This window comes from Kogia breviceps, chromosome 12, assembly GCF_026419965.1.
Source record: "Kogia breviceps isolate mKogBre1 chromosome 12, mKogBre1 haplotype 1, whole genome shotgun sequence".
Classification (NCBI taxonomy): Eukaryota; Metazoa; Chordata; class Mammalia; order Artiodactyla; family Physeteridae; genus Kogia; species Kogia breviceps.
The window spans coordinates 73,186,721-73,475,078 of record NC_081321.1 but is presented as its reverse complement, the minus strand read 5'-3'; the positions used below and the strand labels follow the sequence as shown (position 1 = coordinate 73,475,078).

At 40.8% G+C, this 288,358-nt stretch overlaps 3 protein-coding genes across 7 annotated transcripts; all 3 read left to right on the top strand.

Annotated features, from left to right (window-relative positions):
* The first annotated feature begins 60,514 nt into the window (after positions 1-60,514).
* On the top strand, positions 60,515-174,363 carry POC1B (POC1 centriolar protein B). 4 transcript variants are annotated; one of them, XM_059080161.2, is made up of 12 exons: positions 60,515-60,828; positions 61,441-61,525; positions 81,537-81,708; positions 86,001-86,180; positions 108,455-108,562; positions 108,693-108,808; positions 109,894-110,027; positions 112,120-112,188; positions 112,926-113,078; positions 127,384-127,464; positions 169,265-169,483; positions 172,833-174,362. In XM_059080161.2, exons 1-12 carry the CDS (start codon positions 60,814-60,816, stop codon positions 172,935-172,937), a joined length of 1,437 nt encoding a protein of 478 aa, XP_058936144.1. In that variant the 5' UTR covers positions 60,515-60,813; the 3' UTR covers positions 172,938-174,362. The 4 variants fall into 4 exon arrangements, with proteins under 4 accessions (XP_058936144.1, XP_066865950.1, XP_066865949.1 ...); XM_067009849.1 differs by lacking the exon at positions 127,384-127,464 and having other exon boundaries at positions 60,532-60,828; positions 172,833-174,363; XM_067009847.1 differs by lacking the exon at positions 60,515-60,828 and having other exon boundaries at positions 61,201-61,525.
* On the top strand, positions 61,848-66,905 carry GALNT4 (polypeptide N-acetylgalactosaminyltransferase 4). Its single transcript, XM_059080160.2, has one exon. It carries the CDS (start codon positions 62,094-62,096, stop codon positions 63,840-63,842), a length of 1,749 nt encoding a protein of 582 aa, XP_058936143.1. The 5' UTR covers positions 61,848-62,093; the 3' UTR covers positions 63,843-66,905.
* A 103,244-nt stretch (positions 174,364-277,607) lies between the features above and the next one.
* Positions 277,608-282,085, top strand: DUSP6 (dual specificity phosphatase 6). Of its 2 annotated transcripts, XM_059080164.2 has the most exons (3): positions 277,608-278,490; positions 279,106-279,543; positions 280,586-282,085. In XM_059080164.2, exons 1-3 carry the CDS (start codon positions 278,091-278,093, stop codon positions 280,891-280,893), a joined length of 1,146 nt encoding a protein of 381 aa, XP_058936147.1. In that variant the 5' UTR covers positions 277,608-278,090; the 3' UTR covers positions 280,894-282,085. The 2 variants fall into 2 exon arrangements, with proteins under 2 accessions (XP_058936147.1, XP_058936148.1); XM_059080165.2 differs by lacking the exon at positions 279,106-279,543.
* The last annotated feature ends 6,273 nt before the right edge of the window (positions 282,086-288,358 follow it).

The following is a 288,358-nucleotide window of genomic DNA, read 5'->3' as shown; positions in this document are numbered from 1 at the left end:
ATCGATCTTAGTGACCAGGCCAGTGGAGGGGAAGAAAGCAGAGGAGCTTGGCTCACAATGAGGCTTCTCCTGAGAAAGAAAGACATGAAAGGGAGAAGAGCTGTGAGCCGTGTGGTTAGAGGCCCTGGCAACTATGCAGTCAAGGCCGCCTTCCGAGAGGACTGTAGGGTGAAACAGCATTACCAGTAGCCTGGGTCACTCTCCTACAGAACCCTCATACACTGAGGCGAGGACGTACACAGAGAAGCCATTTCTCCATCAGTCAGAGAGGGAGATTAAGGTAGGCTTATAAGAAGAGGTTCAAATGGCCATAGTCCCAAGGACCAAGTGAGGAAGACCCAAGCAGATGATAATGGGTGAGCAGACCAGAGCAAGGCAGCCTTTACAGAAATAAGCAGTCTTGTTATGCTCATCACTCGATGTGATGCTTTAAATTCTGGTCCAGAAACCACACTGGATGTCTGTCTTATGCAGGGACTGTCCTTGGCAGAAGGGGTACCAAAACGAAAAAGACACAAAATCCCCAGTATCTGAGACTGATACAGGAACAATTATGATAAAGTGATAAGTGCAATAACGATGCTAAACAGGGCATGTTGGAGGATTCACTCCAACAAGGATGGAATCCAGGGTTAAAGAATGCTTATCAGAGAAATCCCCAGGGCAAGAAACTGAGAGATGGATGGGACTCTGCCAGCCCGGGGAGACGGATGGAGACAGGCTAGACAGAGAAAACAGCTGATGCAGAGCAGCAGGGAGACAGATGTTTTCGTCATGATCTACGAGCTTATTAGGTAAGCAATAGTTCTGAATCCACTACTTTTTTTTTTTTTTTTTTTTTTTTTTTTTTTTTTTTTTTCGGTACACGGGCCTCTCACCGTTGTGGCCTCTCCCGTTGCGGAGTACAGGCTCCGGACACGCAGGCTCAGCGGCCATGGCTCACGGGCCCAGCCGCTCCACAGCATGTGGGATCCTCCCAGACCGGGGCACGAACCCGTGTCCCCTGCATCGGCAGGCGGACCCTCAACGACTGCGCCACCAGGGAAGCCCATGAATCCACTACCCTTTAAGATTAATTGAATGACACATGTTTACAATATAGTACAAATCTCTCTAGAACAGGCTAATGGGAAAGGCTTATCTTGATTGACTAGATTCTTGAAGGTGTGGGATTGTATTGCTTTTAAATACATAAAGGCGTTCAAACGACAATAACTGTTGGATAATAAGAATTTTGGAAACTAACAATGAATAGATTATAAATGTGTGCTGCTAACGTGTTCAGTCCCAGCATTTAAACCTTTCCCCTTAAAATCTTGATTATGCTATGAATTTGCTAAACTTACCTTCTTTTTGCTTCCATCTAAAGCAAAATAAATCCTGAATTTGAATAATAGATATTTACTGTACTATTTTGTGTTTACAAAAAAAGAAGCTTTTTTTTTGGTTACCAGAAGGACAGTCTACCCTTTAATGAATGGTTTACCTACTAAATATTTTCTCATGGTTGGATTTGGTGACAGAAAGGACAAGAAGGCTTAAAGATAAATATCTTTAAAGTCATACCTTCACTGCCAATTGTATAACTACATGCCAATATCTAACATAATTAGAAAGAATAAATTCTCTGTGTTACGCCAACATAATGAATTCCATGACATTTGAATCATCTCAAAGCTAAAATTGTTTCATGATTTTTTTTATCCAAGCCTTTTAAGTATACAGTACATGTTACTGTGTACTCCGTTTTTTGGAATGTGGAGGCAGCATCTGATTTAATATTTTCTATTTGGGCTGTTTAATTTGTAGTCAAACATTCTTCAAAAACATTTTCATCTCCCCCACCCCCATTTTCCATCCAAGGCTGTCAGTTCCTATTTAGAAAGGTTAAAGGACATCTGGAGTCTCCAAGCCTCTGATACAGAAGCAGCTCTTGCTGGCCTTTGAATTTGCTGCCAGGTCTGATTCTACATGTAAATATTTGCCTGAGTGGGTTAAATTCTCTTTTTCCACAAGAGTTGGGGAAGTGAGGTTACCATAATAAAACTTATGAGAAAAACTAACTTTCGTTTCTGCATACTTCTTTTGGCTACATTCTTGGTTGTCAAATTTGAGGATGTCTTCATTAAACTTTTAGTCTCCTTTGGAACGGCTGAGCCAACCGGGAGATAATACAGCACATTTGCAGGAGCCCAGGCTGTTTTAATTAACTCCCCTTTAATGTCACAGAGGAGGCTGGGTCGAGTGGGCCCTTTGCCATGACCCTTAGCTCTTGAAAAGTGAGCATCTTCTTAGGAGAGCCAGCTTAAAGCAACTTACTTTGGAATGCTGACATGTTTCTGTTTTACCTCTCCAGAAAGCAGACCCTGCTTTGGAATGTGGTAGAAATAACCGCGGAAGAAATCGTCTGTGAGCCGAAGAACTTGCCGCTAACGTTGGCTTTCTGCCACAGCCTCCTGACAGGAAGGAAGAAACCTTGTCTGTTTGCAGCACTTCACTTCCTCGTTCCAGCCAGAGGTCACCCACCCGATTCAGACAGGAGGAAGGGAGCTGACGGAACCAGCCCCTGTGCCCACTGCCTTTGCCTGCACTGTTCACTGGGAGTACAACGTGAGCCACAAGGGTGATTTTAATTTCTAGCAGCCACGTTAAAAAAAGTAAAAAGAAGCAGATGAAGTGAATTTTAGTAGTATATTTTAACCCAACATATCTAAAATATTATCATTTCAACGTGCAGTCACTAGAAACTTCATTAACAAGATATTTTACTTTTTCAAACTGAGTCTTCTGTTGCTTATTTTACACTCAGAGCATATCTCAATTCAGATATTCACTTTCCCTTGGAAAAAGATGTTTGGTTATTTCGATTTCATAAAATTAACAGCTGAAATGACAGATTCACAAGTTGTTCCGAGCATACTAAAAATTGTTTTCTGATAACTGAACCAAGTATCAGTTTTTAAAAATTAATTGAAATTAAAGTATTCCATTTCTCAGGTGTACTAGCCCACATTTCAAGGGCTTGGTAGCCACATGTGGCTGGTGACTTCCACACTGACCGCACAGAATTACAACCTTGCTACGGAAAGTGTGGTCCACACATCAGCATTACCTGGGCTTGGAAATGGGATTTTATTGGAATCTCGGACCTCACCCCTGACCTCCTGAATCAGAATCTACAGTTAACAAGAATTCCTGGTGATTCATATGTACAGTATAGTTTGGGAAGCACTGATCTATTTAAGACACCAGGAAAACTGGTATTATTGCATCTACTTTATAGATGAGTATACTGAGGCTCAGAGAGGTTGAATAATGTGTCTGAAATCACAGAGCTAATAAATGTAGGAGCTAAAATTCAAACAACTCAAATCTTGCCCATTTTTAAGCCCACACTCTTTATAATATTTATCACTCGAAGCATGGAACATGTTACTAATGATATGAAAGTTAATTTTAAATGGTTCCCAGAGAGCACTTTAAAAAGCACTAAATACAAAGTTTGAAGATTTGACCCTTTCCTGTCCTTTTTTAAGTTTTTTAATGAGGTCAAAGGTAAAGTCTCTGATTGGTGCCATTATGTTTTCAGTACCTAACGTTTGCTGTAAGTGGGCCATAGCCTCAGAATTTTCAGTAAAGTATGTAGCTAGATCTTCACAGCTTTGTCTCCTTTCATTGTATTTATTCTTACTTTTACCGTCTACTTATGACAAATGATGCTGCCTCTCCATTTACAGCAGTGATACATAGAGTAGATGTATTTAAGTAAAAGAGTAGTTATAAATGTGAGTGTAGACAGGGCACAGCTATGGCCACATGGGGAAGGAGGCACGGGAGTGACAAGGTATGGGAAACACTCAGTGCCAGCAGCAGTTCAAGCCCTAGAGAAGACTGGGAAGCATAAAAATATTGTGTGTTTTTGTTGCAGGTGCCCCATCAAAGCACTTAACAATCGTTGTAGATTATTTGCGCCTGTGATGGATGTAATTGTATTTGGTTGGTTGGTTGGTTGCCCAGCATTTCCTACCTCCTGGCACAGAAAACAAAAGGTCCTCCTTTTGACCTCCTCAATCCGACAGCAAAGCTGTGGCACCTCCAATTGGATGCTTCTGTTCCTGGATTTACATAAAGCATGTGCTGTGGAGAAGCAAGGGCAGTGGCTACACTAATGGTCGTGGTGGCAGTGATTTCCACGGCATGATCCATCAGGGGCAGCAGGGATGCCAGACCAGGCTCTGACCTGATTCAGGGGCCCAGGCTCCCTTAGCAACGTTCCATTTTCTATGTGGATTGCTCTCCAGGTTTCCTACGGTATCTGCGGCTTCAGCAGCGTCATCCCAAAACTGCCTCTTCCCTTTATGGTAACCACAGTTGGTTTCTGTCTTTTGCAAATAAAACCCCTGACTGTTAGAATGGGATTATTTGATTGTCTGTCAAACCCACTAGATTACTAGTTCCCAGGAGAGTGGAGTCTATAACTGCTTGTTCACATGGCATAATGTCCCGGGGCCTGTCCCGGTTTCAAACAAAGTTGGTGCTTAATAGTTATTTGATGAATGAATGAATGAATGAGTGTTAATCATAGAGGAGATACCAATAACCAATGTTGAAAAGTCATGCTTTTACTTTCTCGAAACGCAATAAATGTATTCTATGATTTAAGAGAATCTATGAAAATTAAACTTCAAAGATAAATTAGTAATAACATCTAAATGGAAAGAACTCTTTTATTTCCAAACTGACACACCCAAGATTCCTTCTCTGATTTTTCCAGTGTTGCGTTTTGTTTTGTCACTATAAACTCTTAGGGGAGCTTAAAGCATAAAGGTAAAGGTTAATTTTTGTGCAGTGAACATACAACGCTTTCAAAATGAAAGGAAATAAAGTATTTGAAAAATGACGTATTCGGAACCACTGGCGACCGGACATGGCTCAACCATGAAGATCACATGTGTCTGAACTAGAAACATCAATCACAGAATTTTCAGAAATGAGTATGTGGCATGCTAAGTTGCAAAGCTGTGCCAAAAGCAGTTTACCAACCTTGTTAAGCTTCACAACAAGCAAGGAGTTACCTACTTTGGGAGCCCTTTTCCAGATGAGGAAACTGAGACGCAGCAGAGAAATTAATTTGCCTAAGGTCAAGGAGCTAAGGATAACCGCACAGCTAGGGAGTTACGATTTAAACTCCAGCCTGACTCCAAAGCTTAAGATTTTAAGCACCATGCTATACTTGTTGCCTAAGAGATTTGTGGCATATATTTGTAATAAAGACCCTTGACTCCATTGTTAATGCTTGACAGCTGGCAGCTTTTAGTTCCCCCTTCCTTTTTGTGCTTCACATCTGGGCAAGCCTATATGGAAGCTGGTACCTTCCCTCTCCTTGTGCCAGCGAGGAAGTTCACTTCACTCCAACCCTAGCTACTAATCACACACGCAAAAGCCACTCACCCCTTCCTTCTCTCCAGTCATTTTGAGCCCACCTTGGGTGACTGCCGTGTTCTGCCCAGAAAGCCTCAGTGTATGAGTAACAAATCTCTTCATAGTTTCTTGGTGTTCATGTGGCATCATCCATCTCGACATCCAAACAAATTTGGAGGCAGGGGGTGCTGATCCCACCCTCCGTGAGACAGCCTCAGGACAGTATTGCATGTCAGCATTGTGGCATATGAAGACAGAAGCCTTCGGTGAAGACAGCTATAAGAAAAAAGACGCTATGAAACTCATTACTGCATTGGCTGCGCAAAGAACATTTATTACCTTGTCTAATTTTTGTGAATGCTACTGACAGGGAGGGGCGTTCCTTCTTTTTTCCCCACTCCAACCTTATCCGTTTTCCCCTAGGAAATTTTCCAGCTCAGGGAAGTAAGAATTGATTATCTGACTGGTATATTCATAAAACTAAATTTTATTAGTGGCCAGGATAACTCAGTGTAAAAATTAGCACTGAGATCTAACCCTCTTCTGTTTGTTGCCATTAAAACATTCAATTCGGTAACTGAAGACCCTACCATTTACCTTGTCTTCCATCCCCTGGACGTGTCCTCACTATCCTCCCTCCTCAGCTTGAATTCCATAATCAGTCACTGTCCTCACTCCTTGCCTACATCACCATCTCCATCACCATCTCTGCTTTCATCATACCCTGGTTAAACCCACCTCTCTGCCTACTCAGCACCTGCCCTTGAAGGTGGTTAGAGAAAACAAGAGCCATGGTGACGGACCTCACTGCGAATTTAAGACAGCAGCCCTCAGGTGGCCCCATAAGACTGCCAGGAATCCATGCTGCATGCCCTCGGCCCTTCTCCACTGCCTCCTCTTTCCCCAAACCTCTAACTCACCCTCCCACATTCTCACTCTCGGCTGATGACCTTGCATCCTGCTTCACTGGGAAACTGAACCAACCAGAAGAGAATCCCATTGAGCCCCAATACCACATGGACTTGCCAAATGCTGCACCCACACACTCCGACCCTCTGCCTGGCATCAGAGGAATTCTATGTGCTCCTAAGCCCCCTGGGCGCCAGACCCCTCACCTGCGCGAGGACATCGCCTCAGCAATTTGCCATGTCTCATCAGCCTTTTACTTTTTGCTGCCTATTCCCAGGCATGTAAGCTGACTCCTGAACTCATTTCCCCATACTATTCTTTCACCACAGTATTCTTTTACTCCTTTTTACAGCAAAATTTCTGCAAGAGATATCTCTGCTATCATCCCCAATTCCTCTCCTCACATCCTCTTTTAACATCACTACACTCAGCCTTTCAGCCCTGTGATTCCACGCTGCTCTCAGTGTCCTCCCTGTTGTTTAATCCCATGTTCAGATCCTGGATCCTCATCTTACTAAACCAAGTGACATCATTTGACAGTTGATGACTCTTTCCTCCATGACACACTTTCTTCACTTGCTTCCCAGACACCACACACTCTTGGTTTTGATTGTATTTTACTGGTTACTCCCTCTCGGTCTCTTTTAATGGCTTCTTCATCTTAATGTTGGACCGCCCCAGGGATAGGTCCTTGATTCGCTACCTTTACTCACTTCCTTGGTGATCTCATTATGACCTGAAATACAAATCTATATGCAGTCATATCCAAATGTGTATTTCCAGCCCAGACTCCTTTCCTGAGCTCCAGGTCTGTGTACCCAAGGCTTATCTGACATCTCTACTTGGATGTCTAATAGACATCTGGAAATCAACATTTCCCCCAAAAAGGTCCTGATCTGTCCCCCATCCATAGTCATCTCAGTTGATGGCAGCTTCATCCGTACAGTTTCTCAGGCCAAACTTTGAAATCATTTTTGATGTTCCTCTTTCTCTTATGCCCCATCTCCAATCCAGCAGGAAATTCTGTTAGCTTTACCTTGGCAAGATGTTCAGACCCCAAGCCCTTACACTACCTCCACTGCTGTTGCCCTAGTCTGACACCATCACCTCTGTATAGATCACTGCAGTAGCATCCTGACTGCTCTAGCCTTTTCCCCTGAAGTCAGTTCTTCATGGTGTAACCATTGTGAGTGTTTTAAATATAAGTCAGATGATGTTGTCACTCTGAACCCTGCCATGGCTGCTTACTCATATCCCCACAATATCCTCCAGGCCCTTTATAATCTGTCCTCTCCATCCTCCCTTTACCTCTCCAGCCTCATCCTCTCTGACTCTCCTCATCACCCCTTCTCCATAAGCTACCATGGGCCTTTGCTGTTCCTTCAAAACACCAGGTGTGGTCTCATTGTAAGCCTTTGCATTAATTGTTGCCTCTGTCTGGAACACTCCTCCCACAGATAGCCACATGGCTGACTTCCTCACCTCTTCTGAGTCTTTGATACCCTGACCACCTGCAACAGCTTGAATTTTCCAAATACGGCCATAACAATATCTCATCCTGAGACTCCTTTTACAATGTCACCTTTCCACTCTCCCAACTAAGATATCACGTCTATGTTCCTTCCCCTTTGAACCTGGATGAAACTTTGTGACTCTCTCATCCAGCAGAGAGATTTTATGTGACTTGAGGCTCAGTCATAAAAGGCAATGCAATACCATTCCCCAGTGAAAGGACCAAGGTTTCTTATAGAAATTAGAGTATATGGTAGGGAAAATACAAGTGATCCTGGAAACATCTTATGTCACTAGAATGTAAAGAAGTGCTAAAATAAATTGAAGAATGGGAGCATGTCAAAGGAACACAAGAGACAAACTAAAGGACCGCCCAAGGCCCCAAGCTGGAACAATTTGGGCAATAAAATAATGTAGTATTGTAGTATTATAACCCAAAGTATAAAATAAATATATGTGAGTTCACACTAATATAAGTAAATAAGTGAGGGAAGAGAGACAGACATTCCAAACAGAAGAATTCTAAATGATCCATGTAGATACTACCCCTCCAGGAGATGGAGTTGAGCCTCACTCTCCCTTTTGAGCGTGGGTTAGACTTAGTGACTTGCTTCCTAAGAATTGAATATGGGGGGAAAATAGCAACTTTACTGTGGAAAAACATGGCAAACATGACCTTAACCAGGTGATCAAAATTAATATCACTAGTGATATCACATGGAAATCTTGTACCTCCACGTGGGAAAGGCACTTCCCTTTGTGGTATTCTTTCCAAAAATCCATCCCCTCAGTCTAGTCATGAGAAAAACATCAGAGGAATCCAACTTGAGGGGCATTCTACAAAGTAACTGACTAGTACCCCTCAAAACTGTCATACACCCAAGGAAACTAAGGAGACATGAAAATAAATGCAGAGTGGGATCATGGATTAGATGCTGGAACAGAAAACGAAGAGGACATTCATGAAAAAACTAATGAAATCCTAATAAAGAGAGTTTAATGAATAGTTATGAGTGAATGTTAATTTCTTAATTTTGACAAATGTACCATGAGGGAAGATGGTTAACAGCGGAAACTGAACCTGGGTTAAGGATATACAGAAACTCTGTACTCTGTGTGCAACTTTTGTGTAAGTCTAAAATTATTCTGAAATAAATTTTATTTAAACATAAAGAGGCAGGACTTCCCTGGTGGCACAGTGGTTAAGAATCCACCTGCCGGGCTTCCCTGGTGGCGCAGTGGTTGAGAGTCTGCCTGACGATGCAGGGTACAGGGGTTCGTGCCCCGGTCCGGGAAGATCCCACATGCCGCGGAGCGGCTGGGCCCGTGAGCCATAGCCGCTGAGCCTGTGCGTCCGGAGCCTGCGCTCCGCAACGGGAGAGGCCACAACAGTGAGAGGCCCGCGTACCACAAAAAAAAAAAAAAAAAAAAGAATCCACCTGCCAATGCAGGGGACAAGGGTTTGATCCCCGCTCCGGGAAGATCCCACATGCCCGGAGCAACTAAGCCTGTGAGCCACAACTACTGAGCCTGCACTCTGGAGCCTGCGTGCCGCAACTACTGAAGCCCGCCCGCCTAGAGCCCGTGCTCCACAAGAGAAGCCACCGCAGCGAGAAGCCCGCGCACTGCATTGGAGAGTGGCCCCCGCTTGCCGCACCTAGAGAAAGCCCACATGCAGCAACGAAGACCCAAGCACAGGCAAATAAATAAATAAATAAATAAATAAATAAATAAATAAATAAATAAAAGTAAAGTGGCAATATAGCCTCATCTAGGCCTCTTTTTCCCTTTCTCTCTCTCTGTCTCACTACCCTCACCCCGCTTGCTCCTCGTTCCGGATGTCAAGCTGTGAGAACATCCAGTGTACATGGAGGCACCTGGTGCAGACGTTCCAGCCGACAGTCCTAGGGACAGTTTCAAATGCTGGCCAGCATTAAGCACCAGACAGAAGTGTGAGGAAGCCTCTGAGAGGATCTCAGTGCCAGCCACCACCTGACTGCACCTGTGTGAGATGCTGTGAATGAGAATGCCTAAGTGAACTGCGTCTCCCTTGGAACCATGGGAGACAATGGTCATAAGAGACTGTGACTGTTTATGCCACTAAGTTTGGGGTGCTTTGTTACACAGATGGCATCATCGTCCTTCCTGGGTAAGTTATGCCCTGTTCTTTCTCCTTCTCCATGTAGCAGAAGAGGCAAGCAGACTCAGAAAATTAGGGGGGACCTGATCCCCCTTTATAGGCACACTTAACATGTGCATTTCCATAAGGAGACAGGAGATCTGACTTCTGTTTCAAGCCTTAACCTCATGCCAAAGGTGGTTATTACCAGGAAGCCTTGGCTTGGGAAAACAGTGAGTGGTTGAGCATCTATTAATCAAGCAGACATATGATTCCCGTTCTGCTATTATTCTCTGTGTATACAGGGTCCTGAAGAATGAGCTCCAAGACAGTACTTATTGAGAAGGTAGGATCCCAGCATATCTGAGTGGTTGTATAATACACGAAAAATCCTCACCCTTTACAACGTAGAGGAAAATATCTCCCTATTGTCTTTTTTTTGTTCTTAACATCTTTATTGGAGTATAATTGCCTTACAATGTTGTGCTAGTTTCTGCTGTATAACAAAGTGAATCAGCTATATGTATACATATATCCCCATATCCCCTCCCTCTTGCATCTCCCTCCCACCCTCCCTATCCCACCCCTCTAGGTGGTTACAAAGCACCGAGTTGATCTCCCTGTGCTATGCAGCAGCTTCCCACTAGCTATCTATTTTACATTTGGTAGTGTATATATGTCACTGCCACTCTCTCTCATCGTCCCAGCTTCCCCTTCCCCCTACCTGTGTCCTCAAGTTCATTCTTTATGTCTGTGTCTTTATTCCTGTCAGGCCCCTAGGTTCTTCAGAACTGTTTTTTTAGATTCCATATATATGTGTTAGCATACTGTATTTGTTTTTCTCTTTCTGGCTTACTTCACTCTGTATGACAGACTCTAGGTCCATCCACCTCACTACAAATAACTCAATTGTGTTTCTTTTCATGGCAGAGTAATATTCCATTGTATATATGTGCCACATCTTCTTTATCCATTCATCTGTCGATGGACACTTAGGTTGCTTTAAAGCTTGTGTTTCTTTCTTTATTTTCATTTTGGATGATCTGTCCATTGGTGAAAGTGCAGTGTTAATGCCCCCTACTACTATTGTGTTATTGTCAATTTCCCCTTTTATTGCTGTTAGCATTTGCCTTATGTATTGAGCTGCTCCTATGTTGGGTGCATAAATAGGTACAATTGTTATATCTTTCTCTTGTATTGATCCTTTGATCATTATGTAGTGTCCTTCTTTGTCTCTTGTAATAGTCTTTATTTTAAAGTCTATTTTGTCTGGTATGAGAATTGCTACTCCAGCTTTCTTTTGATTTCCATTTGCATGGAATACCTTTTTTCATCCCCTCACTTTCAGTCTCTATGTGTCCCTAGGTCTGAAGTGGGTCTCTTGTAGACAGCATATATATGGTCTAGTTTTTGTATCCATTCTGCCAGTCAGTGTCTTTTGGTTGGAGCATTTAATCCATTTACATTTAAGGTATTTATCGATATGTATGTTCCTATTACCATTTTCTTAATTTTGGGGGGTTTATTATTGTAGGTCTTTTCCTTCTCTTGAGCTTCCTGCCTAGAGAAGTTCCTTTAGCATTTGTTGTAAATCTGGTTTGGTGGTGCTGACTTCTCTTAGCTTTTGCTTGTCTGTAAAGGTTTTAATTTCTTCATCGAATCTGAATGAGATCCTTGCTGGGTAGAGTAATCTTTTTTTTTTTTTTTTTTTAACCCCAGTATGCAGGCCTCTCACTGTAGTGGCCTCTCCTGCTGCAGAGCACAGGCTCCGGACGTGCAGGCTCAGTGGCCGTGGCTCACGGGCCTAGCTGCTCCACGGCATGTAGGATCTTCCTGGACTGGGGCACAACCCATGTCCCCTGCATCGGCAGGCAGACTCTCAACCAATGCACCACCAGGGAAGCCCTGGGTAGAGTAGTCTTGGTTGTAGGTTTTCCCTTTCATCACTTTAAATATGTTCTGCCACTCCCTTCTGGCTTGCAGAGTTTCTGCTGAAAGGTCAGCTGTTAACCTTATGGGAATTCCCTTGTATGTTATTTTTTATTTTTCCCTTGCTGCTTTTAATATTTTTTCTTTGTATTTAAGTTTTGATAGTTTGATTAATATATGTCTTGGTGTGCTTCTCCTTGGATTTATCCTGTACGGGACTCTCTGCACTTCCTGGACTTGGTTGATTATTTCCTTTCCCAAATTAGGGAAGTTTTCAACTGTAATCTCTTCAAATATTTTCTCATTCCCTTTCTTTTTCTCTTCTTCTTCTGGTACCCCTATAATTCGAATGTTGGTGCATTTAATGCTGTCCCAGAGGTCTGAGACTGTCCTCAATTCTTTTCATTCTTTTTTCTTTATCCTGCTCTGTGGTAGTTATTTCCACTATTTTACCTTCCAGGTCACTTATCTGTTCTTCTGCCTCAGTTATTCTGCTATTGATTCCTTCTAGAGAAATTTTTGTTTCATTTATTGTGTTGTTCATCATTTTTTGTTTGCTCTTTAGTTCTTCTAGGTACTTGTTAAAAGTTTCTTGTATATTCTGTATTTATTTCCAAGATTTTGGATAGTTTTTACTATCATTATTCTGAATTCTTTTTCAGGTAGACTGCCTATTTCCTCTTAATTTTTTTAGTCTGGTGGGTTTTTACCTTGCTCCATCATCTGCTGCATATTTCTGTGTCTTCTTATTTTGTTTAACTTACTGTGTTTGCAGTCTCATTTTGGCAGGCTGCAGGTACATAGTTCCCATTTTTTGTGTGTGTGACTACCCCCAGTCGGTGAGGTTTGTTCACTGGCTTGTGCAGGCTTCCTGATGGAGGGTATTGGTGCCTGTGTTCTGATGGGTGCGACTGGATCTTGTCTTTCTGGTGGGCAGGGCCACATCTAGTGGTGTGTTTTGGGGTGTCTGTGAACTTATTATGACTTTAGGCATCCTCTCTGCTAATGGGTGGGGTTGTGTTCCTGTCTTACAATTTTGTTTGTCATGGGCCATCCAGCACTGGAGCTTGCTGGCCATTTGGTGGAGCTAGGTCTTAGTGTTGAGATGGAGATCTCTGGGAGAGCTCTCACTGATTGATATTACATGGGGTTGGGAGGTTTCTGGTGGGTCAACATCCTCGACTTGGATCTCCCATCTCGGAGGCTCAGGCCTGACACCTCGCCAGAGCACCAAGACCCTGTCAGCCACATGGCTCAGAAGAAAAGGGAGAATAAAAAGGAAGAAAAAATAAAATAATAATAATTAAATTAAATTTTTTTTAAAAAGAAGAGAGCAACCAAACCAATAAACAAATCCACCAGTGATAACAAGCACTAAAAACTAGACTAAGATAAACATAAAATCAGAAACAAATCAGTCACAGACACCAAACCCCAAGGCTACAGTTGCTCCCAAAATCCACTACCTCAATTTTGGGAACATTTGTTGTCTATTCAGGTATTCCACAGATGAAGAGTTCATCAAGTTGACTGCAGGGATTTAATCCCCTGCTCCTGAGGCTACACGGAGAAATTTCCCTTTCTCTTCTTTGTTTGCACAGCTCCTGGGGTTCAGCTTTGGTTTGGGCCCCACCTCTGCATGTAGGTCACCCTCAGGTGTCTGTTCCCCACCCAGACAGGTTAAAGCAGCAGCTGATTAGGGCTCTCTTGCTCTCTCAGGCCGGGGAGAGGGAGGGTAATGTAGTTATAATTGGAATGCGGGGCAAGCCTGTGGTGGCAGAGGCAGGAACAGCCTGAAGCACGCCATGAGTTTTCCCAGGGAAGTTGTCCCTGGATCACAGGACCCTGGCAGTAGCGTGTTGCACAGGCTCCCAGGAGGGGAGGTGTGGATAGTGACTTGTGGTTGCACACAGGATTCTTGGTGGCAGCGGCAGCAGCCTTGGTGTTTCATGCTCATCTCTGGGGTCCGAGCTGATAGCTGCAGCTCACGCCCATCTCTGGAGCTCGCTTAGTCAGTGCTCAGCCTTCTGTGGGCACACTGGGAAGGAATCCTCTCTCCTCATGCACCCAGAAACAATGGTCTCTTGCCTCTTAGGCAGGTCCAGACTTTATTCCAGACTCCCTCCCGGCTAGCCGTGGCACACTAGCCCCTTCAGGCTGTCTTCACGCAGCCAACCCCAGTCCTCTCCTTGGGATCCGACCTGAAGCTGGAGCCTCAGCTCCCAACCCCAACCTGTCCAGGCAGGTGAGCAGACAAGCCTCTCGTGCTGGTTAGTGCTGGTTGGCAGCAATCCTCTGTGCAGGTATCTCTCCTCTTTGCCCTCTGCACCCCTGTTGCTGTGGTCTCCTCCATGGCTCCAAAGCTTCCCCACCACCCATCCCCTGTTTCCACCCTTGAAGGTGCTTCCTAGTATGTGGAAACTTTTCCTCCTTCACAGCTCCCTCCCAGACGTGCAGGTCCCATCCCTGTTCTTTTGTCTCTGTTTTTTCTTTTTTCTTTTACCCTACCCAGGTACGTGGGGAGTTTCTTGCCTTTTGGGAAGTCTGAGGTCTTTTGCCAGCATTCAGTAGGTGTTCTGTAGGGGTTGTTCCACATGTAGATGCATTTTTGACATATTTGTGTGGATGAAGGTGATCTGCACGTCTTACTCCTCTGCCATCTTGAAGCCCCCTCACCCCCGCCCTCCCTGGAGCCTTAGTACCAAGAATTGTTCTGTGTTTCAGAGCAACAAATCTTTTGCTTTTGCCTTTTGGTCACTGAAACCACATAGAGTGACCTTTCATTGGCTGGTAGAAATTTCCAACTGAGTTAGCAGGCCACTGCTGACAGGTGGACTAGGACTAGTGCACAATATATACCCCTGGCTTCTGGCTTCATCTTCGTTTCCTATTGTATAGTGTTCCACATATCCTATGTGTTGTCTTACATGCAGCTTTATTTTCCTTCTGGAAAGAGGGTATAAATAAAATAAATATACAAATACTTAGTAATGTTAAGTGCCTCTTACAGAATGAATGCCCAGTAGATGAGTTTCCTTGGTCTTTGCCTAGTCCTGAGCTTTATTGAGACTATTAGATGTCTACAGCCCTGTCTGTGCTTTCTACTGCTGGAGTCCAATAAATGGACCTGTGAGCGGAACCTCTGTTGAGTCCCCTTTCCCTTTGCTGTCCATTTAAAATAAGAATTGGGCTCCAGCAGTTTCAAGGAGGCCTGACCCACTTTGACCTGGGCTACAAGTTTGGGTACACTACTACGGTGAAAACAAAGTACTAGTATCTTTCAGAACTTAACTTGGCAAGGAGTGTGAGTGGACCCAGTTCAGATCATAGCACTAGACACTTTGAGGCTTCAAAGAGGAATTTTTGTTCACTGAATTGCTAGAGTGAGATCTGTAAATTTCTGTAACTCTGAGTCTTTGGTCTCTCCTAAAACAAATATATCATCAGCTTTAACAATCCCATAAGGTAAAAAATCTACATAGTGGAAGATTCTTGTAATTGTGTCAAGTTTCTTTATGAGAAAAAGAAGAAACCTTGCGGGGGCTGTCAGAATAACATAAGACAGCTTGTGGGTTTTTGCCTTGAGTTTGCGTGGGCAGGAAATTTATTCTTTGCTTGGTACATCTTTGAGCTGCACACAGCTGTGTGAGATCTCAGCTCTTTACAAATTGCTAATAAAGAAGATAATGCCAACATTTGCACTCTGCTCAGAAGTCAACTGCTGAAGATTTAAATCTAGATTTCTGGAGAGAAAACCTTAATCTTTTGAGCCATGTCAATATGTTTTTAAATTCATTTCTTAACAATGAGATGAACTAAAATTAGAATTTGGAATAAGCTAGGAGCAATGAAACAATTTTCTCACCCATCTAACATGTACTTACTGAACATCTAATCTATGTAAATGCTTTTAGCAATTTTTAAAAAGTGACAACATGGATCTGATCTCCAAGTACAAGGATTCTATTAAGTTTTGGCCAAAGAGGAAGAAGGTAATTAATGTTTGTAGAGTCCTTACTATGTGTCAGGGACTTGGCTTGGGTTTATGTAACTGTTATGACATAAATATCATAGATCCCATTTTACATATGAGGATACTGAAGCTACATAACCAGTAAGTCACAAAGTGGGATTTAACCTCAGAGTAATTGATTCCAAAGCCTGCTATATCACACTGCCTCCTACAATATAAATTTTCATCTTGATTAGAAAATTTTCTTTTATTTTACTTTTTGAAATGTTCTTATAAATATTTTTAATTCATTTAAAGTAGATTTAAATACATTAAAAGCACAAAGAAGATAAATATATATATATATATAAATATATTTATATATTTCTCTGACATAACCATTTATTTTTAAGTTAACATGGTACTGGATATGAATGTGGGAAGTGAAGTGAAATGAAGCTGTCCCAAGGTGGTGTCTGGTCACCTTGAGTTCATCCCTGCTACTGTCCTCCGATCCTTCCTTGTTTCCATCCACCCCATTAATTGATCTCCAATGTATTCTATCCTGGAGCAGGCATTGGAATGAGGAGATAAAAAGAAATGGACTTCACTCCCAAAGCATTTTCAGGTGAGTGAGTGAAAAGGATACATAAAGTAAGCAACTTAAATATAATGTATTTCATGAAAAGAAGTACTAAGGACAATGGGATCTTGGAAGAAGGTATGCACTTGGAGGAGTAAGAAAGTGATGTTTGAGGGCTTCCCTGGTGGTGCAATGGTTAAGATTCCACCTGCCAATGCAGGGGACACAGGTTCAAGCCCTGGTCCGGGAAGATCCCACATGCCGCGGAGCAACTAAGCCCATGAGCCACAACTACTGAACACACGTGCCACAACTACTGAAGCCCATGCACCTAGAGCCTGTGTTCTGCAACAAGAGAAGCCACCACAATGAGAAGCCCACTCACCACAACAAAGAATAGCCCCCACTCGCCACAACTAGAGAAAGCTAGCACACAGCAACGAAGACCCAATGCAGCCAAAAATAAATAAAACATTAAAAAAATAAAGAAAGTGATGTTTGAGATTCACCTTGAAGGAGGGATAAGAGAGGAACCGAAAACATTCTGCTTGGATAACAAAGGGAGAGGGTTAGGTTAAACTGAACTACTACGTCCATAATGACTCACATACCACTGATCCACACTGAAAGATGAGGCTAACTGCTTCCCTTTCATAATCCTAGTCCGCATACAGATGTCAGCTGGGAATACCACCAATTTGTCTCTTCCAGGTTCAAGGAAATTTTTATACTCTACTCTTGGAGGCTTATTCATTTCTAAATGCAGACTGGAACATATATAGGAATTAGAAAATCCTCATCCTAGAATATGCCAAGATTCTCCCAAATTCACCACTAAATGTGGTTATGATGGGGGAAAAGAAGAACTTTGGAGCTGTGTGGTCATTGTCAAAATTCCTGCTTCTCAAGTATGGTCTAAGGCTCTGGCTCAGAATCCATTTGGGGACACTCACTGAAAATGGGGTGTCCTAGCCCTACCCTATGGCTCTGAGTCAGAATCTTTGACCATGAGACCCAGGAATCCTCATATAAACAAAACCTATGGTTGAATCTGATGCTCCAAAGCCATCCTTGGGAATTACCTGGCAGTCCAGTGGTTTGGACTCAGTGCTTTCACTGCCGGGAGCCCGGGTTTGATCCCTGGTCAGGGAACTAAGATCCCGTAAGCCATGCAGCATGGCAAAAAAAAAAAAAAAAGCCATCTTTGACCTGTACACTTTGGGACCAGAGCTTTCCCAGAACTGGTATAAGAAGACTTTGAAACTGCTCATTACCATCATGTAAAACTGCTTGTTAATCCAAAAAAAAAAAAAAAAAAGAAGAAGAAGAAGAAGCAAGAAACTCATTATGTGCAAAGTATTGTACTAAGTGCTGGTGGAGGATAAATAGAATTATGTGGGAGGGCCCAGGAGCTTGCGTCAAGGAACAAACACCAAGACAGAGTTAGGAGGGCAGGAAATCTATTGGGGGTAATGCCTATGAAAAGTAAAGGGATTAAAAAAAAAAAAAAAAAAGTAAAGGGATGAGGGAGCAGGACACAATAAGGTGAGTCTTTAGACCATGATGCATCTCTAAGACCATCCTGGACAGCCCAGTGGAGAGCTCCAGTTCATCAACTTCCTGTAGAGGAGTCCCAAGTTAAGCAGAGGTGGCCAGGCCCTAGTACCCCTGCCACACTTAGTCACTGGCTACAGCTACCCTGAGAGTGTGTGTCCTTGCCTCAAACATTGCGCCAAACCCCAAAGTTGTTGCGGCTAGAAGCTGTCGCCTGACTCTGCTCCCTATGAAGTTCCCTCTTGAAGAGAGTTCTGAGAGGTGTGCCTCCATGGCTGGCCCTGAGCTTGGACTCTAAATGGAGATTTAAAGGTCTCATCCTTATCAGTGGAACATCAGGAAGAAGGAGTGTGGCACTCATGAGGAATCAGGCACATGTCCCTGGAGCCAGACAGACCTGGATTAGAATCTCAGCTGTCACTTAGTGTGCGACCTCAGGTAGGCGGCCTGACTCTCCAAGACTCTCCTCAGTGGTCAGAGTGGGATGGTTATGAAAGGACATTAGGGGCTGGCTAATGAGAGCTCACACGGTCCCTGACTGATCACGGTTTGACTCATGATTTTTCAACTTTTATGATGGTATGAAAGCGATACACATCCAGTAGAAACTGTACTGTGAATTTTGAATTTTGCTCTTTCCCCCGGCTGTCCATATGTGGTACGATACAGTCTCCTGATGCTGGGCAGAGTCTGTGAGCTCAGCTCCCAGTCAGCCCTGAGATCACAAGCGGAAGTGATCAACACACTAGCAACCATTCTTTTCCTTCCAGTACAGTATTCAATAAATTACACGAGATTTGCAACACTTTATTATAAATTCAGCTCTGTGTTAGATGATTTTGCCCAACTGTAGTCTGATGTAAGTGCTCTGAGAACTTTTAAGGTAGGTTAGACTAAGCTCTGATGTTTGGTATGTTAGGTGTATTATAAACACGTTTTTGCTTACGGTATTTAGAACTTGCGATGGGTTTATTGGGATATAACCCCAACGTAAGTCAAGAAAGATCTGTATAGACAATATTATATCTAATAATATGTACATACACACACCCACACACTCATACATACACCGCAATCTGCCTCTTCCTTTGCATGCAAGTTTTGTTTCCTGATAAAGAAGAGAAACTAGAAAACAGGAAAGGCAAGCAGGCTAGCAATGGCACAGTGTCTGTTGCTGAGCTAGTCCAGACTGGATTCGTACCCCTTTTGTGGTCAGCACAGGTTTGTGTGGTCGGGTTTATGTGGATGGCTAGATTCATGTCACAGTATTAATATTTACAGAAATGATAGTATGTGTAGGCCACACTGGGGTTGATGAAAAAGACTGCTCAAGGTTAGATGGCTGTGTTAGGGCTCTGGTCACTCAGTCCCCACCAGGCTGCCCCAGGGGCCAAGGGGACCAGTATCCCCTGTAACCTCTGTGGTTCACTGCTGCGCCAGTGTACTGTTGGGAAGCTCTGCCATTCGCTCATTGATCTCATCAAGAGATTTGACGAGCTTCTGGTCATGTGAAAAACTGCTAAAGGCATGAGGTGACACAGAGGAAGATGAGACATTCTCCCTATCTCTTAATTCAACTCAGAGATGTTTGAGCACCCCCAAGTACCAGAACATTCGGTAGCATCTGCAGCTGAGATCTTGGATGTAGATACTGTCATTTCACAGTGACATCTGTGCATGAAGAAAAAGAACAGAACAGACTGTGTGGTGACTTGAGGCCGAAAGACTGGTTTATAAGAAACCATAAGGGAGATATTGTGATTTATAAGAAATACATATTTGGTCACTCAGATGACGAAAATATATTTTTCATATATATTTGGTCTTTGTCCCAGGTTCCTGGCTCACAGCTTTCAAAACCCTTGGGACTTCCTGAGCAATAAGCAATGGAAGCATCCCTTGTCATAATATTTGATCTTTGTCCTCAGTTCCTGAAATCACTTCAGAATCGTAAAGGTGAAACGGATGCCTTTTATTCATAACAAGACCCTTTCCACTACAGCTGAGTTTACGTTAATGTGTGACTTTGCTAAGCACCAAGCATGGAGGCTGGCTGCCAAGGGAAGCTAGCATGATTAGGGCATTGGAACTTTCACTTCTACCCTCCAGCCTCCAGGGAGCACGGGGGCTGCTGATTGCATTCAATCACCAACAGCTAATGATGTAGTCAATCACGCCTATGTAACGAAGCCTCCATAACACCCACAATGATGGGGTTCAGAGAGCATCTGCGCTGGTGAACACGTGGAGATGTGGGCAGAGTGGTGCCCTCGCGGAGGGCGCGGAAGCTTGGTGCACTTTTCTCATGCCTTGCCTTTAGGCTTCTCTTCCATCTGGCTGTTCCTGAGTTGTATCCTTTGGAATAAATTGGTTATCTGGTGAGTAAATGGGTTTTCTGAGTTCTGTGAGCCACTCTACCAAATTAATCAAACTGAGGGAGGGGGTCCTGGGAACCTCTGATTTATACCCGGTCAGTCAGAAGTACAGGTAACAGGTAACCTGGGTTTGAGATTGACATCTGAAGTGGAGGGTGGTCTTGTGGGACTGAGCCCTTTACCTGCGGAATCTGATGCCGTCTCAGGGTGGATAGTGTCCAAATTGAGCTGAATGGCAGGACATCCAGCGGCTGTTCAAGAACTGCTTGTTGGTGGTATGAGGAAGCCCCTCCCCCATTAGAAACTGGTGACCAGAGCCCCTTTAATGAGGCACCCCTTGAGGGACACCCAGAAAAATATTGTGCAATATTGGAGGAAACTTTTAACCCAAGAAAGAGCTGAGTCACAAGAAAACTACTTCTCAGGGAGTTGAGAGGATTAAACAAGCTAAGTCACGTAAAGTCTGGCACACACTAAGTGCTCCATGAGTGGTAAATGGGTTGCATGTATTGGGTCTTCTATTAAGTCTCTGTCTGCAGGTAACAGAAAATAATTCCGATATACTTAAACTGACAAAGAATTGTGTGCTTGTGTGTGTGTGTGTCTGTGTGTGTGTGGAAGGTAGGATGTGGTGAGTGTGATGTTTATTATAAGAAAATAGAGTTGTCTCATGGGACCTGAGGGCTAGAATCTACCTGATCCTCAGGAGGGACTGGAACCTAGAACTGCAAAACCGGTCAGAACTCAGGCAACTTCAATGAGTGAGTTTCTCTACGGACCAACTTCTTTTACTTGGCAGTCCACTCGGTGGGTGAAAATCCTATAGATTTTCACCCTATAGAAAATCTATAGGGTGCATCCCTATAGAAACGTGCACAGACCATCGCCCACAGAAGACGCTCAGGAGTGTTCGCTAAGTTGTTCTTGAAGGAGGTTTGAAGAGATTGGCAATCTCATTTTTTCTGGGATGGCATTTCTTCTTTTAAGATTGCTTAATGGATTCTTTAAGCTTGAAATTTGGAAATACACAGTTCAACAAGGTAGAACATTTGCGAAAGGACTTATGTCTACCTCACAGCACTGGCGCGGCTCCATTGCCCTTGGGTTACTTTTGAAGAACTTTGATTTGTTTTCACTGTTTCTGAGAAAGGGTTGGTATTAACTAACACAGGAGTGAATCACTCTCTGATCTCTTATAAAGCAATAAGAGGTGGAGTTAAAATGATTAAAACCCATGTGGACTATATCTTGACATGGTATTAACTTAAAATCAGTTCACACAGGATAAAATTGAAGGTGAGTCCAAAAATTACATACAATATTCTGTTTCACACCTTTTAACCTTATTCCAAGAATTCATTTGGCATCTGGAAAACCACCCAATTTTCCAAGTGGGACACTAGAATAAGAAAGTAGTTCACCCTTTCCAGTCTGATAATCTCAACATCACCCTCAAGACTTCTGTCTTTATATTTAGAGACACTTCCCAGCATGTATAGTTACTATTCAAGGCCATGCTGTTAAAACAGGGGTCATGAGCCTATCTTCTTTTTCAACCTGCCATCTTTCCATCCTGTTACTTCTACTTTGAACTCGTTATTGTTGATCCTCTAGGCTCTTTTCTGTTCCTGCATTCAGTGGAACAGCACACCACATCTCTCCTGTCTGCTTACAGACCATTGAATTTTCCTGACCCCAGGGGCTCTTTCACAAAGCCATGAGTACTGAATAAGAAAACACAAGTAAATCAAGTAGGAGTTCAATGATGCCGGTGATAATAGAAAGTTTTGTGAGAAAGATTAAATAAGGTAATGCATGCAAAACAGCAGCCCCTAGAGGCTCATGATAAATACAAAATAAACATTGGCTCTACAGTTCTCCAAATAATGAGGAAATGGCTTCCCTTTCCAAGGCTATCTTTGGAGGCCAGACAAAAAACTGGTGTGGCTGCAATAAACACTGGGGCCAGCCAACACCTCCTATCTGTACTTCTGGGCAAGACTTGCTTGGTTGGTAAATAAGCAAGTTTGGAAAAGAACAACTCTGGGCTCAGTGAGCTCCTGTTCCTTTGCATTAGCAGTGGTAACATCTAGAAAACAACAGTGCTCACCTCCTGCATAGCCCCACAAAAGTGCTTAGGTATTTCTCTTTGACAGATTTCATCACTCTCTCAGGGTTCTAAATTCTTAAACTTTTAAGATCAAGCTTCTGCTACAGTCCTAAACTTTGCCTTTTGGGAGGTAAACAGTGCTTTCGTATCGAATGGAGAGGAAGTTTAGCTGGGGAACTACCGCTCTGGCCTTGGTAACCAGTCTTCCTGGAAAAATACCAGACTACTACAGAAAAATCCAATCCTGAATTCCCAAACTTGTAAGACAGTTTGTTTCTTCTCTTTGAATCCTCCGGTTTCCTTCAAGTATACCACTGATTTTATCTTTCCTCTTCCCAAGCCCTAAAATCCTGCAGTGAATTGTAATAATAACAATAAATACCACCAATTACACCGTGGCCAACTCTTGGCATACGCTGTCCATTCAGTTCTCATATTAACTCTATGAGGTAGGTACGAACATTATTTCTAATTTACAGGTGAGCTACTGAGGTTTCAGGGAAGTTAATTGCCCAAAGTCAAATTGCTGGTAAATGGTGAAGCCAGAACTTAAACTCATTTCCGAATCCAAAGCCGGTGCTTTTTTTTTTTTTTTTTTTTTTTAACAGAATCTCAGGGAGGGTACAACCTGATCATCTGTGGTTTTTTGTTTGTTTGTTTGTTTGTTTTTGCGGTATGCGGGCCTCTCACTGCTGTGGCCCCTCCCGCTGCGGAGCACAGGCTCCGGACGTGCAGGCCCAGCGGCCATGGCTCACGGGCCCAGTCGCTCCGCGGCACATGGGATCTTCCCGGACCGGGGCACGAACCCGTGTCTCCTGCATCGGCAGGCGGACTCCCAACCACTGCGCCACCAGGGAAGCCCCAAAGCCGGTGCTTTTAATCTCTGTGCCTGACTGTACCTGGGACCTTCCCCACTCTAACGGTCCGTCTCTGGTTTTGATGTTTTCGGCTATATTCCTTTACGTATCTTGCTTCTGTCTGTTAGTCTATGATTATATTTAATTCAGTTTAAAGCTATGCTGAGCTCTGTAACAGAGACAAAGAATTTTGCCCTTAATTTTCTCAAAACTTAACTTTCTTTACCCAAGGGAGGTGGACATCCATTTGGATAATAAATTCTGGCCTTACTTCCTTCTCCACACAAAATTAGTGAACACATTAGCAAAGCACTGGGCACAAGGCATTAATCTTGTGGTTCTATTAACTGCTGACTTCCTGAAAAGACCACCAAATTAACCTATTGGTCAAGCAAAGCCAAGTTTATAGCTTATTGCAATGAAGGAGAGCACTGTCTTGACATCGTCTTAGTGTGTCTCAGAGGGAGACAACAAGGATGGGTATTTATTAGGTTTGGGTGAGGTTTTCAGCATGGGGACATGCTTGTGGCTAGGCCAAGTGTGTGACACAATGGTTTAAGATCAGTGAACTCAGCAAGGTGTAGGTTTTGAAGTGACTCTTGATGAGTAAAGTAACCCTTTGATAAGCAATCTGGTTTTCCCAGGTGAGCTGTCTAGTCTTCAGATAAATGAATTTTCAGGATGTCCTTGAGACAAATATTTTGCAAGCTTTATCTTCTTGGGCAAGAACTTCCCAGAATAGAAAGTTATGTTCATGTAGCCAGTCCTATTTCATACAGTTGCACGCAGTTTTTCTCAGAGTTAGAGTTATTGTGAGGTTTAATGAGTTAATGGAGGTTAAGCACTTAGAAAAGGCACACAGAAGGTGCTATGTATGTATTTATTATCATCTTTACAAGCTAGTGCATTTTAATTAGTCTTGCCCTTGCCAGGCTGAGGAGGACTTTCAATCTAAATAGACTTTTAAGGAGGGGGTTTTCTGATAAAGTCAGATTTATAGCAACGATAGTCATCTGACAGCTTCGCATTACTTTGTTTTTCAGCCATTCTGAATAAATAAAATTTGCATATATTGTCCTGGCTTTTATCTTTCCTGAATTCTAGATGTGTGTTTCCTGTCAGAAATGAAACTCAGTTTCCCAAAGTGGAACTCTCATCTTTCCCTTCTAATGAGTCCTCCCAGCACCCATCTTGGCGCTACTAGAACCACTCAAACCCAGGACTGAAGACAAAGTGAGCTCTGACTTCTTACCCCATCCTCCCATGCAGGCCCTTGTCAAAGGTCTCAGTCATTCAGCAGATATTAGGTGAACACCTTTTATGTTCCAGGTGCTATGACCAGTACGGGGAATAAAATTGTGAGCAAAACAGATATGGAACCTCCCCTCACCAAGCATACAGTCTATGGTAGAGATGGATGTTAGATGTAAAGTTACAATTGCCACAAGTGCTATTGGGAAGGGGTGACATAAACACAGGCATGTCATAACTGAGACTGCTTGCCTCCATATACTGTAACTGGAGCCTCAGAACTAAGGTCACCTACGCCAACATGACTGCTTGATTTGTTCTAGTAATTCTTGTCCAGGGAGCTGAGGCTATGTCCCAGTAAATATATTTACCGTTTGCTTTAAGGACTTTCTAAAATCAATTTATCTGAACTTTAGCTGCTCAAACAGTCAGTTTCTCAGGATAACAGAACACTTAACTCCTTGCTCATCAAACAACTGTGTACTTATCAAGATTTGCTGCAAGACCCCCAGCTCACTCTAAATTCACTAATCTGAAATGATTCAGTAAAGAACTTTGCCTGATCTCAATTGGATCCCCTTAAAACCACTTTAGTCTAGACCTCACAAACCTATAACTATCAGCTCCTGACTTACCCCTGTGAGACATTTCTAAGATTTAGTTGATTGACAGGTTATGTCAGTGGTCTTTTGGAGAGTCTATACTCAATAATCATTAAACTGATAGGGGCTATGAAATCAAAACCCAGGAACAAGAATGGATAGCAAAAGACGCGATCTGGAATGAGAGTGGAGAAGGAGAGCTCGGAAGGCTCCAGAGGAAATGATATTAGAACTGAAACCTTAACGTCGAGGAGGAATTAACTAGATAAAGAGTGAAGGAGAGAGAGTGTTCTGGGCAAAGGCCTTGAGTTGGGAGAGAACTGTATTTTTCTAGAATGGAAAGAAGGCTGTTGTGTTTGGAGCAGCAAGAATACAGAGAAAGCAGGCTTCCCTGGTGGCGCAGTGGTTGAGGGTCCGCCTGCCGATTCAGGGGACGCGGGTTCGTGCCCTGGTCCGGGAAGATCCCACATGCCGCGGAGCGGCTGGGCCCGTGAGCCATGGCCGCTGAGCCTGCGCGTCCAGAGCCTGTGCTCCGCAACGGGAGAGGCCACAACAGTGAGAGGCCTGCGTACCACAAAAAAAAAAAAAAAGAATACAGAGAAAGATAGGAGGAAATGAAGCTAAGGGATGGGCAGGGCCAGCAAGATCCTAAGGACCTTGTATGATTTGTTGGAGACTGGAGCTCTTATCCCTGCAAGTAAAGGTAAACTATTGAAGGGCTTAAAGCAGAAGAGTAGTAGGATCTGATATGATACCTTAACGAGATCACTCTGGCTGTTGAGTGGATGTAGTGATTGCAGAGGAGCAAAAATTGATGGGAGATAGTGAAGAGCTGCTGTAGAACTCCAGAAAAAAAGAGTAAGATTGATCTGTCACCTGTATTGTAATCCAAGTGCATCCTACACTGCCCACTCCCAGTTTGGGTTTTCACCATAGCCTCCTACCTTAGTCTAACTAAGACCATTCTAACCCAGCTCTAGGACCTAACTAACTCCCTGATCTCAGTACCCCGTTTTATAAAATGGGGTAAGTAATAACACATATACTTCTCACTTAATTCAGCAAATACTTTGGAGCACCTGTTATATGCCCCGCATGTGCTGAGTCCCAGAAATTTACTCATGAGCAGGACAAACATATCCTGCCCCCCAAAAACCACAGGATCAAGTAAAACAGTGTATGTCAAAGCTCTTTGAAAACTGTATAACTTAGAGCATGGACTTGAGGATATGGGGAGGGGGAAGGGTAAGATGTGACGATGTGAGAGAGTGGCAGGGACATATACACACTACCAAATGTAAATTAGATAGCTAGTGGGAAGCTGTAGCATAGCACAGGGAGTTCACCTCTGTGCTTTGTGACCACCTAGAGGGGTGGGATAGGGAGGGTGGGAGGGAGGGTGACACAAGAGGGAAGAGTTATGGGAACATATGTATATGTATAACTGATTCACTCTGTTGTAAAGGAGAAACTAACACACTATTGTAAAACAGTTATACTCAAATAAAGATGTTAAAAAAAAAACTGTATAACTTTAGGTATTGTATATATATATATATATATATATATATTTTTTTTTTTTTTTTTTTTTTTTTTTTTTTTTTTTTTTTTCTTGCAGTACGCGGGCCTCTCACTGTTGTGGCCTCTCCCGTTGCAGAACACAGGCTCCGGACGCGCAGGCTCAGCGGGCATGGCTCCCGGGCCCAGCCGCTCTGCGGCATGTGGGATCTTCCCGGACCGGGGCACGAACCCGTGTCCCCTGCAAAGGCAGGCGGATTCTCAGCCACTGCACCACCGGGGAAGCCCTGTATATATTTTTATTTTCTGTTTATTTGATGTTTTGACACCTTTTTAAAAAAAGCCTTTCTGGCTGGAGAGAGAGAGTTCCTGAGACTAGCAAACTTAGGAGATAGCCAAGGACTCATCTGGGAGCATGCCTTTGATATGCAAACTAACAAATCCAAAGCTATACCTCCTCTGTCAGGCCCTACACCCCAGCAGACAATATCCCTCTGCCTTAATCATCCTAGGCCAGGTGTCAGGTGACTAGTGACACCCTTATAGTTTAGAGCCCACAGAAATTATTCAAACCAGCCAATCCTAGACTGTTTACCCTGAGCTGCCTTGCCTTTCCCACAGAAACTGCAAAAAGGTTCTAGCTTCACTTTCCCCCTTTTCTTGTCTTCTGCTTGAAGATAAAACCCAAATTCTGGTGCTTTCCCTGTAACCCTGTATGGCAAGCCATCACTCCCCTCTCTAGACCTGTGAGTATAATAAAATTTGTTTTCTTGTGCCTCTCCTGCATCTCTTCTTGTGGCTGCACTTGACTGACCATCACATAAAAGAACACAGAAGAACACTTTTGATTGCAAGTAGCAAAAACACAAATCACACATCATGAACAAAAAGGAAATTTATTAACTCATGTACCTGAAAAGTCTAGGAGTATCCTGGTGTTAGACATCTTTGTATCTATGAAATCAAGGAATGACATAAGGGATCCATATCTTTCTGCACCTCTTAGACAGGCTATTTCCACATCGTGGACCAAATGGCCACCAGCAGCGTAAGAACAACCTTGACAGAAAGAGTACATCTTTCAGGAGCGCTCCAAGAGAAAAATTCAATGCAGAATTCTGATTGGCCTGGCTTTGATGATTGTACCCATCCTTGTTTCAACCTAAGGCCGGTGCCAACCTAGATGTAGTATTCTGCCTGGGCCTAGATCATGTGAGCATTCCTGGAGGAAGGAACTGGGATAGTCAGTTCTCCTGAACAATGTTTCTAAGGGTTGGTGTGAGGGAAGACTGGTTCCCCAATGGAAGGTTTTCTGGGGAAAGAACAACTGCAATAACAGGCCCAAAATGAAGATGTTGCAAACAAATATTAGGCTTTATAATTAGGACCCAAATATCTGATGTCTCTGAGATAGGCTTTGTGAGTCTCAACGTAAATAGAAGAGAGGAAAGAAGAAGAAATTAGAAGGAAAAGAGAAATATGGAATAATAATAGCTAGAGGATGTCACTGTGTGTATCAAGCTGATGACTTTCAGCATGAAAGAAACCTGAGGATGTTTTTAGTCTGAGGAAGGTGAAGTTGAAAACACTGGAGAGAAGGGAAAAAAAAAAAAATCAATGGAAAAAGGTCAAGGAGGAGAAAGAGTAAAGAACATAGGAAGAGGGTTTTAGTTTTGAGGAGGGATATCTCATCTTTCAACACAGGAAAAAAAGAGGTTTTGATGGGTGTGGATGTACCATACTTAAAAATCATCCATTTTTTTAAAGACAAATATTTTTTCTTAAAACATCACTTGTATAGGAATTGTCTTAACATTGTTTCATAATTTACTGCAGCATTATTTAGTGTTATATGACATAATGGTGCTTCTTATAATCCATAGTCTCTTAGATTTGATGAAATTTGGCAGGTAATTGTATCAGTAATTATTTGACCACCTCCATGCTCTTTGTTTTCTGAGCAGGTGAAGTAAGAGATGAGGTGAGGTCACTTGCCAATAGGGATGGGGTTGGAATTTGGATGAGGTCAGTCCAGCCCCAGCTCTGAATTTACTCTTAGCTCCACCAGTTACTAGTGAAGTCCTTGGTCAAGTTTAACATCCCTAAGCTTCAGTTTTCTCATCTATAAAATAACAGTACCTAACCTATATGTTTGAAGACTAAATGAGATGAATTTATGAGAAAAAAAACCTAACATGTTGCCTGAGCCATAGAAACTGTGAGTAAAGGTTAGTTGCTATTGTTCTTAACTTTATTTTTGGTTCAGAGAAGTATGCATGTTTGGAAGAGCTGCCATGGAGAGTGGGCATGAAACCACACTTCTCAGATGGGACTCGATTCCACAGTCTTACAACTGAAACCAATCAACTCGTCTCGGACTTAATGAAGCTCAGGTTCTTTATGTCTCGGCCCAGAAGGAATTCAGCAAGAGGCAAAGTGATAGGTAAGAAGTAGATTTATTTATATCCTTTGTAAAGAGGTTTCAGGAAAATGGGGCTCAAGAAGATGGTCATGGGCTTCCCTGGTGGTGCAGTGGTTGAGAATCCGCCTGCTGATGCAGGGGACGCGGGTCCATGCCCTGGTCCGGGAGGATCCCACGTGCCGCGGAGCGGCTGGGCCCGTGAGCCATGGCCGCTGAGCCTGCGCGTCCGGAGCCTGTGCTCCGCAACGGGAGAGGCCGCAACAGCGAGAGGCCCGCGTACCGCAAAAAAAAAAAAAAAAAAAAAAGAAGATGGTCATGTCCCAGGTCTTGGGGGAGTTCCTGGGACAGGCCAAGTGAGGGTCCTTGGCTTCTCGCAGGAAAGAATTCAAGAGTGAGCCAAAGTAAAGTGAAAGCAGAGATGAACATTCCATAGGCAGCGTTGCAGGTCCATCTCAAAAGGCTCTGAGAGAAGCCCTCAGGTGTGGGGATGGTTAGTTTTTCCGGTCAGGGTAATTTCATAGGCTAACCAGGAGTGGGAGGAGTATTCCAACTATATGGGGGAAGCGGCGGGGATTTCCAGGCATTGGGCCACCGCCCACTTTTTGGCCTTTTATGGTCAGCCTTGGAACTGCCATGGCGCCTGTGGGTGTGGCATTTAGCATATGCTAATATATTACAATGAGCATATAACGAGGCTCAAGGTCCACTGGCAGTTGAATCTTCCGCCACCTTGGGCCTAGTGGGCTCCAACCAGTTTATGTCGTGTCCTCAACGGCTATGTCATTCTTTTAATGGTTGTCCCCTGCCCACTCCCCTCCTGTCTCAGGAGAGAGAACTAAGAACAAGAGGAGCAGTGCTGAGAACCCATCTGAGAGTTGAAGAAATAAAGCTACAGCGCAACTTGTCTGCTCAGTGCCGTGAGTATGTCCAACCGGTCACGTATAGGGTGGCGCTGGCTGGGTGAGGGCACCAACATGCCAACCCTGTAGCCACTGCTGCTGGGTCTTTGCCTTTACTGTTCTCTTGCCGGCTACACCTTTTGCCCGTGGCCACGTGGCTCCTGCCCCCACTTCACTCCGACTTTTCCTCCAGTGTCACTTCTACTGGGGTGCCTCCCTGGCCACCCTCCCGAGAGTAGCACTGTACCTCGCCCTGCTTGATATCTTCATTAGCACACAGCAGCACTGTAGGGGAGAAAAGGTCCTACTTCTACCCTTCAAGGTTCTCAGCTGGGGCCCCTGTAACAAAAGACAGATTAAAAAGAAAAAGGCAAACGGAAGTTTATTAACATGTCTATCTCATATACATGGGATAAACTCAGGGAACAGTAACTCAGAGGTGATTTAGAATTTGGGCTTAAACACCATCTTCAGCTACAACAAAAGAAGGAAGGTGTGGGGAGGCAAGTTCTGGGAAAGTGACCAGGAAAAGTGTAATAAACAAGAGTAAGTTTTGTTATGCAGAGTTAGGTCTGTGCCTTCCCTAGGGCTAAGAGGTTTCTGTGATTTAGAGTTGACGTCTCCCTGGTACAGAGTGGGAGACATCCTTACAAAGGGAGATTTCTTTTATAAACGCACATTTTCCTTACAAAAGAGTAACTTCTACTCTGATTTCAGAGCTTCGCCTGTGTCTGCTATTTTTCAAAATAATCAGCTTAAAATAATCCTTATGCAAAAGAGGCATATTTGGCGGTGACATATTCTGGTATCCTACAGCACCTAACATTAGAGTACATTTTAATTTGTTTATGTATTTATTGCCTGTCTTCCTGGCGAGTAAGGAAGCAGTGACTTGGTTTTGTTCACTGCTCTATCTCCAATGTCTGGTACAGAACAAACACATAAATAATTGTTGAGCAAACAAATGAATAAATGAATGAATGGAGGGTGAGGGGGTGACTCGGGTAATCATCAGACGCTGAGGTTGCAATGGAAGGAAATGAAGCTAGAAGGCAACTGATACCCACTTGCTCATTCACTCAAAACTATTTCTTGTGCCTGTTTTGTGCCTACTCTGTTCTTGGTGCTGAAGACCAATTAGTGAGGAAAACAGACAAAAATTCCCGTTCTCTAGGGTTTATGTTCTACCGCGGGAGAGTCAAAATAAGCATGATCAATAATTAATTATGTACTGTGTTAGAAAGGGATCTGTACCATGGAAAAGTAGAGCAGGACAAAGGGAATGTAGAATACAGGCCAGAGGCTGGGACAGACTGGAAGTTGATCACAGAGACTCTTAGAGCCGCCTGGGTGAAGATTTTTCTAGGCAGAAGGTACAGCTAGTGCAAGGGGCCTAAGGTAGGAACAGGTCTGGAGTGTACAAGGAATAGCCAGGAGGCTGGTGTGCCTGCAGCAGAGTAAGACAGGGGAGAAGGCCTGGGAATGAGGAGGGTACAGCTGTTCTGGGCATCGTCAGCCATTGTAAGGATTTGGGAAGTGATACTGAGCAAGGGGGAGCCATGTAGGATTTTAGGTAGTAGAATAACATGATCTGGATTTTGTTTTAAACAGTTTAAGGGAGAATTAGCCCCACTTTAGAACTAAGAAAACTGAAGTTTAGAGGGCAAGGTTATTTATTCAATATCACAAAGCAAGGGACCATGCTGGGTTTGGAACCCAAGACCCTCTACACTCATGTTCTTAGGCAACACACACACACAGTCTCCCCAAAGGACACATGCAGCACAGGGCACCTCCAGTGCCCCGAGAGCAGCGTTCCAGCTCTGTGTGGGACTTGAGAGTGGCCCGCCAGCAACAGGAGCTGTGGGCCACAGTCTCTCTTTGTGAGTTTGTCCTTCCAGCCTGCAAAGAGCCGCCACCCTCACTCACTCCTCCACCTGTTGTGTAATATCAGTGAGTCAGAAGAGTGTCAGCCAAATGCCATCAACCCCAGCCCCCAACTCCAGAGGAAGCTCTGTCCTTGAATTTCAGCTTCTGTCCTTTCACAACCCTTGTGAAGGGAACTGCCCCAACCCTGACCCCAACTTTCTGTGGCCTCATTTATATAGGCATTTATGACCCAAGGGCAGCCCATCCATTGGCTAGGCTGTGACATTACTGTGGCCCGGTAAAATTCTGTAACCCATTAGAACTAGAAAATTCTAAGAGATCTCCCTGTTAGTAGTGGGAACAGGAGTCGATGCATAAGCAGAGGACTCAGTAGGTAACGAGAGGAAAATGGAGCAAAGAGCTGAATGTAGCAGATAGGCTGAGACAGTACTGGTCCAGGCTGATGCTGCCTGAGTTCCTGAGCTGTTTACAGAAGTAATGCATGTGGATTCCTGCAAGTAGCCCTCACTTTTCCTGAGGTAACCTGAAAACTAACCAAGCCAAGTTGAAGCAAGTTCATTCTTTTTTTTTCTGGCTGCGTTAGGTCTTCATTACTGTGTGCGGGCTTTCTCTAGTTGCGGCGAGTGGAGGCTACTCTTTGTTGCAGTGCACGGGCTTCTCATTGTGATGGCTTCTCCTGTTGCAGAGCATGGGCTCAAGGTGCACGGGCTTCAGCAGTCGCAGCAAGAAGGCTCAGTAGTTGTGGCTTGGAGGCTCTAGAGCTCAGGCTCAGTAGTTGTGGCGCACGGGCTTAGTTGCTCCACGGCAGGCATGTGGGATCTTCCCGGACCTGGGATCTAACCCGTGTCCCCTGCATTGGCAGGCAGATTCTTAGCCACTGCAGTGCCAGGGAAGTCCAGGTCGATCTTGATTATTTTCAAAAGATACTGCCTTCTGCTCCACATGGTGCAGGGAGGTCACCACCTCCCCTGGCTATGCTATCCTTGTGGCTGTCTGCTCTGTGAATGCTGGAGAGACAGAACCCAGCCTGGAGTCAAGGTCAAATCTCCTGACTTCCATCAGTGGGGTTCTAGATGATGCCTCCCTGTTCCGATTGATGTTCAAACCATGAAAAATATTTCACCCTCCTTCCTATCAGGCATTTTCCTCTTATTTTTACTACGAGTGCTAACCTAGTCTAAACTAGAGATCCTAAAATAATCCTAGTAAGTTAAAGCCACTTTCTAATATTCAGCTCAATGCAGTAAACACTAAGTGAATATCTGTTACATGCCGGGTATTGGGAGCAACTGTGCATAAGGCAGGTAAGTTCTCAGGGAGCTTCAGTCTAAAAAAAAAAAAGAAAAATCAACAAATCTGTAGTCTTATCTTGGGCCTGGTGGCACAGTTCTGTTGTGTATAGAGCTTTGTTTTGAGGATCATAGAAAAGCAATGGTTTCACCTTCTTGTGAGCTTAAGAACTTGAAGCTGGTCATTTGGTGACCCAGCAAACTCATGGAACATATTGCAGGAAAAGCTGATTAAAGCTAAAGCTTGTCTCCTTGTCTCATGGACTGAATACTTCCATTAAGGTTTGAATGTCCTCCTTGTTCCTTTAAACGTGGCATCAGGCCAAGTCATTAACTTTCTGATAGCCTGTCCTTTCCCCCCAGCTATCTGTTCCAGATCTGCACTCGGTGACTCAAGTTGCATGGATGCTTTGATGGAAATTGGGAATGAACACACATGTAGAATATTAAATCTGAAAGTACTTTGCCTAAATAGTTTTCTATCCTAGATAAATGGAAAAGGAAAACTGAGAAAAATGACGATTTTCCGCCTGTTTTATATATCTATGCAATCTTCTGTGTTTTTTCCAGTCTCATTTTTTAAATTAACATACAGTAAAATTGACCTTTTTGTATGTACTGTCCTATAAATGTTAACAAGTATATAAATTCATGTAACCATCACCAGGATCAAGATACAGAACAGTTCTGTCCTTCCTGAAATGCCCTCATGTTATCCCTTTGCCGTCATACTCTCTCCCCAACCCCTAATCTGTTCTCCATCACTATGACTTTGTCCTTTAGAGACTTTCATATAAAAGGAATCATTGAGTAGGTAACCTTCTGAGACTGGTTACTTTCACTCAGCTTAATGCCTTTGAGATTCATCCAAGTTGTAGAATGATTCGAAGCTGGTTTCATTATATTGCTGAGTGGTATATTCCATTATTCAGATTTACCACTGTTTGTTTATCTATTCACTAATTGAAGGACATTTGGGGTGTTTCCAATTTTTGGTGATTATGACTGGAGCCACTATATAAACAATTATGTACAAAGCTTGTTTGTTTGTTTTTGTAAATGTATTTATTTCTCTATGATAAATACCCAGGAATAGGATTGCTGGATATGGTGAGTGTGAATGAAATAAGTCAGACAGAGAAAGACAAATATCATATGATAATCGCTTATATGTGGAATCTAAAAAAATGATACAAATGAACTTATTTACAAAACAGAAATACAGTCACAGATGTAGAAAACAAACTTATGGTTACCAGGAGGAAAAGGTGAGGGGGATAAATTTGGAAACTGGGATTGACAAGTTCACACTTCTGTATATAAAATAGATAACTAATAAAGACCTACTGTATAGCACAGGGAACTCTTCTCTAGACTCTGTAATGACTTATACGGGAAAAGAATCTAAAAAAGAGTGGATATATGGATATGTATATCTGATACACTTTGCTGGACAGCAGAAACTGACACAACATTGTAAATCAACTATATGCTAATAAAAATTTAAGCAAACAAACTTCCAAACTTTTTCCAGAGGACCTGTACCGTTTTATATCCCCACCAACAACGTATGAGAATTACAGTTGCTCTGCATCCTTGCTACCGCTTGGTATGTTGGTAATTTTTATTTTAGCCATGGTAATAGACGTGTCATTGTAGCTATCATTTGTATTTCCTTAACGGCTAATGATGTTGAACATCTTTTCATGGGCTTATTTGCCATCTTTGCATTCTCCTTGGTAAAGTATCTATTCAGGCCTTTTGTCCGTTTTTTGTTGTTGTTGTTTTGGTTTTGTGTTTGCGGGGTTTTTTTTGTGTGTGTGTGGGGTACGCGGGCCTCTCACTGTTGGGGCCTCTCACTGTTGGGGCCTCTCCCGTTGCGGAGCACAGGCTCCTGACGCACAGGCTCAGCGGCCATGGCTCACGGGCCCAGCTGCTCCTCGGCACGTGGGATCTTCCCGGACTGGGGCACAAACCCACGTCCCCTGCATCGGCAGGCAGACTCCCAACCACTGCGCCACCAGGGAAGCCCAAAAGTTCTTTTTTGAAATATTATTTGCAAATATTTTCTCCCAGTTTGTAGCTTGTGTTTTCATGCTCTTTATGTCTTTTGTAGAGCAAAAATTTGATGAAGTCCAATTTATCAATTTCTTCTATGTTTCACGCTTTTGGTGTTTTTCGTTGGTTTGTTTGTTTTTGGTTTTTTTCTCTTTAGACTGTTGGTATGGTGAATTGCATTGACTGACATTCAATGCAGAACCAGTCTTGCATTTGTAGGGTAAATTCCACTTGGCATTGTATATTATTGTTTTTACATATTGTTGGACATACTTGACTTTCAAGAGATACCAGAGGGGAAAAAAGTGATAAAATCACCATTTTGGTCATCTTCTCCAATCTGCCTGCTACTGTTTACCTTCAGGACCCTCAGATACTCCATGTGTTGTGTGCAGGTTTCATCGCTGCATTCAGCGGGAGCAACAGGGTGGAATGAATGAATGTGCTCTCACTCTATTGTACCTAGAATCGAATCTCTTCAGTATTTTTTAAAACTCCTTCAAGAGGCAAGAGCCTGGTGGATGAAGTTCCCTATTCTAAATCTCCTGCCTAACCAAACATTGAAGCCTATTAATGCTAGCAAGAGGAAAAATGTAAGTGTGAGTGGATGAGGTGGGACTGTCATGTAGTTGTGTGAAACATTTGAAAGCCAAAAAAAGAAACGTAAGTCTTTTAAGCTTTACTTTTACAGGCTTATATTTTACCAACCATCTGTGGGAAAGGAAATAAGAAGCGCAAGGCAAGAATTAAAATAAGTTTTGGAATCAGTGAAGGACTAAAGAAAGTTTTACTGGGCAAGTTAGTATGGATTCAGAAAAGAAGGAAATACACTATACTTACTGAGGATTTTTTTGTACCATCTCCAAGCCAGGGCTTGCCAGGAATTTCCCTTTTTCCATTTACCCTGCTTATAAGCCCACCACAAAGAGCAAGGCTTGGGTTTGCCTAAGCCTACGCTTGAGACAGAAATAAAACCCTTCTACCTCCAAATAGAGGACTGAGCTGTGAGACTCTGAAAGCTTTTCTTATTGCTTATCTTCTTTTTTTATCTTTCACAGCCTTGTGGATCCATAATATTATTACTTTTTCCCACACAATTAGCTAGTTTTTGCTCTCATGTCCACATAGTCCGTGGAGTCAGGTCACTATAAATATCAACCTCTACACAATGTGCCACTGTGTTAGCTGGTTTCAGCCTGAATATATTAATTATGAGGTGTTTGTGTGTGTGCGCGTGTGTGCACGTGTGTATATACTTTGGGAAATTTTCAAAGTCAGAGTTTGGTCAAGGATATAAGATCCTGAATTGGGGGTCTCCTGACAAGAGAGACACGGGTTTTCTCCAAACCCTTTCCTACAAGTATCTCTATAATGTACTCCCATCCTGTAACTGATTTGGTCAGAAATGCCATATCCTTTACTCTTCAAGGGCCAAGGTTGAGAAAAGGATTGCTGGGTATGATTTATAAGACAAAAACACAGACTATTCATCCCAAATGAGAGGCTCAATTTACTTTGAAAACCTGCTCTGTTTGCCCAAGATGACTCTCATGGAAAACACCCTGGAGCCTCTGCTAAAATGAGGGTTGTTATTACCCAAAGCACTGTCCCTCCTCTCTGGAGCCTGGCAGGAAACAGAATTTGGCATTTGGGGAAGTGAATTGCTATCAGCCTAACAGAGCAACCTAACCCAGAACGACCAGATTGCAGGCTTTTCGTGGGCCAGGGACCATGTGTTCTTTACTTTTTCTCTTGCTCAGCCAGAACCTTCCACATGGGGGTCATCCATGAAACTAAGTGACATCTTGACCAGATCTGAGAATTGATTCATTCATCAACATTTAATGAGTAGCTTGCTATGGGTGAAACTTTGTTCTCGTTCCATACACTGGAATAGGAAAAAAAAAACCCAAAATCCTGCTTTAAAGAGACTCTTAGCGGAAGAGGCAGAAAGAAGGTAACTAATGGTCTCAGTCAGCTCGGGCTGCCATAACAAAATACCATAGATTGGGTGGCTTAAACAACGGAAATTTATTTCTCGTGGTTCTGGAGGCTAGAAGTCCAAGATCACAGAGCTGGCTAATTCGGTTCCTAGTGAGGACACTTTCTGGCTTGCACATGGCCACTTTCTCACTGTGTCCTTACACGGCAGAGAGAGAGCTGAATCTCTGGTGTCCCTTCTTATAAGGACACTAATCCTATTGGATCAGGGCTCCACTCTTAAGACCTAATTTAAACTCAATTACTTCTCAATCTACATTTAGCATGCCGAAGGGAAGGGCTTCAACATACAAATTTTCAGGGCATACAACTCAGATCATATCACCAATCACCAAACAAATAAATGTAATGGCAGGTAGTAGTGAGTGGTATAAAAAGAAAGTGGAAAAGACTAGCGCAGTTTGAGGTCAAATGATGCTAATAGGCTTCTCTGAAGAGATGACATTAAGCAAAGGCTTCAGTGAAGAGAGGCAGTAAGCTGTTCAAAGGGGAAATGAGCCAGACTGAGGGACCAGCGGGACAGAGGCTCTGGGGCAGAAGAATGCTTGGTTACAGCAGGTAGATATTTCAGGACCAAAAAGAATTCATCAGATAGTGTTGATCAGGGGAAAGAACAGATGTTTTGAGAGAAGCAGCCTATAGGCTTTTAGTCAGTCCCAAGTAGGAACCACATTGACCCATCTGGTCCTCAGTGTGCCCAGAGGGTACGAAGGGGAGGGCGTCTAAATGTATTTAGAATACCAGGCTCTCTCTAATAATAAGAGCTAAAGCCTCAAGAGATTTTGGCCTGTCTGCAGAGCCTTGAAATAATTCATTCAACAATTTGCAATAATTTGGAAGCTCTGCTACTATATGCCAGGTACTGTGTGATCACTCATCATCATGGCTTGGCATAGAAACTGGTAAAATGTCCTTGGACTTCTTTTCCTGGGAGGTAATTATTACAGTGGTAAGTGGTAAGTCAACCAGTCCTTTCGCAGGCTAGGAATACCCTAGGACAGAACTGGCTGTTCTTTCTCTATTGCTCAGTGCTTCTCTTGGAATGCTCCAGGGCTTAGTCTTTGGTTCTCTCCTCTATTTTATTTATTTATTTATTTATTTATTTATTTATTTATTTTTTTTGCGGTATGCGGGCCTCTCACTGTTGTGGCCTCTCCCGTTGCGGAGCACAGGCTCCAGACGCACAGGCCCAGCGGCCACGGTTCACGGGCCTAGTTGCTCCGCGGCATGTGGGATCTTCCCGGACCAGGGCACGAACCCGTGTCTCCTGCATCGGCAGGCAGGTTCTCAACCACTGCGCCACCAGGGAAGCCCGTCTCCTCTATTTTATGTTCTCTTCCTGGTTATCTCATCTAATCTTATAAATATAATCTCTATGCCTATTAACCTGAAATTTACATTCACATTCACACATTTATTTTGGACTCTAAACTCATATATGCTTTGCTACCTACTTGACTTTTCTGTTAGGATGTTTGAGAGACATCCCAAGCTTATTGTGCCCAACACGGAACTTGTCACGTTCCTCCTCAGTCCTGCTCTACCCACAGTCTTTCTCATCTGACTTGATGACCACATCACCTGTGTTCAGTCCTCAAGTCTCAAAACCATGCTTGACTCCTCTCTTTTCTCAAATCTCATATCCAATCCTTCAGCAAATCCTGTTGGTTCAATCTTCGTAATATATCCAAACTCTGACAATTATTTACACGTCTGCTGCTACCAGCCTGGTCCAGGTCACCATCCTTTTTCACCTGGATTATTGCAACAGCCTCCTGACTGGTCTCCCTGTTACTAGTCTTTTCTTTTTTGTCAATATTTTAAAATTGAAGTATAGTTGATTTACAATGTTTCAGGTGTACAGCAAAGTGATTTAGTTATATATAATATATATTTTAAGATATTATACATAAAATCTTTTTCAGATTCTTTTCTATTAGGTTATTAAAAGATATTGAATATAGTTCCCTGTGCTGTACAGTAGGTCCTTGTTGTTTATCTGTTTTATATTAATATTGTGTATCTGTTAATCCCAAATTCCTAATTTATCCCCCCACCCTTTTCCCCTTTGGTAGCCATAAGTTTGTTTTCTATGTCTGTGAGTCGATTTCTGTTTTGTAAATGAGTTCATCTGTATCATTTTTTTTAGACTCTACATATAAGTGATATCATATTTTATTTGTCTTTCTCTATCTGACTTACTCCACTTAGTATGACAATCTCTAGGTTCATTGACGTTGTTGCAAACGGCATTATTTCATTCTTTTTATGGCTGAGTAATATTCCTCTGTGTGTGTGTGTGTGTGTGTGTGTGTGTGTGTGTGTGTGTGTACGTGTATCTATCACATCTTCTTTATCTGTTTATCTGTTGATGGACATTTACATTGCTTCCATGTCTTGGCTATTGTAAATAGTGCTGCTATGAACATTGGGGTGCATGTATCTTTTTGAATTAGAGTTTTTGTCTTTTCTGGATATATGCCCAGGAGTGGGATTTCTGGATCATATGGTAGCTCTATTTTTGGTTTTTAAAGGAACCTCCATACTGTTCTCCATAGCGGCTGCACCAATTTACATTCCCACCAACAGTGTAGGAGGGTTCCTCTTTCTACTACTCTTCCTCCTTTGTAGTCTATTCCCACAATAGCAACTAGATACTTTCCAAATGTAAGTCAGCTCCTGCCACTCCCTTACTCAAGTTCTTGCAATGGTGTCCCATTTCATTGAAAGTAAAAACCAGAATCATACAACAGTTTACAATTATCTTTCCTCTCATTAATTCCTTGACCTCACATCTACTCCTTTCCCCTTAGCTCATCTTATCCTAATCACACTGGTTTCTTTGGCTTGAACTCATCAGGCCCTTTTCTGACTCATTGTGTCCTCTGCCTAGACTCTCTTTCTCCAGCTCTACACATGGGTAACATCTTTTTTACATCTTTGCTTAAGTATCACCTCCTTAGTGATGCCCACCTGAACATCTTATTTAAAACTGAAAACTTCCCCTACAACACTCCCAATCTCTCTTACCCTGCTTGATTTTCCTGAACATCCCTTATCACCATCTGACAAATCATGCAATTTACTTATTGTTTGTTGTTAATTGGCTGTCTTCTCTCACTAGGCATCAGTTCCACAAGGATAAGAATTCTGACTATTTTGCTCACTCATGTAAGCTCAGGGGTCTAGACTAGTGCCCACTACTTAGCAGGTACTCAATAAATACTTGTCTTGTGATTAATTGTTTTTAATGTAGATATGTTGCCTTCCCTGCAAGTCTATAGACAATATTGAATGCAATGCCTTGCATTCTACACCTTCAATAAATGATTTTGATGGGCTGGTTAGCTGGAAGAATGCACTAATTGTGCAGCATTTTGTGAAATTGTCTAATCTAGCTTCTAGTTCATGAAAACGTTTGCAAGAATGTCATGATTATATAAAACACATTCCATTTTCCCCTCCATATTGAAGTGTAATAGACGTATACAATAGTACATCTATCATAAGTGCACTGCTTGTTGTAATTTCACGAAATGAAGTTTCCCATGTACCCAATGTCCCGAGGAGGAAACACAACATTATCAGCCACTAGATGCCCCCTTGTGCTACCTTTCCTGACTCCTGACATCATAGGTTAGTTTAAGCACATTTATTTTAAAGACTCCATCTTGGGAGTCCAACAGTTTCAATAATGCTTGTATAGAACTGATGTTATAGAACTGATCTGATTTTTCCCCTGCTGACAAAGAAAATATAAAAATGAAACTTGTTTTAAAAAGCACAAACATAAGGAATGTATCAGAAGCTCACATTTCAAAATAGACTTTCTGGCAAAAATCAATTAAGCTTAGATGTTGGATGCATTTACTTTTACCTCAGTTACATTTAGGATGGACCATGAAATACATTCTTTGTCAGAAATATATGTCAAGTGCTAAGTTATTATTCCTTTATTGCCTTCTTGGCTTGAATGTTGATGCTGTTTTGTCTGTAAGAATTTTCTCATATAAAGTAAGAAGAAGCTTACTGAAGCTCCATTTAAATTTAAGGGTAAAGAACTTGCACATATGTGGGTGAGCTGTTATCCTCTATCCCTTCACATCCCCAATTCTATTCTCAGCCCTTCTCTTCCCTGCAGAACCAGATGACTCAGACTTCCTACTGTTTCCTGCCTCTCCCTCAAACCCTACCTCTGGCCCCAGGGAATTCCTTCTGACCAAACAATCAGAAGACAGGGGGATACGGGCCTGATTCAAGGAGGTATCTGTCTAGGGTGGCTCTGCAAGTCAGAGGGAACTCTCCCAGTAGATAGAACTTTGGGCACTACATCTGGTTGGTCACTTGACATGAAAAATGAGATAACTTGAGTTTTCCTGAAATACACTGATTCATGGGCAATGGCCAACCAGGTTGGTCAACTTATCAAGGACTTAGCAATTTTTAAACATATTGGAAGACTGGGGACAAGATCATCTGTAGAGAAATTACGTCATGGATCCCTAAGAATGGCTACAGTGTTCAAAGCCATTTGAGCCCCATGTAAATGCCCCCCAGAGGACATCCATTTCATTGAAGGCTAAGTAAGGAAGAGGTCAAGACGACCTATGCCTTGTTTGTCAATGAGCCCCTTCCCCGGCCATCTCTGTGCTTGCATAAATGGCCCAAGTACCAAGCGGCTGTGGGAAGAAATAGGCACGACGTATGGGAATGAAGACAGGCATGTCCTCTCACCACAGCTGAACTGGCCTCTGCCGCTGCCGAGTGTCCAACCTTCTAAACCGGAATCTAATACTGAGCCCTTCCTTACTCGGCCTCGTTTCCTGGGAGCACCTGCCACTCAGGTCAATTACTTTGGACCACTCCATTTTGGAAGGGGCAGTAATGTGTCTGTATGGAAATAATTGCATATTCTGGAGAGTGACTCCCCTTTCCTACTGGTGATGCTGATGCCAGCACCACCATATGTGGTGGACAGGCTGCCTATTCACCCCCATGGTATCACGCACATCATTGCCTCTGACTGAGGAGCTCATTTACAGTGAAATAACTGTGGTATTGGGAGCTGACATCAAGAAATCCATTGTTCTTACATCATCTAGAAGCACCTGGCTTGATGGAATGATGGAATGTCATATTGAAGGCTCAGGGTGTTTTTCAATTCAATTTTTATTTTATATTCGAGTATAGTTGATTTACAATGTTGTATTAGTTTCAGGTGTACAGTTCAGTTATCCACATACATATATCCATTCATTTTCAGATTCTTTCCCCACATAGGTTATTAAAGAATATTGAGTAGAGTTCCCTGTGGTATACAGTAGGTCCTTGTTGATTATCTATTCTACATATAGTAGTGCGTATATGTTAATCCCAAACTTCTGATTTATCCCTCTCCCTACCTTTCCCTTTTGGTAGCCATAAAGTTTGTTTTCTAAGTCTGTGAGTCTGTTTCTATTTTGTAAATAAGTTCATCTGTATCATTGTTTTAGATTCCGCTTATAAATGATGTCATATGATATTTGTCTTTGTCTGACTTATTGAAGGCTCAGTTCATGGAGCCGGGGGAGACAACATCTTGTGAGGCTGGGGAGTTGTTTGTCGAGCGGTCAGGTCAGTAGTCGATACAAGGTATTGAGTATATGGCCCTGGGAACCCAGGGGTGGAGGTGGCAGTGGCTTCTCTCAATGTTACCCTTAATAACCCACTTCAAGAAGATTATCTTCCTGTCCCTGAAACACTGTATCTAGTGAGTTTGAGGTCCTTGTGCCAAACAGGAATATTTCCACTGGACAGCACTGAAACTGCCCCCTGGCCATCTCGGGCTGTGCCTGCTGCTAATTAAGGGCAGAGAATTGGGTGCCCGTAATGGGCCAGTGTGATTGATTCTGCTTATCAGGGAGAAATTGGATTGTTGCTACAAAACGGGGACAACGCTATGTCTGGAGCCCATGGGATTTATTGCACTCCCTGTTCAATAGTCATGGTCAGTGGGAGACCGCAGCAACTCGATAAAGACAGAGCCATTAAGTGCCTGCGTCCTGTGACACTGAAGGTTTGGCTCATTCCTTCAGGTAGGAACACCTTCACTGCCAAGGTGCTGGCGAGAGTAAGAGCGTCATGGACTGAACGACGGAAGAAGGGTGTCAGGATTGTCACACTAGTTCCATTCAGACGCAGGGCTGGAGCCACTACATCTTGTGGTCATTGTTTCTTTGTCTCGCTTTCCTGGTTGCCTCGCACCCTGCTGGGTTTAGTTTCCAGGAAGGAGCAGGACTGAACTCTGTCACCCCTGAGCGATGAGATTTTGAGTGTTCTCGTTGTCAGGGGGCCTGAGTTTCTTCGGCCGAGGAAAGGACTAGAACGGAAGCTGAGTGACAACAGGATGGCCTGGCCTGGTTATTCTTAGCTCTTTTCTGGCCAGACTCTGGGGCTTGGGAGGCTGACCACCGCTACACCTGCTGCCGTGCCGCCTGCTGTGCTTCCCTTTTGCCCTCTGATCGGGAGGCCCTGGCAAGAGGCTGGAGGGCAGGCGGAGGGCCAGGTCAGGGACTCCTCGCTCCTCCCAGCTGAGGCTCCAGGGCCTCTCTGCACAGCTCGGCTCCCCGCAGGCCAGGAGCAGCACCACGCTCCGAGGCCAAGGGCTAATCCCTGGGTGTCTCCCCAGATCCTGCTGGCTCCGTTAACCCCGCCCACGCCTCTGTAAATAATCCCTGCGAGAAATGCTTTGCAGTTAAACCCCTTTGAGGGTGCCATCTGTTTCCTGCTAAGACTTCAATGGAGAGAGCAGGGGAAATAGCTGAGAAATGAGAGAGCTATACCGTTGGCTGTTGTGAGGTGAAGGGAAATTGAGGGATATACAGGCCAGCATATTACAGCAGGCCAGAAGATGTACCTTTTCACAGGCTGAAAAAAAAATCCCTACTGGTCAGAGTTTATAGGTTTTTGGGTTTTTTTTAAGTGTTTTCAGGTAGAAAAAGCCTGTGACGTTAATTGGGTTATGTCTAAGGTCGAGGGGCTTCCTCGGATGAAGGATGATTCCTTCAGAGCTGAAACTGGGACAGTCCTAGACAAACTGGGGTGACTGGTTACCTTAATCTGTGACTTTAGTCAGGACCTCTGAGGCCTCCCCAGATCCCCCTGCTAAAGGGACATTCCAGGCAAAGAACTATTCTAGAACCAAGAGCCATCTCCTCTCAATGCTCTGTCAATGGCAGAAAGCCTTTATGGCTCATGGCATTCTTTCTCATTAGTTCTACATGCAGTCTGAGAATCCCTCTTACTAGTGGTCCAGGCAGCCAGTATCAACTGGTCAGAGTCGGGATGCCAGACAGGAACTTGTCTGCCACCTCGGAACTAGAGCTTTGACCCCAAACCCAATAGCTGAACTGGACCGAGTAGAGCCTCCAGAACCCCTTTTGCCCTTATAACCCCGGGCCTTGCCAAAGCGGCAGACAACATGGCCTTTTTGGCTCTTTCGCACCCGGCCCAGAACCTGACCTTGTCTCTCTCTGTGTCTCTCCATCTATTGAAAAAGCTTCAGAGCCTGACAGTATGTTGTAAGGATAGCAGTTCATACCTTTGTAGTATTAACAACATGCCTGGCGTTGTTCTAAGTGTATTTATCTATTATATTTTAGAGAGTGAGGAAACAGAGTGTTAAGTGATTTACGTGACTGACCCTGGTCACATGGGTAGCATGTGGTAGACTCAGGATTCACATCTGTTCATCAGGCTCTGAAATCTCTTAGGTGTTGCATGGTGGTGCCTCTCATCTTGTTCACCTGGGTATCCCTGGCTCCCGGCCCAAAGCATGGCAGCTAGTCAGTGTTCAATCATTAAATATGTGCTTAAAATTGTTAAATGAAAATAAATCCTAACATAGAAAGTTTCCTCTCTTTTCAAGCCTCCTTTTCACTGGACCCTGCCCTGGTTTTATTAAGCTTCCAAGGAAGGGCAAGCTTTGAACTAGTGGACTAAACTAGCAACCCGGGAGAAAAAAAGAGCAGAATAGTCCAGTGTAATGTGGGTCTAAATCCAGGTGCTCCCAGTCTCCTAATCTGTAAAATGGGATTTCAAATGGTGTTTACCTCGAAGAGTTGTACTAAATGTTGTGCTAAAACTTGGCACACAGTGAACAATGCTTAGTGTTAGCTTTGATTTATTTAATTGGTATTATTACAAATCAATCCAAATGTAGTAAATCTAAGTGCAAAGGGGAAATTTCCATTTCTGGGAACAATCCCTTTCCACTTCTGAGTTGCATCCCCTAGCGAAGGGCTCCTTTTGTGGAATCTTTTTTTGTCCTTAGCCTCTATTGACGTTTCTTCTCTGGCGCGATTGAGTGTAAGGAGAGAAATCCTTGAGCGCCCTCTCGAGGCCAGTGGTGCTCTAACTTTGAAATCTTCAGTGATGTCCTGAGACCCACGGGATGCTTTCTGAGATTTTGTTCATTCCTCCAGCTGTCTGTCACTTCTTCTGTGCTGAATGTTTTCTGTCTGTCCCTTTGGGTCTACTCTCCACCACTTTCCGCTCTGCTCTGGGCCCCTGGATGCTGACCTGTAAAGACTGCCTCCATTGCTTCCCTTACACACTAACTTCCAGTTTATTTTAACCGATGGAAGTCACCAGCATTGAGGTCTGGGGTATTATTTCCCCTGGCCCCTCCCAGCCAGGTTGCTAAGAGAAGACAGTACCCTTATAGCAAAGCCCACAGCTCCTGTCATGCAGACTCTGAGATACCTGGTCCCTCAGTGTTGGCTCTCCATGTTCCCCCTTCAGACCTAGGGATGGAAATGACTTTGTGCTGTTATTACCCTCATAGCACAGCGTATCTCAGTTGTTTCCCCTAATCCTGCCACACCATTGTAAACAGTCCCTTCATTCAGCTCTCCTCAGTTCCCCTATTTGAGAGTGGCATCTGGCTCCTGAACGATTCTACTCATACTATGTCCACATTTCCTCAGGTTGAAACTCCCATCTCTCCCTCACCTCCCTGGTACCCTGCGCTCCAACAAACCAACTACTTCCAGTTTCCATACTATAATATGCTGCTTAGCGCTCCAGGATTGTCAGATTACTTCATCCGTCTGCAGTGCCCTTACATACTCCATATCCAAGCCCTTCACAACCACTCTCCTCCCTGGCCTTTACCCAATCCCAATCCCCTTTCCTGTTTAGAGGTGATAGCTCAACAGTCATGTCTTCTGTTCAGCCCATCCTGATCTCCTGCAGTGTACATTTTTTTTTCCCCACATCACTGGCATCCATGCCATTTCCATCCTACTGGGCATTTTGGTTACCTTTTCTCTAGTGTCTGTGGAGGATCCTGGGTAGTTTAATTATGTTCCATTGACTGGATTAATTAATACAAGCCTAATCCTGCCAGAACATGACATTTCCCTGGCCATAGGGATTTCTTCACAGGTGTTCTACTCAGCAGGAAACTGAGGATCTTTGATCCTTGGTTTCAGGAAGTGATGCTCTCGCCTTCATAAGTGAAAAAGGAACATGGAGTTACATCTTCTGCTGGCTGCCATCTTGTAACCAAGAAGGATGCCAGTCAGAGGAAGAAGCTATAGCATGAAGGAAGGCAGAGCCGAGAGAGCCCCTGGGAAACAGAGCCGTGGCCTTGATCACGTGGTGCCCACATCTGTTATGCAAGCCAGTTTGAGATGTGTTTTCAGTTATACAAGCTAAAAATATCGGCGGCATTTATGTTAATAAAAAAAGCAAGATTCATAGGGTGTAATTAGAAGACAACTTAATTCTTTTCTTCTTCTGCCCATTCAAACTCACCCAAAGGACTACTTCTTCCTCTGTCTCTGTATGAAATCTGGGTGGGATGCAAGGAGGAGTGGGAAGCCCCATGCCTTATCTGTTCTTTCAATGACAATAAAATGTCTTCCAGTCACCTCTAATTCAAAACAGTGTTATTTTAGTAATTAAAACATCCATCTTCTCTCCCCTTTTGCTTTCCTTGTCGCGGGGTGGAGGCAGGGGTATCACAGAGTTGCAGGAGAGTCGGGAAGAAAGAGCAGGTCACACTAATCTCCACCTCTGCCCCGGCTCCTCTCTCTTCACATCTGTCCATCTGCAAAGAGGAAGTATTCTAGTTTGCTCTCTTAGTTCTGGGGTAAACTCTGCTTTGCTGGAGTGAAGGGCTGGATTAGCTGAGAACAGGGTTAGTTCAATTTAGAAGCCTGCTAGCAAGACTGTTTGGTTATATACTTAGTACTTAAGCCAAATCCTTTATTGTTACAGCATCAGTGGTATCAAGACTGGCATTTCGACCTCCATCTGTCTGAAACCTGTAGGGCTCAACTGCTTCTCCATTTGGGTGGGAAAGAGAGGTCTTATTTGGGGGCTCCCTTAAACACCATCACAATCCATACACATGATTTTATTTTCCAAATAGTCTGTGAATATTTCCAAATCAGCTTACAACTTTTAAAATATGGAAGAGTTTAACTAAACGTCTGGATTTCCAGCTTATCATGATAATTTCAATGATTCGATGACACCAGGGCTGCCTTCCTCATGGCAACAATTTGAGACTGAGTGGCAGCTGTCCCCTTAGGTGAGAGGGGCAGGCACCCTCCAGTTCCCTGCAATTTCTGTTTGGCTAGAAAATAAAAACATACGATGTCCCACTTAAAGTTGAGATAAACAGCGACTTTATTATATTTTATTGTCTTCAGTGTATGTCCCATGTAATTCGTGCAATTCAGTTAGGATACCCTGTATTGTATCTGGTAACCCTACAGTCTAACCTGTTTCACTAATTTTTGTTATCTGCTTGGGCCTAGAAGGTATGTGAGTTTTCTACCCTTGTACTCGTTTTTACTTATATTTATATTTTTATCTAAAATATTACATGGTTCATAGTACTGTGTGCTTAATAATGTTTATAACATGAATATATCAATATAGTCTGAAGACAAAAATTATATTCCATAGAGAAGGTCACTAAGTCACACAAGATGGATAAAAAGTCGTAACCTCTTGCTGAGCTCATCTTGAATAAAGAAGATATATTTGTGTTCAAGGGCTAGCCCTGAACTGGAATTCTGGAGCGCTGACTTGTAGGGTTGGCTCCGTGATGGTCTAGCTGAATGGAGTTCGGAAAGTCAACGAGCCTTCAGAGATCTCTAGTTTCTCATCTCTAATAGAGAGGAATCAAAAGACTTCCCAGGGCCCCTACCAAAGCTAATGTTTTGCAGCTTTTTGTTGTTCTGAGTATTCATCAGCAAAAGATTAGCATGTGCAGAATTTGACAGCAGTATTTGTCAGCAGCAGCAGGAGAAAAGTCAATTAGTGACTCTGTATTGGTGATAATAAATCAACTCACATATGAATAGGTTACTTTTTCATGTCTCCAGGCACAATTTCAAGAACTCCTGATCTAACACAGGAAATAGAAACCTAGAAGAGTACACAGTAGACTGCTTTTTCGGAAGTTCAAGAGGCGATTAACTGACATCCACCAAGATTTGATAACAGCTACTTAGGGAGAAAATATATAAATGATCACATCTCATGCCAAGTCAAAAAACTAAAACAGCGATTTTTTTTAAAGTATGTCTTACAGTGCAGAAACTGTAGTATATATATGGTGAGTTTAGGGGATTGCCCATTATTTGAAACATTCTGAACACCAGGAGAAGACCAGCCCATAACAGTGAATCAACATTTATTGAGCCAGGCACTGGCTTTTAACGAGGGCCAGGCACTGTGCTAACTGCTTTCATTTAAACCAAGAGTTCTCAACTTTGGCACTGTTGACATTTGGGACTGGATAGTTATTGCAAGGGGCTGTCCTATGCATTGCAGGATGTTTAGCAACATCCTTGCTTTCTACCCAGCAGATGCCAGTAGCACCCACACCCCCAGTTGTGACAACCGTAAATGTCTCTCTCTAGACATTGCCAAATGTCCCCCCAAGGAAGGTGGGTGGGGAGATTGTCCCTAGTTACGAACCACTGATTTAAAAGATCCAATTGAATTGAATAGTTCACAGAAACGCAGCAGGGTAAGGCCCCTGCAGTCTTCATCATGCTGAGGCCATGCTATGGTCCATGCGGACCTGGGAGGGAGCCTTCTCCTCTGGTGCCTCGTTTTCCACTTAGCTTTCAGGGTGCCCAAGCAGTGAAGCCTGTGTTAAGTGTCTCACCAGACTCAACCATAAAGCAGCTTCTTCTGCTTCTCCCTCGGCCCCCTCTCTCCATTAGACTCAGACTGAGTTCCTGGGCCTGGGGAAGCTAAGACACAACAATGCTGTCCTCTGACCTGCCTCCCATCTCCCTTCTGTGATAAAAGAGTATTTACTCAAAACTTAGGGGGGGTCAGAAAACAGAAGGCTAAGTCTCCAACTGCTATTAAACACTTACTATCTGCCACGCAGCAGGCGGTAATAATACCCATATTAGCTCTGTGTTGTTAAATTCTAAAATGGATGACTCTCATTTATTTTATGGAAATAAGTGGAAATTTCTAGGCTACTCTCTGAGCTTTTTTTCCCCCAATTACTTACTCATTTGACTTGAAAACACACTGGTATTTAACTTTTCACTAGCATAAACATAGTTGAGTCATTTACTAATACATTTTATCTTGTTTGCAATGTTTTCATTCTGTTCCATGAGGATGACTGATATAAAGTTTACATTCTGGTAAAAGATAAGTGGTTATCCCATACGAGCTAGCTGGGTTAACTGGGTCACTTGCAAGGCAAGCAGCTGAAACCACGGGGACAAAGGCTAGTGCTGAAGCAGAAAGCTGACAGCAGTTCTCAAGACAGGAACAAGAACTGATTTATTTAGGATGTCAGTACTTCGATCTTATGTCAACAACCTGGAAAGCCGTTTGGCTGACAGGGTCTTGGTGCTCCAGCCAGGGGTCAGACCTGAGCCTCTGGAAGAGCCGAGTTCAGGACATTGGACCACCAGAGACATCCTGGCCCCAAGTAATATCAATCAGCGAGGGCTCTCCCAAAGATCTCCATCTCAACACTAAGACCCAGCCCCACTCAACGAGCAGCAAGCTACAGTGCTGGACACACGATGCCAAACAATTAGAAAGACAAGAACACAACTCCATTAGCAGAGAGGGTGCCTAAAACCATACTAAGTTCACAGACACCCCAAAACACACCACCAGACACGGTCCTGCCCACCAGAAAGACAAGATCCAGCCTCATCCATCAGAACACAGGCACCAGTCCCCTCCACCAGGAAGCCTACACAACCCACTGAACCAACCTTATGCACTGGGGGCAGACACCAAGAACAATGGGAACTACGAGCCTGTGAAAAGGAGACCCCAAACACAGTAAGTTAAACAAAATGAGAAGACAGAGAAATATGCAACAGATGAAGGAGCAAGGTAAAAACCCGCCAGACCAAACAAATGAAGAGGAAATAGGCAGTCTACCTGAAAAAGAATTCAGAGTAATGATAGTAAAGATGATCCAAAATCTTGGAAATAGAATGGAGAAAATACAAGAAACGTTTAATAAGGACCCAAAAGAACTAAAGAGCAAACAAACAATGATGAACAACACAATAAATGAAACAAAAAATTCTCTAGAAGGAATCAGCAGTAGAATAACTGAGGCAGAAGAATGGATAAGTTCTACCTGGAAGATAAAATAGTGGAAATAACTGCTACAGAGCAGAATAAAGAAAAAAGAATGAAAAGATTTGAGGACAGTCTCAGAGACCTCTGAGACAATATTAAACACACCAACATTTGAATAATAGGGGTCCCAGAAGAAGAAGAGCAAAAGAAAGGGACTGAGAAAATATTTGAAGAGATTATAGTTGAAAACTCCCTAATATGGGAAAGGAAATAATCAAGTCCAGGAAATGCACAGAGTCCCATACAGGATAAATCCAAGGAGAAACACGCCAAGAAACATATTAATCAAATTATCAAAAATTAAATGCAAAGAAAAAATATTAAAAGCAGCAAGGGAAAAACAACAAATAACATACAAGGGAATCCCCATAAGGTTGACAGCTGATCTTTCAGCAGAAACTCTGCAAGCCAGAAGGCAGTGGCAGAACATATTTAAAGTTATGAAAGGGAAAAACCTACAACCAACACCACTCTGCCCAGCAAGGATCTCATTCAGATCTGATGGAGAAATTAAAACGTTTACAGACAAGCAAAAGCTAAGAGAATTCAGCACCACCAAACCAGCTTTACAACAAACGCTAAAGGAACTTCTCTAGGCAGGAAACACAAAAGAAGGAAAAGACCTACAAAAACAAACCCAAAACAATTAAGAAAATGGTCATAGGAACATACATCTCGATAATTACCTTAAACGTGAATGGATTAAATTCTCCAACCAAAAGACACAGACTGGCAGAATGGATACAAAATAAGACCCGTATATATGCTGTCTACAAGAGACCCACTTCAGACCTAGCGACACATACAGACTGAAAGTGAGGGGATGGAAAAAGATATTCCATGCAAATGGAAATCAAAAGAAAGCTGGAGTAGCAATTCTCATATCAGACAAAATAGACTTTAAAATAAAGACTATTACAAGAGACAAAGAAGGACACTCCATAATGATCAAGGGATCAATCCAAGAAGAAGATATAAGATTTGTAAATATTTATGCGCTCAACATAGGAACACCTCAATACATAAGGCAAATGTTAAACAGCCATAAAAGGGGAAATCGACAGTAACACAATCATACTAGGGAACTTTAACACCCCACTTTCACCAATGGACACATCATCCAAAATGAAAATAAAGAAACACAAGCTTTAAATGATACATTAAACAAGATGGACTTAATTGATATTTATAGGACATTCCATTTATAAACAACAGAATACGCTTTCTTCTCAAGTGCTCATGGAACATTCTCCAGGATAGATCATACCTTGGGTCACAAATCAAACCTTGGTAAATTTAAGAAAATTGAAACCGTATCAAGTATCTTTTCTGACCACAACACTATGAGACTAGATATCAGTAACAGGAAAAAAATCTGTAAAAAATACAGACACATGGAGGCTAAACATTACATTACTTAGTAACCAAGAGATCACTGAAGAAATAAAAGAGGAAATCAAAAAATACCTAGAAACAAATGACAATGAAAACACAACAACCCAAAACCTATGGGATGCAGCAAGAGCAGTTCTCAGAGGGAAAGTTATAGCAATACAATCCTTCCTACCTCAAGAAACAAGAAACATCTCAAGTAAACAACCTAACCTTATACCTAAAGCAATTAGAGAAAGAAGAACAAAAAAACTCCAAAGTTAGCAGAAGGAAAGAACTCACAAAGATCAGATCAGATATAAATGAAAAAAAAAAAAAATGAAGGAAATGATAGCAAAGATCAATAAAACTAAAACCTTGTTCTTTGAGAAGATAAACAAAATTCATAAGCCATTAGCCAGGTGCATGAAGGAAAAAAGGGAGAAGACTCAACTCAATAGAATTAGAAATGAAAAGGGAGAAGTGACAACTGACACTGCAGAAATACAAAGGATCATGAGAGAATACTACAAGCAACTATATGCCAATAAAATGGACAACCTGGAAGAAATGGACAAATTAGTAGAAAAGCACAACCTTCTGAGACTGAAACAGGAAGAAACGAAAAATATAAACAGACCAATCACAAGCACTGAAGTTGAGACTGTGATTACAAATATTGCAATAAACAAAAATCCAGGACCAGATGGCTTCACAGGCGAATTCTATCAAACATTTAGAGAAGAGCTAACACCTATCCTTCTCAAACTCTTCCAAAATATAGCAGAGGGAGGAACGCTCCCAAACTCATTCTACGATGCCACCATCACCCTGATACCAAAACCAGACAAAGATGTCACAAAGAAAGAAAGCTACAGGCCAATATCACCGATGAACATAGATGCAAAAATCCTCAACAAAATAGTAGCAAACAGAATCCAACAAAGGATCATACACCATATTAAGTGGGGTTTATCACAGGAATGCAAGGATTCTTCAAAATACACAAATCAATCAACGTGATAAACCATATTAACAAATTGAAGGAGAAAAAGCATATGATCATCTCAATAGATGCAGAAAAAGCTTTTGAAAAAATTCAACACCCATTTATGATAAAAACCCTGCAGAAAGTAGGCATAGAGGGAACTTATCTCAACATAATAAAGGCCGTGTATGACAAATCCACAGCCAACATTGTTCTCAATGGTGAAAAACTGAAACCATTTCCACTAAGATCAGGAACAAGATAAGGTTGTCAGTCTCACCACTATTTTTCAACATAATTTTGGAAGTTTTAGCCACAACAATCAGAAAAGAAAAAGAAATAAAAGGAATCCAAATCAGAAAAGAAGTAGTAAAGCTGTCACTGTTTGCAGATGACATGATATTATACATAGAGAATCCTAAAGATGCTACCAGAAAACTACTAGAGCTAATCAACGAATTTGGTAAAGCAGCAGAATACAAAATTAATGCACAGAAATCTCTTGCATTCCTATACATTAATGATAAAAATCTGAAAGAGAAATTAAGGAACACTCCATTTACCATTGGAACAAAAAGAATAAAATACCTAGGAATAAACCTACCTAAGGAGAAAAAAGACCTGTATGCAGAAAACTGTAAGACACCGATGAAAGAAATTAAAGATGATACAAACAGATGGAGAGATATACCATGGTCTTGGATTGGAATAATCAACATTGTGAAAATGACTGTACTACCCAAAGCAATCTACAGATTCAATGCAATCCCTATCAAACTACCAATGGCATTTTTCACAGAACCAGAAGAAAAAATTTCACAATTTGTATGGAAACACAGAAGACCACGAATACCACAGCAATCTTGAGAAAGAAAAACAGAGCTGGAGGAATCAGGCTCCCTGACTTTAGACTATACTAAAAGCTACAGTAATCAAGACAGTATGGTACTGGCACAAAAACAGAAATATAGATCAATGGAACAGAATAGAAAGCCCAGAGATAAACCCATGCACTTATGGTCACCTTATCTTTGATAAAGGAGGCAAGAATGTACTGTGGAGAAAAGACAGCCTCTTCAATAAGTGGTGCTGGGAAAACTGGACAGCTACACATAAAAGAATGAAATTAGAACACTCCCTAACACCATACACAAAGATAAACTCAAAATGGATTAAAGACCTACATGTAAGGCCAGACACTATCAAACTCTTAGAGGAAAACATAGGCAGAACACTCTATGACATAAATCACAGCAAGATCCTTTTTGACCCACCTCCTAGAGAAATGGAAATAAAAACAAAAATAAAGAAATGGGACCTAATGAAACTTAAAAGCTTTTGCACAGCAAAGGAAACCATAAAGAAGATGAAAAGACAACCCTCAGAATGGGAGAAAATATTTGCAAATAAAGCAACTGACAAAGGATTAATCTCCAAAATTTACAAGCAGCTCATGCAGCTCAATATCAATAAAACAAACAACCCAATCCAAAAATGGGCAGAAGACCTAGATAGACATTTCTCCAAAGAAGATATACAGATCACCAGCAAACACATGAAAGAATGCTCAACATTATTACTCATTAGATAAATGCAAATCAAAACCACAATGCGTTATCACCTCACACCAGCCAGAATGGCCATCAACAAAAAATCTAGAAACAATAAATGCTTGAGAGGGTGTGGAGAAAAGGGAACCCTCTTGCACTGTTGGTGGGAATATAAATTAATACAGCCACTATGGAGAACAGTATGGAGTTTCCTTAAAAAACTAAAAATAGAACTACCATACGACCCAGCAATCCCACTATTGGGCATATACCCTGAGAAAACCAGAATTCAACAAGAGTCATGTACCACAGTGTTCGTTGCAGCTCTACTTACTATAACCAGGACATAGAAGCAACCTGAGTGTCTACTGACAGATGAATGGATAAAGAAGATGTGGCACATATATACAATGGAATATTACTCAGCCATAGAAAGAAACAAAGTTGAGTTATTTGTAGTGAGGTGGATGGACGCACGGGCTTAGCTGCTCCGTGGCATGTGGGATCTTCCCGGACCAGGGATCAAACCCGTGTCCCCTGCATTGGCAGGCGGATTCTTAACCACTGCGCCACCAGGGAAGTGCCCACCACCACCACCACTTTTTATTTAGTCTGCTGATTGCCACAGAATGGTTCATTGATAGCATAAGCGTCACATCTAGGAAATATAAATGCAAATTCTTGGACCCCTGACCTACTGAACCAGAAACTCTCAAGTGGGACCCAGCTATTTGCATTTTAACAAGTCCTTCAGGTGACCCCAATGCCCATTTACCGCAGGAGTTTTCTGCAATGGCTTAACTATTGGCCTAGGGAAGCTGGGCTGTTGGATATAAAATAAGAGTTGGTTTGAGGTTCAGACCATGCAGCCACAAAATGCATTTTTAAAAAGTGCCGTGGGGCTTCCCTGGTGGTGCAGTGGTTGAGAATCCACCTGCCGATGCAGGGTACACAGGTTCGTGCCCCGGTCCGGGAAGATCCCACATGCCGCGGAGCGGCTGGGCCCGTGAGCCATGGCCGCTGAGCCTGCGCGTCCGGAGCCTGTGCTCCGCAACGGGAGAGGCCACAGCAGTGAGAGGCCCGCGTACCGCAAAAAAAAAAAAAAAAAAAAAAAAAAAAAAAAAAAGAAGTCCTGTGGTATGATTTGCCCCGTGGCTCCCAAATATTGATGTATATTATAATCACCTGGAAAGTTTGTTTAAGAACATGTAGATTGCTTGCATTCACATCAGCATTTCTAAATCAAAATATCTGGGGTCGGGCCCAAGAATTGGTACTTAAGCTACCCAGGTGATTCTTGTTTGTTGGCAACATGCAGGATAGACACAGGTAAGTCTTTTTTTTTTTTTTTTTTTCTGCGGTATGCGGGCCTCTCACTGTTGTGGCCTCTCCCGCCGCGGAGCACAGGCTCCGGACGCGCAGGCCCAGCGGCCATGGCTCACGGGCCCGGTCGCTCCGCGGCATGTGGGATCCTCCCGGACCAGGGCACGAACCCGTGTCTCCTGCATCGGCAGGCGGACTTTCAACCACTGCGCCACCAGGGAAGCCCCACAGGTAATTCTTGAAGTCAGAAACTAATTTAGGGATCATGGAAATACTCCAGAAGGCAGAGGCAGAAGGGCTGGAGCCAAAGAACAGAAGGATAGGAAGATAAAATCTGTTGTGAGGATGTAGTGGATAGGATTTGGCGACTTAACGTTGATTGACAAATCATTCAGTCTTTTTTTTTTTTTTAAGGTTAATGCTTTAATGATTCAGAAGGATCTGGTACTTTCCTTTCTATGTATTCTCCTATACTTTGAAGTAACTGTATCCAGAAGAGTGTTACACTGCTGGGCAACAGGCTACAAAATAATTGACCCTTGAACAGTGCTGATCCCCCAGGGGCAGCTGAAAACCCATGTATAGCTTTTGACTCCTCAAAACACTTTACTAATAGCCTACCGTTGATTGGAAGCCTTATTGATAACATACACAGTTGATGAACACCTGTTTTGTATGTTATATGTGTTATATGCTAAATTCTTATAATAAAGTAAACTAGAGAAAAGAAAATGTTATTAAGAAAATAATAACGGAGAGAAAATACATTTACAGTACTGTACTATATTTATCAATACCATAAGTTTAGGTCATCTGTTTACAAGATGAATCATCTGCCTGTATCTACATCAATATTATATAATACAAACCACTGTATATCTTATACATATTACTAACACTAGACATCAAAAATGAAAAGATAATGTGAAAAGGAAATCCATGTTTATTTACAGGTATAACAATTCATGCATTGATAATGAAGCAGCAGCAATATCTTGCTTTATTGTGTAGTCTAGTGCAATCAATGCATATGCTTCGTGGTAGCCTAGCCTATACACTAAATGAATGAATCAATATAAAAATCTTATGGCATACAGTATTGCAGTCATATTCAGAGTACAGTATTGGAAACATTGTTACATTTTTAAAAACACCTGTGATGATAGGATGATTATGCGGTTTCTCTAATTACAAGAGAGAGAGAGGCATACCATATGGTAATGTAATTCTTTGAAAGCAAAGTTATAAAACAGTAAGAAGACTAATACATGATTAATTTAATATTCAATATCACCTTATGCCTATGAAGGATAGACTAATCTACATAGTTTTATGCATTCATTACATACCTAAATTTCTCTTAATTTTTTGAGATTTCTAGGCTATAAAAAAGTAGCCTAGAAAGTTTTTCTCAAATTGTTGCAAATTTCAAAAACAAATTTCCAATATCTTTATTTTTTAAAAAAATCCACGTATAAGTGGACCTGCGCAGTTCAAACCCATGTTATTCAAGGGTCAACTGTATTTTCATTCCAAGTGCCACATAGGGAAATGAACAGTAGATGGCACTTTTGTGCTATGCCTGAATTCTCAACTTTGAAGGGAAGTAACCTCGGAAAGACTCATGCTAAAACAAAAACAACCCTTTGTAGTGTTCAAGTGGATAAATTCAACTTCTGATTTGAAGGGGATCTGGAAAAGGAGGGCTAATTAAAGAGTCAGTTTTACCCGACCTTTGTACCTGGCCTCCAATGATACCTTAAATTTTTAAATATTGTGACTCCCATCCAGATTAATAAATTTGCAGTTTGAGGTGGTCCCAAATAATTACTGTAGCAAGTAGAATTACATGAACTGAATCAGGCTTAGGGTTAGAAAAAAAATCCCCAACTTGGGCCACATTTCCAAATATCCACCTCTGAGCTTCTGCTGTTTGCAAAGTTTAGGAAGAGCAAAAAGAAATAAAATCAAATATGGAAAAGAATCATGGGAGGGGCATTTGGGAGTAATAAATGAGGACAGCGGAATAGAAATAAAAGAGGTGTTACATTTTTCCTTTTGTAAAACTTGTAAACTGGTAAAGCATTCGTTAGGATACAGAATTTTACATTAATCATACCCTTGCAACCACAAAAAAAGGCACATGACTTAGTGATTAAGAGGTGGAGTCTGGAAGTACCCACTAAAATCTAAAGCTCTGCCACTTCCTAGCTGTGTACCCTTTTATTTTGTATCTATATGAGATGATGGATGTTCACTAAACTTACTGTGATAATCATTTCATAATGTATGAAAGTCACCTCATTATGTTGTATACCTTAAACTTATACAGTGCTGTAATTCAGTTATTATCTCAACAAAACTGGAAGAACATCATCTCAAACAGAAACTCCACACCCGTTAAACAATAACTCTCCATTCTTCCTTATCCCCATCCACTGGTAACCTCCATTGCACTGTCTCTATGAATCCATGTATTTGAGGTACCTCATATAGGTGGAATCATACAATATATGTTCTTCTATGTCTGGCTTATTCACTTAGCTTAACGTTTTAAGGTTCACCCATGTTATAACATGTATCAAAATTTCTTTTTATGACTGAATAACAGTCCATTTTATGTAGGTATCACATTTTGTTTATTGATTCACGGGTTGGATACGTGAATTGTTTCCACTTATTGGTTATTGTGAGTAATGCTGCTATGAATATTGGTGTAGAAGTATCTGTTCCAGTCCCTGTTTTTAATACATTTGGGTATATACCTAGGAGTTAACTTTTTGAGGAACTGCCAAACTGTTTCCACAGTGCTATATCCTTTTACATTCCCACCAGCATGCAGCATTATTTTTAAATATATTGCTCTTAAAAAAAAAAAGTCAAACCTAGACTGGGAATAAGTAGCAAAGCTTAGAGTCCTACCACAGTTTACTGATAAGTTGCTGGTATCAACAATCTAGACACATCACCTCCTAAACTAGAGCAATGTTTCTCAATGTACACAGCTGAGACTCCCATGGCAATCATCTAAGGGGCTTATTACATCTATAGGGTCCTCGATCCCACCCCCTCTATATGCTGATTCAGTATTTTGGGGAATGAGGTCCCCTAAATCAGCTGTCCTCAACCTTTTTGGCACCAGGGACCGGTTTTGTGGAAGACAATTTTTCCACGGGGGGCGAGTGTGTGTATGTGTGGCGGGGGACGTGGGGGGAAGGTCCAGGCGGTAATGTGAGCGAGGGAGCGATGGGGAGAGGCAGATGAAACTTCGCTGGCTCGCTCGCTGCTCACCTGCTGTATGGCCGGGTTCTTAACACGCCGCGGACCTGCAGCGATCTGCGGCCCGGAAGTTGGGGACCCCCGCCCGAAATGATCATTATGCATGTTAAAATATGAGACTCAGAAACCTACATTGTTGAGTTCTTAAAGGCAGGGAAAATACCTCAGTTATCTTTGTACTCCTCAGAGCCAAATATACAGGAGATATTCAACAAACATATACTTGAACTAATGTTGCAGTCTAAAGCTATTTCCTATTTGCTTGATTGTTATGTATAGTATTCATTAAAACTCAATTCTATCACTAGACAACTAGTTAATCTGTAATTTTGGTGTATAGTTTACCTTTCATTTGCATAGAATGTGTATCTTACCAGCTGTGGTCTATTATGCCCTCTTATGCTGCCAAGAATCTATATTCTGTAAGTAATTTTCAGCTGAGTCCTTCAGGCTTTGAGGCAGCGTAAAAAGGGGTATGGACTTGGAATTGGAAGAGCTGTGTTTGTGTGGTCTTTGATAATTAAATAAAAATATCTAAGAATCAAGTTTATAATTTGTAAAGGTTGGTAACATTTTGTAACTCTATTAACTTCATAGTGTTGCTGAAGCTCAATGATATTCTGTGTAAGAAAGCCTACTGTAGCAAAGGCTGTTGTTACTATGTTGCCCAATAATTTAAACAATGTTTCTACGTCTTCCTAAAAAGTTTAAATATGCTGCTGTATCAATTTGCTGCTTTAAAGCATATGCAAATGTATTGGAATAGAAAACGCACAGCAGAAAAACATTAAGTAGATGCACAACATTAATTCATTCATCACGTTTATACAGCATCTACATTTATAACAAGCCAGGCATTGTGTGAAAACTAGTGATTAAATAAATTCAAGCCTGTCCTCGAGAGGTTTAGTTCCTTTGGGTATATTAATAAATAGCAAGCGGCCCCATTTCGCATCAAACTCTCTTGTGCGTCATAAGCTGTCTGGGACCAGCTTGAAATTCGCGCGGGCTGTCTCTTTAACGTGTAATAGAACTCTGATTGCATCGATCACAGGCTCATTACCCTCTCTCACCCATCGGTCTCTTTTCTATCCCGGTTACTACCCTCCTACTTGTGTCAAGTCGTGGGGAGCGCAGATGTTAGTAAACGTTGGCTTTGATGTGTGCCGGCACCTGACCCCGGGGCTTCCCGCTTGCCAGGTGGCGGAGGCCAGGCTCTCTACGGAGCGGGCGGAGCCTCGGGGCTCGGCTGGCCATGCCTGAAGCGCGGGGTTTGAGTGGGCCGTTGTTGTAGTGACCGCGAGGCGCTGCCGCTCCGGGCAGACGGTTCCGGGTGCCGCACGGTCCTACGGCGCCCCCTCCCTTCTCCCGATTCCCCACACGGGCAGGAACCAGGAGCCAACCGCTCCTCCCATGGCCTCAGCCCCGGTAAGGACGGGCTGGGGTGCGCCTGCTCAGAGCCGGTCCCGCCGGTTGGGGTCCAGGTCGGGACCGCGCCCACTCCTCAGCTAGGTCCCGAGCCGCTAGCTCCTCGCCCCGGTGACTCGTCCTCTGCCCCTGGGACACCGGGAGCGCAGAGCCCTGGCCGAGCTCCCGGGCACTTCTCCCCGAGTCCCGACAGCCCCGGCAGCTCCATAGACCCCAGAATTCTCTGAGGGTTTCCGTGGAGCGCCTGCGTCAGAATCACCTGCGAGGTTTTTGAAAAGTACCGAAGCCGGGGCCCCGCCTCGCACCTGTGACTGCGTGCCAGAGGGCGGGGCCCCGGATCGTGCATTTCAATGGAGCTGCCCAGGTGGTCCCTCGCGTGCGCTCGGTTCTGGGAAGCGCGAGTGGAGGATTCGGCCGGCTCTGCTGGGGAAGTTGGCGCTCGGCGTCCCCCTGTAGCGGTGGCCGCGTGTGCTCGCGCGGGGCGTTCCTGCTCCGCACACCCACCTTCGATGCGGCCGTTCCCGGGCCGGCCCCCGGGGGCGGGGACAGCGTTTGGCCCCCCAAATGCGGGGTCAGCATCTGCTTTCAAAACTTGACAACTTTCCTTCCCAGGAGGACCCCGTTCTGCAGCGTTATTTTAAGGGCCACAAAGCGGCGATCACCTCCGTGGACTTTAGTCCCGACGGCAAACAACTTGGTAAGTTTTCTTTTTTTCTTTTTGTGATGAGTCGCTCAACCGGTCGGTACCCTTGCCTTCTGTCCACGCCGGGCCCCCGCGATAACCACTGAGGACCTATGGGTGGAGGTGGTGTTGAAAGCGGCCGAGATGCATTCGGAGCTAGAGTGGGCCCGAGCCGGGGCTACCTTGGTCAGCCTGGCCCCCAGCCCGGCCCCGCAGAGTCGCCTATAGGCCTGGGCCTGGTCGACGACTTTCGCGAACTAACCACCAGGAGGAGTAAGTGGGAAGGGGCGGAGTTTGTCCTCGGCCCGGGGCGGGTGGGGTGTTGGCTGGAGAGTTTGTGAAAAGTTGTGAGACCAGCAGGAGGAAGTGGGGAGAGAGGCGTTGGGGCTGTTCCGGAGGCCGAGCACGGGGTGGTCTTAGGTGACCCCCGGGGAGCCCCCGCGTCTGGAAAAGAGCCGAGCGCCTGCATGAAAGGAGAGACCTGCTGGGAAGTTCGCTTCTACCTGAGCCCGGAATTCCAGCGTCGGGTCCCGCAGCCCTTCCCCTGCGTGGTGGCCCTGGTGGCCGCGTCCGCGCCCCAGCCATGAGGATCCGGATGGCCGTGAGGTGGACGTGGGCAGGCAAAAGCTGCCTGCTGCTGGCGCTTTTAACAGTGGCCTATCTCCTGGTGGAGCTCTCCGTCTCCACTTTCCATGCCGCCCCAGGAGCCGGCCTTACCAAGGAGCGGGGGCCAAGACAGCTCTCAGACTCCGGGAAGAAAGTAGTGGATTTGTCTCGACCGCTTTATGAGAAGCCCCCTGCAGATTCCCATGCACTTGGGGAGTGGGGGAAAGCCAGCAAACTCCAGCTCAAGGAGAGTGAACTGAAGCAGCAAGAAGAACTCATTGAGAGATATGCCATTAATATTTACCTCAGTGACAGGATTTCCCTGCACCGCCACATAGAGGATAAAAGAATGTATGAGTGTAAATCCAAGAAATTTAACTATAGGAGACTTCCCACCACTTCTGTTATCGTTGCTTTCTATAACGAAGCCTGGTCGACTTTGCTCCGCACCATCCACAGTGTTTTAGAAACTTCTCCTGCAGTCCTTTTGAAGGAGATCATCTTAGTCGATGACTTGAGCGACAGAGTTTATTTGAAGACACAGCTTGAAACTTACATCAGCAATCTCGATAGAGTTCGCTTGATTAGAACAAATAAGCGGGAGGGGCTGGTTAGGGCCCGTCTCATTGGGGCCACTTTTGCCACTGGGGATGTCCTCACTTTCCTGGATTGTCACTGTGAGTGTAATACTGGCTGGCTGGAGCCACTTTTGGAAAGGATTGCTAAAGATGAAACGGCAATTGTTTGTCCTGTTATAGACACCATTGATTGGAATACTTTTGAATTCTATATGCAGACTGGGGAGCCCATGATTGGTGGGTTTGACTGGCGTCTAACGTTCCAGTGGCATTCTGTCCCCAAACATGAAAGGGAGAGGAGGAAATCGAGAATTGACCCAATCAGATCACCCACCATGGCTGGAGGACTGTTTGCTGTCAGCAAAAAATATTTTCAGTACCTTGGAACTTATGACACTGGGATGGAAGTGTGGGGAGGTGAAAATCTGGAGCTGTCTTTTAGGGTGTGGCAGTGTGGAGGTAAACTGGAGATCCACCCCTGTTCTCACGTGGGCCACGTATTCCCCAAGCGGGCACCATATGCTCGGCCCAATTTCCTGCAGAATACTGCTCGGGCAGCGGAAGTGTGGATGGATGGGTACAAAGAGCATTTCTACAATCGAAACCCTCCAGCAAGGAAAGAAGCTTATGGCGATATTTCTGAAAGAAAATTACTACGAGAACGGCTGAGGTGCAAGAGCTTTGACTGGTATTTGAAAAATGTGTTTTCTAATTTACATGTTCCAGAGGACAGGCCAGGCTGGCACGGAGCTATTCGCAGTATGGGGATCTCTTCTGAATGTTTAGATTATAATTCTCCTGACAACAACCCTACAGGTGCTAACCTTTCACTGTTTGGATGCCACGGTCAAGGAGGCAATCAATTCTTTGAATATACTTCAAACAAAGAAATAAGGTTTAATTCAGTGACAGAGTTATGTGCAGAGGTTCCTGAGCAAAAAAGTCACGTGGGAATGCAAAATTGTCCCAGAGATGGGTTTCCTGTTCCAGCAAACATTATTTGGTATTTTAAAGAAGATGGAACCATTTTTCATCCCCACTCAGGACTGTGTCTTAGTGCTTACCGGACACCTGAGGGCCGACCTGATGTTCAAATGAGAACATGTGATGCTCTAGATAAAAATCAAATCTGGAAGTTTGAGAAATAGAAGAGCAGAACAGCACTTTCGTCCTGAGCTGACAATAGCCTGAGGAAAGTTAAAGAGCCTTCAGAGAGCCTCAGTGAAGATTATGTTTATCAGCATTCACCCAATGGTCATCTGCGAGAGCTCTGTAAAAGCTGTGGATCATTTTGGTAAAAACACTGAAGCTGGGTACACAGAGAGCTGCTGTTTAATATTTCAAAGTGCCTTACTTATGGGTTGTTTTATTTAAGAGCTTTGTCAATATGGTCTCTTCTTAAAGAACTTGACTTGAGATACACAAAACATTTAAGAGCCAGACTTAATGTTAAAGAACATAAAAGTCCATGCAAAACGAGGGATGATTTATGTTGATGGGTAAGTTCACTGCACATCCCATCAAAAAAAAAACAAACAAAACAACTCAGAAATGTGCAGTTTGAGCTATTGCTATTTTTATTGTACATAGAATTTGAATTTCCTTTAGCCAGCACATTAAATTTTAGGTTTTGTTTATTTTTTTAATTCTAATTTTCCTTTACTCAAATAGAAATCAAGGAAAGTTAATCTTAAGGAGAAAGACCTGGTTTAGACATATGTGTCATTAGATGTGAATTTGAATGTGAGTTTAGAGGTCTTTTTAACATACAGACATCTCAGAAAAATATACCCATATCTGAATGAAATGAGAGATATTTACATTCCACACTGCAAACTTGAGCTATTGGACTTAACTGATCTATATTGATACCTCACATCACTCTGATTTTGTAAGCTGTCCTCTCTGTGAACTTGTGTGTGTAGGGCATTTTCTGATTGCACTTAAGTTATGAATGTATTGGAGAGGGACTCATTCAAAATACTGTGCTTCTCTTTGTTAGTGCTTAATCACTTAAAGTAAATGCTTAATCACTTAAAATTAACACAATAGAGGACAGCTGCATTTACTGAAATATATGAAACTGAAAGTGGACCCGCTTCTACAAAGGCTGCGGAACTCTCCTACAGAGTTCTTGCTGATTAGGACTTTTAAGGATCAATTTTAAGAAAACAAGGGGAAAAGATAGCCTTGGCAATGGTGGATGCTGCCTTCCAGGCTGTTTTCTGCACCTAATCCTGAGCCTGGTGCTTAGGCAGCTGTCAGTACTTGTGGGTGAATGACTAACTGACTGAATGAATAAATGGCTCAGCCGATGATTGTGACTTTGGTCAAGTCATTTGATTGACTTAGTTTGGGCCTCAGTTTCTCATCTGTAAAATGTGGGTGCTGGAGCAGGTCTTGAAGATCCCTCCAGCTCTGAAATGTTATGCTTGTACATTCAGTCACTGTGCAATCTTTACAACACTTTTATTTCTTCCCTGCTAAAGTAGGTAATGTTGTTGAGCAACATTCAGTCCAGTTATGAAGCTGGAAAAGAGAAATGGTTTTAAAAATTAAGTGAGCTGAGCTCAACTGAAGTGGTTTATTTTGGATTGAATGGAAAGTTGTGGTCAGTGTTTGTATTCATTTTATTTTGACAATTGCTGAACCAATTTTTGTTTTTTATCTTTAATCTTTCAAATTCTAAAAGTAATCTTTTGGGTTAAGAATATGAATATTTTCCAAACTAAATTATGCAAGAAGTAAACATACTTTAAAAAAATTATTTTTACTGGTTTTATTCCAATGTTGTATCCAGAATTCAATCACAGGCTGAATTCAGCATTAAATCTTAATTAGTTCATTGTGGTCTAGATTAGTGAAAAATGCACGCTCCATAAAGCATCAGTCTACAGTACTCGGAAGTTGTTTTCAGTGTCTACTTGATGACTTGGAGAGTAGGAACTTTGCAAAATCTAAATTTAAGAAAAGTTTGTAGTATAACCATTTCAAAAAGTAAAATTGCTATGTATTTCGAGTATTTTGTTTCTCTTTTGTTTCTTAAAATAAAAGTGTGTTAATAACTTTCTGTATGTTATGTAGCAAAGAATTGTCCAGATTCCATGTGCAGTGTGCATGGCCCTGGTCACAATTTAGGAGGGTTTGTAATCTGCTCTGATTTGGTTAATTGGCAGCAGATATGCTCCTAAACCCACCCTCACCCCTTGCTCAGTCTGCCTTTTTGACTTTAAAATCACCCTTTCTCTTTTTATTTATTTTTGTTGTTCTTCTTAGCCCCCTATCAAATGGGAAACTAAGACATATTCTAAATGTACTTACTGGAATTATTTTTATTCTAGAATCTTGCTACTCCCATCGAAAGAAAAAGGGAGCATTGAAAAGTAAAGCACTTAATTCTTACCTTTTGCCTAAATTGCAGGGTGTGACCAATTAATCTTTTTGGAAGAAATTTTAGGATAGTGTTTTATTTATATCAGTAATTTGGAATCAGTGGGCTCTTCATTCCTCACAGTAATGTAGGTAACAGAAGAATGAGACCCAATTTTCATATATAGGCATTTCCAATTTAATTCCTAAAATACACTGTAAAACTACAAAGTATATTTTGATTGCCTACTTATAATTTATTGGTACCAAAGCTCTCTTTTGCGGTAGATAATTAAGAGTTGATCTTTTAAGTTAATTTACATGCTTAAAAACAGTTTATAAAAAATTTGGTAGACAAGAAGTTTCAACTTTAAATGGTCACTATGTTATTTAGTGTTCAGTTCTATGAATGGGTTGACTAAATAGTCATTTTTAGCAGCCATTTAAAAAAATGATAATCTAGTCATCTACAGGATCTCTATAACTCAAAATAACTTGCTTGTAAAAGAAAATTTGTCTATGCACCCAGTAGTAGGCTCCTGAGTATTCATTATATGTTGGCAAATCTAACTTTTCTAGGTTGATGATAGGAGGTTATTTTTCAGTTGTGTAATTTTAGTTGGTTTAGGGTCTCAATTTTAATTAATAAAATACTTAGTTTTGACTTGTTTGTCCTTTTCTATTGATGTTTTAATGTTTTTAAATGAGCACAAAGAATGTTGAGGTTCACATTAATCTCTTTTGAACGATGAATTTCTGTGTGTGTGATGAGCGGTTTCCATCCTTTTTTCCTTTCATTAATGGTATTTGCAATATTAAGACATATAAAATAAAATGTGTGCCTAATTATTTTTGCAAATGGATTCTGGTGATTTAGGTCTCTGGGGTCACTCTTCCTGTGTACACATTTATTGATGGTAAAAGAAGTAAGTTAGCTTGTAATTATTTTACTTATTTGACAATGCATGCAGTAGAATATTTTAAAAAGTTGAATTTCATGTATTATTTTGTGAAGTGTCATGAACCAGCAAGTATTCTGAAGTGGTGTTAACACTATTCATGCATTGACTACTCATAAACAAACTGGAAATGATCGGAGATCTCTGGGACAAATTGGGGACACTATAAAAGGAGGCTAGTGGATACGTGGGCACCTTAGCACAAATTTCAGAACCCTGTGCCACAAAGAAATATGTCTGTGCTGTAAACTGCATAGCTTCGCATTTCCCTCAACCTTCTCTCTGCATCACCCTGTCCCTAAGTGCAATTCCTGTCCACCAGTAGCATCTTTGTTCCTCTTCTAGTGATTCCTGCCAAACGCCCTCCACCCCTGCCTCTCCCTGCCCTGAAACACTGCCTGAGCATCGCCAGCCTAAGGACCCCACTTTATGTATCAGATGTCTTATAGCCACATTTAGCGTATGTGTAGTCAAGCTAAACATTTTCACTGATCTTTTGTTTTTTTAATGTACAGTTTAAAATATTACTATAACTATATGTTATGATCGTCCTAATAATGAGTACTATAATCTTGCCAGTAAGTTTCTAAGTGACTGCAACCCTATGCAAATCATTTCATCTCTCTGTGTTTCAATTTCATGAATGTTAGAAAAAACTGGAAACTCCGTAGAGACAATATTAGTGGCTGCCAGGGCCTGGGGGAGGCAGGAACAGAGAATGATTGCTAATGAGGATGGGTTTTTTTGGAGGGTGTGGTGTTGGTGATGAGAATGTTCTGGAATTAGATAGTGACAATGGTTGTACAACTTTGGGCAAAACACCGAATTGTACACTTTAAAGGGGTGAATTTGTGGTATGTGAATTGTATCTCAATTAAAAAAACACTTCAGGGTAGAAAAAGAGGCTGGAGAATTTCATGTGTCTCAGAAAAGATTGCTCTTTTCTCTGTCCTCTGTGCATACTAGACTTTAAAACAGGCCAGCAGTATTTATTGTTGACACTTGCATCATGCTGTAATTCAGAATTAAGGAAGTTAGGTAAATATGTGAATCTCCCAGCTTCGTATGAGGGTGCAGGTGGAAACCAGTTTGTATTGGAGTTTTTTCTTAAAATTTCAAAAAAACCTCAATCCTTTTGAATAGGAGGTAGAGATTATTATAAAAGGTGAAATGAGTTCCCAGAGTATATAATTGTCCGTGGCAGAACTGAAGACTAGAGAACTCCTTCTAACTTGCTAGTGGTCAGATACTACTTTTCCTTTTGTGCCCAACTTGACCATTTCCCAGTCTGGCTGGGGAGGGATGTCTGCTGCAGGCCAGCAGTGTCCTCAGCTGTCTGATAATCATTCTAACCCATTTATTTACACATATCTAATCCTCTGCATAAAAGGAATAGGAGGTACTCTATTTACTTAGTACTCTTTTTTAAAGTTAATTCTGCTATGTGTCAGGTGCTGTCCTATGCTTGGGTGTACATGCAGAGATGTACAAAACAGGTGTGCTTCTTAGGATGGTATGAAGAATTCGCGGTCCAGTGATAGAGACAGATACTAACAAGTAAACATACAAATCGTGTGCAGATACAACTTGAAACTGGAAAACAATCAAATGCTGTGAAGAAAAGGAACAAGGTTCTTTGAGGGATGAAAACTGGGGCAAGGTACTTAAGTTTATAGGGTCAAAGAACACTTCTCTGTGGAAGTTAGATTTAACTCAAGACCTAAGGGAGGAGCTAGCTAGGCAAAGACTAGAGACAGAATAGAATAAGCAAAAATCAAGGGTGGGAAAGAGCTTGTTCTTGATCAAGGAAATAAAAGAAGGCCAGAATGGGTAGAGCCTGTAAACAAAGGAAGAAAGAGAGCTTTGGGAGGTGAAATTGCAGGGGGAGGCGGAGGCAGCTTGAGTTAAGTCTTTGGAGGCTATAGTGGGTTAAAAGGTGACCCTCCAAAAGATATGTCCATGTCCTAATCCCTGGAACTTGTAAAAGTGACTTTATTTGAAAGAAAAGGTCTTTGCAGATGTAATCAAGGATCTTGAGCAGAGATCCTCCTGAACTATCTGGGTGGGCCCTAAAATGAGACATACAGAGGAGATAAGAGGAGAAGGCCACATGAAGTCAGAGGCAGAGATTGGAATGATAGAGCCACTGGCCAAGGAGCTCCTGGAGGCACCAGACGCTGGAAAAGGCAAGGAATGAAATCTCTAGAGCCTTTAGAGGGAGTGTGATCCTGCCAACACCTTGATTTTGGACTTCTGGCCTCTAGAACTGTGAGAGAATAAATTTCTGTTGCTTTAAGCCTCCAAATTTTTGGTAATTTGTTATGGCAGCCACAGGAAACTAAGACGGCATGTTTTAGGCTTTTGTTCTGAGAGTCATGGAAATTTGTTGAAGGATTTTAAATGAGGGAATGATACAATCTGATTTATACCTCGAAAAATTCGCTCTGGTTACTACATGGAGATTGAACCACTGTGAGTAGAGAAATCAGTTAGGAGCTATTATAGTAATATCAGCAGGAGATGATGGTGGTTCAGACTAGGATGGTGGTCTTCAAACTAGGTGGTAGCCTGGGAAGGAGAGAAATTTGGGAGTTACTAGCATACAAATGGTATTTAAAGTGATGGGAATAGATGAGGTCACCTGGGAAAAACATAGAACACTGAGGGCAAACGGTCCATTTCTGAGTCCTAAGGCTCTCCATACTTTGGATCAGAAGAGGAGATGACAAAAGAATCCAAGAAGGAATAGTTGGAAAAATAGGAGGGAAACCCATTATAGTAAGGTATTATGAAAGCCAAGGTGTAGATAGAGTGGACTAAAAAGGTAGAAGAGAGAGAAGAAGATATTAAATAGTCATTAGAAAGAGTGGGGAAGGGAATTATTATAGAATTGAGCAACGCTGGGCAGCGTGGAAGATCTGTGTGCAATTAGCAATCATGAATTTATAGTATTTCCAGTCTTCCTGGAAGCGTGTCTAGCGATTCTCACTGGCACAGATATAGTCTCAGAAAAGGCAGAGTGACTGGGATTTTGCCAGGGGAATTTAAAGGAAGGAGGAAAAGTCAAAGGATTGAATATATGTGTAAGAAGGGGTTTATAATTTGGATAAGGAGAGAAGTGAGGATTATAAATCAGATAGTGAAATGAAGATAGTGAAAGAGAGCCTCAGTGGAGAACATAGGTCAGTGGATTGGAGTTCTGGATGAGTTAGAAGCTCATCCAGAAAAGAAGCTATAAGAAAAGCATGTTGTCAAAGGGTAGTGGGTTTCATTTAGCAATCAGGGAACTGTTGGTTCTGCTGTCGACAAGATCCAGGGTTTGACCATGGAATGGGCTGCTGAGGAAGCATGGAAGAAAAGGTCTTTGGAGAGGCCTGGTTGTCTCTGTAGTCTGAAATATTCTTCACCACCTCACTCTGGTTGGCTGGCTCCTTCCTTTCCTTCACGCCTCCACTTAAAATGCCACTGATTACTCCATCTGAATAAAGTATTCTATGCCCATGAAAAATTCTCCTGTGACATCCTGCTTTATCTTTCATGTCTCTTAGCACAATTTAAAGTGATATGTTTGCCTGCTAGTTGACTTGTTTCCCTCTTCTCTGCTTAAATTTAAGCCTATACCAGGGCTCCCTGTTTTACAAATAAAGTAGTTCAGCACAAAGAGGCACATGGAAAAGTGCTGGCAAGATAATCATTGGTCTTTGCTTTGGGTGTTATCATGGCTAAAGCAGATTTTGCTGGGAGAACGGTGATAGGTGTACTGTTCATATGGCTTTGGAGAAAGATGATATTTTCTTCCATTAAGATCCTGTGTCTGAGATGCAATATAGATTTTAGCACTTGAAAATGCTACCTGAGTCAAGAGCTCACCTGTAATTTTCAGACAAGTTCGTGACCTGCCAGCATGTTCGATTTTGCGTTTATTGAAATGTTCATTAAAGCAATGCCTCTACTGAAACCCAGAGAAGTTACTTAAATGAAATAAAGCTTCACACAAACTTAAATTAAAAAAAAAAAAATTAAGCTCCCTATTCAGAGATTTTTGCCTATATCATTACTTAGGACTCTCCCCGCCCCGCCCACCATGGCTTACATGTGGTAGGGGTGAGATATCTGTTGAATGAACTAGTAATACCAGGAGTTAGAATGGAGAGAAAGACTGTGACCTGAGGTAGGTGAAGTGTGAAAGAGAAACTTGATGTCCCCGAACAGAGTCAAAGTGTAAGTAGGTTAGTAGGAGGAGGGATTTTCAGAGAGGATGATGTGTATACAAGAGAGATCATGTAGTGGGTGTTTCTCTGGCCCGTGGTAGCTTTGGGGAAGGAGTGCAGGCATGGGTACCAGGGTCAGCTAAGGAGCTACCTGGAGCATTATGGGAGAGAGTGCAGAGTAATTGATGATCAGAGAGGCTGAAGGCTTAAATTCCTGGTCATGACTGGAGGAAACAGAGTATGAAGCATGGTGGATTTATACTCAATAGCCTCTTGGAAGGTGGTGGGCTCTTGGGTTTCACAGGATGAGTTGGAAGGTGATCAGAGAGGAGAGGATGGGAAAAAATGACCACCTATGAAATACCATCCCTCTTTATGCAGACAGAAACTGGAAGTTGAGTAACTTTGCTGAGGCGGTATAGCTAGTTAGCAGCAGAGCCTGGCTGAGCCTGACTTCCAGTCGGCCTCTGGAACCACACACTCTTTTCCATTAGGGCAGTTTCCCAGAGGGCCACACTTAAGTTTATACAAATGTTAGGAGAGTTTAAGAGCATTTTCATGTGACATGCACAATCTGAGCTGCACTTTAGAAGTTTCCATTTAAAATGATATATTTTAACATTGATGTTGTCACCTTTTCCTCTTTTTGTGTTCAAGGTTACCCTGTCCTTGATTCATTCCCTGTTTAATCTGTGGGATGTTTGTAGAGTAAATGACAGTGTAGGACAAGTTTATATCTCCTTTTTCTTTCTGAATAGAGGCAGAATGAAATTGTGAATTTTTAAGTTATTTTCCTCACAGTGAAACCATAATTAAAGTTTGCCAGAAATTCTTTTTCTATTCTGGTTCTTGATGGCAACCTGTGTAGCAGATTTACTTAAGTTCCTCCTACTATTATAGTTTTAAAAATTGCTCCCAAGCGCTAAAGTAAGCTCGGGTACGCACTGAGAGGCAGTAGCAGAGTGCAGTATTTCTCAGATTTCCACGTATATCAGAATTGACAGAAAGTGATCAAAAGTTCAGATTCCTGGGTCTCACTCCAGAGAATGTAACTTACTAGAAATACACGTTTTTAACAAGGTCCCCAAGTAATTCCAGTGGGGATAATCAGTAAATCCCCAGAGCTTCTCCAAGCACTGGGTTCTTGGTTAAATGCACAGGCTGTGGAGTCTGATAGACCCGGTTAAACACGGAGCTCTACTCCTTTCCATCTGCGTGACTCTGGGCAAGTTACATCACCTCACCAAGCCTCATTTCCTCATCTGTAAAAAAGGGATAATGATAGTCACCTACCTCATTGTGAGGATTATGTAAAAGGATGTTTACCAAGTTCTTAAAAGTACTTGGCCCACAGTGACAACTCGAGAAGGGTTTGTGTTGTTAAGATTGTCACCCCTCGTCGAGATACAGAATTTGAATAAGTTAAATTTCTCCACATTGTCATTACTAAAGATTATTCTTAAAGCAGTCACAGCTCCTTTGAGGCTCTGCTTACACCAGCAAGCCAACTACTTAGTGTCAGCTAGCAGGAAAATTACTGCCTCATTCAGACAGGAGTTTGAAGTCAGTGCCATCACTTAATTATACTATTACGTAGTGCTTGGATTGTACAAACTATTCCGAAGGTGTTAGATAGGGTATTAAAGTTTATCTAGTTACGGTTAGAATATTTTTATTGTGCAACCATCTCCCTTCCGTCTGGGTTTATGGATGTGTATGTCTGGGGATTACATTTTATTTTTCTTTTCCTAAAGATAACTATAGTGAACTTCTCTTAGGTTTCCTTAGAAGATTTCCTTGTTTATATTTTCCTGAAGAAGGTGGTCCAGTGTTTCTGTTGTGAACCAAAGACCAGCATGAACCTGGAAATGCAGCAGAAAGTACAAAACCGTGGTGCCCTCAAACTAGAGAGCTGAGTTTCATTCTGGTAGTGGGTTTTAAAGCAGAACATAATGAGGGTAGGAAATATATTGAGGGACTTCTGAAATAATTGAAAAATTCAAGAATTTCTATACAGAGGTGATTGAGTTATTAGGACTCTCTTGATTATGGAATGAAAAGGCCTAAGGAATATAATCCAAATTTATAAAGTTGTGAAAGATACTGTATTATGAACATGGACCTTTTTAGTAAATTCTAAAATATGGACTCTTTGACCCCTCAATAATTCTTTTGGGCATTTATCACAGTGTTATTTTGCATATGTTGGAAACGACATATGTACATTGCAGCATCATTTGTAAACAACCTAAACAGGGTAGACTGGTTAAATAAGTTAAGGTATAGCTACACCATAGAATACTATGCAGCTATTAAAAAGACTAAGGCCAACTTCTGCCTCCAGACATGATAGTAACTGGTAACCAAACTTGCCCTCCAGCTTAAAACAACTGTAAAACGAGACAGAATATATGAAGCAACTGTTTTTGGGCATTGAGCAACAGGGAATGTAAACCAGTGAACTTCTGGCAAGGAAGGTGAGTTCCTCCCTACCGCCATGGCCTTGGCTTTCTCCCTGGGGGCACTCTTCCTGCTGCACAGCAGAGGTAGAGCAAAGCGGAGCAGAGGTCTTCGTTCTTCTGGCTGTGTCCGGACTGAATGTGTGTGTCAGGGTTCCTGAGAAGCTGCTGCTGAGTGGGGTACATGGCATCAGATGTCTGTGGGGCCTGCTGCAGTTTTGGCTGAGGTGCAAGTTGAGAGAGTGTGAGGTCTAGCGGAGACCCCTTCCTGCCGGGCTGGAAGAGGAATGGTGAGCCCAGTGACCATGCCGGGCTAGAGCGCTCCAGCTCTAGCTCAGACAAAGGGGAGATCTTGCCCAGCACCTCAGGCGAGACACCAGGAAGGCCAGGCCTTAGGCATCAGGACCACATCTGAAATAAAGGGCATGCCCGAAAACTAAATTTAAAACTGAAGTAGATTCGCTCTAACAAAGAATAAAACCAAGCCTGGCAAGATCGAAAGGAGTAAAACTGCACCCTGAACTCTAGTTAGTAGCACCGCTTTTTGCAGGGGTGTGGGTTAGTGATTCTGAAACCGTTTGTGTGCTGTAGACTTGAAAAAAATATATTGAGTGTAACGTGAGCCAGATTTTTTACTGTGGGGGAAGAGAGTTATAAATGTAGGAAGAGGGAGGGCTGGAATGTATTCGGTGCTGTTAGATTGAATTAGTTATCAATATGAACTCATGGTTTTTAATATCTTTATCTTCATTTCTACATATTGATAGATACAGCTTTCTATTTATATCTGATTTCCTAGTTCTGCCTGCTGAGATTTCTGTTTATACCTTATTTCTTAGTTCTGTTAGCTGTCACAACAGTAGCAATGAGCAAATATAGTTTCCAGATCTTGGTTTCTAAATACCACTCTCTATTAAGAGTAATCGGAGCTTTTTGGGGAAAAAAGACCTATTCCAGGGCTGGAGCAGGGAAAGTACATCTTGGAACATCTTGTAATTCTAGAAATAAGGAAGTATTCAAAATGATGGACACATATCAGAAGGACACAGAGGCCAGCTTTAAGGGGCTCTTACTAGCCAAATCTGGAACAATATGAGTCAAAGTAAATAATGATAGCTTTGGATTATAACCCACTGAGTATAATCTGAGTTCACACTGATATAAACAAGTATTTGAATAAGTAGATAAGTGGAGAAAAAGAGAAGGTTCTTCCTTAAAATAACAAATTAACAAATTGAACATTAGTTCATTAATTAAACATTAATTAGTAAATCATAGAAAGAATAATGGGTTGGAAAATCATTGAAGGATGCTAAAATTAGTGGGTGATGGACTTCCCTGGTGGCACAGTGGTTGAGAATCCGCCTGCCAATGCAGGAGACACGGGTTCAAGCCCTGGTCCAGGAAGATCCTACATGCCGCAGAGCAACTAAGCCTGTGCGCCACAACTGCTGAAGCCCACGTGCCTAGAGCCCATGCTCCGCAACACACAAGAGAAGCCAGTGCAGTGAGAAGCCCGCCTACTGCAACGAAGAGTAGCCCCTGGTCTCCGCGACTACAGAAAGCCCTCTCAAAGCAACAAAGACCCTACGCAGCCAAAAATAAATAAATTAATTAATTAAAAAAAAATAAAATTAGTGGGTGACAGTTTATTGAGGAAGAGGATATTTATATAGTTTACAGTATCTCCCGACAAAATACTAATTAATTACAAAGGGGAAAAATACTAACTTTACAAGGCAAAAAACTACCTAAGCCGAGTGATCAAAATTAATCTCACCAGTACTGGAACAGATATCAAGCGTACCCTGATGTGATGTACTGATAAAGGCACAACATAATTTTTGTGGTGTTCTTGTCAAAAATGTATATCCTGAATCTGATGGCAAGGAAACAACAGGAAAAAACAAACTCATTTAAAAAGAGATCAGATTTGTGATTACCAGTGGCAGTGGTAGGGGAAGGGAGATTTGGATGGAGGTGGTCAGAAGGTACAAGCCTCCAGATGTAAGGTAAATAAGTACTAGGGGTGTATAACTATAATTGACCTGCTGTACATTGTATATAAAAGCTGTTAAGAGAGTAAACTCTAAGGGTTCTCATCATGAGGAAAAATATTTTTTTCCCTATTTCTTTACTGGATCTATATGAGATGGTGGATGTTCACTAAACTTATTGTGGTCATCATTTGATGTGTGTAAGTCAAATCATTATGCTGTACACCTTAAACTTATACAGTGCTGTATGTCAATTATATCTCAATAGAAATGGAAGAAAAAAATTAAAATAATCCAGAAAAAAAAGTGATTTGACACACATATTTGCTTAAGCCCATGGGAGGATACTCAAGAAAATGAGTATCCTCTCTCCTATGTGCTTAAACAAATATGTTAACTATGCCTCTAGGAAGGGAAACCAGGTGGCCAAGGGCTGGAAGGAAATTTGGTAAATACTCTTATAATACTAGAATTCTGCATCATATACATTTATTACCATTAGAAAAGATAAGATAATTTAACAACAAATGCAATAATTGGGAGGCGGTACCATCTCTTTCCAGAAAAAGGTATTCCTCGCAAAGCAAACCTCCAGTTAACTGTAGTTGATTTTGGTTAAATCAATGAGAGAGCTCGGGTTGAGGAAAGAAAGTTATTGCTACTTACGGTGACACAATAACTGTTGGCCTTTTGGACATTGTGGAGAGCAAACCATTAGTATGCTCTTTGTTGTCACCTCCAGAGACCTGACACTGGCCTAGGTGACTGTGGACTTTGTTCTTTCTTTTGTCCTAACGAGGATTTCTTGAAACTATAGATTATTGTTATAAAATATAAATAATTTTTCTTTTTAATGGGTAGATTTACTAGTTAAATTTTTAACTTCCTCCCTTTGATAGTTTATCTTAAAGTAGATGAGTCAGATGACGATTAGGTACAAGCTTTGACATTTTAAATGATGTGGTAATGTTTATAGAGGGTGTGGTTCACTAGAAACGTATGAAAGCAAATTCCAGGTTGACACTGTACAGCATTGACACCAATAATCAAATACCTTTTATTATCGTGGTATTAGGGTTTGGTGGGGCAGGGTTAAGGAAGTAAGGAGGGAAATTCAGTGTTGGTTTTCATAATTTCCAATAAGAATGCATTCGTGGGATTTTTGTCGATTGTTGGTCTTTTTTTCTGTTTTCTTGAAATTTGGAAGAAAATGTAGAGTGTACCTTGAGCCACACAGTTGTAATTGGGACATCCCTGCTTCTAGTGTTTCATAATTATTAGGGCTTGGAAATGCCACCTTGCGATAAGGTTTTGCTGTCGTTTAAACCATGTGTTCATTCTGCCCTCTCATCACTTCTCTTTAGCGGGCCTCAGGCTGATCATAGCCAAGTGTTGCTTTAATGTGGGTATGTAGCCGTCAACTCTAAATTTATGATTTCTGAGCATCCACTCTGCTTAAGATGTCCTTTTCCTTTTCTGACAAAATATGTAAAGGCTCAAGTCCTGTGGCACCTTCTCAGTTAAGTGTCATGTTCTTATTCCTCTGGCTCTGCCCTCTGCCCCTCCCCCCCCACCCAGCCCATGCCACCCCCAATCAATTGTTGCTTCACCATGATCCTGTAATAACATTTTTTCTGGTCCTTGTCATATTGAACATTAGTGACCCTGTAAACCGCCTCCCTCCCATTTTCTCCTCAACCCACACCATTCCAGCTTTGATCCCACTGCTTCACTGAAACAATTCTTGTTGCCAAGCCAATGTTTGATCCTCAGGCCTAGGGCTGGCTTCTTGGGCAAATGACGTGTATCGTTGCGCAGGTCTCATGCTTGGTTTAATGCCCTGCTATCATGGTCTTGAAATTCTTAATGATTTCCTACAAGGGCCTCCACAGTTACACTGGACCCCTCAAATTATGTAGCTGGTCGGGTTCAGGCCTGATCTTAACCAGGTCTCTTCAAAGCACTTGACACAGCCCATCAGCCTCTTGGAACATGTCCTGAATTCCTGGACACCACAGTCTCCTTGCCCCCTCCTACTCCATTTATGGCTCCTTCCTGTCTCTTTCTTCTCTCCAGGTTAAGTATCTGCACCCTCTTCTTTATCTAGACTCACTGCCTGAGTTTCCAGTCTTTGATGTATTATCTACACTGTTGCTGCTGACAGTAACAAAAATTAAAGCGACAGTAGTAATAGCTACATTTGAGCGTTTTCTATGTGCCAGGCATGTCTTCTGAGTATTATTTCACTTAATACTTTAAATGCCTTAATCTCATTAAATCTCTCTAAGATTTACCTGGGTGTGCACGCCAAAAGCTGGGCACCTTTGTTTCTTTTCTTTCTTTCCCCTTCACATCTAATGTGTTTGCAAGCCTTGTGGACTCTGTCTTTATGATATATCTTGGTTTCGACTGCTTCTACCATTTCCACAGCCTTAGTCCAGACCACCACCTTCTGGCCAGATTATTACAATAGCCTCCTGATTGATTTCCTTCTTCCCGCTGTGTATGCTCCACACAACAGCCAGAGTGAGATTTTTTTGTTCGTTTCGTCTAAACATTTTATTAAAGTGTAAGATATGTACCAAAATTGGACAGCTTGCTGAATTTCCGCAGCTGTGACATGCCCATTTTGCCAACATCCAGAGTAAGAAGCCCTCTTGTGCTCCCTTCTAGCCACTATCCTCCCTCCCTACCACCCACATGATCCCTATGCTGACTTCTAACTCCATAGATTAGTTTTGCTTCTTCTTGAACTTCGTATAAATGAAATTTAATTACACGTTAGGTACACAGTATGAATATACCACAATTTATGTATCTGTTTTACTTTGATGGACAGTTGGGTTTCTAGTTTTGGTCTTCTTTGAATAGTACTTCCACAAACATTATTGTACATGTCTTCTGCTAAACATGCATAAGAATTTCTGTAGGTATATACCTAGGAGTCGAATTTTGAGTCAGATGGTAAGTGTACATTCAGCTTCAACAGATTTCAAAACAATTTTCCAAGGGTGCTTAAAACGACCAGCATTATTTGAGAGCTCCACTTGTTACACATACTCACCAAGATTTGGTACTATTTATCTCTTTTATTGTAGCCATTCTAATGAGAGTGTAGTGATATCTTATTGTGGTTTTAATTTGCACTTTCCTATGACTAATGGATTTGAGCACCTTTTCATATGTTTATCGGCCATTTGCATAGCCTCCTTTATGAAGTGCCTGTTTAAGCCCTTTGCCTATGTATTTGCTTATCGTATTTTCCTGCCTTTCCTTATTGATTTGTAGGCTTCTTTATATATTCTTTATTATATGTTGGATAAATGTATTGTAAATATCTTTTTCCTCTCTGTGGCTTGCGTTTTCACTTGCTTGGCGGTATCTTTCAATGAACAAACTTTCTTAATTTTAGTGTAGTACAAATTATTATTCTTTTCTTTTAGTAATTTTAGTAATTGAGTCATTTTCAGGTATTATCTAAGCAATCGTTGCCTACCCCAATGGCCGTGAAGATATTCCCCTAAGTTCTCTCCTAAAAGCTTATTGTTTTACCGATCACATTTAGATCTGCAATCCATGCGGAATTACTTTTGTGTACAGTGTAAAGTGTAGACGTCAAGGTACATGTTTCTTCCTTGTGAATACCCAGTTGACCCAACATCATTTTTGCGAAGATCATCCGTTTCTCACTGTCAGAGTGGCAGTTTTCTTAAATCAGATCACAGGATCCTCCTGCTTATAATCCTTCAGTGGCTGAGAACTAAATACACACCTCTCACCATGGCTCCTTGCTGGCATCAGCTTCTCTCTGGGCTTCCATCCCTTGTTCTCTTTTTCTCCCCTCCCCTGTGGGCATGCTGGTCTCCTTGCTGTTCCTCAGGCTGACAAGTGCGTTGCTGTCTCGGGCCCTCGCACGTGGAGTCCTCCTGCCCAGAGTGCCCTTTCTTCACGTCTCAGCCTGGATCACTCCTCGTTTCACTCAAGTCTCCGCTCGAATGTCTCTTCCTTGGAAAGGACCACTAACTACCCCATATAACATTAAGATTATGGTCAAAAGGTTGAAGCTTCCACTTATAAGTACTAGGGATGTAATGTACAACATGATTAGTACAATTCACACTGCTGTATGTTACATGTGAAAGTTAAGAGAGTAAATCCTAAGAGTTCTCATCACAAGGAAAATATTTTTTTTCTTTTTCTTTAATGAGAAATATGAAATGATGAATGTTCACTAAACCTATAGTGGTAATCATTTCATGATGTATATCTCAAACCTGGAAGAAAAAAAGAATAAATAATATATAAAAGTCCTCTGAACATGTATGAGATTATAATCTAATGAACCACCTCCTGCTCTGTTGTGATTCCCTGAGGGCGAGAGATTGTGTCTTACTCCCTTTTGTAACTCTTGTTTGTAGCATAATACCTTAGAACTCAAATAGAGTCCCCAATATAATGTACATGATAATTCATTGTTTTCCGTATTTTGTCCACATTAGCCCCAGATAATTCAAACCCTGATTTATTTAATAATTTGATGAGTTATAATGAAATATCAACTTTTTGTACTTTTGAAACAAGGGGGGAGTATACAGCTTATAAACTCACTTTAACTATTTTACATGGGAACATTGCATAGGCCAAGTCCAATGAATTTTATCTATGGCTAAGGACCTTAGAAGGTTTTCAGTGACTTTATATTTCTCTTCTAACAGTAATACTAATTGTATTTCAAGTTTATAAAGTTGTATTTTTTCTAAACATTCTACAGTCTAGACTTAGTGATTCTCATTGACCTGGTTCCTCTCACTGGGGCTATTTTGGGGCTACATGAGTATATAAAATTTGGTTTTAGGGCAAGAGTTAGATCTATCTTTCATTTGTTTATTTCTTCATTCCTTGTTTAAGGCATTTATTTCCACTGTTGATTTCATTTGTTTTCCTTTTCTTAAAGCCTTAAGTTAATGTCTGAAACACCTGACTCTTATTAATTGTAGAATGTCATAACAGAGCAAAAAGTGTGTTTTAAGATTACCTTATCTAGCTATAAAAGACATTACTGGTAAATTAACAAAACTGGAAAGCGGTAAATTAAGGTACTGTCGCTGGTAAATTTTCTGAAGTTGATTACAGTGCTATTGGTATGTAAAAGAATATCTTTATTCTTAGAAAAATACACTTAAGTATTTAGGAATAAAGGTGCCATGATGATGAATTTACTTACCCCAAAATCGCTTAGGAAGAAAAAATTGTGTGTGTGTATGTGCACACGCACATACATGCTTGTGTGCAGAAAAAGAGTGAGCACAGGAGCAAATTATAAACCAAATGGGGCAAAATAGTAACAACAGGTGGATCTGGTAAAGGGTATATTAATGTTCTTTAAACTATTATTATGACTGTTCTGCAACTGTGAAGTTGTCTCTGCATAAGCAGTTTAAAAAAATCATTCTCATCCAGCCCTCTCAGGAAAAGCATTCAGTCCTTATGACACAAAGATTAAGTTACTTTCTCAGTCAACCTGAGAGAGACAGAACCGATTCCTAGTCCTGTGTCTATGTTGTATTGTGCTGCCTTCTTCTAGTAAATAGTCATTGAGTTCTAACCAAATACAGGGGCCAATAATCCTGCTCTGTGGCTACATAGGACACAGCGAAGCTTGCGTGTTAGTGATGTGGCTTTGGGTTTCTTTTACAAATGTTTTTGCCATTACTTGGTCTGTCTTACAACGTCCAGGCCCCTCTGTTACCTGGATGTCTTGTTCTTAGGTATGCTGCCCATTATAATGAAACATGCCTACATTTGTGTTTTAACACACAGTGGTTTTGTTCTTCTATTTCTTAATAGCTACTGGTTCTTGGGATACGTTTCTCATGCTATGGAGTTTCAAGCCGCAAGCTAGAGCTTTCAGATACGTGGGTCACAAGGACGTTGTAACCAGCGTGCAGTTTTCTCCACTTGGAAACTTACTGGCATCTGCTTCACGAGACAGGACCGTTAGACTCTGGATTCCTGATAAGTAAGAGAAACAAACACCTGTTCTGCTCTGGATTTAGAAATGTGAAAGAGAACTGGAGGCGGGCTGTTCCTTGCGCCCTTCTTGGAATGCCCACAGCCCCGTTACCTGCACATCTTTAGTCTGAGTCACAAACAAGGTGTACTGCCCTTGTCGTAAAGTCAAACTATTTCATACCATTTTTTCCTCATCTTTAACTCATAATTGTGTCTTCTGTTTGAAAACTATTTCTAACTATGGAAATATGCTTAATGTGTCCTAAGGTTTTCTTGGGGTGGGGGCATGATGGTTAGGAAGGGTGATGGTTATCAATCCCTTTATAAATCTGATGTAAGCTTTAGATCGTCTCCCCAGAGAGATATACATCAGCCTGTCTAACCAAGATTTTACAGTTCATTAACCTACTACCACCCATCGTGGATCCTTGAGGGGACTTTGAATCTCTATTAAAAACCCCGGGGCTAGCTATTCTTTGATGCATATCATTCATTTGGGCTCCAGAATTTTCTTGTTAAAGAGAATGTCTGACAAATGTATAAACCCCATTGCATTTGTGCACAGTCCTATCCTGTCATAGCAAACCTCTCTATAAGAGGTTTTTTTAAATCCTGGCTGATAGCCCATCTATTTTAAGCAATTATTGAGACTTGATTATTTTTAAAGTTTTTAAACTCTTAATTATAAAGAATTTCAAGCATACATGAAAATAGAATGAATGGGTAACGTGACAACTCCCTCCCCACATAACCATCCCCCATATCCAGCAGTTATCAGTGTTCTGTCAGTCTTGTTTCATCTGTTCCCCCGTTGCCACACACCTTTTTTTTTTTCTTTTCTGGAATACGTATTTTTAGAACAAATCCCACACATCATATCATTTTCTCCATAAATACTTCGGATAATAAGAAACAAGTGTTTTCCTTCACTCTGTTGTGGCAGGACTTGATTTGTGGTACGTGCATGAACAGGCTCAGGCACTCACAAATGAATGAAAGTTCCAGGGGCATTTCCCTGCCAGTGGGCACTTTCTTCCTGCCACTACCCAAAGGATCTCCATACTGAGAGAGACATCTGAACATTATCCCGAGGTAGCAAACACTACTGAGGAGAAGTGACATATTATGATACTGCAGATGGCAATGTAGAGGGAATTGTAAGGACAAGAGGCTGATTTGGGGTCCAAAAGTGAAAGCATTTTTAAAAATCCTTCACTTTAGGAATTTAGGACTAGTGGTTTGTTATTTTCAGCACAGCCTCAGTCTCCCATTGCTAATTCAGGGAAATCTCAGTAAACTGCACAAGGGTAGATGAGCTAAAAACACACTGAATCATTAACTTGTACTGGCTAATCTAAGTACGACAATGAGGCTTGTGTAGACACGTCTAGTTCCTCTTCCTAAATCAGATCATAGTGGGGCCAGGGCAATAGTGGGTCATGGCAATGAGAAGGAAACTGACTAACCAGTTACCTATTGCTGCATAACAGTCCTCAAAACTTAGTAGCTTAATACAATAACTATCATTTCTCACAATTTTATGGGTTGTCTGGATGACTCCTTTGCCCCATTGATGTTGGCTCTTACTCACGCAGCTTCATTAAGCTTGCAGCTGGGCTGGCAGGTCCAATGCCTCCCATTCAAAGGCAGGAGAAATTGATGGATTCCACCTCCCATGGGGAGGAGTGGCGTGTGTGTGCACAGGGATGAGGGGAATTGTGGGCAGCCAGATGAGCAAACACCAGAGCTGGTGACCGGAAGGCTAAGAAAGAATAGTAGGAGCAAGTTCGGAGGCAGGTCTGGCCTGGCGTTCATCACAAGAGAATTTGGGCGGAAAGGGCAGGTAAATGTGTGGGAGGTGGAAAGTCTGTTAAGGCAGTGTGAGGAACTAGAAACCAGTTAAGCACCAGCACAACAAACACTAGGCACTCTTATCTCGGTTTCCTGTGTGCTTCCTGTTGAGACCGGATCTGGATCTGGATCTGGCTGTTGGGTCAGCCTGTAGCCGAGAGAAGTGGCTTTTAGAAAGAATGCAATTAGGAAAGCCACCTGCAGTATGGAGTGCAGAATAAAGATCAGGGCAGACTTTGATGATACCAACTGTCTCTTGGCTTCCTGGCCATGGCAGATTCCAAGTCTTTTCTTTGTTTTCCCTAGGCTTTATACTTAAAATCAGGCCATACTGGTCTTCCCTGGTGGCACAGTGGTTGAGAGTCCGCCTGCCGATGCAGGGGACACGGGTTCGTGCCCCGGTCCGGGAAGATCCCACATGCGGCAGGGCCCGTGCGACATGGCCGCTGAGCCTGCACGTCTGGAGCCTGTGCTCCGCAACGGGAGAGGCCACAACAGTGAGAGGCCCGCGTACCAGGAAAAAATAAAACAAAAAATCAGGCCATAGTGTACTCCTGACTTCTACTCAAAGAACTTTCCCTTGAAACCTCACTGAACTAGTAGTCCCTGAATGTTCCCTCCTATTTTTTTTTAAATATTAATTTTAATTATTCTTGGTATGTCATATATCAGGTGATGGAGATTTATGACAAAGTCACCTCTGCCTTCTACAGGCCACTGGAAGGGAAAGCCAGGATGGATCTAAGAACCATTAAGTATTGACTCTTCCCAGCAGAATTCAGCAAAATGTACTGAGTTCTTTTTCCATGCCTGACCATTGTGCTAGATGCTGGTCTTTTAGAGATGAATAAGTCATCTTTCCTGTCCTCAAAAAATTACTGCCTAATAGGAGAGAAACAGGACTATTTTAAAACAAAAATTACTGTATAATGTAATAAGCAAAATAGATATAATAGAAAGGGAACAATTAAGCCTGTCTGGGTTGGTCAAGGGGGCTTTGCTCGTAGGGGAAAGTAGTCAGGCTAAGAAAGCTGTAAGTACAAAGCCAGAGGTGTGTTTGAAGCAGTGAGACTGTTGTAAGAGTACAAAGGTCAATGCAGTGGCAGGATGTCTCACCAAAGAGCTTGGGCATTGTACTTTTTCTTGGAGAGCAGCCCAGGACACGTTTACACTGGGATTTACACGCTTAGAATTATACATTTAGCAAGGCTGTAAGCACAGTATGTAAGCGACTGGAGGGAGATAAAAGATTAGAGCAGGGAGACCAGTTAAGAGGCTTTTGCAGTAATCTAGGTGAAAGATATTGAGGGTATGGATATCTACCTTAATGCAAGCATAGCTGGGATGGAAAGAAGAGGAGGGATTCAAAAGATATTTAGGAGGTGATAGCAATCTCACTGTCACATTAAATAGGTTTGCTGACCTATCAGATGTTGGGGAGGAGGGGGAGGAGCTGAGTGTAACTTCCAGGCTTCTGCAAATTCTGCTGCCTGATCTTCTTCAAACACTTGTGGTGATTTTTCCCATAAGGCATCACCTGTATAAATATGACTTTCTGAATGGAAAAATTGCTAAGTCTAAATGTAGTATAAATGAAAGTACCTTGGGAACTTGGAAATGCTGACACAAAGTAGCATTTCCCAAATGTCACCATTTAACTCCAGCGCTGTCTACTAGCCTACCCCTAATTATGTCAACATTTTTCCTACTGCTTCTCCTTAAATGCCACACATTATTTTCTCCATCTTTTTTTCCTATTCTCTTTTTCCCACCCTAGCCAAGAAAAAAAAAAGTATCTGAAATTTCAAGGTGTTGAGAACTGAAGGATCAATATGTTATTACCATTTATCTTTTGTTTTGCTTATGAATGTAAGATTGGGTTCAGGGGTGAGCAAGGCCTTAGGTATACCTCAGGATCTCAGTTTGCATTGCTGGTGGGTGAAAGCAGGAAAGTCAGATCACCCAGGGACATTCTGTATAGAGGCAAGTGACATAGGGGACATCTTCCTCCTTCCCAAGCCAGACTGCCAGTCCACACAATTTCCATGTGAGCCCAGTTTGAAAACCCTACCTTAGAGCTCTTCACTTAATGAATCTTAGGTTTTCTAGGTTGCAGTTTATTTAAACTGTATGTTGCTCTCTCTAGAGGAACAACAGGAACTTAAAATGCATGGTAGAGATTTGCTCAAAATATTATTCCGTAGCTTCCAATTAAAGCAAAATCAGCAAATGCATTTCAGGGTGGGGACCGCTAGGTTCTCACTTGTTTAGTGTCAGCTGTGACTTTAAGTAACAAAACCAGCTTGGAACAGTGTCGATGAAGAGTACAGTACAACACAGCCTTTTCACACTTCTGTCAGTTTTTACAACAAACTATTTTATATGTTTCAAAGTCTGTATACTGATAATTAAATCAAATGTTATAAATATTAAACTGTTTGTCTCCAGGAGAGGGAAATCCTCTGAATTTAAAGCTCACACGGCTCCAGTTAGAAGTGTGGACTTTTCAGCCGATGGCCAGTTTCTTGCTACAGCTTCTGAAGACAAATCTATCAAAGTGTGGAACATGTATCGCCAGCGCTTCTTATATTCTTTGTACCGACACACACACTGGGTTCGCTGTGCCAGGTAAGTGCAAAGTTTCACAGTAAGGTTTCCGCATTTTTTTTTCCTGCTGTAGTCCATGTTTTACCCCCCCCCCCAACTCCCAGAAAAGGAGACTGAGGGCAAATTCATTCATTCATTCATTTGTTCATTCATTCAGCAAATATTTATTGTGTGCTTGCTATGTGCCAGGAACAATAGTAAACAAAATGGTCAAAAACCACTGCTCTCGTGAAGTTTATATTCTGGGGAGGGAAGACAGACAGTAAACAAATGGGAAACTGGATATGGTAGGTCAGATGGTGGTTAAGTGCTACGGAGAGAAACAGAGCTAGATGGGAAGGGGGGCTGCCAGTTTACACAGGGTGTCAGCGACTGCTCCCAGAGAGGGTGGCCTTTGAGCAGAGGGAGGGCAGGGAGTGAGGGTTGAAGATGTTTGGGAAAGGGAAGTCCACGTGGAGCAAGCAGGAGTGAAGGCCCTCAGGCGGGAGCTGGGTGGCTGTGTGAGGACAAGAAGGCAGGGGTGGCCAAGAGTGCGGGGAAGCCGGGGAACAGCCCTGACGGGTACGCTGGGTAGATGCGCCATTGGAGCATGTTCGTCTCTCTGACTTACAGTTTAATGGGACCTCTCTGACCACTGTGTGGAGAGTAGGCTGTCAGAAGTCAGGGCAGAGCCCGGAGGTGCGGGCTGTTGCCGTGGTTCTCATCCCGGTTTGGTCCAGGGTAGTGGCCGTGGAGATTTTGAGAAGCGGTTGGATTCTAGATAAACTATACAGTTGACCCTTGAACAACACAGGTTTGAGCTGCAGGGGTCCACTTATACATGCATTTTTTTCAATAGTGTCAATAAATACTAGTGTCCTTCACAAACCGAGGTTGGTGGAATCCACAGATGTGGAACCGTGAATATGGAGGAACCTTGGATTCCAAGGGCAAACTAAGTCACACATGGATTTTTGACTGTGGAGCGTTGGTGCCCCTGACCCCTGTGTTGCTCAAGGGTCAACTGTAGTTTGAAGCTACAACCAAAAGTACTTGCTGTCATGTTGGATGTGACGAGAAAGAGAGAAACCAAGATTGACTCCATAATCTTTGGCAACAGTCTGTTGTGACAAGTGCTGTTGTGTGATTAAGGTCTGCTAATAGCCGCGGAGCCCTCTGTGCCTAAGACACAGTGCCACAGTACTTAAAATATGTATCTCCTTTCCCCATCGGAACTGGCCAGGGAGGGAAGGGCTGTTGTTCTAAATTCCTCATTTTACAGATGAGGAAACTAAGTTTCAGAGTTAGAGTTAGAGCTCATCTAGCCAAATGTGACAGAAGCCCATTCTTTTTCACTTCTCAAGGTGGTTTTGTTGGCTGTTTGATAACCTTGGAATTGGAAGGAGAGACCAGAACGAGGGACTCCAATGCTGTTAGCTCTCTCTAGGCCTCTCTACATGCCAGCTTTACTCTCTGAGAAACCCTAAGCTTTGAGAGGAAACTCTTAAGCTTTGAGAGGAAGAGCTTCTCCCAGCTCCAGTTAGAAAAGTACCCGGGGGTGACTCTGGCCCAGCTAGGACGCTGTACCCATCCCTTCACCAGGCAGTGAGACACTGTGATTGTTCAAATTTATCCAGGCATCCAACTGAGACAAGCTGCCCTGGCTGAGGAGGAGGGGTCATACCAACCATGTTTTCTGGTGATGCAGAGAGAGGAGAGTTCTCACAAGAAGGGGGCTGGTACAGAGGTAATCAGTGGGGGAAACTGTGAACCCTGTGGCCACCTGGATTTGTGCCCACCGTATGACGTAACATGCCAGGTGTCCCCAGCTAGGATGTGGTGGAGTGAGCACATGAGCCCAGCTCTCTCTGTCTTGCCTTACAGTCCAAACTCTTAACCCTTGTTATGCTCTCTGGGGGGGGGAGCATTATTGCCCAGGAGGTGTTGATTATAACTTATGGTAATGAGTCTAAGCAGACTAAAAAAGGATAGAAGATCATACTTCTAGTCAATAGTTTTTGGGTTTTTTTTTTTTCCTTCTGAAGGGCTTAGCTACTTTTGGCTCTGGCCATCTTAGTATTATTTTTTATATATGCCATATATCTGTGTGGTTACAAATATATAGATTCAAATCCCAGCCCCACCACTTACTAGCTATATGACCTTTGGGGAAATTATCTGATTTCTCATGCCTCAGTTTTCTTATCTGTAAAATTAGGGTGATAATAGTAACCTGCCACCTAGGTTGTCATGGTATTTAAATGAATAAATTTAAAAGCCCACATACTAATCAGTAGATAAATCTTAGCCATCATCCCCATCACCATCATTGGACATCTCATTCTTATTTAATTTTTACATGTATTATGTAACTTGACTTGATAATTTTTCGCCACCTAAGGAGGTGGCACGATTTGTATTTATTTATGAAATGATGTTGTAAATAAGAGGAGGCAGAGATCTATTATCCAGTGGTTGGGGCCTGGAGAGCAGAGGTATAGGTGGCAGGGCCGGGTACTAGGAAGGGTCATTTAGCTCCCACTATGTGCCAATTCTGGATATGTTCGGTAAAGAGACTGATTTCTGTTACTTTCATCAGGGAGCTCAACATAAGCAAAAGCACTGAATATTGACTTAACTAATCAAGACAGAATGTGTCCTCTATATTCTGACTAATAATAAGAGCTGTTATTTATCCACTGTGACCTATGTATCTCTGTTTCCTTTCATAAAGAATTTAAAGTGGTTTGTAATAACTGACATACCTATGTATACATCAGTCACTGGAGGGAATGCAGAGACAGTTCTGTCTAGAACCACATAACCTGGGTTAGTGCAGTTTTGGCATGAGATGTAGCCTGAGTTTCCTGCAGCCCAGGTATTCATGGAATGATGGAGGCTGACATATTTTCATTTTCTAATAACAAGAAGGAATCCTATCAAGTTGTTCAGATAAGAGAAAATTTTTCCTGGAGTAGATTCTAGGAAGTACTTTATTCCTTGCCCTTGTATTGAATTATCTATGTATAATATAAATGTTAAAAAGAAAAAAAGGTAATGCTAATGTAAGAGAACTTACGAAAGGTTGACAGATCGCCAATAATGTGAAATTTTCGTCATCAAAACATTCCTTTAATAAGCATAGCCCCCGATACGAGCCACACATCTGTGCTGGGTGTTAAGTATGGAGAGATGAAAGACAGCATCTTAGCCTCAAGGAGCTTTTATAATTCAAGGGAAAAATATATATATAAATAATTATAAAAGGGTGTGTCCTATGGGAAAATGATATACATGATGAGGGAGTGTGTGAGTGTAGCACTGAACTAGGCTTGTGTGAGGAAAAGTCAGAAGAGACATTGTGAGCCCCTAACTGGGCGGTGGGGGCGGAGGAGAGGAGGGAGTGGTGAGCCATCAGACGGGAAGCGGGTGGCAGACCCTCCAGAGGGCATCAGTTGGGGGGTGAGCACCGTGGCTGAGAGAGTGTGGCGCTCTGTCAACTATTCACCTATGACCGTGCTCAGGAAATAAGGTGGGGTGAGGTGTAGGAGGAGACGGGAAGGCTCGGGGTCCTGGGTGATGTGAAAAGACTTCGGACTTCATCCTACGGGTGATACGGAGACACCAGAGAGCTTGGAATCTGGAAGAAGCATGAGCTGAGCTCTTCTTTATTGACTGGTCTATTCTACTGGCATGACTTTGCATCTAGAGGGTTGGCATGAGATAGTCCAAGATTCACATGCCCACATGTAGCACCTTGTTACCCTCGGGCATGTTTCAGCTCACGGCTCTCTGCCTCTGTGGAAAGTGAGGGTGACGAGGCTCCTCAAAGTGGACCGTTGCGAGGATGAGAAGTATGAGTTGACGGCGTCTGGGACGGAGTGATGCCGCAGGACTGCCGTGCCTCCAGCTGAGCACCATCAGCTAGGGTGAAACTCGGGAAGTGGCGGGAGCCTTTGAAAATGTTGTGTTTCCTTAACTCAAGAGGAGAAGGCCATGGTGGAACTTTGCACTTTGGCTAGCGTCATTCCCCGTTTTCTGGTAGTAGTGCCCACATTTTCCCTGAGGAACCAGCCCTCCCCGACGGTCCCTCTATGTGCTGTGGTGGCCCTATCTCCGGTCCGGCAGGAGGCTCAGCTCAGGTTTGCCATTTGGGACAGAGCATCCCCCTTCCTACAGGACAGAGCGAGCCTTGTTAGAACTGTAGGCCTTTGTTGTGGGATTGCTATCTTGAGGCTTATTTAAACCTGAACTGCTGAGGGACACCGTGCACAAAATACTGACCTAAGAATAATGCGGGTTCTTTCAGAGGAGAGCAGCGGAGCTGTGAGAGGAAGACAGAAATTGTTGTCTGATTACATGGTGTGGTTTCTGGGTACAGCCATGCCCAGAATTATTTGTGGGGGTGGGGAGGGGCCAGAGAGGGAGACAGAGACATGAGCCTTAAAAGGTTTCTCTTCACTCTTTTTATTAAAGGGCACTTTCCATAGGAAGTGATAGTGAAGCAGAGTTTTGGAAAAGTGGGATTGATCCTTGCATCCAGTCATGTGCACTCGTGATCCCTGTTGTATCTCCGTCCCCAACACGGCCTTAGTTTTCAGCATCATTATCCCTTGTGGAGACGTTTGCAATGAACTCCTGAGTGTTTTCCATGACTACCAATGGGCATTTATTCCCTCCTTCCCCTACTGCCTCCAAAGAGGCTTTTGTGAAATGCAAATCTGACTGTGCTGTTCCTCAGGTTAAAGCCACTCGGTGATGCTGTCCAGGCACACTTGTCCTGCCATATCTGCTCTGCCTTCCTGTAACAAGCTCGCCTTTCGTTCCTTTTCACCATTCACCTTATTGCAGCTACACAAGGTTCCCCAAGTGTGCAATGCTCTGTTATGTTCTGTGCCCCTTCACGTGTTGCCTGCCATACCTGGAATGCCCCCAATTCCACCCTCCCTTCACCAGCCTGCTTTGCATCTCTTCCTCTCAGAAATGTTCCCAGCTCTCCCAGGCGGAGCCTGTTATGATTCCTTTATGCTACCACATTACCCTGTTAATGAGGTCTGTTTGCCAGTTGAGGCCTCACTTCTACTTTGAATTACAAGTATTTTATTCATTGTATATTCTCATGCCAGGGACCATTCTAAATTCTGTAAATACCGCAGAAAGTAAAACAGACAAAATTCCTACTGTCATGGAACCCCTTCTATCAAAAGGAGACAGACAATAACCAAATATACTAGTGGTACGTGCTCTGCAGAAAAGTGCTGTAGGCTAACAGGACAGAGAGTGACGGGGATGGGAGTGCTCTTCTACATATGGTGGCCACGGAAGGCACCTCTATAAAGGTGACATTGACTGATGTGGGGGAACTAATAAGGTGGGTATCGGGGGAGAGTGTTCAATTTAGAGTCAGATACAGTGTGAGAGACACTGCAGAGTGTTAGTTATAGGGTGAGGAAGGCTCAGAGGAGTTGTGTAAGAATGTGGGTTGAATGAATCCATGAAAGGTTGACCACTAATGTGCAGGTGGCTTTGGTGGGAGTTTTCATGGGCTTCTTCAGGGAAGAGTCATTTTTGTGGATTTTTTTATACCAAATTCAGGAGTACTATACATGCTTGTTATGCACGAGGAGTATTTATGTGGCTTCACTACTTTTTCGTTTTGTTTTATTTTTGATCAGATTGATAATTTTTATACTCTGCACACCTGGTCTTAATGGAATGCCTTTATTTTGCTGGTACCTTGTGGATCTGAGGGATTGATTGATTTTTTCCAGTCAGTTGTTTTCTTACTGTTTGGAGTGAGTGATTCCTGTGGAATTCTGCAGAGGCCTCTCTGGAGGAATGTTCTTTGATAACAAATTTGGCTAAATTTAATGAATAGAGATTTCCTCTTTTGGCCGGCTTTCCATAGATGTGCTCGACGGCATGAGTTCTTTCTCACACATTTATTACCATCTTTTTTCTTGACTCCTCTTTAGTGCAGATGGAGTCCAAGAGAGTTGGGAGGGCCTAACTGACGACTCAGGCCCAGCCTCTCAGTGCTTGTGCAGCTTCCTGTGAGAGCTTTGCCTTGATGGGGTCGTTCTAGTCTAGGACTTTCTTCTAAATGTCTGAAGGATCAGAAGTTCTGTTTTGGCCCGAGGTGAGAAGGCTCAGGGGGGAACTAAGTCAGGCTTAATAAATGTAGGAGAGTCTGAAACAGAAGCCAAATTTACAATTTATTTACAGTGACAACACTAACCTTCAGAGGGGCTAGGGCATTTGCATGCCTCAGTCAGGGCCTTCTTCCTCCGTCAACAAAGTCAGAATAAGGGCTCAGTGGGCCCTGGAACTAAGGCAAGAAAGTTTGTTGAAAAAAAATCTTGATGGATAGTTTTTTCAGGTTAGGGTAGTGAGATGGGCTTATCTCCTCCACATATAGGTACCTGCCAAGGAAACTGCACCATCAGTTCTGCTGGGCAGGTACTCTCTTCCCTGGGCCAGGCTGGAGACACCCTGACAGATGATTGCTCTTGCCTCTGGCGGTTCCTGGGCACCTCCTGTCTGTTTACATAGTATCTTTTAGGTGGTGCAGTAGAGCTGATTGGTTTCACTAGCATGTGATCCTGCAAACATGACACAACTCCTCTGGGCCTTAGTCCGCTCCCTTATAAAATGGATACAAAGGGGTTCCTTCCTCAGAGAGTCTTCCTGAAAACTGAACAAGTTAATGAATGTAAATAATGTCAGCTATTAACTACCCTCACATTCCAGCCTTTTCTCCTTGGAATTCTACTGGAGTCACCTTTAGGTTGTGTTCCAAAGTCATTTCACACATTTGCACATAGTGTTTGGGGTTGCTGCTATGGGTAACTACTATTAACCTTTGAATGCATTTTATGTACTTAACTATAGAGGATAACTTTATTTTTAAGTGCTTGTGTCTGAAAATCTCTGCCTTTTAATTGGAGTGCTTAGTACACTTAAAGTTATGTAAATAGTCCTATGATTAGATTTGTTTTAACACTACTGTCTTGCTCTTTGTTTTCTATTTGTCTCATTTGTTTATTTCATTTTACTCCTTTTCTTTTGGATCAATCAACTATTTCTTAGTATCCTGTTTTATCTCCTCTATTGTCTTTTTATTTATTTAAAATATTTATTTGGCTGCCTGGCGTCTTAGTTGTGGCAGGCGGGCTGCTTAGTTGCTGCTCGTGGGCTTCTTAGTTGTGGCATGCATGTGGGCTCTAGTTTCCTCACCAAGGACTGAACCTGGGCCCCCTGCATTGGGAGCATGGAATCTTATCCACTGTGCCACCAGGGAAGTCCCTCTATTGTCTTTTTAGCTTTACTTTTGGTCTTATATTTGTGTTTAGTGGTAACCTTAGCATATCATAGTCTAGAATTAATTTTATGCCATTCTATATATAATGTTAGAACTTATAAAAGTTCTAATGTTAGAACTTAAAAAAATACATCTCCATTCACCCACCTCTTGACAGTTTTACTTCTACATATCATATATACCTATAATACATTAAGCAACCATTTTCTTGTAAAGAAACAAAAAAAGCTTTTATATTTACCTTTTTCTGCACTCTTTTCCTTTGTGTAGATCCAAGTTTCCATCTAATATCATTTCCCTTCACCCTAAAAAACCTCATTTACTGTTTCTTGTATCCCAGGACTCCTGGTGATGAATTCTCTCAGCTTTTTGTTTTTCCTTTTTAAAGCCTATAGAGATGTAGAATTTTATTTCAGTGGATAATTTTTCTCTCAGCACTTTAAAGATATCATTCCATTGTCTTCTGGTTTGCTTTTTTTTTTTTTAAGTGAAAGCAACAGTCATTTTTATCGTTATTCCCCTATATGCAATGTGTCTTTTTTTTCTCTGCTGCTCTAAGATTTTTTTTGCTTAATCTTTTGTTTTTAGTGATTTGACCATGATGAACCTGGGTATGGTTTTGTATATTTTTCTTGTGGTTCATTGAACTGCGTGGATCTGTGGATTGATCTTTTTTCATCATATTTAGAAATTTTTTCTCTTTTCTTCATATATTATTTCTCTGCCCTAATTTTTTTCTCATCTTTTTCTGGAACTCCAAATTCATGTTTGACCACTTGATATTGTCTCACCATTTATTGAGGCTTTGTTCATTTTCTCAAACTTCTGTTCTCTTTGTGCTTCAGTTTGCATAGTTTCTATTGGCCTGTTTTCAAGTTCAGTGGTATTTTTTTCCCTGCACCGTCCAATCTATTGTAAGCTTATCCATTTCTCTGATGAGATTTTCCATTTGTTTGCTCATTATGCCCATCTTTTCTTTTAAATCCTTGAACATATTTATAATAACAATTTTAAAGTCCTTGTCTGTTAATTCTAACATTTATGTCATATCTTGATGAAAAGTTTTTGCTTCTTTGTATTTTTTAAGTTTTTTGTTGTATGCACAAACATTGCTCAGTGTTTGAGAGTATGAGTTACTCTATCATCTTCTAAAAAGTGTTCAGTTTTGTTTTGGTAAACAATTAACTTTCTGCTGGCCTGGCTAGATTGTGTTGGATTTAGACTTTTTAGGGGGGATCCAGAGTGGCCTTTACTCTTGGGCTATATAGTTCTAGTGGACTTTCTAGGGCCTCAGCTGAATGCCTGGAGTGTTCAGCCAAATCGGTTCAGAGCTTGAACATCTCTTAGTACTGTGTAACCTCGGGAATCTTTGTTTGGCTCACAGTCTCCGTCGTTCTCTGCCAAGTCTTCTTGTCCTGTGCATTATCAGGTTTGTATTTGACCAAAGACTCAGTGAGACTCCTAGGGAGATTTTGGGGGATTTCTGCTCTTCACAGGTCCTCTCACCTACCCTGCCCTCAAAATTCCAGCCCTTTAGCAGTTCTGAATTCTAATTGTTATTTCCTCTGCCCAGTGAGACTGCAGCTGTTTCCTTGGACTCTGCGTCCTTATGCCATGCCTGTAAATGCTCCCAGGTAGAAATCTGGGATGGATTTTGTGTTTATCTCATTTGTTTTCTATCTCTCAAGTTTCACAGCCCTGTGCTGTCTCTTGTCCAGTGCCTGAAAACAATTGCTTCGTGTATTTTGTTGAGTTGTATGATTGTTTATGGTAGGGAAGTAAGTCTGATAATCATTACTGCTCCTATCCAGAACGTGAAGTTTTGCCGAAGGAATTTAGTGGAAACTGCCAAGCCAGTTTCAAAGTTGGTACAGATGAGTTAAATGTGTGAGGATAGCCAAGAAAAAAATGACCAGAAAAAAATTGGAAGAAATTTGTTTAACCAGCTCTCAGAACACAGTATAAAGCTATAGAAATTAAAGTGTGGTGATCATGGTACCACGTTAGGAAAATAGGTTATAGAAAGCTCAGATGCAGATCCATATATGTTTTCTGACAAAGATGGCATTTCCAGTCAGTGGGGAAACAGATGAATAGTTATTTAAAATGTTAAGATAATATTAAAGAGTTTTTTTTTTTTTTTCTTTTTTGTGGTACGCGGGCCTCTCACTGTTGTGGCCTCTCCCGTTGCGGAGCACAGGCTCCGGACGCGCAGGCTCAGCGACCATGGCTCATGGGCCCAGCCGCTCCGCGGCATGTGGGATCTTCCCGGACCGGGGCACGAACCCGTGTCCCCTGCATCAGCAGGCAGATTCTCAACCACTGCGCCACCAGGGAAGCCCTAAAGATTTATTAAGCTCTGTTTACAATAGCCAGGACATGGAAGCAACCTAAGTGTCCATCGACAGATGAATGGATAAAGAAGATGTGGCACATATATACAATGGAATATTACTCAGCCATAAAAAGAAACGAAATTGAGTTATTTGTAGTGAGGTGGATGGACCAAGAGTCTGTCATACAGAATGAAGTAAGTCAGAAAGAGAAAAACAAATACTGTATGCTAACACATATATATGGAATCTAAAGAAAAATAGTTCTCAAGAACCTAGGGGCAGGACAGGAATAAAAATGCAAACGTAGAGAATGGACTTGAGGACACGGGGAGGGGGAAGGGGAAGCTGGGATGAAGTGAGAGAGTGGCATGGACATATATACACTACCAGATGTAAAAGAGGTAGCTAATGGGAAGCAGCCGCATAGCACAGGGAGATCATCTCGGTGCTTTGTGACCACCTAGAGGGCTGGAATAGGGAGGGTGGGAAGGAGATGCAGGAGGGAGGGGGATATGGGGATATAGGTATATGTATAGCTGATTCACTTTGTTATACAGCAGAAACTAACACAACAATGTAAAGCAATTATACTTCAATAAAGATGTTAAAAAAGAGATAATATTAAATAGTTATTTAATATATTAAAATAGTTGTTTTAGATGTAGTTAAGATAATTATGTTTCTATTTGGAAAAATTTAAAGTCGGATCTATATTGCACACCACACATTTACAAAAATTGTAGATGAATTAAACAACTAAACATTAAAAATAGTCTAAGAGATACTGCTTTTCCTTCCAGTGCATGAACAGCATATTTAAATGAATGTAGAGGGTCAACAGAGCAATTATTTCTCCCTTAAGTATTTGAATTTTAAATGTGCCGTGGACTTAAGTAATTAAAACTCTGTGTCTCTCTCTGGGCCCAGTACTTATTATGAGTTTGTCCCTGGAGTCCAGACCTACTCCATGTGGCACAGAGATGGTGCCCATTAGTGTAAGAAGAGATGAGTAGCTATGTTTTCTGGACTAACTATCGTTTATGATCATACATCTTGAGTCACAGAAATATTTCATATTTTTAAGATATGTCATCTATTGGGAGGTATATTCATGCTTTAAAAATATAAATTACTCTAGTCTTTTTAGAAATCAATTTGCAAAATATATCAGGAGTCTGTTGTAGTGAGTTCACAACTATAAATCTATCCTAAATAAATACTCTTTTGTATTTAAAGGAAAAAGCTTTGTATTTAAAGATATTGCTTTCAGTGTAATTTATAATGATGAGAAACTGGAAATAACCAAGTTTTCCAAATAAAGAAAGCTGGTTAAAAAAATTTAGATTATTATTTAGCCATTAAAAGGAGAATATGTATGTAAGTAGTGACATAAAATCATGTTTATGTGTGGGGTAAGAAGGGCAAAATTCAGAACTCATGATTATAATATAAAAGATCTGTACATGAACAAAAGATAAAGTACTTACATACATAAAATATTACATGATTTTGTTTGGGTGCTGGCACTGTGGACTTTTTTTACTTACTATATTTCCCAGTTTTTTTAAACAAGCAATTTGTCTTTAACGAGTAATGAAGAAAACGTGTATCATTTGAAATATCTACATATGAGGGTTGAGAAATATTTATTTTTAGTGGCATGTAAATTTTTCTAAAAGTTCAAATTGTTATAGTCCTGTATTTTAAAAAATAATGTGTGTTGTCGGATAACTTATGTTTCTTTAGGTGTCCTCAGGTAAAAAAAAAAAGGCTAATGAACGACTTTTCCAACTTTGTTTTTCTATCATTAATTTTAGGGTGAAAATCTGACCTTAGTTTTCAGTGTTTGGTAGTGTTACAAGTGATCTTTGATCATCTGAATTGCAAAGATTTTTCTTTATTACAGTAAACTATAATATAAAATTTATCATTTAACCACTTTCAAGTATACAGTTCAATGGCATTAAGTATGTTTATGATGTGCAAATAATTGCAAAGATTTTAAACATCAACGTTCATTGGCTGATGAAAATCCCCTTGAAAAGTTTTTTAATGCCCTCCATATTTACTGAGGACCTACTCAGTACCATATACTGTGCCTGGGGATACAGCAGTGAGTGAATAAGACAGATGTTGTTTCTCTCTTCTTGGAGTTTACATTCTCTTAGGGAAGCAAACAGAATAATTGGTTGTAAGTGTGACTGTGAGCTACTCTAAGATGCATACTGGAGAGCAGACCTACTGCGGGGAGGAGTTCAGGAAAGCTTTTCCTGAGGAAGTGAACCTGAGCAGAGACTTGAAGGATGAGTAAAATCCCCTTAGGTATTTAAAACTAGATAAAGAGGGCTTCCCTGGTGGCGTAGTGGTTAAGAATCTGCCTGCCAATGCAGGGGACACGGGTTCAAGCTCTGGTCCCAGAAGATCCCACATGCCGTGGAGCAGCTAAGCTCGTGTGCCACAACTACTGAACCTGTGCTCTAGAGTCTGTGAGCCACAACCACTGGGCCCACGTGCTGCAACTACTGAAGCCCATGCACCCTAGAGCCCACGCTCTGCAACAAGAGAAGCCACCACAATGAGAAGGCCACGCACTACAACGAAGAGCAGCCCCTGCTCGCCACAACTAGAGAAAGCTCGCACGCAGCAACAAAGACCCAATGCAGCCAAAAATAAGTAAATAAAATAAATTTAAAAAAAAAAAAAACCTAGATAAAGAGTAGGGAGTGGTGTTTGAAGCAAAGGGAACAGCATGTGAGGGAACATCTGAGGCAAGAGAAAGATCTGAGAAAAGAGGGGAGTGGTTCCAGGAAGAGTAAGGCGATGGAGATGAAGAGACAGGAGGGCAGATCCTGGAGGACCTGGGAAGCAGTGGTAAGGGTGTCACTTTTTCCCAAGGGAAATGTGAAACCACCGAAAGGTTTTAATCAGAAAAAATTTATGTAAGATTTAAAGATCACTTTTATTGATTGTGGAGAATGGAATGTCAGCAGGGCCTGTTATGGTTGGAAGAGAAAGGGCCTGATAATGGATTGGAATGTGGCAGCAAGTGGAGGAGAAAGGAATCAAGCTTGACTCCTAGGTTTCTGTCTTGAGAAACCATTTACTGAGAAAAGGAACACTGGAGGAGCAGTTCGGGGAGGAAGATAATGAGTTCAGATTTGGACAAGTTCAGAGTCAGAGGTGCCTGCAGGATATCCAAGAGGAAACGCTTAGTAGGCAGTTGTACTTACGGGTGGAAATCCCGGGAGAGGAGTCTGGGCATGTACGTGGTAAATGACCCAGCAATAATTAGCATGTTTCATGGCATACTTAAATCTTCTTACGTCTCTTTCATCTGCTTTTTTGTCTCTCAGCAGTTACAGGAACGAATCCTGTTACTGCGATCAACAGACGGTTTCTCCTCTGATGCTGACCAACACTTAAGAAGCATAACAGTTTTGCTTGTTGCCTTGAGCTCCACCTTCACTATGTAAACCCAAAATCCCGTCAAAGCAAACTCTGAGACTGCCAATTTTTTTTTTTTAATAAGTCTATGAAAGTTTTAGGCCTGAATGCAATCCAGAATTTCTCATTATCCAAATAGAAAATGGTGGCCAGGGTGGTTATGAGTTTCACAAGGTTACATAGCTGGGCAGTTGCAAAATTGGCTTTAGAATTCAGGACTCTGTACTGACTGGGCAGTCTTATTTTCACTGCTTTTTATTGCCTTCCCCTCCTATTGAATAGCTGCTGGCTTCAGAGTACCACTTAACTAATGATTTGTTTCTTAAGGGACATGGAACAGCGCCTACTCTGGTCTCAGAGCCCTGAGGGCCAGAAATGTAGTGGGGTGTGTTTTTGTTTTTGTTTTTGTTTTGAGAATATTTTTATTTCTGTATTTCCTTCATTCTTTCCTTCTCTCCCACAATTCCCTTTCTATCTTCCCTTATTTTTAATTTATTTTTTTTTACCCTGTCCCTCCTTCCCCCCACCAGAGGTGGAGCTGGTGAGTGTGGCTAACATTGGATGCTAAATAGATATCCTTCAGCCTCTGGAGTCCAGGTTGGTCCTCAGGAACGATATCTAGTTCCTAAATGTGGCATATCTAACTCCCAAATTAGTCTTCTGTGTCCTCCTCCTGTTTGGAGGGTTGACAGTTGAGTCACAAGCTCTCATCTCAGAAGGCTTAGCCCTTCCTCCATGCAGCTGAGTGTCTGGCAGGGATGGGGGCTGCGTGCCCTTGTTCCTCTCCCACCAGCTTTATTAAGATATAATTGACATATAACCGTGTATAAGCGTAAGGTGTACAATGTGGTGATTTGATACATGCATGTATATATTGTGTTTTATAGACTGTTTAGTCTAATGATAAGAAATAGCCAAATGAAAATTTTGATTTCTTATGAAAGCACTTTAAAACTTCTCAGGGTTCATGAATGTGTTTGGCTCACTTATGAACGAATAACTCAGTGTCTGTGCTTATGGACATATAATTTTATATATAGTTTCAGGAACTCCATAGATTCAAAGTTAAAGAACTCATGTTACACAACTACGGCTACTCTCAAGGACATATGAACCAGTTTTTCTAGAAAAAAGTTCAAGAATTTCCTCATTTTCTCCAAAGAGTACCAGTACATTTTAAAGGCTTGAATAGGAAGTAGTTAACTTCGCAAATGCCTTACAGACAGTTCACATGTGCTGATCCATTAGTCACTGTTGACTAATGTGACATCCATCTTCTTGACAAACTTCATGGAAGTTTTAAAAAGTGGTTAGGTGGTACTGAATTAGAGTGTTAGAAATTTTTTTAATGTCTTGATAGAAATTTTATATCCTCTTAACATTCTTCAAATTAATAACCCCATCAGATGTTGTTTGAGCCCTGACAAAAAAAGGACTGTCCTTTCCCGATCAAAGTCAGGGCAAAGAGAAGCCTTTTTTATTGGCACGAACCTACTTCTGATGTATCTAATTAAAAATAAAAGGGAGGAGAAGATACAAACCGCCATCCTCACTTTCAACCCCTCCAAAGGCAAAAAGAGGCAACAGAGTTTATGCGGGCATTATACGCAGTGTCCAGAGCAAGTGAGAGGCCCTAACCCTGAGCCCCGCTTTGGTCGTGCAGAGGTGGGAGGTAGAAACGCCCCTCTCAGGCACTGCCTTCTTTCTTCCCTGTCGGCTTCTCAACTCCCCACTTATCTGAGGTTCACATTCCCTTCATTTCTCTAGTGCTGGGGAAATTTCTCCCAGGCTATGGCCCCTCCTGCTCAGGATGAATTTCTGGCTGGTCAAGATACCTTCTTTTCCTTAATTCACAAGTTTCTTTAAAATCCTGTTTCTTCTGTGGAGCTTCTGGTAACTAATTGGCACCTTTTTGTTACCAACTCTGTTCTTATCATTATCTAAAATTATGTTATTTGTGTGCCCTCCCTCCTTCCTAGTATGAAAGCCTCATGAGAGTAGGGGTCTTAGCAGTCTCCTTCACTGTGGTATTCCTATTACCTAGGCCAGTGACCAGTGCCTGGTTCTGGCAGGTGCTCAGTAAATATTCGAATGAGCCAGTGAATGACTATCTTCCCCATAAACTCCTCAAGGACACTGATCGGGTATGGCAGCAGACACACAGATTTTTATTAAAGGACTGTCTAGTGGTTAGCCTATCAGGCAGAGCCCAGTCATATAGCCTCCTAAGAGAATTGCCTGTGGTTTTTCTCCACTTTAGAACTTTCTGTGGTTATACAAGCCACACAGAACTTCCTGTGCTCTACTTTGGCTGGTGAAAGAGACTTTCCTTTCTGTCAGAGACTTAAACAGTGGCTGAGATTTGGCTCTGGAGCCAGACTGCCTAGTTCACATCTTCCTGGCTGTGTGACTGGCAGTTACTGATCCTTTATGTGCTTTGGTTTATTCATCTGTAAATTGAGGCCAGCAATAGCGGTTGTTTTGTAGGGTTATTCTGAGGATTAAATGAGTTACTACAGGTAAAGTGTTAAGAACCATTCTAGGACACAGATGCTCAGTAAATGTTGACAGGATAATGATAATGGTGATGGTGGTGGTGGTATTTGTACTTCGTTTTTAACCTAATCCTTCCATTCTATTACATTTTTTTCATCATTGCTTTCTTAAAATGTCAGAATCAACTCATCTCCTAGAAATATTCTTACCATTTTAGAAAGCTCACATTAAATAATTTTTTAAAAGAGAGCTTATTAATAAACACAACTTGATTTCTTACATTAGTTGTTTACAATTACTATGCAAAGTTTATTTTCATGGGGATACTGAATAGGTTTTTCTTCCCCAGTGTCTATACAAAATAAGTTACATCTATTTGGAGCATTTCTGCAAAACTGTCTTTCATATTTGAATCTTCCTCACATATTTTCCTAAAGGAAAAGATTAATAAAATATTATGATAAAATCAAGCTGAACTGCCCAGTGTGGAAGATATTTCCTTGCAAGGTTATTTTCTTGAATTTTAAAAAACGATTTCACATAGAACTTAATTATGCATCTATGTTGCTTTTAAAATATGGTCTTCTCCCCTGCCCCTCCCAGATTGAAAATTTCTGTTAGGAAGAATTATTTGTGGGCCAACCTTAAGAATGGGAGGGGCAGGGGAGAAGACAGTGAGAAAGCAAAAAGAAAAACCTTCACTTATAATTCACATCCTTAGTTAATGACTTTTATAGTAATCTGGACAGAGAGGGAAACTACAAATAAAATTGAAACATAATCGGTCTATGACCTAAATCTTTTTTGGTTTTTGTTATTGCTAAAATATTAATAGCAAAATTACTGTTCATAGTTTCTTTTTTGTTAATTTTTAAATTTTATTTAATTTATTTTTTTTATACAGCAGGTCCTTTTAGTCATCAGTTTTATACACCTCAGTGTATACATGTCAGTCTCAATCCACCACGACCACCCCCCCCACAGCTTTCCCCCCTTGGTGTCCACACATTTGTTCTCTACGTCTGTGTCTCAATTTCTGGCCTGCAAACCGGTTCAGCTGTACCATTTTTCTAGGTTCTACATATATGCATTAATATACGATATTTGTATTTCTCTTTCTGACTTACTTCACTCTGTATGACAGTCTCTAGATCCATCCACGTCTCAACAAATGACCCAATTTCATTCCTTTTTATGGCTAAGTAATATTCCATGGTATATATGTACCACATCTTCTTTATCCATTTGTCTGTCGATGGGTATTTAGGTTGCTTCCATGACTTGGCTATTGTAAATGGTGCTGCAATGAATATTGGGGTGCATGTGTCTTTTTGAATTATGGTTTTCTCTGGATATATGCCCAGTACTGGGATTGCTGGATCATATGGTAATCCTATTTTTAGTTTTTTAAGGAACCTTCATACTGTTCTCCATAGTGGCTGTATCAATTTACATTCCCACCAACAGTGCAAGAGGGTTCCCTTTTCTCCACACCCTCTCCAGCATTTGTTGTTTGTAGATTTTTCAGATGATGCCCATTCTAACTGGTGTGAGGTGATACCTCATTGTGGTTTTGATTTGCATTTCTCTTATAATTAGTGATGTTGAGCAGCTTTTCATCTGCTTCTTTGCCATCTGTATGTCTTCTTTGGAGAAATGTCTGTTTAGGTCTTCTGCCCATTTTTGGATTGGGTTGTTTCTTTAATATTGAGCTGGATGAGCTGTTTATATATTTTGGAGATTAATCCTTTGTCCATTGATTCATTGGAAAATATTTTCTCCCATTCTGAGGGTTGTCTTTTAGTCTTGTTTATGGTTTCCTTTGTTGTGCAAAAGCTTTGAAGTTTCATTAGGTCCCATTTATTTATTTTTGTTTTTATCTCCATTACTCAAGGAGGTGGATCACAAAAGATCTTGCTGTGATTTATGTCAAAGAGTGTTCTTCCTATGTTTTCCTCTATGAGTTTTATAGTGTCCAGTCTTACATTTAGGTCTCTAATCCATTTTGAGTTTATTTTTGTGTATGGTATTAAGGAGCGTTCTAATTTCATTCTTTCACATGTAACTGTCCAGTTTTCCCAGCACCACTTATTGAAGAGACTGTCTTTTCTCCATTGTATATCCTTGCCTCCTTTGTCATAGATTAGTTGACCATAGGTACGTGGGTTTATCTCTGGATTCTATCCTGTTCCATTGATCTATATTCCTGCTTTTGTGCCAGTACCATATTGTCTTGATTACTGTAGCTTTGTAGCACAGTCTGAAGTCAGGGAGTCTGATTCCTCCAGCTCCGTTTTTTTCCCTCAAGACTGCTTTGGCTATTCGGGGTCTTTTGTGTCTCCATACAAATTTTAAGATTTTTTGTTCTAGTTCCCTAAAAAATGCCATTGGTAATTTGATAGGGATTGCATTGAATCTGTAGATTGCTTTGGGTAGTAGAGTCATTTTCATAGTATTGATTCTTCCAATCCAAGAACATGGTATATCTCTCCATCTGTTGGTATCATCTTTAATTGCTTTCATCAGTGTCTTATAGTTTTCTTCATACAGGTCTTTTGTCTCCCTTCGTAGGTTTATTCCTAGATATTTTATTCTTTTTGTTGCAGTGATAAATGGGAGTGTTTCCTTAATTTCTCTTTCAGATTTTTCATCATTAGTGTGTAGGAATGCAAGAGTTTTCTGTGCATTAAGTTTGTATCCTGCAACTTTACCAAATTCATTGATTAGCTCTAGTAGTTTTCTGGTGGGATCTTTAGGATTCTCTATGTATAGTATCATGTCATCTGCAAACAGTGACAGTTTTACTTCTTCTTTTCCAATTTGTATTCCTTTTATTTCTTTTTCTTCTCTGATTGCCGTGGCTAGGACTTGCAAAACTATGTTGAATAATAGAGGTGAGAGTGGACATCCTTGTCATGTTTCTGACCTTAGAGGAAAGGCTTTCAGTTTTTCACCATTGAGAATGATGTTTGCTGTGGGTTTGTCGTATATGGCCTTTACTATGTTGAGGTAGGTTCCCTCTATGCCCACTTTCTGGAGAGTTTTTATCATAAATGGGTGTTGAATTTTGTCAAAAGCTTTTTCTGCATCTATTGAGATGATCATATGGTTTTTATTCTTCAGTTTGTTAATCTGGTGTATCATATTGATTGATTTACGTATATTGAAGAATCCTTGCATCCCTGGGGTAAGTCCCACTTGATCATGGTGTATGATCCTTTTAATGTGTTGTTGGATTCTGTTTGCTAGTATTTTGTTGAGGATTTTTGCATCTGTATTCATCAGTGATGAATTCATCTGTAATTTTCTTTTTTTGTAGTATCTTTGTCTGGTTTTGGTATCAGGGTGATGGTGGCCTCATAGAATCAGTTTGGGAGTGTTCCTTCCTCCGCAATTTTTTGGAAGAGTTTGAGAAGGATGAGTGTTAGCTCTTCTCTAAATGTTTGATAGAGTTCACCTGTGAAGCCATCTGGTCCCGGACTCTTGTTTGTTGGAAGATTTTTAATCACAGTTTTGATTTCATTACTTGTGATTGGTCTCTTCATATTTTCTGTTTCTTCCTGGTTCAGTCTTGGAAGGTTATACCTTTCTAAGAATTTGTCCATTTCTTCCAGGTTGTCCATTTTATTGGCATAGAGTTGCTTGTAGTAGTCTGTTAGGGTGCTTTGTATTTCTGCAGTGTCTGTTGTAGCTTCCTCTTTTTTATTCCTCATTTTATTGACTTGAGTCCTCTCTCTCTTTTCCTTGATGAGTCTAGCTAATGGTTTATCAATTTTGTTTATCTTCTCAAAGATCCAGCTTTTAGTTTTATTGATCTTTGCTATTATTTTCTTTCTTTCTATTTCATTTATTTCTGCTCTGATCTTTATGATTTCTTTCCTTCTGCTAACTCTGGGTTTTGTTTGTTCTTCTTTCTCTCGTTCCTTTAGGTGTAACCTTAGATCGTTTATTTGAGGTTTTTCTTGTTTCTTGAGGTAGGCTTGTATAGCTATAAACTTCCTTCTTAGAACTGCTTTTGCTGCATCCCAGAGGTTTTGGATCATCGTGTTTTCATTGTCACTTGTCTCTAGGTATTTTTTGATTTCCTCTTGGATTTCTTCAGTGATCTCTTGGTTATTTAGTAACGTATTGTTTAGCCTCCATGTGTTAGTGTTTTTTACGTTTTTTTCCCCTGTAATTGATTTCTGATCTCATAGCATTGAGGTCAGAAAAGATGCTTGATATCATTTCAGTTTTCTTAAATCTCCTGAGGCTTGATTTGTGACCCAAGATGTGATCTATCCTGGAAAATGTTCCATACGCACTTGAGAAGAAAGTGTAATTTGCGGTTTTTGGATGGAATGTCCTATAAATATCAATTAAATCTATCTGGTCTATTGTGTCATTTAAAGCTTCTGTTTCCTTATTTATTTTCATTTTCGATGATTCTGCCCATTGGTGTAAGTGAGATGATAAAGTCCCCCACAATTATTGTGTTACTGTTGATTTGTTCTTTTATAGCTAGCAGTTGCCTTATGTATTGAGGTGCTCCTATGTTGGGTGCATATATATTTAAAATTGTTATGTCTTCTTCTTGGATTGATCCCTTGATCATTACATAGTGTCCTTCCTTGTCTCTTGTAATGTTCTTTATTTTAAAGTCTATTTTATCGGATATGAGAATTGCTACTCCATCTTTCTTTTGATTTCCATTTGCATGGAATATCTTTTTCCATCCCCTCACTTTCAGTCTGTATGTGTCCCTAGGTCTGAAGTGGATCTCTTGTAGATAGCATATAGATGGGTCTTGTTTTTCTATCCATTCAGCAAGCCTGTGTCTTTTGGTTGGAGCATTTAATCCATTCACGTTTAAGGTAATTATCAATATGTATGTTCCTATGACCATTTTCTTAATTGTTTTGGGTTTGTTTTTGTAGGTCCTTTTGTTCTCTTGTGTTTCCCACTTAGAGAAGTTCCTTTAGCATTTGTTGTAGAGCTGGTTTGGTGGTGCTGAATTCTCTTAGCTTTTGCTTCTCTGTATAGCTTTTGATTTCTCCATCTAATCTGAATGAGGTCCTTGCCGGGTAGAGTAAACTTGGTTGTAGGTTCTTCCCCTTCATCACTTTAAGTATATCATGCCACTGCCCTGTGGCTTGTAGAGTTTCTGCTGAGAAATCAGCTGTTAACCTAACGGGAGTTCCCTTGTATGTTATTTGTCATTTTTCCCTTGCTGCTTTCAATCATTTTTCTTTGTCTTTAATTTTTGCCAGTTTGATTACCATGTGTCTCAGTGTGTTTCTCCTTGGGTTTATCCTGTATGGGACTCTCTGTGCTTCCTGGACTTGGGTGGCTATTTCCTTACCCATGTTAAGGAAGTTTTCGACTGTAATCTCCTCAGATATTTTCTCTGGTCCTTTCTCTCTCTCTTCTCCTTCTGGGACCCCTATAATGCGAATGTTGTTGAGTTTAATGTTGTCCCAGAGGTCTCTTAGGCTGTCTTCATTTCTTTTCTTTCTTTTTTCTTTATTCTGTTCTGCAGCAGTGAATTCCACCAATCTGTCTTCCAGGTCACTCATCTGTTCTTCTGCCTCAGTTATTCTGCTGTTGATTCCTTGTAGTGTCATTTTCATTTCAGTTATTGTATTGTTCATCTCTGTTTGTTTGTTCTTTAATTCTTCTAGGTCTTTGTTAAACATTTCTTGGATCTTCTCGATCTTTGTCTCTATTCTTTTTCCGAGGTCCTGGATCATCTTCACTAACATTATTCTGAATTCTTTTTCTGGAAGGTTGCCTATCTCTGCTTCATTTAGTTGTTTTTCTGGGGTTTTATCTTGTTCCTTCATCTGGTACATAGCCCTCTGTCTTTTCATCTTGTCTATCTTTCTGTGAATGTGGTTTTTGTTCCACAGGTTGCAGGATTGTAGTTCTTTTGCTTCTGCTCCATGGTTTCTTAATAGTCTACAATTTTTCATTTTCTTTTCAGCCTTCTGCTCTTCTGTCTCCATTCTAAAAAGGCACTTCAGAGAGAAAAAGAACCTTGGAAAGGATTTTAAAGAGAAGGAGAATATAAAAGCTGTAGACAAGATGGCTGAGAATTTTCTTATTTGTTTTTTAATGGGGGCGTATGGATAATAGGTGTGTCCGTGAAAGAACTTCAGTTTTGTATAAATGAGTTGTCCTATTTTCAGTTTCTTGGAGCTCTCTGGCCTCCCCAAATCCAGGAAGTTACAGGCTTGGGGAGTTGGTTCTTTTGTTGATCATGGCATTCAATTTTAATTCTCAACACACCAGTTCTTTTCTTACAAAAAGCCTCACTGTAGAGTTGGTAGGATGAGCAATAAATGCTCTCTTGGGTCATATGTGTAACACTGGAAAATGACAGTAGAAAGAAATAGAGAATACTTTTAAAAAACAAGGTGCTTGGCTTGGAAGCAGTGCAGACCTTGGACAGAAACTAACTTGAAACTGAATTAGTTAAATATAAAAGAATAAAAGGTTTAAATATTCTTCGGTTAGTCTATATAGTATATTTTCATCTTTTTAATGGTCTATCAGTGTCATTCGTTGTGCTTATTTTTAGTTGGAAAAGATGTTGGTAGCAGAATAGGAGTTTGCTGCTTGGTGTGCTGGCCTGTGGTATTTAATATGTACATGTATCTCATGTGTATGTCATGGTGGTGGTGGGGTGGGGGTGATGGTCAGGAGCCTTCCACAAAAATTATCTTTCTTATGCTTTCTAGGTTTTCACCTGATGGAAGACTAATTGTATCATGTAGTGAGGATAAAACTATTAAAATCTGGGATACCACAAATAAACAATGTGTTAATAACTTCTCAGATTTTGTAGGGTAAGTCCATTCTCTTTTTGCATTTATGTGGGTTAGTTTGCTAAGGAGACATTTAATTATTACAATTCAAATAAAGAATTGAGAGTAAAGAGAAATCAAAATATTGGACCACCTTATTCTTTCCTCCTAGGTTTGCACATTTTGTGGATTTTAACCCTAATGGTACATGCATAGCTTCAGCAGGTTCTGATCATACTGTGAAAATCTGGGATATAAGAGTGAACAAGTTACTCCAGCATTATCAAGGTAACAATTTCCATAACAAAATTCAGTTGTAAAATAGGCTCCTCTAGGAAGTTCTTATGCTGACAGACTATCCTTCTCAGTGTGTCTTGGCCCTCTTAATGAGAAAGATGGGCTGACTTTGAAGTGACTAGAGAAGAGTTAGCCCCTATCAACAGCATGGTCCAAGGAGCTGGAGTAGAGGCCAGCGTGCAGAAGGGGGTGGAGGGACCTTAAAAATGATGCCAGGGCTGTAAAAAAAAAAAAAAAAGGTTACTGTAAGATTTTCAAACTTTGATTATCTGCTTTGTATAAGAATCCAGGATAGAAATTGACTCAGAAGGAGATACCTGAGCACAGATGGGTGTTATAACTGGTAGAAAACAACATCCTACTGTGCCCATATATTGAAGTTAAAAGAGAAATGAATTTTTTTCTTAGTGTATATTAGATTTATATTAAATCCACATTTCCCTTTCTTAATAACTATAATGTAGCAGACACTGTGCTAAATCCTCACAACAGCCCTAAGAGGTATTACTATTACCTCCACTTTACAGATAAGGAAACTGAGGCTTAAAGGGGCTAAGTTACTTGCTAAAATATTGATAGAACTGGCATGGGACTTTCTGTTTATAAAGTACATTTTAATAAAATACAGTGATGAACAAACTTTTGATCGCTGTGTTATACTGCCTCCTATTGGAAGGAGGTTGTCCAGAAATGAATTCTCAAGCTGGCAAGACTGCCCTTCTCCAAATATATCTCCATAGTCTTCACCCCTTGTCCCAAGCAACTAACTGGTTATTAAATTTAGTTTAAGGCTAAGATGTATACCTTATGTGAGCTGGTGGCAATCAGTGGCTGCTTATGTTGGTAATATATCTGAAGATTTTATAGTTATGTGTTTATTAAGATCATCCTTCCATGACACACTCTCATTTGTAAAGCTATTCTGTCTCATGAGCTATGTGGAATTTTGGTTGCTGTGGAGACATTGCCCCTAATTGATTCTTGCTTTCAGCCTAGTATTGCTAATAGGGTAAAGGGGCATCTCTAGAATTAAGAATTATTCTCTGAACTTTTTGCTTTAATTTTCTACAAACCAGTTCACAGCGGTGGAGTTAATTGTATATCGTTCCATCCTTCGGGTAACTATCTCATCACTGCTTCTTCAGATGGTACGCTTAAGATTCTGGACCTCTTAGAAGGAAGGCTAATATATACACTTCAAGGACATACGGTATGAACACAAAGATTTTTGCTTCTCAAATAACATATCTTTAAAAGTTTTGATCCATTTTATTATATGGCTTTATTATTTTTCCAAGTGTTGCACACATTGCTGCTATCACAATATTTTTTTTTTGCTTCCAAGGCTATGTTTTTTATTTTTAAATAACTATTTTTTAGCTTTAAATAAATATTATTTATTGTAATTCATGTCAAAATCAGTGTGTATCTTTCAGTGGCCATTAACTTAATTCTCTACTACTGTCTTCCTCAGTATGTAGTATAGGTTTGACTGGTTAAATGGTGATGGATACATGTTTTCTTACTTCTGATCTTTCCCCTCATGTGGATGCTGTCCCACTAGCTTTGACCCTCTCAGCCTCCACACCCCCTCACTTTCTCCTTTCACTAATCTGATTGGCGAGTTTAGAAAGAGAAATTTGACAAGTCGAGCCCAATACCCTCTACTCTTCGGAGCCTGTGCCTGTCCTTATGGTTTTCCTCTGATATTTCTTGTGGGGAGGCCTGCCCTTGTCCAGTCTTGCCTGTGACTGGGTACTCAAATCTGACTCATTCTGGGATTCAGTTCTAGAAAGCCCAGTTGCCCACAGATAAAGCCACATTTTCTCTTTATAAGCCTTCATCAGTAAGAAAGATAATATTTCTTTTGTCTTATTTTTCAATTGTTTTAGGAACCCAGTGGGGTGCTATTTATTGAGCCTATTCAACCTCACACACACACACACACACACACACACACACACACACACACACACATATACACTAGTATATAATGTACTAAAGAAAAACTTTTTAAGTGTAGAAACTATCCTTCCTTTCTGGGTAAATATTCAAACTTCTCTAAATTTTTTAGAATGCATCCTCTTTTTTTTTTTTTTAATAAGATGTACTAGGTACTTCCTTTTAACCAAGTATAAGTTATTTATATCCAGAAATAGAATGGGTTTTGTGGTCTAAGGGAGAAGTTTTATTTCTGCCTTCATGTATCCTGCTGGACTTCCTGCTTGCTTTATCATTTATTCTGCAGCTGTGTTAGAGTGAAGCAGAAATAGACACTAACCAGCTCAGATATATGTGTACCCATGGATTTAGGCTGGATGAACAACAAATAAAAGTGGGCAAGGATTAAAATATCCATGGAAGAAGGACAGAGCAATAGAAAAAAGATAAAGAAAATAATTTAGGAGAAAAGCACTACACATGAAGATGGTATTTTTCACAGTCTGGAGGTGAAGGTGTTTATGAGGCTATAATAACCTGAGTCTGTGGAATGATCTACTTGAAAAATGTAAGATGTTTTCCTCCCAAGATTTTCTTGCATAGATCAAGGACATATTAAAAACAAACACTATACTAATATTTTTGAAATGAGGAATATTTACTCTTATCTTGACTGAAAATTGACCTAGAGGTCATGTTGTGACTGTGCCGGGTATAGTCTTGTCCAGCTCCACAGCCATTGCTCAATTTCATGTTCCTGTTACCTCTCACCCAGATAATTGCCGTAACTTCCTAACTGGCCTGCAACCATTAGTTCTGACTCCAACTCATCATTCTCACAATCGTGATATCAGTTTTCATCGATCACAGCTCTTCTATCCATGTCCTGCTCTTAAAACTTTGAGTGGCTCAATGTTGCCCACATGAAGGGAGAACTCGGCAAAGCCTGTTGTGGTCAGGAAATGAGCTTTGTTCATACAGCCTCATTCCCATCACCTACAGAATTATCATTCAGTTTCTGCTAGTGATTTGTTGAATAAAGAATCCAAAGCCAGAAAATCTGAACAGAAATTCTTACTAACTTACCTATGCACAAGCTTTTCTTTAAAGGGGGAGAAAAGTGTATTTTCTCATTTTTATTAGTATCTCTTTTTTCATTTAGTATCATTTATAGATGTTTTAATGTAATTGGGTTGATTCTTTGATTCTCTTTGCCTGCATAAGTTGCTAACAGCTGGATGTGTTCTCAAGACATTGCATAAATAGTCTGCACAAGTTAGGATGAAAAATTAATACGGCCCTCTTGGCCATGAGAACGCATTAACAAGTAATTTTTTCTTTTATCTCCCTCTGTTTCTTAGGGGCCTGTCTTCACTGTTACATTTTCAAAAGGTGGAGAGCTGTTTACATCAGGAGGTGCAGATGCACAGGTTTGTAAATCTCTTGGCTCCCTCTCTGATTTGGTTGGGGGAATGGAATCTGAGACCTCAGCTAAGATTTTTACAACCAGCTAGTTTGTATATGTTAAGGTGATTATCAGTGAGTTTATATTTTAATTGAGTGCCAGGAAGTCTGCTATCTCATAGCTGAAATAGTGCCAGTTCTGATAGTTTTTGGAACTCAAATAGCAGTTATTTTCTTTTGCTCATCTTTACACTTAATTATAATACATAAAACTGACACTTACTGAATACCTAATATTGGTGTGGCCCTTTCACTTGAATTATTGCCTAGTCTATTGTCTGTATGCCTTGTTTTTCAAATGTTGATTAAGCTCCTTGAGGATGGTAAAATTAAATTGTTTGTATAGCAAATCTGCATTTATTTGAAACGACCAAAACTCATTCAGAGCCAGATTTATTGAATAAGGTAGACGGTAAAGCCAAAAACATGATTTTGGGCTTTGGGAAAAATAAAAGAGGATTCTAAGGTAATAAGTTATTTTCTTAATATGAATTTTAAACTGGACATAAAGGCAATTTAAAATGCTAAATCTCTCCCTATCACCCTTTAAAAAAAAAAGTGTTGAGATGTAATGTTGTCAGAATACATATCTAGCCTTCCTGACTATTTTGAGAGACAATTCTGTATATTCATTTTTTTAAAAATTTACTTCTACTGCTTGTACATGCAAGTCAATAACTGCCAACCTGATTAATTTTTATAGGTCTTATTATGGAGGACTAACTTTGATAAACTGAATTGTAAAGATGTTATTAAAAGAAACCTCAAAAGATTACACTTTGATTCACCACCACATCTTCTCGATATCTACCCAAGGACACCACATCCCCAGGATGGAAAAATTGAAACTGTTGAAGTGAGTACTTTGTGCATATTTGTCCTACCATTTGTTAAGTGTACACTTTGGGGCTATTGGTCAACTAGATGCTTGAAATTATACTTAATTAGATGAAACCTAGTCCTGCTTTAAAACAGCAGCACTTCAAGAAACAATTATTTTCACTAATAAAATAAAACTGTAAATAAGGTAGTGTGTAATAGTACTAATGCCTCTCATATTTGCCTCTTGAAGATTTAGAAATAAAACTTAAAAATTGTGTTAATAATAATGGAAATGAGGAATCAAATCTAAGACCTCTGATGACTGTAAAGTCTGAGCTGGCTTCATATTCTAGACATGTTTAGGGAGCTCATGTGATGGCTGTCATGAGAACAGGGCTGAAGGGCAAGAATTTTCAGAGCAGTTATTGAAATAGGTATCTTGAAGCCCTTTTACAGCAAAAAAATAAAAGGTCTTATGAACAGTAAAAAGAAGAGACTTAATCATTAAACCTAATAGTTGAGACCATTTTACTGTTTGCCAACATATATTTTCAAGTATATAATTATCTGTTTAGCTGTAAATTTTTGTTGGCAAGTTTCCTTAGGTCTTATAGATTTAAATGTTCTACTCTCTTCAAAGAAAAAAGTTCTGTCTTTGCTGGTTACTTTGCTGGTATTAGTCTATTTCTTTCCATTTTGCATGATTCTTTTTTTTTTTTTTTTTTTTGCTGGCTTGTGGGATCTTCGTTCCCCAACCTGGGATTGAACCCGGGTCCACAGCAGTGAAAGCACCGAATCCTAACCACTGGACTGCCAGGGAATTCCCATTGCATGATTCTTCTTAAGTTCTTTTTTCTCTCAGAAAGAGCATATCAGGAATCACTATTATCTGTTCATCTGAATTTTTTTCCAATCACTGGCAGAGTCTTTCTTTGCTTTTCAAGCAGGTATTTTAAAATTCTTAAGATATTATTCCTGAGTGGCAGTTCACAGCCACCTCCTGCTTGTTATTCATGCTGTGATTCCAGACCCCCTTCTGTGGTCTCTTGGTCCCTTACCCCATGTCAGTTCTTTAATTTTGGTTTCCGTGGTCTTAGCCTTTTCTCTTACCTCAGGTATTTCTTTTAGTCTCAGGTTTTGTGTATGTGTGTATGCATGTGCACGCACGCATAAATTTAAGTTTTTAAGACTTTAAATTCTTTTAGACCGTTTTTTAGATTTTGTTTAATCTAGTCACATTTGGGGGATTTCTTTCCTTGTTTTTCAATGGTAGTGTTTATTTTCAGTTCTTTGCTATAATTTTTGTCCTCTCCAACTTCTGACCATCTTTCCGAACCTTCTAAATAAAGTGTTTACCGTTGTGCTTTACTACTTCTTCATGCCACTTATTGTATTATCATTTCCCCCTCTTTCATTTCTTTGAAAGAAAGAATGTAATGTAATTTGTGGTTCACCACATTTTTGTTTCAGTTTCTACAATTATGGATGCATTTGTTGATCCCCTGTGATCCCATGCATTCACATCTAATATATGTGAAATATATTTTAACTTGAGTTTTCTTTTCTTGTTTTACCTAAGCTGGTTTTATTGACTCTTGGTGTTTTTTACTCTAGTATTTCAGTAGCTTAGCTGGGCCTGATCAGCAACATTGCTGCTGCCCTCTCATCCGCTTAGTCACCTACATTTCCAGTGTGGTAGGTGACAGAGCTGCAGGCTGAGCCCAGGTCTCCTTATACTCCTAATTCAGTTATACTTCCATGACATCACAACTGCCTCAGCGCTGGGGACTCAAGCCATTTTCTCTGTGATTTACTCTCAGCCCCAGCTCACTTAAGAGTGCTAGACTTTCTTTAAACTGTCAACAAGCTCTCTGAGTAGCTCTTCTCTGACAGTGCAGCCAGAAAGCAGTAAAACCATCTGGGTTGCTTTCTATGGCTAGGTCAAGATGACCCAGGCCATGCAGAGCCACTCTCAACCCATATTTTTCACATATACCCTTTAAAAATCTATTAAAAACTGGCTTTTCATCTTGGAGTTACACCTCAGTTACACTATACAGAATCTTGAACACTGTGACTGAATTACGTTTGTTGCCTTAAGAAAGTCAGCCTCTGTGTACAGTTTAAATTATCTGTACGCACTCATACAAACTCACTGAATGGGGACTGAAATAAACTTACAGTAGCAACTGTAGTATCTATCATTTATCTACCACAAAGATTTTAGAAAATGGCACTTCTGAGAAAGTGAATGTCAGTTTCTAATCCTAGGGGATCAGAGACCAATTCATAAAGAGTCATTGTCTTTCTTTCCCTTTTCTTAGTTACAGAAGATGATTGGGGGAACCAATGCTGTGTCTCCCTAAGCGTAAATATGTAATTATGATTTACCATTCTAAATATGGCTTGTATACAGGACAGTGATGAGAGAAATGTCCTGAGAGAGTATACAGATTGTGCACATAGATATTCTCTACAACTCTACTTACTATTTTTATTTTTCATATTTACCAAAAGGCTTGGTTCTTACTAGATGCCAGTACATAATAGAGAGTATTGAACCCTTATTAAATATCAGTTACTACCTGGGCACTTTACATTTATTATCTGCTTAAATTAAGTATACAATATGACTTAATATTTGTCAAAATTCAGATTTTATGATATGAAATGCCAGAGATTTTATGATATAGGATTCTGCATATGAACAACCAACTGTTCATTTTTTTTTCCCCTTAAAATCTCTTATAATAAAGCAAGGGTGTAAAGTTTTCTGGACAGAAAATGTCTTTAATATTATGAATAAATATTAAATATCAAATTATTTTTTAAAGACTTTAATGTCTTTGAATCCCTCATAGAGCCAAAAGACTATAAATTTTTAAGTATCATTTAGAATAGAATAGTATGAATCAGAAGTTGTACTGTGCTCATTTAAGATTAGCAAATTTTACTTTGAAATACTAAATTTGATGGATTAGATTTTTTTTTCAAAGCTTTAGGCTTTGAAAAAAAGGTAAGATCAGCTTACATATGTTACTTTGGAAATATTTGGAAACTAGTAAACCTTTTTTTTTTTTTTTTTTTTTTGAGGTCAGAATTCCTGATTAAAGGGAAAAAAATGTATTATTAGAAGATGTGAAATAAATGGCATCTAAATGATCTAATTTCCCCAGCTTTCCCTTTTTACAGTGACCACAAGTGTTTCATTTCTGAGTTTGAAGTAACATAGCATTCCTATGATTTGTATTTTTTTTTTTTTTTTTTTTTTTTTTTTTTGTGGTACGCAGGCTTCTCACCGCTGTGGCCTCTCCCATTGCGGAGCGCAGGCCCCGGACGCACAGGCTCAGCGGCCATGGCCCACGGGCCCAGCCGCTCCGCGGCACGCGGGATCCTCCCGGACCGGGGCACGAACCCGCATCCCCTGCATCGGCAGGCGGACTCTCAACCACTGCGCCACCAGGGAAGCCCCCTATGATTTGTATTTTATTGTGCTTTCTGTGAGGCTCATTTGAATCACATATAATCTCAGTCTTCTGGGTGAAATTATTTGGCCTTTTGCAAAAGCCATCCATTTGCCAGCCTTAAAGTCATCACTTGTTTGAAGGTGGGGATCCTGTGGCGTCTTAGACCTTGGGTACCAGCTGACTACAGATACAAATTACTAATTCCTACACAGAGAGGGTGATAGCCAGATCGCTTTTAGAATAAATGAGAGAAGAAGGCCACATGAAAGAAGGCAGGAAGCATGAAATCCTTTCCCTTGCTGTGTCAGACCCCTCCTCTGTCCTTTCTGCTCATCTAACTGTGGAGCCTTTGTAACGCTCCTGGCCTGGGCACTCTGTCTTAATTAAAACATAAGAACAACTTCTTTCTTTTCTTGGTGGGAAAGAAGCCCACTTTTAAAACAAGGTATCTTAACCCTCCCTGCATTGTGCAACGGCACATCACTAATTTGTGCTGACTTTGTCTTCTTCAGACTGTCACGAGCTGGACTGCATAGTCCAGCCGCCCAGACAAAACCAAACAAACTTTCCTTCTTGAAGGAGGAACTAACTTAATGTGTGTGCCTGACACTTTTCTCCCAAGCAGTTCCCTACCCTTTTGCATATTTTGATGGGAAGACATAGAGCCATTCTAAGGGATGGTAGTAGATCTTCGTGACAGAAAGGCATCAAAATAGCTATTCTAGGAGAGTTGCCGAATATTGTAGGAAGGGGTAATGGTTAGTTTGTTAAAAAGAATTTGTTAATAAAATAATTGTTTTGATGGCTTCTAATTTTGTAATGGCCACTTGAGATTACCTTAATCTACACATTGCATAGAAAATTCTGTACGACATTGATCAGGAAGGAAAGCTTCCTTTAACTTAACCAAATATGTATATAATGATATTTTATGGTAGTCCGGCCACGATTCATAGTTGAAAACTACAAGTGATCAATTTAAATCTTGGAGTCTGGGATTGGGCTTATCTCAACCTTCTATTAAGGTTGAAACATTGTAATTTATGATTTAAAAAATGACCACTCCTCTATCAGTTTTGTATTTTAGTTCTAGCTGTGCTATATGTCTACATTGTTTTGGACCTCAAACACTGTTCTTCAGAGATTACATAATAATAATAGCAGTAATAATAATAATATCTAACACATGCAACATTTTTCTAATAGAGTTACACCTATTGTCATTAAATCTTCCTTAAAACTCTATAAAGTAAGCACCATTTTTATCCCATGAGAAATTGAGGCACATGTGAATAAAATCTTTTTTTAAAAATTTTTAATTTTTATTTTTTTTATACAGCAGATTCTTACAGGTCATCAGTTTTATGCACATCAGTGTATACATGTCAATCCCAATCTCCCAATTCATCACACCACCACCACCACCCCACCATGGCTTTCCCCCCTTGGTTTCCATACGTTTGTTCTTTACATCTGTGTCTCAACTTCTGCCCTGCAAACCTGTTCATCTGTACCATTTTTCTAGGTTCCACATACATGCGTTGATATATGATATTTGTTTTTCTCTTTCTGACGTACTTCTCTCTGTATGACAGTCTCTAGATCCATCCACGTCTCAACAAATGACCCAATTTCATTCCTTTTTATGGCTGAGTAATATTCCATTGTATGTATGTAACACATCTTCTTTATCCATTCGTCTATCTATGGGTATTTAGGTTGCTTCCATGACTTGGCTACTGTAAATAGTGCTGCAGTGAACATTGGGGTGCATGGGTCTTTTTGAATTATGGTTTTCTCTGGGTATATGCCCAGTAATGGGATTGTTGGATCATATGGTAATTCTATTTTTAGTTTTTTAAGGAACCTCCATACTGTTCTCCATAGTGGCTGTATCAATTTACATTCCCACCAACAGTGCAAGAGGGTTCCCTTTTCTCCACACCCTCTCCAGCATTTGTTGTTTGTAGATTTTCAGATGATGCCCATTCTAACTGGTGTGAGGTGATACCTCATTGTAGTTTTGATTTGCATTTCTCTAATAATTAGTGATGTTGAGCAGCTTTTGATGTGTCCTTGGCCATCTGTATGTCTTCTTTGGAGAAATGACTATTTAGGTCTTCTGCCCATTTTTGGATTGGGTTGTTTGTTTCTTTAATATTGAGCTGGATGAGCTGTTTATATATTTTGGAGATTAATCCTTTGTCCATTGATTCGTTTGCAAATATTTTCTCCCATTCTGAGGGTTGTCTTTTCGTCTTGTTTATGGTTTCCTTTGCTGTGCAAAAGCTTTGAAGTTTCATTAGGTCCCATTTGTTTATTTTTGTTTTTATTTCCATTACTCTAGGAGGTGGGTTAAAAAGGATCTTGCTGTGATTTATGTCATAAACTGTTCCTCCTATATTTTCCTCTAAGAGTTTTATAGTGTCCGGTCTTACATTTAGGTCTCTAATCCACTTTGAGTTTATTTTTGTGTATGGTGTTATGGAATGTTTCAATTTCATTCTTTTACATGTAGCTGTCCAGTTTTCCCAGCACCATCTATTGAAGAGACTGTCTTTTCTCCATTGTATATCCTTGTCTCCTTTGTCGTAGATTCATTGACCATAGGTGTGTGGGTTTACCTCTGGGCTTTCTATCCTGTTCCATTGATCTATATTCCTGCTTTTGTGCCAGTACCATATTGTCTTGATTACTGTAGCTTTGTAGCACAGTCTGAAGTCAGGGAGTCTGATTCCTCCAGCTCCGTTTTTTTCCCTCAAGACTGCTTTTGCTATTTGGGGTCTTTTGTGTCTCCATACAAATTTTAAGATTTTTTGTTCTAATTCCTTAAAAAATGTCATTGGTAATTTGATAGGGATTGCATTGAATCTGTAGATTGCTTTGGGTAGTAGAGTCATTTTCACAATATTGATTCTTCTAATCCAAGAACATGGTATATCTCTCCATCTATTTGTATCTTTAATTTCTTTCATCAGTGTCTTATAGTTTTCTGCATACAGGTCTTTTGTCTCCCTTCGTAGGTTTATTCCTAGGTATTTTATTCTTTTTGTTGCAGTGGTAAATGGGAGTGTTTCCTTAATTTCTCTTTGAGATTTTTCATCATTAGTGTATAGGAACGCAAGAGATTTCTGTGCATTAATTTTGTATCCTGCAACTTTACCAGATTCATTGATTATCTCTAGTAGTTTTCTGGTGGGATCATTAGGATTCTCTATGTATAATATCATGTCATCTGCAAACAGTGACAATTTTACTTCTTCTTTTCCAATTTGTATTCCTTTTATTTCTTTTTCTTCTCTGATTGCCATGGCTAGGACTTGCAAAACTATGTTGAATAATAGTGGTGAGTGTGGACATCCTTGTCACGTTCCTGATCTTAGAGGAAAGGCTTTCAGTTTTTCACCATTGAGAATGATGTTTGGGGCTTCCCTGGTGGCGCAGTGGTTGAGAGTCTGCCTGCCAATGCAGGGGACATGGGTTCGTACCCCGGTCTGGGAAGATCCCACATGCCGCGGAGCAGCTGGACCCGTGAGCCATGGCTGCTGAGCCTGCGCGTCTGGAGCCTGTGCTCTGCAATGGGAGAGGCCACAACAGTGAGAGGCCCGCGTACCACCAAAAAAAAAAAAAAAAAAAAAAAATCAGATTGAAAGATGTTTGCTGTGGGTTTGTCGTATATGGCCTTTACTATGTTGAGGTAGGTTCCCTCTGTGCCCACTTTCTGAGGAGTTTTTATCATAAATGGGTGTTGAATTTTGTCAAAAGCTTTTCTGCATCTATTGAGATGATCATATGGTTTTTATTCTTCAGTTTGTTAATATGGTGTATCACGTTGATTGATTTGCATATATTGAAGAATCCTTGCATCTCTTTGATAAATCCCACTTGATCATGGTGTACGATTCTTATAATGTGTTGTTGGATTCTGTTTGCTAGTATTTTGTTGAGGATTTTTGCATCTATATTCATCAATGATATTGTTCTGTAATTTTCTTTTTTTGTAGTATCTTTGTCTGGTTTTGGTATCAGGGTGATGGTGGCCTCATAGAATCAGTTTGGGAGTGTTCCTTCCTCTGCAATTTTTTGGAAGAGTTTGAGAAGGATGGGTGTTAGCTCTTCTCTAAATGTCTTATAGAATTTACCATGCAGCCATCTGGTCCTGGACTTTTGTTTGTTGGAAGATTTTTAATCACAGTTTCAGTTTCATTACTTGTGATTGGTCTGTTCATACATTTATTTCTTCCTGGTTCAGTCTTGGAAGGTTATACCTTTCTAAGAATTTGTCCATTTCTTCCAGGTTGTCCCTTTTATTGGCGTAGAGTTGCTTGTAATAGTCTCTTAGTCTTTTAGGATGCTTTGTATTTCTGTGGTTTCTGTTGTAACTTCTCCTTTTTCATTTCGAGTTTTATTGATTTGACTCTTCTCCCTCTTTTTCTTGATGAGTCTGGCTAATGGTTTATCAATTTTGTTTATCTCCTCAAAGAACCAGCTTTTAGTTTTATTGATCTTTGCTATTGTTTTCTTTGTTTCATTTATTTCTGCTCTGATCTTTATGATTTCTTTCCTTCTGCTAACTTTGGATTTTGTTTGTTCTTCTTTCTCTAGTTCCTTTAGGTGTAACCTTAGATCGTTTATTTGAGATTTTTCTTGTTTCTTGAGGTAGACTTGTATAGCTATAAACTTCCCTCTTAGAACTGCTTCTGCTGCATCCCAGAGGTTTTGGATCATCGTGTTTTCATTGTCATTTGTCTCTAGGCATTTTTTGATTTCCTCTTTGATTTCTTTAGTGATCTCTTGGTTATTTAGTAACGTATTGTTTAACCTCCACGTGTTTGTGTTTTTTACGTTTTTTTTCCCTGTAATTGATTTCTGATCTCATAGCGTTGCAGTCAGAAAAGATGCTTGATATCATTTCAATTTTCTTAAATTTACCAAGGCTAGATTTGTGACCCAAGATACAGTCTATCCTGGAGAATGTTCCATGAGCACTTGAGAAAAATGTGTATTCTGTTGTTTTTGGATGGAATGTCCTATAAATATCAATTAAGTCCATCTTGTTTAATGTATCATTTAAAGCTTGTGTTTCCTTATTTATTTTCATTTTCGATGATCTGTCTATTGGTGTAAGTGAGGTGTTAAAGTCCCCCACAATTATTGTGTTACTGTTGATTTGCTCTTTTATAGCTGTTAGCAGTTGCCTTATGTATTGAGGTGCTCCTACATTGGGTGCATATATATTTATAATTGTTATGTCTTCTTCTTGGATTGATCCCTTGATCATTACATAGTGTCCTTCCTTGTCTCTTGTAACGTTCTTTATTTTAAAGTCTATTTTATCGGATATGAGTATTGCTACTCCATCTTTCTTTTGATTTCCATTTGCATGGAATATTTTTTTCCATCCCCTCACTTTCAGTCTGTGTCCCTAGGTCTGAAGTGGGTCTCTTGTAGACAGCATATAGATGGGCCTTGTTTTTCTATCCATTCAGCAAGCCTGTGTCTTTTGGTTGGAGCATTTAATCCATTCACGTTTAAGGTAATTATTGATATGTATGTTCCTATGACCATTTTCTTAATTGTTTTGGGTTTGTTTTTGTAGGTCCTTTTGTTCTCTTGTGTTTCCCACTTAGAGAAGTTCCTTTAGCATTTGTTGTAGAGCTGGTTTGGTGGTGCTAAATTCTCTTAGCTTTTGCTTCTCTGTGTAACTTTTGATTTCTCCATCTAATCTGAATGAGGTCCTTGCCAGGTAGAGTAAACTTGGTTGTAGGTTCTTCCCCGTCATCACTTTAAAGTATATCATGCCACTGCCCTGTGGCTTGTAGAGTTTCTGCTGAGAAATCAGCTGTTAACCTAACGGGAGTTCCCTTGTATGTTATTTGTCGTTTTTCCCTTGCTACTTTCAATCATTTTTCTTTGTCTTTAATTTTTGCCAGTTTGATTACTATGTGTCTTGGCGTGTTTCTCCTTGGGTTTATCCTGTATGGGACCCTCTGCACTTCCTGGACTTGGGTGGCTATTTCCTTACCCATGTTAAGGAAGTTTTTGACTGTAATCTCCTCAGATATTTTCTCGGGTCCTTTCTCTCTCTCTTCTCCTGCTGGGACCCCTGTAATGCGAATGTTGTTGAGTTTAATGTTGTCCCAGAGGTCTCTTAGGCTGTCTTCATTTCTTTTCTTTCTTTTTTCTTTATTCTGTTCTGCAGCAGTGAATTCCACCAGTCTGTCTTCCGGGTCACTCATCTGTTCTTCTGCCTCAGTTATTCTGCTGTTGATACCTTGTAGTGTCGTTTTCATTTCAGTTATTGTATTGTTCATCTCTGTTTGATTGTTCTTTAATTCTTCTAGGTCTTTGTTAAACATTTCTTGGATCTTCTCGATCTTTGTCTCCATTCTTTTTCCGAGGTCCTGGATCATCTTCACTAACATTATTCTGAATTCTTTTTCTGGAAGGTTGCCTATCTCTGCTTCATTTAGTTGTTTTTCTGGGGTTTTATCTTGTTCCTTCATCTGGTACATAGCCCTCTGTCTTTTCATCTTGTCTATCTTTCTGTGAATGTGGTTTTTGTTCCACAGGCTGCAGGATTGTAGTTCTTCTGGCTTCTGCTGTCTGCCCTCTGGTGGGTGCGGCTATCTAAGAGGCTTGTGTAAGTTTCCTGATGGGAGGGACTGGTGGTGGGTAGAGCGGATTGTTGCTGTGGTGGGCAGTGCTCAGTAAAACTTTAATCCGCTTGACTGCTGATGGGTGGGGCTGGGTTCCCTCCCCGTTGTTTGTTTGGCCTGAGGCAACCCAATACTGGAACCTACCTGGCTCTGTCCTGGGAGTAATGGTGGACTCTGGGAGGGCTCACGCCAAGGAGTACTTCCCAGAACTTCTGCTGCCAGTGTCCTTGTCCCCACGGTGAGCCACAGCCACCCCCCTGCCTCTGCAGGAGACCCTCCAACACTAGCAGGTAGGTCTGGTCCAGTCTCCCCTGGGGTCACTGCTCCTTCCTCTGGGTCCCGATGCACACACTACTTTGTGTGTGCCCTCCAAGAGTGGAGTCTCTGTTTCCCCCAGGCCTGTCGAAGTCCTGCAATCAAATCCCACTAGCCTTACAAGTCTGATTCTCTAGGAATTCTTCCTCCCATTGCTGGACCCCCAGGTTGGGAAGTCTGACGTGGGGCTCAGAACCTTCACTCCAGTGGGTGGACTTCTGTGGTATAAGTGTTCGCCAGTCTGTGGGTCACCCACCCAGCAGTTATGGGATTTGATGTTACTGTGATTGCACCCCTCCTACCGTCTCATTGAGGCTTCTCCTTTGTCTTTGGATGTGGGGTATCTTTTTTGGTGAGTTCCAGTGTCTTTCTGTCGATGATTGTCCAGCAGCTAGTTGTGATTCTGGTGTTCTCGCAAGAGGGAGTGAGAGCACGTCCTTCTACTCTGCCATCTTGGTTCCTAGTCTGTGAATTAGATCTTAAAGCTAGTAAGCAACATGAGAATTTCAACCCAGTCACTCTGGTTCCATTCTGTACCTTTAACTATTTTGATGCAGTGCTTCAATAATATAAAAATTTAATTTCATCCTGTTAACAGATATTGAACATCGTACTAGCTTTAGAGGGTGCAACAGTGAACAAGATAGGCATATTTCTTGCCCTTCAGAATTTGTTAGAAGCAGGGTTTGTGCTCATGGACTCCTCAGTATGATGGATACATCAGAACCTCAGAGTGGGATGGTATTGGTGAGGTCATGTATACTAACCCTCCCTCATTCATGAATCCCTTGTTCAGTGATGGAGAACTCAGCCTCTCATAAGGCAGCCAACCCCATTTCAAGGCAACTGTTGTTATTGAAGCATTCTTTCCTTTAATAAAAATGGAGAGATAGACAGTACTGTTAATATTCATGGAGGTTAGCTTGCAAAGAACTGTAAGTGTGTCACTGCCTCAGCATATTTTCTTTGTAGAGAAGACTGTAAACTTTTACTTAGTAAGAATTTCCTGCTCCATTTAATGTATATGGCAGCAACTGTGGTACAATACAGTAAAATATTGTTACATCAAGATTCCCTGCTCGTAGAAGCTCAAGGATTTCTCTATGAGAAATGCTGACCATTTCCATGTGATTTAGTGTTTTTTTGAGCAATTCCAGTTTCGGATGGCAAAACCAGATTGTATTTTTCATTGGTAAACAATTTCATATCTACACTAGGTGGCAGTAGATAAATGAGAATAATGTGTCTGCAAGCACTCTTTCTGGACAGCTCGCCCAAGATTAAAAGGAAATCGAGTCAGCCTCAGGTTTCTTATCTTTGCCTCAACTCTGGACTCAGAGCTGATAGGAAGATTGTGCGTTCTGCTCTGTGGAATGGCCAGAAAGAAACATAGGTGTTGGTGGGCCAAGCAGATAGTCCTGCATGGTTCTAATTGCTTCTTTACTGCAGTGTGGGGATTATTGGGAGTGTACACCTCTACTTCTGACACAAGTAGCTGGATAGATGTAAATGCTTATTAATATTTCCAAAACTACAGCTGTACCCATCAAACTTGTTAAGTGCTGTTAAAGTCATTCCACTCCTCTTATCACAGTCCCTGACTGTTGCAGTGTTGTCCTCACTGTTACCCCTACTTTATTCTTGATCCTCTACATGTTCCTGTCAGATTGATCTTTCTAAAGCACATTTTAGCCTCCAGTTTTTCTGTGCCTTCCCAAATTCCTTCACCCCTCACAATTTGACCCTTGCCACCCTCTCTCGTCGCTGCCCTGTGCAGCAGTATCGTGTCAGCATTCTGCCTCTATGCTCAGGAAGGCTTGTAACCTCATCTCTGTCTCTCTCTTTTTGCTTTTGTTTTATAAACCTTTTCTAAAGGAGCCATCATAAGCTCTGTTTCCTTCACGGGAAGCTTTTCTCACTAAGTGCTCAGTCAACAGTTTCTCCTTTGAGGTTCGCCAGTATGCTTTTTGCTGATAGCATTCATTTGATACCAAGTTCTGCTATCTCTGTTGCTCTTTGTTTACTTCTTTGTATTCATAATGTTTAGTAAGTAAATGGTGATCATGTGGTTTCTTTCCCTTTTTGTTTTTCTGAATTCTGAAATAATCTCCCTCAGAAGTAGTCACCACTCTAATTATTCCCTTGGTTTTCTTTTAAATGTTACTATTTATGATTGAATCAATAATTAGATATTTTTTCATTTTGGATAGTTTTAAACTTTATATAAATGGAATCATACTGCATATATTTTACTATAGCCTCCTTCTTTATTTAGCATTAAAATCCTGAGGTTCATGTGCATGGATTCTGAATTCATACATTCATATGTTGTTGCACATAGTTGTATTTCATTCATTTTCACAGCTGTATAGGATTTCAGTGAATTTACTACAGTAGTAATTCCCATGATTATACATTTATTCTACTGTTGATAAACAGGTGGGGATTTCTGATTGTGGTTTGTTTTTCTAATTAATTTACTGTTTATTGACATATAGTTGATTTACAATGTTGTGTTAGTTTCTGCAAGACTGTGGTTTGTTTTTGTTTTTGCCATTACAGTGTTGCTCTAAACAATGTCAGCATGAGTGAGCTTTCTAGCTTTTGCAATCTTGTAGGTATTAAGCAGTATTTTGCTTTAATCGTCCCTTTTCTAATTACTACTAATGTTTCTGAAAATCTTCATATTCTAGATAACTGTTAGGTTTTCTATAATTTTTTCCTTAGGATTGCTCTTCTTTTCACATTGATTTTTAGGTTTTTCTTATATGTTTTAGGTATTTGTCCTTTTTCGTTTCAGATATAATATCTCCTCCTATTCCATTATCTGATTGTTAACTTTGTGGTAACCATTGTTAAACAGAAACCCTTAATTTTGGGGTAAACAGGTGGATCAATTTTTTAAAATTTATTTATTTTTTGCCTTATGGTTTTACTTTCGCAGCTTTTAAGATGTTCTTCTCTACCCTGGCTCAGAAAGATATTCTTACACATTTACTTCTACTAACTTTATAGTTTTAACATTTAGGTTTATAGTTTAACCATTTAGGTTTATAATTTATCTGCTGTCCATCTTTGTATGTAGTATTAGGCAGGGATCTATTTTAGTGAGCCCGTTTTCTTAGGTACAAGTCATCCTTCCTCTGTTGATTTGTGGCACCATTTTTCCTTTGTATTTGTTTTCCATACATACAAGGCTTTGCTTCTGAACTCTTTATGGTGTTGCTTCCTATTTTTTAAAGACTTCTTTAATGTCTTTACATGAGTTTTATTATTTTTTTTCTATAAAGGTCATATGCATTTTTAGGTTTTTTTCCTGATGTATTTTTAAATTTCTATGGTATTGTAAATTATGATTTTTTAAAATTTACATTTTCTGTGTGCTGAAGTACAGACAGGTAATTGATTTTATATATCAATTTTGGATCTAGTAAACTCTTAGTTTTAATGATTCAGCGGTAAATTCCTTTGGGATTTCTTTATAGATAATTATATATGAATGACAATTTTTATTTCTTCTGCTCTAATTCTTACATCTCAATGCTTTTATTTCCTTTTCTTGTCTTACTGAACTGGCTAGGATTTTTTTCTGCATCTTTTGAGGTGGGTCATTTTATTTTATTTTTAAAATCCCTTTATGGTGAATCCCATTGATTTTCTAAAGTAAAAGCAACTTTTTATTCCTGGGATAAGTTCAACTTGCTCACAATGATCTTTTCTTATATATTGTTAGATTTGATAGGCTAATATTTTATTTAAAATTTTTGTATCCATGCTAATATATGGATATTTTAATTTTAGAATATATTAGGAAATACCCTCTAGATTATTAGAAATGGCATCCACTTTCCTATGGTATAAAAATCTAATATTAGCTTTTTTTAATGTATATATACAGATTAATCCAAAGCTTGATGTAATCGATTTGCAGACCTCTACTCCCCCTGTTGTGGACATCCTTTCTTTTGATTCTACCACAGTAAGTTTTCTTTGGCATTTAAATGGTATTTAATTGTTTGGCACAATCCGTTTTCCTTAAAAAGTGTGTGAGAGAGAAGATAAAAAATGGACTAAATAGCCTAACATCTTAGCATAGAAGAAACCTTGTGCGAAAGTCATATTTACAATGTGTCTAAATAGCCACAAGGGGGAGCAGTACCAATTTCCAGAAAAGCTTCAATTTGAGGACCTTGAGCTCAGTAGAATCCATACCATCTCATCTCCTGTTAAGGTGCCACACGTGTGACGTTTCACTTGTTGTCACAGAACAGATTTCCTTCTTTGGTAGTTGCCTTTCAGAGGTGCTAAACTTACGTCTAGTCTCCTTAGAAGGTGTAAGAAAAGCAATCATTTCCCTTTGTTCATCTCTCTTGATGGATAATCCAGAAATTAAGAAGTATTTCTAACACTTGCAATTTTTTTTTTAAATTAATTTATTAATTTATTTATTTTTGGCTGTGTTGGGTTTTCGTTTCTGTGCGAGGGCTTTCTCCAGTTGTGGCAAGCGGGGGCCAGTCTTCATCGCGGTGCGCGGGCCTCTCACTGTCGCGGCCTCTCTTGTTGCGGAGCACAGGCTCCAGACGCGCAAGCTCAGTAGTTGTGGCTCACGGGCTTGGTTGCTCCGCGGCATGTGGGATCTTCCCGGACCGGGGCACGAACCCGTGTCCCCTGCATCGGCAGGCGGACTCTCAACCACTGCGCCACCAGGGAAGCCCTGCAATTTTGTTTTTAAAAATTGCATACATATAATTTATTTACTAGGTATATCCAAAGACTTCAAAAATTGAGAGTTTTAGCATTTCAATTTGAGTCTGCTTAATCTTTGCAAAGCAGATGATTTCTGCCATCAATTCTGCTAGTCAGGGAAAAACTAGTTATAGGAACAAATGAGGGGACTTCCCTGGTGGTGCAGTGGTTAAGAATTCGCCTGCCAAATCAGGGCACACAGGTTCGAGCCCTAGTCTGGGAAGATCCCACATGCCGTGGAGCAACTAAGCCCGTGTGCCACACTACTGAGCCTGCACTCTAGAGCCCATGAGCCACAACTACTGAGGCTGCGTGTCACAACTACTGAAGCCCGCGCGCCTAGAGCCCGTGTTCCGCAACAAGAGAAGCCACCATGAGCAGCCCACGACACACCACAATGAAGAGCAGCCCCTGCTCACCACAAAGAGAAAGCCCTCATGCAGCAACGAAGACACAACACAGCCAAATTAATTATTAATTTAAAAAAAAGAACGAATGGGAGGAATGGCATGATCTTTGGTGACACTGCTGTGATAATGTCAGTATAGTTAAATATTTTGGATAAATTATTAATACGTTGCCAAAAAAGAAAACAAAAGAAAAACACTTGACATTACAACATTACAAACTCTCCAGTAGATCTCAAGAATTGTATTTATTGTAGTGGAATTCTGCAGAGAACTAGTCTATCTTGAGTCTTTGCTGTGTCAGAAAGTAGTCTGCTTATTACAGGGTCTTTTCAGTGTTAATTCCATGTAGAGAAGACTCCTAGATCACTCATGAGAAGTTCCAGAGACAGGAAATCAGCTGGAGGGTCAACCCAGGGGCTGATTGTCAAAGAGAGGTCCAAGAATTGTTGGTGACAGCTAGGACCTTAAGTGAATCTGTGGTCTGGTCTCTTACAATGTTCGTGTTTATAAAATAACACTACAGACATTGCTGCATTAATAACTTACTTATGACATTAAAAATTAACTAGACATCGAATTCTTGCCACAGTGTTTAGCCTATAGTAGGTGCTCAATACTTATGTTCAATGAATTACTCAAAAGTCTCACTGTTGAAATTTACAAATTCTGGTGAGTTGGGTTTTTGCCCCACTAGTGAGAGGAGCAAAAGGTAGGTGGTTTCTGAGATGTGCTGCCTTCCTGTGAGGTAGTTGGTAGACTAAAATTGGGTGTTTCTGGCCTAGAAGATATCAAAGATCATCAAAAATCTTTGATTGGAGCTTTGAGACTCACTCTCCCTGCCAGTACCCTTCAAAATTTGCAAAACCTCATGACCTGAGGAATCCAGGTGTTCTCAATAGTGTGCTATGGAGGTGGGCATAAGTGCCACCTAGCAAGCGATAGCAGGGTGTCTGTCCCTGGATGGTAATGCAGAAGTGCCAAAGTCAAGTGTCTACATTATAGAACCCTAACTCGGGAATACAGCGTACGTGGGACTTCAAAAAGACAATTCTTTTTTTTTTTCTTTTTAATTGAAGTATAGTTGATTTACAATGTTGTGTTAATGTCTGCTGTACAGCAAAGTGATTCAGTTATACATATATATAATTCTTTTTCATATTCTTTTCCACTGTGGTTTATCTCAGGATATTGAATATAGTTCCCTGTGCTATATAGTAGGACCTTGTTGTGTATCCATTCTATATGTAATAGTTTGCATCTGCTAACCCCAAACTCTCAGTCCATTCCCCCCCTCCCCCTTGGCAACCACAAGTCTATTCTCTACAGGGAAGACAATTTTTATAATAAACATGTGACACGTTTGCAGTTGTGTTAAAAAGCAGAATAATAAGACTGAAGAGTACAGTTATTACCCACATAAGGGATACCTTTAGGCTGAATTATATGATATTGCCATTTTGTAGGCAAAAACGATCTAATACATATCAGTGATTTCTCATGGTTCAGCCCCACACCTAAGCATTAAAAGGAAGACTCCACTGTTACTTTGAGTTGTGTGCTTGATGCTACGTAAAAATAAAACAAACAAGAAAACAAAAACTTGTTTGCTATAAATTGGTTTGGAATTAGGCTAATGATGTCCCACTTAGATAGATTTTTTTAATAATCTGGAAGATAGCTGCTTGCCTCCTGGCAAGACATAAGGACTCCTGATTTTATTTATTTTACTGACACATTTTCTGAAGACAGATATTCATGAAGCATTTAGATTTTTATAAAGAGTATCTTTAAAGAGCTTTCCTTTAAATTTTCAATGTATGTGTCTTTCTTTTAGCTCATTGATAGGTAAGTGGTTAGAAAACTAAAGTGCAATCACTGTAATTATTTGCCTTTAATCTAGTGGTAATTCTTAATCTATCATCTCCTCTGTATTGGCTGCTTTTCTTTTGCTTCTGCACAACAAATCAAAAATAAATGTAAAGGAGATTTGTTTCTATTCTGGCATGAAGCACTATTGTGGTGTGAACTTTGCATGTAATTATAATGAAAAAACACAGAGAAGTATTGGAAGCAAAAAAAAGCAGTATTTACAGGTGGTTTTGGTTTTTGTTATTGTGGTTACTGTTTATTTTGGAGATTTGTTTGTTTTTTGCAGACTGGAGAAAAGTTTCTTTAGAAATTCATTTTCATCAAGATGAGATGTAAAAAGGTTACTCTTTAAACCTTAATTTGTGAAATTTCTTAGTGGGATAAAAGCAGGTTTTTTTATGGTGTAAGAAATAGTTGGCTTCTGTTCCTGTTTTGACTTGATTTAATATTACATTCAGGATGATTTCTAGATCTAAGTGTATTGATATCTATGCTCTGATGCCTTCTTACAACAGAGAAGAAATTATGGCATACAGTGTAACAGTTGGTATCTTTGTGGCTTGCACTTGTGTCTCTAATGCCAGGCAGGAAATTTGATACAATATTTCGGGATCAAAATAAGCTGTTCCCAATCTGCATTTTTAAAGCTTTGTTGTAAAAAAAAAAAGTTTCTATAAAAGGATATACTGGCTGTCACATAGATATAGTTAAAAAATGTTGATCTCAAATTTCTGAACCTTATTCCAATTACGTTGTCTCTTGTTATTTGCTGATCTTCTAAAGATTATTTAGTTCAAGATTCCCATTGAGTCTTTTAATGTTTTCATTTATTCTATTAGAAATAGACCAAGGTTTTGTCATCAAAGTTGTACAAGGCATTTAGCATTAGCACATGTGGTGTGACTACATCCTCAGCTCCTCTCCCCGCAAAGGCAAATAAGACAGTAATTTCTGTTCTGTGTCGTAATATAAAGTGATGTTTTGTTTTTTTTTTTAAATACTAACTAAACAGAATTTATTTAAAATACTCTAGGATTATTAAAATTGTTTTTTTAGGTAAACTATATTCCTAGGTTTTGATGTATTTTATTACTATTTGTCCAACAAATGAACACAGTGAAATTGATGATCTTGCTAGTATTACTCTGATTGACTCAAAACACTGGACTCTACTTAGAGAACTCAAAGAGTGTCCTTGCCTTCACTCTGGCAACTGTGTAGAGTATAAATGTAATATTTATGCCTTTCTTTAGAATTAGGGACAGTTTTCAGGTTAAATTAATTATTCACAATAAACTGAGAATCTGCAGTTATATCATAGAAGAAAATCAAGGTCTACAGTCTTTTCTTGCTCCATCAGTCAAATATTTAAAGCCACACTGCATGGAGGTATCATATGATATACTAAAGACAGGATGTCAAGCTGGCCACCTCACCTCAAGAAACTTACAGCCAAGCCAGAGAGAAATAACAGTGTAAGAAGTAAGTGGCAGTTTCAATATACTAGATGCCAAGGGTATATGATTGTCAAATGAAAGGTTGTTAACAGAGGATTCAGAAAAGGTCATGAATGGGCTAGAGCAAACTAGAAGACTTCTCTAGAAGAAAACATTTGACCAGTTTTTGACCTGACCGAAGATGGGTAGGATTTTGATAGAGACATTCCAGGTGGGGATAGTAAGGTATAAGTAGATGCCTTAGAAGTAATTGAAAATACAATATGTACCATGGTAATAAAAGTGCAGCCGTCTAATCTGTAGTCTCTGCGTTGCCTAACTCAGTGGATAGCAGATGTGGTAGGATGCTGGGAGCATACCTACTCACACCCATTTTTAGCTCTCAATCAATACTTCTTGAGTAACAAAAAATACCTGCCCCAGAGAAGCCTATATTGTATATTCTAAGGGAGGAGACAAGCAATTCACAGATTTTTAAAAAGTAGACCATATAGTATAGTAGACAGAAACAATGCAAAGGTGTAAATAGCCCTGAAGTTAGGTAGGAAGAAGGGTGCATTTAGATAGTATGGCCAGGACAAGAGTCATGTGAAAGGTGACATTTGTGGAAGGAACTGAAGGAATGACGTGAACAAGTTAGATGACTATCTGGGGAGGTACTCCAGGCCATGGGAGCAGTGCTGGAAGGCCGGATTGGGGTGAGGAGGAGCCACTGGAGGGTTTCCTGTAGAGAAAGAGGCATAATCTGATGAGTGTTTTAACAGGTTCACTCTGGCTACTGTGTTGAGAATCAGCTGGGGGTGATGGTAGAGGGGAGCAAAGAGACCAGTTCGGAAGCTAATGAAATCATCAGACAGCAGGCCGAAGTGGCTTGATCCGGGGCGGTAGCAGAGGAGGTGGTCTTAAGCGATCTGATTCTGGATGTGTTTTGAAGGTGGAGCCGATGGACTGGATGTCCCCTGTGGGATTCCCTATTTCCATTCCCCAGGGATAGTAAGGCGCAGCCCTGAGTAATCTCAGGGTGGCCAAGCTTATCTCCTGGCTCAGCATCATTTTGCCAGAGGGGTTGCTGAGAGAAAAAAAGACTTGTGATTTTCCTATCTTCTTTTCTGGGGTTAGGAAAGTGATCAGCTGAATCAAAGCAAGAGATGCTGTGCTGTTTCTGTGACTTTGAGAAGCACAATGGTAAAACATAGTCCTCCTTCCTAGGTGTCCTTTAGGTTTGCATTTTTCAGCGAAGTTTGTTCGTTTCCCTTTTGGAAAGACTGTCGCACCAGCCTATTTTTAGGAAGACAAAAGTTATCCACTTTCATGGAGATTGTCATATGATATATGCTCTCTGAAAAATATTGATATATTGATAAAATAAAAGGATATACAAAGAGTAAACTTACAGCTGCAAAGAGGATATCTCCATGGTTGTTGTGGCAACAGTTCATCCTGGTTACTAGACAACATTGTGTAACCAGTTCAGAGCTATTCCAGTTCCTAACTGCTTATGTAAGCAAAGATTTGGAAAGACTTACTTGAAAGAACACAGTGTATGCAAACCTAAATGTTCAAAACTAAAATTTGTAACTTGAAAGTGTAAAATGGCAATATGTGATGCATTGTCCCCAGATACCTCATTTACCTTTCCAGGAAAATCAATAAAAATCATGTTGCGCAAACCTCCTCCTTACACTGCTTTTCTGTATGCTAACATTCCTGCGTTTACATATAAACAGCTTCTAAATTTGGAGGTAGGTGAAATTCTTTTTTAAGTGTTTAAACTTTGCAACAGTTTATAAGGTAGCATTTGATTTGTAAATTCAGGGCATATGATTTCTGAAACTAGATATATTTGTAACTTTGTTGTTGCTTGCTAAGCTTTAGGAAATAGACATGTTTATGGTATCTTTAGGCATCAGTTCAGTGGCCCTCGGTATTTTTCTCCTGCTCCCACTCTAAGTGTTTGAAAGAAAATGAACATAGGCATTTGTAAAATCTGCCTATGGACTGTACACAGAGGTGCTTTCCATAATTTATCCTCATTTTATTAAAAGACATTTAGTCTTAATTTCAAATGATAGTGAATATGTCAAGTGAGATACAGTGATTCTTTTTTTTTTTAATCAAGTGTCTCAAAAAATTAAGATGCTTAGTAGGAGTAAAAGATGAATTCTTATCAGGGCTGAGAAATAATTTTAAAACATCACTCTTTGAAATTGAAAGAAATAAAGTACTTAAATTGTCAAAGCATTTTAAAAATAAGACATACATGATAAAACTAACAGAAGTAAATAAGAAAAAATACACTTCCACAAATCTCTCACCCTTTAGAATAGAAAGCACATTTATGTTTTTTTCAGACACAAGTTATTTTAGAGATAGAGAAAACATTAGAGAGGGAGAGACGATTTCCAAATTAGTTGCATCTTTGCTTTAGAAGTACATCATGATCTATATGTTATAAGAACTACCAACAGTTGTGAATGTGATAGCTGACCTTTAAAAAAAAATGTGTTTTGGGGATTATAGAAAAAAAAAAAAACAAGCAACTAAAACTTTTAGTCTGTTAAAGGAACGTGGCTTTTTTTTTAAAGCTGATTTACTAAGATAGTACCACTATGAAAAGAGAGTAATAGTGTGGGTCAGAGGGTTTCTTTTTTCCTCCAAATAAAATATACTTTTTGATAAAAATCATAATAATCATAAGTCCCAAATGTTTGATTTAACTTTCCTTAACGACTTACTAATTTGAGCTTCATTCCCTTTAAGTTTCAAGGTCCAGGAGAAAGAATGCTTACATTAATGAATGTTTCCTTTTACCAAAAATTTTATAGTAAGTAAATTTTTAAGTATAGTCCTAGTTAAAAATTTATGCAGTGAAACTGGTCTTTATAACCTGTTGACAAAAGTGATTTAGGACTTAAACTTTTCTTTATGAAATGTAAAGAGAGAGAGAACTCTACAAAAGGATTTTATAAAACATGCTATTTGGGAGCCCAACAGAGTAAATACATTTTAAAATTTCCTTTGGAAAATTAGCACGTTTCTGGGAACTGGAGGTTTTGATGTTCCAGGTATTATTTCTGCCTTCCAACTTCCTGAGCTACTACTGTATTTCTAAACTGCTGCAGTCATCCGGACTGTCGCAGGCCTGGGAATCTAAGCCGCATCCCCAGTTCCCACAGTTGAGACTGAGGCGTGCCGAAAATGCCCGACAGCCTCAGCCCACACATCCAGTAACAACTGGTTCCTTCCTCTTCCTGTGGAAGAGCAACATCCTCCGAGATGAGAAGAAATGCACCCTGAGGAATGCAGGAACAGCAGCGAGCTTTTCACACAGGAAATTACTAGGGGAGCCTTCTGCAAAGTGCTTGTCTCCTGGACTGTCAGCCCATAATGAGCTTCCTGCTGACCTGGAGGATGGTTTACTATGGAGCTAAATGCCGTTGGCAGGTCTGTCAAAGTTGCCTGGAAGATAGCAAGCTTCCCTTTCAGCTATTCTGTACATTATACCCATCTGGTTTTGAGTAATTTGGTGCTGCTTATACAGTGAAGCTAGTTGGCTTTGCTCCTTTATTTAGCCACCTGACAGCTAATTGTTCGGTGGAAGTAGTCAGCAAGTCTGCTGAAATGAATTTTTCAGTCAGTTCTTTGTGCTTCATGAAGTCAGGTTATGTAAACTATATTAGGACTTCAGAGAGACTAAAATCCACATAATCTGAGTGAACTGGCTGCTGATGCCCAGTGCTGGTTCTTGCCTAGTTCCATCTATGTTTTTCAGTCACCTTGCTTTTACTTTCTGAAACAGTCAGGCATCAGTAGAAGATATCATACTGTGTGTACGATCATACATCCTTGAGCATACAGAAAACTCTGCTGCTTCAAACCAGCCAATCCACCAACCCCTATAATTTAAAAATTGAGACTGACTTGGAATGACTTTTACAACTGACGAATGTTCTGGTATAATGTTTTTCCCCTGATTCCTACGTATTTTCTTTTCCCTTTACTTGAGATAACGATGGCCACCGTAAAGCCCAGTTTTTATATCATATGTTCTTTTTAAATTGCTTTCCAGACCACTACAGAATTTTGGTGGGTTTCAGCATTTATGGTGGCAAAATTCCTTTACTTTTCATGTATTTGTTTGGATTATTTTACTGAAGCACATAAGAGTTACATGTTGTTTGTTTTAAGTTGAAGGGGAGATGGAGAAAAGGAATGCCAGGCATTTCCTCTTCCTTTCAGAATGTCTTTTTAATGAACATTCCTCTTCCCTCCTATGAACAAACCATCTCAACTCAGTGAGGGACCTCTAAGTGTCTAAGTTTCTTACAAACCAACTTCTTTCCTTTGTTCCTTCAGCCCTAGAGAGTTGGTTGCTTCATGCATTTACTATTTCTTCTCACCTCTGTGATCCCTTTTAGCCTTTGCAGACTTCCAAACCTTTTTTACCAGTTGCCTATATTAAATTCTCTCTGCTAAAGTAACTGTTGTGGTTTCTGTTTTCCTGCTGGATCCTGAATGATCATCCTAAAGATCCTAAACCATCCTAAAGAAATAGAAGTACAGAAAAAGACTTGTATTCAGGGATGTTTATTTCAGCATTACTTATAGCAACAAATGGACACAAGTCAAATATCCTTTAAGAGAGTATTAAATAAAACTATAGTATATCAAGTGATGGAATATTATATAGCCATGCCATGTTTAACAACAACTAAATGCATGTGTATGATTCTGAATTTGATTCTTGGTCAGTAGAAGAATTGCTATATAGAACATCACTATGACAGTTGACAAAAATTGAGCATGGGCTTTACCTCCTTGGTAGGGCTTTGTAGTTACTTTTCTTTTACTGCTCTTCCCAGGTCCCCAACCTCACCCTATCACTTATTTTCATTTTTTTGTTCTTTTTTTTTTTTTTTTTTAAGAAAGAGTATTCTTTGTGGCAAGAATTGTGTGTGCATAAGGTTTCTTTGGTGGTGTTACTGCTATTCATTCTGGTGTGTGCAGAAATTATTTCCTTTGTGGAATAGGTGATAGTTTCCATCAGATTTGGTTACAGTGTGAATTTTATGAAGTGAATCCTATTTTCCATTGACTTTTATTTTTAAGCAGAGCTATGTTTTCTTGGTAAATATTCTGTTTATTGGGCTAGAAATCTTATGGGCTAGGCTTGAAAGCATGTGCAAATCTAATTACAGTGTTACAGTAATAGTACACCTTGTTCCTATAGGTGAAACTTTAAAAGACATTTTGTAATTCACTTGGAAAGTTCTTCTGTTTGAAGCTCCAGGTTCAGTAGAATGAATCTGTGTCCCATTTTGTCCGTTCTCTAAAGCTGATATTGTGTAAACTAAATTCATTTTAAATAACATCTAGCATCAGGCAAAGTACCAGAGTAAATGTTATTCTAAATTCAGAAACAGTGCATTTTAGGGATAATAATTAATCACCTAATGAAATTTTAATTACTTGTTGAGAAATACTTGTTTTAAACAGAACTGGAAATGCATTATTCTAAGATAAAGTGAAGACAGTTGTGTGCTTTGGAAAATCAGTTGAAATTTTGAAGAATTTGACTAAGAAATGCACTCTCCCAGATTTGTACTTTTAGAAAATTCTGTGTACTTTCTGTAAAATTCAGTACACAGTAAAATTACTGGAAAAAATTCAAGCTGTTAACACTATTTAAAAACTTTGTTCTTTTTCACGAAATCATTTATATATGTTCTATGAATTATAAATGCCATAACACTATGGCTGTTTTACATTTTGGGCACTAATCTATCAGAGTCACACCCTCTTCCTCGCAACTCAGGGAAAACAACCTCTTTCTGATATACAATTAAATGACATGAAAAATTTTAAACAAATAATATGTTTTTTAAAATATCACCATTTTTAAAATTGAGTATACCGATAGGTTTATGAAACAGAATTGAGAAAAAAAAATTTCTATTTAAAAATAAATTATCTCTTCCCTGAAATGTATTTGAAACTTTTTATTTAGAGCGTAGTAGTTTTCCCTAAGGTATTATATGATTAATATTTTAATCAAGCATTAGGATCTTGTTATTTCTGTTACTATGTGCTATGATTATTTTCATGTATTTATTAGTCAAGCAAAATGACATTCCTGGGGTTTATCTCAAATTATGTTTTATTTGTTTATTTTTAGTTGTGCTTTGGCACTTTTTCCAGGCAGTTCTCTTGGCAACAGTGGCATTGCTTCTGCTTGTCGTGTTTTATGCAATTAAGCTCTTCCAGTATATTCCCCATCACAACTTATTTCATGCAAATGTTCTAGCTGTTGTATCCAACCATTAACTTATATAATTTTTCCTACAGTATTTTTAGTCAAAATTATTTTCCTAAATGTAAGAGAAAAATGAATTTTATGAGAAGCTAAACAATGAATTTTGAATGGAAAAAAATCAGAATGTACTGAAAGTTTTTTGTCTTTTCCTCCTGCCTCTACCCTTCCTGGTGCCAGTCCTCACACCAGGGTGGGAGATTTGGATCTGACCACATTAACTAGGATTTGCTTTTTTTCCTCTGCTGCTTATATACCTGGCACAAGAAAATCTGGAGTACTAGTAGACTGTATGTGGAGACTGTGGCCAACCAGCTTCTTAGAGTAGCAAAACGAGTACATATGGAATTAATTACTCTCCTGCCATAGCTCTGCAGACCCCAAATGAGTGAATCTTGGCAGGAATAGAAATTCTTTCAGAGTACTAACCACAGATGAGCTGTATTTCTGCAAGAGCTGAGCTCAGGGCAGTGAACCTTTGGTGTGCAGCATCATGAAGGGAAGTGACTCAGCTTAAGTTAGGGGCTGACTCAATAGACATTGTTCATTCATTTCTCAAAAATGAACATGCCAGGCACTAGATAGGAGTAGCGGGTTGAGAGGGAGGAGGATGAATGTGGGTTATAATGATAAGCAAAAGCTATCATGGAAAGTTACATAGTACAGTGACAGTATGAATTGTGGGCATTTGACTAAGTCAGGAGTATAGGTGAGGCGAAATCAGAGAAAGTTTCCCTGAAAAAGTTGTTTTAAGCTGAGATATAAAACCTTGCTATTCAAAATGTGGTCCATGGTTTGTTTGAGCATCACCTGGGAGCTTCTTAGAAACGCAGAGTCTTGGGTCCCACCCCAGACCTACTGCATCAGACTCTGCATTTTAATAAGATGATCCCCAGGTGATTTAATGTGTTCACTAAAGTTTAAGAAGTGCTGATCTAAAGCTTCAGTAAGAGTTGGTTTGAGAAGATTAGGAGCACTGGAGTGTTCTAGGCAGAGGGAACTGTGTATGCAAAGACAGGCTTGCAGGGACCTTGGTGTGCTCTAGGGATGAAAAGAGGGCTGGAGCCCAGGGGTGGGCAGGAGAATGTGGTATCAGGACAGCCAAGAGAGGAGTGTTTAAAGAAGATGGGAGTGTCAACATTGCTGAAAGCCAAGAGAAGGATTTTTATAATAATCAATTTAGCAGAAATTCTTGGTTACCTTTTGGAGAGCTTTTTCAATGGACTAATACAGGTGCGAGCCAGTATGAAGTGAGTTGAACAGTGAGTGGAGGGGGCAGGGTGAGCAAAGAGACAGCTAGAATAGATTATTCTTTCTTTTATTGAATACATTTGCTGTGCGTCTATTACATACCAAGCAATGAGAATGCACAGATGAAAGAGTCCAATAATAGTGATAAATGCCCAAGTTGCTATGGGAGTACATCAGTGGAGTGGTTAAATAAGGAGTGTGTGTGTGTGTGTGTGTGTGTGTGTGTGTGTGTGTGTGTGTACACATGAGCATGTGTGTGAGTGCTAGAAAATTTGGGTGGGGACAGAAAAATTTAATCAGAGATAACTTCCTGGAAATGGTTGAAACTTGAGCTGTTTCTTTAAGAATTTGCCTACCATTATGGAGAACAAGGACAGAGTTCAGCATTTGTATAGGTGACGAGGCTTCAGAGGGGATGGTGAATTCGGGGAACCATGAGGAGCAAATTTGAGTTTCAGAACAGTTACTCTAGAGATGTGATAAAGGAGGGGTTAGAGGGAGGTGAGGCTGGGAGGCATGAAAATTAGGAGGCAAGTGCAGTCATAATCTAGATATGGAGTGGGGGGTGCTTGATCTTGAGCAGTAACATAGGGGGAAATGAAGAAGAGGAGACTGAGCCGTGAGATCTTGAAGAGAAAGAGTTAAAAGTTCTATTTACTGATTAGACATAGGAGAGGGAAGACTCTAGAATAGTTCCCAAATTTGAAGCTCCTGAGTACATAACGGCACTGTTTACCAAGATAGGACAGAAACAGGTCTTGGGTATGGAGAATCCAGGCAGAAATATAGATCTGGGAATCTTTGATTGATTGATCAAGCCGTGAGGTCCCACAGGATGATCCCTGAACTGCAGCTTCATACTAAATACGGTAATGATTATGACAAATAGATGATCACCAGTAATCTCATCTCATTCATCAGGAGTGGTAATTAGAAGACTGTTTGCTTGAATAATGCTGGTTATTTGGTAAATACTGTGACTGAAATATAAAGCAGATAAAACTGGTTGCATTTAATGGCTGTTAAGTAGCAGACCTGCATTAGTGGTGTCACGGCTTCCTTTTTTAAGAACTTCCTGCTTATTCCTCTGGGTATGTGTTTAGTGTAGATAAATTTTCATGATTCTTAACTACACTTTTAATAAAGTTATAGAATGTAGTTCATATTCTCTTTGACTCATGACATCTGTGAAAAATATTTTTGAACTTTATGGTAGCATTTGAATATTAATTCTCCTGGACCATTTTCCCCATGATAATTGGTTAAAAAAAAAAAAAAAAGGAAAATCTTTCTTTATAAAGACAGTCATTTTAAAATTAATTTTTAAATTGAAGTATAGTTGATTTATAATGTGTTAGTTTCAGTTATATATATATATATATATATATATATATATATATATATATATATATATACTTTTTCAGATTCTTTTCCCTTACAGGTTATTAAAATAATATTGAGTATAGTTCTCTGTGCTATATAGTAGGTCCTTGTTAGTTATCAGTCATTGTTGTTATCCTTTGGTTTCTGAGTTTCTTCCACCAGCAAAATTAGAAAGGAGCAAAACACCCATACCTTTTTATACACATAAATGTAGGAAAGAAAAATATAGTATGTCTATCAAACAGTAATATTGTTATCATGGCCTCTTATTTATAATGAAGTATTTGTTACTGATTTTCTACTCATAAGGTCTTTGTCCTGCAGATTTTATGCCATAATTTTTCAACTGTGTCCAGTTATATAATCTTTATCAAGGGGTTAAATATTTCAGATGAGATTCATAGATTTAAATGCTTGATGTTAGATTGGCTTCCTGTAATATTATTAGGAAATCATTTTTCACCCATTAAACCATAGGACCAGAATTTTTTAAAAGATGTTGGATCTTTGTCTACTAAGTGTTTTAAAAAAGTATTATGTACATTTCTCAGGCAGCTGCCTGAAAATGGAAATGGTTTTTCTTTTTTAACTGTATCTGAAAATGTCTTAATATTTTGTTTTGGATTTGCTGAACAGTGATTTTCATTTTAAATGTATATTCAGTGTATGCTTATCCATTTACTACTTTATTTAGTATGGCTTGTTCATTTATTTTTTGAACTTCCACCAGCCCTTAAGTAGCTGAGAAACCAGACATAGAATAATTTTTTAAAATTTAAATATAATGGATAGAAAAATATCTTTAATTCAACAAATTTTATTAATTACTTTATGTGTGCCTTACACGTAGGAGGCACTCGCCATATTGTCACCTATCTGAAAGAAGGTGAGCTATGGCTTCTGCCTTCTAGAAAGGTGCAATTTAGATTTTAGTGGAGTTGAGGGGAGGACACAATATGATAATACGGTTGATAGGTAATTGATCACAAACTATAGATTAAACTCTTCACCTATATTCTTACAGCAACCTTACAATGTAGCCCAGGGTTATTTTCTTCATTTTACAGGTGAGGAAACTAACACTTAGAGAAGCCAAGTAATTTGTCCAAGGTCATACAGTCAGTACACAGAAGAGACAAGATTAAACCCAAGTCTGTGTGACTTGATACCCCATTAATATAGTGCCATATTATATGATAGCATGGATAATTATACAGTATCACAAACAGCAGAAATGCAGGGAAAATAGATAATTACCTTTAAGAAACAAACTTGAATTTTTCTAGAGATTTAGAACAGGCAAATTGCATCTATTTGGGGAAGATGAGGAAAGACTTCATTATTTTGCAAGTGCAAATTAAAGTCCACTTACGTAAAGTGCACTGTGTATACTGAGATCACACAGAAAGTTTTCACTCTCTGTCTTTTGAATGATATAATGAACAATAAATAGAAGAGTGGTTCTCAATACCCAGCTGTGAATATACATTACTGTTATAATCACAGTTATCATTAATCGTACTGGAATGTTCAAATTATGCTAGATGGTGAATAGAACATAAATAAATATAGTATTTGCCCTCTAAAAGATGTTTGGAAAAGCTTGCCAGTTTTCTGAATGTAGCTTTGTTAAATGATTGGATAAATTCCTGCCTTAAAATTGCCTCTTCATAGTATTAAAACACAGTAAAGAAGCTAGTCTTATTCAAGTGAGCAAAGCATGAGTTACTGTGTATGTGCAATTAAAAAAAAAAATTATCTCATGACTTTTAACACACAGCTCACTTCTCCTGAACTTGGCACTTGAACTGTTTTGAGGAACAGAAAATAGCCCTGTAAAAAAGGTCAAGAATGGCATTATTTATCTTAGAGAGTCAGCAAGCCCAGGAAGTAATTTTTCAGAAATTTATTCTAAATAATCCTGACTCTGTGATAATTTTATGTTTCATAAAAATAATGAGGATAGTTATTTGAGGACAACATTTGGCTTGTTGGTTTGTCGGCTCTCCATGTACATTATCATGATACTAAAATGGTGGTGGTGTATTTGCTTTTGCAACACATATACTAAAATAGAAAAGATACAGAAAATATTAGAGTGGCCTCCATGAGAGGATAAGTTGAAATTTATTAAATGTTCCATGTGTTTTGGAATATTATGTTTGTAGTTAGGGAGGCTCAGTGTCATAAAGACGTTAGTTCTCCCTGAATAAATCTACAAATTCAAGGCAATTCCAATAAACATCCTGTTAAGATTTTTCATGAAACCTAAAATGTTGATTTTATGGCATACATGGAAGAGCAAAGGGCCCAAAACAGACAGGACAATTTTGAAGAAATTTGAAAGTTGGGGACTCATTAAGCTCTAAGTGTGATATTGTTACCCAGAGAGACAAAGAGTCCACAATGGAGAGCACATAAGCAGACCCATACAAGTGCAGATGGTTGGTCTATGAAAGGCCTAATTTTGTAGACCCATGAAGATGGGTTTGTCACTAAGTCAACTGTTCAATAAATGTTGCTGGGACAGCTAGCTATATGAAAAAATATATATATATTCTTACTTTTAACCACAAATGAAATCAATACCAGATGGGTTAAAGGCTTAAGTGTGAAACCCCATACTTCAAAACTTCTAAAAGAAAACAGAAGAATATATTTATGTATTCTGGGTAGGCAAGGATTGCTTAAGCAAAATATAAAACGTACAAATCATAAAAGAAAACGTTTAATAAATTTGACTACATTTAAAACAAAAAACTTCTGTAAGTGAACACAGTCCACAGAGTAGGGGATGTATTACACATATAAACAAAGTATTGGTATCCATAATATAAAAGGAACTTTTAAAAACATTTTTATTGAAGTATAGTTGAATTACAATGTGTTAATTTCTGCCATATAGCAAAGTGATTCAGTTACACATACATATATATATATACACACACACACACACATTCTTTTTCATATTCTTTTCCATTATGGTTTATCACAGGACATTGAATATAGTTCTCTGTGCTCTACAGTAGGACCTTGTTGCTTATCCATTCTCTGTATAACAGTTTGCATCTGCTAATACCAAACTCCCACTCCATCCTTCCCCCACCTCCCTCCCCTCTTGGCAACCACCAGTCTATTCTCTATATCCCTGTTTCTGTTTCACAGATAGGTTCGTTTGTGTCCTATTTTTTTTTTTTTTTTTTTTTTGCGGTATGCGGGCCTCTCACTGTTGTGGCCTCTCCCGTTGCGGAGCACAGGCTCCGGACATGCAGGCCTAGCAGCCATGGCTCACGGGCTTAGTTGCTCCGCGGCATGTGGGATCTTCCCGGACCAGGGCACGAACCCGTGTCTCCTGCATCGGCAGGCGGATTCTCAACCACTGCGCCACCAGGGAAGCCCAGTGTCCTATTTTAGATTCTACATATATGTGATATCATATGGTATTTCTCTTTCTGACTTACTTTACTTACTATGATAATCTCTGGTTGCATCCATGTTGCCACACATGGCTTTTTTTATGGCTTAGTAGTATTCCATTGTATATATGTACCACATCTTATTTATCCATTCATCTGTCGAAGGACATATAGGTTGCTTCCATGTCTTGGCTGTTGTGAATAGTGCTGTTAAGAACATAGGGATGTATGTGTCTTTTTGAATTATAGTTTTGTCTGGATATATGCCCAGGAGTGGGATTGCTGGATCATATGTAGTTCTATTTTTAGTTTTCTGAGGAACCTTCATACTGTTTTCTACACCAACTCAAATTAAAAGTTGGTTTTTTACACCAACTTACAATCACAGCAACAGTGTAACAGGGTTTCCTTTTTTCCACATCCTCTCCAGCATTTGTTATTTGTAGACTTTTCAATGATGACCATTCTAATTGGCGTGAGGTGGTACCTCATTGTTGTTTTGATTTGCATTTCTCTCTATAGAAGGAACTCTTAAATATAAATTAGAAAAAAGAAGTAGACCAACTAAAAAGTGGACAGAGGACTTAAATAGGTAATTTGCAGAAGAATGATCAATATACACATAAAATATGCTCAAGTTACCAGTAATCAAGGAAACAAACAATGAAATTAAAACCATGGGATACCATTTCCTGCCCATAATTTTTTTTTAATTTAAATATTCAATTATTTTTGACTTTGTAGAAAAAAGAGGGATTTTCTTCTGCTCATGGAAGAGTAAGTTGATTCTACCATTTGAGACAGTATCTGGTAAAACTATAACTGAACTATGACACGTTAGAGGAACTCACCTACCTGTATACAGGAAGGAGACATTTATAAGAATGCTTACTGTGGAATTCAATGCTAGTTAACAGTACAAAGGACACATAAATTGTGGAATACCCAATCAATGGAATACTATTTGGTTGGGAAAATAAGTGAAGTAGACTTACCTGCAACACCATAGACAAATCCCAACAGTGTTGGTTAACAGAAAATACTAAAGAGATCTAATACTATTTTATGTGAAGCTCGAATACACACAAAAGCAATACTGCTGTTTAGGGATGCCTACCTATGTGATAAAAGTAAAAGGACATAGATTGGGATGATAGACACAATATTCAAGATGGTGGTATCCTTTAAGAGAGAAAGGTAGGGAGATAGATCATAAAAGGGTATACTTTGTTTCTTAAGGTAGGGGAGAGGGTTGCTTTATTATTCTTATATCTCTTCATTGAATTTAAAAAAATTTTTATTTTATTGTAGTTGATTTACAATGTGTTAATTTCTGCCATACAGCAAAGTGATTCAGTTATACATATATATACATTCATTTTCATATTCTTTTCCATTATGGTTTATCACAGTGTATTGAATATAGTTCCCTGTGCTATACCGTAGGACCTTGTGGTTTATCCATTCTACATATAATAGAATACATCTGCTAATCCCAAATTCCCAATCCATTCCTCCCCCACCCTCTTGGTAACCAAAAGTCTGTTCTTTATGTCTGTGAGTCTGTTTCTGTTTCATAGATAGGTTCATTTGTGTCATATTTTAGATTCCACATATAAATGATATCATGTGATATTTTTCTCTTTGACTTCACATAGTTTTATTTTCAACGAATTTTTGAAAGCAAAATTGGAACTTAAAAAAATCAGTTTTTATGAGATAAAAAGAGGGATTACAGATTCATTCAGAAATGTTAGTGTTGCAGTGAGGTTGCATTGCTTATTCATGCCTGTATTAATTTCACTTGATTGCTGTTCTGTATGCAAAGAAGGGGCAGCTTTCTGAAAGGTGAACAGATGGCTTTTTTGAGACATCATGTGGGTGAAACTAAACCAAATGTGGTTTTCCAAGTCAAACTTCAGTTTTTTCCAAGATGTAATCCTTACTTGAATGTAAAATATCTTTTAAAAAAGTATATCATTGTACAATATGTTATTACCTGCCTCAGAATTTAGATTCACACATGCACACACCCATTTTTGAACACAGTAAGGTATTGCTATAAATAATGGTTGATTTCTGCCCTTGTCATTTCAGCAACTTGCATAAAATATTCTTGTTGAGTCTATATGAAAGAGATAATAAGAATGAATCCCTTATTCTGTAGGCCTTTGGGGTATAACAGCAGAATTCACAAAAGATGTAATGACTACTTGTTTTGTCTATGGAATTTACAGAAAGTTTTATTGGTATTCTATTTGTCTAGAATACTGGGATTAGAATTTTTAGCTTTATATTAACTCAGAAGAGAGAGTACTAATTCTAGTTCACTGACTACCTGCTGTCTCCCTCCACCTCCCCCAGATAATTCTGGTAAGTACTTTATCATTAATTAAAATTTATCTGGGGGCTTCCCTGGTGGCGCAGTGGTTGAGAGTCCGCCTGCCGATGCAGGGGACGCGGGTTCGTGCCCCGGTCCGGGAGGATCCCACGTGCCGCGGAGCGGCTGGGCCCGTGAGCCATGGCCGCTGAGCCTGCGCGTCCGGAGCCTGTGCTCCGCAACGGGAGAGGCCACAACAGTGAGAGGCCCGCGTATCGCAAAAAAAAAAAAAAAATTATCTGTTGCAGTACACAGTTCTAGACTCAGCATAGGGCATTAGAAGACAAATATTCCTTTAAGGGATTCATAGTTTATGTTTGCCTAATCATGTAAATAGTGAAACATGAAAGGAAATTTTTGTACAGATTTTATTTGTCCTAGCTGTATCCTACCTATTCATGGCTTCAAAATTAATAAGCTTCTCTGGAGATGACAGTAAAGATTAAAGACAAAGATAGATTTATGGCCTTGGCTGTCATTTTCAAGGGCACTGAATTAATCACTCAGATATTCTAGTTGATAGTTGCATTGGGGCGGGGGTGTTTTTCAAGTCTTCTGACAAACATGAAATTTCCAATTTGGTTTGAAGAAGAAAAATCAAAGCCCTCAGTAAAACCTTATCCCCAAAGCCTCTTTTTCTCTCTTTGAGAAAAAGATGTATGATTTTTCCCAAGGGATAAACAGAAGGCTTTCTCAGCTTAGCGACTTTAGTCTGGAAGACACAAATTTCACATGACGTTCTCTGATTTTATCCTAGAAGTATTTTTAAATCAATCAGACTGGATCAGGTGGGTATGTTCCTACAAGGATATACAATACACTGTGCAGATATAACATAGAAGAGATGCGGTTTTCTTCTTAAGAGTTTTAGAAACTGGGAACGAATCCTGCCTGTGTTGTGGTCCTGTGACAGCCCCACATGGGTGACTCCATGGCTCTTTGTTCTGTTTTTCTGATTAATCCATCCACTTCTTGGTTAACACTGGCTTTTGATCTCAAGGAAAGAACCAAAGGCAGAGCAACACTCTGAGTCACTTCTGAAAGACAGCCATCCTGTCTTGGTCAGGATTCTCAGATGAACTCAGTGACTGTCTAAATCCTTTGTGTTAATGGTTAACTCAGTGTAAAGCCTCCCACGCACTGGCCACCACTTCCTCTAGTCCTTCAGTTTTGATAATTCATCAACCCCAGAAGGACCTCCAATCCACTGAGCCTCTGCCTTTTCATTGCCCACCTTCTGTGTCTGTGTGTCTCGCCTTTATGGGCTTAGATTCTATAGTCCATCATCACAGCCATACACTTGCCCCTTTCTCTCTCCACTGTACTCACCCAAAAAAACTTCAGCCTGGTTAAATCTGTTTTTTTTCTGCCGACTCTATACCTACACCCAAGCAACTGAATTCGACTAGACAGCGATGCAGACTGATCTCTTTAAATTTATTTATACAAAGCTCCAGGGGCACTCAGTACTGCCTAGCAATCCATTTACCAAGTATTTATCTCCTCACCGTCCTGTGACATCAGTGCTCTCTTTCTGTTTGATCTTTTCCATCAGCCCACGTTTGTAATGTATTTCCCATCTTTGAAAAGGAAAACTTCATTTGACCCCTCATCCCTTTCCAAGTCCTGTCTCATTGCTCTGCTCCTCTTTATAGCAAAACTCCTCATGGAAAGGCATATATTCAGTCTTCATTTCTTCACTTTCTACTCTTCTGAATCCGCTTCTGTTAAGCTTTTGTCCCCACCATTCCACTCATGTCAAGGTCCCAGTGATTCATCCAAATCAGCCTTTCTATAGGACTTGGTCTTAGTGATCACTCCCTTCCCCTTGAAACTTTTTCCTTACCTACCTTCTGGTCCAGTACCCCTCCTACCTGATGGGTCGCTAGTCACCTTTCCTGCTCCTTCTTTTCCTGCCTTCTCAAGTCTTAACTGTTCTCTTGTTTGGCTTCTCCCTCTTGTTTGATCATAGAGCCATGGCTGTGAATAGTTACATGCCGAATACCCCAACTCCAAGGGAACAGAAGCTTCTGCAATTGGTACCCTTCCAGACCTTGCCTTATGTACCTCTTCACCTGGCTGTTCATTTATATCCTTTATAAAAACTGGTAAATATATGTGTATATATTCTGATAACTCCCAAATTTATATCTTTAGCCCCAACCTCTCCACAGAAATCTAGAATCATATATTTCCAATTGTATTCATGATTTTTCCCCTTGGAAGATTCATAGGCATCTCAAACTTAACATGCCCCCAATTTATTCTCTACCCCAATTAAAAAATGCATCATCAGTGGGGCTAAATCATAATGTAACACCTTGCCCAGCTTTAATTTTCTTCCTAACCATTGTTACTACCTGACATTACATCACATATTTATATATTTATTCACTGGAATATAACCCCATGTCAACAGGGTCTCTTTTTGTTTAATCATTTCTTGTATTAGGCAGAGTAATGGTCCATAAAGATGTCCAAGTCCTCATCCCCAGAATCTGTGAATATGTTTCTTTACATGGCAGAGGGGCTTTGCAAATGTGATTAAGGATCTTGAGATTGGGAGATTATCCTAGATTATGGTCCAATACAATCACAATGGTCCTTACAGGGGAAGAAGGGAGACATAAGAATCAGAGAAGTAGAGATTGGAGTGATGCAGCCTGGAGCCACGAATGTAGGCAGCCTCAAGGAGCTGGAAAAGGCAAGGACAGATTCTCCCCCTAGAGCCTCCAGAAGGAACACAGCTCTGCTGACACATTGATTTTAGCCCCATAAGATGTATTTGGACCTTCAGAACTTCAAGATAGTAAGTAAGTTTGTGTTGTTCTTGTTTTTTAACATCTTTATTGGAGTATAATTGCTTTAAAATGGTGTGTTAGTTTCTGCTTTACAACAAAGTGAATCAGTTATACATATACATATGTTCCCATATCTCTTCCCTCTTGCGTCTCCCACCCTCCCTATCCCACCCTTCTAGGTGGTCACAAACCACCTAGCTGATCTCCCTATGCCATGCGGCTGCTTCCCACTAGCTATCCACCCTACATTTGGTAGTGTATATATGTCCCTGCCACTCTCTCACTTCATCACAGCTTACCCTTCCCCCTCCCCATATCCTCAAGTCCGTGCTATAGTAGATCGATGTTTTATTCCCTTCCTACACCTAGTCTCTTCATAACATTTTTTTTCTTAGATTCTGTATATATGTGTTAGCATACGGTACTTGTTTTCCTCCTTCTGACTTACTTCACTCTTTTTGACAGATTCCAGGTCTATCTACCTCACTACAAATAACTAAGTTTCATTTCTTTTTATGGCTGAGTAATATTCCATTGTATATATGTGCCACGTCTTCTTTATCCATTCATCTGTTGATGGACACTTAGCTTGCTTCCATGTCCTGGCTATTGTAAGTAGAGCTGCAATGAACATTTTGGTACATGACTCTTTCTGAATTATGGTTTTCTCAGGGTATATGTCCAGTAGTGGGATTCCTGGGTCGTATGGTAGTTCTATTTGTAGTTTTTTAAGGAACCTCCATACTGTTCTCCATAGTGGCTGTATCAATTTACATTCCCACCAGCAGTGCAAGAGTGTTCCCTTTTCTCCACACCCTCTCCAGCATTTATTGTTTCTACATTTTTTGATGATGGCCATTCTGACCAATGTGAGATGATATCTCATTGTAGTTTTGATTTGCATTTCTCTAATGATTAATGAGGTTGAGCATTCTTTCATGTGTTTGTTGGCAATCTGTATATCTTCTTTGGAGAAATGTCTATTTAGGTCTTCTGCCCATTTTTGGATTGGGTTGTTTGTTTTTTTGTTATTGAGCTGCATGAGCTGCTTATAAATTTTGGAGATTAATCCTTTGTCAGTTGCTTCATTTGCAACTATTTTCTCCCATTCTGAGGGTTGTCTTTTCATCTTGTTTATGGTATCCTTTGCTGTGAAAAAGCTTTTAAGTTTCATTAGGTCCCATTTGTTTATTTTTGGTTTTATTTCCATTTCTCTAGGAGGTGGGTCAAAAAGGATCTTGCTGTGATTTATGTCATAGAGTGTTCTGCCTATGTTTTCCTCTAAGAGTTTGATAGTGTCTGGCCTTACATTTAGGTCTTTAACCCATTTTGAGTTTATTTTTGTGTATGGTGTTAGGGAGTGTTCTAATTTCATACTTTTACATGTAGCTGTCCAGTTTTCCCAGCACCACTTATTGAAGAGGCTGTCTTTTCTCCACTCTATATTCTTGCCTCGTTTATCAAAGATAAGGTGACCATATGTGTGTGGGTTTATCTCTGGGCTTTCTATCCTGTTCCATGGATCTATATTTCTGTTTTTGTGCCAGTACCATACGGTCTTGATTACTGTAGCTTTGTAGTATAGTCTGAAGTCAGGGAGCCTGATTCCTCCAGCTCCATTTTTCGTTCTCAAGATTGCTTTGGCTATTCGGGGTCTTTTGTGTTTCCATACAAATTGTGAAATTTTTTGTTCTCGTTCTGTAAAACATGCCAGTGGTAGTTTGATAGGGATTGCATTGAATCTGTAGATTGCTTTGGGTAGAATAGTCATTTTCACAATGTTGATTCTTCCAATCCAAGAACATGGTATATCTCTCCACCTATTTGTATCATCTTTAATTTCTTTCATCAGTGTCTTATAATTTTCTGCATACAGGTCTTTTGTCTCCTTAGGTAGGTTTATTCCTAGATATTTTATTCTTTTCATTGCAGTGGTAAATGGGAGTGTTTTCTTAATTTCACTCTCAGATTTTTCATCATTAGTGTGTAAGAATGCCAGAGATTTCTGTGCATTAATTTTGTATCCTGCTACTTTACCAAATTCATTGATTAGCTCTAGGAGTTTTCTGATAGCATCTTTAGGTTCTCTATGTATAGTATCATGTCATCTGCAAACTGTGACTGCTTTACTTCTTTTCCGATTTGGATTCCTTTTATTTCTTTTTCTTTTCTGGTTGCTGTGGCTAGAACTTCCAAAACTATGTTGAATAAGAGTGGTGAGAGTGGGCAACCTTGTCTTGTTCTTGATCTTAGTAGAAATGGTTTCAGCTTTTCACCATTGAGGATGATGTTGGCTGTGGGTTTGTCATATATGGCCTTTATTATGTTGAGGAAAGTTCCCTCTATGCCTACTTTCTGCAGGGTTTTTATCATAAATGGGTGTTGAATTTTGTCAAAAGCTTTCTCTGCATCTATTGAGATGATCATATGGTTTTTCTCTTTCAGTTTGTTGATATGGTGTATCACGTTGATTGGTTTGCATATATTGAAGAATCCTTGCATTCCTGGAATAATCCCCACTTGATCATGGTGTATGATCCTTTTAATGTGCTGTTGGATTCTGTTTGCTAGTATTTTGTTGAGGATTTTTGCATCTATGTTCATCAGTGATACTGGCCTGTAGTTTTCCTTCTTTGTGACATCTTTGTCTGGTTTTGGTATCAGGGTGATGGTGGCCTCATAGAATGAGTTTGGCAGTGTTCCTCCCTCTGCTATCTTTTGGCAGAGTTTGAGAAGGAGAGTTGTTAGCTCTTCTCTCAATGTTTGATAGAATTTGCCTGTGAAGCCATCTGGTCCTGGGCTTTTGTTTGTTGGAAGAATTTTAATCACAGTTTCAATTTCAGTGCTTGTGATTGGTCTGTTCATATATTCTATTTCTTCCGGGTTCGGTCTTGGCAGGTTGTGCATTTCTAGGAATTTGTCCATTTCTTCCAGGTTGTCCATTTTATTGGCATACAGTTGCTTGTAGTAATCTCTAATAATCTTTTGTATTTCTGCCGTGTCCATTGTTACTTCTCCTTTTTCATTTTTAATTCTGTTGATTTGAATCGTCTCCCTTTTTTCCTTGATGAGTCTGGCTAATGGTTTATCAATTTTCTTTATCTTCTCAAAGAACCAGCTTTAAGTTTCAATGATATTTGCTATTGTTTCCTTCATTTCTTTTTCATTTATTTCTGATCTGATCTTTATGATTTCTTTCCTTCTCCTAAATTTGCGGGTTTGTTGTTCTTCTTTCTCTAATTGCTTTAGGTGCAAGGTTAGGTTGTTTATTCGAGGTGTTTCCTGTTTCTTAAGGTAGGATTGTATTGCTATAAACTTCCTTCTTAGAACTGCTTTTGCTGCATCCCATAGGTTTTGGTTCGTCGTGTCTCCATTGTCATTTGTTTCTAAGTATTTTTTGATTTCCTCTTTGATTTCTTCAGTGATCACTTTGTTATTGAGCAGTGTATTGTTTAGCCTCCATGTGTTTGTATTTTTTACAGATCTTTTCCTGTAATTGATATCTAGTCTCATAATGTTGTGGTCGGAAAAGATACTTGATATGATTTCAAGTCTCTTAAATTTACCAAGGCTAGATTTGTTACCCAAGATACGATCTATCCTGGAGGATGTTCCATGAGCACTTGAGAAAAATGTGTATTCTGTTGTTTTTGGATGGAATGTCCTATGACTATCAATTAAGTCCATCTTGTTTAATGTATCATTTAAAACTTGTGTTTCCTTATTTATTTTCATTTTGGATGATCTGTCCATCAGTGAAAGTGGGGTGTTAAGTCCCCTACTATGATTGTGTTACTGTCGATTTCCCGTTTTATAGCTGTTAGTATTTGCATTATGTATTGAGGTGCTCCTATGTTGGGTGCATAAATATTTACAATTGTTATAGCTTCTTCTTGGATCGATCCCTTAATCATTATGTAGTGTCCTTCTTTGTCTCTTGTAATAGTTTTTATTATAAAGTCTATTTTGTCTGATATGAGAATTGGTACTCCAGCTTTCTTCTGATTTCCATTTGCATGGAATATCTTTTTCCATCCCCTCACTTTCAGTCTGTATGTGTACCTAGGTCTGATGTGGGTCTCTTGTAGACAGCATATTTATGGGTCTTTTTTTTGTATCCATTCAGCCAGTCTGTGTCTTTCAGTGGGAGCATTTAATCCATTTACATTTAAGGTAATTATCGATATGTATGTTCCTATTACCATTAACTTAATTGTTTCGAGTTTGTTCTTGTAGGTCTTATCCTTCTCTTGTGTTTCTTGCCTAGAGAAGTTCTTTAGCATTTGTTGTAAAGCTGGTTTGGTGGTGCTGAACTCTCTCAGCTTTTGCTTGTCTGTAAAGGTTGTAATTTCTCCATCAAATCTGAATGAGATCCTTGCTGGGTAGAGTAATCTTGGTTGTAGGTTTTTCTCCTTCATCACTTTAAATATATCCTGCCACTCCCTTCTGGCTTGCAGAGTTTCTGCTGAAAGATCAGCTGTTAACGTTATGGGGATTCCTTTGTGTGTTATTTGTTGTTTTTCCCTTGCTGCTTTTAATATGTTTTCTTTGTATTTAATTTTTGATAATTTGATTAATATGTTTCTTGGCATGTTTCTCCTTGGATTTATCCTGTATGGGACTCTCTGTGCTTCCTGGACTTGATTGTGGTTCCTGGACTTGATTAACTATTTCCTTTCCCATATTAGGGAAGTTTTCAACTATAATCTCTTCAAATATTTTCTCAGTCCCTTTTTTTTCTCTTCTTCTCCTGGGACCCCTATAATTTGAATATTGGTCAGTTTAATGTTGTCCCAGAGGTCTCTTGAGAGTGTCCTCAGTTCTTTTCATTCTTTTTTCTTTATTCTGCTCTGTAGTAGTTATTTCCACTATTTTATCTTCCAGGTCACTTATCTGTTCTTCTGCCTCAGTTATTCTGCTATTGATCCCATCTAGAGTATTTTTAACTTCATTTATTGTGTTGTTCATCATTGCTTGCTTCCTCTTTATTTCTTCTAGGTCCTTGTTAAATGCTTCTTGCATTTTCTCTATTTCCAAGATTTTGGATCATGTTTACTATCATTATTCTGAATTCTTTTTCAGGTAGACTGCCTATTTCCTCTTCATTTGTTAGGTCTGGTGGGTTTTCACCTTGCTCCTTCATCTGCTGTGTGTTTTTCTGTCTTTTCATTTTGCTTATCTTACTGTGTTTGGGGTCTCCTTTTTATAGGCTGCAGGTTTGTAGTTCCCATTGTTTTTTGGTATCTGTCCCCAGTGGCTAAGGTTGGTTCAGTGGGTTGAGTAGGTTTCCTGATTGAGGGGACTAGTGCCTATGTTCTGGTGGATGAGGCTGGATCTTGTCTTTCTGGTGGGCAGGTCCACATCTGGTGGTGTGCTTTGGGGTGTCTGTAACCTTATTATGATTTTAGGCAGCCTCCCTGCTAATGGATGGGGCTGTGGTCCTGTCTTGCTAGTTGTTGGGCATAGTGTGTCCAGCACTGTAGCTTGCTGGTCGTTGAGTGAAGCTGGGTCTTGGTGTTGAGATGGAGATATCTGGGAGATTTGCGCTGTTTGATATTACGTGGAGCTGGGAGGTCTCTTGTGGACCAGTGTCCTGAAGTTGTTTCTCCCACCTCAGAGACACAGCCCTGACGCCTGGCTGGAGCACCAAGAGCCTTTAATCCACACGGCTCAGAATAAAAGGGAGAAAAAATAGAAAGGAAAGAGAAGGAAGGAGGGAAGGAAGGAAAGGAAGGAAGATGATAAAGTAGAATAAAATAAAGTTATTAAAATAAAAAGTAATTAAGAAGAAAAAAATTTTTAAGTTAAAAAAAAAAAAAAAAACGGGATGGTCGGAACCCTAGGACAAATGGTGAAAGCAAAGCTATACAGACAAAATCTCACTGAGAAGCACACACATACACACTCATAAAAAGAGAAAAAGGGTAAAAAAATAATATATCTTGCTCCCAAAGTACACCTCCTCAATTTGGGATGATTCACCATCTATTCAGGTATTCCACAGATGCAGGGCACTTCAAGTTGATTGTGGAGCTTTAATCCGCTGCTTGTGAGGCTGCTGGGAGAGACCTCCCCCTCTCCTCTTTGTTCGCACAGCTCCTGGGTTTCAGCTTTGGTCTTGGCCCCGCCTCTGCGCATAGGTCGCCCGAGGGCTTCTGCTCTTAGCTCTGACAGGACGGGGTTAAAGGAGCAGCCGATTCAGGGGCTCTAGCTCACTCGGGCTGGGGGGAGGGAGGGGTACGGATGCAGGGCGAGCCTGCGGCGGCAGAGGCCAGCGTGACGTTGCACCAGCCTCAGGCGCGCTGTGCGTTCTCCCAGGGAAGTTGTCCCTGGATCCCAGGACCCTGGCAGTGGCGGGCTGCACAGGTTCCCGGGAGGGGAGGTGTGGAGAGTGACCTGTGCTTGCACATAGGCTTCTTGGTGGCGGCAGCAGCAGCCTTAGCGTCTCATGCCCGTCTCTGGTGTCCGCACTGATAGCCGTGGCTCGTTCCGGTCCCTGGAGCTCCTTTACGTGGCGCTCTTAATCCCCTCTCCTCACGCACCAGGAAGCAAAGAGGCAAGAAAAAGTCTCTTGTCTCTTCGGCAGCTCCAGACTTTTTCCCGGACTCCCTCCCGGCTAGCCGTGGTGCACTAACCCCTTCAGGCTGTGTTCACGCCGCCAACCCCAGTCCTCTCCCGGCTTCCGATGGAAGCCCGAGCCTCAGCTCCCAGGCCCGCCCACCCTGGCGGGTAAGCAGACAAGCCTCTCGGGCTGGTGAGTGCTGGTCGGCACCGATCCTCTGTGGGAATCTCTCCGCTTTGCCCTCCGCACCCTGTTGCTGCGCTCTCCTCCGCGGCTCTGAAGCTTCCTCCTCAGCCACCTGCAGTCTCCGCCCGTGAAGGGGCTTCTAGTGTGTGAAAACCTTTCCTCCTTCACAGCTCCCTCCCACTGGCGCAGGTCCCATCCCTATTCTTTTGTCTCTGTTTATTCTTTTTTCTTTTGCCCTACCCAGGTACGTGGGGGAGTTTCTTGCCTTTTGGAAGGTCTGAGGTCTTCTGCCAGCGTTCAGTGGGTGTTCTATAGGAGCAGTTCCACGTGTAGATGTATTTCTGATGTATCTGTGGGGAGGAAGGTGATCTCCACGTCTTACTCTAACGCCATCTTCTCTCCTGAATCTTGTGTTGGTTTAAGCCACTAAACTTGTGGTAATTTGTTACAGCAGTGGTAGGAAACTAATATCTCTAGCACCTATAATTTTCCTGGCACGTAGGTGCTAAATAAAAACAATTTTGTTTGAATACGCGGTTTGTCTTCATTGTTTTATATCCCATATAAAGATTATTGGAGTTTCTAATCCCTATTCTAAATGTTATTGTTTAAGACAAATGATCCATTCTTTCTTTGGAAAGCAATATTTGCTTTTATTTTTGTCCAGGCAAAAGGTATTTTTTGTTATCCTAGTCTATTTCAGGCAGGCATTTTATAACTCTGTGTGTGTGTGTGTGTGTGTGTGTGTGTGTGTGGTGACTTTAAAAATCTCAGAATGTCAGGAACGGAACAGACTTTTAAAGAGCATTCAGTTTGAATTTCCTGATCTGATGTTTGTATACTTCTCACAATATCCCTGACAAGTGATCATCCCTAGTCTATTTTAGAACCTTCAGTGATGGGAAACTCACTTTAGCTAGTTGGATAGACTTTTCTGACTTTGGTCTGTTTTGTTCTCTACTTACAGAATTAAATCACAACTAGAAATGTTAAGTATAAGCCTAAACTGACTTATTTTAACCCATTTATTAAATATGTATCTGCAGTTCAGGTCACTGCTTATCTTTACACGTGAGTACTTCCCTTTGCATGTTCACACTTGTCAGAAGATCCTTATGCTATTTCACCAGAAACCATCAAATATACTTTTGGGGGATAAAAAACAAGAAGTGATTTGCAGTTAAGTGATAAATGCTTCCATTGCTCCCTCATTGTGCTTTTGAGGAGGCCTTTAAGATAGTAATTTTTAGTATAGAATCGTACTGGCTTGACTTTGGGTTTATATCAATACTTCTCTCCAAATACTGTCAAATTATTAATATTTACATTTTGAGGATGGCTCAGCAGATGCAGGACGGTCAGTTGAATTCAGTCCAACAAATGTTGAGCCCTGTATGTGTCTCATGCACTATGCTAGGCACCTGAGGAAGAAAGATGACCAAGTTATGGCTCCTACCCTCAAGAGGGTAACCCCCATGACCTGGTAGGGAATATAGACATGATAGCACAAATATAATGAGAAGTGATGAATGCTCTAGTAATGGCATGAACAGAGACTTATGAGAGTGTATGGTGTTAGAGAATGTTCTAATTTCACTCCTTTACGTGTAACTGTCCAGTTTTCTCAGCACCACTTATTTGAAGAGACTGTCTTTTCTTCATTGTATATTCTTGCCTCCTTTGTTGTAGGTTAACTGACCATAAGTGTGTGGGTTTATTTCTGGGCTTTCTATCCTGTTCCATTGATCTATATTTCTGTTTTTGTGCCAGTACCATAGTGTTTTGATGACTGTAGCTTTGTGTATAGACTGAAGTCAGGGAGCATGATTCCTCCAGCTCTGTTTTTCTTTCTCAAGATTGCTTTGGCTATTCTGGGTCTTTTGTGTTGTGCACAAATTTTAAAATTATTTTAGTCCTGTGAATAATGCCATTGGTAATTTGATAGGGATTGCACTGACTCTATAGATTACCTTGGGTAGTATAGTCATTTTGACAATATTGATTCTTCCAGTCCAAGAACACGGTATATCTTTCCATCGGTTTGTGTCATCTTTGATTTCTTTCATCAGCATCTTATAGTTTTCAGAGTACAGGTCTTTTGCCTCCTTGTGAGTGAAGTGGTGCCAGTGTTTAGTTCTGACTTGCCAGCCCAGACAGTGAGTGGGTAAGTAGGAAGGTAGTAGAAGGGGGAGAGGCGAGGAAGAAAGAGAATAAATATAATGCATGAACTTCCATATGTAATTGGGCACCACAGTATCTTGAATGTTTCATTGTTAATGATATAAATAGTAGTAGTTTAAATGTGTAGACCTTGATTACATTGTTGAATGGTTAATTTCCCAATAAAAATTTACTTGCAAATGCCACAATTTTCACTTTCTGTTGATGCATTAAAAGAATTCATTTTCTAATGTGACAAATGAAACTTTATGCGTTAAAATTAATGTCATTTAAACAACCTGTTAAGAGTCATCTGTCCCCAGAATGTGACAGGTTTTATATATAGCTCTCAGGACTATCAAAGTAGTTTTCATCAGTCAACTCTGTATTTTTTACTCTATTGTATATGTTCAGAGGGCAAGTGGAGCCTTTTAACCTGTAACGATAAGGATTTCTTAGCCACACACATTCATTATGTGCACTTGGTGAGGCTGTATTTCCCATCTTTGAGATGGCAACCATGAGTTTATCCAACGAGAACTTAAGTGTGGTAATTGCCCTGCCATCCCTTTGAAGGAATTGGTTCCCTGGAGAACTGTAAGCTCCGTGAAGGAAGGTACCATATCTGATTTGTTCTTTGCTGTAGCTTTAATGCCTATGTATAGGAGGCCTTCGTTTGCTGAATCAGTCAATGAATGTTACTGTTACCCTGCTGTACTTCAAGTGTTTGCAAAAAAGTAAGAGGTAAGGGCACATGTGTGATTTCTTCCTTTTATGGACTTCCAAAGCATTTGTTCTTTTCTTAGTCATTTGCTTGTGTTTCTTGTTTATTCACTGCCAGTATGTGCCAGGCACTGCAGGGGATCCCGGCCTTGCTCTGTCTTAATTCTCTCCCCATAATAGAGACTCCTCCTTGATTGCTGGTATCACATTGTACTCACATTTAACATTGGTAAATGCTTAGTATAATGTCAGTGTTCAGTAAGCATTCACCCAAAAAATGAATATTAGCAACTCTGAAGTAGGAGAGGACCTCAGTGTATTGGGAGCAAGCAGGTACTGCAGCCTCATTTGCTAGACTTTTAATAACCCAGAATCTTAAACATATTTTTTCCCTTTTCTTTTTCTTTTTCTTTTTTTTTAATTTTATGAATGAGAGTGTTAAAACTTCCCCAAGCTGTGCATCTTGCTCTTTTCCTGTACAAACAGGAAGCAAAGGCAGGCTTGGTCGGTGGGAAAGAATCTGCTAATATCTAGGTCCAAATAGCTTTGAGAGACCAGAGAACAGATCTGTCAGTTGGCTAATGTGAGATGGAGATCTCCTACTTTTTTTCTCTCTCTGCCCATACCCTTTTCCCTTTTCTATTCATCTTTATGTGTCATATGATACTATATATATATATATTTTTTTGGTCCCAAACAAGAAAACTATTGTTAAGGTTACTGGGATCTTTTCCTGCCTAGACTGTCTACGGCCTTAAATCTTTCTTTGCCCATTTCCTATTGCCCTTTCTTCACTAACCACCCTGACTGCAATCCCCCAGGGTTCGACGACCAATTTGTTAATTAGATTGAGGCCTTTTCCCACGAAGGGCCAGAGCTGCTACTACAATAAGATTACTTGTATTTGCGACCATGTGTGTACATACTTAGGTATGTTCTGATCTGTGTAAAGAAGACTGTCCTGGTCATGGAGAGTTTGGTTTCCATCTGTGAGAACGGTGATAAACTCTGCATGTGAGTGGTTAACATATTCAAAAATATTTAACGTTTCTGCTAAATCCAGGGGGTGCAGTGGTCAGAAGAGTAGGCAAAGCAGAGTCTAGTGAGGGAGACAGACAAGGGAGAAGGAAAAGACAACTCTGATCATTTATGGAAGAAGACATCAGGATGCCATGGTAGCCAGTAGGCAGACCACCTTCATTAGGGTGGTCAGGGACTACTTTTCTGAAGATGTGACAATTAAGCTGAAATTTGGAGATCAAAAAAGATTCAGTCATGCTAGGAGGGCAGAGAAGGCACAGCAGAAGCAATGTTAAAAAAAAAAAAAATCTGTCTTTTGAGCAGGATTTATTTTAGGGTGAGGATGGCTGTGCACAGCCATCCATACAATGTCCCCAGTCAATGAAGTGGCTGCTTAGGATCAGGAATGCAGACTGCGATTGTGAGACAGGACTTCTTAGTGAATTCTTCAGATATTCCATACTCATTTTTACACTGCTTTCATTTCAGTGTTTGCCACCAGCCAATAGCTGGGGACCCAGGTAGATAAGTGCTATAGGTGGTTTTCTAAGTTCCTTTAGCTCAGGACATGAATAAGTAGGTCATAGGTGCTTCTGGGCCCAGCTAATGAGTGGCATTAAAAATCCTTTATGTGAACTTGTTCTATGATCTATGATTGCTAGGAGTTTTGCTTCTGAACATTTCAAGGACAGTTTTAGATTTTCTTCATCACACAGAGTTAAGTAATTTAAAGCGTTAGTAATAGGATTCTTTGGTGGGTGTGGATTTTAATGAGTGCTTTCTGCCCAAAAAAGTCATTTTCATTCAGGTATTTTAGGTTCAGACCCTAATATTGTCAGGTATATCACAAAGGTGGAAAACTTGGGGTACAGAGCATACCTGCTCAGAGACCAGGATGGTTTTGGAGATAAACATAGGCTGGTATGCAACAAAACAAAAGTAGAAAAGATAGAGTACCAAATGACTAAAGGTACCAGAACATAAGCTTCAGGAGAGCAGAGTCTTGGGTCCTGCCACCCACTGCTGGGTTCTCACCATTGAGAACTGTGCCTCACACCGAGCGAGGCTCCAGAAGTATTTAAGTGAACAAACAAAAAGAACCTGAGCAGATCCACTCAGCTGGGTAGGAGTACTAAGATGTGTTTTATGCATATTTTAAAATAAGCTTGAACTGGGGTTGGTGGATTTTGAATTTGTTTTTATTATTTTCGACAAATGATGAATTAGTAAGATGATGACAGGGAAATTTGAAAGTTTTCATCTTCCTAAAAATGGTTGGGAAGATCATGGAGAACAGTGGCTTCGATCCCAAGGTTACAATACCCAGAGTGCCTTGGCATCTCTTAGATCTATGATTGGTTATGTTTCATACACCTTTCCTACCGCTGTGAGCTTGGGCAGGTTATTTAGTCTTTCTGTATCTCTGTTTCCTAGTTTGAAAAATGAGAATAAGAGTAGAACAGAACATACCTGATAGGGTAATTGTGAAGATTAAACAGTTAACATGTGTAAAGCACTTGAAACAATGCCAAGTACACAGTAAGCTCTGTACATGCTGATGTGTCACCACCACCATCATCATTAGAAGTACACTTGCCATGTCTGAGGTACCTTCTGTCTGGAACTCTCATATGCCAGTGATAACCAGGAATGAAAAACTGATTAAAATTTTTAAAAATTCTGTGGTTTCTGGGATGCATGTATTTGGAATCTTTGTTTTTAAGATAGCTTTAATGAGATAATTCACATACTAGAAAACTTGCTATTTTAAAGTGTACAATTTAATGATTTTTAGAATATTCACAAAGTTGTATGACCATCACTGCTGTCTAATTTTAGAATATTTAATCACTCCAAAAATAATTTGAGTATTTTCATCACCCACATACCCATTACCAACCTCTGCCCATTCTTCCCTCCTCCCAGCCCCTGGCAACCACTAATCTCAGTTTGTCTTCCTGTATTTGTCTATTCTGACTATTTCATCCATATGGAATCACATAATATGTGGCCTTTGTGTATGGCTTCAACTCAGCCTACTGTTTCCAAGGTTTATTGTGTTGTAGTACGTATCAGTACTTCATTCTTTTTTTGTGTGGGTAACTGATATCCATTGTAAGGATAATACCATATTTTGTTTTTCCATTAATTATCACAACATTCTGATGCATACAGGTTGTTTCCATTTTATTGGCTATTCTAAATAATGCTGCTGTGTATTCTTGTACAAGTTTTATGTAGATATATGTAAAGGATGTCATTTCTCTTGGGTATACACCAAGGAGTGGAATCACTGGGTCATAGTAATTCAATGTTTAATGTTTTGAGGAATTTTTCCAAACTGTTTTCCAAAGTGACTGCATCATTTTACAATCCCACCAGCAATATATGAGGATTCAGATTTCTCTACATCTTCACCAACATTTGTTATATTCTTTCTTTTTTATTTTAGTCATCCTAATGGGTATGAATTGGTATCTCATTGTGGTTTTGATTTGCATTTCCCTGATAATTAATGATACTGAGTGCCTTTTTATGTGCTTATTGGCCATTTGTGTATCATCTTTAGAGAAATGTCTATTCAAATCCTTTGACCATTTTTAATTGGGTTGTCTTTTTATTGTTGAGTTGTAAGAGTTCTTTATATGTTCTCACACAAGTCTCTTATCAAAAACATGATTTGCAAATATTTTCCCCAATTCTGCGTGATTTGTTCCCACTTTCTTGTTACCTACTTTTAAAAAATATTTACTTATTTATTTGGCTGCGCCGGGTCTTAGTTGAGACATGCAAGATCTTCTTTGCTGCGTGCAGGATCTTCATTGTGGCATGCGAACTCTTAGTTACGGCACATGGTATATAGCCGCCTGACCAGGGATCAAACCCAGGCCCCCAGCATTGGGAGCATGGAGTTTTAGCCACTGGACCACTGGGAAGTGCCTCTTGTTGTCTTTTGAAGCACAAAAGTTTTATGTTTTGATAAAGTCCAATTTGTTATTTATTTTATCATTTGTAGTTTGGTATTGTATCTAAGAAGCTTCACTCTTCTCCAAGGTGAGGAAAATTTACTCCTATGTTGTCTTCTAAGATTTGTATTGTTTTAGCTCCTATAGTTAACTTTATGATCCATTTTGAGTTAATCCTGTACATGGTGTGAGGGGCCCAAATCCATTCTTTTGAATTTAAATACAGTTTTCCCAGCACAGTTTCTTGAAAAAGACTATTATTTTCCATTAAATTATCTTGGCAACCTTGTCAAAAATCAATTGACTGTATATGATAAGGTCTGTCTATTCCATTGATCTATGTGTCTCTCCTTATGCCAGTCCCATGCTGTCTTGATTACTGTAGTTTTGTAGTGAATTTTGAAACTGGGAAATGTGAGTCTTGAACTGTGTCCTTCGATATTATTTTGGCTATTCTGGGTTCCTTGCATTTCCATATGCCTTTTAAGACCAGCATGTCAATTTCTTTTAAACAGGCAACTGGGATTTTGATGGGGATTGTGCTGAACCTGTATATATCAATTTGGGGAATATTGCCATCTTAACAATATTACGTCTTCTGTTCCGTGAACATGGGGTATGGAATGTCTTTTCATTTATTTAGGTCTTTAATTTCTTTCATTAATGGTTTATTTGTAGTTTTTGGTATATAAGCCTTGCACTGTTTTTGTTAAATTTATTCCTAAACATTTTATTCTTTTTGATGCTCATGTAGACTGAGCTGTTTTCTTAATTTTCAGATTTTTATTGCTATATGTTTGGAGGGCTTATTTGTTTTATTGCGGTAAAATACACATATCATAAAATTGACCATTTTAACCATTTTTAAATGTACAGTTCCCTGGCATTTAGTATTCACAGTGTTATGTACCCATCACCACTATTTTGAGGTCTTTGTCATCATTTCAAACAGAAACCCTGTCCTCATTAAGCAATGAGTACATAAGCTCCGTGTTTCTTCTCCCCTCCGGCTTGTGGTAACCTATACTCTCTCTGAATTTGCCTATTCCAGGTACCTCATATTAGTGGAATCATATGGTATTTTCTTTTGTTTTCACTTAGTATGTTTTCAATGTTCATCCATGGTGTAGCATGTAGTAGAATTCTATTTTTATGGTTAAATAATATTCAATTGTATGTGTGTACCACATTTTGTTTATACATTTATCTGTTGATTGGTACTGGGTTGTTTTTATCTTTTGACTATTGTGAATAATGCCACTATGAATACTGGTGTACAAGTATCTTTTCAAGTCCTTGCTTTCACTTCTTGTGGATATATACTCAGGAGTGGAATTGCTAGATCGTGTGCTAATTCTGTGTTGGAACCTTTTGAGGAATAGCCAAATTGTTTTCCACATCAGGTGACCATTTTATATTCCCACAGCAATGCATGAGGGTTCCAATTTCTCCACCAACACTTATTATTTTCATTTTCTAAAGTAATGGTTTATTTTTTATTTTATATTGGGGTATAACTGATTTTACAGTGTTGTTTCAGGTGTACAGCAAAATGATTCAGCTATACATATATATATATATATATATATATATATATATATGTATACACACATTCTTTTTCAGATTCTTTTCCCATATACGTTTTTACAGAATATTGAGTAAAATTCCCTGTGCTAAGTAGGTCCTTGTTGATTATCTATTTTATATATAGTAGTGTGTAGATGTTAATACAAAACTCCTAATTTATCCCTCCCCCCGACCTTTCCCCTTTGGTAACCGTAAGTTTGTCTTCAAAGTCTGTGAGTCTGTTTCTCTTTTGCAAATAAGTTCATTTGTATCATCCTTTTAGATTCCACATGTAAGTGATATCATATATTTATCTTTCTCTGACTTCACTTAGTATGATAATCTTTAGGTACATCCATGTTGCTGCAAACAGCATTATTCCATTCTTTTTTACATCTGAGTAATATCTCATTGTATATATGTACCACATCTTCTTTATCCATTCATCTGTCGATGAACATTTAGGTTGCTTCTGTGTCCTGGCTATTGTAAATAGTGCTGCAATGAACAATGGGGTGCATGTATCTTTTCGAATTATGGTTTTCTCCAGATATATGCCCAGGAGTGGGATTGCTGGATCATATGGCAGTTCTGTTTTTAGTTTTTTAAGGAACCTCTATACTGTTCAATTTTTTAGAATAGTTTCAGAAAGACAGGTGTTAACTCTTCTCTAAATGTTTGATAGAATTCACCTGTGAAGCCATCTGGTTCTGGACTTTTGTTTGTTGGAAGATTTTTAATCAACAGTTTCAATTTCAGTACTTGTAATTGGTCTGTTTATATTTTCTATTTCTTTCTGGTTCAGTCTTAGAATATTATACCTAAGAATTTTTCCATTTCTTCTAGGTTGTCCATTTTATTGGCAGAGTTGCTTGTAGTAGTCTCTTATGGTCCTTTGTATTTCTGTGGTTGTCGTAACTTCTTTTTCATTTCAAATTTTATTGATTTGAGCCCTCTCCTTTTTTTTCTTTGAGTCTGGCTAAAGGTTTATCAATTTTATTTATCTTTTCAAAGAACCAGCTTTTAGTTTCATTGATCTTTTCCATTGTTTTCTTCATCTCTCTTGCGTTTATTTCTGCTCTGATCTTTATGATTTCTTTCCTTGTACTAACTTTGGGTTTTGTCTGTTGTTCTTTCTCTAGTTGCTTTAGGTGTAAGGTTAGGTTTATTTGAGATTTTTCTTGTTTCCTGAGGTAAGACTGTATCACTGTAAATTTCTCTTAGAACTGCTTTTTCTGCATCCCATAGGTTTTGGAACATCGTGCTTTCATTTTCATCTGTCTCTAGGTATTTATTGATTTCCTCAGTGATCCACTGGTTGTTTAGTAGCATATTGTTTAGCTCCATGTGTCTGTGTTTTTTACAGTTTTTTTCCTTGTAGTTGATTTCTAATCTCATAGCATTGTGGTCAAAAAAGATCCTTCATATGACTTCCATTTTCTTAAATATACCAAGGTTTGCTTTGTGGCCCAGCATGTAATCTATCCTGGAGAATGTTCCATGCGCACTTGAGAAGAATGTCTATTCTGCTGCTTTTGAATGGAATGCACTGTAACTATCAATTAAGTCTGTCTAGTCTAATGTGTCATTTAAGGCCTGTGTTGCCTTATTTTCTGTCTGGATTATCTGTCCATTGATGTAAGTGGGGTGTTAAAGACCCACCCCCCCATTATTGTGTTATGGTCAGTTTCTCTTTTTATGGCTGTTAGTGTTTGCCTTATATATTGAGATGCTCCTATGTTGGGTGCATATATATTTCAATTGTTATACCTTCTTTTCAGATTGATCCCTTGATCATCACTTAGTGCCCTTCTTTGTCTCTTGCAACACTCTATTTTAAAGTCTATTTCTTCTGATATGAGTATTGCTACTCCAGCTTTCTTTTGATTTCCATTTGCATGGAATTATCTTTTTCCATCCCCTGACTTTCAGTCTGTATGTGTCCCTAGATCTGAAGTGGGTCTCTTGTAGACAGCATATATATGGGTCTTGTTTTTGCATCTATTAAGCCAGTCTATGTCTTTTAGTTTGAACATTGTTTATGTTTCAGGTAATTATATGTATGTTCTTATTGCCATTTTAATTGTTTTAGATTTGTTTTTCTAGGTCTTTTTTCTTCCCTTTCTCTCGTTCTCTTGTGATTTGATGACTAACTTTAGTGTTATGCTGGGATTGCTTTTTCTTTTGTGTGTGTGTGTATCTATTGTAGATTTTCAGTTTCCAGTTACCGTGAGGTTTTGATATAGCCGTACACACACACACACACACACACACACACACGACTGTTTCAAGTTGCTGGTCTCTTAATTTCAAATGCATTTCCAATATATGCTGCATTTGTACTCTCCTCATGATTGCTGGTTTTGATATCATATTTGTATGTGGATGACTTCTTCCCTTTACATTTGCCTTTATCAGTGAGCTTTCCCATTCGTAATTTTCTCATTTCTAGTTGTGGCCTTTTGTCAATTTGATTAATGTGTCTTGTTGTATTCCTCCTTGGGTTTATCCTGTACGGAACTCTCTGTGCTTCCTGGACTTGGGTGACTGTTTCCTTTCCCATGTTAGGTAAGTTTTTGGCTATTATCTCTTCAAAAATTTTCTCAGGCCCCTTCTGTCTCTCTTCTCCTTCTGGGACCCCTATATAATGTGAATGTTGGTGTGTTTAATGTTGTTCCAGAGGTCTCTGAGAGTGTCCTTATTTCTATTCATTCTTTTTGCTTTAATATGTTCCATGACAGTGATCTCCACCAATCTGTCTTCCAGCTCACTTGTTCTTCTGCCTCATTTATTCTGCTAATTGATTCCTTCTAGAGTATTTTTCATTTCAGTTACTGTGTTGTTCACCTCTGTTTGATTTTTAAATCTTCTAGCTCTTTTTTAAACATTTCTTGTATCTTCTTGGTCTGTGCCTCCATTCTTTTTCTGAGAGCTTGGATCGTCTTTACTTTACTATCATTACTCTTAATTCTTTTTCAGGCAGATTGTCTGTCTCCACTTCACTTAGTCGTTCTTCTGGGGTTTTATCTTGTTCCTTTGTCTGGAACATATTTCCCTGCCGTTTCATCTAACTTCCTGTGTTTGCAGTCTCCGTTTCTGAGGCTGCAGGTTTGTAGTTCCTCTAGCTTCTGGTGTCCGCACCCTGGTGGGTGAGGTTGGTCCAGGGGTTTGTGCAGGCTTCCTGGTGGGAGGGACTGGTGCTTGCCCACTGATGGGTTGAGCTGGGTCTTTTCCCTCTGGTGGGCAAGGCCATGTCAGGGGTGTGTTTAGAGATGGCTGTGGGCTCAGGATGACTTTAGGCAGCCTGTCTGCTGATGGGTGGTGGTGTGTTCCCACCCTGTTGGTTGCTTGGCCTGTGGCATCCCAGCACTGGAGCCTGCAGGTTGTTGGGTGGGGCCAGGTCTCAGTGCCAAAATGGCGACCCCAAGGAGAGCTCATGCCCATGAATATTCCCCAGGGCCTCCACCACCGTCGTCCTTGTCCCCACAGTGAGCCACAGTCAACCCCTGCCTCCCCAGGGGACCCTCCAAGACCCGCAGGTAGGTCTGGCCCAGGCTGCTGTGGACTCACTGCTTTGCCCTGCATCTCAGTGCACGTGAAACTGTGTGTGGACCCTCCAGGAGTGGAGTCTCTGTTTCCCCCAGTCTTGTGGAGCTCCTGCACTCAAGCCCTGCTGGCCTTCAAAGCCAAATCCTCTGGGGGCTCCTCTTCCTCCTGATGCTAGTCCCCCCTGGCTGGGAGGCGGCCTGACATGGGGCTCAGAACTCTCCCTCCTGTGGGAAAACCTCTGTGATATAATTATTTTCCAGTTTGTGGGTCACCCACCTGGTGGTTATGGGATTTGATTATACTGTGAATGCACCCCTCCTACTGTCATGTGGCTGCTGCTTTGTCTTTGGATGTATCTTTTTGGTAGGTTCTCATCTTTTTCTCGATTGTTGTTTAGCAGTTAGCCGTGATTTTGGTGTTTTCATGAGGGGAGGTAAGCTCAAGTCCTTCTACTCTGCCATTTTGTCTCCTCCCCATAGAAATCAAATAATCGTCATCTTAATGGATGTAACTTTTTAAAAATCAAGAATTAGCAGGGGGCTTCCCTGGTGGCGCAGTGGTTGAGAATCCGCCTGCCGATGCAGGGGACACGGGTTCGTGCCTCGGTCCGGGAAGATCCCACATGCTGCGGAGCGGCTGGGCCCGTGAGCCATGGCCACTGAGCCTGCGCATCCGGAGCTTGTGCCCCGCAATGGGAGAGGCCGCAACAGTGAGAGGCCTGCGTACCACCAAAAAAAAAAAAAAAAAAAAAAGAATTAGCAGGTAACCACCTTTTTTTAATGGTAGAACACCTGATCTTTCAGACAGATACAAAGTATATTTTATTGAAAAAAAAATCAAGGAAAATTGTGAATTTCAGCCATCCTTTTTTTCCTTCTTATAATTGTAATCTCCATAATTTGCTGTAGTTGAAGATGAACAATTAAATGAAAGCTGGGCTTTTAAAAGAGGAATGTTGAAAACTTTTATATCATTTTAAAGTTTGGAAACTATAACTCTTCCTATCTTTTCTATGGTGTCAAAGACAACGGAAACCACTGTTCGAACTCTACCAGACAAGGGTGAAGAGATCTGCGGATATTTCTTGAACCCTTCTGTAATGTTATCAGAATGTTCACCTACAACTTTGAAAAAGAAAACAGAAGAAATGAGTGACCTCCCTTCTGAGAGTCAACGAAGCATACCGCTTGCTGTGACCGACGCGTTAGAGCATATCATGGAACAGCTCAATGTTTTGACACAGGTGGGTTGGCGCGCTTTTCACTTGGGGGTAAGAGGTACAAAATCCTAGTTACAGAAGGCTGCAGAACTAGCAGAGCAGGGAGAAAATTTTCTTTCTTAGCAAGGCAAGCTCAAAGGTGGTAGTTAATATAGCAGTGCCTGCTGTGCTGAGCTGCTCTAAACCTTATGGAGGCAAAGTCAGAGCCCATGCACACATATACACATATGCATGTGCACACACACACACACTGTAGTCTGACATCTGAGGAGCACAAGCAAATGGGGGAGACCATGTACTTCATGCTACAAATGTATTATTTGATTTTGGACAGTAATGTTTTGCCCTAAGAATTTTTGATGCCCTGTATTCAGATTTGGACATCATCAAAGAAATATTTAGGGCAATAAGAAAAATGTATTGGGATTAATCATTTCGGTTAGAATGACATATTGGCAGTGCTTTAGTTTTTCACTATGAAGAAGTTCTCTGTATAACTTCCCTCATTCCAAAGCTCCTTATGTTGATGCTCTGTTCTTCTGGAGGTGAGGTTCCCACATTCCCCTTTTAGAATATTACCCACTCCTTTGATGCCAATATACTTTTGCAAGAAGGGATACCATGGATCTCTTGGTCAGGAAATACACATGTTATTTAATGGAAGTGGTGTATTAATATGGATACATCAGAGGTTGCCCTTCCAGCTCTGCTCAGTGTTTCCTTTGAAGAATTCTTATTGTTCCTCTTTGATAAATAGAATGAGGATACTAATATTTGTCAGAGCATACACTGTCCAAAATTATACAGAAAGAGGCTATAATGTGAACTAGACAAGACGTCAATTACTTTTGCAGAATAAATATTTCAAGTTGAAATTGCTCATGCATTGAAATCATCTAATTCTTATTCTCAACCCTGGCTGTACATTATAATCACCAGGGCAGTTAAAAATCATCCAGTTCTCGTCTCCAGAGAATTCAAGGCCCTGGCATCAGACTTTTAAGGTTCCATTTTGGGTTAAGAGCCAGTAATTAAAATTAATTAAAATTTTTACCCTTTAGATAACATCTCAGGGCCTTGGAGTAGATGTGGGTCATGACAAATTGTGGGAACGAGCCTTGTGAGACCTTGGAGTCATAAGATCTGTTCAATGAAAATCATAGGAAAATCATCAATTTTTGCTTTGCAGTATTGTGCTAGAGGTGACTGTGTGTTTATCGCACTTTCCTTTAAAAGGCAGTTGTTCTCTCAGCTTCATGCCAGCTTTAGTTTTGGTTGGCCTATTTCCCAGGGCCCTGGCTTCCTTACCTGCACTGTCACAGTGGGTGGCAGGTCCTCTTTAGGGTCTTTCCGGGTCTTTCCATCTTCTACTCTGTCAGCTTCGTGACTCATTTTGCCTTCTTTTTTCCTGATTCAAGGTTAAATGGATCACTTTATTGAAAGTCTGTAATTTTTTATTTTTCATATTTGAAGGAAAGTCAGTCCTTCAAAATTAAAAGTTAAAAGCAGGCACAGCACACTTGCAAAATGGGAACAGTGTGAATCTGTGGGCAAATAACAAGTAAAATAAACATATTCAGATTCACTTTAATTACAGATGACTGAACATCTCCTAACCCAGTGGCAGTGCTTATAATTCAGTACAGATTGTAGTATCACTTTCTCATTATAACTTTTAAGATGGTTGGTAGGTAAGTGGAGTTAACCAGTGTTAAAGGTGTTGATAATACACATATCAAAAGCTTTTGCATCTTACATTGTGATAATATATGTAAAGTATCAGACAAAATGCTTGGCACATAGTAGGCACTCAAGAAATAGTAGAAAGTATTATCAGCATTGCCGTTAATTTCAATGAATCATGATCTATATAGTATGGAATATGAGAGCAAAAACTGTTTTTTTGTTTGTTTGTAACTGATTACCTTCAGAGGCTGGTAGGGAATTAATTCATTATTTTGAAACTTGTCAACTAAAGTAACCAAGCATTTATGTTGCTTTTCCTATATGAACTGTACTCTACCAGGTAACCAAATAAGTGTCTTGTATAAATTATCCCAATAGATTTTTTAAGTGATAGAATATCACTGGCAATCTCTAAGAATCGATAGATCTAGGCATTAAGTACCTACTAACAACACAGAAAAAGAAGCAAATGAAGCAAATGTTATTATTATGCCCTCAAAAGAAAGAATAGTCTTACCGAGGGATCTAACCTGAGTCTTACCAAGCCTTTGAATCCAGCTTCCAATTTACATAAAATACAGAGGGTAGAAGAACAGATTAAACTGTACCCAGAGTATGCAGTCCCTAAAATCCAGACTGGTAGAGGCGCTGCAGGTCAAACGGCCTGAACCTGTCAAAAGACAAATTATAAAGAAAATAAATGGAGAGAGTGGGGATCTGTAGATTAACATCAAATCTTGAAAATGGGTAAGATATAGTTAGTGTCTAGGGATGTACACTTGAAAGATAAAACCATAAAGACATGTAGAAAAGTGATTATTATATAGGATAGGGGCTGTTATGGGGGAAGGTGTGCACAAGGCACCCTGGGGTGGCTGGCAGAGTTCTAGTTCTTGACCTGGGTGTTGGTCATAAGGGTGCTTTTCTCATGCGAGTTCATTAAGTGCCACATGTTTTTTGTGCAACTTCCGGAATCTGTTTTATCGTAGTTTTTTTAAAGGTAAAAGACTGAAGATGAAGTAGTCTATCACAATTAGATTTAAAAGTAGTCACGCGTGTGTGTAGTTAGAATAGCTAAGATTCATGAAGGCCTGTGTTCCAGGCACTAGCTTAAGCATTTTACGTGCCGTATTTCATTTAGTCAGTCTTCCTAACATCCCTGTGAGCTGCTGTCATCTTCTGGGTGCAGAAAGGGGTAGCAGTTATTATATTTTCAAAGTAAGCTAGGTATCCAGCTGTCTAGGGTAATATAGGTATGGTCCATCATGGATTGATTGTGACAGAATGACCAGTGATGCCATTTAAGTAGCAGTGGGGTTATATGGCATTCCATCCCCACCTCCCACATTCCATGTCACCTGTGACACTACCTAACATGCCTCACGTGGCCTCTTCTCTGGCATCGATGCTTTAGAAGATCAGACTTCAGAATTGCCTACAGAGGCTTGATCATTTACTCCGTTTTTCCTCAAATGGTTCCTTTTTTTTCTTTTCCTCAAACTGCTTGACAGTGCTTTGCCTTGTGTTAGGGCACAGAAGCAGGGCAAGTTCTGGGGCTCATTTCTGAGCCAACCTCCTGGCAAAAGGGTGGCATTCCAGTTCTGAAAAAGATCAATGCTGAGATTATCCTCCTCCTCCTCACCACCAGGTCACCAGGCATTAATTATTTTGCCCTCCTTTTTTGCAGACTGTTTCAATCTTGGAGCAGCGACTGACTTTGACAGAGGATAAGCTGAAAGACTGCCTTGAAAATCAGCAAAGGCTTTTCAGTGCTATCCACCAGAAAAGTTGAATCGAAAAATATGAGCAGAGGCACGAGAAACGAACACATGTACATGTACTCAGGAAGGCAGTACAAGATGCTTTAGGCAACACAACCATGTGCTAATTACCATTTCTTAAAAGGGTGAGCAACAAAAGGCAGAAAAGGCATAATCAAAAGGCATAATTAAGGACTAATTTAAACACACAAATCAATGTCGAGGACTAATTCAAATCATTACCATTTATGATTGCAGTAATAAAGTGATACGCATTCAAGTGGCTCTGTATTTTCGCCCTGTATTTTCCCCCATGTTATTTTAAATATCAATTTTCATTAATAGTCCAAATCCTGCCAGTAAAGTAATCAAATCTCTGTATTTCATTGTTATTTAAAATTGACCATGTTCAGGCAATTCCTTAAACAACTAGTGTACTTCTTTAGTGTAAATACCCTTGGGGTGAAATAATTTACTTACCTCTAAAATAGCATTTTGTATGCAGAGAATGAATTAATGATCTGATTTGTATTTCCTTCCATTAAAAAAAAAAATTTATTCTTTACCTATGCCTTGAAAAGATGGTATCATACAACTCCCAAACCGCAGAATTTCCACAGCAAGAATACACTTATTTTAATTAGCAACAGGACATACACGGCAGGGGGTTACGATTTAATTTATGGTATACATTGTTTATTCTTTGACCAACCTGAAGGAAAATGAAGAGTTAGAAATATGTAAAGTGCACGAATCTGCTTCCGTAGATGAATGCACTGAATGATTTGGGTTGTATCCAAACCTCTGATCTCAGTTTACAAAGATTAAGTTAGTGCAGAATCCTCAAAACCCAGAACGATGCAACAGCAATATTTAAAAATATACACACACACGTGTATGTTCACATTCTTCAGAAAAGTTTAGGGTGATTTTGTAGCTGAATATAAGTACTTTAAAAGAACATTTGCATTGTCTTCCTATTTTTTTTTTAATGCATTCTGATTTGAAACAAAATGAAAATGAGCCAGACATTCTAAAAGATCTTGGTTTTAAATTAAGAATTTTATCTTAAACAAATAAGAGATTAAATTGAAAAAAAAAAAATTTAGTTTGCATTTCTGTTAACCTATATCTAGAACAGAAGGTAGGAGAAGGCAGTCCACATTTATGATGCCTAAAGGCATAACATGGGGAAAATACTGTCTATGCTTTGGAGAAGAAAGAAGTCCTATTTATCTAGGAGTCTATGTATTTATGAGGTGATTTTGTTTTATCATCTCATGTGTTTTAAGTGACTTTTTAGATAATACTAAGTGGGAACTTCTAGACAGTTTCAAGAGTTTATAAGATTAAGTGGCACTGTATTTTTATAACCTCATTGAGAAGACTAAGAAATGAAATGTACCAATTTTTGTCTACTTTTTTAATGCTTCAAACAATAAAGACATTTTACCTTTAAAAAAGTTGTTTCTTTTTAAATGATTAAACTCTAGAAATGCTAAACTTCTTATCTAGCTCACTCAACTTTAACCTTCATAACAGTCTCCCAGAGAAGTTGTCAAAACAGTTCTGGCCCTTTGCCCCGGGTTTATGATTCACTAGGTCTGGTCTGGTGAGGCCCAATAATCTGCATCTCTAACAAGCTCACAGGAGATTTAATGCTGTTGGCCTCAGGCCCACACTTCAGAAACCACTGACCAGCTATAGCCACTTCCTGCAACATGGTATTGCCACACCTTTTACAGCCATAGAACTTTATAAGTGATATAAAAACAGTGATGACGTAAGTTTAAAAGCCTTGACACTTTTTCAGGAGGGTTATTTTATAAGCCCCCCACACACCTCTTTTATGCTTTTGAGGCTGCTTTTCTTCAGATGCCAGCCTCTCATCTGTCCTAGCTGCATGTTCACTGCATGGTCAACATCTCCACTTGGACAACATGGCAGGCAGTCTCTGAATATGTCCAAAGCCAAACTCTGCTGCGCCTCACCCCCACACACAGCCGGCTCCTCCCCTTGTCTTCCCATCTCCATAAATGGCAACTCTCCTTCTAGGCGCTCAGGCTGAAGACCGCAGAGTTACCCTCGAATCCACTCCCATTCCTTCAGCAAATCTCATGAGAACGTATGAAACACCTGATCATTTCTCACACCTCCATCAGCCACCAAAACCCAGGCCACCATCATCTCTTAACCTGGATGACTGCAGTGCCTCTTAACTGTCTCCCACTGTCACCCTTGCACAGCAGGCCACAGTGGTTCTTGAAAAGCCTGAGTTCATACCACATGACCGAGCAATCCCACCACTGGGCATATACCCTGAGAAAACCATAATTCAAAAAGAGTCACGTACCACAATGTTCACTGCAGCTCTATTTTACAATAGCCAGGACATGGAAGCAACCTAAGTGTCTATCAACAGATGAATGGATAAAGAAGATGTGGCACATATATACAATGGAATATTACTCAGCCATAAAAAGAAATGAAACTGAGTTATTTGTAATGAGGTGGATAGACCTGGAGTCTGTCATACAGAGTGAAGTAAGTCAGAAAGATAAAAACAAATACCGTATGCTAACACATATATGGAATCTAAAAAAAAAAAAAAAGTGGTTCTGAAAGTTCCCAGGGGCAGGACAGGAATAAAGACACAGATGTAGAGAATGGACTTGAGGACACGGGGAGGGGGGACGGGGAAGGGTAGGCTGGGACGACATGAGAGTGGCATGGACATATATACACTAACATACATAAAATAGATAGCTAGTGGGAAGCAGCCACACAGCACAGGGAGATCAGCTCGGTGCTTTGTGTCCACCTAGAGGGGTGGGATAGGAAGGGTGGGAGGGAGATGCAAGAGGGAGGGGATATGGGGATCTATGTATACATATAGCTGATTCACCTTGTTATAGAGCAGAAACTAACACACCTTTGTAAAACAATTATACTCTAATAAAGGTGTTAAAAATAAATAAAGAAAGAAAGAAAAGCCCGAGTTCAGACATGTGGCTCTTCAGCTCCAAACCCTTCAGGACTTCCCATCTTAGAGTAAAAGCCCAAGACTTGACAGTAGGGATGTGCTCCTAACCTCTTCACCTTAGACCTCCCCTCCCCCTTGGGGGTCACCCTTACTCAATGCCCACTGGCAGCAGTGGCCTCTCTGCTTCCCTTTGTAGAAGCAAAATTGTTCCCACCTAAGGGCATCTGTACTTGAGGGCATTTATACTTGCCATTTCCTCTGCCTGGAGCTCTGTCCCCAGGTATCCCTCGTAACATTCCAGCCCTGCTCACATTCTGCCTTTTCAGAAGTGCTCTTCCTAACCAGCCTATATGGAACAGTAACCCTCCATTCACTCCCTCTGGTACAACATAGGCTGCAACACAGTTACAGTCCTGCCTCTTCCACTGTGAACTGACCTTCTCAGAAACCAAGCACTGTCATCTTTATATTCCCCATCTACCACAGTACCTCGTTCATAGGAGGAGCTCAACAGATAGGTGTCCAAAAAAAATGCTCAACCTAAAAGTTGAGAATTATGTTTTATTCAGTGGGCTTACTGAGGACTTAAGCCCAAAATACAGCTTCTCAGATAGCTCTGAGGGATTATTTCCAAAGAGGTTAAGACAGGAGCCAGGATATATAGGAGTTTTGCAAACAAAACAATACAAACAAAACAAATGAACAAAAACAGGTAGTCAGAACATCAAAAGATTACTGTTAGAGAAAAACCAGACATCTCAAGTTAATGAATTTTAGCACTTTTCCATGTATGGGAAGATGCAAGAGTCTGGGCTTACTGAAATTATTCCTTTGATATGCACCTTAACTATCTAGGACCAGTATCCTGTTTTTCTCCATCCTGAATTCCCCTCAGGGTGCACAGTTGATGGCTACAGTGGCTGCAGCATCCTTTGTTTACTGAAATGCTGGTAACATTCTATGTCCACAGCGGTTCCTCTTGGTCATAAATTCAACCACCGTTTGGGAGGCATTTAATAACCAATTTTGTCCCACAGTGCTAGGAAGGCCCATTCCTAGATCAGGCGAAGATTGTGTGATAGGCTATTCAATCCGCTCATTTTTTGGATTAGGGCTATTGATCTAAAATTCTCTGGATCAGCTGTCTTACTAGACTATTATGATCCAGGTAATGTTTTCCTTTGTTGCTTCTTCCCATATCTAGAGTTGCACTATTACAATTATTCTATGTAGAGTTATATATGATCAACTAACTACCTCAAGACTTTCAGCCATCATTAATTTTGTCAGAGCTCTGGTTACACATTGGGTAGTGCAAGAGATAACAATCCTATAAAACAGAATAAGTAATATAGGTAGTACAGCAGAGAGGAACACAAGGTATAAATAATTTGAAAACGAGAGCAAATTAAAACAATGATTAGTATAACTAGTTATAATCTGGTTGCAGTAAGCCATCAAGTCCACAGGGGAGCCACCTGGAGAAGCCAAATTCTGGAAGAATCAGGTAGAGAGAAAAGGCTAAATGTTTCATAATCATTTACAAAAGTATACTTTATCAACTTGTTGCAGTCACAGTTAGCATAAGAGGAAAGATTTTTCTGGAAAAGATTAAAAGGCAGTATATTTCAGAAAAGAGTCATAAAAGTGTCTTATGTATCAGTTCATTTAGTCCCATGTAACTAATTCCTGTTGATATGCATGAAGTCATCAGGTTTTTTCATTAGAGTTTAAAAATTTCCTATCCAGTTCAGTTGTATGATATAAAAGTTATCAGAAACTTAATTTGTCAAAAAGTCCTATCTATGAATCTTCCTGAAGATCCTCATTTTATAAAATCAGAGTAAAACAATGATTGAAATGACAAAGACTTTAAATGGTATTGTTAAAGATCTGATTACAATGCAATTGACAAGAAACTTGGGATACTTTTGTGACAAACAACATTTTGAAATAATAAACAGAATTATGACTGATAACATACCAGGACATATCAGATTTTTAGGAATTTCATATAAATTTTGGAATGTCTATATTAATGACATTTACCCATACAATATAACCTAAAGTTTGTCTCCAATCATTTAACAATGCTTCAAGTAATTTAACATACCAAATAAGCTTAATAAGTTTAACATTTCTCTAAGGTGCCTCAGGGTTCCTCTGAGGCATCCCAGAGTTAGCTGGAGGTCAAAAGAACTTCAATTAGAATTTGATATTTGAGAAGTCTGTCAAAAATAGCAAAAAGGTTTCAAGACACTTGGTCAAATAGGATCATAGGTCACTGTGAAACAATACTTATTTAACGTAAGTGACAAAATATTTCAGAAGCAAATACAAATCACTTAAAGGTAAAGGAACACAATCAAAAGCAGTATTCCAAGAAAAATTTGTTCTCTTAACAAAGAGGAACCAAATCCAGTCCTGCACCAGCCCACTTTTAACAAAATCCATTTACCTAATTAAATTTAATCTCAGCCTAACCATGCACAAAATTACTTTTCAGGGCTACCTTTCCATAAACCTTTCACGACTTTCTGAATCCATATGAGTTTGTCCCATATTTTTCCATCAAGAACCAGCTCTAGAACAAAAATCACTCTTTTCACTTAACAAAAGGTATTTCCATTCCTCATACCTTCTTTTGCTGAAGACACACATCCTATTTTCCTTGCATACTGAAATGTTTCCCTCATTTTTAGTAGCTTTAACTATGTATTACAATTTTAACCCTTAAAAACCTTAATCTCTAGCAAAAACTGACAAGCAGCAAGTAATTGTGAACTCTCTGTTATACCAGCATTTCCTGATTGGAATAATCCATAACCTCCAGAAACATACATCTTCTCATAGCATAATTTCCTTCCTCTTTCCCTGTCATAAGGATACAAAGGTAGGTAATTTTAGACCTGCTTAGCATTTAATGTTCCAGTATTTTATCTTATTTGAAATGACTTTGATATTCAATGATTTCCCATCATTTAACTTAGCAAAACTCAAGTTACCAGAAATCTGTAGAAACTATTTTAGACAGACATACCCAAAATATAATTCCTAAGGAGTTCACCTGAAAACTCATTTACTTTTGTTTTACAAGTTATGAAAATATACCAAGTTAATTTTTTCTTCCTGCTGAAAAACTCTCCAACAGAAATAACATGACCTTACTGACCTTCAGGTTAACCTAGGTACAGTAAAAGTAAGACATGTCTATATTGATAAACCAACAAGCCTAAGCTAGCTTTAATACCAGACATTAACTTAATATTGGATATTTCTTAGTTCATGTGAACCTCAAATTCATTCTGACCAGTTTCTTTTATAGTTAGAAATATTTTATTTGTAAGTGCTTACTTTCAAGTCAAAGCTCTTTTATAAATTTAATTTTGATCATATTTTCTAGAGCTAAAGATATGTTATATGTACAATATACACAGACATAAGAAGACATAATTAGAAATCTCATAGCTTCACTTTAACAGTTATGAATCAGGTGTTACAATATAAACTTACTTAGATATAAACTTACAATATAAAGTAAGTTTATAAACATAATATAAACTTAGTTTATAAATAATAGTTGAAATAAGTTAAATTTATTTGCTCAGATGACTAGGACTTTACTCTTTGTGGAAAAGACGTAAGATTTTTATTTGTCCTTGATAAACATTTAAGGAGGCTATGATTTACATTCTAGGTAAGGGAGCCTTTCCAGTTGTTCAAGTTTTAAAAGGCCACTTTTTCCCTTTTTCTCTCCTTGGTTTCAGGTTCTTTCTGATTGAACTGATTAGGCTCAGTCTCAGGTCATTGTGGGTTATATCTAAATTTCTGATTTGTAGAGATTTGTAAGACAAAGATAGCTGCTTTTAATTCTCCAAAGAACTGGTCTGCCTCCTAAATGATATTAAAAGATTGATTTGCCCAACTGTATTTTCTTTCATTTGCTTTTTTCATATAAGTGAGAAGATTTCCAGCTAAACTGAAATTCAAGAGTTCTATATTCTAGAATTTTAGTTTCCTTTATCAAGCCTTCAAAAGCTTGCACAAAGCATTCAACTAAGTCCCTCTTTCTGAGTGCACAGGCTAGACCCAGAGCAAAGTCTCTGTTGTTGTTTTTTTTTTCTTTTGTTAGCCCCTGAATATTACCTTGCAGTTTTTACTTTATATTGTACAGTCTCAGGTAACCCCATTGGTTTCCTTAGTATGTTTAATTAATGCTTCCTGAGAGACAGATTCATATGCCCTGTCTGATAATACCAAGCAGGGGAAGCATTCCCCACTGAGACATACTGTTTATCCCACAATACAATTAGGCAAAAGAGATGTAACCATCTTCAATAAAGCATATTTAAATATGCCAATTTATATAAACTTTCACCTCAATTCTATCCACTCTTACACGTTTATTTAGCTTTTAGTTTCAATTAGGACACAATAAAAAAGCCTTGCTATTACAAGGAGTCCTAGAAGCTTTCCTTTCTTTTTACTCCTGACCATTTATCTATTTTCATATAAAAGGCTCTGGGGTCCCCTCTGAGGGGTTGAGCCAAGGGACTCAGGCCCTTTTATCAATCTTTAAACTTGATTTTAACTAGGCCTAACTGCTGCCACAAGTAATTGTTCATCAAGTATCTCAGAGTAATTTCCTTCCAACATTTTTAAGTATAAGCTGGGAGAAACAGAGCAAACTCGTTTGGAGTGCTTTAATGTTGAGAACCAAAAAGGAGGTCTCTTTGGGTCATCCAACCTTAAGTACTGTTGTATCAAATCTTTGTTTTAATACCACTGATGTCGATTTAACTTATCCCCCTTCTTAATAACCATCTAAAAAGACTTCTTTATCCGTTTGGTACAAGTACTTTTAAAATTTCACCTCGTTGGGAGGAAGTCTCTAGACTTTCCTTCAGTTTTTTTCTTATTCTCTGTTAATCAACCTCTTAATGATCCTACTGTTTTTATTAGCATCTGTGAGACTCAGAGGGGAAGTGGAGACCACAAATAAGGCTTCCCAAACTGTTTTTCTGTTTGTTTTAAATTAAGGGAGTTCTTAGGTTAACCACTAAATATTTTTTCCACCTTCTAATTTGTTTTCTTGTACGTACCAATGAAACAGCTGTTAATAATGAGAACTCTCTAAAAATTTACCAACTTAGAAGTTTCTCTAATGTAAAGGATTCATCATCCAGCCATTAATGAGATCTCTTAATATCTACTCAAATCAGTAAGACACAAGAGGCATTCCCAGAAGAGACTGGGAAGGATGCTGCCTATACAAGATTCAGAAAATTTACTCCCAGGAAATGCTTCAAATAATTCTGAAAGCTCAGGAGGGGGAAAAAGCCATGGCACAAGGATCCAGGATTCAAGAGGGATTTGCCTGCCACTCCAGATGCAGCAAAAAACAGTGAGCTTGGGGCTCAACAGGAGTTGGTTTCCTTATTTTAACAGCAAAGCAAAAAACGTTCAAGACAAAATGGTGGAGTAGAAGGACTTGAGCTCACCTCGTCTCATGAAAACACCGATATCACAACTAACTTCTGAACAACCATCAATAAAAAAGAATGGAACCAACCAAAAAAGATATTCTATATTCAAAGACAAGAAATCACAACAAGATGGTAGGAGGGGCACTTTCACAATATAATCAAATCCAATAACCAGCTAGTGGGCAACCCACAAACAGGAAAATAATTATAGCACAGAGATTTTCCCACAGGAGAATTCTGAGCCCCATGTCAGGCTCCACAGTCTGATGGTACGGCATCAGGAGGAGGAATCTCCAGAGCATTTGGCTTTGAAGGCCAGTGGGGCTTAAGTGCACGAGCTCCACAAGATTGGGGGAAACAGAGACTCCACTCCTGGAGGGTCCACACAAGGTTTCATGTGCACTGGGATGCCGGGCAAAACAGTGACTCCACAGCAGCCTGGGCCAGACCTACCTGCAGGTCTTGGAGGGTCTCCTGGGGAGGCAGGGGTTGACTGGCTCACTATGGGGACAAGGATGATGCTGGTGGAAGCCCCGGGGAATATTCATGGGCATGAGCTCTCCTGGAGGTCGCCATTTTGGCACTGAGACCTGGCCCCACCCAACAACCTGCAGGCTCCAGTGCTGGGATGCCACAGGCCAAGCAACCAACAGGGTGGGAACACACCACCACCCATCAGCAGACAGGCTGCCTAAAGTCATCCTGAGCCCACAGCCATCTCTAAACACACCCCTGACATGGCCTTGCCCACCAGAGGGAAAAGACCCAGCTCAACCCATCAGTGGGCAAGCACCAGTCCCTCCCACCAGGAAGCCTGCACAAACCCCTGGACCAACCTCACCCACCAGGGTGCGGACACCAGAAGCTAGAGGAACTACAAACCTGCAGCCTCAGAAACGGAGACTGCAAACACAGGAAGTTAGATGAAACGGCAGGGAAATATGTTCCAGACAAAGGAACAAGATAAAACCCCAGAAGAACGACTAAGTGAAGTGGAGACAGACAATCTGCCTGAAAAAGAATTAAGAGTAATGATAGTAAAGACGATCCAAGCTCTCAGAAAAAGAATGGAGGCACAGACCAAGAAGATACAAGAAATGTTTAAAAAAGAGCTAGAAGATTTAAAAATCAAACAAATAGAGGTGAACAACACAGTAACTGAAATGAAAAATACTCTAGAAGGAATCAATTAGCAGAATAAATGAGGCAGAAGAACAAATAAGTGAGCTGGAAGACAGATTGGTGGAGATCACTGTCACGGAACATATTAAAGCAAAAAGAATGAATAGAAATAAGGACACTCTCAGAGACTCTGGAACAACATTAAACACACCAACATTCACATTATAGGGGTCCCAGAAGGAGAAGAGAGACAGAAAGGGCCTGAGAAAATTTTTGAAGAGATAATAGCCAAAAACTTACCTAACATGGGAAAGGAAACAGTCACCCCAGTCCAGGAAGCACAGAGAGTTCCGTACAGGATAAACCCAAGGAGGAACACAACAAGACACACATTAATCAAATTGACAAAAGTTAAATGCAAGGAGAAAATACTAAAAGCAACAAGGGAAAACCAACATGTAACATACAAGGGAATCCCTACAAGGTTATCAGCTGATTTTTCAGCAGAAACTCTGCAGGCCAGAAGGGAGGGGCATGATATATTTAAAGTGATGAAAGTGAAAAACCTACAACCAAGAATACTCTACCCCGCAAGGCTCTCGTTCCGATTCGAGGGAGAAATCAAAAGTTTTACAGACAAGCAAAAGCTAAGAGAATTCAGCACCACCAAACCAGCTTTATGACAGATGCTAAAGGAACTTCTCTAGGCAGAAAAGAAAAGGTCACAACTAGAAATACGAAAATTACAAATGGGAAAGCTCAGTGATAAAGGCAAACATAAAGGTAAGAAGTCATCCACATACAAATATGATATCAAAACCAGCAATCATGAGGAGTACAAATGCAGGATATATTGGAAATGCATTTGAAATTAAGAGACCAGCAACTTGAAACAATCATGTCTGTGTGTGTCTGTATATATATACATATATATATGGCTATATCAAAACCTCACAGTAACTGGAAACTGAAAATCTACAATAGATACACACACACACAAAAGAAAAAGCAATCCCAACACAATACTAAAGTTAGTCATCAAATCACAAGACAAGAGAACAAAAGAGGAAGAGAAGAAAAAAGACCTAGAAAAACAAATCCAAAACAATTAACAAAATGGCAATAAGAACATACATATAATTACCTGAAACATAAACGAATTTAATGTTCAAACCAAAAGACATAGACTGGCTGAACAGATACAAAAACAAGACCCGTATATATGCTGTCTACAAGAGACCCACTTAAGATCTAGGGACACATACAGACTGAAAGTGAGGGAATGGAAAAAGGTATTCCATGCAAATGGAAATCAAAAGAAAGCTGGAGTAGCAATACTCATATCAGAAGAAATAGACTTTGAAATAAAGACTGTTACACGTGACAAAGGACACTATGGGCTGATCAACGGATCAATCCAAGAAGAAGGTATAACAATTGAAATATATATGCACCCAACATAGGAGCATCACAACACGTAAGGCAAACAGTAACAGCCATAAAAGGAGACACTGACAGTAACAAAATAATGGGGGGGCGGGTCTTTAACACCCCACTTACATCAATGGACAGATCATCCAGACAGAAAATAAGGAAACACAGGCCTTAAATGACACATTAGACCAGATGAACTTAGTTGGTATCTATAGTATATTCCATGCAAAAGCAGCAGAATAGACATTCTTCTCAAGTGCATAGGATAGATCACATGCTGGGCCACAAAGCAAAAATCAGTAAATGTAAGAAATTGAAATCTTATCAAGCATCTTTTTCAACAACACTATAAGATTAGAAATCGACTACAAGGAAAAAACCTATAAGTAACACAAACACTTGGAGCCTAAACAATATGTTACCTAACAACCAATGGATCAATGAAAAAATCAAAGAGGAAATAAAAAATTACCTAGAAACAAATGAAAACGAAAACTTGATGATCCAAAACCTATTGGATGCAACAAAAGCAGTTCTAAGATGGAAGTTTACAAGATACAATATTACCTCAGGAAACAAGAAAAATCTCAAATTAACAACCTAACCTTACACCTAAAGCAACTAGAGAAAGAACAACAAATAAAACCCAAAGTTAGTACAAGAAAAGAAATTATAAAGATCAGAGCAGAAATAAATGCAAGAGAGATGAAGAAAACAATGGAAAAGATCAATGAAACTAAAAGCTGATAAACAAAATTGATAAACCTTTAGGCAGACTCATAAAGAAAGAAAAGTAGAGGGCTCAAATCAATAAAATTAGAAATGAAAAAGAAGTCAGAACTAACACCACAGAAATACAAATGATCATAAGAAACTACTACAATTATATACTAATAAAATGGACAACCTAGAGGAAATGAACAAATTCTTATAAAGTTACAATATTCCAAGACTGAACCAAGAAAAAAATAGAAAATATGAACAGACCGATCACAAGTACTGAAGTTGAAACTATGATTTAAAAACTTACAACAAACAAAAGTCCAGGACCAGATGGCTTCACAGGTGAATTCTATCAAACATTTAGACAAGAGTTAACACCTATCCTTCTGAAATTATTCCAAAAAATTGCAGAGGTAGGAACACTCCCAAACTCATTCTATGAGGCCACCATCACCCTGATACCACAACCAGAGATATCACAAAAAAAGAAATTTACAGGCCAATTATCACTGATGAATATAAACGCAAAAGTCCTCAATAAAATACTAGCAAATCAAATTCAACAATACATTAAAAGGATCATACACCATGATCAAGTGGGATTTATCCTATGAATAGAAGTATTTTTCATTGTCCACAAATCAATCAGTATCATATACCACATTAACAAGTTTAAGAATAATAACCATACGGTCCTCTCAATAGATGCAGAAAAAGCTTTTGACAAAATTCAACACCTGTTTATGATAAAAACTCTCCAGAAAGTGGGCATACAGGGAACCTACCTCAACATAATAAAGGCTATATATGACAAACCCACAGCTAACATCATATTCAATGGTGAAAAGCTGAAAGCATTTACTCTAAGATTAGGAACAAGACAAGGATGTCCACTCTTGCCACTTTTATTCAACATAGTCTTGGAAGACCTAGCCATGGCAATCAGAGAAGAAAAAGAAATAAAAGGAATCCAAATTGGAAAAGAACAAGTAAAACTGTTACTGTTTGCAGATGACATGATACTACACATAGAAAATCCTAAAGATGCTACCTGAAACTTTCTAGAGTTCATCAATGAATTTGGTAAAGTTGCAGGATACAAAATTAATACACAGAAATCTCTTGCATTCCTATACACTAACAACAAATGATCAGAAAGAGAAATTAAGGAAACAATCCCATTTACCATCACATTGAAAAGAATAAGATCCTAGGAATAAACCTACCTAAGGAAGGAAAAGACCTGTACTCTGAAAACTATAAGATGCTGATAAAAGAAGTCGAATATGACACAAACACATGTAAAGATATACCATGTCCTTGGGTTGGAAGAAGCAATACTGTCAAAATGATTATACTACCTAAGACAATCTACAGATTCAATGCAATCCCTATGAAACTACCAATGGCATTTCTCATAGAACTAGAACAAAAAATTTTTAAATTTGTATGGAAACACAAAAGATCCCAAATAGCCAAAGCAATCTCGAGAAAGAAAAAGAGAGCTGTAGGAATCAGGCTCCCTGAACTTCAGAGTATACTACAAAGCTACAGTCATCACAACAGTATGGTACTGGCACAAAAACAGAAATATAGATCAACGGAATAGAAATAGAAAGCCCAGAAAGAAACCCATGCACCTATGGTCAATTAATCTATGACAAAGGAGGCAAGAATATACAATGGAGAAAAGACAGTCTCTTCCACAATTGGTGCTGGGAAAACTGAACAGCTACGTGTAAAAGAATGAAATTAGAACATTCTCTAACACCATACACAAAAATAAACTCAAAATGGATTAAAGACCTAAATGTAAGACCGGATACTATAAAACTCTTAGAGGAAAACATTGGCAGAACACTCTTTGACACAAATCACAGCAATATCTTTTTGGATCCACCTCCTAGAGTAATGAAAATAAAAACAAAAAGAAACAAATAGGACCTAATTAAACTTAAAAGCTTTAGCACAGCAAAGGAAACCATAAATGAAATGAAAAGACAACCCACAGAATGGGAGAAAATATTTGCAAAGGCTGCGACCAACGGGATTAATCTCCAAAATACACAAACAGCCCATGAATCTCAGTATCAAAAAAACAAACAACCCAATTGAAAAATGAGCAAAAGTTCTAAATAGATATTTCTCCAAAGAAGACATACAGATGACAAAAAAAGCACACGAAAAGATGCTAAACATTGCTAATTATTAGAGAAATGCAAATAAAAACTATGAGCTAGGGAATGTGATCAAGATAAAGGAGTTGTAGGAAGTGAAGCTCACCTTCTCCCACAAATACATCAAAAATACATCTACATGTGGAACGTTTCTCACAGAATATCTACGGAACACTGGCAGAAGACCTCAGACTGCTGAAAGGGCAAGAAAATCTCCACATAACTGGGTAAGACAAAATAAAAAAGAAAAAAAAAAGTAAGAAAGGAATCGGGATGGGAACTGCACCACTGGGAGATGGTGCTGTGAAAGAGGAAAGGTTCCAGCACCCTGGGAAGCCCCCTCACTGGCAAGGAGATCAGCCAAGACAGAAGGAGAGCTTCAGAGTCTCAGAGGAGAATGCAGCAGCTGGTTTGTGGCAGCCAGAGTGAAGGAAGGACTGCACAGACGGTCAGGGCCGCCAGCCTGCATTCCCCAGCCTGAGAAACATGATCACCAGTGTGGGCTGGGTGCTGGAACTCAGGCTTTGGCGATCAGACCCAGGGAAAAGACTTGGGTTGGCTGTGCAGAAACAAACTCGGGGGCAGGGTGTGCTAGAATGTGGCGTGACAGCAACTGAGGGTTTACACAGAGGAAGCCTGGGCCACCTTAGAGGCCAGATGCCATTGTTTGGGATTTGCACGAGAGGAGGGTCAGGGCCCACCACTGCAGCCTTTTTCCGTGTGCACGTGCTCACAGAGGGCAGGACACCACCTGCAAAGGCCTCAGGGGTGGTCGCAAGCCACTGCTGCATCCCTCCCAGACTCCAGGAGTGGTTATGAGCTGCCTCCACTCCAACTGCATGCTCTGGGGGTGCACCTGAGCTGCCGCTGATGCATCTGCACACCCTCTATCAAGGGAATAACAAACAGCACACTCTGGGGAAAGAGGCAACAGGCATCCATACTAAAAAACCCCTCACACCAAATATACTAAACCCACACAAGCTACACAGGGACGCCCCCACATATAAACAGCCCTCCAAGACTGCAGGAGATAATTGTTTCTCCTAAACTCACAGAATAAGAGGAATATAAGTATAATGAAGAAGCAGAATTCCACTAAAGGAAAAAACAATGAAACAGACCTCTTCAGTCTAATAGACACCAAGTTCAAAAAGGAGATAATGAAAACACTGCAAGAATTATAAAGGCTATCAACAGAAATGCAGAGTACTGTAAAAAGGAACTAGAAACTATAAAGAGGAACCAAGAAAAATTAGAAAACTCATTTGCAGAGATGGAAACTGAGCTAAAGGCAATGAATAGCAGAATGAATAATGCAGAAAAACAAATAAGTGACCTGGAAGGTAGAATAATGGAAATCACCAAATCAGGGCAGAAGACAGAGAGCCAAATGAAAAAAAAAAAAAAAATGAAAGCAATATAAGGGGCCTATGGGATAATAAACAGCATGTCAATCTGTGCATATTAGGAATTCCAGGAGGTGAAAAAATAGAAAACTGGGTCGAAAATGTATTTGAAGACGTTATAGCTGAAAACTTCCCAAACCTAAAGAAGGAAATATATACAGGTACAGGAAGCAGAGAGGGTCCCAAACAAGATAACCCCAAGAGACCTACACTAATACATATTATAATAAAAATGGCAAAAGTTAAAGAGAGGATTATAGGGCTTCCCTGGTGGCACACTGGTTGTGAGTCTACCTGCTGATGCAGGGGACGTGGGTTCGTGCCCCGGTCTGGGAGGATCCCACATGCCACGGAGCAGATAAGCCCGTGAGCCATGGCTGCTGGGCCTGTGCGTCCGGAGCCTGTGCCCTGCAAAGGGAGAGGCCACAATGGTGAGAGGCCCACGTATCACAAAAATAAATAAATAAATAAATAAATAAATAAATAATAAAGAGAGGATTATAAAGGCAGCAAGAGAAAAACAAAGAGTTAATTACAAGGGAACCCCCATAAGACCATCAGCTGATTTCTCTACAGAAATATTGCAGGGCAGAAGGGAGTGGCAATATACATTCAAGTCCTGAAAGAAAAAAATCTGCAACCTAGGATATTCTACCCAGCAAGATGATCATTTAGAATAGAAGGAAAGATAAAGAATTTCTCAGACAAGAAAAAACTAAAATACAGCAATACTAAACCTATTCTAAAGGAAATACTGAAAGTTCTACCCTAAATAAAAAAGAAGTAAGAATCTATTGGAAAGAGAAAAATCACAATTGGAAAGTAAGTTACTTAAATAAGCCATTACACAGATTTTTTAAAAATAAAAATAAAAAATTTCTGTGAAAGTGATCATAACCACAATGACCAGCAAAAGGATGAACATGAAGATGTAAAAGAGGACATCAACTCATAAAATGTGGGGGAGGAGAGTAAGTAAATGTAGACTGTTTTTCTAGAATGTGTTTGAGTCTATATGACTACCAGTCTAAAGCAAGTAGATAAAGGAAGGGGTAACATACTTGAAAAACAGGGTAAACACAAATCAAAAACATAGATTCATAAAAACCAAAAATAAGAGAACATAAGTTCAATACAAAAGAAAATTATCTAACCACAAAAGGAAAAACAAAAAGATTTTTAAAAAAGGGACAAAGAAGAAACGTAAAATCAATAGGAAAACATGGTTTAAAATGGCAATAAATACATATCTATCAATAATTACATTAAATGTCAATAGATTAAATGCTCCAATCAAAATACACAGAGTGGCAGATTGGATGAAAAAGCAAGAGTCTACAATATGCTGCCTACAAGAAACCCAGCTTAGGGCAAAGGACACACATAGATTGAAAGTGAGGGGATGGAAAAAGATATTTCATGCAAACGTAAATGGCAAGAGAGCAGGGGGTCACAATTCTCATATGAGACAAAATAGACTTTAAGACAAAGGCCATAGGGCAGACTCTGGGAGGGTTCACGCCAAGGAATACTTCTCAGAGCTTCTGCTGCCAGTGTACTTGTCCCCACGGTGAACCACAGTCACCCCCCACCTTTGCAGGAGACCCTCCAACACTAGCAGATACATCAGAAATACATCTACACGTGGAACTGCTCCTATAGAACACCCACTGAACACTGACAGAAGACCTCAGACCTCCCAAAAGGCAAGAAACTCCCCACGTACCTGGGTAGGGCAAAAGAAAAAACAGAGACAAAAGAATAGGGATGGGACCCGCACCCGTAGGAGGGAGCTGTGAAGGAGTAAAGGTTCCCATCCACTAGAAGCTCCTTCGTGGGCGGAGACTGCGGGTGGGGGAGCGGGGAAGCTTCAGAACCACGGAGGCGAGTGCAGTAACAGGGGTGTGGAGGGCAAAGCGGAGAGAGTCCCGCAGAGGATCGGTGCCGACCAGCACTCACCAACCCGAGAGGCTTGTCTGCTCACCCACCGGGGTGGGCGGGGGCTGTGAGCTGAGGCTCCGGCTTCGGTAGGATCCCAGGGAGAGGACTGGGGTTGGCGGCGTGAACACAGCCTGAAGGGGCTAGTGCACCACAGCTAGCTGGGAGGGAGTCCAGGAGAAGTCTGGAGCTGCCGAAGAGGCAAGAGACTTTTTCTTCCTGCTTTGTTTCCCGGTGCACGAGGAGAAGGGATTAAGAACACTGCTTAAAGGAGCTCCAGAGATGGGCGCGGAGCTGCCAAAGAGACAAGAGACTTTTTCTTGCCTCTTTGTTTCCTGGTGCTCTAAGAGAAGGGAGTAAGCATGCTGCTTATAGGAGATCCAGAGACAGGCGTGGAGCCGCTGTAGAGACAAGAGGCTTTTTCTTGCCTCTTTGTTTCCTGGTGCACAAGGAGAGGAGATTAAGAGCGCCGCTTAAAGGAGCTCCAGACACGGGCACCAGCCGCGGCTATCAGCACGGACACCAGAGAAGGGCATAAGACGCTAAGGCTGCTGCTGCTGCCACCACCAAGAAGCCTGTGTGCGAGCACAGGTCACTTTCAACACCTCCCCTCCTGGGAGCCTGTGCAGCCACCACTGCCAGGGTCCCGGGATTCAGGGACAACTTCCCTGGGAGAACACATGGCGCGCCTGAGGCTGGTGCAACATCACGCCGGCCACTGCTACTGCAGGCTTGCCCCTCACCCGTACCCCTCCCTCCCCCCGACCTGAGTGAGCCAGAGCCCCCAATCAGCTGCTCCTTTAAGCCCGTCCTGTCAGAGCGAACAGCAGACACCCTCGGGCGACCTACGGGCAGAGGTGGGTCCAAATCCAAAGCTGAACCCCAGGAGCTATGCGAACAAAGAAGAGAAAGGAAAATCTCTCCCAGCAGCCACAGAAGCAGCGGATTAAACTCCACAATCAACTTGATGCACCCTGCATCTGTGGAATACCTGACTAGACAACGAATCATCCCAAATTGAGGAGGTGGACTTTGGGAGCAAGATATATTATTTTTTCCCCCTTTTTCTCTTTTTGTGAGTGTGTATGTGTGTAATTCTGTGTGAGATTTTGTCTCTATAGCTTTGCTTTCACAATTTGTCCTAGGGTTCTGAACGTCCCGATTTGTTTTTGTTTTTTACTTTTAAAAATTTTTCTTAATAATTATTTATTATTTTAATTACTTTATTTTATTTTATCCTACTATATGCTATCCTCTTTCCTTCCTCCCTCCCTTTCTTCCTTCCTTCCTTTCTTTCTTTTTTTCTTTTCTACTTTTTCTCCCTTTTATTCTGAGCCGTGTGGATTAAAGGCTCTTGGTGCTCCAGCCAGGTGTCAGGGCTCTGCCTCTGAGGTGGAAGGTGGAAGAACCAACTTCAGGACACTGGTCTACAAGACACCTCCAAGCTCCACGTAATATCAAACGGCAAAAATCTCCCAGAGATCTCCATCTCAACACCAAGACCCAGCTTCACTCAACGACCAGCAAACTACAGTGCTGGACACCCTACGCCAAACAACTAGCAAGACAGGAACACAGCCCCATCCATTAGCAGAAAGGCTGCCTAAAATCATAATAAGGCTACAGACACCCCCAAAACAAACCAAATAAGGCTACAGACACCCCAAAACAAACCACCAGACGTGGACCTGCCCACCAGAAAGACAAGATCCAGCCTCATCCACCAGAACACAGGCACTAGTCCCCTCCACCAGGAAACCTACTCAACCCACTGAACTAACCTCAGACACTGGGGACAGACAACAAAAACAACGGGAATTATGAACCTGCAAAAAGGAGACCCCAAACACAGTAAGATAAGCAAAATGAAAAAACAAATAACACACGGCAGATGAAGGAGCAAGGTAAAAACCCACCAGACCTAACAAATGAAGAGGAAATAGGCAGTCCACCTGAAAAAGAATTCAGAATAATGATAGTAAAGACGATCCAAAATCTTGGAAGTAGAATAGACAAATTGCAAGAAACATTTAACAAGGACGTAGAAGTACTAAAGAGGAAGCAAGCAATGATGAGCAACACAATAAATGAAATGAAAAATACATTAAATGGGATCAATAGAAGAATAACTGAGGCAGAAGGATGGATAAGTGACCTGGAAGATAAAATAGTGGAAATAACTACTGCAGAGCAGAATAAAGAAAAAAGAATGAAAAGAACAGAGGACAGTCTCAGAGACCTCTGAGACAACATTAAACGCACCAACATTCAAATTACAGAGGTCCCAGAAGAAGAAGAGAAAAAGAAAGGGACTGAGAAAATATTTGAAGAGATTATAGTTGAAAACTTCCCTAATATGGGAAAGGAAATAGTTAATCAAGTCCAGGAAGCACAGAGAGTCCCATACAGGATAAATCCAAGGAGAAACATGCCAAGAAACATATTAATCAAATTATCAAAAATTAAATACAAAGAAAACATATTAAAACAAGTAAGGGAAAAACAACAAATAACACACAAGGGAATCCCCATAACATTAACAGCTGATCTTTCAGCAGAAACTCTGCAAGCCAGAAGGGAGTGGCAGGACATATTTAAAGTGATGAAGGAGAAAAACCTAAACCAAGATTATTCTACCCAGCAAGGATCTCATTCAGATTTGATAGAGAAATTAAAACCTTTACAGACAAGCAAAAGCTGAGAGAGTTCAGCACCACCAAGCCAGCTTTACAACAAATGCTAAAGGAACTTCTCTAGGCAAGAAACACAAGAGAAGGAAAAGACCTACAAGAACAAACTCAAAACAAGTAAATGGTAATAGGAACATACATATCGATGATTACCTTAAATGTAAATGGATTAAATGCTCCCACCAAAAGACACAGACTGGATGAATGGATACAAAAACAAGACCCATATATATGCTGTCTACAAGTGACCCACATCAGACCTAGGGACACATACAGACTGAAAGTGAGGGGATGGAAAAAGATATTCCATGCAAATGGAAATCAGAAGAAAGCTGGAGTACCAATTCTCATATCAGACAAAATAGACTTTATAATAAAAACTATTACAAGAGACAAAGAAAGACACTACATAATGATCAAGGGATGGATCCATGAAGAAGATATAACAATTGTAAATATTTATGCACCCAACATAGGAGCACCTCAATACATAAGGCAAATACTAACAGCCATAAAACGGGAAGTCGACAGTAACACAATCATAGGGGACTTTAACACCCCACTTTCACCAATGGACAGATCATCCAAAATGAAAATAAATAAGGAAACACAAGCTTCAAATGATACATTAAACAAGATGGACTTAATTGATATTTATAGGACATTCCATCCAAAAATAACAGAATACACATTTTTCTCAAGTGCTCATGGAACATTCTCCAGGATAGATTGTATCTTGGGTCACAAATCTAGCCTTGGTAAATTTAAGAAAATTGAAATCGTATCAAGTATCTTTTCTGACCACAATGCTATGAGACTAGGTATCAATTACAGGAAAAGATCTGTAAAAAATACAAACACATGGAGGCTAAACAATACACTGCTTAATAACGAAGTGTTCACTGAAGAAATCAAAGAGGAAATCAAAAAATACTTAGAAACAAATGACAATGGAGACGTGACCCAAAACCTATGGGATGCAGCAAAAGCAGTTCTAAGAAGGAAGTTTATAGCAAAACAATCCTACCTTAAGAAACAGGAAACATCTCAAACAAACAACCTAACTTTGCACCTAAAGCAATTAGAGAAAGAAGAACCAAAAAACCCCCAAATTTAGCAAAAGAAAAGAAATCATACAGATAAGATTAGAAATAAGTGAAAAAGAAATGAAGGAAACAATAGCAAATATCATTAAAACTAAAAGCTGGTTCTTTGAGAAGATAAACAAAATTGATAAACCATTAATCAGACTCATCAAGAAAAAAAGGGAGAAGACTGAAATCAATAGAATTAGAAACGAAAAAGGAGATGTAACAACTGACACTGCAGAAATACAAAAGATTATTAGAGATTACTACAAGCAACTCTATGCCAATAAAATGGACAACCTGGAAGAAATGGACAAATTATTAGAAATGCACAACCTGCTGAGACTGAACCAGGAAGAAATAGAAAATATGAACAGACCAATCACAAGCACTGAAATTGAAACTGTGATTTAAAACTTCCAACAAATAAAAGCCCAGGAACAGATGGCTTCACAGGCAAATTCTATCAAACATTGAGAGAAGAGCTAACAACTCTCCTTCTCAAACTCTGCCAAAAGATAGCAGAGGGAGGAACACTCCCAAACTCATTCTATGAACTCACCATCACCCTGATACCAAAACCAAAGACGTCAAAAAGAAAGAAAACGACAGGCCAATATCACTGATGAACACAGATGTTGAAAAAATCCTCAACGAAATACTAGCAAACAGAATCCAACAGCACATTAAAAGAATCATACACCATGACCAAGTGGGGTTTATCCCAGGAATGCATGGATTCTTCAATATATGCAAATCAATCAACATGATACACCATATCAACAAACTGAAAGAGAAAAACCATATGATCATCTCAATAGATGCAGAGAAAGCTTTCAACAAAATTCAACACCCATTTATGATAAAAACCCTGCAGAAAGTAGGCATAGAGGGAACTTTCCTCAATATAATAAAGGCCATATATGACAAACCCACAGCCAACATCATCCTCAATGGTGAAAAGCTGTAACCATTTCCACTAAGATCAAGAACAAGACAAGGTTGCCCACTCTCACCATTCTTATTCAACATAGTTTAGGAAGTTCTAGCCACAGCAACCAGAGAAGAAAAAGAAATAAAAGGAATCCAAATCGGAAAAGAAGTAAAGCAGTCACAGTTTGCAGATGACATGATACTATACATAGAGAACCTAAAGATGCTATCAGAAAACTCCTAGAGCTAATCAATGAATTTGGTAAAGTTGCAGGATACAAAATTAATGTACAGAAATCTCTGGCATTCTTATACACTAGTGATGAAAAATCTGAGAGTGAAATTAAGAAAACACTCCCATTTACCACTGCAATGAAAAGAATAAAATATCTAGGAATAAACCTACCTAAGGAGACAAAAGACCTGTATGCAGAAAATTATAAGACACTGATGAAAGAAATTAAAGATGATACAAATAGATGGAGAGATATACCATGTTCTTGGATTGGAAGAATCAACATTGTGAAAATGACTATTCTACCCAAAGCAATCTACAGATTCAATGCAATCCCTATCAAACTACCACTGGCATGTTTTACAGAACTAGAACAAAAAATTTCACAATCTGTATGGAAACACAAAAGACCCCGAATAGCCAACGCAATCTTGAGAACGAAAAATGGAGCTGGAGGAATCAGGCTCCCTGACTTCAGACTATACTTCAAAGCTACAGTAATCAAGACCATATGGTACTGGCACAAAAACAGAAATATAGATCCATGGAACAGGATAGAAAGCCCAGAGATAAACCCACACACATATGGTCACCTTATCTTTGATAAAGGAGGCAAGAATATAGAGTGGAGAAAAGACAGCCTCTTCAATAAGTGGTGCTGGGAAAACTGGACAGCTACATGTAAAAGTATGAAATTAGAACACTCCCTAACACCATACACAAAAATAAACTCAAAATGGGTTAAAGACCTAAATGTAAGGCCAGACACTATCAAACTCTTAGAGGAAAACACAGGCAGAACACTCTATGACATAAATCACAGCAAGATCCTTTTTAACCCACCTCCTAGAGAAATGGAAATAAAAACAAAAATAAACAAAAGGGACCTAATGAAACTTAAAAGCTTTTGCACAGCAAAGGAAACCATAAAGAAGACGAAAAGACAACCCTCATAATGGGAGAAAATAGTTGCAAATGAAGCAAATGACAAAGGATTAATTTCCAAAATTTATAAGCAACTCATGCAGCTCAAAAACAAAAAAACAAACAACCCAATCCAAAAATGGGCAGAAGACCTAAATAGACCTTTCTCCAAAGAAGATATACAGATAGCCAACAAACACATGAAAGAATGCTCAAAATCATTAATCATTAGAGAAATGCAAATCAAAACTACAATGAGATATCATCTCACACCGGTCAGAATGGCCATCATCAAAAAATGTAGAAACAATAAATGCTGGAGAGAGTGTGGAGAAAAGGGAACAGTCTTGCACTGCTGGTGGGAATGTAAATTGATACAGCCACTATGGAGAACAGTATGGAGGTTCCTTAAAAAACTACAAATAGAACTACCATACGACCCAGGAATCCCACTACTGGACATATACCCTGAGAAAACCATAATTCAAAAAGAGTCATGTACCAAAATGTTCATTGCAGCTCTATTTACAATAGCCAGGACATGGAAGCAACCTAAGTGTCCATCAACAGATGATTGGATAAATAAGATGGGGCACATATATACAATGGTATATTACTCACCCATAAAAAGAAATGAATCTGAGTTACTTGTAGTGAGGTGGATGGACCTAGAGTCTGTCATACAGAGTGAAGTAAGTCAGAAGGAGAAAAACAAATACCGTATGCTAACACATATATATGGAATCTAAGAAAAAAAAATGTCATGACGAGCCTAGGGGTAGGATGGGAATAAAACACAGACCTACTAGAGCATGGACTTGAGGATATGGGGAGGGGGAAGGGTAAGCTGTGATGAAGTGAGAGAGTGGCATGGACATATATACACTACCAAATGTAGGGTGGATAGCTAGTGGGAAGCAGCCGCATGGCACAAGGAGATCAGCTAGGTGGTTTGTGACCACCTAGAAGGGTGGGATAGGGAGGGTGGGAGGGAGGGAGACACAAGAGGGAAGAGATATGGGAACATATGTACATGTATAACTGATTCACTTTGTTGTAAAGCAGAAACTAACACACCATTTTAAAGCAATTATAGTCCAATAAACATGTTAAAATAAAAAAACAAAGGCCATAAAGAAAGATAAAGAAAGACGTTATATTATAACAAAAAGATCAATAGAAGAAGAGGATTTTACACTTGTCAACATATATGCACCTAATGTAGGAGCACCCAAATACATAAAACAAATACTAACAGATATAAAGGGAGAAATTGACAGGAATACAATAGATTAGGAGACTTTAACACCCCACTCACATCAATGGACAGATCTTCTAGACAGAAAATCAATAAGGCAAAAGAGATTCTAAATGATACAACAGAACAGCTACACTTAATTGATATTTTCAGGATATTACATCCGAAAAAACAGAATACACATTCTTTTCAAGTGCACATGGAACATTCCCTAGGACTGACCACATGTTAGGGTGCAAAACAAGTCTCAACAAATTTAAGAGTACAGAAATTATCTCAAGCATCTTTTCTGACCACAACATCATTAAACTAGATATTAAGCACAGAAAAAAGAAATATGAAAAAAATGGTTACATGGAGACTAACCCATGCTACTAACTAACATGCTACTAAAAAACCAATGGGTCAACAATGAAATCAAAGAGGAAATTAAAATATACCTTGAGACATATGACAGTGAAAACACAACCATACAAAATCTATGGGATCCAGCAAAAGCAGTTCTTAGAATATAGGCCTGCCTCAAAAAACAAGAAAATCTCAAATAAACAACCTAACTTACCAGTTAAAAGAATTTGAAAAAGAACAAACAAAACCTAAAGTCAGAGGGAAGTTCATAGCAATATAAACCTTCCTCAAAAAACAAGAAAAATATCAAATAACCTAACCTACCACTTAAAAGAATTTGAAAAACAAGAACAAACAAAACCTAAAGTCAGCAGAAGGAAGGAAATAATAAAGATCAGTGAGAAAATAAATAAAAGAGATTAAAAAATAGAAAATAAGTCAATAAAACCAAGAACTGGTTCTTTGAAAGAATAAACAAGATCGACAAACCTCTGGCCAGGCTCACCAAGAAGAAAAAGAGAGAGAACCCAAATAAATAAGAAATGAAAAAGGAGACATAAAAACTGATACAGCAGAAATACAAAAAGGCATAAGGGAATACTATGAATAATTATATGCCAACAAATTCAATAACCTAGAAGAAATGGAAATGTTTCTAGAAACATACAGTACACCAAACTTGAATCAAGAAGAAATAGATAATTTGAACAGACCAATCACTAGAAGTGAAATAGATTCTATAATTTAAAAACTCCCTACAAACAAAAGTCCAGGACCAGATAGACTTATTCCACCAAACATACGAAGAACTTATACCAATCCTTCTCAGACTTTTCAAAAAAACTGAGAAGGGAACACTCCCAAAGACATTCTATGAAACTACCATCACCCTGATACCAAAACCAAAGACACCACCAAAAAAGAAAATTACATGCCAATATCTCTGATGAATATAGATGCAAAAATTCTCAACAAAATATTAGCAAACCGAACCCAACAATACATAAAAAAATCATACATCACAACTAAGTGGGATTCATCCCAAGTTCACAAGGATGGTTCAACATATGCAAATCAATCAATGTGACACACCACACAAATAAAAGACAAAAACCACATGATCATCTCAATAGATACAGAAAAAGCATTTGATAAAATTCAACATCCATTCATAATAAAAACTCTTACCAAAGGTGGCATAGAGGGAACATATCTCAAATAATAAAAGCTATTTATGACAAACTGACAGCCAATATAATACTCAGCGGTGAAAAGCTGAAAGCTTTCCTGTTAAAATCTGGAACAAGACAAAGATGCCCACCTTCACCACATCTATTCAAAAGAGTACTGGAAGTCCTGGCCACAGCAATCAGACAAGAAAAAGAAATATAAGTTATCCAAATTGGAAGGGAAGAGGTAAAAATGTCATTATATGCTGATGACATGATACTATATATAGAAAATCCTAAAGACTCTACACAAAAACTGCTAGAACTGATTGACAAATTCAGCACGGTAGCAGGATACAAGATTAACATACAGAAATTGTTTGCATTTCTTTATACTAATAATGAAATATGAGAAAGAGAATGTAAAGAAACCAATATCTTTAAAGTCACACCCCAAAGATAAAATGCTTAAAAATAAACTTGACCAAGGAGGTGAAAGACTTATATGCTGAGAACTATAAAACATTAATAAAGGAAATTGAAGTTGATCAAAGAAATGGAAAAATATCCTATGCTCTTGGATTGGAAGAATTAATATTGTTTAAACGGCCATACTACCTAAAGCAATCTACAGTTTAATGTGATCCCTGTCAATTATACATGACATTTTCCACAGAACTAGAACAAGTAATCCTAAAATTTATATGGAACCATAAAAGACCCAGAATTGCCAAAGAAATACTGAAGAAAAAGAACAAAGCAGAAAGCATAACCCTCCCAGACTTCAGACAATACTACAAAGCTACACTAACAGCTATCAAAACTACCACATTATCAAAACAGTGTGGTATTGGCACAAAAACAGACATATGGACCAATGGAACAGAATAGAGAGTCCACAAATAAACCCATACACCTACAGTCAATCTTCGACAAAGGAAACAAGAATATACAAATGGGAAGAAGACAGTCTCTTCAGCAAGTGGTGCTGGGAAAGTTGGACAGCTGCATGTAAATCAATGAAGTTAGAACACTCCTTACACAAAAATAAACTCAAAATGGCTTAAAAACTTAAATTAAGACATGACACCATAAAACTCCTAGAAGAGATCACAGGCAAAACATTCTCTGATATAAACTGCACAAATGTTTTTAGATCAGTCTCCCAAGGCAATAGAAATGAAAATAAAAATAAACAAATGGGACCTAATCAAACTTATAAGCTTTCATACAGCAAAGAAAACCAAAAACAAAATGAAAAGACAGTCTACAGAATGGGAGAAAATATTTGCAAACAATGCGACTTACAAGGGCTTAATTTCCAAAATATACAAATGGCTCATACAACTCAACAATAACAAATGAACAACCCAATCGAGAAATGACCTAAACAGACATTTCTCCAAAGAAGATATACAGATGGCCACTAGGCACATGGAAAGATGCTCAACATTCCTAATTATTAGAGAAATGCATTTCAAAACTACAATGAGGTACCACTGCACACCAGTTAGAAAGGCCATCATTAAAAAGCCTACAAATAACAAATGCTGGAGAAGGTGTGGAAAAAAGGGAACCCTCTAACACTGATGGTGGGAATGTAAGTTTGTGCAGCAACTATGGAAAACAGTATAGCGTTTCCTCATAAAACTAAAAATAGAGTTGCCATATGACCCAGCAATCCCACTTCTGGGCATATATCCAGACAAACCTATCATTCAGAAAGTTACATGGACCCTATTGTTCACAGCAGCACTATTCACAATAGCCAAGACATGGAAACAACATAAATGTACACTGAAAGATGAATGGATAAAGAAGATGTAGTACATGTATACAATGGAATACTAGTCAGCCATAAAAAAAGAATGAAATATGCCATTTGCAGCAACACAGATGGACCTGGAGATTATCATACTAACAGAAGTCAGAGAAAGACAAATACCATATGATAGCACTTACATGTAGAATCTAAAATATGACACAAATGAACCTATCTATGAAACAGAAACAGACTCACAGACATTGAGAATAGACTTGTGGTTGCCAAGTGGGAGGGCATCAGGGAGGGATGGAGTGGGAGGCTAGAGTTAGCAGATGCAAACTATTGTATATAGGGTGGATAAACAACAAGGTTCTACTATATAGCCTGCGGAACTATATTCAATATCCTGTGATAAACCATAATGGAAAAGAATATTTAAAAAGAATATATATCTGAATCACACTTCTGTACAACAGAAATTAACACAACTTTGTAAATCAACTCTACTTCAATAAAATACTCCAGGTTCAATACTCCATGTTCCTGGAGACACAACCTATGAGATGTGTGGACACCTGACTTTACCAGGACGTTTTCCTTCTCAAAGTCTACACTCCACCTCCAAGAATTTGACAAAATTACCATTTAATCTGAGCTACCCTATGATGGCTCCAGAAGCTTGTGCTTCAGCTTGGCAAGTCTCATCTGTGACTCTGTACGCATCTGTCCCTCCAGAATTTGATGAATCTGTTTGCCCTTAGACCTCAGTTCTCTAATGTGTCCTAGAAAAGCTGATCTTTTTCATTTTGTTCATTTTCTTCTTCTAGGGACCTGAGTGATGACTTATAAACTTTACATGTGTAGCTGATATGAAAAGTCCTAGAAGTTTGTTTGCTATGTCTTCCAAAATAAATGTACTTCCCTCAGATTTAACAATGGTAAAATATAGTTTCCCTCTAACATACTTAGGAATTACACCTCTAAAAGAGTGTGCATTTATCATGGTATCCATCCAGAAGATCTAGATTTAAATTTAGTAAAATTTTAATAAAAAGGAGCTATGTTGATCTTCACTATGCCAGTAGCATTTGTTGAATGGCACCACCTAACACCATACTCATGATATTCCTGACTTTTCTGCCCTCAAATATTATGACTGTCCTTTCAAATCATTATCTTCAACTATCCTTTTAGTAACTTCCTCAGATTACATAATACATGGGAGGGAGGTGTGTACATAATGTAGCCAATCTGTTGTAGAACTTACATCAGTTAAAAGGTGGTCCAAATTAATAGTTTAAATAGATGAGACCACATGAGGTGAAATATAACAAACCTCTGATGAGGAGAAAAGACAGTACATTTCGTATGTGTTATAACAGTATGGGGCAGGTACTCCTTAATTAATGACATAAACAATGTTTTGAACTATTTGACAGGTTGTAGTAGCATTTACAGATGTAGAGATGATGAAGGTGGTCTTGAGAGACAAAGGAAAAGATGTTCAAAACAAAACAATGTTACAAGCCAACATTCTAAGTGCAAGGTTGCTAGGCAACGAGGTACACACATGTGCTAAGTCAGCTGCCTTAACTTCCACAAATTTGCTAGAACAGGAAATTTAAATCATTTAATGGTATTTCTGGAAAGTTGAAAATTCCCACTTGTGGAGTTTTAAAGAGACTGGCAAAGAGTGAAGCCTTTTATTATTTGTACAGTTCAGAGAAAACTGGTTTTACACAAGAGGGCAGCATGAACAGATGAGCTCTAACAATGCCGTCTCATCTTCCCAGGGGAAGTCTACGGGAGCAACGCAGACCAGAGACGTTCTCAAAGGTCTTGAAGTCAGAGGTTGTAGACGTGAAGAAGAAAGCACACAGCCCCACCATCAGAATAAACCTGAAAAGTAATTCCTGCAATTTGGACACTAAAAAACCTCAGGCGATACCGGATCTCCTAGTGAGTGGCATTAAGACTCATAAGGGCGCTATGCATTGAATCAATTCTTGCACAAAAAGAATGTGGAAAGAGCAGAGAAATGCACCCGTCTGTTTTGGAAGTTCAAACAAGTTTACTCTGTCTACAGGTCCAGTTTTGCAAAAAGTAGGTCCAACCACTAGATAATATCTTTTCCTGGCATATTTGAATACCTTTGTGCTTATTTCTTGTCCAGTAATTTACCTCCAGGAAATCATTTTATTTACCCTTGGCCAATAATCAATCCTAAAGAAAACTTACCCTCAGGAAGAGACAATGATGAAAAATTTCCCAGTCAGATGAATATAATTCCCCAAAGTACCCACACAATGGTCTCTGCCTTGAGGATACATCATAGTTTGGAATCTTCTTTTTTTTTTGGAGTAATTTTATTTATTTATTCATTCATTCATTCATCCATTTACTTATTTTGTATTGAAGTACAGGTGTTTTACAATGTTGTTTCTGGTCAAAGTGATTCAGTTTATATATATACACACATACACACACACACACACACAACACACACACACACACATACATATATATTCTTTTTCAGATTCTTTTCCCTTATAGGTTATTACAAGATACTGGGTAGAGTTCCCTGTGCTATACAGTAGGTCCTCGTTGTTTGTCTATTTTATATATAGTAGTTTGTATCTGTTAATCCCAAACTCCTAATTTATCCCTCCCCCACCCACTTTCCCTTCTGGTAACTATAAATTTGTTTGCTATGTCTGTGTGTCTCTTCCTCTTTTATAAATAAGTTCATTTGTATTATTCTTTAGATTCCACATATAAGTGATATATTTGTCTTCCTCTTTCTGACTTCACTTAGGATGATAATCTCTATGTCTATTCATGTTGCTGCAAATGGCAATATTTCATTCTTTTTATGGCTGAGTAATATTTCATTGTATATATATATACCACATCTGCTTTATCTATTCATCTGTCAGTGGACATTTAGGTTGCTTCCCTGTCTTGGTTTGAATTCTGACCTTTCTGAAAGTTTTAGCTGAATGGGTTTAGCTGAATGGGTTTAGCTGTATTTTCACTAGCTAAAACTGGAGTCTTACTTTCTTTACTCCATGAAGGACCAATAATGATTATTCAATCTGCCTTCTTCTTAATTGCCTTCTTTTTACCTATTTCTCTTTGCTTTCGAGCTTAGATGACTTTAACGTACTGTGCTATATTTTATCCCTGTGATCTCCTGTTGTCAAACACATGAAATAAAAAATAAACAAAATCCAGAGCATCTCATACCCTCACCTCCATCATTTCTGCAAGGTCACGGTGGAGATATACTCTCATTGTTCCAACCTGCAGACTCTATCTACCATTGTTCTTTTTGGGTCCTGTGATTATGTTTCTTCCTGGTCCTATACCTGACAGACACCCGCACCTAGAATAAATGTGTTACTTTGAAACTCATTTAGTAAGGCTTGATTATATTCTAGAGATCTGGTCTTCTCCTTTCAAACGTGAATGGATTCATCAAAACACCTATTCTAAGCCTCTCAGTCATCAATTTTCCCAATTTTTTTTTTCTACTTCTGATGTATTACATTCAGGTTCTTCTTTGATGTAGTAATCACCTGAACATATTAATTATTTCAGAGTGCTTTATTGAGAAATAATTTACTTGTCATAGACTGCAGATTTTCACTGTAAAAAAATCAATCAGTATTACCATGTGTGTTCAATGTAGCTGATAACCCATCCAGATATAGAATACACCATCACCCAGAAAGGTCCCTCATTCCCCTCCCCAGGAAATCATTGATCAGATTTCTATAGTTCTGCCTAATCTCCATCTTCATAAAACTGGAGTCCACAGTATCTATTCCTTTTTCTCATTCTTCATAATTTATTTTAGAATTTTCATATTGCTCTGCATATCAGTCATTCTTTTACTTTTTATCCTTGTGTCTCAGAAATCTGATAAGATGCTAAGCCATAGGAAGAGAATCTGATTAAGATGCAAGACAAATACTTGCACCTGTAATTCATGAAGCCCTAATACTACACAGAACCCATTATGATTAGAGGACTATAGCACCAGGATACCCACATAAAGTCAGGGTCTATTTTGGGGTAGACAGAATTCCCAATTATTCACTAGAAATGAACAAAATGCTTAGCATGTAGGAGATCATCATTTTCTTAACAAAAATCCACCAATGGGATGGGCTAAGTGAGCAGCTTCGGTTGACAAAAACCCAAAGGTTGGTACAGGACTTCTGGAAGGATGGAATGAAGAACTCAGAAAATTCTCTCCTCCAACAAAAAAACTATGAAACTCATGAAACTATGAAATTATCAAAGACAACTATTTTAGAGTTCTGGAAATTAATTAAAGGAGTACAACAAATATGAAAAATATTTACTCAAGAAAAAGTACTGAATGTTGGTTTAAAAAAAAAAAAAAAAAAAGCACAGTGTCTGTGCTGTCTGACTTGGGGCTGCTTACTGTCCTGCCCCATCCCTGAAGACCAGCAGCCTTGCTGCTGATGGAGTGGGCTGACTTATTTGCAGCTGTGCATAAAAGTCCCATATCAGGGATGTTTTCAAAATCAATAGTAATTGATTGATGGGGGGAAAAAGAGCATCATGGCAAACCAAAATGATCATACTGCTGGACCAGGCAAGAGATTAGGCAAAAATTTAAGGGAAATGATGAAACAGTCCTAGACAACTCTGGAAACCTTTGGTGTATTCCTGGGGGGTTGGAAGGCTGTGCATATGCAGGGCTGCAGTAGGGCTGGGAAAGACAGAAGAGGGCATTGGTTACCCACTTGCTCAGGGGTGACTGTAAACTGCATGCACTTTGAAGGCATGTTGCAACCCACACGCAGGTCTCCTAAGGCAAGATTTTTGTGCCTTGTTGACTTGAGTTGTTTAAAGAAAACTGAACAATTTGTGGTCGACTACTAAGCTATGCTGACTCAGGGCTGACCCTCAGGAAACCAGCCTTAAAAATGAAAACAAGAATTAAAAAATAAAAACCAAAAACTGAGCAGAGGCGTTAGTGGCTGCACCTGCAGGGAACAGAGACTCTGTAAATTTATTACAGTAAGTCACTAAATGAAAAACAAAGTTTTCTGAGCCACTCATTCAAAAAAATAATAATAAAACAAAAAATAGAAACAACAGCTGCAGGGAAAAATCAAAATTCAAATCTCATACACTATAATGATCTACAACATCCAATTTTTCAACCAAAAAATCTATTAGAAAAACAAAGAGGGAAGGATAGCCTATAAATATAAAGAAAATAATGGAAAGGGCCAGATATTGGCCTTAGTGAAAACATACTTAAAATCAGTTATTATACATATGTTCAAATAAGAAAAAATTTTTTAAAATTAGAGTATAATGACAATAAAATACTACAAAAAAAGGCTTTTGATAAAGGGAAAACTTCCTTTAAAAAAAGAAAGAAATTGAAACTCTGGAATTAAAAGTTATAAAATAAAAGAAAAATTTACTAGCATGACTAGGCTATAGATTTGACCTGAAGGAAGAATAAATCAGTGAATCTGAAGCTAGGTCAGTAGTTATTATTCTTGCTGAGGAACAGTAAGAATAAAGAATAAGGAAAATTAACAGCGTCTCAGAGACCTATAGAATTCCACCATTACTAAGACATATAATGGGAGTTGTAGAAGGCAAAGAGAGAGAAAAAAAAGCACAAATTTAATTTGAAATTGTTTTGGCTGAACACGTCCCAAATTCAATGGGAAAACAAACAACAAAAAACTAACTTATACATCCAAAAAGCTCAAGAAACTCCAAGTAGAACAAATATAAAGACATTCACATCTAGATACATCATAGGAAGACTGTCAAAAGCCAAAGATAAAGGGACAATCTTTAAAACTGGCAAGAGAAAAATGATCCACCAAGTAAAGGAACCTCAAAATGATTAACAGCTTACTTTTGATCAGATGTGATGGGGTTTAGAAAACAGCGGGATGACATATTCAAAGTGCTGGAAGAAAGAAAAAAGACCCAACAAAAGCCCTATATCCAACAAAACTATTCTTCCAACAAGGAGGCCAAATAAATGCCTTCACAGGTAAAGACTTAGAGAACTGATTACTAGCATACTTGCCTCAGAAGATAGACTAAAAGAAGTTTGCAGCTGAGAAGAAGTAATAGCAGATGGTAACTTGAATGCTCATTAAGAATTAAAGACACACAGACTACTCGTAAAGGTTTCTACATAGGTAAACATAAGAATATAAGTATATATTATACAGACCTATATCTAGGAGGAAATTAGTGTTATAGGTTGAAATATGTCCCCCCCCCCCGCAATTTCCTATGTTGAAGCCCTAAGGCCCAGTACATCAGAATGTGACCATATTTGGAGATGGGGCCTTTAAAGAGGTAATTAGGTACAATGAGGCCATCGGAGGGGTCCTACTCCAATCTGAGTGGTGTCCTCATAAGAAGAGAAAATTTGGAGACACCAGGGATTCATGAGGACAGAGGAAAGCCCATGTGGGGACACACAGAGAAGGTTCAGTCAAGGAGAGAGGCTTGGAAGAAACCAGCCCCTCCAACACCTGGATCTTGGACCTACAGCCTCCAGGAATGTGAGAAAATACATGTCTGTTGTTTAAGTTGTCCAGTCTGTGGTACTTTGTTATGGCAGCCCTCACAATCTCATACAATTTTCTATAATCATCTCAATAGATAAAGAAAAAACACTTGACAGAATTTAATATATTATAAAAATTATCAGGAAACTAGGAATTTTAAAAAATGTTATGAACTTTATGAAGGCATAAAATAAAAACATACACGTAACATTTAAACTTAATGGTGAAAGATTAAGTCCATTGATCAAGAACAAAATAAAAGATATCTGTAACTTTAACCTCTAGTTAACATTTTACTGGACCTGCTAGCAGTACCAAAATGGAGAAAAAAGGGGGAAAAAAAAAAAACCAAGAAACACAGATTCAAAAGAAAGACAAAACTTTCCTGGTCACACACAACATGATAATTTATAAAGAATATACCAAATTACCTACAAAATAAACAACAGGAACAAGACAAGTAAGTTTAGTAAGGTTCCAGGGAACAAGTTAAAGAAACAAAACTAATTTTTACATATGTTATAAAACATTTGGAATTGAATTTTAAAACAAAATGAAATGCTTAAAAGCAGTGGGGAACATGAAATATTTAGGATACAGTTAGTAAAATATGTAATATGTGTATGCCAAAAATAGAAATTATTCCTAAAGTTAATGAAAAAATGAAGTGAATTATCAAGATTCAGGAGAAAATCTAGATGATCTTAGGTTTCTGCTAAATTTTTAGATATTACACCAAAAGCCCAATTTATGAAAGAAAAAAGATACACTGAACTTCATTAAAAATTAACTTCTGCTCTGCAAGAGACACTGTTAAGACAATGGAAAAATAGGACACAAACTAGAGAAATTATTTTCAAAGTGCTTATCTAATAAAGGAATCCAATTTAAAATAGACATAAAATTGAAGCCCAACAATATAAAAACAAAAACCCAACTGAAAATATCCAAAGAAGATATACTCAGGCTCAATAAGCATAAAAAGGATCTTCAACATCATAGGTCATTAGGGAACTGTAAATGAAAACAAGGAGAGACCACTGCACACCTATTAGAATGGCTAAAATACAGACACCGACAGCACCAGTGCTGGTAAGGATGTGAAGCAACAGGAACTCACTGACAGGAACGCAGAATGGTGCAGCCACTTTGCAAGACAGTTTGACAGTTTCTTACAATAATAAACATACAATTACCATGCAGTCCAACAATCAATTATCCTTGGTATTTACCTAAATAAACTGAAAACGTATGTCCACACAATAACCCACACATGAATGATTATAGCGTCTTTATTCATAATTGCCAAAACTTGGAAGCCAACAAGGTGTCCTTCAGTAGATGAATTGATTAATAAACTGTGGTCCACCCAGACAATGGAATCTTATTCAGTGTTAAAAAGAAATGAGCGGGGCTTCCCTGGTGGCGCAGTGGTTGAGAATCCGCCTGCCGATGCCGGGGACACGGGTTCGTGCCCCGGTCCGGGAGGATCCCACATGCTGCGGAGCGGCTGGGCCGGTGCGCCATGGCCGCTGGGGCTGCGCGTCCGGAGCCTGTGCTCCGCAACGGGAGAGGCCACAACAGTGAGAGGCCCGCGTACCGCCAAAAAAAAAAAAAAAAAAAAATGAGCTATCAAGTCATAAAAAGATATTGAGGAAACTTAAGTGCATATCACTAAGTGAAAGATGCCCATCTGAAAAGGCTCCACACCGTATGATCCTAACTCTGACATTCTGGAAAAAGTAGAGAGAGTAAAAAAAAAAAAAAAAAAAAAAAAAAATACCCCAGGGGTTTCCAGGGGCTTAGGTGGAAGGAGGAAGGAATAGGTGGAGCACAGAGAATTTTTAGGGACAGTAAAGCTATTCTCTTTGGTGCTTTAATGTTGGCTAAATGATGTTAAGCATTTTTCAACACCCCAAACACTGTACAACACAAAGTGTGAATCCTAATGTAAACTGAGGATTTTCCAGGATGTCTCAATGTGGGTTCATCAATTGTATCAAACACGCACCACTAATGCAAGGTGCTGATAAACTGTCAGGAGGAGAGGGGTGTACAGGGACTCTACGTGCTGCTCAACTCTTCTGTGAACCAAGACTCCTCTAAAAATAGTCATTTAGGTGTCAAAACATAATAGGACAACTCCTGAACCACAGGATTACGTTCAAAAATCTCTAAAACATTATGCTGCACGAAGTAAGCCAGAAACAAAAGAGAACACGATATATGATCCATTCATGTGAAATGAGAGAAACATAAATCTGACCGAGAGTTATAAAATTAGATCAGGGTTTGTTTGCCTGATGCTGGGCGGGTGGGAGTGGTGACTGCAATGAGAAACAGGGAAATATTGGGAGATACAGAAACTTTCTGTCACTTCATTCTGTGCTGCTTACAGAAAAGTGTATTTGTGTCAGATTTTTACTTAACCTAATATTAAGAATTAAGACGAGGCTGTCAAAATGCATTTATAATCTATAAAATATTTCAAATGCTGTGAACTTAGATATCCAATGTGGGGGCTATGGCCAGAGTTCAATTAGATAATATTTCATGTTTTCCAAATTAATTTAAAGGTAACTTTTCAGCGAGGATGATTAATTTTATACATTTTCTGATCTAGTTCTCGTCTTTCCTCCAAATTCAGTATAATGACTTTAAGTGTAAAATGTATAAAACTAAGTATATTGGCAAGAAATTCTGTTTATGGTGATAGGAAAATGGCTTGCATTGGACTCATCGTTCTGCCAATAACAATTAATCAAAGTTTTTAAAAAATACATATTTCTGAAGTTGGGGAACCAAACAGAAGACTGTGAGGTGTCAACATCCTTATATAAAGAGAGGGAAAAGTAGATGAGATGGGCATATATATATCTGACTGTCACCTGAAGGCACTCCCTGTGTGACCGCACAAATAACCTGGAGAAAGATCAGCCCTTTTCCAGGTTTGGGAAATTAGACGCTGACCTTCAACAGAGTTGTGACCCTGTAAATCAAGGGTGCCCATCTGCAATGAAGAGGGCCACAGAAGGCCGAGCTCAAAAGTCAGGAAAAATTCCCTCAAAATCCTGGCCTGACTGCTAATTGCATCAATTCAGTGTGAGACTCAAAGGATCCTAACAGAACAATGCCAGGAAAGCTAAAATTTGCTGAGCAGAGATTTCATGAGTTTCCCTGGGCTGAAGAAACAGACTGGAGATCTTATCAGTTGACTGAAATAAAATATCAGTCACAATAGTATTGAAAGACAAATCGCTTCAGGATGAGGGTGACAAAGATGTGATACCTGTACCTTAAAAATACAAATATATATATTTTTCTCTTTTGTCTATTCCAGGCATTATGTTCCAGAAATTATAGTTTATATATATCATACATAATTAATCATATTGATAACCAATTATAAATATTAAATTAGTATTAATTATATCATGAATACATAATATTATTTATCTATTACTATTAATTATGTGTATTATATATAATGATATAACTTCTGTATTATAATGCCTGTAATAAAAAGAAGAAAAAGTGGCAGATTTTCACTATGTCAAGATTTTTCCTGTATCTACTGATATCAAAGTGTGATTCCACCATATGAGGTATTTAAAGTGTCAAAATCATAAACTCAGAAAGTAAAATGTTGGTTGTCAGGGACTGGAGGAAGAGGAGATGGGCAGTTTTACAGCAGGAAAAGCATTCAGGAGATGGATGCTTGGTGATGGCTGTACAACATTATGAATATACAGTACCTTCTATGTTATATGTATTTTACCACAATAAAAAAAATTGGGGGAAAAAAAAGGAAAATAAGGGAAAATGTGATAGTAGCCAAAGAAGAGAGACAGATTAAAGGGAGAAAACAGTCTAGAAATTGACTTGCATATATGTAGACTTTTTGTAAACAAAAGTGATGAAGAAATTCAGTGGGAAAGGAAAATATTTTCAACAAGTGCTGGTGAAATACTTCGATTCCCATATGGATAAAAATGAACTTCAACCCCCCACCTCCAATGATGCATACAAATCAATTCAAAATGATTTAAAATGTAAGCAGTAACCATAAAAGGAAAATGATTAAATTATGCTGCTGCGGAATTAAATATTCTTCTCAGAAAGAGCTAAACAAGTGAATGATAAGCACGTTAAAATACCCTCAACATCATTAGGATTAGGGAAATACAACATAAAACCAAAATTAGACGTCATTAGTGCACAGTAAAATAGCTAAAATTTGAAGGAAACTGCCACACCAAATGTGTGTGAAGATGTGTTTAAAATGGTACAAAAACTTTGGAAAACTGTCAGCCTGTGTCTTTTTTTTTAATTTTTTTTTTTCAGCCTGTGTCTTAAAAGTTAAATATATACAACTTCAATAAACCAGCGATTCCCCTGGATATGTATGTAACCCGGAAAGAGACAAATGCATGTCTTCAAGAAGCATTACACAAGAATATTGATAGATTTAATCATAATACCTGCAAACTAGAAATATGCCAGGTAACTATGTACAGGTGAGTAAACAACAACAACAAAAATAAACCATACAGTGAGACTCAATAATAAAAAGGAAAAGAACTACTGATAAACAGCAATATAAAAAATTCTAAAATTATGAAGAATGAGACAAAGGAGTAGATATTGTGCACTCCAGTTTTTTGAAGATGTAGAGTAGGCAAAACTATAGGAATCTGATCAATGATTTCTTCTCAGGAGGGGAATGAGGGAACTTTCTGGGTGATGGTGTATTATATATCTGAAGGGTTGTGTGCTACATTGTACACACATGGTAATACTGATTGATTTTTACAGTGAAAATCTGCATTCTATGACAGGTAATTTATTTCTCAATAAAGCTTCCTGATACAAAAGAGACATAGTCAGGTGACTACTACATCAAAGAAGAACCTGAATGTAACATATCAGAAGGAGAAAAAAAGAACTTGGGGGAAAAACTGACAACTTAGAGATTTACAGTAGGGGTTTTCATGAGTCCATTCAAGTTTGAAAAAAGAAGGCCAGTAAGATCTCTAGGATATAATCAAGCTTTATTAAATAAGTCTCAAGGTAACACATTTATTCTAGGTGAGGGTGCCTGTAAGGCATGGTACCAGGAAGAAACCTGCTCAACAGGACCCAAAAAGAGAATGGTAGATGGAGTCTGTATTTGGGAACAATGAGAGTGTATCTCCATATTGGTTTTGCACAAATGATGGAGGTGAGGGGGGATGGGATGCTCTGGACTTTTTATTTCACGTATTTAACAACACAAGATCACAGGGGTAAAATATAGCACAGTACGTTAAAGTCATCTAAACTAGAAAGCAAAGAGAAATAGATAAAAAGAAGGCAATCAGATTAAATAATCATTGTTGGTTTTTTTATGGAGTAAAAGTGAGACTCCAGTTATAGAGTGAAAATAAGGCTAAACCTATTCAGCTAAAACTTTCAGAAAGGTCAGAATTCAAGCCAAGACATGGAAGCAACCTAAATGTTCACTAACATCTGAATGGACAAAGAAGATGTGTGTGGGGGGGTGTGATGGAATACTACTCAGCCATGAAAAAGAATGAAATAATGCCATTTGCAGCAATATGGATGGACCTAGAGATTATCATACTAAGTGAAGTAAGTCAGACAAAGACATATATGATATTACTTATATGTGGAATCTAAAAAACAATACAAATGAATTTATTTTTAAAAGAGAGAGACTCAGACATAAAAAACAAAATTACAGTTACCAGAGGGAAAAGGGGTGGGGGAGGGATAAATTAGGAGTTTGGGATTAACAGATACACACTACTACATACAAAATAGACATACAACAAGGTCCTACTATATAGCACAGGGAACTATACTCAGTATCTTGTAATAACCTATAAGGGAAAAGAATCTGAAAAAGAATAAGTGTATAGCGATATATATGCATAACTGAATCACTTTGCTGTACACCAGAAACAACATTCTAAGTCAACTATATTTCAATATAAAATTAATTAATTAAATTACTCCCCCTTCAAAAAAAGATTCCAAACTATGATGCATCATCAAAGCAGAGGCCATTGTGTGGGTACTTTGGGGAATTATATTCATCTGACTGGGAAATTTTTCATCAAACAACCATCGAATCGCTGTCTCTTCCTGAGGGTGAATTTTCTTTAGGCTCAATTCTTGGCCAAGGGTAAATAAAATGATTTCCTGGAGGTAAATTACTGGGCAAGAAACTATTTAATAAACACAAAGGTATACAAATATGCCAGGAAAAGATACTATCTGGCTTTTGAAACTATCCTCTGCAAAACTGGACCTGTAGACAGAGTAGAGGAAACTTTTCTTTGAACTCCCAAGGTACTGGTGCATTTCTCTGCTCTTTCCACATTCTTTTTGTGCAAGAATTGATTCAATGCACAGCTCCCTTATAAGCCTTAATGCCATTCACTAGGAGATCCTGTACGGCCTGAGATGTTTTAGTGTCCAAATTGCCAGAATTACTTTTCAGATTTGTTCTGATGATGGGGATGTGTGCTTTCTTCTTCACGTCCACAACCTCTGACTTCAAGACCTTCAAGAACATCTCTGGTCTGCATCGCTCCCAGAGATTTCCCCTGGATTTTGATGATAGCACTTCCTATTTCCACCTTCCATCCTTCACTAGGAGATGAAACAGCATTGTTAGAGCTCATCTGTTCATGCTGCCCTCTTGTGTAAAACCAGTTTTCTCTGAACTGTACAAATAATAAAAGGCTTCACTCTTTGCCAGTCTCTTTAAAACTCCACAAGTGGGAATTTTCAACTTTCCAGAAATACCATTAAATGATTTCAATTTCCTGCTCTAGCAATTCATGGAAGTTAAAGCAGCTGACTTAGCACACGTGTGTATCCCACTGCCTAGCAATCTTGCACTTAGAATGTCGGCTTGTTAACACTGTTTTGTTTTGAACATCTTTCCCTTGTCTCTCAAGACTGTCTTCATCATCTCTACATCTATAAATGGCACTACGGCCTGTCAAATAGTTCAACACATTGTTTATGTCATTGATTAAGGAGTACCTGCCTCATACTATTATAACACATGCCAAATGTACTGTCTTTTCTCCTCAGACATTTGTTCTTATATTTCACCTCAAGTAGCCCCATCTATTTTAACTATTAATTTGGACCACCTTTAAACGCATGTGTAAACTCTAGAGCAAACTGGCTACATTATGTACAGAACTCCCTCCCATGTATTATGTAATCTGAGAAAGTTACTGAAAGGATAGTTCAAGATAATGACTTGAAAGAACAGTCAATTTTTGAGGGCAGAAAAATCAGGAATATCATATGAGTATGGTGTTAGGTGGTGCCATTCAATAAATACTACTGGTATAGTGAATATCAAAATAGGTCCTTGTTAAAATTTTATTAAATTTAAATCTGGATCTTCTGGATGGACACCATGATAAATGCACACTCTTTTAGCGGTGTAATTCCTAAGTATGTTAGAGGGAAACTATATTTTACCATTGTATCTGAGGGAAGTGCATTTATTTTGGAAGACATAGCAAACAAACTTCTAGGACTTTTCATATCAGCTATACATGTAAAGTTTATAAGTCATCACTCAGGTCCCTAGAAGAAGAAAATGAACAAAATGAAAAAGATCAGCTTTTCTAGGACACATTAGAGAACTGAGGTCTAAGGGCAAACAGATTCATCAAATTCTGGAGGGACAGATGCGTACAGAGTCACAGATGAGACTTGCCAAGCTGAAGCACAAGCTTCTGGAGCCATCACAGGGTAGCTCAGATTAAATGGTAATTTTGTCAAATTCTTGGAGGTGGAATGTGGACTTTGAGAAGGAAAACATCCTGGTAACTAAAGTCAGGTGTCCACACATCTTCACTGGCTGTGTCTCCAGGAACCCTACCAGGCTTTCACAGTGAAAACCAAGAAACTTCCCACTGTCAAGAGTGAGGGAAAACTATAATGAAATATGGCCACTGCATTTTCCATGATAAAAGCTTACACTTCAGGAAAAAAGTATTTTGCCAGAGTCTTAATCCAGCTGAAGGAAGGTCATCTTCATATTCCACACTTCATATCTGACTGGAGAAACACTTGTGAAAGTCTCAGTCCAAAGACACAAAGCCACATGAATACTGATTTGGTCATAATATTATAAAATGCATTCCCTTCCCCATACCTCAGCATCACACCAATAGAGTCGGATATAAAAACAGTGGATCCCACAGAAAGAATTTCAACATGCAGTTTCTCTTTAAGGAGGAGTAATTAAGGAAGCTCAAAGTCAAGAGACCTGAGTGGAATTTGAAACCCACAAATATTAATTATAGCACAACTACCAGCCAGACTGTCATAAACCCTCACACAAAAGTCTTGTTGGTTTTACTTCCTATTACCCGATACAAAATATGGGGCTTTCAACAAGAACAACAACAAAATTACAAAGCATGCTGGAAGGCAAAACCAAGAGTAATGATAAGAGCAATATTAATAATACAGTCTGTGTTAAGAAATACTACAAACACTTCCACGCTCACAGATTTGGTAACTTAGATGAACTGGACCAATTTCATGAAAGACACAAACTACCAAAACTTTTACAAGATGAAATATAAAATCTGAATGGGCCTATCACTATTAAAGAAATCAAATTAATAATTAAAAAATTCAGAATAAAAGAAAGCAGCATGCCTCAATAGGTTCACTGTCAAATTCTACTAAACATTTAATGAATAAAAATGCCAAAGATCTGTAAGCTTTTCCATAAAAGAGAAGCAGAGGAATCACTTCCTAACTCATTCTATATGCCTGGGTTTACTCTAATACAAAAATTAGATAAAGAAATTATAAGAAAAAACCCTATAGATCAATACTTCTTGTAACTGTATATGCAAATACCCTTAGCATAATACTTAAAAAAATTATATATGTATGTATGTATACATCTGTAGAGATAAGATAGATTTATACATCATGACCAAAGGGGATGTATTACAGGTATGTCAGAGTGGTAAACATCCAAAATTCCATCAAAGTAACCCATCACATCAGCAGGCTGCAGAAAAAAATTATATAATCCTATCACTGATGCAGAAAATAGCACCTGGAAAAAAGTAAAAGTTCATGAAAAATATCACAGTAAACTATTAATAGAGGGAGAATTTTCAGCTTGATAGTAAATATATATAAAAAGGCTAAACATAACATCATATTTAATACTGAGAAAGTGCATGATTTTAGCCTAAGATCAGGAACAAGACAAGGACGTCCTATTCAACAACATGCTAAAAACCTACCTAGAACAATAAAATAAAGGAGACGAAATGTTTAGAATTTGAAAAGAAAAATAAAACTGTCTTTATGTGCAGGTGACATAACTGTTTATGTAGAAAATCCCCAAAAGTTGATAAAATATTTCTATAATAAATGACAATAGCCAGGTTGCAGAATGTAAAATCAATATGCCAAAAATAAAGAGCTTACCTAGATGCCAGCACTGAACAATTTGAATTTGAAATAGAAAAAAATTACATTATCACCAAATCAATTTAAATATTTAGGCATAATCTAATAAAATATTTATAAGATCTACATCCGGAAAATAGAAATCTCTGATTTAAGAAGTTATACATAAATGCAGAGTAGCCTGTGTTCATGGACCCGCAGACATTATCCGAATCATTATTAGTTGAGATGATAAATTTACTGTAGATGGAGATGCCTGGGGGCAAACTCCACTTGTGTGGGGTTAGGATCGTAAGATTAAGATCTCTGGAAAATGCACTAAGCAGGACAGATTGAGTGCCTGGGTGAGGATGATGAAAAGTATCTCCTGGTGATTATCAGTCAGCTCAGGACAGTGAGTGAGCAAGGAATGCTGGATCATCTGACAGATATTCATCTCCTCCTCCTTACAGTGGGCAACTACACAAATAGAAAGGTAAAGGGGTATGTTGAAGAAAACAGTCTAAGATCCACCCCCCCCACCCCCCGCCACCACCAAAGCAAAGGAAAAGAAAACTAGAAGGAAGCAAGCGGAATGAACATCTTGAAGTTTGGGGTAGTAAGAAGGCAAGGAACGGGTTTCACGAGCAGGTGAAAACGCAGTTGTGATGTGCTGTTCTTTATCCGTGTCCTCCGAAAAGGTCAGAGAAGGGAGTGAGAGAATGACACAAAGATTACGATGACTCTCAAGAGAAGGACCTGTCAATATTGTGGAATCTTATGTACATTAAGTGTATTGTCTGGATTGTGATAAGAACAAAATGCAGTATTTTCTAAAGTATAATGGAAAAGAATATGAAATAGAGTATATATGTATAACTGAAGCACTTTGCTGTACAGCAGAAATTAACACAACACTGTAAATCAACTACACGTCAGTTAAAAAATAAATTTTAAAAAATGTGATTTCTTGAGGTGGAATCCAGTCCTGTTGAAGATGCTGTGAAGACTATTGAAATTACAACAAAGGATTTAGAGTATTGCATATACTATACTTCAAAAAAGAAATAAACTAAAAATTTTAAAAAGGAACGAAAAGCAATGATAACCTACAGTGTCCAGAAGAATGCTTTGTGAAGAGTTGGACACCGTGTACTCACACTTACTTTAGCAGTATCCTAAGTGGTCCCTAAGTTGTTTGCAATTCTGTTACAGATTTTTTTAAATGCAGAAAATATTGAAAATACCATCATATACTATAACGGAAACATATAAACCTAAGGCTCTTGATGCTTAAAGAAGCGCCTGAACAGAAACCATCCCTGTGTAGCTTTCGTAACTGATTCTAAGACTTCTGGGAGTGAGATGAGGAGGGAGGAAAAGGGGGGAGAGAGAGATGAGACTGAAATGCACAGATGCCGAGAACATGTTAAACAGGGGAAAGCCAAAGTGGAATAAACCCACCAAATGATACATGTTCTATCTTTTCACTCTCCAAGAGGCAGGCAAACTTGACCTCATCATTATTCACTCAACACATGATTTCCTGGTAAAATACACAGTCAGCCAGAATGCTAAAAGCAAGACCACCCACGTGCTGGATGCCTTTGGTACGTTTACCAGGCCAACCCCTGGAGAGTAAAGGGTTGTGCTGTCAGGGACACCAAGACAAAACGAATGTGCATGTTCATGGTTTATGGTGAAGGGAACACACAGGGGGACCCGGCCTCTTTGCATTCTGGGTCAGGACCCTAGAAGAGGATCTAATAGGGGAAGGCAGCCATGGTTGAAGAGAAGACTTCTTAGTAATGATGTGCATTTGTTCTAAACGTGTCTATAAGAATCCAGGATGTCTCCATCTCATACTCAGATAAATTATCCTTCCATTGCATGCGTCTCTGTGACACACGTGGGTGGTGTCACCTAACTGAATTCTGGAGTGGGAAATTTGAACCCAACAGAACACGTTACCATTCATGAATGCATCTAGCTCATTCCAAAACCTGTCATTTTACAACAAGAATTAAAACAGTGTCTCCAACCTGGATTCATAACTCAAAGTACCCAATTTTGGAGAATGCAGACTAGAGGGAATTCCAAGTTGTTGAATTAACATCTCCCATTCTGAAGGGGCTTTGCTTCCAGATGGTCGCAGTAAAGAAATCTAAGGGTCCTTGCTGTGGTCACCAAGAAGCTCAGTCTCCAATATCCAATCCTTAACAAGCTAATCAGATACAGACATCCTGGACACGTGAGACCAGAACAAACAAGACCAAAAAGCAGAGACCAGCCTCTCCTCCAGGCACGGAGGACCTCAGCAACTGAGACCTTTCCCATTGTTTCCAAAACCCCGCAAGCGGGGCCTCCAACCACGCCCTGCTCAGGACTGCGGAACAATTTAGAGCCAGGTGCGTTTCCATAACCAGGTTACTCACCGAAAGGCGGCTTCCTACCCGAACTGCTTCTCCGCTGCAAAACCAAACCAAGCTCAGGTGGTCGGTGGTGCCTGGAGGAATCCGGGGCTGGTGCTGGAACCAAGGAACCCGACACCACTGGTGCTCACACACAGGCTCTCAGTGCCCCCGGGGGCCACGACCCTCGGGCAAAGGTCCCTCTGGACTCCTTCCCGCTGGCTTCCGAATTGGTCACCAAACCAAGTTCGTTTTGCCGGACGCACAGCAAGCCCACATGCAGACAGTGGAAGCGAGGAGTTTCTTCACGAGGCAGTCAGGAGAGGAGCCGGGAGGACAGGCCTTAAGTCAGCCTCCGAGAAAGACCGGGCTGGAGACTGACGGTTCAGGGTGAAGCTGCGGGGAGAGCTAAGGCGTGGGCAGCGTAGGCAAGGCGGGCACAGATGATTGGGAAAACGTGCGGGTAGGAGCCTTCTGCGCAGGCGTAACTGGGAAAACGTGCGGGTAGGGGTCTTCTGCGCAGGCGTAACTGGGAAAACGTGCGGGTAGGGACCTTCTGCGCAGGCGTAACTAGGCTCTAGGCCCGCCCACGTCCACAAGGACGCAGCGGACACATGCGCAGGCCCAGTGGAGGGGTCTGTGGTCCTATCCAATCTCACGCTCAGCCCCAACTAGACACAGCTGAGACTCCAAGTTCCTGGATAGTAACTCAGGCAAACAGCTCGCTGATTAGGCTCCGTTCTCATTGGAGAGCATGAAGTCTTCGCGACTTTGATTAGTTGAGAGCAGGTGGAATGGGTTTAACCCTCGGGTTCAGGCCTCAGTCCCCCCATCTTTGGATCATTCCTCCATCTGGAGGGAAAGGGGTGAGGTCAGCTCTGGGTACTTCCTGCCGATATGGGGTACAGACCCGACAAGGGCTTGAGGAATGAAACTGGTTAGCACTCCTTTGAGAGTATTTTCTGGTTTCTGGTTCCAAGTTCACCTTTGGATGCCAAGAAACAAATCCCACCTATGTGCCAGGTGTCAGAGCAGCCGTAGGCCCAAGATCGGAAACTGAATCTATAAGATATACCCTCAGGGGGCTCACAGAATGCCAACCATAATGAACACTTTATAGGGGCTTTATCTAGGACAGTGTCCAGCGGAGATTGTGTCTCACCTGTTTACATGTTCTAGTGCCTCCATCATTATCCTTTTGGCTGAAACACTTCAATATGAAATATGGAAGGGACATAGGCTGGGAATAGTATGGTTCCTCCAATATCTGGACCAAGTCAAACCTTGACAGTTGTAGATGCCAGGGTTTGTTGGTTTGTTATTAAATCTGAGGATCCCATGACAGGCAGAGAGAGCAAAGGTTCGGTTTAGGGGAGGGTAAGACAGGGGACAGGTGATCAGCCTAATTGATAGGTGCCATCTGAAGTCAGCAAAGTGGGGGATGGTTGAAAATTTTACCAGCACAACCAAGGGGTCAGCATGATCTGGTCCAGAAAGAGGTTTTGGAGGAGAGATCCAATGCTAGAGAGAGCCCCTACTTTTGCCCAAGTAGGAGAAATCCTAGTCACTGAGTTTTCTTTTCCAGGCTAGGGAGGTTGGAAACACAGGACTGACTAAAGAACAGATACTTCTTCCACCCCAGCAAGTGATGGAAATGGCCTTCTGAAGAGTTTGACTTGACCAAAGCCACCACTGCAGCAAACCCACTCACCTTGATTCCTTTCTCACAGCTTCTGGAAAGCAATTTAATATCCAGCAGGGTTCACCTGCCCTCTGTGAGAAGTCCGAGTCAGGGTCCGGAACCAGCCCAGGTTTGCATGATCTTGGTCAGGGTTTTTCTTCTGCAGCGTGCTTTCCATTTCCAGTCACATTTCTTAGAAAGTCCTGTCCAGCAGGGATGGAGCTGGTCTTCTGGATGTTTATCCTCCAAGATTTCAGTCTAGAGACTCACGATCTCCCCTTTAGAAGCTTCATTCGAAAGGTTTTGCTATGAGTCCAAAGTGGGGGATCCAGATGTGGCAGAACCCAGCCGGCCATTCTTAGGCACCTGGGCAGTGGTCTTGGTGGGAACCACAGCCCTGGCGAGAGCTTCCCTCCCATGAGGGAGCAGCTCTCTGTCCTCGAGTTCAAAACCCCAAAATATTTAACAGAAGGCTGAGAAAGCAGCCTTTTTCCTGCAAAGGACCCCAACCAGGGGGTATTCATGTGATTAAAAGGGGGTGCACACATGATCAAGAGGGGGTGCACACATGATCAGAGGGGCCTGCAAGTGATGAACGGGGGCCATGCACCTTCACGTGAGGCGTTGGAGGTGAGGCAGGGATCGGTCGAGCAGGGGATGTACAGAGAGCAAGAGAACAGCCATCTTGAGGCACCTGACCACACACTCCACCCCTACACATACCCTGCGCAACCCTTATAATCTTGGTCTGCCCCTCATCCTCGATCTCCCTGGGATCAAGTATGTAGAGGTGCCCTTCATCCAAATACCACAAATGCAATACAGACAGCAGCAGCTAGACTATCAAGAGTCTAAGAGGTGGGCAGACTTTGGAGCCAGACACTTCCTTTCATAGAAGTCCAGAGGATGACAATGACACCTCGCCGTAGACCCAGCAATCAAACTCATTTCTCAGTGAAGCCACTGTTGTCGCCTGGTCCACAAGCTGTGATTCCCCCTGTTCTGACTAGGGAACAAATGTAAAATGTTTAACAGGTACAGTACAGGGAAGATCGTGACCACTAGGCAAAATACAAGCAGCAACAGCATTCTGAGATAATACCACCCCTGCCTGTGGTTTTCCTCCTGGCCTGCAGTACCATCCCGCCTGTCCACCCTCAGTCCCCATAGCCAGTGCCCAGTACTGGAGAGGCGGTATAACAACAGAATACAAGGTTGATATGATGGTGCCTTCCGCCAGTAGGGGGCCTGGATTGATTACCTTAGTGGTCTTAGGTGGGGCTGGGTAGAAGACAGGTGAAAACTGTAGGTCCCTTTCTAATCCCATCCCTCACAGGGCAGTAAACCCAAACCATCAGGGATTTACCTAGCAGTCGCATTTTATAAGGTGTTCCCCTGGGGGTAGACCCTGTGACAAGGGCAAAAGTGAGTTATTGTCTGGACTGGTAGTCGGTAACAATCGTTCAGTGGTCAACAGTTGAAATTGGGTTGTGTTGACTAGTTGCTTGAGGTAGCCTCCTGGGTCCACATGTGGAGAAAGCAGGTTTCCATTTCAATTGTTGTTTAAGTCACCCACTCATCCTTTCAGTTAGCGCAGCAGCAGTAGGGCTGTAGGGCAGGAGGAAAAGCCAGTGTATGCTATTTTTGTCGGCCCATTCCCGAACTTCAGGGCTGGTAAAGTGGTTTTTTGGTGTTGCTTGAGGACCCTGGTAGGGCTTTTGGAACGTGTTCCACCTGGGGTAAGGCATTGTAGATGGCGCATAGCTGCTGTTCCATCTGTTCCATCACGCTATATCGTTGCTCTCCCCCCTTCCACAGCTGGCACCAGAAGCCCAAGGGTACTCATTATTTTGCTGTTGCCTCAGGTCCCAACCAAACCCTTCCGGGTAACTGGCAACATCCAATTCACAAGCCTGTCCCTGAGTTAATATCCCTAAAGCCCACATCTGTAATTGTTTAGGCATGGTGGGGGTGGGTATGCCTGTATTTTGTAGATAATCCGGGTCCTTGCGTTTTGTCCGTATTCACCAGCCATCCTCACGCAGTCAATGAACCGGGAGCTCAGCTGTGCTACTGTCAACCGGAAAGAGACTGAGGTTAGCAGTGTATGTCAATATAATGGAAAAGAAAGACAGCTCTCATGGTAGTCAGCTGCCACAGGGCCTCACATGCTAGTGGACAGACAGCCCGAGGTTACCCCCTCAACTTTCAGGCCTCAGGTACCAGTGGACAGCCATCCCGGGAGTACCTTCACAACGTTCCATTCCCCGGCCTTATTTCCTGACATCATGGTGCTCATGGGAGTTTCCCCGGCCTCCTGTGGCTTGCCAATTGTTGGGCTGAACCCCACAGGCCTGCAAGCCCTGTACTTGCCCAGCCCGGAGACTAAAGAAAGAGCCCAGAGACGGCCACAGAGACATCCATGGGTTATTGGACAGGGGATCTTACTCGCAAAAACAAAAGTTCCTGGAGCAACATTTGCACCCTATGTGGCTGCAGGCAGGACATGGCGGCAATCTTCACTTACCGAGGGGAAGAGGCTACCATTTATAGGGGGAATTATCATCGGATTGGCTTATCAGTTACCAGGGGAACCGGCAGCTGAGCCACATCCCTCACAGACCCTCTGGTTAAAGACCATCATGAGGGTAGATGTTTCCCTTTACTAAACTAGTAAGTGGAGCTGTGCTGGCCTAAGGATTAGGACAAGCACTGGGTGGGGCAGGGGAAAGGACATTCGTGTGAGTGCGATGTAGGTGAGGCAGGGACTGATGGAAGAGGGGATGTACAAAGAGCAAGAAAACAGCCATCTTGACTGGCCTGACCATACAAGAGGATTGGAAGATAAACCATCTGTTCGTGGGTAGAAGTATTTGGCTGTTGAGGAAAACAAATCCAAATATTTGGAGGTTACTGACAGATAATTATGCTCAACTCATGAGCAATTTTAATGATAAAAACAGATGGGTCTATAGTAGGTATTTAAGTGGAATTATATCAATACACTATATGCTTCATTTTCCCTGATGGCTGATACAACATTCTGCCTTAGCAAGTCACAAGATCTTAGACTTCATAAACCAGAGGATTTATGAATGTACATTGAATATAGGAACACGGTGTAATTTCCAGGTTGTCCTCCGTAAGCTCTAACTGTGACTCAGCCTGATAACACAATGGTAGCCTGGGCTTACTAGGAAAATAGGTCAATGGCTTGCCAAGAGGCAGAGGTTAATGGGGGTGGAGAGGGTGTGTATAACTACTTTTTTGTTTGCAAAGTCCATCAGTTGCATTTTCTTTCGGGTCAAATGTCAAGCATGTTTCTATTAAAACTAAAGACTCTGATTTGAGATTCTTCTCATAATAAGGTAGATTTCACAAGAAAAGCTGTAGGAGAAGTAACTTAATCATCTTAAACTTCTAAATGTATAAAGTACATGAATAGAAATAATGGACAGAAATAAAATACAAAATGTAATTAGAAATATCAACAGTTCAGAAGTAGAATTTAGTTCATCCACATGACACAAAGTGATACAAAAATAATAAGGCAGATTTAACATCTGTGCAAAAAACTGCATGGAAATATAAGCAAGTTTCCTTTTTTGCCCAAGTGTATTTTAGACAAAAATTGACCATGTTCTGCACTACATAATAAAGTCACAACTCTCCATTCCATATATTGAGAGTAAATCTTAAAATTAGACATAACATGGGCTTCCCTGGTGGCGCAGTGGTTGAGAGTCCGCCTGCCGATGCAGGGGACACGGGTTCGTGCCCCGGTCCGGGAGGATCCCACGTGCCGCGGAGCAGCTGGGCCCGTGAGCCATGGCCGCTGAGCCTGCGTGTCCGGAGCCTGTGCTCCGCAACTGGAGAGGCCACACAGTGAGGTCCGCGTACCGCAAAAAAAAAAAAAATTAGACATAACAAAATAAAAGAATCACACAGAAAATATGAAAAGGAAAACTTAAACTCCACTAAATAATATATGGACCAGAGAAGAAACCCCAAAATGTAATGAAGAGTATTTTTAAATACAAATAGAAATGCGATATATCAAATTAGATGGGATACAGCCAAAACAATAGAAGTATGAACCAAGGATATCCCTAAGAATGTAAAGAGCAATCATAATAAGTGAAAGGAAAATACAACAAAATTATATAAGGAAATGTGAAAAATAGCTGGCTCTTCAAAAATTTTAAAGTTAATCATTAACCAAAAGGATTAAAATAAGCTTGTTTTACTTCAAAAGTAATGAATAAAAACACAGTTAACTTAAAATTTGGCCATTCAGGTTACCATCGAACATTTTTAAAGTAAATGTCAGCCATAAAACAGAATGTGAATATTTGAGAAATCTACTAGAAAAATGATTTATGTTGTTGTTTATTTCAAGAATTTTTAGTGACTCTCGAATAGCAGCTAAGTATGTACTTTTTACCCAGCTTCGTGTTGACAGAAGATGGATACGTCAGGCTGGCATCAGTGTAGCTGCTTTGACACAAACCCTTTTCTTTTACCATCACACGCTGACCCTTCTGCAGACTCCCGGTTTGGAATAAGAAGTGTGATTAGGAGCAGTTTGTAGAGTAGCACATTGGTCTTCTGTGAACAAGCAACTCTTCACTTGCATCTCATTCTTTGAACAGAAGCTTCTAAGATCTATCATTATAAAAATTCGTCATCTGTCTTGTTCTTCTACCTCTGTTGCTTTCAGTGACTCAAAACCAGGACGTGGCAGGATGAGAATGGCACCTATCCGTTTTTAAATATTTATTTCAGAATGATTTCATGTTAGCAAAATAATACATGTAAAAAGTTTTAAAAAGAAAAAGGAAAAATAATTGTCATGTATCACATTCAGATGAGCCACCTCTCCACCCTCACTCAAAACCCACCACTGTTTGTCCAAGATATTCGTGGCGCCAGGAGAACAGAGGATGAGAAGCCTCAGCGGGGCACAGGCTGGTGATGCTCTCTGCTGGATATACAGGGGGACCCTTCCAAGACTGGGGCAAAGAACTTCTTGTTGAGTTGACTTCAGGATAATTCTGCATCTCATAATTCTAATGAAACACTATGGCTACCTTAGGTTGTTTCCTCTGCTTAATCCCCAAAGGAAATCCCTTTGCTTTTCAGAGATAAAAAGTTAGTAGAACAAAGAGAAAGTCAGGGGAAGCACAGGGGCCTTTCGCTATAGAATTTCACTGAAGCATTTCCAAGCCCCGAGGATAGAACCCAAGGGCTATACTGTTTATTCCTGCACCTGGATTGAATATCAAGGTCTGTGAGAAGATGAATCATTTAAAAACCTGATGTTCTCGTAGGGAGCTGTTGCTTTTTTAGAACTCTAATTAACAACTGTGTCGGAAGGTAAAAAATCACGTAAAAAGTTCAAAGTTGTTAGATGCTCTTTCTGCACTGCTCTCAAGAGAGTGATGTCAGAATTGCTGGGTGCAAAAGCCTGCAGTGACTGGTGGTGTTGATCATTCTCTCTCTGAAAAGGAGAGATTAAAGATGCAACATCCAGCGTGAGAAGAGAGCAAACTGCTTGGGGTGGCAGTTCTTAACTCAAGGGAACACCTAAGACTTTCATCCTTTCCTTTTTCGTTTTGTCCTTAAACTGAATGATTGAGGCAAAAGACACAGGACTTGATTTTGAACCATAAAAATCATGATCATGAAAAACACATATGAAAGGAGTCATCCTAGCAGGGTCCTGACTTAGTTGCTTCCAAGATAGCACACAAGAGAGCACATCGAAGCTCAGTTCATACGCAATAGTGTTTCAGAATCAGCAATGGGAAGTAGTTATATTGTCAATGTAAAAAACTAGAGATGATAAAATCCTAGATTATATTTATTCACCATTAATATAAGCATTTGAAGTTTTAGAAGGATTGTGATAATCCAGTTGCTGTGTAGCCAGAACGTCTTATAAGCAGCTCTTCTTAACCCCCATCTGTACATCTTATTAACTAGTGTTAAACTAGTTAGTGTTAGTATCAACACTAACTAGTTAGTATCAACTAGTGTTGATCAAGTTGGCTGCTGGTTTAGCCAGAGTTGCCAACAGACAATCAACAGACATGTTTTGTTTGGCCTCTAGAGTATTTTGTTTTTCAAACTAGGTGCCCATGTTTAAAAAGCAAATAATTTCACATGAAAATCCAGATTTCTGGCTTCCATTGAAAAATAGGAATAACTGGTAATGTCATAGAGTGCATATTATGTATTATATTTTCTATTATTACATATCATGCATCACTTTCACATGGTAGTAACCTCCAGTTCACTTGTCTGTTTGTCCTTGTGGTCCTGGCCTACTGTGTTGAATCAGTATCTGAAAAGCGTGGCTTATGTGTCTCAAAGATACAGTTCTCATGATCTTGAAGACTCAGAAATGGTAGAACTAAGGAAACACATTTCTCTAGTTTGAGGAATGGAAGTACACTTAGTGCCAGGGCCCGGGTCACACTCATGGTCTCTTCACACCAGAGCCAGCCCTCTTTCCACTGTTCTATGCTGCCTCCTTTGGTTTCTATTTTATTTCAAAATAACTATATTTCAAAAACCATAGAGCTTTAAAATAATGTTAAGTGGGAAAAAAAAAAAACCTCACACTGTACAATATGATTAGAACAGTGTTAAAATAGTACATTGAGAAAAGACTTTGGGTAGTGGCATTGGGGAATTTTTTTTCTCACTTTCTTAATAATTACGCATTAACTTTTATACTAAAATAAAACTCTATTTTTACACATTCTAAACACACTGAAGCAGACGCTTTGCCTGGTCATGACCGTCCCACCTCCCTTTGCCAGAAACGCACTTCCTTGCTTCCCTGTAGCTCAGATTGGCCTGGTGCCTCCACCCTGACTAATGAGACAGGAGGGGAAGTCTGCTGGTGGCTTCACATTTTCAGAACTTTCAGTCTTGAATACAGTTATGTGAAAATGCCAAGCAGAATTCTGGAGGCAGAATGACAGATTCCAACCTTGAGTGGAAAACAAAAGCAAAAGCATAGACCTTTTCATCCACCCAGTTTTAGGTACCTGCATTCAATGGTACCCTAAGGTTTATGAAGTTATTAGGTTTTCTATTACTTGCAGCCAAAAAATGAATATACATAAGAACATTTACATTTTCTTTCAGATACTTATTTTCCAAATACTAGCTAAGTAAGTTGAACTAAGAGCCAATACTTTTTGTGTGTGTGTGTTACGCGGGCCTCTCACTGCTGTGGCCTCTCCCGTTGCGGAGCACAGGCTCCGGACGCGCAGGCTCAGCGGCCATGGCTCACGGGCCCAGCCGCTCCGCGGCACGTGGGATCTTCCCGGACCGGGGCACGAACCCGTGTCCCCTGCATCGGCAGGCAGATTCTCAACCACTGCGCCACCAGGGAAGCCCAAGAGCCAATACTTTTGATTATCTTACCCAACGGAGAGAAGTGGTCAGGAGATCAACAGAAGACTCCTCATCATGTTCCCCTCAAGAGCATACAGATGATCATCCATTTTAGTTCATTTTTCACAAGTTTGGTTCTAACAATCCTTGGGAGCCATGGGACTGATTAGGTAGGGAAATCTTTACTATGATCATTCAAAAAAATGGAAAAAAATGTATAGAGATTTGATTTCATAAAAGCCTTCTGCTTATGCCAGAGATACAGAGCACATGCTTAGGATGGGCTGCCATTTGATGTGTTTTGTTTGTGATGCTGGTTATTGGGGGTGAGGAGGTGGGACCAAGAACTTTAGAGAGAGGATGGGGGGGAGGGGAGGGCAGAGAAGCTGCAGCAACTGGAAGGCATTTCTGAAGGAGGGTTTAAATGTTTGCAGATGGTTAGCCTGGAGAAGACTTGGAAAATGTGAGAACGCCTAGTTAAATTCTTATGGGTTCAAGGATGAGACATCCATTTGATTTGTTGCAGGTAATGCAAGAATTTTTAGAAGGATATACGTGAAAGTAAAGAAGGCAAGAATCTCGATGACCCTGCCAGGCAGAGGCTAGCTTATGGGAGGTTAGCTTACCACTTGGCAAGGAAATTGTAGCTTAGAATAGACAATGGAACATTCAAGACTAGCTCCAACCCTGAGACGCTATGATCCTGTGGTTACATCTGCTAAACTGGTCAATGTAGAAGTCATTCTGGGACTGGAGGAGATTCACGTGTCTAAGATGGCCTTGAGGAGTTTTGAGCCTCAAGAAACTCTTACAATAGTTAGGCTCTGAATCTTCTCTGAGGCAGATATTTGACAAGCGGTAGGCTTTAAGGGGTTATTTGTATCCCAAAGGGACCCTAAAAAAATGTAAACCCAATTCATCACTAGGGTTGATTTAAAAGAGTAGCAAGTGCTTGATGGTGAGGAGAAGGCTTAAGTTTCTCAGCTCCTGTCACTGTTTTGAATTGAGGCATTGAAGTTCTCACATTAAAAATGTGTCTGGGGCTTCCCTGGTGGCGCAGTGGTTGAGAATCCACCTGCCGATGCAGGGGACGTGGGTTCGTGCCCCGGTCCAGGAGGATCCCACATGCCGCGGAGCGGCTGGACCCGCGAGCCATGGCCACTGAACCTGCATGTCCGGAGCCTGTGCTCCGCAACGGGAGAGACCATAACAGTGAGAGGGGCACGCGTAATGCAAAAAAAAAAAAGTGTCTAATGGAATATTACTCAGCCATAAAAAAGAAAGAATGCCATTTGCAGCAACATGGATGGACCCAGAGATTATCATACAAAGAGAAGTAAGTCAGACAGAGAAAGACAAGTATCATATGATGTCACTTATATGTGGAATCTAAAACAAGATACAAATCAACTTATTAAAAAAAACAGAAACAGACTCACAGACCTAGAGAACAGACTTATGGTTACCAAAGGGGAAAGCGGGGGAGAGGGATAAATTAGGAGTTTGGGATTATCAGATACAAACTACTATATATAAAATAAACTACAGGGGAACTATTTTCAATATCTTGTAATAAACCATAGTGGAAAAGAATGTGAAAAGGTATAAGCATATAGATGCATAACTGAATCACTTTGCTCTAAACCAGGAACTAACACAGCATTGTAAATTAACTCTACTGCAATAAAAAAGTGTGTGTGTGATAACACACCTCATCACATAGTAATTTATCAAATGAATCAGGCAGTAATAAAAACAAGGGACAGATAATTTCAGGAATGGCAACTGGAGAGTAGCTGTAGGAGTAACTTGTTACATTAATATTCAGTAATTTCCAGGGTCTTTTCCTCTGGGACTGTGTTTGGGGGAAGGAAAAGAAGCAGGGAAGGAATGGAAGGAAGGAGAGAGAACATCTAATCGGACACCTGCTCTGGGACAGGCCCGGGCACTTTCTGAGGCTTCCTACAGTAAGCAGCTGAGGCCTAGAATCCATCTCTCATCTACCTGGGTGACGAATGAATGATGGCCCATCTTCAAAGCCAGCTGCAGTCCTCTGAAATCACTGCACTTGTGGCATTAACATTAACTATTTCACAGGAAAGGAGGGAAAATCTGACCTGTGTTGATTTCTGTTCATTGTTTGCATTAGATCAAACTAAAGCTTCAACGTTAACCTGACACGGGAGTCTCCTTGGCTGCAGCCTGGCTGACCCACGCAAAGGTACAAATATTTGAATTCACTGACGCTGTTTGGGAATTACTGCAAGTGTAATAATGACACGTTGTTCAGTTCTTAGCACTTTGTGAGGACCTGTCCCGAGATGGATTTTACTTCAAAATTACGAGGCAAAAGGTTGAGATTAAGGTTTAAAGAAAATAACCTTTGGAATTCAGCCTCCAGTGGGGCAACTGGCAAGCAAACTGTGTTCAGTATTCTTTTCAGAAGTGTCCTGAATGTAGCCGGGCTCCTAGAGACCAGGGCTTGCCAGGTGGGGTTAAAGAAAAAGAAAAATCCAATCATGGGAAAGCATGCAAACAAAAGAAGAAAAGAAAAACCTGGAAAAGGCAACTCAATTCATTGGCATGCTTATCCTCTCCTCAGTGAGCAGCCACTGGGTCAGCCTTGCCCCTGCCCTCTACTCTCAGGGGGCCCCTTCCTCACCCCAGGACAGGCTAACCGGGTATAGAACTGCCCGAGGAGCTGGTGTTTGTCTGGGGACACTTGGGTGGGGAGAGGCTTACCTGAGCCAATTGCAAGACCCCAGTTCTCTGCTTACTTAAATTCCACATTGTGGAGGACGTTCTGGTACCCCGGGCCCCAACATCCATCCCACCCCCTCACCATCACGTAGCCAGCATGTATGGATGGATGAGCCCTGGCTGGTCCATGCGAACAGGCCAATGCCATTTCCCAGGATCTGGTGATTGGTTCAAGGGTCGTCTGAGCAGGATGGGCACAATATGTTCTTTGCCTGTCTGTGAAGGCAGAAGTATTAGACCCAGTTGCTGCTTACAGCATCTTGAAATCTCTTGAGGGAAGTCACTCTGCATATAAGCTGACACACGCAAGGAGGCAGATCTGCGGGGATAACAGCAAATGGCCTGAGCCCGGCCCTGAGTAAGCCATGCCTGAGGCTGACTGCTACCTTCACGCCTTTCCCATCAGCATCCTAAATGGTTCACACAGCCTTAGAGACTAAGCACCTGGAGAAACACAAGTGTCACTGGCTGCTATGTGATAGGTGTTAAGTGGGGGAGGAAGTGTTCCATGGCCAAAAACCTTTGCAACATATTGAATTACACAAAATGCAGCCACTTGTAAGCCATTTATAAATGAATGCATTTTTATAAATGTCCAGGAAGGAACTATCATATTAAGCATATTCAACTCAGAACCAAATGGATTACTTGTTTCTGTTTTCATTTGTTTTCTGAGAACATATTAGCGTTTTGAGAAACACAGTTTGGGAAGCTTTGCTGAGTCATTGTCAGGTATTTACACTCTAGGAAGTAGCAAAAGAGAGAAGACAGTAGGTACTGGACTTGGAATGTAAAAGAGAGAAGGCAGGACAGGAAGCAGAACTGCTGCTTCCTTCCCAGACCCACCCAAGAGCTCCTGGAACTGAGAGGACTTGCTTAAAGGATGACATGCCCTGCTGGCTGTGTACCATTGTCACCTCTGGGCTTTCTAGGACCAACCCCCCACCTCCTACCCATATTCTAATTCAGCAGGCCTGCAGGGTCCCAAATTATATACATGTACATATGTGAGATAGATATAAATAGATAGATAGATGTCTATCTATATCTTATGTAAGAACAGATATGGGTACAGATATTTGTTTTATGGCAATATTGAACCTTCTCACTTTAAGAGAAATGGTAAGTAACCTAATGTCTCTTGCTTTAAGATACTCTTTAATGTTTCTCTCTCTTTTTTTTTACTTTTTAACTATTTTACTATTACTTTTTTTTTACTATTTTTTTTACAGAAAAATTGAAAGAATAATAAAAAGAACTGCCATATACCTTTTACCCAAAGTCCCTAATTCCTAACATTTTGATACTTTCGCTTTATTATTATCTATCTATGTATCTATCTTTATCTATCTGGCTAGCTAGCTAACTAGCTAGCTATTTTCCTGAAATAATTGAAAGTCGCAGACGTGATGCCCCAGTTTCACTGGAAGTGTCAATGTGAACTTACTACAAGACAAGGACATTCTCCCACATAATAACCACAATTCAGCCATCAAGGGCAGGAAGTTGACATTTATACAGTACTACCATGTAATCCATTCACACCATTCAAATTTCACTTATTATTCTAATACATACTGCATCTCACCTCCCTGATTTTTTTTTCTTCTATTTCTGGTTCCAGTCCAGGATAATGTGTCACCTTCACTTTGGATGTCTCTTTCATTTTCTTCAATCTGAAATAATTCTTCAATCTGTCCTTGTTTTTCATGGCCTCTATATTTTTGAAGATTTCACACCAGTTGTTTTGTAGAATCTCCCTCAATTTGGGTTTGTATTATGTTTCCTTACGATTAGTACTATTTGCATTTTGCCAGGAATATCATGGAAGTGAGGCTGTGTTTCTCTTAGTGTGTCATACCAAGGGACATATAGTGTCAATCCATCCCATTATTGGCGATCCTTATTTTGATCTCTGGTCATTTTCAGGCAGGTGTATTTAAAATAATAAACCTGAGGTCAAATGCTAGCATTGCAACTATGAGTGTTGCCTTTGTTCCAGTCCTGCACAAGAAGATAAGAAAAGAATACAGAATGAAAAGAAAAGCACAAGAAAGTGTATTTACTAAGGACAACCAGATTTTCTTAGTTTAACAATTTCCTTGATTATGAATGAGAAGAAAAACCTGGTTTTTCTTTTTCTCTTGTCTAACAGAAAAGGGTGTGTTATGGTTGGCACGTTCAGGAAGTATCCAGTTTGCTTTTAAACAGATTATAAAACACGTTTATGCAATATCAAACCATGAGATTATTCTAGGTCATGTTTCTGTTGCTTACTCAGTCATCTATTTGCATGAATCAACTTTAACCTCCAAAGTTATCCAGTGTAATCCAAACATTAATAGTGCATAAGTTGCAAATGGTTCAGAGAAATGCCAATTTGGGGCTGGAAATTCCAATTGTGGAGCAGCTGTTTCAAATGTAAGTGGCACAGTGCAGAAACAAGGCAGATGGACTTCTAAAGGACATCCAGAGTCCCCTGGGGGTCGGGGCTGCACCAGAATCCCTAGATGGCAGGGGCTTGGAGCAGCAATCTGGTTAAAAGAGGGATGGCTAAGGGTTGTTTTCAAGGTATAGGCAGCACACCTTTTAAAACTTAGATTACGTACAACAGATTAATGAAAGTATTATTCTCTAAACATGCTTTTATACCCACCTCATATACTACTGAGACAATGTCCCTTATACATATCAAGTAATATGATTATTTTTATTTGTAACAAATGGCTTAAACCAATCTGGCCAACAGATGATCATGAGGCTCTTCCTGAGAAATTTCAGCAGTTTTTTGTAACAGGCTAGTGGGCATTACTTGATCCAAACCAGTTAGTGTGTCACAATTCAAGCAAGTCTCGGGCAAAAAGGCCAGACACATGTACACATATTAGCAAACAGGCAGGTGCGACTCATAGCTTTGGACACCTCCCTCTCTGTTGCTGTGGATATCAACCAGCATCTCACAGACGTGGTCTGAAGGAGACTTGCTGACATACAGCAGGATTATACAGGCGACATTTGAGTTAGATCAAGCAAGAGGGTCCTGAATGATGGGGAGGGACCCAAGGCAAAGAGGCCCAGGACCTCTTGAGAGTCACCAAAAAATCGAAAGGTGCCACACAGCACAGATACATTAAGCAAGTTCTTGTGTTGTTGCCTTCTCATTACAAGTTTCTCATTCTGCTTATTATGGAAAAATAAGAAAATATCATCGACAAAAAGTATCGGCAATCCGTGATCCAATTTGGCATGGATTACCAATTTCACACACGTAGATACATATAGATAGATATCTACAAGTAAACATATAATTTTTACAAACATCGGAACTTTGTTTTTCTTCTAAATGTAATAGCTTTCAATATCAATGCCTATGTTTGAAGGTCAGCACTGCTTGATAAATTGGTTAACTATAACAAATCTGCTACTGCGAGGCTCTTAGATTGTTTCTAACTTCTTGCTCTTACAAATAATCCTGCCAGAGAACATCCTGGCAAAGTTCTTTAATTATTTCCTTAAGAAAAATTCTTGGGATGCAGGGGACGCGGTTCGTGCCCCGGTCCGGGAAGATCCCACATGCCGCGGAGCGGCTGGGCCCGTGAGCCATGGTTGCTGAGCCTGCACGTCCAGAGCCTGTGCTCTGCAACGGGAGAGGCCACAACAGTGAGAGGCCGGCGTACCGCAAAAAAAAAAAAAAAAAAAAAAAAAAAAGAAAAATTCTTGGAAGTGATGTTACCAAGTGAAAGTTCATGCGTATTTAAGTTTTCTTTCTTTCCTTATTTCCTTGTTCTTAAGTAATATGTGTTCATCTTCTTAACACTTGCTTCCTATTTCAGTGAGAAAATAGATGTCACCAGAAGATCATTTCCACTATCCCCAGCACCACTTCTACCATCTTCCAACATCTGTTGCCATGAGCTCTGCCTTCCCTCCTCTTCCCTTTGGGCACTGGATGCCAGCCCCCCTGCCTATCCAGGGACTCTGTTCCAGCAAGTCTCTTTTCTCTTTCCAGCACCATCAATTTTTCCTCTCTTTCCTGTGGATCATTCTCATCAGCATAAAACAACTCTTATTTTTCCCATCTTTAAAATAAACAGAACCCTTCTCTTGGCCCCATTTCCACTTCTAACTATAGCTCTATTTCTCTTCTCCCCTTTGCAGCAAACTCCTGAAAGAGTTGTCTTCATTCACTGGTTCCAATTCCTCCCATTCTTTCTTTAACCCACTCCAATACAGCCTTCACGTGCACACTCCACCAAAACTATTCTTGTCAAGGTCACCCAGGACCTCCAAGTTGCTGTAGCCAATGCAGAACTTTTCATCTCATCTTACCTAACCAATCCACAGCAGTTGACACTGATCACGAATCCCTCTTCCTTGAAAGAGTTTTTCTTCATGAGCCTGCAGAACACGATGAGCTCCTGGTTGTCCTCCTTCACTTGATCCTCTCAGCATCCCTTGCTGGCTCCTCCTCAACTCCATGAACTTAACTCTAGAGTGTTCCAGAGCGTGGACACTTCTTTGCTGTTTACAGGCAGTCTTTTGGTGATCTCATTCAGTCTCTGGGAGTTAACAAACTCCCAGACGTAACACTCCAGCCTAGGCTCCTTCTCTCACCTGCGCTCCACCCCCAACTCCAGATCCAACCGCTCCTTGACATTGCAAATACAATACGTCCAAGACTGAAACCCTGGCCTACCCCCTTCCCAAAGGCTCCTTCTACAGATGTCCCTATCTCAGTCAATAGCAGCTCTAACTAGGGCCACAAACCTTGCAGTCTTCCTTGATCTCTCTTGGCCCCTCATGCTATCCATCCAAACCTTCAGCAAATCCTGTTGGTCACACTTTCAGAATATATCTAGTACCATACCATTTGTCACCACCATTCTGGTCTGAACCACCGGAACATCTTGCCTGGACTGTTGAAATAGCCTCATGACTTACCTTCTTGCTTCCACCTTGCTCCCCTAGAAACTATTCTCAACACAGCCAGAGGGGTACCATTGAAGAACATGCCAGGTCATATAACATTTCTGCTCAAAATCAGACAATGGCTTTCCATCTCACTCAGGGTATAAGCAAAGCTCTTGTAAAGACCTTAGAGTCTCATATAATCGGTCTCATTGCCTTTCTAAACTCAGATCCTGTTACCTTCCCTCCTCTTGCTTGCTCCGTCCTCCGCTTCAGGGCCTTTGCAAATGTTGTTCTGCATGGAAAGCTTTTCTCTGTAGACACCTGAAAGGCTTACTGCCTCACCTCCTCTCAGTGTTTGCCTAAATATCACCTTTCTCTGAGCCTTTCTTGATGCTTATTTAAAAATCACAGTCCTCCTACCCCATTACTCCTGATATGCTTCTCCACTTTATTTTTCTCCATATCACTACGTACTTTATTTATTTCCTTTGTGCCTAGATCCCCCCATTAGAATCTAAGCACCATGAGATTTGCTGTTGTATCTCCTGCACCTGGAAACCCCCCAACAAGGGACAGGTGCTCAACACATGTCTGTTGAGTGAATAAACCTTACAAAAAATTTAGAAAAGTAAAAGGAGAGAGTTAGAAAAAAATCACCCATATATTTTAAAAGGAAATTTTATTCAGCCATGAGAAAGAAAGCAATCCTGCCATTTACGATAATGTGGATGAAACTTGAGGACATTAATCGAAGCAAAATAAGCCAGACAAAGAAAAACAAATACTGTATGATCTCACTTGAAAGTAGAAACTAAAAAAGATGATAGAAAAAAAGAGTAGAATGGTAGTTACCAGGGGCTACGGGTGGTAGATATGGGGAGAGGTTGGTTAAAGTGCAAATTTCCAGTTATAAGTTCTTAGGATCTCATGTACAGCGTGATGATTATAGCTGATAACGCTGTAGTATATACTTGAAAGTTGCGAAGACAGTAGATCTTAAATGTTCTCACCCCAAAAAAGAAATGGTAATTATATAATGAGATGGAGGTGTTAGCTAAAGTTATGATGGTAATCATTCTGTAATATATAATTATCAAATCAACACAGTGTACACCTTAAACTTACACAATGTTATATGTCAGTCAACTATATCTTAGTAAAGTTGAAAAAAAAATCACCCATAACCATGCTCTCCAGAGAACCATTGTCTACATGCAATTAAACTCACAGTCTTTTTCATGGATTCATATGTATTTTTGGTGGGGTCACTCTGTACATAGTTTTAAAACCTGCTTTAAAATTTTTGACATGTGTGTAATTTAGACTTTGAACACATACCCCTACATAGCCTTTCAGAAATACCAAGTTATACATTGCTGGGAGTTTATTACCGTCCATTTTTGCATCTTCTCCCCTGAAACTTGCTCTTATCGGATTTGTTTTGTATATAAGCCAACCAACGTAATAAATGTGCCTCTGATCTCGAAATCTTTCTTAGCCGATTTTACTTTCAGCGGCTTCCCAGATTTCTGTCACCTTCACCACTTCTCACTGTGCACACACACCTCCTTCTTCCCTAATAATTGCAGGGATTCAAGAGAATGAAAAGTGCACACTCTCGATGGAGAAAATTTCCAGAATTTCATGTACACTCAACCGGCTGCACTGTGTGACTCCAGTGGGTGCCATTGACACCGACTACAATGAAAAGTCACCCCCTGGGAGTTCTGCAATGTGGCAGCCCCCCAAAAGGTCTGACTAGATTACACTCAATTCAGTTTTAAGGAATCGCTTCTGAAATGCTTTCTTTCTCTGGCTCTGCCCTTCCCCCTCACGACCTATTGAGCATTTGTCTAAGAAGAGCACACTTTCTATTGTGATAGTCAAAATTTAAAAATTATCCTTTTTGACCCTTTCTCTGGTGGACAGGGAAAGGGATGCAAGCCATTTGGTCCAGTAAAATAACCAGACATGTCTGCCAAATGAGTTTGCCAACAGGTCTCTCCAGGGGGGAGCTTGGGAGGAAAGCAAACAGCTGAGCTTTGAAACCCATTACATCTCTGGTGGGCCAATCAGCCTCTGTCTTCTTTGGACCCTGATGCCTTGCCTGCTTCATCTATTTATTCTGTACCTCAACCCCTAACTCAAGCCCCATGTTGCATGTGATGGGTCTTATGTGTGTGAATCTATTCTTTTCTCATTGCTGTAGGAACTTTTCAAACACTTTTTAGACCTAAGAATCCCTTTCTACCAAACCAGCAATCCAACAAACATCCAAAATGTTAGCAAACAAAATAGATCAAGGCAGAGCTGCTCTGGCTGAAAAGGTTCTACTTCTCCCCTGATGGGGCTCTTTTGAACCTCTAGGCCTCTTGGAAGAAGAATCTGAAAACCTGGCACCTCTGCTGGAACTCACGCACAAAGGATCCTCTTTCGTCCCATCCCCATGCAGCCTCCATTAGATTCCCCTGGACATCAGAGTGAGGCCCTTGCTTAAGGTGCAAAATTTTAGAGGGGAGCACCGAAAAAACTCTGTAATCAAGATAAAGAGTATTTTAATATAATATTTTAAACAGTCACAATTAATGCAAAGAATCCACAATGAACAAAATATTAACATGTTAGATAAAGTTAGATAAAGACATGATCAGCAATGGTGCCGTGCTGAGCCACAATGAAGCCTGAAACAAATGGAAAAATGAGTCATACTGAACTTAATCTTGATAATACTCTTTATCTTGATTACTAAGTTTCTGGTGTCCCTTTAAATTTTGAGCCCAAAGGGAGTGCCTCACTCCCCTCACCTGCCCTCTCCTGGAACCCTTGACATCCATTACTCCATGCTGTCCTATAAGTGGCTATTTCTCTTGTCTCTCATCCCTTCTTAGACTATATCCTCCCTGAGTATATAAGGACCATGTCATACTAGTCAGTATCTCCAATACATTAAGCTCATAGAAGGCATTTAATAAACATTTTTTGAATAAATGAATTGGACTATAACTATCGGCTATGGGTTTTTCCATCTGGCTCAACCTCTAACGAGCCCTGTGATTGTGGGCAAATTATAACTTCTCTGGCTTCAGCTTACTCATCTGTAAAATGAAAGACCTGGTCATCTCAACTGTCTTTCTGTATCTGTCTATAGACGTCACCCATCTGTAGAAGCCCAGGTCTCCCCAAACATTCCCTGCCTCTTAGTTGACGGTATCAATAAGGCAGCTGCAAGTGTGCTGGTATTTTGCGATAGAGTAAAGCACTGTATTCAGTAAAGCTATGGAGTTATCTGTAAAATGTCCTCTTGGCCAGACAATTGCTTTAAACTTACATGTTGCTGGGACTGTATTTTTTTTTTTTTTTTTTTTTGCAGTATGCGGGCCTCTCACTGTTGTGGCCTCTCCCATTGCAGAGCACAGGCTCCGGACGCGCAGGCCTAGCGGCCATGGCTCACGGGCCCAGCCGCTCCACGGCATGTGGGATCTTCCCGGACCAGGGCACGAACCCGTGTCTCCTGCATCGGCAGGCGGATTCTCAACCACTGCGCCACCAGGGAAGCCCTGAGGCTGTATTTTTAAACCATGTAGAGGGTAATTTCTCCAGTAATGCCATCCTTGTTGGGAAATATAGGCACTGTCCTTTAATTAGACCAACATACTTTAAGAAATACCTTCCTCCTTCAGTTCCATTCCTGTCAGTCTGTTGTTTTTAAATCTGGGTAAAGCCGTAGAAGTATTTGAAAGCATTTTATGCTTTCCCATCATCCTTTGTATGTGATTGAGAGAGAAGAAAAGAAAGATAAGAATGAAGCAATTCATTGCAGGTATAGAAATATGTATCCATGGAGCACTTACTGTCCATCTACTATGTACAGTCTTCTGTGGGAAGCACCTCAGACAAGGTTCTTGTCCTCAGAGAGTTTTCAGACCCTTCCAGGAGAGAAAACATGAACACAGAAGCACCCCGAGTTAGTTAGATGATCAAGTACCAAGAAGGTAAGAACATAGGAGTCAGAATAGTAGGAGAAAAGGAGGAAGCAAATCACCTTTAGGTATCTAGTGTGTGAGGACTTAGAAATTTTATCTTGTGCAATCTTTATAACTGTCTTTTTTTCCCTTTTTAAAAATTAATTTTTCTTGGAGCATAGTTGATTTACAATGTTGTGTTAGTTTCTGCTGTACAGCAAAGTGAATACATTATACATATACATATATCCACTCTTTTTTAGATTCTTTTCCCACATAGGTCATTACAGAGTATTGGGTAGAGTTCCCTGTGCTATACAGCAGGTTCTTACTAGCATAACTCTCTTTCTGAGTTAAGTCTTACTATCTCTAATACACTAATAAGGACACTAGGCATAGAGCAAAAGCCAATCAGGAAGCATAATTTGCCTTCCGAAAGTGTTCACGTACAAGTTCTTCTAATTGTTTGAAATGCATTACCTGACCTGGATCAGTGAGGTTTAACCAGATGAGGAATATTGCTTACCTCTTCCCCTCAGTGATGCAGGCCTTGGATTTAGAAGTGGCTTTTATTTAACCATCTCATCCATGGAGTGTTTGCTTATTAGGATATCACCAAGGTTTGGAAACTCGTTGGGGAGTTTAAAACAGGCCCTTAGTTTCCTTTTCATACTAAATATGATTTAGGCCTTGTTACTGGGCCATCAGACACACAGCTTCCCAGATGTTATTTGGTAGTTCCAGAAGCTCTGGGTTCAGTGGCCAAAATTCCCCACCTGGCTCCATACTCCAGGATTTTTCTTTCTTCTTTCCAGGGGCAAGCTAGATGCTGGCCGTTTCCATGAAGGAGGGCTTTGGGGAGGGGGGGGAGTTGCCTCCCCTCTGTCATTCTAAAGCCCAGACCTTGAAACAAGAGCTCTGAGACAGCAAAGCCTGTAAAACTTGTTTGTTGCTTTTTTCTTTTCTTTCTTTCCCTTCCTTCCTTCCTTCCTTCCCTTCTTCCTCCCTCCCTCTCTCCCCCTCCCTCCCTCTTTCTTTCCTTCTTTCCTCCTTCCTTCCTTCCTTGCTTCCTTTCTCTCCAGTTTACCCTGTTGTTGTTCTACCTCGCCTTCCCCTGGCCCCAGGCAATGAGAGAAGGGGTTGAGATTTAACCATCCACGACAGATGGCAATTTGCCAGCCTTGGAAGGTGGTGGTCTGTTTACCTAGGAGCCAAATGTGAGGCCAGAAATGCACACATCCCAGGCCTCAACCTCAGTCTGAAAGATTCAGCCTTCTTGTTGGAAAGCAGAGGGTCTCAGCTAAGCTCTCAAAGATTCCTAACATACTGGCCTGTGTGCCCACAAAGTATTTCTACCTTTAAATAAAATCAGATGTATCAAGGGATGAAAGTAACTCACCCAGCATTTGCAATTTTTTTTTTTTTTTTGCGGTCCGCGTGCCTCTCACTGCTGTGGCCTCTCCCGTTGCGGAGCACAGGCTCCGGACGCGCAGGCTCAGTGGCCATGGCTCACGGGCGCAGCCACTCCGCGGCATGTGGGATCTTCCCGGACCGGGGCACGAACCCGCGCCCCCTGCATCGGCAGGCGGACTCTCAACCACCGCGCCACCAGGGAAGCCCCCATTTGCAATTTTTGAGGTAGCAATCCTACCAATAAAAAGGGGCCTTTTAATAACTTAATTTAAAAAATGACTACTTTCTGTTTTTGTAGGACCATTAGAACTTCTATCACACTTGCTCAGTGATATTTTTTAATTATCCAATGAAATCTTAATAGAAATATCGGTGCAGAGCTTTTTGAATATAAAATGTAAAGCATCATCACAAAGGCTAAGAATATGAAATAGCTAAACGATGGCATTAGATGGGGACTGGGGAGTTTGGTAAGTGGTGTGGATGTTTCCTCTATTTAGGCAGCACATACTTGCTTTGAGTCAAAGACATGCATATTTTCCTGGGTCTCGGCTTGCAGGTGAGAGCATCATGGACTTTCCATAGCCACACAGAGTCTTGTTAGTGCTGGTGGAGAGTGCCCAGGAGGTGGCCAGGGAGTCAGCAGTGTTTCCCGGGATGGTGGAATGTACTCTTTACTATAACAGACCCAAGGGGGAAAAGGCAAAATAATTTGAAAACACGGTCCCTAGAAGACCTTATAATTTAATTGTAGGAAAAGAACCTAAATTCAGAGAACTTCTCAACAGCAAATGGAAGATTACTAATATATCCAAGCATGGCATGGCACTCAAGGCCTGTCCTATCTGTTCCTGGCTTCCACCAACTACCGCACATTCCACCTGTGCCTTCCCCACCTTCCTTTACCTGCTTGACTCGTACTCATCCTAGAAGATTCAACTCTGGCATCAGCTTTTCCAGGAAACCTCCGACACCCCAGAAGATGAGTGCGTGTGTGCTTCCACATGCCTATCTCGACCATCACTCTGATTACATTTTATTAGACTGTTTTTCCAAGTGGACTGTGACCTCCATGAGGGCAGTGACTAGGATTCCCTCGTCAGTGTCAGTATAGCTCCAGGACCAAACCCAGTGCAAGTAAATACATAGCAATAGAGAGAAAATCAATCCATAAATAACTGCTTAGGGTTTGCAATGTTGAGGAAGGACTACAGGCAACCAGGGGGAGCTTCTCAGAGGAGCGCCGAGTAGCGCTGGAAGGAAGTGGAACTAATTGGATTGGTAGGAAGAAGACTGGGCGTATCATTTACGGGAAATGTCAGGAGCTGCACTGTGTGGCTCTGAGAAAACATTGTACAGGGGATTCATGAGAATGGGATTAATAAAAGAGGAAAGAGAATAGTTGGAGGACTGTGGAAAGCACTTTGTATTCTGGATTTGATGGGCAGACCATATCATTCTTTCCACTACTGTGGTCGAGAGGGTGAGCCAATGCCAGCAGTGCCCTGGTCAAGGGCTCACCAGAGAATCTCTCTTTGGCTCATTTAAATCCCACTGGGCTTTCAGTTTGATGCAGCATTTCCTTCATTTCCTATCTGAAATCCTTGTGCATAGTTCAGTGGTAGCTGTGGATTATTTCTACATACTAACTGTAAACCTATCCCCATAAATATCCAAGCTAATTCAAGTTTTTCCTTTTTTTTTTTTTTTTTTAAGGCTGCAAGTTCTTTATCTTCAAGCAACTTTAATCTCACATTTAACATGATTTGAGCATCATTTCTCATGTGTTTTCAATTTAATGAAAAGCCTTACTTGAGTCCTGCAATCACAGAAGCACCATCGGGAAGAGGAGATGAGCAGGGCTGTTAACCAGAACATGCCGTACCTTTTTAAACATTAACCATTGTTCAGGTCTGTAGCCCTGGATGCTGAAGGCAGTGACAGGAATCTGGAATCACATGCAAACAAATCCTACCTATGGAAGACTTTAGAGCGCCCTTATCTGCCTTAATCCATAAAAGTATTACACCATATATATATATATATATTTATATATTACACATTTTTTAGAGAAATATAAGTACAACTAAATTAACCTATCTCTTATCTGAAGATAGCTCTATTTGATCCATGTCATGTTGAGAGAGACCAAAGTCATTCCACCTGACAGCATTTGAACAAGGATAACATCGTGCCATTAGAACATCTCTATGAAAGTTTTTGTTCTGTGAGGAACTTTGTTTTAGCAAATAGAAAGAACCTGATAATCTTTGCTATTTGCTGGCATAGCTTAGGTGTATGTGGGTTATCACTGATTTTATGTATTTTTCTATAAATGTGAATCATGGGAAGCAGCATTTCTATCAGAGATGGTAGGGCTGCAATCATCATCACCATTGTCATTTGGTACCGAGCACTTACTAGGCCAGGTAGAGTGCAAATGACTTTCATATGTTAGATCTTAGAACTTGGCACTTACTTTTATTATGGTACTTCTCAAGGTGAACTAAAATACATTATATATAAGCATCAGTCTCCACTCAATTCTGCTTCCACTGGAACCTCCTGAGTACAGGGCCTGTACCTTACTCATTTTGGTATCCCAGCACACTGCACAGATTGGGTGCTCAATAAATGTCTGTTATATAAGTAGAAATAACTTGAAGTAACAAAATCATACCTTTTTTAGAATCTTAAAGAAATATTACGGCCACGCTACTTTGATACAGTATTTTTTCTAATAACAAAATCTGGACACAAACTATATCCCAACTGTATGGGAATAGTTAAACATAAGCAAGGCCTAGTATAACAGACACACTTGATACACTTAGCATAACGGAAACACGTTAACTGTGAAACACATTGGCTGTGAAAGCGCTGCTATCAGAAATATAAATGGCCTGTGTGTTGGGAAAGCTTTCCTTCTTAGTCTCCTATTAGGCTTTCAGATCGGAAACTTCTCCAGCCTTTCTAAAACTTCAGATTGTCTCTGTATTAAGCGTTCTCTTCTTGTTCACACTGCCTGGCCACTTGCTTTTATTTTAATTAATTAATTAGTTAGATTTTTTTTTTTTTTTTTTGCATCCTTTTCCCTACCACCCTAAGCCTTCTCAGGTGCTTTGTTATTTATTTGTTCCCACAATTCTATCAAAGATATACTGGCATCTTTCGCAGCAAGGTGTCCTGTTAGCAAACGGTTCCTATCTTGCTTTAAACAATCCTTTTTAGTGGCCACTTCGCATAGCTCCTGGGTTCAATTAACCATTGTCCAGCAAGAGATCTGCTCAGATGATTTCTGGTGGGATAAAATTAGACCTTTCCACTGAATAACAACAAAATAATAATAAATAAATGTATGCTCTCAATTTGCTTGGTTCTGCACAAATCAGAAGAGATTAATTGCACACCTCAGGATTAATGATCAATGAATCAGCAGAATTCCTGATCCTATTAGAAATGCTAATCTCGTGAGAACAGGGAGAACCATTTGTGAAAGGGCTGAGCTGCCCAGACTGTGTCTGTCCCCAGGGCCGTGGCTCTGTGAGAAAGGAAGGAAAAGGGGAGGGGAAAGAATATTTGCTCAGTGCCTACTCTATTCCAGACTTTGGGCAAGGGGCATTCACACACCCAATGTAATTAATCCCCAAGCCAATCCTTCAAAGCAGGATTACAGTCAGCCTTGTTCCTGATGGAAAACCTACAAATCAGGGAAATTAAGTAGCTTGACCTGGACCACACAGCCAGGAAGTGGCAAACCTAGAAGTGAGGACTTGAACTCAGGGTTTTATGAGTCCAAAGTCTGCCATGTTGTCATTATAGCAGTTGCCAGGTTTGGTTAAATAGCCTGTAACAATGTTCAGGTTATTAAAGACCAAAAAGCAAGGTACAGGTCACCTCTGCAAGGCTGATTCCTCCTGCTGTCATGGACTCCAGGACTCCCTCCCACACTGTGTCACATATACCTGAAATGAGAAGTCATGTTATCCCGGATGGACTCCGGGAAGTCAAGACCTTAGGCATCAGGATTTATGGCCACAGCCCTAATACTGACTAGCTGACCCTGTGTTATTTGAGCAGGGCCTGGCCCCATGAATAGAAAGGGCTTGAGGACCTGTGGAGCCAATCTCTATCCCTAACCAGCTGTATCTTTTCATGGAAATTCCACCATTAAAAAATCATTCCTGAGGACTCGATTTTTGTCTCCAAAATATCCTATCGAAACATCCATAGACCCTTAAAAAAGGTAACACCTAAAACTCCTTTATTACACAGCATCCTGGCAGGATATAGTTGGGCAAGGCCCATAGGTCAGGTACGTGAGTAATGAAGCAAGTAGATGAGTTCTACAACAATTTCCCCTTTACTACATCATCCCTTACTTTGGGTTCACTCCTGTCTTTATGTTTCAGTTTTCCTCTTGGTAAATTATCAGTAATAATGAGACACTGGGGACAGGAATTTAAACCAACCAGAAGAGGAAACATGCGTGGACTTAAATGTTTGGTTTTGCAGAACCACAAGCCAAACTAACTTTAACATATATGTTTTTACCAAACATTTAACTTTAGAATAGTTTTAGATTTATAAAAAAGTTGTGAAGGGCTTCCCTGGTGGCGCAGTGGTTGAGAATCCGCCTGCCGATGCAGGGGTCACGGGTTCGTGCCCTGGTCCGGGAAGATCCCACATGCCGCGGAGCAACTAAGCCCGTGAGCCATGGCCGCTGGGCCTGCGCGTCCGGAGCCTGTGCTCCGCAACGGGAGAGGCCACAGCAGTGAGAGGCCCGCATACCGCAAAAAAAAAAAAAAAAAAAAAAAAAAAAAAAAAAGTTGTGAAGATAGTACAGAGAGCTCCCATATATCTCACACCCAGTTTCCCCTATTGTTAACAGCTTACATCAACACGGAATATTTGTCACAATTAAGGAATGAAAAATAATATGATATTATTGACTAAAGATGGTACTTTATTTAGATTTCCCTAGTTTTTACCTAATGTCCTTTTCTGTTCCCATCCAGTTGTCACATCTCTTCTGGCTCCTCTAAACTGTGACACTTTCTCAGACTTTCCTTGTTTGTGATGACCTCAACAGTTTGAGGAGGATGGATCAAGTTATGTATAGAATGTGTTTCAATTTAACTTGATCTGATGTTTTTCTCATGGTTAGACAGGGGTGATGGGTTTGGGGGAGGACAACCTCAGTGGTAAAGTGCCCTTCTCATCACACCATATCAAGATTATGTTTATCAAATGTTAAATCACTGTTGATTTAACATTTATTTTTAAAGAAAATAAATCATGTGGCAAATTAGTTGGAACCAGAGCCAGACCTGTCCATGAACTGGCACAAAATCAGATTGTCAAAGTCTCTGGAAACAAACTAATGTTTCATTCAGTCCAAGTCCCCGGTTTTAACGTTTATGCAAGTTCCTTTTGCAGAAAACATTTGGAGTTCCTGAGGGAAAAAACTGGCTGTCTTAAATATAGAATGTAGTTAAGATGCCATGTATGAAGAAGTTCACAGAACTGCCAGCGAGCGAGCACTGTCATCACGGAACACCAGCTGTGGAACGCTGCCTGTTGAACCCACAGGTCCCAAGTCCCTGGAAGACAATATTAGCAATGAACCAGATTTTCACATTTCCTGCCTCCCCTGAATTCATAACATTTCCAAACTGCCGGGCTGCTCCTAGGAGTCTGTACCATTACCTTGTAGGGAAAGTGCTGGCAGAACCACCTTTCACACGTGTTGCATAAGAACATCATCTTCTTTTCAGTGATTTAACTCTGATTAAATTTAGCTGTCAGCCTTTAAAGTTCTCTGAGCAGCTTTCAAACTCAGAAAGGGAAGAGGCATGCTAGCAGGTTCTCTGCAATCCCTTCCCTCCTACCTTCCTGCAAGCTCCTTTCCGAGCGGCTGGGCAAGGCTGGGGTCATTCAGAGAGCAGTCGTTTGTCAGGCTGGGAGGTGCCTGGTTGGAGCGGCTTCTCCCACTCTGCGCGACCTGGCCCTGCCTGGGGAAGGTGGCAGGAGCTCCCAGCACTGCCTGCCACTTTTGCATCTTTCTAGTTTCAATTGCTTCCTTCAGTGTCTTGCTTCTCAGGTCAATCGATACAACCTGTAGCTTTTTTGGGGTTTGGTTTTGTTTTTGGTTTATTTCATTAAAACAATTTTTTTATTTAAAACTTTTTTCCACATTTTTAAAAAATTGAATGAAAGATTCCTGAAATTCTATAGTGCTTTACAATTTTCAGAAGTTTCACACACATGATTTCATATAATCCCACCATTTTTATTACTGTTATTTTTTTTTTTTTTTTTGGCTCTTTCAATTTTTCCTTTCTTGTCAGACTGTCTTGTATTTTTCCTCTTCCTGTTTGGGCCCTCCTGTCCCCAGCCCTCGTGCTTTCACTGGACACCCAAGGCTGTTTCCCCTGATGAGTGTCTTTTCCTGTGCTTTCCACTGCCTTCCTGCCATTAGGGTGAGGGCAGGAGGAGGGGACAGGAACGTGGATGCCATTGCATCCAGCCTTCTTCCCTGGTGAGGGCGGAAGCAGGCCAATCCTGGAGGGGTGTGGGGCACACACAGTTCCACAGGCCTCCTCCCACACCCCTTTTAATTTGTTCCCTTAACAATCTCAAGGGTCTCATTGTGGCAGATTGCATTTTGGGGTTTTCATCTCATGCTTTCTGTGTGCTCACCATGCAGAAAACTAAGCAGAACTACATACAGAACAACCTAAAAATTGGTCCTAGGAATCCTGGAAGTGGGTTATGGCCATTACAGACAGCACGGCCTTCCACTTATCAGGGTCGTAAAAGGATATATAAGAAGGAGTTTTGTAATCAAGCCCATATGCTCCAGGCTTGATTACCAGGGCAGATCTTCGATGTTACACAATCCCCAACTGCTTTGATCTTTGCTGTCCTGGTCAGTATAGCCAGCTGGATAAATAACATTAGTCCAAGCATAGCTTCCTGGACAAATGGTAAAAATTGATAATGTCCTACATTTTCTAGAGACACAGGTGCTTCAGATCAGAGGGGCTAATCTTGTGGAAACAACTAATGCTAAGCCTTTTTATAAGACAAAAAAGCTTTTGTGTTTACAGGTTCAGATTCGGGAAGTAAAATGAATTTTCTGGGAGGGAAAAGTGTTCCCTTTAGAGCTAATGGATTGTTAACATTCAGTGTGGTTTACTGAGCTCTTAAAAAGAAGAAAAGAAAAACAACCAAAACAACAAAAGTAATAAAAACACATACCATCACCATCAGCTTATTACAACAGTTAACTTTCTGCTTATGAGTTCTTCAATAATGACTCACCTGAAAGCTTGAGATAAATATATTATTATGAAACAGATTATCATTCTCCAGGTTTGCTCTTATCAGAACAGATCCAGGTGAAGTGGAGACTCCTACTGGAATATGGCTAGTTTCCAAAGGTTTAGAAGTGTTTCTCATGACAATAGATAGTCTCATAATTGGGTTTGTGAGTATAAGTTTGTCAAGATTCCACTTTATGTGGCATAGATATTCTCAGATCAAACTCTCAAAAGATAGTCCTCTGTAAATTTATAGGCAAATACCAAAAGACTCATTCTAGCTTTTCTCCAGTTGGGAGACGCAATGTTAGAAGCAAGTCTCATTTTGCTGGTGTGTGACTTTAAGCAGATCTTTCGTCGTCGTCCGGGGCCTCTGCTCCCTCATGCCTAGACTAAGGTCTAGCCCTAATAATCTGTGCCCCTATTTAAAACAGTGATTAGGAAAGAGGGTTCCGCAGGCAAACAGCCATGGTTTTAAGTGCTGGCTTCAGCCCTAAGTAGTTACATATTGTTGGGCAAGACAGTTAACCTTTTGGAGCCTCAATTTCCTCATCTGTAAAATGGCTGTAGTGATAGCACCTACCTGAAAAGGTTGGGGTAAAGATTAAGTGAGATAATTACATGAAACACTTAGCATAGGGCCTGACCTATTACAGGTGTTGGAGAAATGTTAACTTTCATTCATAGAGGCCATATTATTATAATAAATGGTTTATTTGTATGTGGTTTTCATCCTTTTCAGTAAATTGATCCACTTTTTTATCTTTCTTCTTTTAAATTGAAGTATAGTTGATTTACAAATTGTGCTAGTTTCAGGTATGCAGTAAAGTGATTCATATATATATACATATATTTTTTTCAGATTCTTTTCCCTTATAGGTTATTACAAAATATTGAATATAGTTGCTATACAGTAGGTCCTTGTTGGTGGTTATCTATTTTATATGTAGTACTGTGTATATGTTAATCCCAAACTCCTATAAATTGATCAGCTTTTATGGGGATGGATCAGGTAAATAGGTCATGGAAGACTGAGACTCTTACTTTATAAATTCAGAGGTGCTGTTATTAATATTACATCAGTATTCCTGCTTCTAGTGTTTTTGATGCCAAACAATAATTAGGTGTGTGGGGTCCTCTCTGGATGGTTTCCAGTGACCATGTCTACAAGGAAGGCAAATGCCCCATTGGAAATGTGGTTCTTTTCCTGAATGATTTCTGAGCCAGGAAGAATAAGGTTTAAAAATAATAATTTTTGACAAATGATAGTAGCAGATTATAGAGGTATGTACTTTCTAGGAGTGTGTGCGCTCAGGGGAATGTTCTGTGTCCTAATCAAAATATTATGGCTAATACCAATCAAACCCACAGCAACAGGGCACTTTGTGGTAGATGACAAAGTTATAGGTGATGAGATAGGTGGAAGGGGAGGAATGAGGACGATGGTGCTGACCAGGAAAGGGAAGGACTGGTTGGTCCACTTAAGCTAGCTGGTCAATGATTTCCTGTTTTGATTTTCCTTGTCTGAAGTGTTTGGTGAACTAATTGCTACTTTACGCAAACAACCATTTCTAGCCAGGAGGTGAGGATGTTCGAATCCCCTTCTCCTATTGGTTAGACCCAAGAACTACCTATGAGCCAAGCAGATCTGAAACCATCACGTTTGCTTCTGTCTCCCTCCATTGGAATAGAAGCTCCTTGAAGGCAAACACCTTGCCTGCCTAGTTTACCAGTGCCTGGTATAGGATATATAGAGAATATATTCTGTATATATATATGAAATAGATCCTCGACAGATGCTTGTTGAGTGAAAGAATACTCAGACGTTCTTTCTCATTAGCGGCGTCTGCAGCAAACACAAACAAGGAGAGGAGGAGGAGGAGGAGAAGTTTCAGCAGGTTGAAGAGGGCTCTGGTCAAGGTTTCAGGAAATTCATCTTCTCTGCACCCCTTTCCCTGGCTCCCTCTTGCTCCCTAAACTCCACGGGGAGAAGGCTGGTCATTGCTGATTTAGGATACTTTTCAAACCAAAGCTGAAAATAACTTCAAAAGAATGTGACATCTTAGGGATACCAAATGCTATGACCAGGAGATACTGCTTATAGGAAAGTAAAATACAGCCTGTCTCTTTTTCAGTTGCTGTCGCGCAGAAACAGTGGTTCCGGCTGACTTTAAAATTGCTGCCTGAATGAAGGAATGAGGATCTTCTGGGAAATGTAGGCTCCTAATGGAGGGTTGTGGCTTGAAAAGGTTCCCACAGCAGTGATTTTTCAAATGCCTATTGACCTCACTGAAGTGGCTTCTTTTCCATCATAAGCTGTTATATAATTACTGTGCAACTTTGGCTCTGCTTCTTACAAAACTGATTTAAACATACCCACCTAGACCAGCATCACGGACCTTTTCCTAGAATCTGTGCGGCTTATTAGAATTGCACTGACAGAACTAGAGAATCTGGTGATTTGAACCAAATTAACTCCAGGAAAATTAGTTCAAGGGCTCCTTTTCCTTCCCAGGCTTGCGAGGGATGATGTAAAGCCAATGTTTGGGATTCGAATGGCTTGAGAAAACTTGAGTTTGGTGCCTTAGTAAATGTTTTGACCCCAAGCGACTCTCCCCACCTCCCAAATTTTGACCTTTTGCATTTTGCACATTGAAGTCTGTGGCATCTGAGAACCTATTTTAGTCTGGATTCTGTGATGGAAATAACAGAGGCTGAGTCTGGGTATATTAAGCAAACAAACGAAATTTCTCGGAAGGATACAGAGGAGCTCACAGAGCAAGAGAAGCTGAGAATCCACTTTATAAAATTACAGGAGACGCTCCAGGAATTCAGGTTAAGAGTAAGTGACTTAGAATCAGTCTCGGGTTTTTTTTGTTTTTTTTTGTTTGTTTGTTTTGTTTTTGCGGTACGCGGGCCTCTCCCGTTGCGGAGCACAGGCTCTGGACGCGCAGGCTCAGCGGCCACGGCTCACGGGCCCAGCCGCTCCGTGGCATGTGGGATCTTCCCAGACCGGGGCACGAACCCGTGTCCCCTGCATCGGCAGGCAGACTCTCAACCACTGCGCCACCAGGGAAGCCACAGTCTCAATTTTGTGTCACTTCTCTCCGCACCGAAATTCCAGGTCAAGAGCATCTGGTAGACCTAGTTTCAGTCATGTATGTGACCTCACTTTGGCCACTGCTACCAAAGTCAGTGACTTAGAACCAGTTTCAGTTTTTGTGTCACTTATCTCCGTGCTAAATTCCAGGTCAAGAGCATCTGGTAGACCTAGTTTCAGTCATGTATGTGACCTCCCTTTGGCCAGGAGAGGGGAAGGCACCATGATGGAAAACCATTTCTCCTACGGGGGAAAAGTGGTTTTCCGAAGAAAAATCAAGGCTCTCTCTCCTCAGGCTATTGTGGCACGTGGCTGCCCTATGGCAAGGGAAGAATGTGCAGTTCTAAAGGGAGAGGCGTGGTGTGGGTTATACTACTTTTAACTCACCATCCTCCAGTTCTAGCTCATATCTTCCGTCTCCTCCAAACCACGTGTTAGCACACCAGCCATCCCACCACACCAGGACAGCATATACTCCTTCCATCACAAACAGTCTGGGATGTGTGAGCAGCTTAGAATTTTGGAGAAAGAGAAAAATGGGTAAAAGGAATGAGACTGGAGAGAGGCGGAGTGGGTATCATGCCCTCCTGAGCTGTTGATTTCAGTTCTCCTCAGGTCAACCCATTTTTTATTTAATTTGAGAGAAACTCAATATATTTCTATGGCAGTACCATCGAATCTGCTATCTGTGATTTTTTTTTTAGGTGGGAAGAGAAAACAAAGATACAAAGATACAGGTGTGAAGAGAAAACAAAGATGTTTTTAAATTCCTTTTGCTAAAACTGACCTCTCTAAAAATTTTTTATTTCATCAATTAATTACATGTATAATTAATTGAAACTATTCTTTTATTGATGAGATAGACAATAACAAAAAATTGAGGGTGCCGAAGAAGTGGGGAAGCTATTGGGCAAATCCAGCCATCCTCACCCCTGGCCACCCCAAGGTAGCTTGTTCATTTGACTCTCCAGTCCTTGAGGTATTCTGCTCTAGGGTTTCCATGTATGTGACCTCTTAGGTGATACAACAAAAAAACCTATAATGCACCCAGTATTTCATCCCATTGCATCCTGCAGTGGAGCAAAACAACACACACTGGAGAGGTCTCTTCCAATGTTATGCCTGTGCAGGCTTTCGTTCGGGGAATATCTCATTCCGTTGTTGTTTCAGAAAATATAAGGACTTGGGTCTCTCTTAAACCTATTTGTTACATCTTTTTAAACTTTGGTATGTTTTATATAGTTCAGCAAAAAGTTAATCATTGACTTTGATTCATGTTAGAGCAAATCAGTATATTCATTCTGCTTTCCTCTCTTTTTTCCTTTCAGTTCAAATTACCACCTCTAGCACTACAAGCTTCCCCCATGCCTCTATCGCTGCAAGTCACCAACCCAGAATGGAGCTGATGTGTACCAGACACCTGTCATGTGACAAGCATTATGACAAGCACCATTTACACTTGTAGTATATTCAGTGAACATATGTGTAACCCAAGATCCAGAGAGGTTAAAAAAAGTATCCAGGGTCACAAAGGGTCCAGGGTCAAAAAGTATCCAGGGTCATTGGTAAGTTCATATTGGAACCTACATCTGTCTGATTTCAAAGCACATTTCGTCCACTGTGTTATGTCAAATAAGGTAGTTAGCTATCAACTCATCAGGAACTACTATACGTTCCAGGAACAAATGCATGTTATGAGTTCCTAAGACCAAAACGATGCTAGAAGAGATGCATGAATGGAAGCAGAAAGAACCTTGTATCTGATATATAGTCTCTTGGTTCTCTTTCTTTCCCTCTGGGAGCACCTGGAGGGTGAGTGAGTGGACTGAGTACTACTGGGTTCAGTGTTGAGCAGTTTAGGTCAGGGAGAAGGATCACTGAAGGCTGGAGGACCATAAAGTCATTGTGGAATCTTACAGACCAGACAAAACGATGCTTTCATTTACATGGACATTGATTCATTTTCATACAATGAATATTTATTGTATGTATCTATGAGTGTCTATGAGAGGGCAGGAATACAAAGATGAATACGATATGGCTCCTCCTTCAAGGACTTCAGTGTGTACTGAGGAAGAGAGATAAGTTTACAAGCCGTCAGAGTGGAATAATATATATTTTCAGAGTACAGTGGAATAATATATATTTTCACTGTCCTTAGATGCCCCTTCTATGATCAACATATCATGGGCACAAACTGATTTTTGACCGCTCGTTATTCACTCCAATTTGAATTTCTTTTGAAGGATTACATCTCCCCCACTGGAAAACCTGGTGAGACTATTAAATCTAGGTGCCCTCAACCCTCTACTCACCAACAAACAGCTGCCTAACCCAAGCTGGAACACTGTTTACTTCTTAGAATCAAAGTCTTGAAAAGAGGGATAGAAAGATAGAAAAAAAATCCCCAGAAATGACAGAAGATCATTCATTCTGGGACAGGGCACTGACAACACTGTTGAATGGTTCCTAGAACCTATCCCATCCACTCCCTGCCAATTTCCATCCATTTAGGCATCTTCTGGTCCCCCTAGAGAGCTGACAGAAATCTGCCCACTAAAGTCCAACTGTTAAACAACAAAAGACAAGATCCCCTTGGTGAGATATGGGTTGTCTGGGGCAAGACTGAAAGCAGGGGCACTGGTTAGGAGACTATTGTAGCAATCCAGGTGAGAGACGGTGAGAGACTGAACTCAGTGACTGGAGAGCGAAAGAAGGAAAGATGGATTCCAGAATCAAAAGAGATAGAGCTAGTTGGACTTGGTGACTACCGAAGAGATAGAGCTAGTTGGACTTGGTGACTACCGAAGAGATAGAGCTAGTTGGACTTGGTGACGATCGGATGCAGAAAGCCAGGAATATGAAGAGTCAGATGAAGAGTTTTTCAGTGCAATCACGTAGGGCGGCTCCCCTCACCTCTTTCCTGTTGGTCTGAGGGTATGTTCTGACATGGCCTTGGTTCTGGCAGCATTTTCTTACTTGCGAAGGCTGCCTTCTTCCCCCTCCACCCTCCTAGCCCTGGGATGAACACATCACTTTCTCCCCAAAAGTCATCTTTAGGAAACTTGGCAGGGACACCAAATTCCTCCTTTCGCCTTGTCTCCTAAGCCCCCCGGGGTACATGTATGGTAGATTCTTGGAAATAGTCCTGGACAGAACGTCGTACTCCAATGACACCAAGCACACTGATGATGACTGGGTGTCACAGGGATATTTACTACATTTGTGACCCTATTTACATCCTCACCTACGTGATCACAGCCCATGCAGTTCACACAACCTCACCCCTCCTTCTCGGTAGGGATTCCCAAGGTGTCCTGTGCTATCAGCTCTGCTACAGAGGAAAGGTGTTCAAGCAGTTGTGGTCATGTGGAAAGAATCCAGCAGTGCTGGGTGTGCACAGGTGGAATTGGTGGACTGTGCTCTCTACCCTCAAAAGGAGCACATAGGGCACAAGCAAACAGCAACCTCTGTGAGTCAGCACCTGCTCTGCCCGCCTGTCCTTTGCACGAATCTTTTGAACCAATAGATACAGGAACACCCATAACTACAACCTCTTATCTGCAGGAAAATAAGCCAGTTAGGAAAGCTGTGCAAGACACTGAACAAACATCTACAGGAACCAAGGGCTCCACCCTCCCTGGAAAGCCCTTCAACCCTGGATTTTGGGGGCTCATTTTTGAGATGGTAAAGATGAATTGACAAGGGCTCTAGTTGGGTCTTTCTCTAGTTTCTCTTTTGGAAGATTGAGCATCTTGGAACGTGAGTATCTTTAAAAAAATTTTTTTAGCGAGCATATTAGTGGCACTTGGAATATCACATTATTTATTGGGTGCTCTTCTGAAAAATAAAAGCAATATATTGGTGTGTTCTAGTGGCTTTTGGGACCTCAGCATTTTCGAAATCATGCTACTGAATAACTCCCCTCTTTAAGGCTGTCCAAGTAAACAATGTGCTACAGACTCTCAGCCTGTGAAGGAAATCTTGACGGATGATAGAAGAAAAAGAAACAAAAATATCTCACAACTGATGCTCCCACGCAATTTTTGCTGGGTGATTAGATTATTATATTTGCTACAGTTTGATCACCTGTATTTCATTTCAAATAAATTTTCTTCAGTTTCTTTGCCAACAAAGCACACTTGATAGGAATGCCTCAAAGTCAAATTTATACTGCTTCGCTCGTTCTATGCATTCCAGATTTAAGGAAACAACAATTAGGATATTTTCAATGAAGAAAAGAACTCCATTAAGCTGCCACAAATGTCAAAAGTTCCTGGCTATGCTAACACTTATGTAATTGTTCTGGAAACCCCACGCACCGGAATAGACCTACAACACAAGGCGTGACTCACTGAATAGTTCTATGCACAAACCCTCTCTAAAATGCACTCCAGTTGTTTGTGGGTTTTCTTTCCCCCAAAGGGGAAAAAAAAGACAAAATATGGTACATCAAATCCAAAAGTTCTTTCTGTAAGTTTTTGGAAAGTACTGCCTCACATGAGAGCATTAGAAGATGCTGCTGTTCTCATTAATAAAGCAGCCAGATGGGCTAGCAATAAAACAGGTTGACACTTTGAAATCCTTCCTCAAAGCAAAAGAATCACATAAAGAACGTACGGGTTCTCACGTTTCCAAATGGCCCTTATTTCTTCTCGTGACTTTATTCCCAAGTTTGTTTTTTTAACAAGTTGCTGCTGCTAGCGTACGACTAGTGTCCTAATCTGAGCAACGTTGAGGAAAACGACACACGCCATCAAAGGCCAATCAGGACAGACAGGCCTGGGCCTAAAGCATCAAGGCTCATAGAGTCTGAGAGCTTTTATTGGACACCTTCTCTAAGTCCAAATGCTTGTGGGGAATTTACGAAAGCATATTGCATAACCTGTATCCCCCAAAGCTGAAGTTTGGTGCCACCTTCCATATCAAGGTAGTGCACTTTTCATTAGCAATAGTCAGAATGGCGTCTAGGAACTCAATCCGTGGTGAGCCAAACCAGGTTTGTTTATGTGAGGATCCTGGGGGCGGTTCTCGCAGGTGGCTGAAACAGGTTACAGATGGGAATTCCTGTTTAGGCAGTGATGGGGCAGTTCAGCCACATGGTTTTCATCAGAGACTTTCAGCAAGAGGTCATCAGTCTGTGTTCTACCTGAGAGGGCAAAGAGGAGCAATCTGGCAGGCAGCAGCCATCCGTGGACCAAGCAGCCACAGCTGGAAATGGAGCAGGAGCTCAGAACAGAAGCCGGAGCCCAGCTGATTAGATATTGAGTAGGTGAGCTACTTACATGTCCTCTAAGAGAGAGCAGGCTTGGGCTCAACCCTTGGGGTAGGGCGGAGCTGCAGGTGGGCCTCCGTGGCCTCAGCCCAGGGTTGCGCCTGAATTCAGGGACAGACGCCAGGCAGATGGCCAAGCACCACCCACACCAAAGTCCTCGTGGCTCCCAGCCCTGTTTGTTTGTTTGTGTTTCTCCACAACTTCATCCCTTTTTGCAGGCTGTTTTTGTTATTACCTGAAATTCCCAAGCCCAAACTCCACGGGCAGCTCATCCTTCAGGATCCAGTTCAAAAAGCATCTCCTCTGTGAAGCCCTTCCCGACTCCTGACACTTACTACCCCTTGTCTCGTCCTGTTTTTCTTTACACGTCTCTCTGCCCGACTAGCCTTCGAACTTCTTGCCAAATGAGCTTTGGCATCTCCTGAGCCTAGCATAGCATCGGCATAACCTAAGATCTGGATACATATTTGATGATAAACAAATGAATGAGTCACTGAACGACTCAGTTCACTAAACGGAGTGAGCAAGTGTTTATTAAATGAAAATTGATCAGTCGAGAAACAAGTTAATGAATAAAGTAATTGTTAACAACTCCATATATTGACAAGGGACACAAGATGGTAACAGCAGCTAACATTTACGTACTGCTGTCCTGGGCTCCTGCGCTTGCTTAGTCCATCACATAGATTATCTTATTTCATCTTCACAACAACTCAAGATGTAAGTGCTATTATGACACCCATTTTAGGGATGAGAAAAATGGAAGCATCATGCTAGAGTCTTTAAGAAGTCAGTCTGATCGGGGAACTGTTTCTTTTACTCAGCAAAGGGATCACTCTCTTCTCAGGCCTTTCACTTGCCATAGGGGATGTAGTGATTCTTGGGAGTGGGAGAAGAAGATGTCATCAGGCTCTCCTTGTCTCTCTACCTCCCTCTTTCTCCCCTCCCCGTGTCTTGCGTTAACAAGAAGAGTATGTCCCATGCAATTCTATTGCTGGGTCCTCCGTGATGCCTGCCCCTCCTCTCCTGATGGGCGAGGCTGTACTAGAATAGGCTAGATTTGGTCCCTTTGAGTTCTTGACCTTGCTATCATCAAGGAGTAGGTGTGACAGAAGATGATGTGAAATGATTATTTCCCTAATCATCTGATATCTGTGTATCTACCTTCTTCTGAGGACTCCAGGAAGTACTTTACCTATATCATCCTCCTCGGTCCTCACTCCAACCCCTTGAGGGAGGTGTCCTTATCCCCCAACCCACAGGTGAGGCACCTGAGAGTCCCAGAGGTTTAGCAACTTGCGCAATGTCCCAGAAGCTGGTCGCACAGCCAGGATTTGAACCAAGGCCCATCTGCCTCCAAGTGATGCGATTTAATAACTATCTACAAAGCCCCTCCTTTTGGACGTGCTCATCAATACGCAGTATGTTGTCACTAAAACCCTTTGGTGTCGGGGACATGGTCGTAGTCACCTTCTCTGGTGATTGGTCAGGGTCTCCTTTAACGTGTGACTGTGGTGGCAGCTTTTTGGTCTGCTTATTAGAAAAAGCCACAAAGGTGCCATTCATCCGCGTAAAGTTAGAGACAGAAGCCGTGTATGACGGTGGGTAAGATGAACAACAGGATCTTCAGCTGGGAAATCCAGAATCCTTTCCCTGACTTCCGCTGTTCTCTCCTCTTCTGCTCTTTAGCAACTCACGTGCTCATAGTTTACATGCAGTCATTTTTGTTGACCTGTTCGTGATGGATGGTGAGAGCCCGGTTATGAAACGAGGCACCAGCAGGAGACAGCCCAGAGCCCACACCCACACTGTTTGCTTTGTGAAATTCCAGACTGTTTAATCTGCTCTACCTCAATCCTAAGAACTCCAGGTTCCACTTTTCTTAATGACTTTCCCCTCCTTAAATACCTACACAGTTATTTTTAAAGAAGGAAAAAAAGAATAGATGAATCATTTGCAGGAAACGGAGGGGAGAGATGTGTAGTTGGAACGGCAGATGGGCGAGCATGTGGGCATGTAGCTGTCTCTGTTGTTCCTTCCACCACACTCTGGAAACGAGTCCTTTGGAAGTAAGTGTACATTCATTATAGGGTAAGGGCTGTGCCCGCTTTCAGGTACTAACATGTAATTCCACATCCGCTCAGACTCCTCTGAGACACAGAAACTCCAGGGAAAGTGGGAAACTCAGGCTAGGCTCAGATTGGACTCTTTATCCTCTCTTTGAAGTTTTGACTTTAAACCTTCTAAAGATAAGGTGATAAACTCCTTTCAATTAGTGGCAACAGAATTTCTCCTGCTGTCTTCCTTCTCCTGCAGGATATGAAGTCAGTACATGAATATTCTTTCTGTGCCACAGTGCAAGCTCCCTAACCTCATAAGGGATTGGCAAATGCCCAGAGGGAAGCTGTTGAAGAGACACTGCATTCACATAGAAATCTGCATGAAACAGGAAAACACAAATTGTTCTCGGTGGGGCTTTTGATGGTGGGGGGCGTGGAAAGGACATAAAGACACTTCGATGTTGGGGACAAGGCCCATGTGTTGCTTCCCAAAGCGAGCTTCTTGCTGTTTGTACGGAGATGACACCAACTATGGTCTTTTCACTTGGATAACTAAAAATAAGTATCTAGAGTCCCGAAAATCCAATAGAACATACATTTTTGAAAAGCTGACTTTTTTTTTAAAAGGCTTCATGTAGGCCCTCCTGTTACTTCTATGTAAATTTCCAAATGTTATCTGGATGGAATACTAGGATAAGTAATTGTGGTTATTTTATTTTTAGATTATGAAACTCATTCCATCAACAGACTCTCTTCCACTGATTTTTTTCCCCCACTTCCATCACCACCATCTGCCCTCCCTTCCCCTAGACCCACAGCACAGGATCCTGTTGTGAGCACACGAATGAATGTGCAGAGAGGTAAGAGCTTGTGATTTTTAGTGCAATAGGAGTTTTGGTAAAATATGTGTCTAGAAGTTGAGATATGTTTCTTAACACAAATATACCACCTGGAACCAAAGAACTGTGGTTAAGAGCATTTTTTACTAGTGAACACTCCTGCAGAATCCACTTTAATAATAAAAGTCAGAATGAGTAAACTCAGTCCAGAAATCAATCTGAATAATCATAAAAAATATTTCAGCCATCATAAATCTTGTTAATAATAGAATTTCCACCCTCATTATGGTGTGATGACCCATTTATCTGAAAGTCATTCATAGTAACCTTCACAAAAGCACTAATTCTTGGATCCTAAAAGCTTTAAAATGATTCTTCATAATTTATAAACATGACTACACTGGACTCATTTTTGTGCCTCTCGGGATGCCCCAGATTCACCTGACCCCCAGCCTCTGCCTCATCCTGAATGGAGAGCCTCCTGGGGGCGGGGTTCCTGTGGGACCACATCTCACCTGCTTTAACAGGAGCCTCAGTGGTTCTTGACCCAGGTCTGACCAGACAAGACTCATGTACCTTATGGATGGCTGCTGCCCTCCCACGTCTTCCAGGCAGCTTGCTGAGATGTGGAATCTGGCTTCCCTAATGGCTCCCTGAAGTGGCTGAAAAACCACCCAGATGTTGCAGGGGACTTAAACTTTGAATCAAGGGACTAGAGGCCAAGAAGATAAACCCTTCTTCCTTCCTTCACCCCCACCCCTACCTGATGGATTGCTTCAAGGTGACTTGCAGGATGAGCAACTGGCCCATAATTCCTCATGACTTTATGGCCAGTTCCTTAACACGCCCGCCTGGTATCTGCATTCCTTTCTTCCCTGCCTCATCTCTCTCTCTCTCACTTTTGCAGCCCTGGAATTGCCGAATCCAACACAGCCTTAGCAAGTAATCTTTGCTGCAGGTTTTATTCTCTAGGAAATTTGGTTAAGACAATGATTAAAAAAAAAAAAAAACACACACACGTTATATCTTCAATCTGGCCTCCTGCCAACAGTGTATTTTCCTCTTAATAAGAAGAATGAACAGAGATCCAAGGTTTGCGTTAAGGTTAGCTAGTGCTGCTCCAGTGAAGTGTTTCTGGGTTGAGAATATGGTCTCTAAATCTCATCTAACTTTCCTGTAAGTGGGTTTCCTCTCACCACAGTATGATTGGATACTAGCAATTCTTTTCTCAGATTGGTTACTTCGGTCCAGCCTGGTTGGTGGTAAACCAGAACAACAGATATAGCAGCTTCTCCTACATATAGCCTGGTATTTACAAACCTACTTCCTGATCTCCATGGTATTACCTTTGATGCTATCCTCTGTCTTGTGTCTTTACCTTCCATTTCACTCTCAGCAAATTCCTGATATGTAGGTGTGATAAAGCCGGTTCAAAGTAATACTCAAAATCCTTTAGATTCATGATATTCAGTTTAGGGTAAAATATGTATCTTTTTTAAAAAAATATGTATCTTTTAATCAATTGCTAGAGAATATCAGCCACCAAGAGCAATGTAATATTTGGAGATTGTAAACAAGACACTTTAAACCATACCCAGACTGAGAAAGAGAAAAGGACTTTTTCACTTCTCTATTTAATGGACTAGACAGGATCTTCTTATTGAAAGGTGGGGGGGTGAGGATAAAAGCGCTTAAATATTTGGTACTATCGAAAGGCAGAGACTGTGAATGCTGGTAGAGAATATTAAGGCTGTTATTTTAATGAATTAAAATTCCTGGGCTTCCCTGGCGGTGCAGTGGTTGGGAGTCCGCCTGCCGATGCAGGGGACACGGGTTCGTGCCCCGGTCCGGGAAGATCCCACATGCGGCGGAGCAGCTGGGCTCATGGAGCAGCTGGGCCCGTGAGCCATGGCCGCTGAGCCTGCGCATCTGGAGCCTGTGCCCCGCAACGGGACAGGCCACAACAGTGAGAGGCCCGCGTACCGCAAAAAAAAAAAAAAAACACCCAACACTCTTCTGGGATTAAAACGAAACAAACAAAACCCAGAGGCTTGCACCCTGAGCAAGCCTCAGGACTGGAAACAGTTTTCATTATAAGATGACATTTAGAATGAGTTGAAAAGGAAAAGTCAAGCACCAGTGAGTTATATATCAAAATGCGCTCAGGGATTAAGTGCCTCCACATTTTTTTTTTTCTATTTGAAACTAATGATTGAGTTATGGTATATAAATTCAGTGGCTACCATCAACTTAATATTATGGTTGAAAAATAAGGTATACAAATAAAATAGGATTTTAATTTATTTATGTACCAATCCAAAAACTGGGACAGAATATGAGTAGATAGTTCATAGGAAAGGAAATTCAAACAGGCTTTTTTTTTTTTTTTTTTTTTTTTTTTTTTGCGGTACGCGGGCCTCTCACTGTTGTGTGGCCTCTCCCATTGCGGAGCACAGGCTCCGGACACGCAGGCTCAGCGGCCATGGCTCACAGGACCAGCCGCTCCAGGGCATGTGAGATCTTCCTGGACAGGGGCACGAACCCCCGTCCCCTGCATCGGCAGGCGGACTCTCAACCACTGCGCCACCAGGGAATCCCCAGGCTTTAAACATATGCAAAGATGCTTGACCTGACTCTTAATAAGAGAAAGGGAAGTTAAAGTCACCATGAGATATCAAGATTCATTTATCAGATTGGCAAAAGGTTTGAGAGCACACTGTGTCAGCTAAGGTATGAAAAAAATACATGAGTGGCAGTAATGCAAACTAGTACAATCTCTGAAAGGGGCGTTTGGGTGATATGAAGCAAAATTATAACCTTGCATACTCTGACCAAGCAATTCCACATTTAAGAATTTATCCCACAAACATATACGAAGTAGATAACTATCAAAGCATATTCACTGCAGTTATTGCTTGCAGTAGCAGAAAAGATTATGAAGAACCACCATGCCCATCCATAGGAAGATTACAGAAATAAACCATGCTATCTATGTATGCTCATGTAACAGAAATACTATGTAGCCGTGAAAGAGAATGAAGAAGCTCTTATGTTTTCTCTTATTTTTTTTTAATTGGGGTATAGTTGCTTTACAATGTTGTGTTACTTTCTGCTGTACAATGAAGTGAATCAGCTATAGGTATACGTATATCCCCTCTCTCATGGACCTCCCTCCCCTCCTCCGTATACCACCCATCTACTTCACCACAGAGCACCGAGCTGAGCTCCCTGAGCTCTACGGCAGGTTCCCACTAGCTGTCTGTTTTACACATGGTAGTGTATATATGTCAATCCCAATCTCCCAATTCATCCCATCCCCCCTTCCCCCCAGCCCCGGATCCACACATCCATTCTCTACGTCTGCATCTCTATTCCTGCCCTGCAAATAGGTTCATCTGTACCATTCTTCTAGGTTCCACATATATGTGTTATCATAAGATATTTGTTTTTCTCTTTCTGACTTACTTTACTCTGTATGACAGATGCTAGGTCCATCCATGTTTCTGCAAAAGGACCCAATTTTGTTCCTTTTTATGGCTGAGTAATATTCCATTGTATATCTGTACCACATCTTCCTTATCCATTCCTCTTTTGGTGGACATTTAGGTTGCTTCCATGACCTGGCTATTGTAAATAGTGCTGCAATGAACATTGGGGTGCATGTGTCTTTTTGAATTATGGTTTTCTCAGGGTATATGCCCAGTAGTGGGATTGCTGGGTCATATGGTAGTTCTATTTTTAGTTTTTTAAGGAACCTCCATACTGTTCTCCATAGTGGCTGTTATCAGTTTACAAAGCCCATCTCCAAAATGTGCTCAGTGAAAAACCAAATTGCACTCCTGTATGTTTAGTCTGCTACAGTTGTGTAACATCGGTAATAACATCAGTCATAGTAAATGTATACGTTTGTATATGCATAGACTCTCTCTTTGGGAGGATGTACCAGACCAGTTAACAACAGTTTCCTCTAGGGAAAAGAACTAGGTATCTAGGAGAGACTTACTTTTACTCTCTACCACTTCTTTCCTTTTCCATGCAGAACTATCATCTATCCAAATATAACTCAATAATGTTTTATTTTTTAAGAGAAGAAAAAATTGTACAATATATGTAGACATTTGAAAAGGGGCTTTCATCTAATTCATGAGAAAACTGTATTCTGTAGTTTCAAGTCAACTGGAAGCAGCATATGCATTATTTTTTCATTAATTTAAAAAAAAAAAGACTATTTTTTTAGAGCAATTTTCTGTTTAGGGTAAAATTGAGCAGGAAGTACAGACATTTCCCATACACCCCCTGCCCCCCCCATGCACAACCTCCCCCATTACCAACATCCCCCACCAGAGTGGAACATTTGTTATAAGTGAGGAACCTATGCTGAGACATCATTATCACCCAAAGTCCACAATTTCCATAAGGGCTCACTCTTGGTGTGGGACATACTATGAATTTTAACAAATATATACTGACACGTATCTACCATTATATTATGGTACAGATAGTTTCACCACCCTAAATATCCTCTGGACTCCACCAATTTATCCCTCTCTCCCTCCAACCCTCAGCAGTCACTGATCTTTCTCCTGTCTCTACAGTTTCGTCTTTCCAAGAGTGTCATATAGTTGGAATCATACAGTGTGTAGCCTTTTCAGATTTGCTTCTTTCACTTAGCAATATGCTTTTCAGCTCCTTCCATGTCTTTTCATGGCTTGATAACTCATTTCCTTTTAGTGCTGAATAATACTCCACTGTCTGCATGTACCACAGCTTATTTATCCCATTCGCCTTCTGAAGGACATCTTGTTGCTTCCAAGTTTTGGCAGTTACGAATAAAGCTGCTATCAACATCTGCGTGCAGGTTTATCTTGTGGACATGCTTTCAACTTCTCTGGGTAAATACCAAGGAGTATGACTGCTGGATCCTACGATAAGAGTATGTTTAGTTTTGTAAGAAGTTGCCAAACTGTCTTCCAAAGTGGCTGCACCATTTTGCATTCCCACAAGCAAAGAATAAGGGCTCTTGGTGCTCCACAACCTTGCCAGCCTCTGGTGTTGTCAGTGTTTCAGATTTTGGCCATTCTGATAGGTGTGCAGTGGTATCTCATTATTGTTTTAATTTGCATTTCCCTGATTACTTGCCATCCATATATCTTTGGGGAAGTGTCCATTAAGGTCTTTGGCCCTTTTAAAAATCAGATTGTTCATTTCTTACTGTTGAGTTTTAAAAGAGTTTGGTTTTATTTTTCATATATTGGGTAACAGTTTTTATCTGACGTGTCTTTTGCAAACATTTTCTCCCAGTCTGTGTCTTGCACATTTTTTTTGAAAAGAAGCAAATAAGTCACCTTTAAAGATCTAATCAGAAATTAGAATTATCAAATGGTCACATTACTTTATTAGTAAATGGATAAATCTTTATTAATTCCCTTTGTAATGGATTCTTTGTTGTCAGCACAGCCGTTTCTAGCTGTTTTCCTTGAGCTCTTTGAAGTAAAAGAATCTAACGTGTAATGGGCAAGTAAATGCAAATGCAGACTGGTATGTTGTGATATTTAAACTGCCCTTAAAATAAGAACTAATTTGTGTAAGGATTAAAAAGGGTTATTATTCTGTAATTTGTAATCTCCCAATTACTTTGTGATGAATTTCACCAGTAAGTTTTCCAAGAAATGCATGTTGAGAGAACAAATGAATCAGAATAATTTACTGTACCAGAGCAAGTATTTCCATTTGAGAGAACGAATCACTTATTCCTCATGTAACTCCTTGGAAAGTGCTGTATATTATCTTCTCCTTATGTGTTCCTGACATGTACCCTTATTATATCACTCTATAACCATTTAGTTTTCATATCTAAAACAAAGAACCGTGGAGTTCCTCATTGTAAGTCTAAATCGCCCCATCCTGGGTTGGCAGGACTCCGTCCGTCACCTAACACCACCATCCTTTTGGATCTTGAACTTTGATACTGTTCTACCTGCACACTGAATGCTACTTCGGCAACATTCTCTCTTAGGGCATGGTCCCACCTGTTAGCTTCTTGAGGCGAGTGTCCCCATGGGATTTATCTTTTTATTCCTCAGAAGATCTTGCCCCAACTCAGCAGATATATTGAGCATGGATTTTTTAAAAGGTAGAAGACAGTCATTTTGACAAAATGGAAAGCATTTTCAGTCTGTACTGCATTCTGTGACAGATACCAGTGATACCCTTCCAAAAAAGGGAGAGAATTCTGCTATGGCTCTGGGTGGTGAAATGGCGATCTAGTTGTCAGAGAGGCCGTGGCAGCAGGTGGAAAAGGCACGGCCAGGTGTCCCTTGCTACCAGACCAGAGTCTAGGACCCCAAAAACAAGAACACTTGAAAGCATCATGCCCAACTCTTCACTTAAATGAGTGTTTAGCTCCTCTACAGACAGGGGACACCCCCCACCCCCATTTCAGCAACAGGAGTAACAGGAGGAACAGCCCTTACACTTTTGTTTCTAATGAAAAGAAAAGCAATGGGGAGACAAGTTGTTTTTTTTTTTACAAAATTTCACTTTACGGAGCAGTGTTTTTAGCCACACATGCTGCAATGGCATTTTCATCCCAAAGGCCGCGCGTGATTGTATTAGAAATGCCACTTCCTGGGTAGTAAGCACTTGGAGCTTCTGCAGAAACTTAACGATTTCTGATGCTTTTACTCAACTTTCAACTTATCTGCAGGTCTGAAATTTTCATAATAAAAAGTTAGAGGCAAAAGGCAGTTTGTCTCCTGGAGAGAAATGACACCAATGGCATTTAGAATAACATTTCCCCCTCTTTCCTGGCTTACAAGCATCTCTCAGCACCTCCCTGTGTGAGGTAAGATAAGGATTTTGTCATATTCTATTAATAGGGAGGGATTCTGAGTCACAGAAAGGCTAAGTGATTTTTCTAGCCCCAGAAATAAGAGGAATAAAATGAAGCAAGATGATTAGTACATTATTTTAGGAATAGGACTATTATGGTGGAGGGCATCATCTTCTTGAACTGCAATTGCTTCCTAACTGGTTTTCCTGCCCCCAGTTTCTCTCTCCCCTCCAGTCTACTCACCTGCTTTGTTACCAGAACCATATTCTGAAATCATGCCAAACCCCTGTATAAGTATCTGTGATGACTTCTCACTGCCTAAAGAAAAATTCCAAACTCCTTAGCAGGACATCCAAAGCCCAGGTCCACCTGGCTTTAAACTACCTTTCCTCTTTCTTTGCCAATCTGTGCCATTTATAACTGCTCAACTGCTCTCTAGCTCTCACGCACGTCCGTCCATGCCTCCAAACCTTCGCTCATGCCATCTGGCTCTCTTACCCAGAGTGCCTTTCTTCTTCTATCCGTCTGGGACCATGGAAAGGGGGGAATCTGCTTACCCACGGGGATCTGCCTCAAATATTGTCTTCTCTGGGACACTTACCAACACCCAGGGTCAATGGACCCATTTCCTCCTCTTGTTCCCGTCATACATTTTTTCTATGGCAATTACTACATTTAGTTTCTTACATTCTAGGAACCTGGGCATGTGTCTAACCTCCCCAGTCAGACTTATTTTTTGTGACAGCAGGGTCTGACTCTTACTGATTTCCATATGCTCCAGCAATCACTTCAGACCTAGACACACAACAGTGTTCAACGCAAGACCTGATGCTGTTGTCAAGAGAAACCCTCTTTTAGGCAAAACCACAGGCAGATCTGGGTACCGTTTCAGCACTCCTGGAAAGAAATCAGAGCTCGTGCCAGTTAAAGAGTTGAGTTGACAGGGACAAGCAGATTAGTTATGTCTGAGGTTGCATTTTTCTGTTACGAAGTTCTGATATTTGCAGATAAAGTGTACTATTTGATTCATCTTTTCAGGCAACCTACAAGAAAATTTCTATACTTGTGGACCAGAGCTGGTGGGTGAGGAACCTGGCTGTCCAGGCTATTAGGAGCTTCTCAAAGTGTGGTCCATCTGTAAGAGCCACTATTGGCTGCTGGACTAAAAGGCAATTGCCTGGGTCCCTCTCTAGACCTCAATCAGGGTCCCTGAGTGGGAGTCTGGAATGTGGTCCACAGGCAAGTACCTCCAGCTGTTTCTAAACATTTATTTTGAGACCCACTGGTCTGGCTGGAAACCTCTCCCTAGGCCAGCGGAGTGAGTGTTGTGACTCCTTCTAAGGCAGAGGTTCTCAACCCAGGATGCGTATTGGAATTCCCTGGGGAACTTTTGAAACATATTGATGCCTCGGACCCAGATATCATTTAAATCAGACTTACTGGAGCTGGGATTTGAGCATCTATATTTTTCAAATGCTTTGCTTCTGAGCCAAGGTGGATGTTGGATAAATGTCAGATTCTTTGGATAAAAATCAGAGGCTTCTAGTGGTTAGAGACCCCAGATTTAGGTCACACTCTTCACTGCACCCCACCTCACTCTCACTATAAAAGTAAATCTCATACCAAATTTAACTAGACACACACACACACACACACACACACACACACACACACACAAATGTTTCAGCAAGTACATACAGTCATCCAAACTGAGTCCTTCTCTCCACCTCAGTATTTTGATGAATAGCACCTTGCATGAGAGGCCCATGCTGAAGGAAAGGCAGCAACATTCCAGAATAAAACCCAGCAGGGGGTGTAGTCTCACAGGGCAGGGGGCAGGGTCCCAGGTGAAGTGGAGGGTCACAGGCTCCAGTGCTGAAGGCTGCACGGTTACCTATGCAGGTTGTCTGGCTGCCCTCTTATATCTTGGTCATACAAGATCCACGGGTCCTGTCACACCTCCCCTAACAAGACACGTCGCAAGCGCCACCAATTTCAGCAACAGATATAACTTTTTAACATCTTTTATGCAAATTTTAAAAAAACCCTGAGGTTTCCCTGGTGGCGCAGTGGTTGAGAATCCGCCTGCCGATGCAGGGGACACAGGTTCGTGCCCCGGTCCGGGAAGATCCCACATGCCACGGAGCGGCTGGGCCCGTGAGCCATGGCCGCTGAGGCTGCGCGTCCCTAGCCTGTGCCCCGCAACGGGAGAGGCCACAACGGTGAGAGGCCCGCGTACCGCAAAAAAAAAAAAAAAAACACACCAAAATAAACCTCACAGGTCACTGAGTCTAAGGTATTGGTTCATATTAGAGAATGTCACAGCTAATTCTCCATCTTTAAAGCATTAGAGTACTACAGTAGCTATACTGAATTACTTAAACTACCATACAGACACTATAACAAAAAAGCAGAGAAATCCCCATTCTAAAGGCTTTTCCCCTGGGAAACTGGTTAGGCGAGAGGGATGGATTGGGGGAGGGGGCGGGGCATGACCTGGCAAGGGTTTAGACTTTTGGTAAAGAATCTAAAACTTCTGATGGCTCCAGAAAAACCTGATATTTGTCAGACATTTAATAAAAACAACCTTGGAATCACGCATGTGCAAAAAGCTACTATAGAAACTGTGCTGAGCAGGTAGCCCGTTTACTTAAGCCTAGGTATGCTTCTACCATGTGGCCTTTAGCAGAGCACTCTTCATCCAAGAATGGAAGATTCCTGCCAATCATGGGAGACTGGCTCTCATACCCAGCTCTGACTCAGCTCCTTCAACCTCCACCTGAAAAGCTCTTGCTAGGCAAGACGTCAGAGGAAGGAAGGAACTTTCCAGAGGAGATTTCATAGTTGCAGGAGGCCTTAAAAGCTTGAGTATATCAATAGGCGCTCCCATCAGCGACAACAAACCCAGATCACTGAGGGTGGTTACATTGCTTGGGCCACTAGACTTCCAATTCACCTCCTGCAGACTGTGCAAGCTATTGCACAGTGCAAGGAAGGGCTGTGAGCCAGCAGTGTTGGAGGGGGAAAGTGCCTGCTGCTTCAGCAAGTCAGTCCTAGACTGCTGGGAAGTCCCTCCAAGACAACCAATGTCCCCAAGGTCCCCAATTTATCCAGATCTCTCAGCACACTGAGATCTGGGCTGCTTACATCAGCAACTAAGAGGGGTGGTAAAGCAATTGACTCTGTTCTTTAGCATTTTTCTTTCAGAATCTTGCACTGATTTTTTTTCTATTCCTAAGAACAAAACTGGCACTGCAGTGTTTTTAATTATATAATCCCTTTTCAGCAAGGTCAGTAAACATTTATTAAGATCTCTGTGTGTGGGGGGGGAGTGTTAATAATAAAAACAGGTAACTGCCAATGAATTAGTATTGTTTCAGGATTGTTCCTACCCCTTTACAAATGTAACTCATTTATCACAATAGTCCTGTGATATACTATCCTCACTTTACAAATAAGGAAACTGAGGCATATGGCGATTATGTGGTTTCCTTCAGAGTCACACTCTAGAAAGGTTTATAATCCAGGTTGGTCTGACTCTAGAACTTCCAGTCTTGACCAGCAAGATAAAACTGAACAAATAATGTAGATGCTGCTATTTTATAATAGGTTGCATGAAGTCACTCTTATCAGGTAGGGAGCAGCGGGTACTAAAGAGGTTTTGAAGGGAATGAGATATTTAGATTCCAGTGTAATTACCTGACATTTGAGCCCAGCCCTCCCCACTATAAAACTGTGGTAATAGTATACCTGCTATGCAGAACTATCACCATAATTAGACTGAACACGTGCAAAGCCTGGTGTTGAATAAACTGTAGTTTTCTGTTGTTATTTTCATGGTATCTCCAAATATAGCTTTTGTAATTAACCCACCAAATGCCCTAAAGCAGTACTGCTTAGACTGGGGTTTGGAAGCTCCTGGGGTTCCACAAATATATTCCCGAGAAATCTGTGAGTTCTTAAGTTTGATAAACTGAGCAAAAGCATTCCTTGCATTGTGGACACACAGTCATTTCTACTGATTGCTGAGGCAAAAATAGGCTGGCAGGAAATAGTGCCTACTTAGAAAAATAATTAGTTCTCTTACACAACAGCAACTTGTGCTTCTCACACCTGCATAAATAAAGGAACACAAGATGAGGAGAAATGTCACCCAGGAAACATGGCCCATACAAGGAGGCACAGGGCAAATATACTGCATGTAGATGCAGCATGGCCAATGTCCAGGATGCTGCACACATGAGGCCCCATGACACGACCAGGGAAGGTTCCTGAAAGATGAATAGAGTCCCTCACCTCCCCTGAAGGAAATGTAAGCCTAATTTCCCACCAAGGATCCTCACTGGGGCTTTGGAAATAGTACAATGGGAAGCAAGGTGCTGTCGTTCCTTTTCCAAAACAAAAAACAAACCAGAAAATCTCACAGTAAGTGAACTTGGCTATACTGCAGATGCAGAGATGCCAACGTCCTGATGATTTCTTACACATACATTTACATGTGCTTTTACCTTCCTACTTTGTGAAAATAAAAAAGAAGAGGAAAGAATGAAGGAATGTTTTCCTATGGAAAGGAAAAGGACAAAAGCATCTGAAAGAAGAAATCTGCACTGCTGGCTGTAAGTGAATTTCCTTACTAGAGACTAACTTCCAAAGAAAATTATTGAGAGAGACTCTATGGGATCCTGAATGTACACTAATAGGTATTCCATCAGGTGAGGGGAAACAGAAACCCAAGAAAGCTGATGAAGACCTAATTTTTAAAAAGCTTCGATTGGGGTCAAGGTCTGAATTTCACAGTAGTTCATATTTTTCTTCAGGCTGTATAATTCCGGCAAGGTGTGAAAGTGCCATCTCTTTTACAGGAAAGCTCCGACCACTCCCTCCATGTGACTCTGGATGTGACTCTGGAACTGCTGCTGTCTAGCTACCTGTTCAGTCCCCGTCTAAGTTTACCTGCCTTTCCCTGCACGGCTGCATTGTTTAGGGACATTGTTACCCGCCTTCAATAAGCTCCCCGCAGCTGACCCTGGGGCAAGCTGCATGAAGCTGCAACACCAGAAGCAGTTTGATGGCAAACAAGGATCTGCAGTCATGGTATTTTAATTAGGGGCTCACATTTGAAGCTCCCTGTGTTTTTTTCCATGCACAGCCCATCATTGTAGATTACCTGGGTTTCCTATTGTCAGTCCTTGGGGCCTCTTGGGTTCCACGGTTCCTACCGGTCTGACATAACTTGCTGTCTTTTCAAGGCACCTGTCAGGAAAGCACAACATGAGTTTTGTGAACCCCATATGCCCTTTATTTAAAGTCGGACTATTTCAAACATATTTCTCAAATGCAGTTAAATTCTGTTCTGAGGTTTAGCTGTCCTGAAACTCACCGACTGTCACTTTAAAAAAAAAAAATTTATTGGAGTATAGTTGATTCACAATGTTGTGTTAGGTTCAGGTGTACAGCAAAGTGAATCAGTTATACATATACATATATCCACTCTTTTTTTAAGATTCTTTTCCCAAATAGGTCATTGCAGAGTATTGAGTAGAGTTCCCTGTGCTATACAGTAGGTCCTTATTAGTTAGCTATTTTATATATAGAAGTGTGCGTGTGTCTCTCCCGATTTATCCCTCCCACACTTACCCCCTGGTAACCATAAGTTTGTTTTCTACATCTGTTACTCTACTTCTGTTTTGTAAATAAGTTCATTGGTACGCTTTTTTTTAGATTCCACATATAAGTGATATCATATGATATTTGTCTTTCTCTTACTTCACTCCACTGACTTGTCACTTTGAGGGCCTCCCCGGGACCTCTAAAAATCCTGAATCCTGGATATGCCACAGAGTCTATTTTAGGGACTTCCCTGGTGGCGCAGTGGTTAAGAATCCACCTGTCATTGCAGGGGACACGGGTTCGATCCCTGGTACATGCCACAGGCCGTGGAGCAACTAAGCCCGTGTGCCACAACTACTGAGCCTGCACTCTAGAGCCAGCAAACCACAACTACTGAGTCCATGCACCACAACTACTGAAGCCTGTGCACCTAGAGCCCGTGCTCTGCAACAAGAGGAAACCACAGCAATGAGAAGCCCATGCACCGCAACGAAGAGTAGCCCCCACTCGCTGCAACTAGAGAAAGCCCACGTGCAGCAAGGAAGACCCAACACAGCCAAAAATAAAAAAAACAAATTTAAAAAAAAAGACTCCATTTTTAAGTCAGATCTTCCAAAACACGCTCTCCCTATTAGGTGAAAATCTGTTTAACTATTTTCACATGATGTGTTAATAAATATCATTATATTCATAGAGATTACTCCAAGATTAAAGGTCATACTAACCCTTTCAGGTCTCATCAATCGCAAGTGTTCTCAAATGCAGGAAAATTCCTGCAAAGTTGGAATGCTTCTCCAATAACCAAGCAAACATTTATAACTGAAAGATTTTCTTTTAAGGAACTTTTCAGGGGGAAACACCAGGAAGAATTCAAGCACGAGTGCTCATTGCATGCACACACTATCACACAGAGAGACAGTAGGATCTATGAAATTGTTTCTGTGCACTTATGAAAATGGATCAGAGATGACCTGCTGTACTCCCCAACCTTTAAACACAGTTCTCTACATGTGACTGATATCCTAGGCAGGGAACTGAGGCCTCTGGAAGTAAGGAAGCCTGTGACTCTTATAGTCACTAGAGCTTTCCTGAGAAAGCTTTTCCTGGGGGCCCTGGCAACAGGGCCAGGATGATGAGATTCAAAGCAGGATCACCAGCAACAGCGAGTCAGTTTTATGCAGAAATGAAGCAATGAGTTTAAAAACCATCGAATACCTACTTTGTGCCCTTTGTGTGTCATCTTGGCTGTCTCTATCCTCGCAGTCCTTTGAGGCAGGTGTAACTATTCCCCATTTTACATACTGCTGAATTCCTTTCCTTGCTTTATTTTTCTCCGACACACTTTTCCTTTCTAATATACTGTATAATTATTTATTTTGTTCATTGCCTGTTGTTACTAGAATGTAAGCTCCAGGAGGGCAGGGTTCTTATTCTGTTTTATTCACTGCTGCTTTCCTGGTACCTAGAGTAAATGAGTGAGTGAATGAGTGAATGAATGAATGAATGGAGGCCTGGAGAGATTAAGTGACTTTCCCCTATCAAAATACTAGTTAGAGACAGAGCTAAGATTTGAACTCAGGCCCATGTGCTACACTGAGACACATCAGTAATGGCAGATGCAAGGATTAGCACCTAAGACATACTCTAAAAAAGAAAACTGTATGGGCATTTATTGAATGGTTGACTAATGAAAAGGTGCATACAAAGAAAACCACCAGATGTAAAAGGCACAGGAAGGAAATGAGCCTAACTTTTGATCCTTGACATCTGTGGGGAAGGAGCAATATAATTTGTGAAGCCCGGAAATGCCTGGTGGTCAAAATTCAAAGTGCAGACCTTGAATCCTTCAAATTTCAGCAGCAACAGCAAAGCGTGGTGGGCGCGGTCTCCACAACACCCTGTAATATGGGTATGTGGTAGTCCTTAAGGCTCTGTGAAGTCAGCCTTCAAATCCTGACCCCACCGTTTGCTCCTGTGTGACCTCAGGCAAATTCCTTAATCTCTGTAAATGAGAATAATTTGCGTGGGTTTTCTGAAGACTGACGGAAATATGCATGTATACACAGAAATCGAGACCACGCCACCAGGTGGTAAATACCCATTACATATTACCTCTATTATATCAGCTTAGTGTACAGAGTGTTTAAGAGGGGACCAGTAGGGAGAAGTTAGAAGGGTAGCTGGGTATATTCGGTATTTAACTGTGTTAAAGGATTTTGATCGTGGTCTGTAACAGCACCTGCTTTGCTTGACAGCTGAATTGGCATGGATTAAACTGCTTAGGGCAGTTCTTCAGAGGATTTCTCCTTAGACTAGGGAATTTCAGGCGGGCTGTTAGGCATCAAAGGGCGTCTTTGGGATTGAAAGGACGGGGGCCATTCTGCAGGTTCAGAATCCAGAGAGATAAAAATATCAATAGTTAACGACACACCAACAACGTCTCAGGGCATCTCACTTTACCCATTCAGTCATCACAGCGATTGTCATTTTCCATATGCCAGCGTGGAAGACTACGGCTTAAAAGAGTTAGATGATGTAATTAAGGTCGCACGTTTAGGAAGGGGTGAGGGCACAATACAAACCCGGGCCGCCCCACTCCAGAGACCCTTTCTTTTTTTTCTTTTTTTTTTTTTTTGCGGTACGCGGGCCTCTCACTGTTGTGGCCTCTCCTGTTGCGGAGCACAGGCTCTGGACGCGCAGGCTCAGCGGCCATGGCTCACGGGCCCAGCCGCTCTGCGGCACGTGGGATCTTCCCGGACCGGGGCACGAACCCGTGTCCCCTGCATCGGCAGGCAGACTCTCAACCACTGCGCCACCAGGGAAGCCCAAGAGACCCTTTCTTTATACCGCGCGTTTTAGGACCGAGCGGTCTGAATGCCATTTTATACAGTGTCCTGAGAAGGACTGAGGGTTCAGAAGCATGGGTAAAGCTAAATGTTTCAGATTTGAGAAGTGTTGCAACCATCTTTCCAAACTGATGCCCAGGCTCAGGTAACAGCACTTTTAAAATAGCTAAGTGGAAAACAATTTCCCTTCTTGCATTTTCTGTTGGAGGTCTTGGGCTGAAAGATTATGCACTTCTCAGTTCCGCTGCAAGGCATCCTGCTTCTCCCCTCCTCGCCTCCAGGTCCCAATAACAGAAAGGTCTCGGGGTAGGAACATGTGTAACAAGTGGAGGCGGATCAGAGGCGTCAACTCCAGCGCAGGCCTCCTCCAGCTGGAAGTGGATGATATCCAGTGAAATATGGGAGCTCTGTTCCAAGGGATGCCCAAAAAAGGCGCGGGGATAGCAGCGCTGCAACTCCCACCTTCACCGAACACGCTCCTCCAGGGGCGGCCTGACTGTAGCAAAGCTCCAAAATTGGCAACCTGGGCCTCGCAGCCGCCTTTTTTTAGCCTACATTCCCCAAACCAGAGAAGAGGCGGGTGACTAAAAATGCAAATTGGGGCGGGGGCGTCAGCAAGCCGGCCCGTGGGTGTGGGGCGTCTGGCTTGGGGAGACCCCGCGACCTCAGGTGCCCTCGGCGAGATCAGCGGTGGACGCAGAGCGCCGCGAGGGCCCCCAACCGCTCGGAAAAGCCGCTCCCCGCCGAGCGGCTGCCTCCGCTTCCGCCTCCCCGGCGGCGGCGGCGGCGGCGGCGGGACAATGCGCGCCCTCTTTTCCGCCGCGGGTTAGGGAGGGGCAGCCGGATTAGGGCCTGCGCCTTCCGGCCGCAGGCCCCCATCCTCCGCCTCCCATGCGCGCCGCGCCGGCCGTACACAGGTGGCTTTCCGCTCGGGAGCTGCAGCCCCGGTACTTATTTATATAACAGAGTTCTGCGCGCCTGGAATGCGTCTACCCGCCGCCGCCGCGGCCCCCGCCCGCCACGCCTCTATCCGGACCCCGCCGCCCGCCCCGCTCCGCCCCGCCGTACCCAGGCCGAGCGCAGTTCGCGGGCCTGGCGAGCACCTCCCCAGTTACCTGCTGGCTCTGCAGGGCGGCAGACACTTTCCCCAGGACTCCCAGCTCTCCTTGGGAGCAGGGGCTCCCGGCAGGCACTTCTCCTCGCCCCACACCCACCCCAGGCCTCTCCGGAGCCCGAAGTCCCGCATCGGCCCTGCGCCGGTCCTCGGTGTCGCCGGACGCCCCGCGCCCGCTGAACGAGGAGGCGGAGGCGGCGGGTGCTAGCGAGGAGCGCAACGCGTAGGAGCGGGCGGTGCTCCGCGAGGGCCCGGCCACTCGCAGGGGAAGGGTGTCCGGGCAGGGAAGGGGGTGACCCTGTGCGGGAAGTCGGGGGGCGGGAGAGAGTCTCCCTTTTGACATGCCTCGGTCTACAGTAACCAATCGCCGAGCCCTCCAGAGCCCCCGCAGCTTGCAGGCCTTGCGGGAGGACTCCCCCAGGCTTTGCGGATGGTGGGGACAGACGGCCCGGCTCCGCGTGCCCTTGGTGCACCTCGCCCAGGCGGCCCTTCCAGGCGGGCTCCTGTGTCGGAAGTTGAGCTAGCTGCTCAGAAATGATTAACGAGCGCTACCCCCACCCCCCACCCAGGGCGCAGTGGGCGGGGGCGGGGGATTTGGATCCGCGTAACAATGGTTCATAACGCCCCACGCCCCCGGAGAGGAATAAAAGCATCGGACTGCCCAACGAGTTTGTTCCTGCAGCCTCCACTGTTTAAAAAAAATTAATTAATTAAAACGCTCTTTTTAAAGAAAAAGCTTGCTTTCTATTCTCTGGATAACCAAGTATTTGTTTGTTTGCTTGCTTAAAAATGTTTCAACAAAATCCTGATTTGTTCAAAAGATGTTGGATTAGCATTTAACACCTCATCGGTCGCTAAAGCCCGGGCAGTTCACCAGCCCCAACACAGCCTCGGCTAAAAGAACATCAGAGTAAACAGAGCTGGGCTTTTTAAGCTGGCAAACAAATGCCACACACTGCCTAAGGGGGGTGGGGGGGTTTAACGTGAACTCCAGTCCAAATGAGTTTAAAGGGAATAAAAGGGAAAAAGTCAGCACAAGTTTCCCTAAAGCTAGCTCGCGCGCCCAAGCGTCGCGAACAAGGGCTTTTGTGCCTGCTAATTGCACCATTTGTGCGCAAAAGTTCCGAAGCGAAGTGTGAACTCTCAACAGAAGGAAACATGAGACAACTGAAGTGCCCTGGTTTGTGTGCCCTGCTCCTCCTCCACCACCGCCTCCTCTTCTTTCTCCTTCCTCCCGCCGAGCCCGCTGTTGCAGCTTGTTTGCACTGGGGCTTATCCGGAGCGGAAATTCCTTTCCGTTTTTGTGAATGACAAACTCATTAACAATTCATCAACACAACCTGTTCCAGCCGGCCCGTCCCCACGGCAACAGCCCCTTCCGCAGCGCGCTCATTGGCTGGCCTGGAGAATGTATCCATTGAGACGCTCGCTGTTTGTATCCATTGAGGAGCTGCCTAGCTCAGGGGGTGTGCGAGGCTTGAGTCTAAGAGAGCGTGAGCAAATCGAGACTTGAATAGTCTTAGGAGAAAGACGCCCGGGTGGATTTGAGGTGCAGTGTTGGAGGGAGGGATTAGGAGACGCTGGGTTTTTTTTTTTTTTCTCTCCTCTAAGTAGCACGGCGTAGTCCGAATTAATTGGATTTCATTCACCGGGGAGGAACAAAACTCTCCGGGCAGCTTCATTCAGAGCGATTCATTGACACTAAGAGCGAGCGGCTGCAGCTGGGTGCAGAGGGAACCGCCGGCTTCACTTCTGTCTCGCCTGCCCCAACCGCTAACCGGGTTTAGGAAGGGCGAGGTGGAATTCAACCCCGCTCTGAGAGCAGCGGCTTCGCGCGGCGCGCTCGGCCTATGCCTGCCCCGAGGGGCGTCTGGTAGGTACCCCGCCCTCTCTGGCAGCTCGACCCCCATGATAGATACGCTCAGACCCGTGCCCTTCGCGTCGGAAATGGCGATCAGCAAGACCGTGGCGTGGCTCAACGAGCAGCTGGAGCTGGGCAACGAGCGGCTGCTGCTGATGGACTGCCGGCCCCAGGAGCTGTACGAGTCGTCGCACATCGAGTCAGCCATCAACGTGGCCATCCCGGGGATCATGCTGAGGCGCCTGCAGAAGGGCAACCTGCCGGTACGCGCGCTCTTCACGCGCGGCGAGGACCGGGACCAATTCACCCGGCGCTGCGGCACCGATACCGTGGTGCTCTACGACGAGAGTAGCAGCGACTGGAACGAGAATACGGGCGGCGAGTCGGTGCTCGGGCTGCTGCTCAAGAAGCTCAAGGACGAGGGCTGCCGGGCGTTCTACCTGGAAGGTACGAGCCGGGGGAGCTCCGCGCGGGGGCAGGACCGGGGACACCGGGCTGCGAGCTGCAGGCGGGACGCGCGTACTGGAAGCACCCCTGCAGCGCTCGGCTGGCGCTTCTGAGCCGTGCTGCTGCGCCAGGGGCTGTCTGCCGGCTCCCGGCTGCGAACCTCTCTATAGAGTCCCGCACCCGCCAGCCGGGCCCGCGCGGAATCGACCGCCTTCCGGCCGCAGGCACTGGCCGGTTCTTTCTAACTAGTCCTCTTTCCTACCCGGGATATTCCCCACCATTTCCTGCTTTCTATCGTTCGATTTTGAGTTCAGATTTTGCAGGACGGCAGAGGTCGTTGGGGTGCAGATTGACACCTAGCTCTTCAAGATATTCGGAAAAGTTGCCATTTTGTGCATTTCCGGATTCGGAAGAAAAAAGGTTCCCAGGGGAGGCGGGCCCGTTCGTTCTGTTCCCAAGGGTGCACACTTGAGTGTCTTTCTCTTGTATTTGGCTCTGTGTGCAGAGCGGCTGGAAGGGTTCGGTGGTGTGTTTCTGCGTGAGGCTGCGGCTCTCAAAGCTGTGAAAACTACTACGGGATCTCGGGTTACATGATTGCTTTTCTTGTCCTGGCAGGTGGTTTCAGTAAGTTCCAAGCCGAGTTCGCTCTGCACTGCGAGACCAATCTAGACGGCTCGTGTAGCAGCAGCTCGCCACCGTTGCCAGTGCTGGGGCTCGGGGGCCTGCGGATCAGCTCCGACTCCTCCTCGGACATTGAGTCTGACCTTGACCGAGACCCCAGTAGTGCAACGGACTCGGATGGCAGCCCGCTGTCCAACAGCCAGCCTTCTTTCCCCGTGGAGATCTTGCCCTTCCTCTATTTGGGTTGTGCCAAGGACTCCACCAACCTGGACGTGTTGGAGGAGTTCGGCATCAAGTACATCTTGAACGTCACCCCCAATTTGCCGAACCTCTTTGAGAACGCGGGAGAGTTCAAATACAAGCAGATCCCCATCTCGGATCACTGGAGCCAAAACCTGTCCCAGTTTTTTCCTGAGGCCATTTCTTTCATAGGTGAGACTAACAGTCCTCGCTCAGACTTTTAAATGCAAAATTCCTAACCCTTCCTAGAGTTCAAGCTGTTCATCTTTCTTGCTACTTGCTAATTTGTGGGACTGCCGGTCTCTGATGTTCCAAGGGCGTTCCTAATTCTGGTTTATCTTCTTGCTGAGAAAAAGTGCCTTTTGACAAGTCTGCAGACCACAGGTGTATTTGAAATGCTGTCTGCTGCTTGACTCTGAATTCAGTCATTTGAAAGGGGGGCCATTCGTAAGTAGACAACAGAATTTTCCCACAGTCTTTGGCCTAGAGGAGAGCCAGATAAAAATACTCAAGGTAGACAGGAATTCTAGCATGACTTTGTAATTTTAAAAGACCTGGGAGTTGTTCGAGAACACCGAGTTAGGCGTTGGAAAGCCCTGTGAATGCTAGATGGTGTAATCCAGCTGAATGTTACTGTGATACCGGTTCACAGTGAGACAGTGAGGGTAACCTGAGCCCAGCAGGAAGGACTGTGGGCTGAAAGCCTGGAGAAGCGAATCTCCAGGCATTGTAATGCATTTCCTATTACAAAGGAACTCATTTTCAGGCCATGTCGACATCCTGTTCCTCCTAATGGGCTGTCCCCTGTGACTTCCCTCTCTCTTTTAAAATGTCTGAATATCTCCATTGTTAGCTGCACAACAGTTGGAGAATAATTTAATAGACCCTTGCAGTCTGCTTGTCTGTATAAAAGGCATTCACGACCATATTGCAGGGTTTCTGGTATTCACATGCTGGGGCAAAGAATGCACACATTAAGGAGTTTTTTGTTGGCAGGAACTTAATACAAAAGCTCCCTTTTCAGAAAATATCTGAAATATGTAATTGTGCCCAGTGTACATGTTTTATCGCAGTGATACATTTTCTGCTGGCTGCAGGGCTCAACTGCTGCACACAATTATTTTTTATCTTTTTTATTATTATCATTATTATTCAGTTTTTTTTTAGACTGGTCGTGCACAAAGGGTGGTTTTCAGTCTACTGACATTTTGCCTTTCTTTTTGTGTGCTTACAGATGAAGCCCGGGGCAAAAACTGTGGTGTCTTGGTGCATTGCTTGGCTGGCATCAGCCGCTCAGTCACTGTGACTGTGGCTTATCTCATGCAGAAGCTCAATCTGTCAATGAACGATGCTTATGACATTGTGAAGATGAAGAAATCCAACATCTCCCCCAACTTCAACTTCATGGGCCAGCTGCTGGACTTCGAGAGGACGCTGGGACTCAGCAGCCCCTGTGACAACCGGGTTCCAGCACAGCAGCTCTATTTCACCACGCCCTCCAACCAGAATGTCTACCAGGTAGACTCCTTGCAATCCACGTGAAAGGCGCCACACTGGGATGTGTCCGTTCTACAGCAGTTTCTCTTAGCAGCATCAGCTGGGCTGCTTTCTTTGTATGTGGCCCAGGTGTCAACATGACACCAGCTGTCTGTATTAGACAAGGTTACCACGTGTGGGATTGGTTATTCCAAAGGGAGAGATTTGCTCCATTCTCGTTGGAAGAACAGGACCTGCTGTATAGATACAGGCAGTAGGTTTGCTCCACACCCATGTGTACAGCCTACCCCTGCAGGGACTGGGATTCGAGAACTTCCAGGTATATAGGGTAGGACCAAATGGTAGGGTAGGAGCATGTGTTTTTTAGGGCCTTGTATGACTGTTTCTTTTTGCATCTGGAACTGACTCTATATTGTCTTCAGTGAAGACTGACTCAATTTTGCATATAGAGGAGCCAAAGAGAGGTTTCAGCTCTGTATTTGTAGTATCAGTTTGCAAAAAAAATAAATAAAATAAATAATCAATCAAATGAATCTGATACTCCATTTGATTATTGTAAATATTTGATCTTAAATCATTTGACAGTGTTTGTTTGAACCGTGTTTGTTTTTCCTTTGATGGGTTTAAAAGAAATCATCCAAAGGGAGAAAGAACAGTATGCCACTTCTTAAAACAATTATTGAAACTTTTACTCTTTTCTAATCCAAAGGATATATTTGCAGCATGCTCGACTTTACCAATTCTGAATGACGTTTTCATGGACACTTATGATCACAGAGACCTTGTTATGGTGCAGTTTTCAGTCTCTTTCATATATCTTCCTTGTGACTTTTTTTCTCTTAATGTAGTTTGACTCTGCCTTACTTTTGTAAATATTTTGGCTTGTATTGTCTCAAAGGGGATATCTTGGAAAGACACCAAAATCATGGGCTCACTTTTTTTTTTTAAACTTCAGCTGTGCTAAACAGTATATTACCTCTGTACAAAATTCTTCAGGGAGTGTCACCTCAAATGCAATACTTTGGGTTGGTCTCTTTCCTTTTTAAAAACAATTTGTGCGAAACTGGAAGCGTGTGTGTGAGCGTGGGTACCCATTCAATAGGCGACATGCATATATGATTGTGAAGGAGGGAGACAAATGGCTCCATTATGTTCATGGTGTAAAGTTCTGAGCTGAAATTTATTATAAGAATGTAAAACCTTAAATTATTAATAAATAACTATTTTGGCTATTGAATGTGTATTTTTAAAAAATCTCTTTAATTGTACTTACATGTGAAGTGACACATTTTAGGACTTTTTCAGTTGGGGATTGATATTGGCTTGTAAGGTACATGTAAGAATAATGGGGCAAAGTTCTCATCCTTTAAGCTATTTCCAAGAATTTTTCAGGTGCATCTTTTGCTTCAAATAAAAGTGACCTACGGGAATTCACTATATCATTCCTATGGATAATACTTATACGAAGGGAAGAGAGTGATTACGTCATTCCAATGGACAATACTTCCTAGTAAGTTCTCGCTTACTTAGGAAAATTGTAATGCTCTTGAAGAAAAATGAAGTCTCAGAGCACAGCTTGCTGAAGTATAAGATTTGGATATTTATGAATAGTCTTAAAGAGGGGGCACCAGAATAACAAGGTGACAGTTGCAGTGTTCACCTCTCTTTCCTCCCCTGTCAAGGTCTTCTGCTCAATACTACTTAGACATTCCAGGGAGAAAGCAGAGGTGATTCTTTTTCTGGTCTGTAACTGTCTGGCAATTCTACCTGCAAATCCTCCTAGCGAGCTAAGCTTTCTCCCTGAGTCTAGATGTAGCCACGATTTCACGTTGGCACTTGAAGCATTGCCACTCCTAATGTGCTTTATAGTTAACTGATTTAGAATGTGGGCCAGAAATTCCTGTTGAACTTTACGTTGAGGTTATTTTGAACAGTTACTTTAAGGTAAAGGCTTAATATCCTGTCATTTTCCTTGGGACGTACCTCTCCTTGTCCCGAGTGTCAAAATACACAAATCAAAATAAAGCGCAGGTGTATGAAATCAAAAGAACTAGAACATACATTTCCAGCCCCCCTTTTTTTTTTTTTTTCCAGCCCTTTTTGTTTATTTATTTATTTTTTTTGCGGTACGCGGGCCTCTCACTGCTGTGGCCTCTCCCGTTGCGGAGCACAGGCTCCGGACGCGCAGGCCCAGCGGCCACGGCTCACGGGCCCAGCCGCTCCGCGGCACGCGGGATCCTCCCGGACCGGGGCACGAACCCGTGTCCCCTGCATCGGCAGGCGGACTCCCAACCACTGCGCCACCAGGGAAGCCCCTCCATCCCTTTTTGAATGAGCTTGGTCCCTTGGTCTGCAGTGGGGAGAAAGATGAGCTTTTCACCCACACGGTACTGTGAGATGCCAGTTGAATTATTTGGTAGGAGGCAAGTAGCCCTGATTTTATGGCAATCATATCAAGCTGTCCAGTGTGACTTTTAGCACCTAAGCATGTATAAGAGGCAGAAACAGTGCAAAAAAATACCAAGTCAGTCTCTCCCATTTGGGTACCCCAAGTCAGCCAGAGCTCCGAAAGGAGAAGTGGGTTGCAGTTCAACTTGGCTCGTGTTAATCCAGTTCTGAACGGTTTCCGCTCCTGGCATTCCCTAAACTGCCTCTTCAAAGTAGGGATTTGCAAGCAGCATTAGCAATTTCCTGTCCAGCTGCAGCTCGAGTAGCTGCGTGCTTCTCCACACACCTCCCCCCTCAACTTTTCTCTGATTTCTTTTCTCTTTCTTTCTTCTTTCTTTAATATGGGCGGTGGATAATTTTAGTGCATTTCCTCTTTGTGGATTATCGTCTCCTTTCCTTCTAGAACCTGCATACGCTGAGTTCCTACAGCTCTGCTCAAGCCGACAGCTGGCCTCCCCAGCACTTCCTCTCGTTTCACTGTGGGTTTGTTGTTTGTCAGTCCACTTCTGAAATTAATAATGTTTTCTGGCCAAGTGCCACAAGCCATTACCACAAAGGGGAAGTAACACATATGAATAGCAGGAAGCCATGCAGGGTCACAGTGTGAGCTGAACCTGTGGCAGGAGCATAATGGAGCCTGGCCCATTCAGCAAGTGTCTGACAGCGATTTGGGGGAGAGGGAGCTCCCTGCATTTAAGCAGCTCAAGCTGTGAAAAAAAAAAAAGTTTCCAATAAATTGGTAGCAAATGGTCTTTGTCATCAGTGTGAATAAAAGAGAGGCAGCAAGAAGCGTTTAGGGCCCCCATAAAGTTGCAAGGTTTGGGATTTCTCCCCCCTCTCCTGGCATACTGTTTCATAAGGCTGGTGAACAGAGGGCCGCCTGCTTCCCTCCATCGCCACAAAAGGACTCCTGTTAAATGGGTGTTTTTATGGTTCACACAGGCCAGAAGATTCAAACAGCTCTTCTCTTCCTTTATTTTTCTTCTCTGGAAGGTGGAAGGTTGTAACTGACAGCCTGGGCCCCCATCTCACCCCACACCTCCCTTTCTCCTGGCTATCCCTCAATTCCTTTGGTTCCTTTGTGCTCACAGGAGCCCTTGAAGGCGATCATTTTGCATCTTGGAGTTGGGCTCACTTCCTGAATGGAGCCGTGCACGGTTACTAGGGCAACCTCTGCCAACAGCTGCAGCTCCCTGGCCTCCCTCCTCACCTGCTGTCTCCATTAGTGGCTTGCTCAGGTCTCTGAGCAAGGGGTACCTTTCCTGGCCTTCTGCAGGGGGCTGGGGGGGGGGGCCTTTCCCAGACGTTACCTGCAGGTTTTGTGGGGCTGCAGGAGACTTAGAAGATGTACTGCTTAATGGTCAGAACTGGTCTTAGGTTTAAAATCAGACTGAGAAAGGCTTATCTGGGGATAGAAATACCAGCACAGGCTTTAAAGGAGTGAAAATGGAGACTTGCTTGAACCAACCATTAGAAGACCTGAACTCTGACTCTCACTAATGAATTAGAAGCCCTGGGCAAGTCACCCGACCTCACCAAGTCTCTTTTTTTCTTGTCTATAAAATGAGAGAGTTTTTAACCTCTCATTCTAGGATTCTTTTATCATTCCAGTGTTCTGGTACACAAACTAGATGGTAAAATGAGGTGCAGATGAGGGGAAACAAATAACATTTACTGAGGGTATTAGATACTGTACTTCATTTACAATATTATCTCATTTAATCCTCAGAGCAGCTCTGAGATGGGTCCTATTACTATCCTTATTTTTCAGCGAGGAAACTGAGGCAGAGAGAGGCCAATAGAGCCTGAAGTCACCTCGTGGGAATTGGTAGAACTGAGCTCTGAGGCTTTAGCTCTTCTTGTAAACTGCTTGTTATCAGTATTTGCTTGTCTTTATGTAGTCCTGTGATGCTGGCTAGGAAGTGGCGACCCCGTTTTACAGCCGAGGAAGTGGAGGAAGCAGAGGTTAAGTCACCTGCCAAATCAAACCCGAATTCGACAGCCAAATCAAGAGAGAGTCAGAGGACCCCAGCTGATATGTCATCAGAGAGATGTCAGGTCTGCCTAGAAGCTTCCATCCTCCCTCTTGGAGAGTGAGTAATGGAGAAGTTACTCTATCTTGGACCCATGAGCACATAAATTACAAAACTGATGTTCCTAAGGATCTCTAGAGCGGCTAGCAGCTGTCCAGCTGGCCCTGAACCTTGCCCATAACTCCCCTTTCAGGATTACACAAGTGAACTGGCCTCAGAGATAGTTACTTCCTCACCGGATCCTCTTGGAGGAAAGCCGGCCTGGTGAGGGGGAGAGAGAGGAGAGAGAGAGGGAGAGAGGGAGAAGAAGGGAGAGGGAGGGAGAGGGAGAGAGAGAGAGAAACATGGAAGGCTGCAGAATAAGAGGGGCATATTAGAAAATAGTGGAGGGTCAGAACACAACAAAGGCAAATCATGTGAAAGCTGGCCGTAAGTAAATATTCTTGAAAAGTCATCTTGAAAAATCAGTCTTCAGACTTTAAACTGCTTCAAAAGGATTACTTTGGGTGTAAATGTATATGCAGTTCCTCACACTGTAACAGTCATTTGCCAAAAGATTCTGCAGACTTTCAAATACGCGTACTCCTCTTGTGTTTCTACCACAGTGGGCCCTGAATTAGTCTGGTTATGGTGATGGAATCTTTAAACTTCTTTAAAGTCCAATATTGATTTCCCAAGAGTATTTAAGGGCACAGAACAAAGTTCAAACAATTCACAAATATTTATCCAGGCCTTGATCTGTGTTACACAGATTCAATGAAACAAGATTAAAATAAAAGGCAGCCAAAGACTTAACAGGCCTTCAAAGGCTGATGAAGGCAAAGTCATGTTTCAAAGTGTTACCTCTTAATCTTTCTGCTGGTGCCTCAAGTCAAAGCGGAAGCCCCAAAGAACTACTGGGCAAGTCCTTGTATGTCCTTACCTGCTACAACGGTCAAAATAACATTTTAGACCCTATATTTTATTTTTTATAGGGGAAGGGATTATTAGTCCACATGTCTGCAATTTGGCTCACCTACTTCCCTATTTTGTCATGGAAAAATACCTTTAGAGACTGTGTGCAGCCTTTTAATGAGACTTTAATGAGACTGTGTGCAGCCTTTTGGACCACCATAACTCCAAAAGTGAACTCTCAGACACACAAATGAAACAAGAAATATATATTATTTGATAATGACATCCTCAAAAGCACCAAGCTAAAAAAAAAGAAAAAAAAATGTTGCTTCTTCTAAGCTAGAATTCTTCTTTTCCTGCATTTGAAGACAAACTAAGTATTTATTACATTAAGCATTTTTCTCAAGTCTAGTTTAATTCCTATTGCAAATGCTAACAGGAGAAGGAAGAAAGAGGGGAAGGTACAGAAGAGTTTCTTTGGGAGCACATAATTCCAAGGACATTCATAGCAGGAATGTCCCTTTATCTTAAGTTCTGGTTATTATTGCTATATAACAAACTACCCCCAAAATTAGTGGCTCAAACAACAACAATCATTTATTCTGTTCCTAAGTCTGCATTTGGGCAGATCTCAGCAGGGAAGGCTGGTCTCCGCTCAATGCTGTCTTAGCTGGGGTAGCTCGACTGCAGGCCAGAAGCTCCATTTCCAAGATGGCTCCCTCATGTGGCTGGCTAGTTGGTGCTGGCTGTCAGCTGGGGGCTCAGCCAACAGCTTGCGTCAGGGACTTTGATTCTTCTTCATGTGGCCTAAATTTCCTCACAGTATTATGTTCCATGGGTGAAACCTCAAGTGAGAGAGTCAGGTAACTGTGCTGACTTTCAGGAGGTAGGCTCAGAAGTCACACAAAGGTCTACCACGGTTCAAGGTGAGGAGATGAAAGAGGGGCAAGATTCTGAGAGCACGTGCCATGGAAAATATGGCTGCAACCATTTTTGGAAAACAGAACCTTCCACATCTTACATGGAAACTGCTTGAATGTGGGACCCTAAGAAGTAATAACGAGCCCCCAAATTAGTCTCATGGTCCTATCTTGAAAACATTATAGCTGTCAACAATGCTGCAATTCTTCTTTTTTTTTTTTTTTTTTTGTGATATGCGGGCCTCTCACTGTTGTGGCCTCTCCCGTTGCGGAGCACAGGCTCCGGGCGCGCAGGCTCAGCGGCCATGGCTCACGGGCCCAGCCGCTCCCGCGGCATGTGGGATCTTCCCGGACCGGGGCACGAACCCGTGTTCCCTGCATCGGCAGGCGGATTCTCAACAACTGCGCCACCAGGGAAGCCCTGCAATTATTCTTTTAATCTAACTCATCTTTCATCTGTCTCTAATGTTCCCAACATAGTAATACCATTGAAACAATCACAAAGATTGACCCATGAAATAGTTTTACGAAAGAATATTAATGTTTTCATTTGGGCAGAGAAAATGTTATATTTGTGATGGATTCAACCAAGTTATTGAGTATAGTGATAGTTCATTATTTTCATGCAAAATAGTATTCTATTGTATTTCATGGTATTCCATTGTAGTAGACCACCTTATACAGACGGTTGGGTTTTTTCCAGATTTAACTATTATGAACAGTATTGCTAAGAAGACTCTTGTGCACGTACCCTGATACCCCTGTGCACATGTTTCCCTGGGGATACACAAGGGAATGGAATAGGTATAGGTTGTGTAGATCCCCAACTTATATAATGACAAATTGTTTTCAAAGTGGTTGTACCAATTTAAACACCACCAATGGTATTTGAGTTTTTATAGTTTTGCATTTTTGTCAACACTTGATATTGTCAGACTTTTTTAGTTTTTGCTTATCTGGAAGGTATGAAATTGTTATTTATTATGATTTTAATTTTCAGTATTCTGAATCCTCATGAGGTTGAGCCTTTGTTCGGTGTTGATTGGCAAAGGATATTTTATTTTGCAAAGTTCCTGTTCAGGCCTCTTGCTGAGTTTTTCATTGAGTTACCTCTGGTTTTTGTATTGATATAAGGAATACTTTGATATCCTAAATTCTAGTCCTTTATTGATTATACACATTGAAAATATCAGCGCAGTGCTTTTCAAACTTTAT

Coding starts and splice junctions, on each gene's coding strand:
- POC1B (XM_067009847.1), top strand. CDS start 61,393: ATGCGGGGTCAGCATCTGCTTTCAAAACTTGACAACTTTCCTTCCCAG. Junction 108,809..109,893: donor GTTACTCCAGCATTATCAAG/GTAACAATTTCC, acceptor TCTACAAACCAG/TTCACAGCGGTGGAGTTAAT. Junction 110,028..112,119: donor ATACACTTCAAGGACATACG/GTATGAACACAA, acceptor TCTGTTTCTTAG/GGGCCTGTCTTCACTGTTAC.
- GALNT4 (XM_059080160.2), top strand. CDS start 62,094: ATGAGGATCCGGATGGCCGTGAGGTGGACGTGGGCAGGCAAAAGCTGC.
- DUSP6 (XM_059080164.2), top strand. CDS start 278,091: ATGATAGATACGCTCAGACCCGTGCCCTTCGCGTCGGAAATGGCGATC. Junction 278,491..279,105: donor CCGGGCGTTCTACCTGGAAG/GTACGAGCCGGG, acceptor TTGTCCTGGCAG/GTGGTTTCAGTAAGTTCCAA. Junction 279,544..280,585: donor TGAGGCCATTTCTTTCATAG/GTGAGACTAACA, acceptor GTGTGCTTACAG/ATGAAGCCCGGGGCAAAAAC.